Raw genomic sequence first — 256,508 nt, forward strand, 5'->3', positions numbered from 1 at the left:
AGCCTGTTTTCCCAAAGCAGCCAGGTGAGTGGAAACCCAGCACTGCCACAGGAAACCTTGTCCCCAGGGGAACGGGAACGGCCCCCTTCAGGGCAAGGACCTCAGAGAAACATGCCGCCAGCCTTGGGGTCCCGGTCCCCTGATGGTATGTATATAATAACAGCCCTTGTCCACAGGACCGGCACAGTGGCTGGGCTCCAGGCGGTCAGATACTGTGGTTGGCAGCACCCTGAGTGTGGGCTGTCACTGGTGGCTTGCTTCTGATTAAAGTTTACGTATTAAGGTCCGACAAAAAAAGCTAAACACAAAGTTCTCTGTGCTGTCTGCCTTACCCATTAACCAGACCTCCTCAAAGACAGGAGAGCCGCCTGGCCTGCAGAGATCAACCTTGCTTCCTTCTGACCTAGCAGTGCAATTTCTTACAAGATTAGCATTCTTTCCCAGCTCTGTAGGGGGTCGTAATGACTTACTGCTCAGTTTGTAGTTTTCCTGTATCCTTAGTGAACTTTGATGCATGATCCTTTGTCTCAAAACTGTATAGGATTGTGCCTTGGGCTTTTAACAGGCTCTGTCAAAGCTTCTGAGAGTTTGTCTCCTGAGTTATAATCTTCACTTTATTTTTTTTCAAGTTAAAAAAAAATGTTAATTGAAGGATTATTGCTTTACAGAATTGTGTTGTTTTCTGTCAGACCTCAACATGAATTAGCCATAGGTATACATATATCCCCTAGCTTGAATAAAATTCTTTTTAAACTTAATTGAATTTTCACTGACACCTCTAACAGTGTGATGGGCAAAGGTGGTGCCCCTGGATTTACCTTACAGAGGACTGAGCCTTCCCTCCAGCTGGTGGTCCATACCCTCAGCTTGCACATGTTCTTGAAGCCTGCTGCCATGGTGGAAGGCCCAGGTGGCCAGCAGCCCAGACAGGACTAAATCCTGCCAGCATCACAGGAGCTTAGAGGCAGATCCCTGCCCCGTCCAGCTCTCAGGTGAGGCAGATGGTACTCGAAGGCAGGCTTTCAGACCAGGGAGTGAAGGACCTCGTTAAGCTGTGCCCAGAGTCCTGACCACGACAACTATGACATCCTACGTGGTTGAGCCACCATGTAACTGGCAACAGACAAGTGTATTCGTTTGCTGGGGCTGCTATAACAAAGCCCCACAGACTGGGAGGCTCCAACAGCAGGAATTTACCTTCTCACTGTCCTGGAGGAGGCTGAACTCCAAGGTGTGAGCAGGCTAGCTCCTTCAAGGCCTCTCTCCTTGCTGTGTAGATGGCCGTCTTCTCCCTGCGTCCTCACGTGTTCTTCCTTCTATGCGTTGTTGTTTTTATTGTTTAGTCGCTGAGCCCTGTCCGACTCTTTTGAGACTTCACAAACCGTAGCCCAGCAGGCTCCTCTGTCCATGGGATTTTCCAAGCAAGAATACTGGAGTAGGCTGCCATTTCCTTCTCCAGGGGATCTTCCCGACTTAAGCATCAAACCTATGTCTCCTGCATTGGCAGATTCTTTACGGCTGAGTCACCTGGGAAGCCCCCTTTCATGGTGTCTGGATCCTAATCCTCTTTTCTTGTAAAGACAATGGTCATTATTGGATTAGGGCCCACCATCACGACCTCATTTTATCTTGCTGCTGCTGCTGCTGCTGCTAACTCGCTTCAGTCGCGTCCGACTCTGTTCGACCCCATAGACGGCATCCCACCAGGCTCCTCCATCCATGGGAGGACTCTTGCATTTTCCAGGCAAGAGTACTGGAGTGGGGTGCCATCGCCTTCTCTGCATTTTATCTTAATCACACCATTAAAGACCCTTTTTCCAGCTACAGTCACATTCTGAGGTTCTGGGGGTTAGGACACAATGTGTGAATTTCCAGGGGACACAACTCAGCCTCTGCAGAGGCTCCCCTGCTGGTCCAGGGGCCTTCACCTTCCAATGCATGGGGTGTGGGTTTGACCCCTGGTCTGGAAACTAAGATCCCACCTGCCTCATGGCCAAAAACCAGAACATAAACAACAGAACCAATGTTGTATTAACAAATTGAGTAAAGATATTAAAGCTGGTCCACATCCAAAAAAAAAAAAAATCTCACCCGCCAAGAATTTACTATAATCCTGATAAGAAATCTTACTGGAAAGCCTGTTAAAAGGAACTGTCAAGAAGGCAGATTTTTTTTTTTTTAAACCAGGGGAAAGTGTGGCATAGTCCCAGAGTAATCAAAGATGACACAGCTGGGGAGGCAATTTGGCCTGTTGTCGCCAAAGCCTGAGAGCTGGACCATAAAAGTGGCTGAGAGCAAAACAACTGATGCTTTCAAACTGTGCTGCTGGAGAAGACTCTTGAGAGTCCCTCGGACTGCAAGGAGATCAAACCAGTCCATCCTCAAGGAAATCAGTCCTGAATATTCACTGGAAGGACTGATGCTGAAGCTGAAGCTCCAATACTTTGGCTACCTGATGTGAAGAGCTGACTCACTGGAAAAGGCCCTGATGCTGGGAAAGACTGAGGACAGGAGAAGGGGGTGACAGAGGATGAGGTGGTTGGATGGCATCACCAACTCAGGAGACATGAATTTCAGGAAACTCTGGGAGATAGTGAAGGACTGGGAAGCCTGGCGTGCTGCAGAGCATGGGGTCGCAAAAAGTTGGACACGACTTAGCAACTGAAAAGCAATTCCAAAGCCTTAAGATGGACAATGCCTCTGAACAGCAAATATACTCCGAGTAATTTATCCTCAAAAGAGAATCACAGATGTGTCAGGATGGTCACTTATTATAGCAACATTTAGGACAAAAAAAGAAGCAAATGCAGGACAGAAAGAGATTGGCTGACTTAAGCAAAACATATCCATATGACAAAACTGCAGTTGTCCAGATCTTGCTTTAGAAGAGCATTCCTGGCACAGAAAGGTGTGCAGTGTACTAGCAGGTTACGCTCCTGTGCATAGCGTGATCCCCCTCCCCCCCTTTTTAAAGAAAAGCAACACACACGTACATAGACAGAGACCTGATTGGGGACTTCCCTGGTGGTCCAGTGGCTGACACTCGGTGCTCCCAGTGTAGGGAGGCTGGGTTCAATCCGTGGCCAGGAAACTAGAACCACAACGAAAGGTTCCGCGTGCCACAACGAAGAACCAGAGCAGCCAAATAAATAATGTTGTTTTTTTTTTTAAAAAAAGAAAAAAAGAGAGCTGATCACCAAGTCCGTAACAGTGACTCCAAGCATGGCAATTACAGGAGATCTATATCTTAATGTAGCTGCATTTCTGTATTCTTCAAATCTTTAGCAATGAGTGTGTACTACTCAGGGGAAGTGAAGTGAAGTCGCTCAGTCGTGTCCAACTCTTTGTGACCCCATGGACTATAGCCTACCGGGCTCCTCCGTCCATGGGATTTTCCAGGCAAGAGTACTGGAGTCTGGTGTCATTTCCTTCTCCAGGGGATCTTCCCGACCCAGGGATCAAACTCGGGTCTCCCGCATTGTAGGCAGACACTTTACCCTCTGAGCCACCAGGGAAATTCAGGGGAAAAACCATGTAAAAGAGGTGGTTTGGGTGAAGAACTGAAAACGAAAGGGTACCAACACACTTGTGACCGATTCTGCCCAGGAAAAAAAGGAGAAGTAAACAAGCCCAACACTTCCCCACAAATGGGGTACACTTCAGCTGGGGGGCTGGCACCTGCCGGAATTGCAAAACCAGGGAGCAGCTCACTGTGGGTGGGGCCTTGGGCCAGAAAAGGAAACCGTGAAGCAGAGTCAGGACTTCGGGGAGCGAGCGGACTGGCAGCTCCTGATGGCGCCTTAGTGGTCCCCCACCCATCTCCCCCCAGCCCAGGGGCTCCTCTCCCACTTTAGAGAGTATTATTGCCACGTATTTTAATTCTATGTAAATACACACGTTGCAAAAGACACGGACATGGTCACTGCCGTCTGAACAGTCAGCTCGTGTTTACACTGGCTGCCAGATGTGCCACTTTCATCACTCTTCACTCCTGCTGGCATCTCTGGGCTTCTACCACAGGGTCGCTTTCTTCTTGTGCTCAGTGGGCTCACCCGTGTCTGACTCTTTGCAACCCCATGAACTGTAGCCTGCCAGACTCCTCCGTCCATGCGAATCGCCCAGGCAAGGATACTGGAGTGGCTTGTCATTTCCTTCTGCATCAAAACTGCATCTCCTACGTTGCAGGAGGATTTGTAACCACTGAGCCACCAGGGAAGCCCCCTCGAATTTATCTTTTGAAAGTATGCTGTGTCGTGTCCAGTTCTAGTTTCCCACCAGAACTGTTAAGCTTTGCAAGTTTCCCCCTTGAACGTAGTAAGCACACTTGTCTGAGCGTCTTGGACTTCCCGGGTGGCGCAGTGGATAAGAACCTGCCTGCCAGTGCAGGGGACGGGGGTTCCAGCCGAAGCATCTAGAGCCTGTGCTCCCCAGCAAGGAGAAGCCCTCCTCTCGCTGCAACTAGAGAGAAGCTGGAGCAAAGCAACAAAGACCCAGAGCAGCCATAAATAATTTAAAAAAAAATTTTTTTAAGAGTCTGTGTCTCATATATTTCCATTATCTAGAGCCTGCAAGGGAATGTTTTTCTTGTTTGTAATGTCTGCTGAGTTCGTTCTTTTGCCTCACCTCATGTCGTGCTTATCTTTGATTACATCCTGGACGTTGTATCTGAAAACCATTACAGAAGTGATTTGTGGCCTAGGGTGCTCTCTTCCTCCAGGCAAGGTTTCTGTTTGCGATGCTCATCTCCTTGGGGCATCAGAAGCCCTTGGCCGTCTTGGTCCACGCCCCGCTTTTGGAGTCCTCTGGACCACCCATTTCAGCGGGCTGGGTTACTTCCAGGTCACCCTGGCCCTGAGGTGGAGAGTGAACTGGCTGGGACCCCAATCTTGGCATGCCCTGGACCAGGCTTTTGTTCTCCGAGCCCCGGATTAGTTCGGCCTTTCAGGAGTCTCAGGGCTCCCAACGCCCTGAACAGGAGCAGCCCTGGTGTCTGGCTCACCTCCCCAGGTCCCCCTTGCCCTGGCTTTCAGTTGCTCACTCTCCCGACATGTGTTCATCAGGAGGGTAGTGCACCCTTGCTGTACAGGGAAGTTCCTCCTGTAAATGTGAAATAGGATGCTCCTGAGGGTGGTCATCTTTCTGTTATTCTTTTTATCATGAGTGCCTCTGTGGCGTAAACCCTCCTCCAGTAAGATGCTGTCTCTGGGTAATAAATGTATTTTATGATGCTAAAGAAGTATTGACTGATTTATAGTTTACCCTTGAAAAACCATAGGGCTTCCCTGGTAGCTCGCTGGTAAAGAATCCACCTGCAATGCAGGAGACCCCGGGTTGATTCCTGGGTCAGGAAGGTCTCCGGGGAAGGGCTACACTACCCACTCCAGCATTCGTGGGCTTCCCTGGTGGCTCAGCTGGTAAAGAATCCGCCTGCAATGTGGGAGACCTGGGTTTGATCCCTGGGTTGGGAAGATCCCCTGGAGAAGGGAATGGCTACCCACTCCAGTATTCTGGCCTGGAGAATTCCATGGACTGTATGGTCCATGGGGTCACAAAGAGTTGGACACAACTGAGCAACTTTCACTTGAAAAAACATGGTTTTGAAATACATACGTCCACTTATATGTGGATTTTTTGCAATAAATACTACAGCATATCCATGGATATGAAACCACAAACATAGATCAGAGGACTATAAAATTATATGCAAATTTTCAACCCCACCCAGTGTTGCGAAAAGGTCAACTCCATTTTATCAACTATACAAACGTGGGTTGAATTTGGTCAAATGCCTTTATGAAAATTACCTATTTTTCCTTTGGATCTATTAACATGATTTATTATGTTACTGGATGTCCTGATATTGAATCATCCATATCTTATTAAAATAAACCCAGCATTTTGATGTGGTACTTTATAATGTGCTGCCGGATTCTGTTTGATAATATTTTAAGGCTAATAAATATTCTGTTCCATAATATTTTAAGGATAATGTGCTTAGTTGCTCAGTCGTGTCCAACTCTTTGTGACGCCATGGACTGTATGCAGCCTGCCAGGCTCCTCTGTCCATGGGGATTCTCCAGACAAGAATACTGGAGTGGGTTGCCATGCCCTCCTCCAGGAGATCTTCCCAACCCAAGGATCAAACTAAGGTCTCCCACACTTCAGGCGGATTCTTTACCATCCGAGCCACCAGGGAAGCCCTCTAAGGATAAGATTCTGGTAATATTTTAATGACTTTGTATTAATAAAAGACAGTGGTATAGACTTTCCATGTAAGGTCTTTGGTAAGATTTGGGTGTCAATTTATACTTGCTTTATAAAAAGGAGTGGGAAGTTTTCTTCTTCTTCTATGTATTCTCTGGAACATTTAAAAGCCATTGACATTTATCTGCTCCTCAAAGGTTTGCTAACATTCCCTGTTAGATCATCTGAATCTGGTGATTTTCTGAAGGATAGCACTTTGGCAACTTCATTTCTTATCCTGAAATTTGTCTAGATTTTCTATTCTACTTATGGTTAATTTTGGTAAATTATGTTTTCCTAGAAATGCATTTCATCCAGGTTTTATGTTTATTTTCATAAAATTGTACATAGTATTCTGTATCTTTTATTACCTCTCTGATTTACTCCTCTTGTAACTTTGTGTATTTGTATTTTCCCCTTTTGTTTTTCTTGATTAGGTTAGATATTGATTTATTTATTTTATTGATTTTTGAGAAAAAATGTTTTATCATTTAAGCTGTAGTTTTTCTCTTTTATAGCTATTACTTTCTTTCTTATTTTCTGCTTTTCCTGAATGTATTTTTCAATCCTTTTGAGTCAGAGGCCAAATCCATCTATTGGGGCACTTAGCTTTGCTGATATTAAGAGCTGTACATCTCCTCCTGGAGCACTGCACTTTAGGTTTATCCCACATCAGGCACGCGGGTCTTGTTCTCATTTCTCGAGGCTCTGCAGCTTTGCGTTACATCACCTCCTTAGCCCAGAGGACTTCGTAGAGGTTATTAGCCAGGGCCTTTTTGTTTTCCGATTTTGTTATTAATTTGTAGGTTTATTGCATTTGTAATCACATACTCTACTATACTTAAATCTTTTCAAATTTTTTGTTAGGATTTCCTTTCCCCCTTTTTTTAATGAGGATTTTCCAGACCAAGTCCCTGCTATTTGGTTCAACTCTCCGAGGTCTGGACCTTGGATCCCACACAGCAGGTAGCAAGAGCTTCCCAGCGAGCCAGAGAACAGTGAGGGTGACTGACCATGAACCCAGGGCCACCGGCAGGGTCACCGGACCCAGGAGGCTCCCACCTCCTCCCCCAACCAGCTCTCCCCGTTACCTGGCGCTCTGGCCCCGGGAGGCCCTGCCAGGGTGGCACATACCAGGCCACCCCCCTGCCCAGCTCCAGCACCAGTGGCTCTGGGGACCCAGGCCCGGAGACTCACAGACATGCTTCCAGCCTGACAGCCACGCCCTGACCTCAGGGTCCTGAAAACACCCTCTTTCCAAGGGCAGACAGGAGCGCCCTGAGATGCCCCACATACGGTGGGCGGCAGAATCTCAGCAGGAGGCACGGGAGCTAGGAACACGAATGCAAACGGCCAAGACCTGCTAACCCATGCTGACGCCCACCCACCCACACCCAGAGGAGCTCGGGGGGTGCCTCAGGTGGGTGAGGAGCAGCAGGGCCCCTTCCAGGCCTCCCCTCCCCTCTCTGTGGGGACACGCCACAGGGCGTCCACACCCGGGGCCTTCCAGGCATCCCAAGTCCTCAGGTGGCCTTTTGTTCAATCCACCTTTAGAGAAACACCAGTTCAGGCATGAACGTAGAAAGCGGGACAGACTGCTGAGCCGTCGTGAGGTGAGTCCCACATGTTTATTGCAGGTCGCAGATGGGATGGGCCCCGGCGCGTGCTCCCGTGTGGTCTGGCCGCGCAGCACGTGCTCACCGTCTGGAGGACACCAGCTTCTTCTTGCTGGAGCCGGCGTTGAAGCAGCCCTGCAACACAGGCAGAAGGCTGGTCAGGCCCCTTCCCGTGCGAGGGGCTCGCTTGCCTCATGTGTGCGTGTGTGTGCAGGCGTGTCTGACTCTGTGACCCATGGGCTGTAGCCCACCAGGCCCCTCTGTCCATGGGATTCTCAAGGCAAAAATACTGGAGTGGGTTGCCATCTCCTTCTCCGGGGGACCTTGCTGACCCAGGGATGGAACCTGGGCCTCCTGCACTGCAGGAGAGTCTTTACCACTGGGCCACCAGGGAAGACTTAAGTGCACAGAAACTGTGGGAAGTGCGGACTTCCAGGCAAGCAAAACCTTTAACCGTCCCCTCCCACGTGCTTCACGTGGTGAGGATGCTCGATTCAGCAGAGATGGGCGCCGGTGTGTCCCACTCCCCCCACTCACACAGCTCGCCCCATCCTGCGCCCACTGCCCACTGAGCGCCTCTGAGCAGGCGGGGTGGACAGCTTCTTCCTGTACGACTGTGTGGAGGGTCCCCCTCACGGTATGTGAGGCCCCCACAGCATGGACTCAGCAACGACTCCCACTGAGCGACGCGAGACATGCAGAGGAGCTCAGGTTAACTGCTGCCCGGCCCCGCATTCTGAGAGGAGACCTGGCCACATTCTCTGGGTTTATACTGAGACACGGTGGATGAGATGTTCAGTGGATGACTGAGGCAAAATCCCTCTGGAGCAGACAGGGTATACGGCAGGATGACCCACTGGTCCAAGGAGGCCTGAAACCATTCCTGAGTTTAATGCTACCACAGAAAGCCTCTCCAAACACTCTTCCACATTCAAAGGAGAATCAGCTTTCCCTGTGATCGCGGGTGAATGACGCAACAGCTCTGAGAATCAGAACAACACCAGGCAGAAACTGAAAGGACTTTCATTCTTTTACATTGGTTCTTCACAATGCTTCACGAGCCTAGTGCGGAACGCGTTCTCATGGACAGCGGGGTCTCTTTTCAAGTGCTGGAGCCATTTCTTCTTTTGCGATCAGGACAGAGTTCATACCAACGGCAAACACCCCTGGGAGGGCTCTTCTCGCCGGGCTCAAACACACCGCATGGGTAGCTTGCACACTGTATACAGCCCCTCACACAGCAGGCACTGCAGAAAGAGCACTGAACAAAGAAAGGTCTGCCGTGGTGAAAGACACCTTGTAACAGGTCACATTAATAATAACAGAGCGACTGCCACCCTTACCCCTCTGGAAAAGAGTCTGTAGAAGAAGCCTCTCTTCTGCCTGGGAACTTGCTGATCCGTCTTCTCATCTGGCTCTAAAACCACAACTGGCTCGTTTTCACTTTCGTTGATGTCCTTGAAACATTCAGACTCGATCATCTGCACCCACAGAAGAGCAGGACAGAGAAGTGACGGAGGTCCGCGTCCCCCCTGGCCTCCAGCCCAGTGTTCAGCAGCCACTCTGCTCCTGTCCCCGGTTCCCACTACCCCTGCTTCCTGACCTCCTCCTGGGGTAGGTCACGTGTCTGCCAGTGTGACCCCCCGCCAAAGCATGACCCGTGGGAACTCAGAGAGCAGCACTCAGGTTGGCAGGTACCCAGCGGACCCCAGAGCCACCTCTGTCCCCTTCCCGAGGAGCCAGGGGCAGCTCCTCAAGTAATTTTACCTCCAAATATGCGCACATGCGCACACACACACACATAAATGGATGTGTGCGCAGAGCAGCTAAAGAGCTATCTCAAAGCAGAAGCTGTTCACTTCTCGGGGGCAGTAAGTAGCTGCGGTCTGCACCGCGGGAACAGTACCTCGTTCTGCCAGGGGATGGAGACACAGCCTGTGACGAACTCGCTGTAGAAGCAGCTGTCGGTGCTGTCCAGTTGGATGCCCCGCACCGTAGAGAACTGCTCGATGTCCAAGATGTCCTTGCAGTAAACCGCCTGCGGCTGTCGGCAGGAACAGAGGCGTGGCTGAGTTTCCCCCATCATGCTCATGATGCCCGAGGCTCACACAGCTGCGCACCTCTGTTCCGTACTCTCATAACTCTCAGAACCACAGGCCCCTGCTCGCCCACCGCGCCCGGCCACGAGGCCCCGGACGGCCCCCCTCTCTTTCCTGCATGGAAGCTGGGTCACAGCAGAGGCCGGGGATGGAGGAGGCGGACAGGGTGCTCTGGCTGGAGCACCAGCCCCGAGCTGGGACAGGAGCCAGGCCCGCAGCCCCACCCGCACTCATAGCTGGGGGTGCGTGGGAGCCAGGCCCCGCCTCTGGAGTGGGAATCGAGAGCAGGACCCCAGGGCCCCTGGTTAGGACTTGGCCATCCCACCAGGCAAGGAGCTGGGAGTCCCGGGCGGGGCGGCCCTCAGGGGGCTGTAGAGGGGACCAAGGGGAGCACTGAGGTCGTAGGTCAGAACCCTGTCCTGGCCCCACACCAAACCGCCTGACACTTGTCTCGGACGCCACTGTTCACAGCCCCGGCCCCTGGTTACATGCAGGAGCTGCCCCAGGACAAGCCCGGCGCCTCTGCCCCTTGGTCCAGGCACCACCCGGCGTGCCCTCCCTCTGCCTCGGGATGGCTGCCTTCCCGGCCTCCACGGCCCGCAGCCGGCAGTACCCAGTGCCCGGTGGGAAAGGCTCCAGGAGGCCCCACCACTTTCCTCATCCTGCAGCCCATCTGGCTGCCTGGCTCAGCGAGTCCAAGCAAGTTCTCCCGAGATTCTCGGGCCTGGAACCGAGGCTCAGGAACCACATTTTGCGAGGACTCACTCAGAGGACCAAGCTGTGGCCACAGCACATTCCACATAAACACTGAGTCCTGACTTGCAGAGCCAGAACGATTTTAATGGCATGTCTCAGGTTCATAACAGAATATTTCATGCAAAGATGGGCACAATAAAGGACTCAAACCGTATGTACTAACAGAAGCAGAAGAGATTAAGAAGAGGTGGCAACAATACGCAGAACTGTACAAAAAAGGTTTTAATGACCCAGATAACCATGATGGTGTGATCACTCACCTAGAGCCAGACATCCTGGAGCATGAAGTCAAGCCTTAGGAAGCATCACTATGAACAAAACTAGTGGAGATCATGGAATTCCAGCTGAGCTGTTTTAAAGCCTAAAAGATGATGCTGTGAAGTGCTGCACTCACTATGCCAGCAAATCTGGAAAACTCAGCGGTGGTCACAGGACCACTGTCAGTTTTTCATCCCAATCCCAAAGAAGGGCAACGCCAGAGAATGCTCAACACCCGCCATCCCCGCCCCCCGCCCCCCGCCACAACTGCACTCATTTCACATGCTAGCAAGGTAATGCTCAAAATCCTTCAAGTCAGTCTTCAACAGTATGTTAACAGAGAACTTCCAGTTGTACAGGCTACATTTAGAAAAGGCAGAAGAACCAGAGATCAAATTGCCAACATCTGTTGGATCACAGAAAAAGCGAGAGTTAGTTCCAGAGAAACACCTGCTTCTGCCTCATTGACTTCATTTGTTGTGGATCACAACCCACTGCAGAAAACTCTTCAAGAGACGGGAACACCAGACCACCTGACCTGCTTCCCGAGAAACGTGTATGCAGGTCAAGAAGCAACAGTTAGAACTGGACATGGAACAACAGACTGATTCCACATAGGCAAAGTAGAGCATCAAGGCTGTATCTTGTCACCCGGCTTATTTAACTTATATGCAAGGTACATCATGAGAAACGCTGGGCTGGAGGAAGCACAAGCTGGAATCAAGATTACCGGGAGAAATATCAATAACCTCAGATATGCAGGTGACACCACCCTTAAGGCAGAAAGCGAAGAGGAACTAAAGAGCCTCTGGATGAAGGTGAAAGAGGAGTGTGAAAAAGCTGGCCTAAAACTCAACATTCAAAAACCTAAGGTCATGGCATCTGGTTCCATCACGTCATGGCAAATAGCTGAGGAAACAATGGAAACAGTGAGAGATTTTATTTTCTTAGGCTCCAAAATCACTGCGGACAGTGACTGCAGCCATGAAATTAAAAGACGTTTTCTCCCTGGAAGAAAAACTATGACAAACCTAGACAGCATGTTAAAAAGGAGAGACATCACTTTGCTGACAAAGGTCTGGACAGTCAAAGCTATGGTTTTTCTACTAGTCATACATGGATGTAAGAGTTGGACCATAAAGAAGGCTGAGCGCCAAAGAATTGATGCTTTTGAACTATGGTGCTAGAGAAGACTCTTGAGAGTCCTTTGCACAGCAAGGAGATCAAACCAGTCAGTCCTAAAGGAAATTAACCCTGAATATTCACTGGAAGGACCGATGCTGAAGCTGAAGCGCCAATACTTTGGTTACCTGATGCAAAGAGCTGACTCACTGGCAAAGACCCTGACACTGGGAAAGACTGAAGGCAGGAGGAGAGGGGATGACAGAGGATGAGACGTTTGGATGCCATCACCGACTCAGTGGACATGAGTTTGGGTAAACTCCAAGAGTTGGTGATAGACAGGGAAGCCTGCTGCAGTTTTTGGGGTCACAAAGAGTCGGACACGACTGAGCACCTGAACAACGACAGGTTCATCATATCCCACAGAATGAGCGCATCGCCACGCTTCCTACTTCATCTTCGGTAGCCCAAGGCCACCATGGGGACGCTCCTCCCAGCTCCGAGCTTGAGGGCCCCACCAGGCTCTAGGGATGTAACCCTCCACGGCTCCACAGCACACTCACCAGGGCCACTCCACGGCCCGCAGCACCGAGCCGGGACCCGCTGAGACCCAGTGTGGGGAGGCACATTCAGGGCTACAGAAGCAAGGGTGCCAGCTGTGACAAAGGAAGGGCCCTTGCAGGGTAGCTGGGGAGGGTCAGGGTTGCCGAGGTTCCTGGCAGGGCAGTGACCCGGGGGGGTGGCTGCAGCTCAGGCAGAGGGGCCAGGAGGGCCGGGGAGGAGGCCACCCCGTTGCCCTTGACAACACACTTACATCAGGGTGGAAAGGCGGGTCTAACATGTGGGCCTCCAGCCGCCTGAAGTTGATGTCCCTGAACACAGGGTGTCCCTTGACTTCAGCCGCCCCTTCGCCCCTGCAGCCCAGGCGCTGCTTAGGATCCTTAGTGAGTAACTGTGGAGGAGCACAGATGAGTCAGCCAAAGCTCCAAGGATAAAAGAAAACCCCTGAATCTCCACAATCATGGCCAAAGAATTAGGGAGGCAAAGAGCACCTCCGATGGAACAGTCACTCAGATTTCAAAGAATCAGCCAAACCTCATCACTGCAGATTTTACCGATTTCAAATACGTAACGCTTCCAAAAGGAGTTCAAACTAAAGTTCTGCCTCTATCAAAAAAACTACAAGTTGACTAAATAAATCCTTAAGAAAAGTTTAACCCTGTAAAAATTAGGGGATGTTTTCTCAAGAAATAGAAGCTGTCTGGGAACTTCAAAGACACCACTTCCATGCCAAGTGACATGGATAATTAGAAACCATTTTGATTTATTCATTAAACAGATCACTAAGGACTTCAGATGAGGCAAAAATTTAGCAAACCTAGTTCTAAAAATTGTATATTCTTAAAACTAATAGTGTTTCCTTCAAAAGTATTCCTTACTTATACATTTACGCAGGCAGACCTCTGACAATGGCAGGGTCGGATCCAGGCAACAGCAACTGAAGTGAGTACTGCAATAAAGCAGGTCACGCAGGCTTCCTAGTTTCCCCCGTGCTTACACAAGTTCTGTTTACACTGTTGTTGTTGTTCAGTCGCTCAGTCGTGTCCAACTCTTTGTGACCCCATGGACTGCAGGCAGCACGCCAGGCTTCCCTGTCCTTCACCATCTCCAGGAGCTTGCTCAAACTCATGTCCATCGAGTCAGTGATGCCATCCAACCCTCTCATCCTCTGTCGTCCCCTTCTCCTCCTGCCCTCAATCCTTCCCAGCATCAGGGTCTTTTCTAGTGAGTTGGCTCTTCCCATCAGGTGGCCAAAGTACTGGAGTTTCAGCTTGAGCATCAGTCCCTCCAATAAATATTTAGGATTGATTTCCTTTAGGATTGACTGGTTGGATCTCCTTGCTGTCCAAGGGAGTCTCAAGAGTCTTCTCCAACATCACAGTTCAAAAACATGAATTCTTCAGCACTCAGCCTTCTTTATGGTCCAGTTGTCACATCCATACATGACTAATGGAAAAACCATAGCTTTGACTAGACGGAGCTTTGTTGGCAAACTGATGTCTGCTTTTTAATAAGCCGTCTAGGTTGGTCGAAGCTCTTCTTCCAAGGAGCAAGCGTCTTTTAATTTCGTGGCTGCAATCACCATCCTCATTGATTTTGGAGCCCAAGAAAATGAAATCTGACATTGTTTCCACATTTTTTCCAATCTATTTGCCATGAAGTGATGGGACTGGATATAGTCTATTAAGTTTGCAGTAGCATGATATCTAAAAAAAAGTACACATTTAAAAGATAATGCTGCTGGGGAAACAGCAATAGGGGCTTCCCTGGTGGCTCAGTGGTAAAGAATCCACCTGCCAATGTAGGAGATGCAAGAGACGCAAGTTCAGTCCCTGGGTCGGAAGATCCCCTGGAGGAGGGCATGGCAGCCCACTCCAGTATTCTTGCCTGGAGAATCCCGTGGACGGAGGAGCCTGGCGGGCTGCAGTCCGTGGGGTCGCAGAGTCAGACGTGACTGAGCACACACACATGCCTATGCAGACTTTAACACAGGGTTGTCACAAACCTTCAACTTGTAAAACCAAAACACACACACACACTGTTTGTGAAGCACAATAAAAGGGAGGCATGCCCGTCATTGGCAAAAACCAAATGGCTTTCCTCCAGTTTCCAACCAAAGAGATCTGCCTCGGCTCAAAGGCACACGACGACGATCTGGGCCTTGGCAGCCCGGCCAGGGCCCGGGGCTGGGAGGTGCTGCCAAGGGCTGAGCCTGCCCTGTAAGCGGGGTCCTGTGGGGCAACGCCGGCTATGAGCTCAGGCGTCTGGGTGTTGGCAGCGCAGGACAGCGCCACAGACACCCGCATCTGGCGCCCCCCAGGGAGGCCGCCTGCCCCACGGCCTTGGCTCTCAGCCGGAACCCACGCCACTCCCTTCTGCAGACGTGAAGAGCTGGGCCTGCCACAGGCCTGCACACCTCGGAACACCGAGGCTTTGTCCCAGCCCGTCCCCCTTCCTGGACCCCCCCCCCCCACAACCTCTCCCCAGCTCCCAAACCCTGCAGGTGATGCCTCCCCAGCCACCCAGCCTGACCACTCCTCACCCACCCTGCCAGCACCCAGGGCCCAGACCCCCAACTGAATCACCGCAAAGCCCTGGCTGGCCCCCGCTTTGTCCCCGCCCATCGCCCCCTGCCCTCTGCCCGCAGCCCACAGCCAGCCCCTCCTGTTGCTCCCCCAGGCAGAGCCAGGCCTCAGTCACCCACCCCAAGCAGATGAGAGCACCGGGCGTGCGCATGGAAGGGGTTAGTGCTCACTGCTGGGGAGGGGCCCGAGGGGGATTCTCAATAAACCCTCCTGAATGCAAACCAAGTTTAAAGTTTGCTCGGGAAACCCTTCATGTTGGCTTAAGAGAAGCAAGTGACAAGGAGAGTGTCTCTCTCTCCCTTACTGCCGGGACGTTCTTGAGGCTACAGGGGCAGACACGGAGTCAGGCGCTGCAGAGTGTCCAGAAGGGCCTGTTGCCTGTCAGTGCCCTGTGAGGTTGGCCAGGACCCAGCACTGTCCTGCCCTTCAGCAGCGCCTTCGGGGACAGCAAACAATGGCCTCTGCTCTGCTCTGCGGGATCAGGGACCCTGAGAGGAGGCCCCTGCTCAGCCCGAGCGCACTGGCGGACGGCTGCGTTTCCCTGCCCCCTACCCCCGCCCAAGCCGACCCACCATGCTGCAGATGGACCTGGCGTCCTCGGAGAACTTCTCGGAGTACTGCTCTGCCTCTTTGTTCACTCTCCGCTCCACCTCCTCACGCTTAACCTTCTCTTTGTATTTTTTGAACGGAGAATGTCCCTCAATCATCTCGTATATCAGACAGCCGAGCCCCCACCAATCAGGACTGAATGTATAGCTCTCAGAGTTGATAACTTCCGGAGCTGCTCAACAAATACAGGAAATTTAAGTTAAATCTCCTTGTGCTGAATGGCAAACAACACAATTTAAAGTTAATGCTTGTTACTATACGGATGAACTCAGGAAACACGATGCTAACGAGGCAGACACAAAAGGCCGGACAGCGTGTGATTCCACTTAGATGAGGTAGAACAGACAAGTCCACGGAGACAGAAAGCCCATTAGTGGCTGCAAGGCTGGCAGAGAAGGTGAGGAGCTGGGGTGACTGCTGGCGGGTGCGGGGCTTCTTCTCTGCAGGGATGAGAAGGCTCTGAAACCAGGGGCGGTAGCTGCACTGCTCTGCCCGCACTGAGAGTCCCTGGACGGCACACTCCAGACCGGTGGACTGCGTCCAGGGGACACGACTGTGCTCCCACCGCAGGCAGCGCCGGTTTGACTCCTGGTTGAGAACTAAGATCCCACATGCTGCTGTGGAATGCCCAAAATGAACATTCGTGGATTTTATGGTATGTGAATTATATTTCAGCAAAGCTGTTATTAGAAACAGTTCCCACTGTTCAGAGTGCGAAGTGAATCACGGCAGAGTTAACTACCGTGGGAAGCGGTGCTCTGTGGGAGGACCCCCGCCTCTCCACCAGACAGAGCCAGGCCTCCAGGCTCAGGCCCCAGCCGCCACAGCGGATGCGGGGGTCAGCGCAAAACTCAGCAGAGGCTCCCGGCTCACTCATATCAGGCGGCCCCTACTTGGGCAGAGCCAGGCAGGGGTCCCTGCTCAGAGCCGACCCAAGGCCAGGCCTCTGGTTCACGAAACCTTCAGAATGACTTGGTCACCTTCAGGAGGGGTGTGTGGAGCCAGGAGGAGCGAGGAGGCCACTGTCCTGTCCTGGTTCTTCTGCTCTGGGCAATAAGGGCAGGTGGGGGCGGGTACAGACCTCAGATACCACTGCGCTACCCCACAGCAGGCCAGGATGACCCCAGGTCCCTCCACACGGCCAGCTCTCTGCGTCCTGAGGCCAGGAGTGCAGGGAGAACTGGGAGGCCGGTCACGTACCCATGTAGCCCAGCGTTCCGACTCTTCCACTGATCTTCGCCCCTTCTGGGATCTCCAAGGCCAAACCAAGATCTGAAATCCGGATGTGTCCTACATGCGGCCAAACACACGATACAAATCATGGGGGCCGGCTGACACTTTGACAATAAATAATGGAAAAAAATCTAAAACACAGGGATGGAAGTTACAGCAATTCCTACTTGGAAACATTTACATCTAAAATTACATGACGCTTGTTCCTTGGAAGAAAAGCTATGACAAACCTAGACAGCATATTAAAAAGCAGAGACATCACTGTGCTGACAAAGGTCCAGATAATTAAAGCTGTGGTTTTTCTAGTAGTCATGTATGGACGTGAGAGCTGGACCATAAAGAAGGCTAAGCGTTGAAGAATTGATGCTTGTGAACTGTGGTGTTGGAGAAGACTCTTGAGAGTCCCTTAGACTGCAAGGAGATCCAACCAGTCCATCCCAAAGGAAATCATTCCTGAATATTCATTGGAAGAACTGATGCTGAAGCTGAAGCTCCACTGCTTTGGCCGCCTGATGCGAAGAGCTGACTCACTGGAAAAGACTGATGCTGAGAAAGATTGAAGGCAGGATGAGAAGGGGACGACAGAGATGAGATGGTTGGACAGCATCACTGACTCAATGGACATGAGTTTGAGCAAGTTCCAGGGGTTGGTGAAGGACAGGGAAGCCTGGTGTGCTGCCGTCCATGGGGTCGCAAAGAGTCGGACATAACTTAGGGACTCAACAATGACAACAATTATAGAAGATGCAAACATAATGCGGTTTTCTTCATCAACTCAACCACCAGCTTCATTTCATAAAACCAAATCCCCCTTAAAGTTTGCAAAACAAACTGTCCCATATTCAGAATGGGCAAATGGTAAATGTGCCTTGAAATGTAGAAGAACAGGCGGCAGCTTTTTTTTTAAACCTAAATTCAATACAAATATCCAGTCGTACTTGACACATGAAAACAGAAAACCTAACAAGCTGTCTATAACGAAGAAGTACTTGAGGACAATGAAGAAGTACTTGAGGACAATCCTATTACTCTTACGGTCTATGGCTCACTGGTGGAAAATTAGTTCTTAAGAAGTTTAATTCCATAACAGTAAAAATGCTAAAGTCAATTGCATTTTTTAAGTCTGAGAAACTAAAGTATAGGTAGAATTACATTGTTAAAAATTAAAAAACATAAAAACACAAAGAAAAGATTTAAAGTCTCCTGAAATCAAGACAAGAACAACAAAGCCCTGTCACTTCCTTCTATTCTTAATGGGAGCGGGACCTGGCCCCGGCGTATAAAGAACAAGCACAGCAGCGACTGCCGCAGGAGTGATGCTAGCTGCCTGCACGTGGGCAGGACGGGGCACATCTGCACCACTCCTGGCCACAGCTGGGAGCCACAGGACCAGCCAGGATGGACAAAACATCTGAGCGGGAGACCCACGCTGAGGCGCTCTGCTGCGGCAGCAGGAGCACTGGCAAAGCCAGGTCAAGCCAGACACTGCCGACCGGGAGTGGGGAACGCATGGAGGCTCCCCAGCCACTCCCACCAGGACACTTTCCAAGGCTGGGAGCAGCTGAACCCAAGAGGGGAGACGTCTGGACCCCTAGTGGCTGCCGTGTGGACACGGACACCCGGACAGGTTCCGACGCTTGTGCAGAGCCCGATGGAGAGACTGTGCTGGAGGTGCGCTTCCTCCTGGGACTGTCAGGTGCCAGAACCAGCCACCCAGGCAAGGGCAGCATGATCTGCCCAAGCTGGACTCATTTCAGGAATGACAGATTCGTTTAACACTGGAAAACCAACTGGTGGATTAACCATATTAAAAAACAAACAACATATAGTCATTTGGGGAGAAAACGCACTGACAAAATTCAAGTGCTATTTTTTAAAAAGAAAAAATTCTTAAATCTTAATTTCTATAAACGTACTACAGCATGGATTTCCCTGGTGGTCCAGTGGCTAAGACTTCACGCTCCCCTGTATTGTTAATCCCTGGTTTGGGAAAGTGGATCCCACATGATGTGACCAAAGACCCCACGGGATGCAACTATTAATACAAGATCCGTGTGCTGCAATGAAGACCCAGCACAGACATACAAACAAATATTTAAGTACGACAGCAGATTCCATACTTCATGGTGATATACTAAAAAACTATCCCTGAGATCAGAAATAAGCAAAGAATTCCTGCTGTTACAACTTCTGGTAAACACTGGGTTGAACGTCCCACCTGGTGTCCTGAGGCAACAAACAGAAACCAAAGGGTCAGGAACTGGGGAGGCAGAGAGAAAGTGGTCATCTGCCAAAGGTATGCGGGTATATGCACAAAGTCCAGCAAGTCTACAACCTTCCAGAATTCAGTGACTTTAACATGGTCACAGCCATAAAATCAATTGCAATTGTAACTGCAAGTACAAACCATGAAAGAAAAAAATTAGAAGTTGACTTCACTAACTTAAAAACATTTATATTTTATAAAGGACTGGCATAACAAATATACAAAGAACTCTTAAAACTCAACAATAAGGGAAAAAAACAATTAAAAATGGGCAGAAGACTTGAAAAGACACATTACCAAAAAAGATAAACAGATGGCAAGTAAGCCCATGAAAAGTGTGGTCAGGAAAATGCAAATCAAACAAGAGCCCACGCCGCACCTGTGAGAACGACCGAGCAAGGAGGGCATGGACTCAAGCCGCTGAGATTAAAGCAAGGTGAAACAGGAAAGAAAGCAACAGAAGAGAAACGCCGCTCTTACTGCGAGTTAAACTGAAAATCAGAAGCACCTCTGCTCCCTGCCTAGACGAAGGGGGACGACGGTGAGAGCCCCGTTCTGTTTCTAGGAGGGCATCTCCTGCTGCTATCCCCTGGCCTCACTAAGTGGTAGGTCCACCCTGACTTGAGTCCGTCTGAACAAAGTCTACAGTTGGCGGGAAAGGCTCGCTCACCGTAATCATCGAGGAGGATGTTCTCGGGCTTTAAGTCCCTGCAAGGCAAGGAAACAACACCACAAAGTCAGTTATTTGGGGCGCAACACTGGGCTCCATCAGTTCCAGCGGAAAGACCCGCAGACACTTCCCCGCTCTGAGAAACGGCGAGGTCGGCAGGTAACGGCGCCTCCGTCTGTGGGTCTGTGGGAACCCTCGTGTTGCCACAGCCTCCAGTGGCCATGAGGAGGAGCCGGGGCAGGGGGGCTCTACAGACGGCATGCACGGCGAGGGCGCAGAGCTCACCGCTCCGTGTGGGGGCGTGGGCTTCGCAGGAGGCGATCCAGCCGTGAAACGTGCAGCTCAGCGGTGAGGAGTTAGTCCTTGACGAACTCAGCTCCATTTCTCTCACCATTAATAGACTGTCAAAAATTTCAACGACTGGAAATCCCCGGCCAAGAAGAATTCCATCTCAGGGTCAGATCCTGGCTCTGCCCACCGTCCTCACCTGGAGGACCCGCGCGCAGAGCCTGCTTCCAGGCTGGGCAGCATTCAGGGAGGCCAGGCCTTGTGGGGGAGCGTGTGACCCGTGGCACTAACTGTTTATCACAGTTCACGGCCAAGCAGGGCAATGCCAAACTTCAAATACGTGTGTGTCACCAAAGACTAAAATATCTAAATGTGATATCTCAAGCTACTTGTTTTTTTCCTTGGCGAGGAAAAAACCTAGTTTTCAGAGGATTTCTATTTAGCTCTGACTTCACGTGTGGTCCTGTCACAGTGACCCATCTCCCTCAGCACGGCCGCTCCATCTGCAGCCACATCTCCAAGAACCTGCAGAGGAGACCGAGGTCAGCACAACGGAGCAGCCGTTCCGAGGCACTGGTCCCAGAAGAGCCCCGCAGAACCCCGTGCCAGTTCAGGGGGCGGGGGCCGCAGACACTGAGATGCCCTGGGGTAGAAACTGCACGCCCAGAAGAGAGCAGAGCGAGAACGTAGGCGTGGGGCTCTGCGCGGAAACCTTCCTGGGCAGACATCCCGACACTGTTGCTGGTGGCCCTGGGGAGCAGGGGGCGGGAACGGGTGCCCTCTGCTTGCCCTGCCAGCCACAAGCAGTCTTGTTTTCTCTCTGTATTTAACGAGTCCTGGTAAATGCTGTTGACAACAAGGTAACCATCCTTGACACGGGACGTTCACAGGCACGGCCACATGCACAGGACAGCCGCCCGCCCGCCTCACCGCAAACGTCTCACCAGGCGCCCTAAAGCCCCACTGCTCCACGCAAGGCCAGCACTGCTCCAGGGCAGCCAACCCAGGGCCCAGCCAGAGACCCACCGACTCCCGGCCGCCTCCTTGCCTGGTGTGGGAAGCTGCCCTAAACCACTGCCACCGGCTCTGCCGTCAGCTGTCAATCAAGCACCAGTCACCTGCTCTGAAGGGAGACACGCAGCATGTACTGCACAAAATACTAATCGGTAGCAGTAACGATGGGCTTCCCAGTGGCTCAGTGGTAAAGAGCCTGCCTGCCAGTGCAGGAGATGTGGGTTCAGTCCCTGCGTCAGGAGATCCCCTGGAGGAGAGCACGGCAACCCACTCCAATATTCTTGCCAGGACAATCCCATGGACAGAGGAGCCTGGTGGGCTACAGTCCACGGGTCTTGAAGAGTTGGACACGACTGAGTGACTTAGCACAGCGGTAATGACATCAGCCACCCCCTGGCGTGCTCACTGGAGGCCAAGACACGTGCTTAAGCGTGTTACACACAACGCCTCCTGGGACTGTCACAGCGTCTCCGGAGGGTGTTTAGACACTCTTGGGTGTAGGTGCCACTCTTAGGGTGCAGCCATGTCACTGGATCACTTGGATGCCAGGCGACAAGCTGAGACCAATTCCAAAGCGGCCTGCTCACACCCTGCCCCACACCACACACTGGCATCTGCCAGGGCAGAACGCCACAGCTCAGGCTACAAAGTGTTGTCCTTTCTCGAGCCTTCCCTCAAAAACCACTCCCCAGGAAGGAGCCTGTGGTCCCGTGGCTAAGACTGAACTCCCACAGCAGAGGACCTGCGGTTCCATCCCTGGTCAGGGAACTAGGTCGCATACACTACAAACAAGGACCCTGCCTGCACTACTGAGACCTGGCGCAGACAGAACACGCAAATAAATAAATATTTGAAAATGATAAACGCCCATCCTGTGTGTCTCTTCCTTTTTGATTTTGGAGCTGCTGAAATAGGAGAGCATTTTTATTTGTACTACCTCTGTGCAAAGAGGAAGACACTCTCTCTAGGACCTGGTCTGATGAAAGCTGTCAGTGGTGGTCTCTGAGGAAAGGCAAGGGGACACGGGCACCTTCCCCGTGAAGCGTGTGTGCAGTGCCTTGGAGGCGGGACAGGCCGTCAGAGTCTGAAGGCCATGGCTCATGCGTGCAACAGACGCTCAGGGGTGCCTCCTGATGGCAGGTCTCCTGGACGCAGCAGCACAAGACAGACCTGCTCAGTCAGACGGCAGGCGGGAGCCCAGGGTAGAAGGCTGGGGAACGGAACCGTCTGACCAGTGCAGGGAATGCATCTCAACACGAAGCAGGCCAAGGCGGCTCAGCTGGACTTAACTGTAACAAGCTCACTTCCTCCAGCAGCCACGTAGCAATCAGACCTCCTCCAGCTGCCCCCGTAAGTCCCAGAGTAGCAGCCTGTGCCCCCACCTTCTGCACAACTCATGGTAGGTGGGACCGTCACCCATCAGCCCAGCCTGCTGGGAGCTGATCCTCAGGAGATACTCAACTTGGCTCTGGGCCACAAATGACAAAGAAGAAAAATCACATCAGAATTGGGATGGAGAAGAGGAAGGTCTTCTCGGAAGTGAGCCAGCCAGGGGGACCGGCCCCAGGATGGGCAACACGGAGCACTCTGAGGACCAGCCAGGGGAAGGGGCTTCTAGAAAGTGGGTGTCTGTGCACTAATTCTGCGTGACGGCAGGAGGGGGCCAGGAAGAAAGGCCCCTGAGAGGGCAGACGCATGAGCAGGGCAGGCAAGATGACGCCAGACAAACTCCGGGAGAGCAAGCCCATCTGAGGAGGACGTGACCTCGGCCACTGACCACGGGAAACACAGAGGGATCAGACAAATATTCTGGACTGATCTGGGGACCAGATTCAGGGAGGATGTGGGCTAGAGGGGAAGGAGTGGGCAGAGCCCTTGGGAACTGAGAAGGCCAGCTAGACGCACCCACTAGGGGACGAGCGCACACGGCCCGCAGGTGGATGCACTGGGCTGAACGCAGGGAGTGGCCTGGGGCGGCCCCGAAGAGTGTCAGCGCTCAGGACCCCAGCTTCTAAAGGTGGAAGAGGGACTGCTGTCCCTAAAACCCAGATTTATGCATCACACAAAATTCCATCCACGGCACTTAATTTTCTCTACTGAATTCTAAGATGAAAAAAGTATTAAAATAAGTACAATTATTTCAGAACATTTGTTATTTTGTTGGAACATCGTCCCCAATCCTCGGAACAACTATCGAAATATCTAAGGACTTTGGAAATGGGTTCCTCTCGTGCTTGTGAGCAGCACGACCAACTTAAATGAAAAGTACTTACCGGAGAGAGAAGAGAACTAAAAAGAAAACCGAGGTCTGCCCCTGATTGGCCATGCTTCCAATGGTGAGGGCGCGGCCCCAGGGATCAGGGCCAGGGCTCCCCACCGGCCCTCCCGCCCCAGCCCCCACGTGGCCCATGAGAGCCGCTCAGGGTGGACAGGCCTCGAGGCCCCGGGAGCCCTGTGCCCCTACCTGTATACAATGCGCTCCCGCTGCAGATCCTCCAAGCCACAGCACAGCTCGGCCGCGTAGAAGATCGCTCTCTGCTCCTCGAAGCCGGGGTCGCCCAGGTTGTGAATGTGAAACTTCAGGTCCCCTCCGTTCATAATGGTTAGCACCAAGCACAGGGACTTTTTGGTTTGGTATGTGTAACATAAGCTAACCTGAGGACAGCAGTGTTGTAGGAAAGAAAATGCAAAAACCTGCTCGTTCATTGGCGATGCACTCTATTTGTGAGCAACAGTCAAACAGTCCGTGTACGTTCACAGTGAGAGCACCGAAACGCGGCCTGCTTTGGGGGAGAAGTGCACCAGCACCATCGCAAACCTCTACCTGATGAAGCGCTAGCAGCTGCTCAGCGCCGAAAGCAGAGAACTTCCCAAGTGCGTGCACGCTCGGTCACGTCCAGCTCTTTGTGACCCCATGGACTGCAGGCCGCCCGGCTCCTCTGTCCATGGAATGTCCCAGGCAAGAATACTGGAGTGGGTTGCCATTTCCTTCTCCAGGGGATCTTCCCCACCCAGGAATCAAACTCGAGTCTCCCACGTCTCTTGCAGCAGCTGGTGGATTCTTTGCTGCTGAGCCACTGGGGGAGCCATGTCTAAGTGAGTAGGTGTCAACCTTCACAAAGAACTTGGGGTGGAACTCCTCAAAGCTACATTCTAGCCGTCGAGCACTGGCACCCCACGCTTGCGGACTGTCTGCGCTTGGCATGGGAGTCGGACGCCTCCGGCGGAGCAGAGGGGTGCAGAGCTGCTCAGCTCTCCCAGTGCCTGTGCCGCCAGCCATGCCCTGAAGCTTCGGCACTCTCCTGTGGTCTCGCCGCTCGCTCCTCTGCACACGCAGGGGACACCTCTCAGCCATGCCCAATACTGGTTTTGTGAGCCTCTCTCGTGAAGTGCCTGTTCAAGCTCTTCACCCACTGTCCTGCTGGTCTGCAAGTCAGTTTACACCCGTGAGTACACACATACACGCCCTTCTGGGATTCTGGCTGGGCTGCATTTCACTTGTCTTAGGGCCACCATAGTCCTGAGGCTCCCACCCGTGAGCAGGGCACCCCACCGTTTGTTCAGGGCATCTGTAGTTGTGTGTAAATATTGTTTTACAGTTTCCAGTGTAGAAGTCTTGCACATTTCACTGGATTTTTGTCTAGATTCTGATGTTTCTTAATGCTATTGTAAATGGTTTCAATCAAAGTTTTTCAAACTGTTTCATATCTAGTTGGTGCCATATCTAATAACTTGGCCAAATTCTCAACCAGTTATCTAGAGAGTCTTGGACTGCCTTCACACACAGTCATGTTGTGGTGGGGGGTTGGGGAGGGGCTGTGAGGAGGAAGAGGAGATGAACTCCACAGAAGTACCAGTCAGGACCCCCTGAGATTGGCCGTAAGCAGGAAGTAATGAACAGATCAAGGGCAAGGGAAAGTATTTCCAGGATCCTGGCAAGAGGCCAGGAGTACAGAAACCAAAATATTGTATTTCAGTAGAACAAACCATAACTATTATCCATGTCCCTTTTGCAGCGCTAGACTGTAGATTTTGGTGTTTGGAGATAGTTACACAAATATGTTTAAAGCGATGCTAAGATAAGCCCATTTTATCAAAGGTTTTCTTGTAAAGCACGTACAGAAGGCTGACACGTCGCACACACAGCAAACCCTTGCTGTTAAACTAGGTGACAGCTCTGAAGGCCTGTCTGTCTTGGAAGCTTTGTGCCCAGCACGAAGTGCTAACCTCAGAACTGAGAAGTAAATGACACCATGAAGCCTTTTATAAGTTGTCTTTCCCTCTCTTCCTTCAACATGTAATTAGGTGGAGGAAGCAGCTGTGGAGATGAAAACCCGCTACTTAACGCACAGCCTGGACCCAGGACCCCTGGGCTCAGCCCTGACCCATACAGTGAGGGTGGAGTCAGGCCTCACACAACTCGGCTCGCTGGCTGAGGGCGAGTCGTGAACCTGCGCCGTCAGAAAGAGGGTGGAGGTGGACACAGACGAGGCCCGAGTGAGGGGCTGGGCAGAGAAGCGCTTCAAGCCTCTCAACCAGCTGGGGCTTCGGCCAACCGCAGGGTGAGCCCAGCCACTGATGCCACCAGAGAGGGCAGAGGGTCAGCGCCAGACTGGGCAGTGGGGACACGGGCGGATTCATCACAAACCACCTGTTTGAGTCCAGGGAGGGCTGGGCAGGGCAGTGGAGGGCTGCTCCTGCACCTCTCCCCTCAGCGGCGGGACAGTGAACCCCGAGCACACTCGGCTGGGGTGGGCTTGTGTCCAGCAGCACACGTACTGGACAGACGCCACTTGCCCAGCTCGCCATCCCAGGGAGGACAGAGAAGATACTTACTACAAACCTACTGTGCACTTTCTCTAGGATCCTCTTCTCGCTCAGGGCCATGGCCTCCCCTTTCCTCCTCTTTATCCTTTTCTTCTCCAGCTTCTTACAGGCGTACATCTTTCCTGTAGCTCGCACTTGACAGGCACAGACCTAGTTTTTAAAAAAAAAAAGAAAAGACACAACACAACAGTTCATATCCACTTGGCAGTTCTCAGGCTGCCAAGAGAAAAAGAGTGTTCTCCATGACAGTTCCCTCTGGTCAAGAGCAGCGTGGACTCTGTGGGGCCAAGACCACGGCCATCATAGCCGTGGCTGGGTCCCCCTGGGCACTTCCCTCTGACCCTTGGGTCCTTGTTGAAGAAGGGAGCTTATGAACCGAGCACAGTGCCGGCAGAACTCGCTCTGTGAGATCCTGCTGCATCTGCTTAAATATATCTCCCTGTATCTTTCTACTTTCTGTACAAAAACAAAGGTTTCTGACAGTAAATATTCTTGATTACTTTTAAAATTCAAGAATACGTGTATTTCATAGAATCCATAGGCTTTCATACCTTTATTTTACTTAATTAGTTCTTAAAGTAATATTTATATATTACTTCACATTATGAAAACTTCCAAACAAAGGTAAGTGAAGAGAACAGTACAATAAAGCTCCCAGCTTCTAGCCTTCCCTGGTGGCTCAGTGGTAAAGAATCTGCTTGCCAATGCAGGAGCTGTAGGAGACATGAATTCGACCCCGGGTCAGGAATATCCCCTGGAGGAGGAAGTGGCAACCCACTCCAGTATTCTTGCCTGGAAAATCCCACCGACAGAGGAGCCTGGCGGGCTACAGTCCATGCAGTTGCTGAGTCGGACGCAACTGAGCAACTGAACAGCAACCAGCCTTCCAGGTTCCAGGCTATCAACGCAGGCTGTCATGGTTCCTGACTGCCACCTGCCCACACCCCACACCTGCACACACACACGCCACACGTGTGCACAGAGGATTACTTTATTTTTAAAATTTTAATTAAATTAATTTTAAATACTTATTTATTTGGCTCTGCCAGCTCTTAGCTACAGCATGTGGGATCCTTGTTGCATCATGCAGGATCTTGAGGTCAGATCAGATCAGATCAGTCACTCAGTCGTGTCTGACTCTTTGCAACCCCATGAATCGCAGCACGCCAGGCCTCCCTGTCCCTCACCAACTCCCGGAGTTCACTCAGACTCAAGTCCATCGAGTCAGTGATGCCATCCAGCCATCTCATCCTCTGTCATCCCCTTCTCCTCCTGCCCCCAATCCCTCCCAGCATCAGAGTCTTTTCCAATGAGTCAACTCTTCGCATGAGGTGGCCAAAGTACTGGAGTTTCTGGGGTGTGTGCAATCTTGTTCCCTGGCCAGAGGCTGAACCCGGGCCCGCTGCACTGGGAGCATGGAGTCTTAGCCATGGACCACCAGGGAAGTCCCCCAGAGGACTACTTTAAAACTGAATACAAGACATGATACGATTTTATCCATCGCCCAAAATAATTTTGATGGTAAAATATAAACCTCATTGTGAAAAATATTGAAAGTATTAATAAAGACAATGATAAAAAAGCCAGATTCTAAGATAACTATCACTGATACTGTACTGTATAAGCTTCAAAGTGCCCCCTTTGTACATATATCTGCAAGGATATATAGCTTGCTCCCCCTCATCCTCTGGCTTTTAGGGGAAATTGGGCTTATGTTACAGAACAGATAATATTTTATAACTTTTTCATCTTACTGTGTGACTATCTTCTCAACATTAAACGTTCTACAAATACGTGACTATTCCAAAACGCAGTTCATCATTTTCCAACCACGAAGTCTTGGCACATAGTCTTCGCACATCTCTTTTATCATGCATGCACTGAAGACAAATTCCTTCAGGTGGAGTTGCCAAGTCAGAGAGCGAGAAGGGAGAGGGGGTGGGGTGGCTCTGCAGCCCCTCAGCTGCTCCGCACAGAGATGGTGAAGCAGGGCTCATGAGGCCTCTGCAGGAGACCACCGCGGGCTCCCCGATCGCACAGCTGGAAGTGGAGGCACAGGAGCCTGACCTCAGGGTGCGTGGGTCCCAAGGACGTGCTCTCTCCACCGCCCATCAAGCAGGCAACACTGCTCACCCAGCCCCTGCCCATTGCACCAGCCTCAGGACCTGCCAGGGCTGCCTGGAGGGCTCAGGGCTTAAGTGAAAGCACTGCTGTTGACCAAATGAGACCAAAATGTTGGCCTTTCACACCGCCAGAAGAGGTGCCGGCATTTAGCAAAGGTAAACGCACTGCCAGCATTTGGACTGGAAGGGCCCCAGGCATCTGCCTCAGTCACAGGGGTCTAACTGGCATTCCCGAGAGAAATGGACCACCCACTGACCCCTGCCCCGGGCCTGGCGCAGCGCAGCGCTCCCAGAACACGTCTGTGAAAAACCACAACCGTTTCTCTGTCCTCCCAGCCGTTTGTTTGGGAGCACCAGTCGATGCATTTAAAAAGTGCTGTGAGATCATAAGCAAACCGAGTCTCTTCACGACAGTGAAAACTTGCCGACGTGTTTCTGCTGAGTCCATTGTTAAGACCTCTGTGTGGCCAGACCGCGGGCTTCACTGCTTTGTAGACACAAGAGCCCGGTGCTGGAAGCTTCCTTCCTCTGTCCTCACGAAGTCCGAGCTCCGTCCCTGGAGGCAGTGTGGGGCCGGCGGCATGGACCGAGCGCTCCGGAGGCACGTCAGGAGATGGACTCCTCGCAGATGCGTCTCCCGCCGAGGGCCCAGCACGCTGGGGTGGGGCTCACAGAGCACCAGGCAGCCTCCAGGGCCACAGCGGGCACCCCACAGGCTCTCCAGAGGCTGGCACACTGACCAGTCCCTCTCGTGGCCACTGCGAGTGATGACAGGAGGCCCCAGCAGTGTGACTCCTCCCAGGCTGGCGCTGGCCATGGCTCTGAACTAGAATTTGGGAGCACACGCCATGTGAATCTCACGCAGACGGTGGCCCGGCTCTGACCTGGCTCTGGGACTTAGGAAGGCTTGAACTCAAAGTGACTGCTCCACACACTCAACGAGGCCGTTAGTGTCTCCTTCAGCTGCTGCAGAGAGCGTGACGGGACTCTGAACACCGACCACAACCGTCTCCAATCCCATTTAAAGACCATCTCTCGTGAACCTGTGGGTAGTGTCTTTAGGATTTTCCCCAATTTCCATATTTTCTAACACCTTTCGAAGTAGGTGTAAGGTACATACACATCCAGAGTTGAGTTAAATAAGCATATTCAATAATATTTAACAAAATTTAGTAATATACTCTGTACTAATGTGAACTTCCAGGCTAGTCCTCAGTGATAAGAATGGAATAACAGAAACTCCACCAAATGGAAACAGAACAATCTTTTCAGTCAGGATAACCTTACTAAACTTGAACACTGAAAACATGAACTAAGAACTGAAATGTAAAATCACAAAGATAGTGAATCATTCTCCCCACTGCATCTCTGAATTTTTTAAGAGCATGTACCTTTTGCTCAAAGTTCAATCTTAATTCTCGTGGCTGCTAAAAGTATTCTTAAAATACACAGTAAAGAAATAAATGGATTGGTAGAGTCGATACATTACCTGAACATCTCGCTTTTCCGTGACCCCCTTCGGCTTTTCTAGAAGTACTACTCACAGCTGTCAGGTACGACTTACCTCTCCAAACCCGCCTTTCCCCAGGACTCTGTAGTGCCTAAACGTGCTCTTTGTCACCGGTTGCCTAATTAATGACAAGGGAAAAAGAAAGCCTCAGGTCTCACATCACATTGCTATTTGGAAAGAGAAAAACCTACCTAGCCGCTGGCCTGGCCTGAGAAGGGGACCCTGGGGAGGGTGCCCAGGACCAGCTGCCTGTGCTCAGAGAGGGGCTCCTCAGCGGGACAGCTTTCAAGAGACAAGCACGCTAACATTTAAAACTGTGAAAACACTGAAGACAGACGCAGAATGATCCTGCTATCCTTACTGACTGAACTAAACACAAGTCTGCAGCCAGCCCACACTAGGAGAGCCCTCTGTGTTCTCTTTGGCACAGCTCCTGGGCCTCTCAGAAGGCTGGTGAGGGAAATGACATTGACAGGGAGCTGCTCTTTGAAGAAAGAGCCTCAAAGGCGGTGTTGACACCATAGCAAAAGAAACCTGTATGAGCTAGAACTGAAATTTAATAAATCAACAATCATTGTAACAACGCTGGTAGCAGCTAACACAGAGGAGGAGACGGCTGGAAGGCATCACCGACTCAATGGGCGTGAGTCTGGGTGAACTCCGGGAGTTGGTGATGGACAGGGAGGCCTGGCGTGCTGTGATTCACGGGGTAGCAAAGAGTCGGACACGACTGAGCGACTGAGCTGAACTGAACACTTCCTGAGCACGTGTGTTGTGCACCGAGCCCTGTGCTGAGTGTTCCACACTCGTTCCTCCGGTGACTCCAGCGTCCAGGGTGGTGGTGGTGGTTTAGTCACCAAGCCATGTCGGACTCTCTGTGACCCCATGGACTGTAGCCCACCAGGCTCCTCTTGTCCACGGGATTTCCAAGAATACTGGAGTGGGCTGCTATTTCCTTCTCCAGGGGGTAGGTCACCCAAAGCCCATGCAGGCCACGTCACTGAGGACACACAGCTAGTAGGCGTCTGGGTAGCGGCTGAGATGGCAAAGAGCCGAGCGCCACGTCGGGTTCTGTCTCTGTGAACCCAGGACACGGTTTACTGTCTCACGGTGGCACCAGCAGGGCTAACTGTCATTTTAACAAGAGGAAACAGGGCCCACTGGATCAGAAGAAATTGTACAATATTAATAATAAGATTTCCAATAGTATTTTGACAGAAAGGTATACATCAGTCAGAATGCAAATGGAAGTCACGATTTGTTCACTGAATGTCAGAGGAGAACATACCTTTCCAGCCATTTCCACTGTAAAAATCGAGAAAAATATGCACTTTCTTGGTATTCTTCAAATGCTTCTTCACTTAAATGGTCATGGACAATTCTAGAAAGAGATTTTATGCAACTATGTACATCTGGCTGCAGTACAAAATGAAGACAACTCTGTGATTTAATGCATGAGTGAGCGCAGGATATGGGAAAATGAATCATTACCCACAATTCAGTATATTGAATTTTGCAACTACAGAATCTCACACTAGTTTCCAATGCTACCAGTGAAAACATGAACGCAAGAATTCAAAAGAAATAAAACCAATTTACCTTCCTAAAATCAGAGGTACTTTTTAAGTATTAGAATATCAGTGAAGTAATTACTTGATAAAAATAATCTTCCAGTAGAAAAACAATAGTTTAAAATATACTCAAGGTGTGTGTGTGTGTGTGTGCGCGCGCGTGCATATGTGTGCCTGCACACATGGAGGCACATGTATTTCAGGAAGGAATGTAAACAGTTTGCAATTAATATTGGTGTAAATGTATAAGTGATAACAGTCATAGGGTAGAAACTGTTAATATGTGACATCACCTTTTTTTTAAATATTAAAAATAAAGCTCTCGAGGACTTCCCTGGCGGTACAGTGGTTAAGAATCTGCCGGCCAGCGCAGGGGGCATGGGTCTGACCCCTGGTCCCGGAAGGTCCCACACGCCGCAGGGCAACTAAGCCCGTGAGCCACAGCACGGAGCCCACTGCACTGCTGAGCCCGGGTGCCTAGAGCCCGTGCTCCACACAAGAGAGGCCAGCACCGCGAGAAGCCCGGACGCCACAACGAGGAGCAGCCGCCTCCCCGCAGCTAGAGCAAAGCCCCGCGCAGCAAGGCCCAGCGAACCAAAGACAATAACACAATTAGCCAATCAGAGCACTCGATACATCGTTTGATGCTACACGTTTCTTGAAGAAATCTTCTGCAATGAGCCCTGCCTCTTAGGTTTATTTATGACTCTGTGATAGTAGGAATACAATTGGTCCTTGGGGAGTAGGTGAGGAACAGGACGCAGCCTGCCCTTTAAAACGGCGCTGCAGTGGATCAGCATCTATGCAGCTGACGCTGGAGGGACCATCCACAGCCCGTCCTGACGACCCTGACCTCTCAGTCAAGGACACAGGTGAGTCGGTGGCGTCCAGCTTGGGACGGGGGTGGCCAGGGCCCTGCGGCTGCAGCGCACTAATCCTGGGTGGGGAGCAGACGGAGCCCTCCTGAGCCGCAGTGGAGTCACCGACAGAGAGAGAGGAAGCCATCCCCTGGGCGTGGTGGAGTTTAACCGGGAGTGACCACAGCCTATCTGAGAACTGCTAGTAGGTCGTGAGTGAGGAGGCTGTGAGAATAATCCCAGCACCATACTGGTTTCAGACTTCTGAGCAAATCACTTGATTTGCTTCCCTTTATTTTGTACAAAGAGGTTATTCAGATGTTCCTGGATTGACTGATGTTATAGCACAGCACTTCTCAACTTGTGTTCTGAGGCTCCCTACTTCCGAGACCCTGGAGAGGGAATCGGGGCTTTCCTGGTGGTTCAGCTGGTAAAGAATCCGCCTGCAGTGCAGAGGACCTGGGTTTGATCCCTGGGTTGGGAAGATCCCCTGGAGAAGGAAAGGCTACCCACTCTACTATTCTGGCCTGGAGAATTCCATGGATTATGTAGTCCATGGGGTCGCAAAGAGTCAGACATGACTGAGTGACTTTCACTTTAGAGGGAGTTCAGTAATGACGTGTGTTTATAAATGCACTAAGTCATCCGTTAGCGTCTTAAACTCTCATTCTCACGGAAGGGCTTACCAGAGGCCACAGGCCAGGGGACCACGTCACTGCTCTGCAGGACAGCAGAACATCGGTGCCATCACATCCCACATCAACACGAACTCCGTCAGTGACACTGGGTGCTGAGAGGCTGCCACTGCAGTCCTAGAACTAAGCCTGTCCCGGAGGCCGGGCCCTCACACCCCCACGTGTGAGTAGGGGTGGCCCTGCCCTGGGGCTCCTGTCCCTGGCGAGCACGTGGGCAGCTCAGCTCCAAACACCTGTGACCAGTCAGGATTCTAACGCCGTCGGCTCAGTTAATCCCCTTTATAAAGGTCCCTCGGTGTCTCCGTGAAAGAACACAAACACTGCCTGATTCTAACTCGTTTGTGTGTTTCACGGTCTGTATAAATTAGTAAGGTCAACGGCTAAGTCAGCTTCCCAGGATGTCAACTTTACTTCCCAATACTCCTTGCCTCAAAGCAGCAGACTCTGCGCCACTGCCCTAGCCTGGCACATGAACCCACCGCACACAATCTGTGAATTCATGACACTGAAAACCGCGCATCAGCTCATCACTGGTTTCTGATGTGTTCATCTTCACACTCCCACTAACCGTCACGTGCGGACTCTCACCAGAGCTTCGTGTGGGAAGCCGAGAGGACCCACTTAGCTCACTACGCAGGACCAGGATTCTGGGAACCAAACTGAGAAGGGAGGGCTTGGGGGAAATAAAGGCCATGACAAGACAGGGATGAGGCAGAATAATAAGAACCCAAACTCCTAGAGGCCACACGATGTTGTGCTGCCGTCTCCAGTGCCGATGCCACGTGCAGCGGATGGTAAATGACAGTTAATAAACATGTAGGAGTGGAGAGCCACCTGTCAAATGAACTAACCAAACAGATGTCGGAATACCAACACCTGTTTAAAGATTATCAGCTGTTATGTCCATCTCTTGAAGTTTCTGCACAGAGAAGGCAGAATTTCGGACCAGTCTCTTCAGTCATGAGCAACTCCCACGGTTTTCAACATCAGAACAGAGTTTCAACAGCAGAAGCAGGAAGGGCAAAGAAGGAGCCTCTCTGGGGTGTTCAGACACTTGGCCCTGCTAACAGCCTGCCCTCAGCTCCGGGCTCCTGGGTCAGCCTCACCTTATGGCCGCCACAGGGAGCAGACTCCCGTCCCGACAGGGCAGGGCTCAGCAGGCGCGTGTTGAGGGAATGACTGACACCCGTCTGCTTACAAACGACTCCACGCCTGGGGCCAGGTCACTTCAGCTACCACTCTTTCCTCCTGAGCACGCGAGGAAGCTGAACTCAGGTGACTGCTTGGACTCGGGATGTTCCTGTCCTGACTGCAAAGGTCTGCAGAAGAGATATTTTCAGTGCCCGCTCTATGGGGCTAGGCAGAGGGGCCGGGCAGGCAGCAAAGCCACGCTCGCGACCTGGCGCTTCAGGGTGCCCCTGTGCATGTGTGGTCGTCACTCCTCATCCGCCTGACGGTGGAGGGGACCGCCCTAATCCAGCGAGGACACGCCTCCGCGCAGAGGCTGCGGGACCCCGGCCCTGGCAGAGCCCCCGGCCGCGTGCACCCACTCACCTGGTGCACTCCTCGAAGATGTCTTTGGATGGGTCCTCCCACAGTCTCTGCCTGCACTTGAGCACCACGTGTTCAGGTATTTCTGGTAGAGGGGCTGGCGAACCCTTCAGACGGCACAAACCAAACGCGACAGTTAGTGATTTCATGAATGACGAGCTGAAGGCAGAATCTCGTGCTTATTGACAACAGCCACACCGTGAAGGGGATGAAGGGACGGTCCGGGCGCCCCCTCTGCCCCCACCAGCCTCGCTGTCTGGAGTGCCGTGTCAGCTGCCTCTTCCAGCCATCCCCTGCAAGCCCCAAAGACGCCCGTACAGGCATGTGCGCAGCATGGTCCCCGACGCTGGAGGCACAGGAGCCACCCAAGTGCCCAGCAGTGGGGGATGCAAACTCAGACACCGATATTGTTCAGCCTCAAAAAAGAAAGGAATTCTAAGACCTGTTACCACATGGAGGAACCTTAAGGACACTACGCTAAGTGACATAAGCCAGTCTCAAAAAGAAATATACTGTATGATTCTCCTTACATGAGGTCCCTGGACTAGTCAGATTCACAGACAGAAAGCAGATGGTAGGGGGCCAGGGGCTGCGGGCAGGGGCAGTGGGAGTTAGTGTTTAATGGGGACAGAGCCACAGTTGTGCAAGATGAAAACCGTCCAGGAGACGGGTGGTGGTTGACGGTCTGCACGTCAGTATGAACGCACTTAACTCTACTGAACTGTACGCCTCGAAATGGTTACGATGGGAAATTTGGGTTTTTTTTAATCACAATTGAAAATGTAAACACACACACTCAGAAACAGACACATCTTCCCCCCTCACAGAAAAGGGATAAATACATGTGTAGTGCGGTAGGTATATGCTGACACCCACAGAGCTACCCTGCTTCCTCAATGACTGCATGGCTTCTAGAGAATGGGCTTCTGCCCCCTCAACAGTTCGTTGCCAGTTCTCGCCACGGCAAACATCACTGCTGTGAACGTTTTCCACAGCTGTGTTTTATAAGGTAGATTCCTAGAGGGAGAAATACTAGCTCAAAAGATACACACATTTAAAACACTGGTATTTATTGCAAAACTGCTCTGCAAAAAGGCTCTAGGAGTCTATATTCTCAACAACATCCCCACACACCAGCTCTCCCCTCTCCTGACCCTCATGAAGAGGATTCTGGAAAAAGAAAACACACAGCAAAACTGCTGTCCTGATTTATTGGAAAAAAATACACAGATCACATTCAACTGTACATTGAACTTACTGATTTCTGGCTGTGGGGTAGCTGAATAACCACAATACAACTTTTTGTTTTCTACAAATCAAAGTTCATTATCAAAGATGCTGAACTGCTGCTGCTGCTGCTAAGTCATGTCAGTCGTGTCCAACTCTGTGCGACCCCAGAGATGGCAGCCCACCAGGCTCCCCCGTCTCTGGGATTCTCCAGGCAAGAACACTGGAGTGGGTTGCCACTTCCTTCTCCAATGCATGAAAGTGAAAAATGAAAGTGAAGTCGCTCAGTCGTGTCCAACTCGTCATGTCCGACTCGTAGTGACCCCATAGACTGCAGCCAACCAGGCTCCTCCGTCCATGGGAATCTCCAGGCAAGAGTACTGGAGTGGGGTGCCATTTGCCTTCTCTGCTGAACTACTGGTAGACATATATAAGAAGTAAACTCACATTTCCCCCCAAAACCAATAATACTGTTATAACTAATAATGATTAATAGCTGTCATTCAAATTGCCTAAAACAAGTGATGCATTATGTCATTTAGCCTCATAACAACCTGATGGAAGAGGCTTGACAAACTACGGAACGTTCTGGTGCAGCCACAGAAACAGCAGTGGAGCCTCACCTGAGCAGTGTGCCCCCAAGGCTACTTTCTTCCTACACGGAGAGGCTACGATGAGGGTAAACAAGTTTGGTCACTCACTGACTCATCAAATGCGCATTGTTCCAGGCACGGGGCCAAACAGAAAACAAGACAAAATTTCCAGCAGACAAAGCCATTAAATTCCAACACTTGTCTCAAAAATACACGTTTTACAGAAATAGCTCTTAGGGTTTTCCATAGTATTATTTCCCCTCCAAAGGTCTCAATTTCCTAAAGCTAAATTAAACAGCAGGTTAATTCTATGAAGACTATTTAATGACTTACTCCAAATAGAGATCCTTCCTTCAGTGTCTTAGAAAACACACTAACAGAAATCTATTTCCACAGGAAGGAAAAGCAATGCTCAGATCCCCCATGAGCAGAGACATGAGGCAAGCTAAGTGCAGCAAGCTAAGGATGGGACCACTGGCCTGATACCAAGCACAAGGAAAGCGGAATAGAGATTCCTTCTGCGGCTTTAAATTAAGGAACAATACTTATTTTTCAGGAAAGGTAATTGCCAGCGAAAATTTACCAAAGGACCCAGTGCCTTACTTTTTAAAGTTTTGGACAATGAGAACTCTGATGGGAAAGTCCACCAGTGGGGACGGAGAGGGGGTAGATTTTGCAGATATATGCTTATTATCCTCTGTTAAAAACACAAACCTGCATTATTTTTAAACTCGGGCTGTCTTCTACTGTTGGACTCCAAGAGCTGCTTACGCATCTTGGGTGCCCGATCCGAGTCCGACACTGGCCTGCTCGTATGTCCCCCACTCTCTTCCGCCTCTCTTCTTCACGGTGCTCTTTGAAGCACTGTACTTTGATGAAGTCCAGTTTATCTGTTGTTTTCTTTTGTTGCTGTCCTTTCAATGTCACATGAGAACCCACCGTCTAAATTGAGGTCGTGAAGCTTCACACCTGAAGTTCTACAGCTAAGAGTCACGCCTGAGAGGCTTCCTCTAGGAGCAGTACGGTGTTCACAGTCAAGTTACTTTTTGTATACAGTATTAAATAAGGGTCCAACTTCCTTCTTCTGCACGTGGGTACCCGGCTGTCCCGGCACCATTTATGGAAAAGACTCTCCTTTCCCCGAATGAATAGTCCTGGCAGCCTTAAGTCAACTGACAGCTTCCAGACTCTCAGTTCTGTTCTGTTGATCTATATGTCTGTCCTCATGCCAGGACCATACTGTCCTGTAGCTTTGTAGTAAGTTTTGAAATTGAGAGGTGTTAAGTCCTCCAACTTTGCTTTTTAAGATTGTTGTAACTATTCATGACCCTTTCAGTATGTGTATGGATTCTAAGATCTACTTGTTAATTAATTAACTTGTGAACGCAGGATGCCTTTCCATTTTATTACAGTTCTGCTTTACTTTCTTTCAATCATGTTTTGAAGTTTTCAGTGTGTTAAATGTTGCACTTCTTTTGTTATAAACAATTACTGCTAACTCTTCTACTCTTTTTTATGCTATTGTAAATGGAGTTGATTTAGTTTCATTTTTGGACTTTAAATGATAGTGTATAGAAACACAATAGAAGTTTGTTTAGTGACCTAGGATCCTGCAAGCTTGCTGAATTCATTTACTAGCTCTCGCAGCTTTCTTTCTCCCTAATGTGTATAAATACTCAGGAAGTCCTATATACGACTGCTCCAATCTGAATGTGTGCCCCAAATATGTATGTTGAATTCCTAACCCCCAAAGTGATGATACTGGGAGGCAGAGCCTTGGGAGATGCTTAGATCAAGAGGATGGAGCTCCTGCGAGTGGGGCTGGAGCCCTTATAGTGGAGGTTCCAGAAACACCTCACACCTCTTCCACCACTTAAGGACACAGCAAGGAGGTGCTGGCTATCAGCTTCTAGATGTGTGAGCAATAAATTCCTGTTGTTTGTAAGCCATCCTGGAGTGTGAGGTCAAGTGGGCCTTAGGAAGCATTACTATGAACAAAACTAGAAGTGATGGAACTCCAGCTGAGTTATTTCAAATCTTAATAGATGATGCTATGAAAGTGCTGCACTCAATATGCCAGCAAATTTGGAAAACTCAGCAGTAGCCACAGGACTGGAAAAGGTCAGTTTTCATTCCATTCCCGAAAAAAGGGCAATGCCAAAGAATGTTCAAACTACCACACAGTTGCACTCATCTCACACACTAGCAAAGTAATGTTCAAAATTCTCCACAAGAGGCTTCAACAGTATATGAACAGAGAACTTCCAGATGTACAAGCAGGATTTAGAAAAGGCAGACGAATCAGAGATCAAATTGACAACATCCGCTGGATCACAGAAAAAGCAAGAGAATTCCAGAAAAACATCTACTTCCGCTTCATTGACTATACTAAAGCCTTTGACTGTGTGGATCACAACAAAATGTGGAAAATTCTTACACAGATGGGAATACCAGACCACTTCTACCTGCCTCCTAAGAAATCTGTATGCAGGTCAAGAAGCAACAGTTAGAACCAGACATGGAACAACAGACTGGTTCCAAATTGGGAAAAGAGTATGTCAAGGCTGTATACTGTCACCATGCTTGTGTAACTTTATATGCAGAGTAAATCATGCGAAATGCCAGGCTGGATGAAGCACAAGCTGGAATCAAGATTGCCCAGAGAAATATCAATAACCTCAGATATGCAGATGACACCACCCTAATGGCAAAAAGCAAAGAGGAACTAAAGAGCCTCTTGATGAAGGTGAAAGAGGAGAGTAGAAAAGCTGGCTTAAAGCTCAAAGTTCAAAAAAGTAAGATCATGGCAACCGGTCCCTTCACTTCATGGCAAAGAGAAGAGGAAAAAGTGGAAACGGTGACAGACTTTATTTTCTTGGCTCCAAAATCACTGTGGATGGTGACTGTAGCCATGAAATTAAAAGACACTTGCTCCTTGGAAGAAAAGCTATAATAAACATAGACAGCATACTAAAACACAGAGATATCACTTTGTTGACAAAAAGTCTGTATAGCCAAAGGCCATGGTTTTTCCAGTAGTCACATACAGATGTGAGAGTTGGACCATCAGGAAGGCTAAGCATGAAAGAACTGAACTGTGGTGCTGGAGAAGACTCTTGAGAGCCCCTTGGACAGCAAGGACATCAAACCAGTCAATCCTGAAGGAGATCGACCCTAAATATTCATTGGAAGGACTGATGCTGAAGCTTGATCTCCAATACTCTGGACACCTGATGTGAAGAGCTGACATTGGAGAAGACCCTTATGCTGGGAAAGATTGAGGCAGGATAAGGGGCTGACAGAGGATGAGATGGCTGGATGGCACACGAGTGTGGGCAAACTCCCGGAGATAATGAAGGACGGGGAAGCCTGGCAGCTTGCTATTCATGGGTCGCAGAGAGTCAGACCCGACTGAGCGACTGAACGGCAGCAGAAGCAGGCACCGCTGCCCCTCCCACTTCCATACTTGTTGTGTCGACCAGGGCAACTCTTCACACTGCACCTTTCTCCTTGACAACTTCCCTTGCTGTTTTAGTTTTTCTTCAGAGAAGGTAAGGAAGAAAAAAGAAATTAATAAAAAAGATTTAAAAGCTACATAAATGCAACCTCTCTTCTACAGCTCTCAGTGGAACGTCTAGTGGGCACAAAGATATTCCCACAGTGAGAGAGTGGCAGAGATGGTTCAGACCCAAATGGGCTTTGACTCCAAAGTAAAATGGAGTCATTTCATTACTTACTTATTCCAACGAAGTAAACATGGCTATGTGCTCTAATTATTTAAGTCATTTACAAATCTTTATGCTAAAGAAGGGAACGCACCTTTCCCCCGAAGAACTTGTCCAAGACCAGGAGCCCACAGTGTCTTCGGTCCTCATCAGCGGCCACTTCATATTCTGCCTGATTGCAGAGACAACAGAAAAGAAAAACGTTAGTTAAGCTTCTTTGTGGACTTTTTAAGGTTTCAAAAATCCTCTGACTTGTGGAATTGACTTGGTGCCTTGAGAACCAGTGAGCAGCTCTTTTGATCAAGTATCTGCAGCTCTTCTTTGGAAAACTGATGGCCATGAGGGGAAAAACCGGTCTGTTTTTAAAGGATCAATAATGTAGTAGGCTTCCCTTGTAGCTCAGTCGGTAAAGAATATGCCTGCAGTGCAGGAGACCTGGGTTCAATCCCTGGGTCGGGAAGATCCCCTGGAGAAGGAAATGGCAACCCACTCCAGTATCCTTGCCTGGAAAATCTCATGAACAGAAGAGCCTGGTGGGCTGCAGTCCATGGGGTTGCAAAGAGTCAGGCACGACTGGGCAACTAACACAGTGTAGTAAGGAACACGTGCACAGTGCTCCCTGTATCCTACTGCATTTTCAGCCCTTAAGTGTGGCCAAATAGAACGGAGTAAGATGAACAACTTGGGCTGGCCTAGGCAACGGTGTTTCAGGAAAGCCCAAGAGGCACTCAGACACCTGTGTGCAGTGCTCCCAAGGAAGTCAGTCCGCAACACCTGAGCAGGAGCCATTCACACACACGTGTCAGGGATCAACCGGAGGGCAGGCGACAGCACCCAGGCCAGAAAATGAAGTTACAGGCAGCACCTGATCAGTATCTAAACACCCATCGAGGATGAGCAAGGAACAAGGAATGGGAAGACAGAGAGGAGAGAGAGAGAGACAAGAGGGAGATTGCCAAGGCCGAGATAAGAGAATTTCAACAAGTTGTTCCGCAGAGTCCCCAGCCAGGCAGACAGGAGGATGCAGAGGCCTCACGAAGCCCAGGTTCTGCAAGTGGGGCCCTGAAGAGCAGTGAAGCCGAAAGCCAGATGGAGTTGAGAGAGGTGGGGAACGAAGACCCAGGGAAGCTGCTCTACTGAATGCACAGAGAGGACTCCAGGATGGAGGGCTTGTGCCAGCAAACAGCCTCCTCCCTCGCACTCTGCTCAGGCCTGGCACAGGGGCCGTGGCCTCGGCTGGCTGCCCTCCCAGAGCCGACTTCACCCTCTCCATTCAGGGCATCACACTCACCAGCACACTGGCTGGCACACTGTTTATGCAAAGACTGCTCGACTCAAGCTCCAGGAGCTCCAGATACGACACAACGGGCAATCGATGGGAGAGAAAGTGCTGCGACTCTGTTCACGCACGGACTGCTCAACTCAAGTTCCAGGAGTTCTGGATGCAATACAATGGACAACTGATGGGAGAGCAAGTGTTATGACTCCGTGATGGCCTCTGACGTGCCAACCAGACGGGTGGCCAACTCTAGGTACTCAAACACTAACCCAGTGTTGCTGGGAGAGAAAGTGTTGTGACTCCATGATGGCCTCTGACGTGCCAACCAGATGGGTGGCCGTCTGCAGGTGCTCAAACACTAACCCGGTGTTGCTGGGTGTTTGTAGATGTGGCCAAGTCTCTCTCGGTTGACTTCAATCCCAGGTAGTCTGGGAGGGCCTTGTTCAACCAGCGCAAAGGCCTTTCAAGCAGAGCTGAGGCTTCCTCGAGAAGTTCTGCCTGAGGAGAGCAGTTTCACCCCACTGCTGGAGAGTCCTGTCCTGCCCTTCCTGATGGTCTGAGCAACGGATTTCCCACTTCCAGCCAGATCACACCGTCATGTATGCTGATTCCTTGCAATAAATCTCTCAGCCTATCTGTTACCGTTTCCATGTCTTTCCTTAGCCCCTGACTGATATAATTCATTCAACAAACACTGACACCGGAACAGAGCGAAAAACCATGTCAGCGGCCAGGAGAAGGAAATGGATAAGATGCCATCTGTCCACTCAAGGAGCTCAAAGAACCTGGCATCACCCATACAAGGAGAGACGGAGCCACAGTGATGCCTGGTGGCATACGCTGGTGTGGCTTATGCACCACAAGGCTACCATCGAAAGACTAATCCTGCTGCCACAGCCAGCAAGCCAGGCATCTAGAAGCTAAAGGGGTCACGATTCATCGGAAGACTCGGATGCACACCTGAAACTAATGCAGCGTTTGCATCGACTGCAGGCCAGGACAAAAGAGAGAGTTTAAAAAAGGGAGCACGCATGCTCAGCCACTTCAGTTGTGTCCAACTCTGCACAACCATATGGGCCCATGAACTGCTGGGCTCCCCTGCCCATGGGACTGCCCAGGTAAGAACATAGGAGTGAGCTGCCACGCCCATGAACTGCTGGGCTCCCCTGCCCATGGGACTGCCCAGGTAAGAACACTGGAGTGAGCTGCCACGCCTTGCTCCAGGGGATCTTCTCGACCCAGGGATGGAACCCGTGTCCCCTATGTCTCCTGCACTGGCAGGCAGGTTGTTCCTTACCACTAGTGCCATCTGAGAAGCCTTCAAAAGGAAGCTCTGACTGCCTCCCTCACAGCCATCTCTCAGCCCAGTCCAGGCACCAGAGAGGAGAGCCGGGGAGCTCCCAGAGCACGAGCAAACAACAAAACAGGCAAGGGCCCCACACGGTTTTCCGAAAGAATACATATAGGTACGTATTTCTAAAAAGCTAAGTCAAGGGGGAAGAAATGACTAAAAGCCCCATGATATAGGCTAGTCCTCTGCATACAGTATGGAGTCAATACACATTTGCTCATGTGACTGGGACAGGCCAAAGCAGCGAGGGAAGCGTCATAATCTGGGCACAACTCCCAACTGTCCATTAAGCCGCTTCTGAATTTTATAGTGTTGAAGCTTCTAGTCTTGCCGGTGCTATCTATATGGTTTCAGAAACACAACATCTCCTAACCTAGAAGGAAATCAGGGTGAACGTCGAGCTGGAGACACAGAGATGTCAGGCAGACTTAGAAGGATGGTCAACTCCATTCACTGTGACCCTGCTTCCTGCGCTGGCTTCTTCCCTGTGCGTGCTCTGGGTGGAAGCGTCTCCAAGCACTCAGGGCGCCTGGAGGAGGCGGCTCTCAAGCGCTGCCTTCACCAGCTCTTTAGCCTTCTTGCAAGGGAAAGCAGCACGCTTCAAAGCTACATCGTAAACACCTTTGACTCTCCGAAGCTTGGGAAGCAATCTGTATGAACTACAACTTTATCCGCTTTAACCCAACAGGGCGCACCGCCAGGACCGCTAGTCTCTGTGCCCTCACCGCGCTGCAGGGTCTGATCGCCTGAGAGAGCCCTCAAGCGAGTTTTCCATTTTTTTGAAAAGCCCGGGCTCGGGCGGCTCAACGCGGCGATAAATCACTCACCACTGCATCCAGGAACTCAATCCGCCTCTTCAGATCCCCTTTCGTGTCGCAGAACTGCCTGAAGAGGAGTCTTCCGATCGGCTGCTTGTCACAGAGGCTGCTGTAGTCCTTCTCTGGGTGAAGAGAAGACAACACACACAAGCTTTTCTGAACCTCACTACTTTTACCTGACACAGTGCACAGCAGAAACAGCACTCGCAGTGTTATTGTTGAGACCACAGTTTTGTTTACTAGTTCACACTGGGTTATCACGGATATTTAAAATTAAAGTGCCAAAGGCAGTTGGAAGAACAGATGAAGAAAGGTGTGTGGAGACGGACTGGGAATTCCCTGCTCCCCACCAGAGGAAAGGGGGGGTTCCCTGGGGAACCCAGGGGCAGGAAAGGGCGCTGGGTCGGTCCTCCCACGACTCCACCCACTCCGTGTGTTAGGCACAAATTACACGCATGTGAAATTCATCACAGGAACATACTACTTTAGATTTTTGAAAACTTTTTTGTTTTGATACATTTCTATTCTTTCACAAGTTAACAAATATATTTTTAACGATTTTTTAACCGTTTTTTTTTGCTCTCTGGTGGGATAATATATTGTATACCTTACCTTACCCCAAACACTCATATTATCTTGAGAACAAGGCACTAAAATTTGGCAAAAGTGTCACAAGGACTATAAGGCAAAATCCTGTGTTCAAAATAGGTCGATTTAAACTTCAGCAAGAAAATCAGTTGCTCTTTTAGCAGTGGCTCTGAACTTGAGCATAATTATGTTCAGATATTCCTATGGCTCAGATGGTAAAGAATGTGCCTGCAAAGCAGGAGATCTGGGTTCGATCCCTGGGTCGGGAAAATCCCCTGGAGAAGCGTATGGCAACCCACTCCCATATTCTTGCCTAGAGAATCCCATGGACAGAGAGTCAGACAGAACTGAGCAACACCTTCACTTTTTTCACATTCCTAAACCAGCTATAAAGGTGAAGAATTAAGTGAAACTCATGAAAATCAAGCAGGCCCTAACAAACTCCTCAACTGAAGGGTTTATTAATGCCAGGTATAAGTAGGAACGAAATCCTGTTTAGATCACTGAGTCTGCATGTGGGGAATGCAGCCAAGGATATAAAACCATGTTTCCCATTGCACAACTGCTTGTTTCAACAAATGTCAGCAGCAGTTTGGCAAAAATTCTGCCACCCACTTTATCCAACTCAGCTACCACATTTTATTTAGGGATACTCACTCATTTCATTTAAAAAACACAGGATATAAAGTAGTTAAAGGGGTGATGTTTTTAAAAGTTGAGAGGTTTTTTGGTTTGTTTTTTGTTTGTGGCTGCACCTCGCAGCAGGTGGAACTTCTTTGGGGGACTAGGCTTCCAGCCCTCGCCCCCTGCAGTGGAAGTGTGGGGTCCTCACCACTGGGGGACCAGGCATCTAACCCGTGACCCCTGCAGTGGAAGCACGGAGGCTTAACCCGTGGACAGCCAGGGAAGTCCAAAGCTGGGAGCTGTAAAGGCTTTGTCCCCACACTCGGAGGTTCGTAGATCTTCCCGGTTTCCAGCGGGGTGGCAGATGGAGCACGGGTCTGCCGGCCTTCTCACCCAGGCTCCTCCTCCAAGGACCAAAGACAAAACCACAGCGGAGGATGAAGCCTGACGCGGAAGGAAGAATGCAGGTGTCCCGGGAGTCAAGAGACCTGATGCGGAAAGAAGAATGCAGGTGTCCTGGGAGTCAAGAGACCTGACGCGGAAGGAAGGATGCAGGTGTCCCGGGGGTCAAGAGACCTGACGCGGAAGGAAGAATGCAGGTGTCCCGGGAGTCAAGAGACCTGACGCGGAAGGAAGAATGCAGGTGTCCCGGGGGTCAAGAGACCTGACGCGGAAGGAAGAATGCAGGTGTCCCGGGGGTCAAGAGACCTGACGAGGAAGGAAGAATGCAGGTGTCCCGGGGGTCAAGAGACCTGACGCGGAAGGAAGAATGCAGGTGTCCCGGGGGTCAAGAGACCTGATGCGGAAGGAAGAATGCAGGTGTCCCGGGGGTCAAGAGACCTGATGCGGAAAGAAGAATGCAGGTGTCCCGGGAGTCAAGAGACCTGACGCGGAAGGAAGAATGCAGGTGTCCAGGGGGTCAAGAGACCTGAGCACTGCATGGGCTTCCCACGTGGCTCAGCGGTAAAGAAACCGCCTGCAATGCAAGAGACATGGGTTTGATCCCTGGGTCAGGAAGATGCCCTGGAGGAGGAAATGGCAACCCACTCCAGTATTCTCACCTGGGAAATGCCACGGACAGAGAAGCCTGGTGGGCTACAGTCCATGGGGTTGTAAAGAGTCAGACACACACACACAACAGTAGGACCCAACTGAGCAACTGAACAACAGGAAGAGAGAAAGCCAACAGCACAGGACTGATAAAGGAGCCACCAGCGAGTCCTCAGAGACCAGGAAGCCCGCCCAGGCCTGAACACAACTGCAGTCCAGGGGACTTCAGGCTGAAGCCACTTTGCAGAATGTGGGTATCTGACAAGAGAGACACTGAGACCCCAGGGAGGCAGAGCCCGGCTGGAGGAACTACACGCTGAGCTGGTAAAGTGGGGCAGCGCTGTGGCCCCTGGAACACAGGCTCCGTCCAGATGGACCTCGCTGACCCACCCACCTTCCAGAACCCCATGCAACAGAGGGGTGCCCAGGAAAGTCGAACCACGTGACCACAGAGGAAGCCCCTCTCTTAAATTAGACACATATTAAACTTTATAATTAAGCATACATAAGTTTTATAATTAAATATACATTAAATTCTCCCAGGCCCAAGATTAAAGGCTCCAGTAAATGCTAAACACGACAAAAGAAGGTTGATTCAGAGGTAGGGACGTCTCAGAGGCATTCCCAGCAGCTAAGGAGAGACAAAACCTCTAAGAAAGAACAAAAAATTAACCGCAAAATGCAAAGATCCAGAGGGACACAGTAAGCAGTAACAATCACTTGAGGGGCTGTAATAACAGAATAAGAAAGAAATCGAAGAGGACAAAATGGAAACCAAAAAGGATGACTAGTGAGTACAACGTAGACGGAGCAGAAAACAGACAAACTAGAAACCAACAGCTCCATGCTCCTCGGCGGAGTGTGAGTTCAGGTCAGAACAGTTTCTTCTTTCTGGCTCCAGCCACACTGAACAGCTTCTAGATCGCATGGACTACACATCCCCTATAATGCTATGCTACTGTACCAGATTTTAATTTGTTAGGACCATCTATGGACCAAGATACACAGAGGCAAGCGACTAACCCCACAAGCAGTTCAGAGAGGCTGAAAGACGACACGCAGGGAGGCCAATGTGGAGGCAAATGAAGCTTCAAGGGGAAAAACAAAGCTCACAGCTTCAAAAGGCCTAGATGCTATACCAAGGAGTCTCCCTCCTTCCTGGAAGGAGCAGGTAAAAACAAACAACAGGAGAGAATTTCCTCCTCTCACTGTGTGCCAGGGCACCTGTAAGTCCTCTCCGTGGATCTACGCGTTTGACCTTCACAGTTATTCTTACAAGTCGGGCATTTTGAAGACATCTGTGGGACATGCTCATGTCCGAGGGCCATCTGGAAGGACCCGGGCCGTGGACGGGGAGAGGGGCAGCGCACTGGGGCCGGGGCACCAGTCTGTGGAAGAGCACTGGTGACCTGAGGGAGGCGGCAAGCATGGGAAGGAAGGGCCTGCTGCTGCTAAGTCGCTTCAGTCGTGTCCGACTCTGCACGACCCCATAGACGGCAGCCCACCAGGCTTCCCCGTCCCTGGGATTCTCCAGGCAAGAACACTGGAGTGGGTTGCCACTTCCTTCTCCAATGCATGCAAGTGAAAAGTCAAAGTGAAGTCGCTCAGTCGTGTCCGACTCTTAGCGACCCCATGGACTGCAGCCCACCAGGCTCCCCCGTCCATGGGATTTTCCAGGCAAGAGTACCGGAGTGGGGTGCCATTGCCTTCTCCGAGGGAAGGGCCAGTTTCTCACAATAAAAGTGTCTCAGAAGGCAACTGGTTCCAGTTCCAAGTCCCTCAGCGGTGAGGAGGCAACGACAGGGAGGGCCGCTCTCGGGGACGTTGAGGAAATCGAGGGCTCAGAGCAGCTAGCCCCGAGCTGCAACAGATCTGCATCATGTAGGCAGCACAGGGCAGACAGAGGTCCTTCTCAGACACACGTACAATCTCCAAACAAACACCACTGAACTTCACACTTCAAAACGGTTAAAGTGGCCACTTCTGTTATGTTTATTTTACCACAATTAAAAAAGAATTGTACATGAATAACTTTGGCCACCTGATGTGATGAACTGACTCGTTAGAAAAGACCGTGATGCTGGGAAAGACTGAAGGCGGGAGGAGAAGGGGAAGACAGAGGATGAGCTAGCTGGTTGGATGGCGTTACCGACTCAATGGACATGAGTTCGAGTAAACTTCGGGAGTTGGTGATGGACAGGGAGGCCTGGCGTGCTGCAGTCCATGGGGTCGTAAAGAGTCGGACACAACTGAGCAACTGAACTGAACTGTAGCCATATTATTCATAACAGACAAAAAATGGAAAACAACTCAATGTCTATGAAATGATGAATGGATAAGTATAACATGTACAGTGGAAGAGTATTTGACAACAAAAGGAGGTAAGTACTGATCCACGCCACACAGCGCAGGAACTCTGAAGAGATGAGGTTAAGTGAAAAGAAGCCAGTCACACAAGCCCACAGAGTGTACAGTTCCCATCTATATGAAATGTCCAGGATCGGCAGATCCATGGACACAGAGGTGGATGCGTGGCTGCCCGTGGCTGGATGTGGGGGCGGGAACCGGGAGCACTACCAGGGAGCACGGGGTTTCTTTCCGGGTGATGGAAATGTTGTAAAACTGAAAAACTGACTGTGGTAATGGTTGCACAACTCTGTGAATATATTAAAAACCACTGAATTATACACTTTAAACAGGTGAATTATAGGGTATGCTAATTATATCTACAAAAAATTGTTGTTTTTAAAACATAATGAGAAAAAAGATGTAATGAGGTTAAATAATAAGGTTGGATATGTTTTTCTAGGGGAAAAATACTCTGACTTTATGCTATCTGAAGTTAATTTTGATAGTTAAAATATTTAAACTTTCTTTAAAAGGAATTATAATGGTACTAAAGAAAAAACAGATTAAAAAAAAATTATCTTGGAGTAAAGGTGTCTTCCCTAAATACAACAAAAAGTTCAGAGGCTAAGAAGAAAAATACTGATATATTTGTCTACATAAAAAATTAAAACGTCCATATTGAAAAAATACTGCAAGTCAAAAGGCAAGAGCAGAAATAGAAAATGTATTCACATTGAATATAAAAGGATAACTCATTTCACATACAAAGAAATTTTACAAATGAATTAGAAGAAAATAAAATTGAAAAACCCAAGGAAACTGCTCAATTCCATCCATAATTAAAATGAGACCATTTTTCAAATTACAATTTGACATGAATCTGAGCAAACTTCAGGAGACAGTGACGGACAGTGAGCCTGGCATGTCGCAGTCCATGGGGTCACAAAGAGTCGGATACAAATAAGCGACTGAACAACAACAAAAAGATGAAAAACACTGGCAACAATCAGTGTTAGCAAAGTCCCAGGCAAGGGAAAGGTGACAGAGTTTGCAGAGGCAACTTGGGAACATCAACACTTTGAATGTATATCCTTTGAACTGGAAATCACATCTCTAAACAGTGATGGCTGCCCTCACGCACGGCTCTGCACATGAGTTCTTGGCTCACGTCAGGACCCGTGGCTAACACTCTCACAGCTGTAGAGTGGCCCATGACACTGACGCATCTTATTGTTTATCTGACCACTCTTTTCCTGAAGTTCCCATCAAGAATTCCTGTCCACACGCATAGAGAACTGTTTGGAAGAAGAATGGAAAAGGGTTACCAGCGTTCCCCTCTAGAGGGGATGATTGCCACATTTCTCTTCAGTTCTATCCAGAACAACGGGCCTATACACATCTTACAGAATGTTCTTAGTTTATTTATCTATTTGGTCCTGCTGCACAGCTTGTGGGATCTCAGTTCCCCGACCAGGGATCGGAACCTGGGCCCACAGCAGTGAAACAAAGTGTGGAGTCCTACTCACTGGATCACCAGGGAATTTCCAAGACCTTTTTAATGAAAAAGTCAATAGCCATATACTTTATGTTTCTAACGCACATTAGAAAACCTATGCGGTTTCTTCCTGTGAAGAATCCCGATGGTATAAGGAGAATCTATCATAGAGGATCTGAAACAAACAAGGCACTCAAGAGAAAATAACATCCAACAGAGGGAAACACCACGCACTAGACGCGGCCTCCGGAGAGGCAGGCGCGCCTCCGTACTCACCGACAGACTGGCGAAGCTCGCTGCACTGGCTGACCGGGGGAAGTCTCAGCATCTCCCTCCATTTCTTACTGCGGCCACTTTTCTTGTTAATCCCCCCTAAAAAGAAAAAAAAAAGGATTTCTGTAACATTCAGAACTACGCATTTCTAACAGCTACTTACTTCCACTCAGGTGATCCCTGGGTTGGGAAGATCCCCTGGAGGAGGGCATGGCAACCCAGTCCAGTATTCTTGCCTGGAGAACCCCATGGACAGACGAGCCTGGTGGGCTACACTCCATAGGACTGCAAAGAGTCAGACGTGACTGAAGTGACAGAGCACACGCGCACACGCACACGCACACACACACACAGTGATAAATGGTGTGAAACAAAACCAGGCCACGCAAAGGCGGAGGGTGCTCGTTGGGCTGAGATGGGACCAGGAGAGGCCCCTCTGGGCCACACATGAGCAGAGACCTCGGAGGTGAGGATGCAAGCCTCTGAAAGGCCTAGGAGGACTGTCCCTAGCAAGACAAGAATGGTAGGAAGAGCAATTAGATAATAGTTTAGAAAGACGTTTTTATTTATTATTTGGCTGTGCCAGGTCCTAGCTGCAGCCTGCAGGCTTCTCTCCAGTTGCAGTGCCCAGGCTGCAGTGAGCAGGCTCAGTAGCTGAGGGGCAGGGGCTTAGCTGCCCCAGAGCACCTGGGATGGTAGTTCCCCAAGCAGGGATCAAACCCCCATGCCCTGCAATGGAAGGCAGATTCTTAACCACTGGACCACCAGGGAAGTCCCTTTCATCTTTACTGTTGATGACCTTCCTTCCTCTGAAGCTTCAGCTGTGTGGACGGATACAGGCACTCCTGTTGTCTTCTTGGGGCAGGGGCAAAAAACTGTGCTATTTGAGTACAACTGAACACCACCTGCAGCATGAACGGATTTCAAAAACAATCCTGAGTAAAGGAAAGTGAGTGAAAGTTGCTCAGTCGTATCCGACTCTTTGAGACCCCGTGGACTATTATACAGTCCATGGAATTCTCCAGGCCAGAATACTGGAGTGGGTAGCCTTTCCCTTCTCCAGGGGATCTTCCCAACCCAGGAATCGAACCGGGGTCTCCTGCATTGCAGGAGGATTCTTTACCAACTGAGCTATCTGGGAAGTCAAAGGAAGTTGGACACAAAAGAATTCAGACAGTATAATTACACTGATATAAATTTCAAAAACAGCTGAAACTTACATAAATCAGAGTAATAGTTACCTATGGGTAGGGGCCTGGTGTGCTGTAGTCCACAGGGTCACAGTCAGACACGACTGAGCGACTGAAAAACGACGATGACAACAAGGAAGGTAGGCTGATGTTTTTCTTGGAATATAACTGCTTTACAATGTTTTGTCAGTTTCTGCTGTATATCATCAATCAGCCACGTTGCATACACACATCCCCTCCCTTGTGAACCTCCCTTCCACCCCACCACCCCACCCCTCCAGGATGCCACAGAGCACTGAGCTCAGTACCCTGACAGAGGAATGGATAAAGATGGTGTGGTATATACATACAACGGCGTATTACTCAGCCAAGAAAAGGAACGCAATTGAGTCATCGGTAGCCATGTGGATGAGCCTCAAGCCTGTCATACAGAGTGAAGTGAGTCAGAAAGAGCAATACACTGTTATTATTCCGTTACTAAGTCATGTCTGACTCTCTCTGCGACCCCATGGACTACAGCACGCCAGGCTTCCCTGTCCTTCACCATCTCCCAGAGCTTGCTCAAACTCATGTCCATTGAGTCAGTGATGCTATCCAACTCTCTCATCCTCTGCCACCCACTTCTCTTCTTGCCCTGTCTTTCCCAGCTTCAGGGTCTTTACAATGATAGGCTCTTCACATTAACACATATATACGGAATCTAGAAAAATGATGCTGATGAACCCATTTGCAGGTCAGGAACAGAGGCGAAGATTCAGAGAATGAACTTGTGGACACAGTGCAGGAAGGAGAGGAGACAAGCTGAGAGAGCAGCATTGGCTTCTGAGCACTATCACGTATGCAACAGACAGCTAGTGGGCGCCGCTGCGCAGATGAAACGGACAGCTAGGGGGCGCCACTGCTGCGCATGAAACGGACGCTAGGTGGCGCCGCTGCGTAGATGAAACGGACAGCTAGTGGGGCGCCACTGCGCACCGCCGTCTTTCGACAAGTGTTGGCACGGTGCATCTTTCTCCGTCTCTGTCTTTAACCTAAATGCATCTCTGTATTTAAGATGGCTTTCCTGTAGACAACATAGAGTTGGGTCTTGTTATTTCTTACACTCTGACAACCTCTTAGAATCGGCATACTTAGACCACTCACATGAAAAGTGATTACTAACAGTTGGATTACCATATACAATATTAGTCACTCTTTTCTATTTCTTGCCCTTGTTCTTTGTTCTTGTTGTCTTCCATTCTTTTTTTTGCCTTTCAGTTATAATTGATATTATGAAACAATTTTCTCATCTTAGTATATAAATTATACTTCTCTTTAAATTGTTTTTAGTGGTTGTTTCAGAGTTAATAATATATATTTATGACTAATCCAAGTCCACTCTCAAATAACACTATGCCACTTCACAGGCAGTAAAATTACCTTATCAAAAAAACTGCAAAGTAAAGACTTAAGTCAGGAGAAGGGGACGACAGAGGATGAGATGGCTGGATGGCATCATCAACTCGATGGAGTTTGAGCAAGCTCCAGGAGTTGGTGATGGACAGTTAAGTCTGGCGTGCTGCAGTCCATGGGGTCGCAAAGTCAGACATGACTGAGCGACGGAACTGAACTGGAAAGTCTATGTTCTTCATTTTTGAGGGATATTTTCGTAAGAAATTCTGTGTAGTTTCTCGGAAGTCAGATGCAATTCCTATCTTTCATCCTCTGGAAGTAAGGTGTTCTTCTCTCTGGCTTCTGGTTTTTTTCTTTACCTTTGAATTCTGTATATTTGGGGTTGTTTGTTTCTTCGTAGTTACCATTCTTATTTTGTGTGTTTGGTGTGATTTTCATGTCTTTGAATGTGATTTGCCTAGGTGTAGTTTTTGGGGACATTTCTCCTATTTGGTGTTTTCTGAGCTTCCTGGATTTTGACTTGATGTCTGACATTAGTTTGGGGAAATTTTCAGTTATTATTGTTTCAAATCTCTTCCACTTCTTTCTCTGTTTCTTCCCCTTCTGGTCTTCCCTTATATGCATGTTACACTTTTTGTAGCTGTCTCACAGTTCTTGGGTGTTCTGATTTCTTTTGTCTTTTTTTTCTCCTTTTCAGTTTCAGAAATTTCTACTATCACATCCTGAAGCTCAGTCTTTCCTCAGCCCTGTTCAGTCTACAAATGAGCCCACAAAGGCATTCTTCATTTCTTTAAAAAAAAAAAAAAATTATTTATTTTTGGCTGTCCTGGTAATTCCAATGTTTCTACTTTTACTCAGACTGCAAAGCCATGAAGGTAGAGAAGGCTGACACCCAACATGAACTTTAACAGAATCATGCTGGCTGGTGTGTTGAGAACAGACCACTGAGTCAGAAAGGCAGAAGTGAGCCGAAGCAGCAGCAACTGCAGTCTTCCAGATGGAGGTGGCAAGAGGTCAGAGTCGATTACATTTTGAAGAGAGATATGAAAATAATTGTCCAGTGACTGGAGATGCTGTATAACAATCAAGGCAATTCTAGGATTTGGGGCCTGAGCTTCAGCTGAGATGCTGAAAGGAAAAATTGGGGCAGGAGAATTAAGATTCTAGTTCTGACTGTTTTGTGTGCACTGAGGTCTAGGAGCACTGATGCCTAGTGGGCAGGTGGAGAGTCGATTTGCAGATCCGTACCACTGAGGCTGCCGCGACAGGTCACCACAGGTGGCACGACTCGGACAACAAGCACCCATTTCTTAGGGCTCTGAGGCGGGACATCCGAGATCAAGGCGCCAGCAGATCTGGTGCCTGGTTTAGATATGCCTGTCCTTGTTCCGTCCTCACACGGCCGTTCCTCGGTACCTGCTCTCTGTTTATAAGGGTGTTAATCATCAAAAGCCCCCGCTCCCACAACCTCGTCCACACACAGTTACCCGCAAATGCCCTGCCTCCAAATCCCTTCCCAGTGGGCCCCCGAGCATCAGTAGGTGACAGTAGGTGACTTTGGGGTGGGGGCAGGGAGCAGGCATTGCATCCACAGCAGCAGGCTGGAGACACAAGCTGGAGAACCGTGATGGCCACCCAGCCTGAGAGTGCAAGATGACACTGAGACAGAACAGAAAACCAAGGTATTTTCCAACAAGGCAAAACCTGCATTTTTGAAAAAACTTATTTGGCTGCATGAGGTCTTAGTTACGGCATGTGGGGTCTTCAGTTGCAGCAGGTGAACTCTCATTGTGGCATATGGGATCCAGTTCCCTGAAACCCGGGCCCCCTGCATTGGGAGCTTGGAGTCTTGGCCACAGGACACCAGGGAAATCCCGAGGGAAAAATTGCTTTCTCCCACAGTACCGGCTCCAGAGGGCCTCCCAGATGGCTCAGTGATAAAGAATCTGCCTCTGAATGCAGAGACTCGGGTCAGATCCCTGGTTTGGGAAGATCCCCTGGAGAAGAAAATAGCAACCCACCTCAGTATTCTTGCCTGGAGAATTTCATGGGCAGAGGAGCCTGGCGGGGCGCAGTCCACGGTGTCACAAAGGGTCAGACACGACTCAGTGACTGAGTGCACACACACCAGTTTCAGAGGAATCACGCAGATACAGTGAAGTTATCGTCACCTGAGGAAACTTCCCCAAACGTCCTGGACCATTCATCAGCTCAGTGAGGATGAGAGTTGGGAGGAGGCCTTGTCAAACAGGGGAACTGATCTCTCTCATGCTGTGTCTTCATGCTGACCGTTTGCAGCCAGGGCAGCTACCCTGCCTACTGGAAGCACTGTCTGTGGTCCCAGACCATGGAGCCCTGCATCCAGGTCTCACCTTTCAGACAGCAGATCTGCTGCTAGGTCCCAGGGGATGAAAATGACGTGGAGTTAGATGAAGTGCTTTACAAAGATTCCTGAGCATCTTAGGTCCTGATGACCGCAGCCAATAATCAAAGTTTCAGGCTGGAGAAAATGTATTTTCCCTTGTCAGAAATTAGTGGGAATTTCACATTAATGTGAATATGTCCAGCATTGTTTTTAGTATACTTAACATGAAACTATTTTTAAAAGTCAATAGCAATGAGTAATAGAACATTAATTAAAATGGAGGCTATCACCAAGAGTTTCAGCTTAACTCTGTGTTTCAGCTATTCCTCCCCCAGGCTGGTCTTTCTGCTTTGCAGTTTAAAGTAAAGTTAATCAACCTGAAATATTATGTCAGACACTGTAGCTTTTGATGGTTAATGGACTAAAGCCTTCTATATAGGATTGAAATGTTGTAATTCAGCTGATTTGTTCCCATCTCTGTTGTTCGGTATATCCCTCACTTATGAGCTTAAGATCCGATAATCCGTTAAGTTAGAAATTACTTGTCTATTGGTGGCGTCTGCTCTGGAAATGAAATTTGGGCTGAAGGTTGGCAGATGATATCGGTTAGAAACAGGATTTTTTTTTTTTAAGCAACAGGAATTTAAAATTTATTTATTTGGCTATGCCAGGTCTTAGTTGCAGCATGCGGGATCCAGTCCCCTGACCAGAGATCCAACCCGGCCCCCGCATGGAGAGCACGCAGTCTTAGCCACTGGACCACAAGGAAGCCCCACGGAAAACGGCACCCTGTGGGGGAGGCCTGGTTATAATCAGAGACCTGGGAGGCTTCCCAGGCCCTGCTCTCTCTCTCACATCCCACAGCCTGCCTGCCGCCAGGTCCCATTACTTCCGCCCCCAGATCCTCTAGCGTCTGCCCCCTCCTCTCCTCGTCCTGTCGTCCCTTTTGTCCAGACTCAGCATTTCTCAGGTGAACTGGGCAAAAGCCCCACCCTGACTTCCCTTGCCTGCAGTCTGTCTCTCTCAGACTACGCCAAGGTGATCTTACCGAACACAAAACTGGCCATGAAGCCCCCTCCCCAGTTGGTGGTTTCCAGCCTCTGCTCTCCGGGACTCTCCTCTGTACCACCTGTGTGGACGCCACACGGCTCCCTGAGCACGGCCGGCTTCTTCCACCCTTTGCACCCCGTGTCCTGCTCTTCTCTGGCTGCAGGGCTCCTTCCTCTCTGTTCGTCTGGGAAACTCCTGTTTGTCCTTCCAGGCTCAGATCGCCACGATCTCCTCCTCTGTGAAGTCTTCTCCGTGTTTCCAGGCAGAGTGGGTCCCTTCACCTGTTTAAGCAGCTCTGGCCACGTCCTCCTTGTCACATTGCCCTGCATGTCAATTATTGTCAACCTACCCCTTCACCAGCCCGTGAGCTCCAAACAACGGGGACAATCTTTATACTTCTCACACTTTAGTTCAGTTCACTTCAGTCGCTCAGTTGTGTCTGACTCTTTGCGACCCCATGAACCGCAGCACACCAGGTCTCCCTGTCCATCACCAACTCCCGGAGTTTACCCAAACCCGTGTCCACTAAGTCAGTGATGCCATCCAGCCATCTCATCCTCTGTTGTCCCCTCCTCCTCCTGCCCCCAATCCCCCCCAGCATCAGAGTCTTTTCCAGTGAGTCAACTCTTCTCATGAGGTGGCCAAAGTATTGGAGTTTCAACTTCAACATCAGTCCTTCCAATGAACACCCAGGACTGATCTCCTTTAGGATGGACTGGTTGGACCTCCTTGCAGTCCAAGGGACTCTCAAGAGTCTTCTCCAACACCACAGTTCAAAAGCATCAATTCTTCGGTGCTCAGCTTTCTTCACAGTCCAACTCTCACATCCATACATGACCACTGGAAAAACCTTGACTAGATGGACCTTTGTTGACAAAGCAATGTCTCTGATTTTTAATATGCTGTCTAGGTTGGTCGTAACTTTGCTTCCAAGGAGTAAGCGTGTTTTAATTTCATGGCTGCAATCACCAACTGCAGTGATTTTGGAGCCCAATAAAATAAAGTCAGACCCTGTTTCCCCATCTATTTGCCATGAAGTGATGGGACCAAATGCCATGATCTTAGTTTTCTGAACATTGAGCTTTAAGCCAACTTTTTCACTCTCCTCTTTCACTTTCATCAAGAGGCTCTTTAGTTCTTCACTTTCTGCCGTAAGGGTGGTGTCATCTGCATATCTGAGGTTATTGATATTTCTCTCGGCAATCTTGATTCCAGCTTGTGCTTCTTCCAGTCCAGCGTTTCTCATGATGTACTCTGCATATAGGTTAAATAAGCAGAGTGACAATATACAGCCTTGACATACTCCTTTTCCTATTTGGAACCAGTCTGTTGTTCCATGTCCAGTTCTAACTGTTGCTTCCTGACCTGCATACAGGTTTCTCAAGAGGCAGGTCAGGTGGTCTGGTATGCCCATCTCTTTCAGAATTTTCCACAGTTTATTGTGATCCATACAGTCAAAGGCTTTGGCATAGTCAATAAAGCAGAAATATATGTTTTTCTGGAACTCTCTTGCTTTTTCGATGATCCAGCGGATGTTGGCTCACACTTGGTAGACACCAAGACATAAAGTGGGTGTTAGAGAATTATATTTTTAAAATCTAAGGTACTGCAATTTATTAGATTGCTAATGGTAATTTATATTGACAGAAAATAGTTTAGCTTAAAAATTAATATTCATTTGGAGGACTTTACTTCTTTAGCACTTTTTTTTTTTTTTTTTTTACTTTAGAAGAATATTTTCTCATTTGTGAAGGAAACAGTTTATTTTAGGACCTACGTTTCTCCTCATCCAACATGCAGCGACATTATCATTGTTTTCTAGAACTGTGCTGTCCAGCATGAGCACGACGAGTGGCCGCTGGCCGGACACACGGCCAGGCTGAATGGGGAAGTGCTCATTCAGATTCTATTTAGTACAACAGTGAGAATTTTTTTGAATGAGTTAGTTGATTACATTCAGATGTGTTTCATTTGAAACATGGATCCCTCTTTTTTGGGTAACAGAATATGATTGGGATGCTTTATGCACAAGAGTAAAAACACTGAAAAGTGTCAACTGGGCTAAAATTGGACATCCCCACTCATATTGTATATTCAGTAAGAAATGGGAGGGAAACAATATCAACAAGGGGTGAAACGACATTACTGTCCTGGTGAGAAACCATAAGGGTTACTTCAACCTGAGTGTTAAGGTGAATATTAATACAGCTGACATGTCTGCTGGTCCAAAACAGCTAAACAGTAAAATTCCTGAACTTCTACAGGTCCAGGAACTTGAGCACTGGAGAACATTAGAACTCCCATCTCTGTTGTTATTCTGTCAAAGGAGAGCATTTAAAAGGCACTCCCCAGCTCTTCAAGTGTAAACAGAACACAGAATCAACTGGCAGAAGACCCAGGATAAGGTTCTACAGTTCAGGGCAGTCAGGGGGCTGTAGTGTCTCAGGCCTGGAAGAGGGCCTTTCCCTAATGACCAGGAACAGGCAGCGACCACTGTGCAGGGATACTGGAAAGGGGAAAGCCCTCACCATGCCAGTGACGATGACAGAAGGAAGGCCTGGAACCCAGGAAGTGAGCCAACACAACACGAGACAGTGATCGTCTGGTGAGGGCACAGTCCAGGCAGAGAAGAAATAGTTGCCCAATCTGAACAGAACAAGCCTTACTACTGGGGAACTGGAAACACATGACTGCTGCCCGTTCTATACAACTGTGCTTAATTTAACCAGAAAGTAACCTGTCTGAAGCCTTAGCTCATCCAAGAGCAGTGCACTGATCACAAAGTCCTACTGAGTAAGAGACTGATAAATAAGTCTAGGCGTGGGAGACTGGATGCAGACGCTCATTCGTTTCTGGTCCCAGATCTTTTACTTCTTTCAGAGATGACTTTCTGTTAATCAGAGTGCCTTTAGTCTCAAGTTAGGACACTAATGTTCAGCATTTGCCTGTCACCTCCTCAAAGGCAAATTTTCTGCTGAGTTCATGGTTTACTCGCAGTACCAACCACAGTCTCTAGTATAAAATAAAATGGTCAATAAATTCCTGATGAAGGAATGGAAGAAAAAAGAAGAAATGGATTAAGCATTCAACTCAAGAAGCTAGAAGCAAATCAAAATCAAAATAATAATATAAGTGGAAATTAGTAAAATAGAAGGCAAACATACAACAGCATATGAAACCAAAAGCTGATTCACTGAAAAGATTAATAAAATAGAAAACAGAAAAATCTTTTGCAAGTCTAATTAAAAATGACAGGCACACACAAATAATACTCCAAATTAAAAAGATCACAATTGTAATTATAAAATAGTATGAAAATGTTACAAATAAAATTTATGCCAAATAAGTTTGAAAATGTAGACAATTTTTTTTAGAAAATATACATTACCAAACATAAGAAGAAACAGGAATCTTGAATATCAGAATAACTATTAAAGAAACTAAACAGATAATAAAAAGAACCAACGCCAGCCCTTCTTCCAGAGAAGGGACAAGGCACCAAACTCAGGCATGTTCACAAGCAAAGCTAACCAAGCCTTTAGGGAACATGTTTTAGGGAAGATCACGCTGTTGACAGGATTTGTGTCTTTAACCTTCATGGTGACCTCTGACACTTGCTCACCTGGCTGCCCTGGTCTCACAGAGGCAGGGAGGCTCCGTGGCTGTGTGTGGCTCTCCCCTGTGGCTCCCGGGCTTCTCCTGAGTTGCAGTGCACGGGCTGAGCTGCCCTGCGGCAGGCGGGGTCCTCGACCAGGGATCAAACCCATGTCCCCTGCACTGGAAGGTGGATTCTCAACCACTGGACCACTAGGGTAGTATCAGAACATTCTATAATTTTTTTTCCTCTAAAAACAAAACTTGTACCAGATATAATTTGCACAATAATATGCACTAATCTTAAGAATATTGTTTGACGAATTTCTATGAACGTATGTGTGCAATTACCACCCAGATCAATAAACAGGGCGTGCTCACCATCCCCCAAAGCTCCTCTTCTGTGTCAGCCCCTCCCCTTCCTCCAGGCAATCACCACTGTGATGACCATGGATTATTCAATTTCTCTTCAAGCTCAGGAAATCATGGAGGACTGCAGCTTCTCCTGCTCTTCCCCTCAACACACGCCTAGCTGTTGTGCGTGTCAGTAGTTCTCTCTTCTAAGGCAGCACGGAATTACGGAGCTTCATGGCTTGTTCATCCATTCTCTTACTGATACCCTTTGGGTGGAAAGGTTATTTCCAATTTGAGACGATTATGAATAAAGGTACTATAAACATTCCGGTACTAGACTTAACATTTACAAGTATGGGGTCAACTGATGCCCCAAAGTTGAATAAAATCTCAGGTCTCGGTCCCTATTTCCAGACTGCTAGTCTAAAGTGAAGTTGCTCAGTCGTGTCTGACTCTCTGCGACCCCATGGACTGTAGCCTACCAGGCTCCTCTGTCCATGGGATTTTCCAGGCAATAGTACTAGAGTGGACTGCCATTTCCTTCTCCAGGGGATCTTCCCAACCCAGGGATTGAACCTAGGTCTCCCGCATTGTACAGACGCTTTACCGTCTGAGCCACCAGGGAAGTCTAAAAAGACAGCTTATTTTGAAATCTCAATTTCTGGTTCTTACCAGTACTGAGGGACTTTCTGAGACGTGCTCTTCTGTCCTCAGCCAGCATTTGGCATTTGCAAAGAGACTGAGCGCTAGCACAGTGCTGGGTGCTGGTGAGCCAGGAGAGGAGACCCAAAGCTGTCCCAGGCATGCCCAGCGCAGCGAGAGTGTCTCCTGGGCACAGCAGGGGCTGGAGGGAGGCAGTGACCAAGCCTTCTGCACAGCCTCGGACACTTCCCAGAACAGACTTCCTGGAACAGGAAGGAAGAAGAAGACTTTGCCAGGCAGGACAGAAAAGCCCAGGGGCATGAACTGGTGTGACCCACAGCTGCTATGCACAAGGAGAGGAGAGCAGGCCAGTGGTCAGGCAGGACCCTCTGGGCCATGATGAACTAAGGCATTTGGATGTGACCCGGGATGAAGCTCCAGGGCCAAATTTTAAACAGGAGATTATTAAAGAGAACAACTCTGTGTTTTAGAAAGAGTGTTCTAGCAGCCTTGGGGATTATAAAAGAGAAAAAACTCTGAAAGTAGAGACCAGCTAGGAAACCACTGCCCTCAGTCAACTTAAGAGGTGTAGAGAATCATCTAAGGGGGTACTGGGAGAAGACACAAATGAAAAATGAACAAGACAAATAATAAAGCTCAAGAATAAATGAGATTCAAGGACCTCCTGCACGTGGGGACTCAGGAAGAGAACGCCGAAGAATGAGACAAGGAGCCAGGTTCGAGGTCAACTAAATGATCACAGGTGCAATGTGTCAGCTCATCATCAAGGTTCTGGACATAACAAACCTACAACCACAACCACCATGATTATTTACTGAGCACTTTCTAAGTACCAAGCACTCTACCACATTAATCCACGCAGCCCTCCCGCCAACACTGTGAAGGAGGGCTGTTCGAAGTCCCAGCTCTGAAGAACAGGAGAATGAGGTCTAGGCCGAGCTTGGGTAGCGCCCAGAGAGAACTGAGCGCGCTGCCTGGATGCTGCAAACCCCCACTAATGCTACCTGTTCTCAGCTATCAACCATCAGGCTCTGCGATCAAACCTGAACATGCCTTAAGCCCTCCGTATCAAGCCAGTCCTTTAGTTTTCAGCACAAATTTCACCTTCTCTTTTTTGAAATTACCAAATTGCCCCCCTTAATCTCCAACTGTCGACTAAGTGCCAATTATATGGCCAGCACAGAAAGGGATAAACAATAAAAGTAAGAGTTTGTCCTGTTCTTACAACAGATGACAATTTAGCCGAGAACCACTGGCTACCCCGTGCTGTGAGCTCCAAGTTCCAGATTCCCAGCGGGCAGAGAGTGCCTCTGAGCTGGAAGACCAGAGACACGGACAAGGAGGATGAAGGTAAAATGGCCCTGAAAGGAGGAAAGAACCAAACGAGAAAATAAGAAGAGCCTGCTGCACAGAAAGTTTGAACAGTAAGCATACAAGAGCATGTCCAAACCAATTTCTGGAATTGGAAGGTATATAAGCTACTTATAGAAACTCCTTGCAACCAAAAACCCTGATGAGGAAGCTTCAGCAAGAGATAGCATTAATGATAAAAGGTATATCAACTATACGTCAGGTGCTAAACAAACCTGTAGATAAAACTACAACCTGAAACCTCAACAGAATTGCTATCAGTTCAGTTGAGTTCAGTCACTCAGTTGTGTCCAACTCTGCAACCCCATGGGCTGCAGCACTCCAGGCCTACCTGTCCATCACCAACTCCCGTACACATGACCAAAATCCACGTTTAATGTTCATATCATATCCTCCTCCCTGCGCGTTTATAAGGTTAATTTCTGCAAGAAGACAAAATAGAGTTAGTCTCCTAAAAGCATGATGTGAAACAATTTCAGCTTCTCATTCGAAACAATTAAAGGCCATCAGCTGCTTCACAAATGTCCCGCACGGGGAAAAATGCTGAGTTTCCAAAGAATCGGTGACTTCCGTACTTTCCTATATGAATAACATGCTCATTTCATACCTCCTCAGGGTGAGCCTGGCATAGTGACACACACACAGTTCTTTCCAATGAGACATCATCTGCCGACACTCCTGAGAAAGGTGAAAAGATCTCAACAAACCTGAGGCCAAAAAAAGAAAAGAGACTGATTTTACTTGAAATAAATCTAAGAAATGACTGGACTGACAACACTGCAGTTCCCAGGGCCAACATGTGACTGCAGGCTCCGTCCACTCATTTCAGAAGTTAATCTCCTAATACGGAGCCAGAGGAACTAACGGAGGAGTAAGCAACCATGAACAGACAAGTGTCCAAGAAAGTACTTTCTGAGAAATACTCTACAAGCTCCTAAAGCAAATAAACAGTTTCCAACTTGGGTAAACAACCCTAAATCATAACCAACATGCAGCACTTAATATTCGCATCTTTCTGACATTTCCGATTCAACTTCTCTAAGCATTAACCACACTGACGTAGCGACTCCTTTACCACAGGAGGAAACACTCCTGCTGCTGGGGGCAGGCCTCCTCAGAGTTATAAAACCACAAGTTCAGAGTTGCGGGAACAAACTTAATACAAATTCCTTAAGCAATTATCAACATGGTCCTAGGCTTTATGGCAGAAAACAGTGGTTTTATGTTATTTAGCATTTATAGCACACTTACATGTGCCTCCTTACCTAAGCTCTACAGCACTGTAAGGCAGTCTGTTTGGTACAATATTCTCTATTGTACAATATTCTCTATTCATTCATTATACCCAGATATAAAAGCAGAGCAGAAAGAAAACAGGTTTAGCCTCAGTCAGATCTGATTTCCATGGAGCATGGTCCACTTCTACGATCAGTGTTGAGTTCAGAGTGAGGGGCGCCAGATGACAATCAACACCCCATCTTACTCAGGACTCCCCACGGCCTGAACAGCAAAGCAGGACCCGGCTTCTCCCTACCCGTCTTCCGTTCTACGCAGAGGGGTTCAAGTGAGCACACAAAAATATTGAGGTCTTGATTTTCAACTCCTAATACAGCAAACACTTTACATAACAAAGTTCACTACGTCTGAACTCAGAATCCCTCCGTTGTAACCCCTAATTCTCTGCATCACTCACTGTGACTTCAAGAATTTCCTGCACAGTGTTTCTGATGCAGTCTCCAAGGTGTGAAAAACCATGCACATTTTAATCAAGATCTTTCTTCTTGAACGGCTGAGGATACAAATGGGAAGGAGGTGGCTTAAAAAGAGAACTCCCCAAGTCTGATATTCCAGTTTAATTTCTCTTACACAATGTTAAGCACTAATCACAAGATGAACTGATTGATGCTTCTCAGCAGCATCACAGGTCACCAGGACTTAGCCAACATGTGCACCCAGGACTGGAACTCTGAAGCCCTGGGAGACAGAACACAAAATACTTCTTCCAGATTGTATTAAATACACATCCTTAGGAGGGCACTTACTCTGTTGCCAGCACAAAGATGAAGCGGCTGACCCCACACCGAATCCCTAAGAGCAAAGGGGCTGAAGAACTATGGGTGGGCTCTGCCTCCAGCTCTCCCATCTCTCCAGGAGCAGCAGAGGGGTCACCTCCCCAAAGAACTATATTCCTAGGGTCAGCAAGCAGAAGGGCTGGCCCAACTGCTGCTTCTACATGGCGACCAGCATGAATTCTTCCTAATGTGTTCAATCTCTCCCTAAAGATTTAGCCCTAAGCCGGGCTAAAACCCACTCTACACAAGTCTGGACACCATCAAACCTCAAACCCAAGAAGAGATGCTATGGTAACAGTCCCCCGCTCTTGCCTGGGAAATCTCATGGACAGAGGAGCCTGGCAGGCTACAGTCCACCGGGTCGCAGAAGAGTCGGACACGACTGAGAGACTGAACAACAACAATAGACACTTAAGTGAAGGGTCTCCCAGGGTGGTTCACAGGATTCTCTTCGGGGGCCCTTTGAAGACCACAAAGGCACGGTTCTTTGCCGCTGGCTTTACTGGTTGGTCTGGCCTCCTCTCTTGGGGACAGATCACACTGCTAGCCCGACGCTGAAGCCACACTGCGTCCCGAGGTTCCGGAAGGAGGGCAGGACAGGGGATCAAGAGCAGACTGACTGGAGAAGCGCGCGGGCTTCCTTCACGCGGGTCCCGAGGCGGCGCCGAAAGGCGACGGAGCAGCTTAGGCGTTAGGTGCCCGGGCTGACCACTCGCTGACCGCGCACTCCAGAGAGTCAGGCTGCGCGGGCCCGGGGGTCCCGATTCCGCGGAAAATCCGGGGGCCGCGGCAGGGTCGGTGTTCCCGGCAGGGCTGGGGCTGCACGGGCTCAGGACCCGGGCGGGGTCGGGGCGCCGCTGTGCACCCACCTTGGCGCGCTCTCAGCAGCATCGTGTTGGCCAAGAAGTTCTCGAGCTCCATAGACGACCGCCGTCGTCTTCGCCGCCGCCGCCGCCGCCGCCGCCGCCGTCGCCTGGCTCTCTCGGCGGGAGGAGGCGAGGGCGAGGCGGGGGCCAACCGCGGGGCGGCCCCCGAGCATCGCTCGCCCGACTCCGCGTCGGGTCCCGCCCCGGGCCGCCGCTCCTGCACCTGCTGCTTCTGCCACGGCCCCGGCCACGGCCACGGCCACGGCCACCACCCTTGCCGCCGCCTCTGGGTCCGCTTTCGACGCCGACGCCGCTTCGTACGCTGAGGGCGCCCGGCCGCCTTGCCTCCGGGGCCGGGGGCTGCGGCCGCGGAGCTAGAGGGCCGGTTCCCCGCGGTCACCGCCGCCGCGCCGTGGCACAGGCTTCCGGCCCCATCGCCCTGAGAGCTGTTCACTGGCCGGGGCACGGCCCCCGGCGGCGACGGCTACTGCCGCCGCCGCCGCCGCCGCCGCCACCTACCAGCACAGCGGCCGGCTTCCCGCCAACGGCTCTCCAGACGAGGGAGCCAAAGCGCCCTGAGGCGGGGGTGGCGCCTCGCGGGCCACGACCGCTCCCAGAAGGCCCCGCGCGGGGCGGAGGTGCTGGGCGCGAGCGCGGCCTGCTGGGAGTTGTAGTCGCTCGGCCTGTGGGCGAGAAGGCTGCGCGGGGGCGTGGCAGTATTTTACCCAACGTTCCTACTTCTCGCTGCCTCAGTGATCGCGAGATGCGGGCGGCTGTCTCAGGCTGCGAAGCCGCACGTGTCTGCTGAGGGAACCCGAGCCGCGGCCGCCTTCTCTTCCTCGTCCGCACCCTGAGGTGTGGCGTGTGTCGTCATGGGGAAGGCCAGGTCCGCCGCGCGCGGGAAGGCCTCTGCGGCCCCGGCGGGCGCGTTGGGGGGCCGGGCGAGGCCGAACCCCAACCCATTCGAGGTGAAAGTAAACCGGCAGAAGTTCCAGGTTCTGGGCAGGAAGACGCGCCACGACGTGGGCCTGCCCGGGGTGTCGCGCGCGCGGGCCCTTCAGAAGGTCAGCGGGGAGCCGGGCCTTCCGGGGAGGGGGCGTCCTCCGAGGGGTCCCCTGCCCTGCCTGCCGGCCCGGACCAGCCGCGCGGCCCTGCTGTCCCGACCCCCTGCGGCAGCGCGCGGGCGACGGTGCTGGTTCCCCTTGTGTACATAGGATGTGCCAATGGTACCTACCTCCTGGGCGGGCGGCTGGAAGGGTGGGACGCGTCCCCTGAGAGAGCCCTCAGGACAGCCCGGCGCAGTTAGACGCCGTGTGTGCGTCGTGTGTCGGCTGGAGTGTGTGCACCTTCTTGCCTCTGCTTCTGCGTGTGATGGGGCGACATCGCCCTGCAGAACCGCTGTCGCTCCTTGGAGCCCCAGCGCACAGGTCCAGCCTCCTCTGACATAGCTAATCACTTCTGTGCCGCCCTGGTCACCGTGGGGCCCGCTTAACCTAAGCCTTCCTTGAGACTGAGCTCTGCTGGTTTAAGGATAAGGGATTACACAGGCTGCTCAGTAGATGCTTGGTGAAGGAATGCATCAACATAGGACTTCCCTGGTGGGCTCACACGGTAATAATCCACCTGCAGTGCGGGAGACCCGTGTGCGAGCCCTGGGTCGGGAAGATCCTCTGGAGAAGGAAATGGCAACCCACTCCTGTACTCTTGCCTGGAAAATCCCATGGACCGAGGAGCCTGGTGGGCTACAGTCCATGGGGTCGCAAAGAGTCAGCACGACTGAGCAACTTCACTTTTGAAGCACATGACTGTCCTTTGCAAGGTAACTGAAATGCTAACCTTTTTGGAAAACCTCACAGCCATCCCTTTTCTTGTGCTCACTGTCCCAGACTATTCTGTACTTTCAGATTCCATTCTGCTGGCATTCTCTATGTAGCTTCTGAGACATGCTCACTGGGTGGTTTTAACTATTTATTGTCATCCTGAGGAGGAGACATTAGTAGGTTAGTGAAAAAATTAAGGCACGGAAAGGACAAGTAAATTTCCTACAGTCACACATTTGGTAAGGGCTAGGGTGTGCACTGGGTTTAAACACCTGGGAAAGCTTGGCACGCCACTGAGCGCTCTTGTTTAGGCTCTGTTCTGGCAGGTGAAGGGGTAAAGGAGTAACCCCTGACCCTATCTTCATGGGCTCATAAACTGTGCTGAAACTGTGCTGTCCCAGTGTGCGATCCGACTGATCTTTGAATGGAATCAAACATCATCCTGACTTGAAGGAACTGGCAGTAGTGGAAGACAAGACAGTCTTACCGCTGACTCCGCCATGCCCCCACCACACACCTCAGGGCAGGCTGGGGCAGGGTGGGGGCAGCAGGAGCTCCAGAACAGACAGATGTGTCTTCCCTACTTAAGCCTCAGTGTCCTGTTTTCTCCTTAGGAGACTGAGGTAGGAACTGCCATTCTCTCCTTTTCAGATGAGGCTGTAGGCGCCTCCCGGAGCCCGCACTGGGAGGCGGTGCTGCGGTGGGGTCCTAAGTCCTCACTCTTGTCTCCACCTCCTGGGCAACACGTGCGTGTCCACGAATGACCCAGAGAGCACTGTGAGTTTTGGTTTGGGAGCTCAGCGGTAACGAATCTGTTTGCAATGCAGCAGATGCGGGTTTGATCCAGGATCTTCCCTTCTCATGGAGGAGGAAATGGCAACCCACTCCAGTATTCTTGTCTTGAGAATCCCATAGAGGAGCCTGGCGGGCTACACTCCGTGGGGTCTCAGAGAGTCAGATGTGACTGAAGCAACAGCACACACACACAGATTTTAGCAATCAGTTCAGTTCAGTTGCTCAGTCGAGTCCAGCTCTTTGGGACTCCATGAATCACAGCACACCAGGCCTCCCTGTCGACCATATATACAGATACTGGCACGTATATGAATATAACCAGCCAAAGACAGGCAATGCTGCCGCAGTCTCTGTAATTGATGGTGGTGGTGGTGTTGACATAAAGAGCTACTCAGCTCCTGGTTCCCTGGCTTCTCTTTCTCTCAGCTACCAACCTCAACTCATCTGTCTGCTTCACCTGGCAGAGTGACCTCTGAGCACTCGTTTGTTCTGCTCTTTTCTGGTTGCTGTTGTTTTGCTGTAACCTTGGGTGTTAGGCACAAGGTACCAGCACTCCCTAGCGAATCCCCTGGGTTCCTGGTCTCTTGACTCCATTGTCTGGCAGTTTCCCCTCAGTAATTGAGATCAGTTTTTGTAGCCAATAGATTGGCCTTTCTTGGACTGTTAGTTTCAGTGGCCTGAGGCATAAAAAATGGTGTCTTCCAGTTCATTAGACCCGTCAGTGTGTCCCATTGCGGAAGTGGCTCCATTCTGGGGACCCAGATTGCCAAGCATCAGAGCTCAGAGTTGCCAGGACCAGTGAGAGACAGTTCTGTGATCTGCTTTTCAGCGCACCCAGACTCTGCTGAAGGAGTACAAGGAAAGGGATAAGTCCAACGTGTTCCGAGATAAACGCTTTGGGGAGTACAACAGCAGCATCAGCCCGGAGGAGAAGATGATGAAGAGGTTTGCTCTGGAGCAGCAGGTAGGGGAGACGGGGGAGGGTCCCCTGCTGTCTCCTTGCCCAGAAGTCAGGAGGAGGAGGCCAGTCCCCCTCGTTCAGTTACGCTTCTGTGGGTGACAGCGGGGAATCATGAATGGTGTGGCTCGCCTGGCTAGGCCTAAGGGGAAGCAGCCTTCTGCATACACCAGCTGGGCGGAGAGATGCCTCAGCCAGAGTGCACAGCAGTGACGCATCCTGGAGGGGGTCCGAGTGTGGTGGTGAGGTCCTAGTGCCATTTCCCAGCGCCTTAGATGGGCCGGTTGATTTATTTACCTTCTGTTTCTGTCTGAATCATTGCTCAAATGACCCAGAATCATCTTAAAGCAGCATTGACGCATTGCACAAAAATGAAAAAAGTAATTTTTTTAAAACTTTAAATGAATATGGAAATTTTAGGAGATGGACTTTTTTTCTGTCCTGTTAGCGACAACATGAAAAAAAAAGCATCTACAACCTAAATGAAGATGAAGAATTAACTCATTACGGCCAGTCTTTGGCGGATATCGAAAAGCACAACGACATCGTCGATAGTGACAGCGACACTGAGGGCCGGGGAGCGCTGTCAGGTGAGGCCCGGGCACCCGCGTGCTCTGCTCCAGGACGCTCTTCCTGCCATTCCTGCCCAGACTCCGAGAAAATGCAGCTGCAGACCTTTCAAAAGGTGTATGCGTCCATAAGATATACAGACTTCTGTAAGCTGAGAAGGCACTTCTGTATGCTTTCTCTTGTTCGAACTTTACCCCCGCTCATTTTACCCATGAGCTCAGAGAATTGGGGAGATTGTCCATCCGTTGTAGGTAAAACCCACCGTGCTAATCCCTGGACAGCACTTCTGTGCAAACCCACTCTGCTTTGCTACCACTGAGTCATTGGTTCTGACCAAGTGTGTTCCAGGACAGTGTTTATCTAGTTCTCTTAGGCTTTGTTTACTCCAGAACCAATTGTGGCAGTTTTGTGGAGAAAGGAACATTGAGCTGCTTATTTATAGGTAGTAATGAAGGAGATATACATTGAACTGAGTTAACATTGACATGCAGCTGAACTGAGTTCGGAGTCAGCTCGGGTCTGATCATCTTGGGCCCTTCTATAAGGTCGGGGTCGTGTCACTAGGATTTCACCCTTGTAGATTAAAATACCCTCTGTTCAGCATCTTCAGAAAAGCTGCTGCTTCCTGGTGTGTGGAAAGCCAACACATTAAACCCATGACCGCCTTTTGGTTTGTGGGTGACGCGGGGGCAGGAGGCCTGGGAATGAGGGTGGCCCGTGGATCATCCACAGTACCAGGAGGTGGGCACGACTGCTGAGGCTCTGTGGTTGAGAGAGAACGTAGTTCATCTCGAGAGCCTTTCGTTTTGCACTTTCTGTTGTTCAGAGCTCTTCACACTTCACTGTTAACGCACACTCACCTGCACTGTGGGTGAAGGGCCCGTACGTTTGATGGCATGACCTTTATCACATAGTCGGCAGCCCCCCGCCATGTTGCTTCGAGGAGCTGTGGTGTCAGGTGGCTGGGGAAAGTGAGCGTCCAGCTCCAGGTGTTGGTCCTGGGGACTCAGCTGTTCCTTTGAGGCTTCCTGTCCTAAGCTCATCAAAATCTAAGTAACTTGTACGAGAAAAGCCTGTTAACTTCTAAAAATATATTTACTGTACCTTTAACAATGAACCATTAGGAAACATTCTGTTTTGTTCAACTACATAATACATGTTCTCCTTGCTTAGGAGAATTCCATCTTAAAAGTCAACTCAAATTTTCTAATTAAATCCTGTACTAAGTGTGCCAACAGATTTTATTTTTCCTTTGAGAATCCTTTCTGGGATCTTTCATGTCCTAGCACCTTGTTTATAAATTTTTATTTTCAGAAAACATTGTGAACAATCTTGAGTTAGTAGAACACTACGTGACTGTGGTTTCTAATGTGCAGAGCATTCTGGGAAGCAGAGGAACCAGTCAGTCACTGATCCCTTATAATGTGCAGAGCATTCTGGGAAGCAGAGGAACCAGTCACTGACCCATTCTTGTGTCTCTGGGCTTTCTCAGAGGGGCTCGTCTGGTTTAAGTGCCGCTGTACCTATGATCTCAGTGACCACCCAGTGAGAATTTCCTCTTGAATGTGGAATGGGTTCTCAGGACCGAGCTCGGAGAAACACTGGCAGAGCAACTGCAAAACCCGCTTCTGGGGGGGCCTGGGCTTCACGGGGTTCTCTGCTCCATTTGCAGCCGAGCTGACCGCGACGCACTTCGGAGGCGGAAGCGGGCCGGTCCCCGGGAAGGCCGCCCAGCAGCCCAGCGGGGGCGAGGAGCCACCCAAGTCCCGCAGGGAGCTGATTGAGGAGCTCATCGCCAGGTCCAAGCAGGAGAAGGTGAGCAGCTTCCTTCGTGCCAGGGCAGCTCTGCCCTGGGACTCAGCGCTGGGACGCCCCCGCCTTTTCTCGCTGGGCGGTTTTAGGTTGTATTAAAACTTTCTGTGAATGTAATGAAAGTGGTCGCTTGCCTAGGAGCACAGGATGCGTGGTAACGCCATCGGGCAGGTACCCTGATGGTTTCTTGTGTTTGGGAGTTTGATTTGGGGGATGGGTGTTTTGAGTTGGTTTTGGCGCATATCAGGAGTCGAGGAACAGCCTCACAGCAGGGACTTGGTTCTGCCTGGTGGACTCCTGAGAGGCTCCTTTCTCATGGTCTGTTTGAGTCGGCAAGGTGGGTGTTGGCTGAGCGGTTGTCCAGTGGGGCCTGGACACCGACAGTAATGGGGTGTGTTCCATCTGTGTTTTTTCCCCAGAGGGAGAGACAGGCTCAACGGGAAGATGCCCTTGAACTCACAGAGAAGCTAGACCAAGACTGGAAAGAAATCCAGGCTCTCCTGGCCTGCAAGACGCCCAAGTCTGAGAGTGGAGGCGGAAAGGAGAAGCCCAAGGTGGGGCGGACACGTCTCGCTTGGCCTGGCCTCGAGCCATGCACTTATTCCACAGATAAGGGGGAGCCGGGCATCTGCTCTCCTTTCCAGGACCTGAGTGTTTTGTTGAACTTTGATATTGAGGTAGCTGATGTGTGTTCCGTTGGGGTGGAAGTAAAGTGGAAGTTATTTCAATATTTATTCCAGAAAAATGACACTAAAGAAAATGGTGGTTTCTTGGTATCAGGAAGACTTGGGGTGGGGGAAGACCTTCAGGGGGTATCGGAATTTTAGTGTAAGTGTTGAAAAAGCTGCCATCTTCTGAGTCACTGGTTTCTAAGAAATAGTAGTATTTCACCAGCCTCCCCTGTGGCCGTCTGCACATCTGTGCGTCGACCTCCCTGTTCTTTCCTCAGGACCCCGTTTGGGGACTTAATGCCTAAATGGGCAAGGGTTAGTTTTTTTAAAGCAGATGTATTTGGAGAAGAATTTTTGTATGTGGCCCAGAAGTGTCTGCCAGGCCTGACCAGGACCAGTCACACAAGCAGAAAGACTCAGGACACAGTTTGGCCTCTTCCATAGCAGCGCCCAGCCACGGTCTGCACGTGTGCGGAGCTAATCGTGCACGTCTTTTCTATTTAAAAAAAATTCTTCTGTCTGCCCTAGCCTGATGCATATGACATGATGGTTCGTGAGCTCGGCTTTGAAATGAAAGCGCAGCCCTCTAACAGGATGAAAACGGAGGAGGAGCTGGCCAGGGAGGAGCAGGAGCGTCTCAGACGCCTGGAGGTACTGGCGGGGCTGGGGGCACTGCCCTGGGAAGCCTTTTATCAGTGGGCTCTTTATAGCCTACGGATAAGTTTCTGTTTGTTTACTGTGGTGATGAGGGTGATGGTTTAGTCCATAAGTCCGACTGTTGTGACCCCGTGGGCTGACCCCGTGGACTGCAGCCCTCCAAGCTCCTCTGTCCATGGGATTCTCCAGGCAAGAATACTGGAGTGGGTTGCCACACCCTCCTCCAAGGATCTTCTGACCAAGGGATGGAACCGGGTCTCCTGCACTGCAGGCAGATTCTTTACCAACTTAGCTATGAGGGAAGCCCTGAAATACTGTTTTACTATATTTTTGACTATAAGCAAAAAAAAAAAAAAAAGCAGATAATACCCAGTATAACAAAAATGACATTTTTTCCTAATTCATTTACCTCAAAACAGCTGCTGGCGATACAGTGCACTCCTGTCTCACGTTTTTCTCTTAAAAGTTTTTTAAATTTTCCGTATGTTACAAACAAACACAAAATAGAGGCTTGCTCCTGCGCTTCTGGCTGTTCCTGCTCCCGCCGGGGGCCGCCTGCGGTGTTTGCCGCCGGTGCTCAGGTGTAGACGGAGCCGGCCACTTGTGTCAGGCCTCAGCGTGGGGTTGGGCTCCTGTCCTGGGGTCTGGCGGCGAGTGAAGTTCACTCCGGTTGGCGGGTGTCACTTGGTCAGAGAAACCTCAGTCTAACAGGGTTTTTCCTTCCTTGTGCCAGAAGTATTTCTGCTGCGATACTTGTTTTTATTTTTGTTAAATAAGTGTTCCATACGATGCGTGCCGAGGGCTGCCTGTCTGGCTGAAGACAGAAAGCAGAGGGCAGGCCTGATGCAGCTGCGAGGCCGGGGGCGCCGGGCAGCCTGCATCCCTGCCCGGCGCGCGCTCAGCAGCAACCCTCCTCCTGCTCAGGCCGAGAGGCTCCGGAGGATGCTCGGGAGAGACGAGGATGCGCACAGCAAGAGACCAAAGCACCTGTCGGCCGACGACCTGAACGACGGCTTCGTGCTGGACACAGATGACCGGCGCTTGCTTTCTTACAAAGTGAGGTGTTTGCCTTCTTTCCTGGTTTTCATTTAAAGCGGCAGATTTTCTGGTTTCTCACCTAATAGCTTTACCACAGACGGAAACTGTCTTTCTAGAAACAGCTAGCTTCTCTGCCCAGAGTCCTGGTGGCAGGGACCGCAGAGCGCGGGTCCCAGGCCTTGAGCCCACGGACGCGCAGCGGTCTCGAAAGGGTGGGAGAGGCCCGGTGCCCCCAGGCCCCTAGCCCTCGGGCACAGCCACAGCCATACTGGCTGCTGTACCAGAGTACTGATGTGTCTGGTGTCCGCGCTCTGTTCGCAGGATGGGAAGATGAACGTCGAGGAGGAGCCAAGTGGGGACTCCAGTGGTGGGGACAGCGGAGAGGAAGAAGAGGAGAAGGGTGAAGGCTGGAGCGAGGGGGGCCCGGAGGACAGTGACAGCCCGGACGGCCACTCAGACCTGGAGTCTGACGCCGACAGCGAGGACGCCCGCAGCGCCGACGGCCTTGTGGGCCGGGAGTCTGACGGTGTGGAAGTGCGCGCGCAGCTCCAGGGGGATCAGCGTCCAAGCCCTGGAGAGCGGCTGCCAAGGGACGACCGGGCGGCAGCCAGGGCCCAGCTGCCCTACACCTTCGCAGGTTGGCAGACCCCTGGCGTTGAGGTTTCCGAGTAGCGGGGGGACCTGGCGAGGCTGCCCGGCTGGGCTGTGTTAGCAAGGGGGCGGGGCCAACCCGGCCACACCCCCACCCTGCCTGTCTGTGCCAGCCTGGCTCGCAGACAGACTCGGTCATCCTTCTCCACAGCGTCCCCCGGGCCTGACCCCAGGGCTCCGGGCGGCCTCTTGGCCGTTGTGTGACTCCACAGTGCTGAGGGCTGCCAGGGGAATCTGTCCTCCGGGGGGATCTGTTGGAACTCGTGATACTCACATAAGAAGAGGGTTTCTATGATACGGGCGGAACTGTCTCCGTGGGGGAAGCAAACGGAGTTCTGTTGCTTAGTTTGTGTTCAGTATTCATGTTTGTGTTACCGGAAATGTGAGTAGTTCTCATTTTACAAGATAAGTGTGGAGCGTGTTTTGTGCTTTTTGTTTGTTATTTTGATAGTTCCCGAATCCTGTGAGGAACTGAAGTCTTTACTGTCCGGAAAATCAATGGAAGACCAGCTTTTGGTTGTGGAGAGAATTCAGAAATGCAACCACCCAAGCCTCGCAGTGGGGAACAAAGCAAAGCTGGAAGTACGCTGGCTGTCCCCCTGCGGCACCAGGAGCGGGCAGAGGCCTGGCAGCCACGGCACCGACGGCCACCGAGCGCTCGCCGTATTCGCGGCCGGCTACTTTCCATGGGGGCGGGCCAGCAAGCGGGGCCTGGATGGGTGTCGGCTCCGGGTCCGTGGCAGGCCCAGGGGTGTGAGGGGAGCCCCGGGGGTGTGAGGGGAGCCCCGGCACTACCCACCATGAGTCTACCCCGCACGAGGGTTCCGGGGAGTGGATGCTGGGCGTGCGCCTGTCCTCTCCCAGTAAAGCCGCTCCCTGACCACAGCGGGGCTGGTCACGTTCTCCATCCAGGAGTCTGGTGTTGCCTCCCGGCCGAGGGAGCCACACCCGGGCCCTGCACGCTCCACCCTGCAGCCTGCCTCCCATCTTGCACCCATCCCTGCAGCCCTCGACACCGCCGGCCATTCGAGGGTGTGGGGGCGGGTGTCCTGGGTGGGGCTCTCTGGGCTCGCCCTGGGCGCTGACCTACCCTGTTCCTGCAGAAACTGTTCGGCTTCCTTCTGGAATACATTGGAGACCTGGCTGTAAGCGACCCGCCAGACCTCGGCGTCATCGACAAGCTGGTTGTGTGAGTGAAAATTGGGGGTTATCTGGAACCAGGGGCCAAGTTGAACAAATTCTGTGCCATTTAGTGAAGTCGTAAAGTGGCTTCGGCATCGGGGAGGCCGCCTTGGCCCTGCACCCGCAGCGAGCTCCGGCCCTCAGTCCTGTCCGCGTGTTCCCCACCGCCCTGGACGGGGGTGTTTTAAATGCCGAACAAATGGGCCTGTGACAGCTGCGCCCCTTCAGGCTTGTTCGGAGTATTTGCTGGCTCATGTGTTTCGTTCGCTGTCTGCTCCTGCCCCCGTGGGAGCTCTGGGCTGGGTCTACACCCTGTACAAAAGGGCCCCTGCGGGCAGAGCTACTGGCTCCGGGGCCCTGTTGGCTGGAGCAGGATGCAGTGGCCAGGGTGCTGAGTCGGGGGCGGGGGGTGATGACAGCAGACACCCCAGGCCAGCCTGGGCTGCACGCCCTCCCCTGTGCAGCCTCTGCCCCCAGGAGAGCTGGCGAGGCATCCGTGGGTTCAGGACACACGGGACCTGCTCCACGGGCTATGACTTGTGCAGACGGGACTCATTCTGCCACCACTGCCAGAAAGTCACAACCAGGATTCTAGGAAAAGGTGAAAATGAGTCCAGATTATCACAGACACTATTGGAAAAGTTCCTGGGTCACCAGCACGGCCTGTCAGGCATAAGAGTCAGGGCTTCCGGCTCCAACGTGGTAGGCAGCTGACGCCACAGCAGAATGGTGAACGTGAGGTTTCTTATCTTTGTTCCCTGCAGACATCCTCCCTGACCTGTGTTTCTGATTAACAGGCCATTGTATGACCTTTGCCAGATGTTTCCTGAGTCTGCAAGTGACGCTGTGAAATTTGTCCTCCGAGACGCCATGCACGAGATGGAAGGGACCGTTGAGACCACAGGCCGGGCGGCCTTCCCAGGCCTGGACGTGGTGAGCGGGGGCTTGCGGACATCGGCCGTCCTGTGCGGTGTCCTGGCACGGAGGGGTGGGGGCTTCTAGGGGGTGTGTGCCCAGCGCCTCCAGGGCCATCCGGGGATCGCACGGGACCAGGCCCGGGAGGAGTGCTGACCGTTAACAGTGAGCTGCCGTGTGCTTGGAACAGAGTTCCTGGTTTGCTTTCTCTGTGAACAGAGCCGTTCACACTGGGCGCGTGTTTTTCTGAGGATGCTTTGACGGCTCTGAGGTTTCTGAGGTTTCACACACTCCAGGGCTGTTGTCCTGTCCGCTCACTGGAGGGATCCTGCTCAACTATCTCATTCTTTGCTCTCTGGGTTGAAAATGAGCTAACGGTGCTGGCAGGAACCTGCGAGTCCAGGCTTCATGTTGGTGGTTAACAGGCTTCTCAAGCAGGGGCCTGAGCCAGGGTCCGTGGCTTCAGCCCTCCTGGAAGCCGCGGCCCCTTCCCTGTGGAGCCGTGTCCGAGCGGACCCAGCTGGCCTCCCTGCAGCGACTTCCTGCGGGGCAGGCCGGCATTAGCCGGCCACCTGGGCTTCACCCCAGTCCCCATCTGGGCTCGCGGGCCGGGCCTTCCCCACTGCGGGCAGGAGCAGTGGCTGCAGTGCTCCATGACCTGTAGGCTGGCGTGAGGGTTTAGGAGTTGATGTCACCGAACCAAATGGGTCCACGCTTGTCCTATGCTCGCAGAGCCAGTGAGCGGTTGTGGGTCCTGGGGAAGGACAGCACAGCCTTTACTGCAGGCGCCGGACAGGGATGGGCTGCTCATGCTCAAGAGACCCAGACTCCCGATGGGTTTCTGGGGAGGGGTTTAAAGGCAACTTTGAGGTGAGGGTCGCGGCTGTGTGACCAGCTCGTGGCCTTTCTGCTGACTGGTTGGTGGCGAGCCTGAGGTGTCAGCCTCTGCTTCCCGCCTGTCTGGGGCCTAGTGTCCTGGCAGCGTGGGTCACTGTCCCCAGCGAGTGGGGTCTGCTTCTGTGATCAGCACAGAGGCGCACAGCAGGCTGTCCTGTGCGTCCCTCCTCTAATCTGGGTGGTGGCCTGCTTCTCCAGCTCATTTACTTGAAAATTGCTGGGATGTTGTTCCCAACCTCTGACTTCTGGCACCCGGTCATCACGCCTGCGCTGCTGTGCTTGAGCCAGCTGCTCACCAAGGTACGTCAGACAGTCCCCATCAGAGCCTGCTCCCCTTGGAGTGTGCAAGGGCCGTGACTGAACAAAACCCCCCTGCAAGGGCCTGCTAACACAGCAGGCCGGCAGTGCCCCTCCCAGAGCCCCTGGACAGGGTGACAGGGCGTGGCATCAGGCCGGCGGTGCCCCTCCCAGGGCCCCTGGACAGGGTGACAGGGTGCAGCATCCCGTCAGACCCCTGCTGGCTTTAAGAGTCCAAACTGTTCCTTCTCCTCGATGGGCATGTGGTCGGTGCCCGCTTACCGTGGGGGTTATAACTGGTTCCCCACGAGCGGTGGACCTCGTGGTCACAGAGCCCCGTCTCCGGGGCCCCTCGTCCACCTCTGCTCCACCGCGGAGGCCAGAGTCCTGGGGAAGCTGGGTGCCTGCCAGCAGGCGTTCCGGAACATTCCTGACCAGCCCTGCACTCCTCGCCAGTGCCCTGTGCGGTCACTGCAAGACGCTGTCAAGGGGCTCTTCGTGTGCTGCGTGTTCCTGGACTATGTGGCTCTGTCCCAGAGGTTCATTCCTGAGCTCATCAATTTTCTCGCTGGGATTCTTCACATGGCAACTCCAAACAAGCAGAGCCAAGGTGAGTTGGTTCCAGGAAGCTTTTTCAAGTATATTGTGCTTCAGAAATTTAAAGTCTTGGGAAATAATTCACAGTCAAAAAAGTAGAAAGCTCAGAGCGTGGGAAAGTTAGAAGACAAAAGCGCTGTCATCCAGAGCAGCCTTTCCGCTCGTGCGGACGCGCGCACACAGCCTCACTGTGAAGTCAGGATCACACTGGGCGTGCTGTGCACAGTAGCCGCTCTCCACGTGGCACAAGTGAGCCGAGTGCGGGTAAAGGACCCCCAGGTGGCAGACTCTGCGCCAGAAACGCGCGAGCGTGGTGTTCCGGGTCGGTCGTGAGGGGAAGCAGTGTTGGGGGTGGGGATGGAATAATGGTTACGGTTTATCGAGCCTTTCACTTGTTTCATATGGTTAGACGCCATCCTGCCCCCGCCCGGCCGGCTCTCCTGAGGGGCCCCTCACCCTCCTCTGCTTTTCCTTGGTCTGTCGCTTCTTGCTGATGCTCAGTCCAGCGTGCCCACGAGGGCAGGGACTGCCGCGCTTGGACTTGGCCCAGGTGCCCCTGCCAGAGCTGCCCCTCATCTCTGGTGGTAAACACAGTGCATGCTTGTCCAGTGAACTTCTGCAGGCTTCACCCTGCAGAGCCTGCCTGCAGCCCGTGATCTCAGGCCGTCTCTCCCTGTCCCACCCGGAACCCAGGTTACACTCTGGTGCACCCTTTCAGAGCACTTGGGAAGAACTCGGAGTTGCTTTTGGTTTCTGATGAGGAGGACATGGCCACGTGGCAGAGGAGAAGCCTCCCCCTCCAGTGGGCAGGCGGCCTGAAAGCCCAGACTGAGACGGAGGCCAATCACACCAGGTACATGCAGGCCCGGGGCTGTGGGCTGTGGCACCAGCCTGGACTTCAGAGGCCAGGCCAGGAGCCGGACAGCACCCAGCACCGTGAAGATGCCCTGCGTTACCGCTGCTCACTGGGTTTATCTGTGGGAAATCCTCAGGGTTCCGCAGAAAGCTATTAGGTCTAACAAATGAGTTCAGCAAAGTGAGGTTTATTTAAGATGAGGGCTTCAGCCGTCATAGTGAGTGAGTCAGTTTTCCTGGGTCTCTCCCATGTATGTGGGTTGTTCAACTTGATACCAAGGTAGAGCCACTCTTCTCAGTTGTCCCGAAGCCTTCTTCCTGCTCGGGAACACAGGTTGTCATCTTCAGCTCCTGCCGTCCCCCGCGGCCGCTGCTCAGGGCACGTGTCTGACCTGGAGGCCCTTGGCCCGCGTGGGGGAGGCCTCCACCTCCAGGGAGCTGCTGGCTCTGGGTGATGGGGCCACTCTCGTCCTGCAGGCTGTCCTGCCTGGCCCTGTGTCTGGCTCTGGTGAGGCGCTGTGTGCTCGCCTATGGCACCCTGCCCTCCTTCCACGACATTGCGCGGCCCCTCCGAGCCCTCCTGACGGAGCACCTGGCCACCCGCTGCTGCCCGCCCACGCTCCAGGTGAGGCCAAGTCTGGGTGCGGGCAGGTGGGCAGGTGTTTCCGCTCAGAGGCTCCAGGGGGCTGCCCCTCGCCACATGCTCCCAACAGCCAGAGCCCCCGGCCAGCGGGGTTCTGCGCCTGCCGCTGTGCGACAAGCAGCTGGGAGAGGAGCCCTCCTGGCCCGGGAGCGCCCGCGTGTGAGTGGGGTCGGTCCCCATTGTGCGCTCCCCATGGGCCACCCCGCTGTCAGGCTCCTTGGGGGACAGGGTTCAGTTCTGTTGCTCTATGGGTCTCAGTGGGCCTGAGGTCCCACCAGGCCACGCACTGAGGCCGCCATGGCCCACAGCCCCGAGGGGCTCAGGGAAGGGGCGGCGGGAGGGCCGAGCACCGGCCCATGGGTGGGCCGCCTGAGTGAGCTTCTCGGCGTCGCAGGAGCTGAGTCGGAGCGTTCTGACAGAGATGGAAAACCAGCCAAGGCACTATCGGCCACTGGTCTGCGAGAAGAGCAAGCCGGTGCCGCTGAAACTGTTTACCCCCCGGCTCGTCAAAGTGTGAGTGCCGAGGGCCCAGCACCCCAGCCTGGGGAGGCCGGGGGTTTGGGGGGGCCCGGGCGCCAGGACAGCCTCCTGCATCGGTCTCTGCACCCTTAGCCTGGAGTTCGGCAGGAAGCAGGGCAGCACCAGGGAGGAGCAGGAGCGGCGGAGGCTGATACACAAGCACAAGCGGGAGTTCAAAGGCGCCGTCAGGGAGATCCGCAAGGACAACCAGTTCCTGGCCCGCATGCGGCTCTCGGAGATCATGGAGCGGTGAGCGGGGCGGGCGGGGCGGGCACTCTGATGGGGGGAGGCCGGGCCCTCCCGCAACCCCGATGCCAGCGCCCCGTGGCCAGGCCAGGGCGGAGGGCAGCCTGGGGGTATGTCCCACTCACTTGTCCTCCACGTGTCCTGGACTGAGTCACCAACCCCACGTGGATCTCACTTGCTGGTTCAGATGTGAAAAAGGGCAAGATGTTCCCCAAAAAGTAATCAAAAGGTGGGTTTTTTTTTTAAGGGATGCGGAAAGAAAACGAAAAGTGAAGCAACTTTTTAACAGCCTGGCCACACAGGAGGGTGAATGGAAGGCTCTGAAGAGGAAGAAGTTCAAAAAATAAATTATATGTTATAAAAAGACAAGGAGATACTGTATACTGAACACCGAGGGGCTGCTGTGTGAAACGCAGAGTTTTCTCCTGTACTTCGTTCCTGTTAAAAGCCTCTCCTGACGAACTGCACTTGTGGAAGTGGGACCAGGCCTCCACGGGAGCAGCGTGCCGATAGACTGCGTGGTTACACAGTCTGGGCGTGGTTACAGACAGTCCTGAGCTCCATCATGGGGCTCGGGGCGGCGGGGTCCTGGCCAGCATCTCTGCTCAATCAGGCACACGCGCCTCTGTGTGCGATTTGCTGTGGTATTTATAACGTTACCTGATTTTCAGTTATCAGTGAAACAAGTGTGCACACAGTTTGGAAGTCAAAAAAGAAAGAAGTCACCTGTTTCCTGGCACCCAGCAGCTGTGATTGGTGTCACCCTAATCCAGCCTTGGGTGGCTGACCACTGGGGAAGGTGGAAGGGGTTGGGCTGTGTCTGTAAGGACACAGGAGCTGCCTGCCAACCCTTGTGGCCCTGGGGCTGCAGCCTTGCACAGAATGCTGCCTCCCTGCCCGCCCCAGTCCCCCAGGGTCCTGGCTCCCCTCGTGGCCCAGGGCACGTGGCGGAGGCCTTGGAGTTATAGATGGCCCCAGAACTCACATCGGAGTCTGTCCCTGAGGTCACGAGCCACAGAAGTGGCCACGAGAGATCTGAGGATCAATCGGCCAGACTGGGCATGTGCAAGATGAGACAGAGGGTGACCAATTCAGACCTCCCCAGCGGAGGCTGGTGGGAGTCGAGTGATCTGTGGAGCTGTAGGCAGTGTTGGGGCCAGAGCGCCCCCTGGGAGCAGGCGGAGGGGACTGGGGACGGCCTCAGCAGATAAGCCTGCGTCCTCTCCGCTGTCCCCCCAGGATTGTTCCCGTAGGTGTCCGCCAGGTGGGCGACTCCACAGATGTCAGGCCCTGGTGGGTGTCGGGGCCACGAATGGGGCTGGCTTCTCGCTGTGTAGCCGGCCGGCTATACAGCCTCAAGGTTCCACCTCATGTAAACTTGCACTGCTGTCGCTGCTATTTCGCTGGGCGCCGCTGGGTGCCCAGGTACTGCTGCCGAGTTCTGTGGGGAGGGGGAGCGGCCCCAGCTCTGGGTTCCGTGTCACCCTGCATCCCCACCTCGGCCCGTCCCGGGCTTCTGCACCCCGTTGCAGGCCTTGCCCTGGAAAAGGTTAGTACCAGGCAGAATGCCCGCCTCAGCCCTGCCTCCTCGGGCCGAGGGGGAGCCTAAGAAGCTGGTGGTGATAGCAGCTGTGACCGCCTGGCCAGGCGCCAGAGAGGGCTGCTCTGAGAGCCAAACGCTCGGCCGCTTCCCCAGCCACCTCAGCTCCGCCGCCACGCCTGCTCCTCGGGGAAAGCGGACTGGTACTCAAGGGGAACAGCTGTACGCCGGGCAAAGGGACTGCCGTGAGGCTTATTTGAAGTTCGTGTCGTCTACAGGGGAGTGCATTAGTGTTGAGCGGACAGGACGGGGTGGCCTGTCCTGGTCGGCTCGACCACACACGCCTGCATTTCAAGAGTCGGAGGGGAAGCGGGAGGTGCAGGCAGGCCCTCCGGCTGCCAGGGGAGCCCAAGCCAGGTCCGCAGGCGCCATGCGGGCAGCTGCCCCTCCCCGGTGACCCCGGGCAGGCGGGGCGCCGGGCAGTCCCGCCTCCACGCCTCACCGTCCCCGCCGCGGCCCGAGTGCGGGCGAGCCCGCGCCCCCGCGCCGACTGCGCGTATCCGCAGCTGTATTTCGGCCGCAGGCCTCTGGCCGGGGCGGACGGCGCGAGGAGGGTCCGGTCAGGATGGACCCCGCCCTCCGGACGGGTCACCCAAAGCCCTGGGGTCCTCAGCGGGCGGGTCGTCCCTCGGGCGCTGAATCTAGGGGCAAATGGGGCTGCGTCTGTCAGGCGCCCCCGATCTGATCAGTTCCCGCCAGGACGCCAGCCCTGGCTGGAGCCGGTGAGACCAGGCCCAGTAGCCGGAAGAGGGGGCGCGGCGGCCCGCCCACTTCCGGATTATGAAACCACGCCCACTTCCGAGCGGGGAACCACGCCGGCTTCCGGGTGGGCGGGGCGGGGTCTGCGCGCCCGCCCCTCCCGGCGGTCCTCTGCGCGTCTGTCCGTCCGTCCGTCCGTCTGTCCATCCGTCCACCCCTTGGTCTGTGCTGCGCGCGGCAGGGGCGGGGTGGGCGGGGGTCGTTCTCCGGCTCGCCAGGCTGCCCCTTGCTTCCGCCTGGGCCTGGGTTTCCCCGACCGCTCCTCCCGGGGCCGTGGGGCGGGGGCCGGGAGGTGCCGGGGCCACGATGCCCCGCCCGGCCCCCCTCGGTCGGCCTCCCGGGCTGGCCGTTTCTTTGCGTAACTCCCCCACAGCTTGCGTTTCCTGCTGCCCAGGGTCGGGGGCAGGGCGCACAGAACGACAGCCGGTAACGGGGCAGGCAGATCCTTCAGGGGCGCTCTGGCAGTGAGTGGGTTGGGGACACTTCGCGGGCGGAGGGATCCTCTCCTCCCGAGGTGGGTGGGCGTCAGTCCGGGTAACCGGACGTGCCTTCGTGCACCGTGCCCTCGTGCAGACCTGCCACACGCTCAGCCGGGCCTGATCGGAGCCGCTCCCATCATGGGCTGTGGAGCCGGCGGGAGCTGCACGCCGCGCCCGCCCATCCGCCAGCAGCAGGCACCAGAAACCCGCGTGGTCGCTGTGGTCTTCCTCGGCCTCTTGCTGGACCTCCTGGCCTTCACCCTGCTGCTGCCCCTACTTCCCGGGCTGCTGGAGAGCCACGGCCGTGCCCACGTGAGCCCCTCCCCGCCAGCCCCACTGCCCCTGCACCCCGCCATGGCTGCTCCTGGCTCCCAGCCCCTCAGAGACGCCCGAGTTCGCCACGCCTCCTTGTCCCCAGGACCCCCTCTACGGCTCCTGGCAGCGCGGGGTGGACTGGTTTGCAGCAGCCATCGGGATGCCAGCGGAGAAGAGGTACAACAGCGTCCTGTTCGGAGGTAGGGTCCCGAGCTGGGCCGGGGCCTCCCCCACACCTTGGTTCTCACCTTCTCGCTCTGGGGCATGGTCCGCCCCCTCTCCCCGCGGAGCGTCCACTTCCCTTGGGGCCCCCCCGGGCCGAGTGGTGACCGTGAGCTCTGTCTCTTCCAGGTCTGATCGGCTCCGTTTTCTCCCTCCTGCAGTTCCTCTCCGCACCGCTCACTGGGGCCCTGTCTGACTGCCTGGGGAGGCGCCCGGGGATGCTGCTGTCCCTGGTACGCGTGTCCACCTGGCAGCCCTCTGGGAGGCAGCTGTGGGCCCTCCGTGGCCCCTCACTGGCCCTCACTGCTCCCTGGGGGAGGTGTTTGGGGGGAGCGGGGCTTCTGGAGCTAAGCCAGGGTGTGGCAGAGCTGCTCCTGCCAAGGGGTCACTGGGCATACAAGTGGCCTTTGGCTGCTGCAGAACAGGGCAGGGTCCCAGGAGTACTGTTTCAGCCTGCCAGCCCCACTGTGGGCCCCTCCTGGCCTCAAGTGACGGCACCTGCCCTGGGGTAGGCAGGTGTGGCCACCTCGTACGCCGTGTGGGCTGCCTCGAAGAGCTTTGCGGCCTTCCTGGCCTCCAGGGTGATAGGCGGCATCAGCAAGGGGAACGTTAGCCTCTGCACCGCCATTGTTGCCGACCTGGGCTCACCGTCTGCCCGCAGCAAGGGCATGGTGAGTGGCCCTGGGGCTTAGGGGTGGGGGTCTCTGGGGCTCATGTCTCCCTGCTCGCTCAGGCACCCTCTTTTCCCCAGGCAGTCATCGGGGTGGCCTTTTCTCTGGGCTTCACTCTGGGCCCCACACTGGGAGCCTTCCTGCCCTCGGAGACAGTGCCCTGGCTGGCCCTGCTCTTCGCCGTCTCCGACTTGCTGTTCATCTGGTGCTTCTTGCCAGAGACGCTGCCCCCAGAGAAGCGGGTAAGATGGGAGCCAGACAGCGCCCGGGCTGAGAGAGGTGGGGATGCCCATCATGTGTCCCAGCTCCAGGTGCTGCGAGGCCAGGCTGCGCCCTCCTGGTGTCCAGATGCTCTTGAGAGCACAGCGCCTCCTGGGACCCCGTGGTCCCCAGACCCCCCGGCCTTGCTGGGGCCCTGCAAGGTGCAGGGGCCGAGCAGGTTCGTCAGGCCCACCCCCAGACCCCCTAGCAGGCCCTCAGTGCTGTCCCCCGCAGGCGCCCTCCGTCACCCTGGGGTTCCGGGCCGCCGCGGACCTGCTCAGCCCCCTGGCCCTGCTCCGCTTCTCCGCCGTGGCGCGGGGCCCAGACCCGCCCACTGGAGTCAGTAAGGAGCCGGCCCTGGGGGGGTGGGGCTGGGGGGGTCCCTCAGGCCGCCTTGGGGGCTGCATGCGCGTCAGGGCCACTGCCCCTCCTCACCGCCCCCCAGGGCTTGGCAGCCTGCGCGGCCTGGGCCTGGTCTACTTCCTCTACCTCTTCCTGTTCTCCGGCCTGGAGTTCACGCTCAGCTTCCTGGTGCACCAGCGTTTCCGGTTCAGCAGGTGGGATGCCCCGCACCCCGGTGGGTCCCCATCTCGGCACACGCATGCCCCGGGCCCCGCCCAGAGTCCTGAGACGGACTGCGCAGCTCCCAGAGGACGGGGACCGAGGTCACCCCGGCTGCCTGGCCGTGTGAGGGCAGCACCGGCAGGGCAGGGGTGCTGACGGCTCACCCCTTGCAGGGTAGAACAGGGGAAGATGTTTTTCTTCATCGGTCTCACCATGGCCACCATCCAGGGCGCCTACGCCCGGCGGATCCGCCCTGGCAGGGAAATCGCGGCTGTGAAGCAGGTATGGAGTTCCCCGGGGCTGGGGGCAGGCGGTGCCCACGCTCTGCGGAGGCAACAGGGGCTCTCAGACGGGCTGTACCGCCCACAGGCCATCTTGCTGCTCATCCCCGCTTCCCTCTTCGTCGGCTGGGGACACACGCTGCCCATCCTGGGCTTGGGGCTGCTCCTCTACTCCTGGGGTGAGTGGGCCGGCGGGGCGGGGGCGGGGCCTGTGGGGTGGCGAGGGCGGGGCCTGTGGGCGTGAGGGCGGGGGCGGGGCCGGCGGGTGAGGGCGGGGCCTTCGGGCGTGAGGACCGGGCGGGGCGGGGCCTGGCCCCTCCCCCCACATCCTCTGGCCTCTCCCCCGACTGACCAGCGTCTCCCTGGTGTCCTCCCAGCCGCAGCCGTCGTGGTCCCCTGCCTGTCCTCCGTGGTCGCCGGCTATGGTGAGAGGCCCTGCCCTGGCGCGAGGCCAGCCCCTGGGAGGCGGTCTGAGGGCCCCTGACGGCTGTCCCCTGTCGCCCACAGGCTCGCCCGGGCAGAAGGGCACGGTCATGGGCACGCTGCGGAGCTTGGGCGCCCTGGCCAGGGCCGTGGGGCCCGTGGTGGCCGCCTCAGGTGAGGCCGTGGTACGGCACTCGGGGCATGCTGGAGGCCCGGCCAGACCGGGGCTGGGGGTGTTGCTGGGCGAGCTGGAGGGGGCAGGTGGGCCCGGGGCACCGTCACCTCCCCCGTTGTCTCCACAGCGTACTGGCTGGCCGGTGCCCGTGTCTGTTACACCGTGTGCGCGGCGCTCTTCCTGCTCCCCTTCTCCATCCTGCGGACCCTGAGCCCCCCGGCGCGGACACTCAAGGCCGAGTAGCTGGGCCGCCCGCCTGCGATGATGTGAGGATGGGGGGCTGCGCGGTAAGTGGGGGCCTGGGCCAGGACAGCTTCCCACTGCCCGCCTGATCCCCTCCAGCCCCCTCACCCCCGCCCCCGGGGTCCGGGGCTTGCAGCTCTAGGGTGCAAGATACTCCAGCACGGACCTGCCTGTCAGGATCAGATTCTAAAACCTTCCAGACTTTCTTGTCTTCTGTTCTCAGTGACACAGGGCCTCAGCCCGGCCTCAGCATGACAAAGCAGCTGTTACAGACCAAGTGCCTTCCTGCAGCGCACATCCCGTCCCCCCACCTCCCCCAGGCACCAGGGGCAGCAACTGGAGTGACAGCTGTTCCAGCTGCACTGACCACAGGGTGCCAGGCTCTGCCCGGTGGTTTCCCGTCTGCCCTGGGGTGGGGGTGGGGAGGCCGCCTGACGCCCCTCCCCTCTCCCAGGGCCCTGGCCCGAAGCCCCCAACACTGCCCTCTGGGGAAGAAGAGGAAGACACCTGGGGCAGGGTGCTTCTCAGACTGTGTCCCCCATGGTACAAAGTGACAAACTCTGCTGGATCAAGAGATAAGTGCTCACTGTGGAATCTTTGGAACATTAAACTTCTGAAGTCCTATTTTAAAGGAGCGAACAAAAGGAATTTAGATGCAAGACTGCTTCCCAAGGTTAGACAAGGAAACTGCGTAAAGAATTTTATTTGTGAGTAAAACATGTTACAATGAAGAAAGGCCGTAGGACCTGTCCTCCCAAGCCTGTGTCTGTATATGCAACTAAACTTCATGTTGAGATACAAAGAGTTAAAATAAACTACAAAAATGAAATTAAAGTCATTGCATATGTGGGGTGAGAGGAAGAGAGGGCAGGAGGAGCCTGTGGTTAACTGAGTGCAGGGTGAGGGTGGGGAGCTCGACCACCACCAGGACAAGACAACACAGAGAGCAGCTTGCCAGGAAGCTCTAAGCGGAGGTCAGTGCCATGCAGGCGGCCTCAGGTCCCCTCACCCCAGGGGCCTGTCGGGACAGGCTGGCTCTGGAGCTCCTGGGACAGCCCACTGTCGAGGAGACCCCGGCCACCCCAAGTTCCAGCCAAGCAGCCCCCAGCTCTGCTCCACGGATGCGGCGCTGGAGGGCGGGAGGGGCCTTGGGGTGACTGCAGGACGTCAGTGGACCTCTGGGGCCTACCCCCACCCTAAGCTGCCCTCTAACCAAGGGAATGAGCCTCCCAGCCAAGCTGAGCTCAGGTGCAGACCCGCCTCAGTGCCAGGCCCTCCCCAGGACAGAGAGCAGAAGCAGAGTGCTGCCCGTGCATGGCGTCGGGGCTGCGGGAGCTGCAGGTCCGCAGGACCACCCCCCAGAGGCGCCATCCCTATGACGACGGGTTCAGGACGCTTCAGGGGGGAAGCGAGGCCCCTGGTCTGGTTCTGGCTGAGGGGACCGGGGACCAGCACCAGCTGCGCCATGAGCTACTGGGGCGCCGGCTCAGCCCTGACCCTCTCCAAGGCCATCCCAGGGGCCTGGGCTGTTGGGGCGCTTTCACAGGACTGAGGCTGTGTATCTGAACAAGGATCACCGAGCAGGCAACACCAGCAGAAAGCTATGGGTCTGATTCAGTCACCTGAGACCTGGGGGTGAAGGGGAGCCTAGCAGAGATGGGGCGCGGGTTACTTCACGAGAGGAGAGCAGGCGGGGTCAAGGCCAGAGTGGGCAGGTCTGCCCCCGTCCAGCCGGGACCCTGACTCGGCTCCCGGGGGACAGTGTCCTTGAGGAGCTACAAGAGGGGCCGAGGTGCTGACCCCTGCAGGGCAGGGCTGGCTCCGAGGTGGATGTGGAGGCCGCGTCTGGCCCAGAACCCGAGGCTGCGGGCCAGGCCGCTGCACACACGCGAGGTTAGCACCGGTCTACGTGGGGGTTGGTCACACCGAGGGAGGCGCTGGCTACACGGGGGCGGGGCGGGGGCGGGCCTCTGCATTCCATTACACGGGACGGGGGCGCGGCGCGGCGTGTGCAGGAAGGGCCTTCAGGAGTCGCTCCTCTTCTTGCTCTTCTTCAGGAAGGAAGGGGTGCGGAATTTCTTCTTTTTTTTGGATGGGGACTTGCCCGGAGACCCATCACTGCCAGCGTCCTCGGCTGCTGGGGAGGCAGCCTCCTCAGCCACCTGGGCTGGGGCTGGCTCGGGGCTGGCCACCGGGGGGGACCTGGAGGGGGACCCGGAGGGGCTTGGAGGGCCCCCAGCTTCACCCAGCCCCTCCTCCTCCTCCTCCTCCTCCTTCTCCAACGTCGGGAAGCCGAGTGCTTCTGAAGGCTCATCGGGGGACAGGTCGGGCAGAGTCGGCTTGAAGGTGGCAGCGTCACTGTCGTCTGCAGACGGAGGCTCCCGCGGCAGGTCTGGTGGGGGGGCGGGAGAGACACGGTTACAGAGCCACCGCCCGGCTCTCCGGGCCTCCCAAGGGCCCTGCACAGACGCTGCCCTGGAAGTGACTCTAGAGCAGAGTAAGGAGCTCTCACCAAGGTCTACTTTACTCCAAGGCTGGATGCAGCCCACAGTGTGAGACGTGGGCTCGGTCTCACGGTGATTTTAGCTCCTTCTCACGGACAGCGGGCTGACAAAACCAGCCTCAGTCCCGGGGCTCAGTCCCCAGGCGTGGACAGAGTGACGAAAGCCCGTGGAAACAGTCTCAGGACTGCAATGTTCTGCCTTAAACACTTGAACCATTAGAGGACGAGCATTAGTGGTCCTGAGTTTACGCCTAAGCGTGCATCCATGACACGTGGTCCCCCAAGGACAGCACTAAGCCGTGGCAGTCCACGGAGAACCCGAGTGAGCACTAAGCCGTGGCAGTCCACGGAGAACCCGAGTGAGCACTAAGCCGTGGCAGTCCACGGAGAACCCGAGTGAGCACTAAGCCGTGGCAGTCCACGGAGAACCCGAGTGAACACTAAACCATGGCAGTCCACGGAGAACCCCAAGTGAACTCCCAGACTGGCGTCAACATCACCACCAAAGGCCACTGTAGGCTAGAGAATTCAAAAACAGATGAACTCCGAAAAAAAAAAAGAGAAAAGGGGGGAAAAAAAGAGAGATGAACTCTAACGTAAAGGACAGGCAAAAAATTCAAGCCATTTTAAGAAGCTGAACATGGAAAAGTGAAAGTGACGTGTCCGTCACTCGGTCGTGTCCGTCTCTTTGTGACCCCACGGGCTGCAGCCCACCAGGCTCCTCCATCGATGGGATTCTCCAGGCAAGAGCGCTGGAGTGGGTCGCCATTTCCTCCTGCAGGGGTCTTCCTGACCCAAAGATCAAACCTAGGTTTCCTATACCGCAGGCAGATTCTTTACCAAATGAGCCCCCAGGGAAGCCCCTCAACATGGAAACAAACGTAAGCCAAACGGCACTGACTTTAGAGAAACAGTCTGAGGCCTGCTTTCTACACGGGCCCCAGGGGAAACCAGTTTCATGGATTTTTTAAACATAGTCTACAAAGTTACAAGCCACTGGGAGGTTAGGCAACACTGGCAATCTAGCCAAACCTCAGGAGGTGACAGGGAGCAGAGGAGCAGGAGGAGTGCGGGCAAGGGCGGCTCCGGGAGGCTGGCGTGCCCCTCCCCTCCGCCAGCCCCTCACCCCGGGTCTTAGGAGAGCGAACCGCGTGGCTCAGCTGCACACGAGGCACTGGGGATCCGCTCGTGGAAACAGAGGCTCCTGCAGGTGCGCGGGGTGACTTTTACCGCTGGACCAAATGCCACGTTAAACAAGAGCAGTGATGTCTCCCTCCCACCCCCTCAGATTTAAGCTTAAGCACCCAGCTTAAGCAAAGATCAAAATACATGCAACCCCCATGCAAAATCCCAGCCTGTCTGAGTCTACTCTAGACTCAAGTCTGGTCTGACAGAGCAGAGCTCTCCACTGAGCAGCACCAGTCTCGAAGGTGAATAGGACAATGTGGTCCCTTGGGACTTCTGAGGCCCAGAGTGGTCTGAGCAGCCCCACCTGGGATCGCAGGACTCCAGGACAGGCTGCCCACCACACAGCTCAGGTGACCCAGCCCTTTCCAGGAGGGTCACTACCCACAGTGCAAGGACAGGGAATGGGGGGGCGGGGCGTGGGGGGGGGCTCTTTTTATTTTGAATCAACAGAAAACAAAACTTAACAAGCAACAAAGAAGCAGAATGAGGCAAAGCACAGGGAATTCCGATTACCAGCAGAGGGCCAGGCGGCAGGCGGTACTTACTATGGTAACAGGTACTCTTTAGCACATCCACCTCCTGCTTGTCACGCAGCCACAGGAAGAGAAAAGCACAGGTAGAGAGTCTACGCATCAGTCACAGCCACTGGGTTACGGACAGAGGGCGGGGGGGGTGGGGCCAAGGCCCGGACAGGCAGGGGAAGCACCACGCACACGATGGAGGACACACACGGAGGCCATGGGCCCCAGACAGAGGCAGGCGGTCTGGGAGACCACCGGGGCCCGGCACTCTCCATGGGCTCTTCGTACGGCCAGAGAGTGCGATCCAGGGGCCTGGACATGACGGAGGACGCTTCCGGGGCAACCCAAGCACAGGAGGGTGGAGGAAATGTGCAAGCAGTGGGCAACACTGACGTCACGGACGCAGGCAGGCTCTGTCCCCGACCACGCGCACCGCACTTATGGGTCTGCGCCGCCTGCAGTTCTCAGCGCAGAGCTGGCACGGCACAGAGGCGTGGGCGCGCAGAGCCAGCGACGCACTGGCCCCATGCAAACGCATGCTGGCCACTGGTGTCAGCTCAGCTCCTGCCACACTCAGCTGCTCTTCTTCCACAAAGTCAGGACACTTGCCCCCTCCCAGTGAGGGCGCCCTGGGCAACCATGTACCCTCCCCCCGAGGGGTGGCCTCAGGCCCACCCCCAGCCAGCGCTCACCTTCCTCCAGCTTGACAGGGGTGCTGGGGGGCGTGTGCGGCTCCGGAGGGCTCTTCTCTTTCTCTTCTCTTGCCTGGTCCAGATTCTCTGCAGATGCACAAACCACGGGGACAGCGTGTGAAGAGCTGTGAACCCCAGGGCCTCCCCGTCACCCTCCTCCAAGGCAGCCAGGCTGGCCTGCCCTGCCCATGGGGCCGCCTCCAGGAGGGCACAGGCCGGAGCCTGGAAGACAAGAGCTCGCAGCCACTGTCCTCAGCTTTTCCCAGTCGCTGTCTGAAAGAGGATGAAGGAAGCCCACGAGGACTGGAGTGTGGACCTGCATCTCAGGATCACCAGAGCTGCCTCTGTGCTGTGCTGACCAGGGACCCCTGGCCGGTCCCCCGGTGAGGAGCCCCCTCCCCACATCCTCAGCATCCCACTGCTGAGGAAGAGCCCAAGGTCCCAAGCACCCACACCCTACCTGCCACTTCAAGGGACACTCCATGAGCACAATCTTGGTTTTAATCTTTTATTTAGAGCATTTTCTACCAATACTTTAAACCTGGCAGCTGTAGGGACTGCCCTGGTGGTCCAGTGGCTAAGACTCCACACTCTCAATGCAGGGGCCCAGGTTTGATCCCTAGTCAGGGAGCTAGATCCCGCATCCCACACGAAGCCTGGTGAAAAAGTGAAAGTGTTAAGTCGCTCAGTCGCGTCCGACTCTGCGACCCCATGGACTGTAGCTTGCCAGGCTCTGACCATGGAATTCTCCCAGCAAGAACACTGGAGTGGGTTGCCAGGCCCTTTCTCCAGGGGATCTTCCAACCCAGGGATCAAGCCCAGGTCTCCCACACTGCAGGCAGACTCTGAGCCACCAAAGAAGCCCCACTAAGACTGGCACAGTGAAATAAAATAGGTATTAAATAAATAAAATAGATAAGAAATACATAAAACAGACATTAAAGAGGAATAAACTCGGCACTTGTAATGCGTATTTTTTTTCCTAAAGTAAAATGCTCTAAAACCCAGAGAAAAAAATCACAGGAACTAGGATCCAGAAAATTCCAAGTCTACCTCTCATTTAGGAAAAACTGTATACCACTGTTACCCTAGTTCCTAGAATCTCCCGTCTCACTGTCACTTTTCACGTTAATAGCTTAGGGCTAGTAAGTGCCGTATTCCCTACACCTCCTAAACCTACAGCTCCCTTCCTGAAGCCAGGTGTCTACGCACAGAGGCCGGCACATCTCCTGCCGGAGGACACAAATTCCTTCCACCAGGAAAAGAGGCCAGAGGCTTTCTTCCCTGTACCTGAAGTGCTCACCCTTGACACAGATGCCTGAGTCTCACCTGCAGCACGCGCTACCGCCTCCCGCCACGCCAAGGGCTGGCAGCAGTGCTGGGCAGGGGTCTCCTGGCAGGGCCCCTGGCTGCCACTCCCATGCTGACAGGTCTGTGAGCACACAGCATGCTCACAGCTGTCCCCACACACATCCACCCACTCACTCCCTCTAACATCCCTCCTGACAGAGCCTTCACGTGCGGAGAAAGCTCTCATGCCTTGTGGTTAAACTAAAAGAAAAAAAAAATCCGGGTTTCCCAGACACCGGGAGGGGCCAGAGGGCAGACACACGGCTCTGTGCACAGGAGCTGGGATTAGGCTACAGGACCGGGGGCTCAGGCCCACACACGAGCTCTCCTTCTCAGTCCGTATCAGGGCTGTGGCTCTCACAGAGCTTCCTGCAGGCCGCCTGCACTGCCCAGGAGGCAGTCAGAATCAGCGCTGTGACCCGAAGATCAGGCTCCCCCTGCATCTATGTGTACGGAGTCTTAACTTGAACGCACACAGAACAGAAAGCGACAGGCACCGAGGACTTAACAAGCTGAAAGGCAATTCCACAGCAGCCTTTTTCACAACTCAAATGTCAACAGCAGCCACAGATGCATATGCAGCTGACCTAAAACAAGACTAAAAAGAAAAATTAAGTTGGGGGAAATCAGAGAAAGTGTTTGAAGCAGAAATGGCTCCCAGGACGGTCCCTATCGACCCTGGAGGGTCACCGCGGGACGTCCCCTCCAGGAGGGAGCAGTGTGCACACTGAGGCCAGAAAGGGCGGCACGAGCCTCCTGGAGGGGACGTCCTGCCCCAGGGGCTGCATGGCAACCGACCCAGGGCACTCTGGGAGAGCGGTTCAGACTCCTGAGCCTTCGTGTCAGACACAGTGGAAGGCCGGTTTCTCTCCTGGCCATCACGATGCCTGAGTCTGCTTTTAAAAACCTGAAGTGTGAAAAAAGCTGCTCCAGGAGGCTCTGGCTCTCAGAGCTGTTTACTTTCCTCTGTTGCAAAGTAGTCCCAACATGTTTTACAAAACCATGTCCTCCTAGCCTGTGAGCTGCCAACAGGAAGACAGCCCCAGCCTGGGCCCCCTCTGCAGGGTGGGGAAAGAGGCCACGCGAGGCCCTGGGCCTGTGACCATGCCCGGCCAGGGAGCGCTCGGGGCTTAGAGAAAACCCTGGGCCGTGACTGTGGCTGAGATGAAGGTGGGGAGACTGGGTGCCGGGGTGTGGGTCAGCCCTAGGCGGGCCTCTGCCGCACCCGGCCTTGTTCTGGGGAACAGGTGTCTCTGCTCTAACCAGTGAGAAAAGACCCAGCTCTCAGGGTTACTGTGAGCTAACAGTCCTGAAACACAGGAACGCACAGCACTCACAGGGCCTGCCACAACCTAACTGCTCAAAAACGACTGGAGTGTGAATGAGACCAGACGGTTCAGAGAAGGCCCCTCCTCGGGGAACTGTTGACAATGAAGTACTACATACATCAAAGGCGGAATGCATCTTAAAAGTAATACTCAGACTGGTCTGCCCACCAGCTATCCCAGGTTAATTGATGCATTCTTCTTTGGCCGTCCTGAGCCCTCAACACAGACGGCTATCCAGCTAGGAGACGGAGCACTGGCTGGCACGGCCCGGAACCTGGACGGGAGAGGGCCTGCCAGGGCTCCCGAGGCCACAGAGGCCACCGGACTCCTTCCCTCCCTTCTCGCCCACAAGAGGCTTCACAGCAGCACTGACAAGCAGGGCTCTTTTCAGGCCCTGCCTCGTGCTGGTGCGGTGCTCAGACCAGCGGGGGTTCCCCCCGACCGCGTCTGACTGCAGGCAGGACCTCTCTCACGCGAGGACTCCGGGCCCTCCCGACCAGACCAATTAGAGCCGTGATTACCCTTGACGTCCTCCAGGACTAGCCCGGGGGAGGTCAGGACGCGAACCTGAAGTCCCCTCAGGACAAGGCGCCCGCAGGGACAGCGCCTCCTCACCTTCGGGGCCCTTCTGCTTGCGCGCCACCTCCCTGCGGTACTCCTCCAGCTCGCGGTCGGTGAGCGTGGTGAAGGGGTTGGGGCCGGTGGTGCTCACGATGACGTGGGGCTGGTATTCCTTCTCGATGATGGCCTTGGAAGCCGTCACTAGCTCACCCTGCAGACAGAAAGGGACAGACGGTCTGCAGGGACCCCCAGGCTCTCCCTCCTCCCAGGCGGGGCGGTGGCGGCGGACAGACAGACGACAGGGGACACAGCATCCTGAGGGGCGCCTGAGGCTCAGGTGGGGCAGCAGCCTGCAGCGTAGAGGAGAAGCAGGACTTTGATGCTACAGACTGAAGGTGCCGAGAGAGCGGATCCTAAGGAAGCCTCCAGACTCCAGGTGCAAACGCACCAAGGTGCAGCCGGAGCGTGGAGGGCGCCCCGGGGGCCAGGTGCTCAGACAGGGATGCAGAAGGGTTTCTCCAGCCCATCACCCTCCTCCCCGCTGGACACCGTTCCCCACAGCACTCGGGCAGGTGTGCTCAGAAACGAGCGTCTGCTCTAAGAGCACAGACAAGCTCTGCTCCTTCGTACGTCTGCTGAGTAACTAAAGCCTGGAACTTGTTTCCAGACACGAAGAGATGACAACGTAACACACAACACCAGTACTTGTCTGAGGAACCTGGAAAACTGTAAGAACTTACACAAAGGAAGAAGGAAAGCTTAAGCACAGTGAAGCCCACGGCGGCCCCGGCTGGAAGGAGGCCGGGCGGACAGGCCCCACGGGCAGCAGCAGGCAGGCCGCCCCCAGGGACGTGGGCGGCAGGCGGGCCGCCCCACAGCCTGCCTGCTTGGCCCCACATGCTCTGCAGCTCATGTCCGAGAGAGGCAGGCAGAACCCAAACACGTCCGGTGACTTAACAATAACTTTGGAAACAAGTGAAGACAGGAGGAGCTGCACTTGTTCAGACGTCAGGCCCAGCCTGGCAGCACTCTCCTCAGGGGCGACACCGCAGGCAGAGGGCATGCGAGCGCTGGGCACAAGGGACAGAGTCAGGCCAGCCCACGACTTTCAGCTCACCAGCCAACCGCTGCCCTGGGAACCTGGGCTGAGGGTCACTGTCCAGCGACATGGACCCAGAAGGGGAGAAGGACTGGGAGCCCACAGCCTGTGCTCAAAGAGCCTCCAGATTCGAGATCAGCTGCCTAGATGGGGGTGGGGGGCTCCTCCTGAGCAGGCCTGACCCCGGGGTAGTCCTGGCTTTTCACCCAGAAGGAGCCTCACCTCCCAGACAGTGATGGGGTCATCGTCTGCCCTGAGTCAGCTCTGTGCCCTGAGACAAGTCCCTTCTTGTCTACTCTCCCTGAGAGGGGCCTGCAGCCTGACCGAGGCTGAGACAGGCTGAGCCCTGACGTCCTCGAAACTGCAGCAGCTAGGGAGTGGCATCTGCATCCTGGTATCACTGCCAGTGAGATGAGTGAGAGTCAAGCTCTCAGAGGAACACTCACATTCATTTAACCTTATGTTCACAATGAGTAAAGGAATAAAATATCAAGAATCAAGCCTGGTTACGCCCTGCGGTCAAGCAAGGCCCTTTCTCCGGGACACCTGGTCCTCCAGGTGCAGCACGGCTGGGTCCTGCTCCACGGGCAGGAAGCTCCCTCTTCCAAACTCCTCAGCTGACGGCTGAGCTGCCTTCCGGAAGCTCTGACCAGACCCGGGGATAGGGGACCCTGTTACTCCAGAGGGAGGGGACGCAGAGAGCCCCAGGCCTGCTGCTGGGCAACAGGGTTGAGGAACTGGGATGTGGAAGGGCTGCTCCCTGCAGCAGCCCCGAGAGGTTCTCACCCCTCCATCCTGGGAGGCACCACGCGCCCAGCAGTGACGTCTGCACCTGACCGATGGGGTCTGGGTCGGGGGACAGTTCCAGCTCCAGAACTGTGCAAACCTGGCCCAGTGCCCTGACCTGAGCACAGGTTTTCACCAGTGAAACCTGTTCAGATCTGAGTTCACATTCCAGGTGCTGGGCCACACACACGGTCAACACCAAGTTCCCGAGCGAGTGCACCGGGCGGGCTGCAGGCGCCTCACGTCTCCGGCGCGCAGCGGGGCTGCTTGTGCACGTGGGCACAGGGAGCCTTGTGTTGCACAAGCCAGACGGCATTCAGCAGACGCACACCCCCTGGCCTCTAACAACTCAACTCATGACAAAACCCAGAGGGGAGGGCTGGCCCACCCAGCACTGGAGCCAAGTGTGCCTGCAGTCGGGCTCCGCGGTCCCGAGTGTCGGGTGTGGCTGGGACCCGCTGCCCTGCTCACCAGGGTGTCAAAGACATTGGCGCCGTGAAAATGAAGTACACTGGGTGGGAAGAAGACCAGGGTGCAAACGTGAGCACCAGGAGAGGACGGTGGAGGAGAAGCAGAACACACACCTGCCGCCGGGAGCGGCGTCCTCGGCCACCCGCCCTGAGGCCGCACTCACGGGTGAGTGTCTGCCACTGAGGCGGGGACTCCGGAGCAGCCAGGAACCTCCTCTCACAGACTTTCAGCTTCCCAGCCAGGCATCCAACTCTTGACGAAGCAGCCACAGGGCACTGTGACGCACTTCCAAGTCTGGGAGCACCACTGGGCACAGCGAGAGCCAGACTACACCCGGACGAGCGGCTGGCCACGAGCGTCCTCTAACACGGCTCACAGGTGCACCCCCAGACAGCCCTCCCAGGGCACAAACAGAAGCCACCAAGCACAAAACAATGCCAGAGAGACAGCACAGCAATGACTGCCAGCTGGCTTGAGCCCACGAAGCCAGAGATTCGGGTTTTTATGGTTAAGCGTCCTGGGCTCATGGACTCAACACACTTTGATGTATCTGAGAGAAAAAATTATGAACTAGTAAGATCACAACAGCTTATGGCCCAGATGAGCAACATGAAAAACAGCTGAGAGGGATAAAAAGATAACTGTTCTTCCTCGCCGGGAGAAGTTCCTCCAAGTAACTGGTCCTTCATTCTAAGGACAAGGAAAACTGGGACCCGTGGAATCAACGTGCAAACATGCAGAAGGATTTCATCAGCAGACGAAGTAGTGCAAATCTGATTTCTCTGGCAACTGGAACACTAATAAATATCTGCATCTCATTAGAGATGTATTAATTGAAAAAGGCCCTGAAAACTCCCTTTGCACACAGGGTACACACAAGTCAGCGGTGTCTGTCCTTAACACCAGCAGCCTTGAGTGCGCACAGGCAGTTTCCTTCCACCTGGGCAGGTCATACAGGATACATTCCCCACTGACTCTACGTACCACATACACAGAGAAATTACAATTTGGGATTTCAAATTTTGCTAAGTCCTTTTCCCCCTTGCAACATTCAAAACAATTATCTAGGGTTTTTTGGTTTTGCTTTGTTTTAGGTAAAAATACTGATGGCTTAGATGGTAAAGGGCCTGCCTGCAATGTGGCAGACCCAGGTTCGACCCCTGGGTTGGAAGATACCCTGGACAAGGAAATGGCAACCCATGCCAGTATTCTTGCCTGGAGAACTCCATGGACCGAGAAGTCTGGTGGGTTATGGTCTATGGGGTCACAAAGAGTCGGACGCGACTGACACTTTCATTTTCACATTTCATCAACAAGGGTTGGCAAAGACTGTCTTGTTTTATTTACCATTCCTCTGAAATGACATTTTTCAATCATACAGCCTTTGACTGCCATGTTCATTACATTCGGATCACAGCTGAGCAAGCCGAGAGGGGAGGTCTCTCGGGAGAGCCGCCACACTGCTCGTGGTCGACCCATGAGCCTTCTGCAGCTGGCACCTTGTAATGTAGGCAAAGTCCTAAAATATGCACCAACCAAAGTCACATGCAAATCTCGAGAAACATCACTAAGATCAACCACTTCTCAGCACAACATAAAAATGCTGAAAAGTATAAAAATAACCTCATACAAAATGTTAAATTAAAGAACAGAATGGACAGAACAGAACCTCTTGTACAATCTCACAAATAGCTCAGAGACTCCTTTACAGCTCCTTGGTACCTAAGACAACACCAGGCGCAGCGACAGGAGGGGGTGGGGCGGGTGACAAGCAAGGGGTGCCGGCAGGTAGCGGAGGAGGGGCAGTGAGTACCTTTCTAAGAGAGAGAGACTTAGCAGGACTAAAGGTCTGCTCTGTACGCTCGAGCCCTTCGATTCTTTCCGTACAGTCAGAGAGGGGTGCGTCCTGCAACAGTAAACTGAGTGGTCAGAGTCCACCAGGCCCAGCCGAGCACGTCACCCAGAGCGCAGCGCGGAGCAGCAGAGAGCATGCAGCGAGACGGTCGTCAGCAGCCTGGGCAGGGGGTGGCGCTGCGACGTGCAAACACGGGCCACAGAGCCAAGCGCTGGCCCACACCGCAGACAGCAACCAGTCACCTACCCTGGCGAGTCGAGCCTAAAGCATCGGGCGGCAACTTAACTGTCCGAGATAACTACTCACACAGTTATCTTCAGGGTGCCACGAGGGGCGGTCCTTCTACAGAAGTGAGTGTACATGTGCATCACATTTACAGGGGCCCGCTGCACCTTTCCCAAGCAGCACGCTGTCATGGACAGCAACAGACAAGAACCACCGTCCACCACAGCCACCCTCCTCCCACGTGTCCCACAGCTCCTGCTGGAACCAGGTAAACCCGGGCCCCAAGCAGGCAGCCTGCATTGCCCTCACCCAGGCGTGCACAACGCAGAGCAGGCTTGGGGGACACAGCCCTGGGCATGCTGATGCTCGGTCTACAACTCAAGGAAAAGGGGCCGATTACTTCTTACCACGAAGACTCTAAACAAAGGGAACTGGGTGCCTAGGACACTTACCTCACAGTCATCCTCTCCCAACTTAAGAGTAACTTGGAGTAGGCGGTCAGTGCCACCCACTAACGGCAGAACCGTTCTGAGCGCTCACCTGGACAAGGCTCCTGTCCATCACCACACCAGACAACACCTGGGACTGGGGTCCAGCTGTCTTAATGTCCTGCAGGTTCTGCTCTCGAATCTGAGGATGGCAAGGAGAGAGACATCAACAGTACAGAGACCGTTCGCTATGCCTGAAGCTGCTGTGTGCGCTCAGCCCCAGCCACGCACAAGCTGCTCTTCTGGGCTGCCCTGCTCCCCGGCGGGCCCTGCATGACTACCCTGCCCGCCTAACACTGCTGGTCCAGGCCCCAGCCACGCACAAGCTGCTCTTCTGGGCTGCCCTGCTCCCCGGCGGGCCCTGCACGACTACCCTGCCCGCCTAACACTGCTCGTCCAGCCTGATTAGTAACTCAAGACTCAGAGGGTTGGACAGACCCTCCAGACTTGCTGCTTCTTCCGGACAAGTTCAGCAGGCATGGCTCTCACTGCCCTCGCTAACTTGAGGGGAGACACCCTGTGTGCCCATTTCTAGGGACCCTGTGAACACTGGTGGGTCTCACGTTCCAACACACCAAACATTCACAACTCTTCAAATGGACCTGGCAAGGCAGGGGCAAAGGCTCCTCTCGCCAGGGACTCTGCCGTGCTGAGGGAGGGGTGTCGTTCAAGCATCGGGCCCAGAAGCGCCCGCTGCTCACCGCCGTGCACGGCACAGCAGGTGAAGGGTGGACCCGGCAGTCACGGGACAGCCGCCGGCCGCCCAGGGCTGGCGCTCTCCCCGCAGCCACAAGCCACCTCCTCCCCACACGCGTTTCCAGCGAGTGCTGGCAGCGGTCAGTACGCACCTTGTTCCTCATCTCCTGGACCTCTTTTGGGTTAGTGTTCAATGGAACAAACAGGTTAGGGACAGCAGAGGTGGAAGTTCTGTGTCCATCCTCTTTAGTCCACTAAAATATCAAAAACAGTTGAGAAGTCAGAATCGTGACAACAGTAAGTGACACCACAGCACCCAACTTGTCCAACTCATCTCACATCTGGTCATGCACTGACCCTCACAGAGGATGAACCAATGACCACACCACAGTGTCACTGCAGTGGCTGGAAACCAGTCATGCAGGGAGCCAGAGTTGTGACTGACGGGCAAGGCCCGTCAATAAGCCCAGCTGAGACCCAGGCATGACACAGGCTGCTGACAGAGCTACACCCATGACGGCCTCGGACTAGTCGTGGAGGACCCCTCAGAGCACATTGGTTCACTGCTCGGAGAGACCCCAACACCAAAGCCGGAGGGAAGCATGAGATGACAGGGTCATGAGAAGCGGTATGATGCGGCTGGCCCGGTGAGGGAAGACTGTGCGGTGAGGCAAGAGTGGGCATCACCAAAGTTGGCATTAAAATAAACTCCGCATCAGAATGCACTGTTTGCGTAGCTATTTCAACCCAAGAAAATTACTGTTATGAAGACTTATACAGTAGCTACTGGTGGAAGAGTTTGGTGATGTCAAGTACTTTATATAGTTAATGCTTCTCTGGGTGTTACAACAATGTCCCACAAAAAAATAAAGCTCGCGAGCCCTCACTGGAAGGCTGTTTTAGATACCAGTGCACGTCACCAGCACATGCGCCTTCCGTGCATAGTTTTTTTTGGACCTCCAATCAAATATGAGATTTTTAATCAAATTCTAACCCTCAGGCATGAGTTGGCACTGAACACTAAAACAAGCCCGTGGTAGAGAGCAGATGTTATGCCTTTCAGAGTATTTTCAAGAGGCAACAGAATAGCCATAAACCAAGAGATTCTGAAGAAAGCAGCAAAACTGTCCAATGCTGGGCCGCTGTGCAGGCAGCGTGGGATGGGCATGGGCTGCAAGGTACTCACTGCCGTTATCTCCTCAGACAAAAACAACTCCAGCTTCTTATCAAACATAATGCTTAGTCAAACATTAAAACAATCACCTCAGAAGCTTGAACACGTTAAAAAACTTAAGAACGATTATTATAAATTAATATACCAACCTGGGAACACTGCAAGGAATTCGTATTACTCCAGAACAGTAAGAAACAAGTTTAAAAGCTGAACAAAGTCTCCCCTTCAACTTATACAGTGACTAAAATATCTAAAGCAAGTTAATATTTTTTCAAGCAAATAGTAAATAAGGCTCAAAGCTGCTGTGACATATACACTTAGGAAAAATTCCTCACAGCAGTTCAGCACTCTGTATGTATCTGGTCAGCAGAAAGTCATTTTTAGGCCCACTCCCTTTAACAAGTAAACTAAATTAGAAACTAAACAAATAAAATAAAAATAGAAAAAAAGGGACAGAGAGAAAGAGAAGGAAGGTGAGGAGGCAGGAAAGAGGAGACTGGCTCCAACTTGGAGCCCGGCCATGTGCACGCAGAGTCTCTGCCACGTGACACGCTCCTCAGGAGCACAGAGGCTGTCTCACCAGCTGTGCCTCAGGAGACACCAGCCCCACCTGGGGAGACAGAACGTACTTCTTGTAAATAAACTATGAAGCAGGAGCCCTTTCACAAGGGAAGCAGGATGGCCCACTGGGCTTGCGTGGGGTCCCGTCTCGGGACGTCTAGGTTGGTTTCCCCTCTGCTCCTGCGGAACTAACCACACAGAGACGCGTGCATCCCGGCCCGCGTCCTCGTGTGAGGCCCCACCTAGGCCTCACCTACCGGGATGCAGGGCCCAGTGGACCGTCCAGGGCCAGGGCTGCCCAGAGACGTCTGAGCACCAGGACCGCGGAGCAGCCTCCAAGGCAGCACTCCTCCTGACACGAAGCTCACCTCCCAACGACTGGGGCTGGCGCTGGCAGGTGGCCTGCTTGCCCTTGGGCCATGCCGCACCCAGCAGGAGCCAGAGACTCCACTGTGGCTGTCTACTCACATGCAACAGTCCATGCAGAAGGGGGCTGGCTGAGAGCGTTCGGAGGCTCTGGGACCACAGCAAGCGGGGAAGGAGGCGAACGAGAGGGCCAGCTGAGAAGATGCCCGTGAGCCGGGAGGGAAAACTGCTTAAGAAAACACTAGGACTTTAAAGAACATGCCTGAGTTAGCACCTAAATCAAATAGCTGAGCTTATGACATTAAAACAGCAGGCTATGCTCCAACTACATCTGTGTCATGAAGTATTAAAGATTCTTCAAATACGGTTTGAACTGAACGACAGCTCCCACTCTCAGGTTAATCCACGCAAGTGACGTGGTATTTCTGCTGTGCACAGAGTTAGGTAATGCTGGAATTACTGCAGAAGCACAATACATCTTAAGCAGTTTCAAGCAGAGTGTATTACTTGAATTATAGCTGAAGCAAAAGTGGATTTGAATTCAGGCTGAAGAAGGTTAACGAGGAAGGTTTGCCTAAAACCTAGGTCAGAGGGTGAGAGTCCCAGAGCCTCCGAAGCCCCAGCGAGCCGACTTGCTCTACGTCATCTAACTATGAACAGTAAGTAGGCACAGACCAAGCAGTTGGTAATACAGCTTGGCACGCAGACACCGGACGAGAGAGACTGCAGCAAGGGTTTGACGTGATCGTGTGTAATGTTCGTCCACACCTTAGTCTTCGCCTTGGGACTGCTTCCGTTCTGCCCTTCCTCAGAAGCATCGTCGCCCCGGCCAGAGTTCAGCCACCTTGTCTTCTCTCGCTGTTGCTTCTGAAAACTGTGTCTGAGAGGGGAGCAAGTGCCCGAATCACCGTCACTAGCAAGCGAGTAACCTGTGACACTGGCAGGAGCCTCCACATCGCTGTGCTTTTTAGATTTCTCTCTCAGAGCAGGGTATCGGTAAGGGTAGCCAGTTCTATAACCCTAGGGGCCGAAAAGAAAGAGACAGTCACTACTCCAGGTCTCAAAATCAGTGCTTCACTTGAGAAAGCTGGAAACGCCTATACAAGCAGAGTATGCACACCCCATGGACAGGGCTGCCCAGGAGAACTGCAAGTGTGTTCACAGGTACGAAAATGCCAACAGCAGCAGGATTCCCAAGGCCCCAGAGTAAAAACCCACGAGTCCACCAGCAGTGGAAGGGGTGAACTGTGGTCCATTCACACAGCAGAACAGGACACAGCAGGGAGAACACACTGTTACCAGGGGAGACATCTCCACGAATCTTCACCAACTCGACACTGATGAGAGAAACCCAATGTGGAAGAACAGCCCATGCGACTCCATTCACAGAAAGAGGAAAACCAGTCTGCGCTGTTAGAAGGAGGGACCGGGGTCACCCCTGGGACGCAGTAAGAGACTCAAAGTGGGGACAGGAGGTTCTGGGTGCTGGAATTGGATATAGGTGCTGCTTACACAGGATGTTCAATTCTTAAGAATTAATATAGGTACCCTGTTGTTTATATATATATGTATCAAGAAAAAGTTAAAATTCAAAAGGCAACCTGGGTTTACCTGCTGTTGGCTACAGAACAAGTTATATTAATCAACGTACTTAACACTTTTTTTTTAACCGTTTCAGTCGCAGTTTAAATACTGTGATAATCTTTCAGGAAGACCAAACACCTCAGACAGCTGGTACCTGGCAAAATCGCTTCATCCCTAAATGCAGCAGCACTGGAGTGAGCCTTCAACCCCGGGCTCCTGCACTTCACAGCCCGCAGCCTGCTAACTCCCACCTCTGTAACAGCACCAAGCCCGTGTGCCCGCTGTGTGCTGAGCCCACAGACAGCATCTCCAGGCCAGGATGATGCCTCACTCACCAGTCTCCAGAACTGAGTGTCGGGGAGCCTGACCGACACGACTGGCCCCAGGGCCCCCACCGCCATAAACCTCTTCCCCTGTGTGCTATCAGCGGGACCAGGGCCTGCTTCAAGGCAGAAGCATTCGGCCAAGGTGACAGGCTTGCTGCAGGAGAGTGCAGTGCTCACCCTGAGAGGGTCTCCGGGTCCACTGCTGGCACTCAAAGAACAAGCTGCCCTGACGCCTGAGCGGCAAGAACATCAAGTCTGCCCACCATGTGCAGAGCCTGGAAGTGGATCCTCCACCATGAGAACCTTCTGCTGAGAACCCAGCCCAGGCCAACACCCTGACTGCAGCCTTGGGAGGCCCGAAGCCAAGGACCTGACTCAGCCTGGACTGTGCCTGGACTCCCTGTCATACCTGAACCAGGTGAGGACACCTTCACTGTGAATGATGCCTTCACTGTGAATGATGAGGGGGTTAGGTTTGAAAGGATCACACAGGGCTGGTAGCCAGGATGAGTCAGTGGCTACATGCCACCTGCCAAGCTACTTCAGAAACGTTGCTCTCAATGTGGGGATTCTCCTTCCCCTCTGGGAGCTCCTCCTCGTTGGAGGCCACCTTCATTACCAACCATTCCCTTAAAACAGTCAAAGCGCGGTGGTAATGACCCGAGTGCAGTTGGCCGTTGTTTACTTTTGTTTTGTAACTACACTCAGGAAGACAGGTAAGTGTCTTCCCTTTTTAACACGCTTTTTTCCCATTTACGAACATGCTTTGTTGAAGAATAAAAAGTAACACTGTCTTCTGAAACATACAGTTCTTAATTCATTCAGGTTTCCTCTTGCTGAAAGTCAGGGCTCTTGAGTAATCTTCAAGAATTCCAAATAAACCATCCAGGACGTCACTAACTTTTATTCTGAGGGGGTGTGGCGTGTCTTTCTTTATTCTTCCCCTTTAAATGCCAGACCAAAATCAGAGCAAAACTCAGACCTGAGACGTGCTGTATGTTAAAAATCGGCTTTATTCCTTCTTTTGAGAAGCTGGAATTATATCTTGATTTTCTGGGTAACAAGTTAGCATTTCTTCTGTGTATGCCAGAAATGTTTATGACTATCATATGAAATATTTCCTACAGTGTGAGAATCTTCAACTACTCTCTACTGACTGAGTTATTAGCAAACATATACAGTTGATCAGATGATAAACTAAAACACAGACTACAGTCAGTGATTGCTGTCGACGTTTATTTCTCATAAACCACAGAGCCTCTAATATTAAGGATAACCTGTGCACATTAAGGGCACCAAATAAATATCCTTGCTGTAATCTCGCTTATCTTCTTTCATCCTTTATCTCCGCCCCCCTCAAATTAGAGTTACCAACTCTAATTCTCTCTCTCTGCACCTTCCAGAATGTACTGAGTGCAAAAGATGTGGCAGGCTGGTGTTCTCTTGACTTTTACTTCTCCCTCCCATTCCCATTTGGCTTGTAGGTGTAAGAGCAGGGAAAGGTCAAAGTGTCTGCCCGAGGGAGAGAAGAAGGCATGGTGAGACTGGAGCCCCCACGACCCCTGCTTTGCCCAGCTCCTCTGGTGCCGGACCCCGGGTCAGATGCCAGGGTTACGTCCCCACTCTCAGCCTGCTCTGGGTGACTTTCCTGAGACTGCACTACCCTCCCTGCCACTTCCACTGATCACCTCCATGAGCTCAATTCCCTTCCTGTCCCCGGACCCAGTCCTGGCTCAAGCCCCATCTCTGTCCTGGCAACTGCCGTCGTGCTCTGTCAGGCACACGTCGAGGTCTGGGCTACATGTGGGATCTGTCTGTCCATTTCCCGACAAGGCCATGAACTCCCCGAGGGCAAGACTGTGTCCCCGCTCACGGCTAGAGTAGACAGTCCGTCAGCACAGCCCACCCTCCCTGAGCACACGAGCTCAGCAGTCAGGAGAGTCTGCTCTCCAGGCACCACCCTCCTCAGTGATACCCACGCTGTCATCATCACTGCTTAGCCGTTCACTCCCAGCCCTCCCTTTACAGCAACATTCTCCTAAGTCGGAGAGCTTCAGGGAGAAGAACCTTCTGAGGACACTTAGCACACGCTGAACCAGATCCATGAGTTGTTCTCTTCAGAAAAGTGAAACTTCCTGCCTCCTGAAGCCACCCATCCCCACCAAGACCTGGTCCAATGGTGGGAACTCACGTGAAGCCGGCACCAGCCCTTTCAATGGCTTCTCTGCCCCACACGCCCACTACTTTATGTCCATGTGGCCACAGGACGGACCCCTGAACCCTATCTAAGAGATGTGACGCTGCAGCAGCAGAAGGGCCCAGCACCGAGCCATTTACCTTTACTGAGGTTGCTTCGACCCTAACATTTAAACCGACTGGTGAGATCAGAGACGGACCAGAAAGGCACGGTCCTGCCCCTTGGCCAGGCTGTCCATCGTGCCCGCGGCTGGGTCTCCGGCCGTGCCCATGGCCATGTTACAGTTGCCTCGCTTTTCCCAGCATAAGCTGTCACACTTTGACCTCTTCTTTGAGGTCACTCTCAAGGGTCACCCTCTACAAAAATTTCCTCTATGATCCTTGCAAAAGGATGACATCCCTCACTGCAACCAGACAGGCCACATCCTGCCACAGACTACTTTAACATGCCTATTAAGCTGAGAGCCCCATGGTCGCACTCTGTACCACACTGGGCATCCTGTCCCTTCAGGAGGCAGCAAAGGGTCTCCCATGTGACAGATCGGCAGCAAAGTATGTGAAACACAGCAGACAGGCCCCACGTGGCTAGAATTTACTGTTATAACAAACAAGATGCTCGGCTAACTGACTGATGCAGAAAGGCCCCCTGGACAGCTTGCTTTCGGACTGACGGGTCCTGAGCTGACCCTGCTACTCAAGGACTCAGTTACTCAGCAAAGTACACTATCCTCTGAGCTACTATCCCCACATAGTCCAAATGATGCTATCTTTAAAAACAAAAGGAGACAAGAAACCCTCACCTGTGTATTCAATCACAATTTAGCTTAGAACTTAAACTGCCCTGGTACATATTCATGGTTCTGGAGACACAGCATTCTGACACTGCCTGAAAACAGTAATTTCATAACACCATCCACTAACTCTAGAAACCCCAACATTTGTGCTCTTAGGATGAAAGCAGTACCATCGAGCGGTGACCACATTCTTACCAGATTATCCAGCATCCGCATGAGGGCTTCAAACTCCTGCTCGCCAATCTGCCACTTGGGCGGTGATCCGCTGCCTTCCCCTGCCGGGGACCCAGGGGCCCGGGACTTGGCTTTGTACTTCCCAGGATCCAGGAGGACTAAATTGTCTGGCCCTCCCGCACTCGCCAGAGTTCGAACCTTTTCCAAAACAAGCAAACACAACGGTTGGAGTTCCTTACTGATCAAGCAGGTCAGATGACTATGAGAGATCACTTTAATAGAAATGGAGGTGTCAAAAGAAACCAAATCACTGCAAGAATAAAAAATGCAAGATGGAAGTGACAGATAAATCACAAGACTGTTTTCAGAAATTTGTCTTTAGCATGAAAAAATACTGGGCACTCATACTTGAAGAATAAATGGGAAAACAAAGCCCCTTCCAAGGTCATATAAAGGAGACTGGCAGCTGCTACTACACAGACATACGTCAGGGTAAATACACAGATGTAAGCCAGGTAACAATGAATAATGTGCAAATGGGGAGCTTGGCAGGCCTGGCATAAGCAGCACCTAGAGCTGTGAGACTGCGGGCAAAGCTCTACTCCCTGCGCCTACTTCTCAAAAGAAGTGCCTGGGTTCAAACGAAAAGACCCATAACAACATAAATAAGCACCTGATATCAGGGCCAGTATATGCTAGCCCTCCATAAATGGTAGTAACTTACGTATTTGAAAAATTAAGTTAGAAATGACCAGACCACATGGAACAGCCACTGCCTACCTGGATCTCACAGGCAACCACAAGGTTGTGGATGTAATAGAAGGCCTCCTCAACGCTCTCTCCAACAGACACAAGGCCGTGATTCCGGAGAATAAGAACCTAAGGGAAGAATCAGGAAAGTTCTAGGTACCAGGCAAGAAGATAGATATGTTTTCTTCTTCCCTCGATAATTTAAATACCAGATTAGATGCCTACTGACCTTGCTTTTAGGCCCCAAATTTTTCTGAATTAAAATTTTTTCTTCCTCATCAACCAGAATCCCATGATAATCATGATATGCCACTTCTCCAAGGGAAAGTGCCTCAGGGGAGATGGGCAAGAGGCCACACTTCATCGCAGAGACCTAGAGAACAAGAGGCAGCATCAGTGCAGACGAGTCAGGAGTGCACACGGACTGACAACTGGCAAGCGCGTTCCTCAAACTGTTCTTTCAGAAATAAAGGAGCCCATGAAATTAAGATAAGCCTTAAGATTACTTCTGGGTCTTATTACCAATCCATACTTTAAAAAATCAAAGCCACCACTATCAAGGAAGACTTCAAAAAAATTTCACATCTTTCTGGATTTCTCCCACACGGACTGTAAACAAGAAGTGAGCTCAGATTTAATAAGATTAGTCCCAAAGCTGCTGCAGGGAGAGACAGTGGCTCCTCTAAAGGAGGCACAGCGCCGCAGAGAGAGGCTTCTGAAGAGCCGAGAGGTTTTGTGTACTTTTCACCTTAGTTCGCAGGTGCGATAGAACACCTGAAAATCAGATAAAAGGAAATTTATAAAGGTTTAGGACAAGTATACTGTACAATTTCTCTACATTAAGTGAAAAATCTAAGTGTCCATATAGCCCTTTAGTTTCCTTAAATTTTCCAAACTGACCTTAGAATATGCTAATTTTAAATGTCTTCTACCTAGACGAACAACCTCCAGAGATTTAAATTATAACTGTAATAATTTCTTACAGAGAAGTTAATCTAAAAACACAATACCCCCAAAAAAGGCAATATCATTATTTAATTCCTTTCACAGTAACAGTTTTTCTATAAGTATTTCATTACAAACTAAAGTTACTTTGTTAAGTTTTAAAACAAATTACATGCTAGATATTTGTAACAACCATATTCTCAAAGGTACCTCTAACAGTTCCTTTGAAAGCATGGATTTTTCTGGGTTGGAAGACCTGTATCACTTGGAGAATGATATCTAATAAACTGATGCCAACATTAAGACCTGTATCTTCAAAGTAAAGCAAACAAACCAGATTCTCACATTCATCCATACAAGCAAAGATCTATGACATTAAAACATCCAGATAGAGTAAAATCCAGTATTTCTTAATCAATGAGGTCATCTGTCAAAGAAACCAACCCAGAAAGTCATTAAAATACAAAACTGGTGATAAAAAGCCAATTCCAGCTAGCTCTTGAGTGTTTGGCTCTCACAGGGCTGTCAGAAAGCCTATTTTTCACACTAAGGGGTCTGAGGCTTTGTCAGGTGGCTTGTTTGTACCAGAGGGCCCAGACTTGGTCATCAGCATGGGGAAGGCTCCTGGCCAGCTCACGGCTGGAGCTGAGTCTGCTCTAAGGGCCTGGACCAGTTACATCACACAGCTCACAAGATCTCAGCTCCCCAATCAGGGACTGAACCCAGGCGACAGCAGTGACCACGTGGCGTCCTGCCCACTGGACCAGCTAGGACCTCCCTTCCCTTGGCTTCTTACTCCTCCCAAGTCACAATCAACCTAGGTTCCGCTGACTCCAGGCAGGTTACCTGTGGACCGCTGGCTGGGTTTGTCTCTAGGCCTCAACCTCTCCACCTATACGGGGCTCCTTCCCACACTCCATCGAGCAGGCGCAAGTCTCCTATACCCTACTGGCTCTTCCACAGGGAGGAGCCCACAGCTCCTCCCCCCACCACCCCATCTCCCCCACTCCTCCTCTCAAACAAGGAGCCTCCACTCACTGCTGTCACTCTGCACTTCCCACACAGCCTCCCAGGCACTGAAGTCTCACTCCCCTCTTTAACACACCGATTCTCTGTTAAGTCTTACGACATTTTCAGATTTATTACGTTTTTCAAAATTAGATAGCTGGGCCTCCCTGGTGACTCAGTGGTAAAGTAAAGAATCCAACTGCTAATACTGAAGACACGGGTTCTATCAGGGAATTCCGACACCACGTGCCTCAGGGCAACGAAGCCCGTGAGCACAGCTCCTGAGCCTGTGCTAGGGGCCTGGGGGCCACAACTAGGGATGCCTGCGCGCCGCAGCCACAGCCTGTGTGCCTAGAGCCTGCGTGCCACAGCAAGAGAGGAGCCCCCAGTGCGCCTGGAGAGAAGCCCACGCAGCAACGAAGTCCAGCACAGCCAAAAATAAATAAAGATAAAATTACAAAAAATGAAGTTTAAAAAAAATTAGTAAATGGACCCCTTAAATACATATACATATATGTAATATATATATATTCTCTTAATAAAGTCACACACAGTAGTAAAAGAGTCTTCTAATCCAACGAGATGAAGGGCACTGACTTGCTGCGACAAGGGAGGGCAACGCGGAGGAAAGGTGAAGCCCTGCTCCCCGGGCACCCTCCGACCTCAGGCTCTGCCAGAGCAGCACACACTCACCGCAGCCCCGGCTGGCGTGTGGATGTGCACGACACACCTCACGTCCGGGCGTGCAGCATAGATGGCCGAGTGCAGTGTGAAGCCAGCCTGGTTCACACCGAGGTTGGTGCTCCCACGGTCCACTATGTCTCCTTGCAGGTTGACTTTAACCTGCAGTAAGAAAACAGACCAAGTATCGTGAGGATTTCAAGTTGTCCTAACTAGAAATGATTTAAAACAAAGTTTAAAGTGTTAATACCTAAAAGTTTTCCCGTGAGTTAATCACACAAAACAGACTTTGCCCTCTTTCTTGAATTTTATGTCTATGCCCAAGAAGCCAAGGACATTCTTACCAAACTGGATGCAGTCACTTCACTGTAGAGAAGTCCAAAAGGTACAATGAGGAAATGCTCCTGCTCCGAGCTCACTCTGGTCTGTGGGGAGAATTACCAAATTAGCTCAAAAATTCTACTGAAATCATCTGCATCTCTTCCTGTCCATAGACTTACAAGTTTTCTGTGAACATTAGGTGTGCTACACAGGAATGCACTTAATTATAGGGCCTATCACAAAGCTAAGAGGTGATCTGAAAGCTTTCTATTATTACGCTGTAGTAGCTTATTAGGTATATAAAGTGTGCCTTGATCATATTCATGATAATTAACCTTATGAAGAGAAAAACCTATAGGCTACCAAACCAGTACCATGTATAAAAAGCTGATCTCCTCAAGAGTGTAATAATGAAAACAAGAGTTTTTTTTTTTTTTTCAAGAGTTACTTTTTAAAACTCAAAAAAAAATATTTTTTTTTAAGTACTCAAAACCTAGAGGGTAGCGAACAATCATAAAAATCACGAATAAGAGGAAGTTGTTCTCTGCTTGATGAAGAGTTTCTACACATCGCACCCTCACTCCTCAGGTCTATTTCTGCCTTCCACAATATAGTTCTCTTTCAACAATTCGTTCAGTACAGATCTGTCACATATGATGGATTTGTGCGAGATGCTAGTTATGTAGTTAAGAAAGGGAAAAAAAAACGAGACCTGTCCTAAGAGAGGAAAAAAAGAGTCCTGTCCTAATGAAATGTAGTCTAATTTTTAATGATTTGGGAACAGACTCAAAAGACTTCGCAAACCTACTGGGATGGAATACGTTTACTCCTGGGCCAAGAATTCTAACTAGCGTCAGACGGATGGAATTCAGTGGTGGTTGGAAAGGCCTCACGGCATGTGGTCAACTTCCTCACCAGCACAGTGACTTCTGCAGGGGCCCAAACAGAAATACACGTGGGGTCTGTGTGGACAGTGGCAGCGACGTCCTCATATGGCCTGCCTCGCTCCTTCACTCTGCAAATAGTCCCTGGTGGGCTACAGTCCATGGGCTCGCAGACAGTCAGAATGAAGTGACTTAGCACACATGCACACCCTTTTCTTACTGATAGTTCTGTATCTAGTCTGGATACTAATTTTTTGTTAGCTACCCATGAGGCAGAAGCAGAAGATATTAAAAGAGGTGGCAAGAATACACAGAACTATACAAAAAATATCTTAATGACCCAGATAACCACGATGATGTGATCACTCACCTTGAGGCAGACATCCTGGAGTGCCAAGTCAAGTGGGCATTAGGAAACATCACTATGAACAAAGCTAGTGGAGGTGATGGAATTCCATCTGAGCTACTTCAACTCCAAAAAGCTGACGCTGTTAAAGTGCTACATTCAATATGCCAACAAATCTGGAAAACTCAGCAGTGGCCACAGGACTGGAAAAGATCAGTTTTAACCCAATCCCAAAAAAAGGCAATGCCAAAGAATGTTCAAACTACTGCACAATCGCACTCATTTCACACGCTAGCAAAGTGATGCTCAAAATTCTCCAAGCTAGGCTTCAACAGTACATGAACTGAGAACTTCCAGATGCTCAAGCTGTATTTAGAAAAGGCAGAGGAACCAGAGATCACATTGCCAACATCTTATGGATCATAAAAAAAGCAAGAAAGTTCCAGAAAAACATCTACCTCTGCTTCATTGACTATACTAAAGCCTTTGACTGTGTGGAACACAACAAACTGTGGAAAATTCTTCAAGAGATGGGAATACCAGACCACCTTACTTGCCTCCTGAGAAACCTATATGCAGGTCAAGAAGCAACAGTTAGAACTGGACATGAGACAACAGACTGGTTACAAATTGGGAAAGGAGTTCATCAAGGCTGTATACTGTCACCCTTCTTATTCAACTTATATGCAGAGTACATCATGCGAAATGCCAGGCTGGGTGAAGCACAAGCTGCAATCAAGATTGCCAGAAGAAGTATCAGTAACTTCAGATATGCAGATGACACCACCCTTATGGCAGAAAGCAAAGAGGAACCAAAGAGCCTCTTGATGAAGGTGAAAGAGGAGAGTGAAAAAGCTGGCTTAAAACTCAACATTCAAAAAACTAAGATCATAGCAACCTGTCCCATCATTTCGTGGCAAATAATTGGGGAAACAATTAAAACAGTGAAAGATTTTATTTTCTTGGGCTCCAAAAACCCTGCAGACGGGGACTGCAGCCATGAAATTAACAGACGCTTGCTCCTTGGAAGAAAAGCTATGAAAAACCTAGACAGCACCTTAAAAAGCAGAGACATTACTTTGCTAACAAAGGTCCATATAGTCAAATCTATGGTTTTTCCAGTAGTCATGTATGGATGTGAGAGTTGAACCATAAAGAAAGCTGAGCACTAAAGAATTGATGTTTTTGAACTGTGGTGTTGGAGAAGACTCTTGAGAGTCCCTTGGACTGCAAGGAGCTCCAATCAGTCAAGCCTAATGGAAATCAACCCTGAATCTTCATGCATTGGAAGGACTGATGCTGAAGCTGAAGCTCCAATACTTTGGCCAGCTGATGCGAAAACCTGTCTCATTGGAAAAGACCCTGAGGCTGGGAAAGACTGAAGGCAGACGGAGAAGGGAACAGAGGATGAGATGGTTGGATGGCATCACCGACTCCATGGACGTGAGTTGAGGAAGCTCTGGGAGATGGTGAAGGACAGGGAAGCCTGGTGTGCTGCAGTCCATGGGGTCACAAAGAGTCAGACACGACCAAGCAATTGACAACCACCAGCACCCGTGAGGCAAAATATTCTAGACTGTAACCTTTATTTTCATTCTTTTTATGGTATCTTTTAATGACAAGGAATTTGTTTAACATAGTCAAATTTATCCATCTTTTTTTTTTTTCATCTTTTCTTTTATGATAAGTGCTTTTGTGTCGTAAGACAACTTTCCTTCGGTCAGAGGTTAAAAGTCAATTTTTTCATTTATATTGATCCTAACCTGGCATGCTGAAGTCCGTGGGGTCGCAAAAAGTTGGACACAGCTAAGTGACTGAACAACAAAATGATTAAAGTACTATTTTTCACATGTAATCCTTAAATCACTGGAATTGCTTGTTAAGTCTATACTGTGTAAGGGAAAAATCCGATACAGCTTTCCCACTCTGATGTTTCAAGCCCGTTGTGCCAGCACCAATCATAGCCTGGTCTATCACTCCCTTGCCGAACTGCAATGTCAACTCTTGTGTATCTGCTTTCAACAGACACAGATCCAGTTCTGGGTTCTGTCTCACTGATTAATCTGTTTTTTCTCTTGCCTAAAGAACACTATTTTCATTATCATCATAAGTTTGACACTTGATAGGAAAAAGCACATTACCTAGTTTGTCAGGAGTGCTTGTCTATTCTAGGCCTTTTCCCTACACATAAATTTTAGAAGCATGATGTCAGGTCCCACATTAACAAAAATACTACACAGCCAGTTATAATCACTTCTTTTCTCTTTGTGTGTATGTGTGTGTACAGACACATAATTCATATAGGTATAAACAGTATACATTTTATACTTTCATAATATTCATGTTTTCACATGGTCTTTGTAATTGTTTTTCGTAATATGTAATAGTCTCTCAAATTGATGTTTAATAACTGAGCCATTTCCCACCCACTGCAGGATATTAAGACTCAAATATACTTATACTGTTTTCTTCCTTTTTTAAACTTCTGGCTGTGCAGCACAGAGGCTTCTCTTCACTGCAGTGTGCGGGCTCTCAGGGCGCAGTGTCTGGGCTTAGTTGCCCTGTAGCATGTGGGATCTGAGTTCCCCAACCAGGGATTGAACTCACACCCCCTGCATTGCAAGGAGGATTCTTCACCACTGGACCACCAGTGAATTCCCCCTGTTTTCTTCTTTGACTTCTTTCCTAACCATAATTTTCCAAGAGTGAGTTCAACAGATCTACACATTTTAATGGAAAAAGCTTAAAACATACACTTTTCTGAATTGCAAACAAAAAGGAGAAAATGCTAAACACTAAGCCCCAGAATGAAAAAAAAAAAAAAGACATTTCAAAGAAAGTTTTCTAGTCCCCAGTGGACTAGCACTGGTCTCACTTCATGTCTCCCACAGTTAATACCCCTTTTCTGTGCACAAGGAATGAGTGTTAAAGTCTTTCACTCAAAACCAAATACACCTGACTGTTTCCGCCCCCACCCTGAAGCTCCCCACCTCAGAGGGTTAACACATTGCGTGGAATGCAGGATGGAGGTGAACCCAGCACTCCACTGACACCAGGAGGCATTCAGGGACAGAAAGGCCCTGCCATCAGCTAAGTGCCAGCAAGAGAGGAAGCCCAGCTGGGCCATCCTGGTTTTTGACACCCTCCACCACCCTACCAAAAGCTTTTCTAAATCCAAAGCAATCTTAAGATAGCAATGTAATTCAGACAATCATCCCCAATCCTCTAACACCTGTTAGCACTTTTAAATCCCTTTAGCGGGTAATCTCTATTGCCCTCTTTCAGAGAAAGGGCACAATGACCTCTGAGGGCATTTGGTTGTACTGATACTGTTAATATGTCTTTTCTCTTAAATCTCTGTATGAAAATACCTAGACTTTGAAATAAAAAAAGGCATGCCATAAATAGTTAGAAAAACAAAAACCTTCTTTCTTAAAGATCCTATAGCTCACAAGCTATAAGAAGTATTTTTTGGTAACTTCAATTTCTTTTTTTACTCAGTGTTAAGTCCCAAACAGAACACTTATAGAAAAGTTAAACAACTAATGTTTTAATTCTGCCAAGTCCTAAATAATTAAAGGGGGAAAAAGGAGCAATTTAAGCAATTCAAACTTATTTAAATAGCATTCATAACAGGACTAGCAGTAAACAGTTTTTAAAGACCCAGAGGATGTAAGGTGGCATTAAGCCAAGGGTCACAGCTCCTATTAGTGCTGCAACGTTTCCATGGAACTAATTTTTAGGCAACCATTTAGCAGTACATCTCTACACAAAGCATTTTGTCAAACATGATTAGTCACAGAGGCCAGCAATTTCCACACAGGCACAAGTAAGAGAGCCAGCACTTGTGGGAGGCTAACTGGATCCACTGATCAAACACCAAAAGACGCTGTGGAGGGCCTGTTTCATAATTTTACTGAAGCAGAATTTCAGTTCAACTGCAGATTTCACTGCATCATTCCATCCGAGAGTTCACCGCGTTCCTTCCTCAGGTGCCCAGCACAGGAACTGGTCCTAGGGACACAGCCAGAGGCTCCCGTCGTGGAGCTGATATAGACACACAGACATGGACGACAAGCAAGCACAGTGTGGACGACAGTAACTGCCGTCAGGGAGGCGAAGCGGGAGTGCCAGGTGGAGGAAGCACTGCGCAAGCGTGGCAGTGTGCATACAACAGGGCCAGATTCGCGTTGTCAAAGGTTCACTTTGCAGCAATGCAAAGAACAGACACAGGGGAAGTTGCCTCAGTTTCTCTGGCACAGATCCCTATTGCAGCCCAGAGGCACAGTGCCCTGCTCACAGAGGTGGGCCTCAGGCCACCACCATAAAGGCTACTGTTTTCCGGAGTCGAGAGTGGAGCAGAGGGCTTCTCTGACGGTCCAGTGGCTGGGGGTCCACCGTGCAGTGCAGGGGAGATGGATTCAACCCGGGGCCCCAGAAGATTCCACACACCACACGCTGAGCCCCCATGCCACAATTACTGAGCCTGCGCTCCGGAGCCGCAACCTGAAACCACTGAAGTCCGCACGCCCGTGCTCGGCAGCGAGAGAAGCCACTGCAGAGAGAAGCCCGCACACTGTGACTTCAGAGCAGCCCCTATTCTCCACAACGAGAGAAAAGCCTGCATAGCAGCAAGGACACGGTGAAGTCAAAATAAATAAATAAATATTGTTTTTAAAAAAATAAAAAATGCAACTATTAAAAAAAAAGAATAGAGCTGAACTAAATACCAGTGGTTATGAGACCACAAGTAAAACACACCTACACACGTGTGTTAAGTATTATTTCCTGAGTGTGTTAAACATGCAGAAAAGGGTAATCTAAATACATCTAAATACCTGTTAATGCCGGTTATTTCAAGGGGTTAAAAGTACTCAGAAGACTATAACTTCTTTTATATCTGTGTGAGGTACATTTGCCACAATAAATATATATATTTAAAATATTCAATGAAAGAAATTATAAAAAACAGATGAGATCAAGTGGTTCAAACAAAGAGATCACCTCCACAAGAGAGACAAGAAACAAGAGAGAAAAGGGGAGGGAAAGGAGGGGATGGGAGAAAGCCAGAAACCTCACAACACACTGCTGCCTTTCAGTCACTCAGTCCTGTCCACCTCTTTGCGACCCCATGACTACAGCACGCCGGGCTTTGCTGTCCATCACCAACTCTCAGAGCTTGCTCAAACACATGTCCATTGAGTCCGGGGTGCCATCCAACCATCTCATCCTCTGTCATCCCCTTCTCCTCCCGCCTTCTACCTTTCCCAGCATCAGGGTCTTTTCCAAAGAGTCAGGTCTTCGCATCAGGTGGCCAAAGTATCAGAGATTCCGCTTCAGCATCAGTCCTTCCAATGTATATTCAGGACTGACTTCCTTTAGAATGGACTGGTTGGATCTCCTTGCAGTCCAAGGAACTCTCAAAAGTGTTCTCCAGCACCACAGTTCAAAAGCATCAGTTCTTCAGTGCTCAGTTTTCTTTATGGTCCAACTCTCACATCCATACATGACCACTGGAAAAACCATAGCTTTGACCATAGGGACCTTTGTCAGCAAAGTAATGTCTCTGCTTTTTAATATGCTGTCTAGGTTTCTCATAGCTTTTCTTCCAAGGAGCAAATGTCTTTTAATTTCATGGCTGCAGTCCCCATGTGCAGTGATTATGAAGCCCAAGAAAATAAAGTCTTTCACTGTTTCCATTGTTTCCCCATCTATATGCCATGAAGTGGTGGGACCAGATGCCATGATCTTAGTTTTCTGAATGTTGAGTTTTAAACCAGCTTTTTCACTCTTCTCTTTCATAATGCATTAGGAATCTAAAAAAAGTAGGAAGCAATGGAATTCCAAGCCAGGAAACAAAGTCTGACCTGTAGGCAGGAGTCAGGACACTGCAACAGGTGGTCAGGAACAAACATCAGGAAAGAGGTGCCATTTTCTTGGCAAGACGACATGGTCACTTGTGGGGAGCAGGGGTCAGGAGGTTTGAACAAAGGAAAAGACAGTGGAGAAATCTTAGTGAGGTTGTAAGAGAAACGTCCAACAGCTGTCAGATAGCAGTGTGGGTCTAGTTGAGCCTGAGGTTGTAAACCTACGGAGAAAGCCAGCAGGCTCTGTTTTGAGGCTCTCAGCACAACCGGATCTGGCTTCTCAGGTACAGGGAGGAAGAGCACAGTGTCAGCAAAGAGTGTTACTGAGATGATGGACCCTGAGAGCCAGGCTGGACATAACGGAGAGAACATGGCTGATGGGCTGAGAGACAGAAGGAAAACCCCAGAAAGGCAGGACTTGTCTCCTTTACTGATACATCCCCAGAGTCAGAAGCATGCCCAGTACAGAGCAATAAATAGTTACAGTAGGTGCCCAGTAAAAACTCACTGCAAGAATGAACTGAAGAAAACAAGAGGTCCTAATAATGTTGATAAATGGCTAACTGGAATAGTTGCAAGAAATAAGTATGAAAGACAGAAGGCTTTTGTCAAAGTAGGAAAGAAAATATCTTCATTCTTGGCATTTTAGTCATTACAACTTTTTGTTGTTGCCCTAAGGCACTAAGTTGTGTCCGACTCTTTGCAACCCCACGGACTGCAGCATGCCAGGCTTCCCTGTCTCTCACTATCTCCTAGAGTTCGCTCAAACTCATGTCCATTGAGTCGGTGATGCCATCCCACCATTTCATCCTCTGCTGCCCTCTTCTCCTCCCGCCTTCAATCTTTCCCAGCATCAAGGTCTTTTCCAATGAGCTGACTCTTTGCATCAGGTGGCCGAAGTGTCAGAGCTTTAGTTTCAGCCATCAGTCCTTCCTGTGAGTATTCAGGACTGATCTCCTACAGGATGGACTTGTTGGATCTCCCTGCAGTCCAAGGGACTCTCAAGAGTCTTCTCCAACACCACATAGTTCAAGAGCATCAGTTCTTTGGCATTCAGCCTTCTTTATGGTGCAACTTTAAAGAGAACTTTAGGAACTGCCTATAATTTGGTTAACACTCATTTATTAGGTTATCATCAAGAAAAGAGTTTTAAACAACTACTGTCCTCATAACTTTAATTCAAACTGGCTAAATCTCCGATTAGTATACGGTGCCGTCAGGAATCAGAAGGAAGGTATCCCAAGACTTACTCTGGCTCAGCCAGATTCCCTCTTTCTTTTAATGAAAAGAGGTTGTGCAGACACATAATATTCCACTTTTCGTTCAGTTATGACCCATTCAATACTCACTGTGATATGATTGTAGATAAGCTGAGACCATCCAAAGAGATCCGCTAGCCTATAAAACGCTGCCAGTTTACACCGCAGTAACTTCTCCCCTTTGTCATAGGCAATAGAATCAGACCCTCTAAGGTCATTCACAGGAGTCACCATACCAAGACCTGGAATATAAAAGAAAAAAAAAAAAAAAAGATTCAAAGTCTTAACGTTTCTTGTCAAATGTAACTCAAACAGTTGAGATACTAATCCTCCCACAATGGGTCAGGAGGTAAGTCTTGAAAATGTCCAAGACTATTTTATAAAGGCTATGTTCCCCAAAATTAATACAAAAGTTAGGGTAGAAATCAATAACAAAAAAGTATCAAATCTGTGAGACACAGTAAAGCAATACTTAGGAGGAAACTTACACTATTAAATATATAGATTAGAAGGGTTTTTAAAAATGATCTAGGTTTCTACCTAATAAATCTGCAAATTAAGCCCCAAAAGAAAAAAAGAGCAATAAAGATCAAGCAGATAGGAATCAAACAAAAACATAGAGAATAGCTGATTTAATCCTGAGAAGGTTAAAAAAATAACAAAAGGAAAAACAAAAGGAAATAAAATACATTTCCAGCCCAGACTCATCAACAAAACATAGCAAAGACAGAAATTACCAATAAGCAAGAGGGAATATCACTACATATCCTACAGACATTAAAAGGATAATACGAACATCTATGACAGCAAATTTTTAAACTTAGATGAAACAGACAAATTCCTTGAAAGACGAAAGTTTTTAAAGTTCACTCTGAAAGAAATAGACATACTGAACAGCCCTATTCATTAAGCTGAATTTGCAAGAAAAAACATTCCCCTAGGGAAAACTCTGGGCCTAGATGACTGTGGTGTCAATTCTATTGCTCACTTAAGGAAGAAACAATATCAATTCTGTACTAATTCTTCCAGAACACTTCCCAACTCATTCTCTGGCCCAGCATTACCTTGATATCAAAACCACACAAAAACATTATAATACAAGATATTACAAGAAGAAATAGACCAATATCCCTCATAAACACAGACCAAAAATACTTAACAAAATTTTAGCAAATAATCCAGCAACATATAAAAAGGATGTGACTTCTCAAAGTGGTGCAGTAGTAAAGAATCCACGGGACAATGCAGGAAGCACAAGAGATGTGGGTTCAGTCCCTGGGCTAGGAAGATTCCCCTGGAGTAGGAAATGGCAACCCACTCCAGTATTCTTGCCTGGTAAGTCCCATGGACAAAGGAGTCTGTCGAGCTACAGTCCATGGAGCCACAAAGAGCCAGACACAACTGAGCACAAACACACACATACACATATAAAAAGAGTAACACCTCATAACTCAGGGAGTTTATCCCAGAAAGAAAGACTGGCTCAGTATTCACAAACCAATCAATATAATCACCATATAATCAACTAAAATAGAAAAATCATGGAATCACTTTAACAGATGCAGAAAAAGTATTTTGCAAAATTCAACATTCATTCGGGGTAAAAGCTCTCAACAATTTAGGCATAGAAGGGAATAACCTTAATTTGATAAGGGACATATACAAAAAAACTACTAAAAATATCAAACAAAATGATGACAATGTTCACTCCTAAGATCAGAACAATGCAAGGATGTATGTATACTCCTGCATTCTTAATAAATACCATACTAGGGACTCTAACCAGTGAAATAAGGCAAGAAAATAAATAAATAAAAATTAAAAAAAAGAAGAAAATAAAAACACACACTGGAAAGGAAGAAAAAGAAAGTATTTGACTGCATGATCATGCTTGGTCATGACATAATTATCCCTGTTATATACTGTCTGCTAAGTCAATTCAGTCATGTCCAGCTCTTTGCGACCCTACGAACTGCAGCCTGCCAGGCTCCTCTGTCCATGGGATTCTCCAGGCAAGAATACTGGAATGGGTCACCATGCCCTCCCTCCAGGGGATCTTCCCTGTTATATACTGCTGATTTGATTTTAATTAGGAATTATGAACTGTCTCAAGCAAAAGTACAGAGAAAATAATCTGTGGAAACTGGAACCCAAAGTGAATAGCACAGGACTCTCTAAAGGGGCGGGGAGTGTGGGAGTGAGAAGAAAAGAAAACAAAAGAAAAGATCCAGATAAAAAGAGTAAGGAGAATTGAATAAGCTGCCATATTTCAGCACTTCACAAAAACAACAGAAGAGGGAGCCCTAGAGTCACGATTCCTGAACCAGAGTCCTCCAGGAAAATTAATTTAATGTAAAAATAAACAGAAAAATACCATGATCAAATACCACACAAAAATTATTAAAATAAAAAGGAACAAAATCACATTCCTACACATAATGAAAGCACACAAGAAAGAAATGTCCACAAAACAAATGAAAACTATAACCTATTATTTCATAAAAAATAAAGAAAAGCATTAATAATGAAAGTCAAAGCATTAGTTGCTCAGTCATGTCTAACTCTTTGCAACCCTTCAACTATAGCCCACCAGGCTCCTCTGTCAATGGGATTTCCCAGGCAAGAATACTGGAGTTGGGTTGCCATCCCCTTCTCCAGGGGACCTTTCCAACCCAGGGATCAAATCCAGGTCTCCTGCATTGCAAGCAGATTCTTTACCATCTGAGCCACTAGGGAAGGTATGAAAAAATTTTAATATAATTGGAAAAATTCAGAAATGAGGGATGGAATGTAAACGTAATTAGATATAAATGAAAAACACTTTTAAAAATAAATACTAAAAAGGAGCATAAAGGTGAGAAAGAAGAAAAACTTTTTAAATCATAAAGAAATGAAGAAAGTAATATAAAAAAAAAAAGACCTGAAAAAAAGTGACAGTTAAGACAAAAAAAATCCAACAAACAAAATCCAGTGGGTATACCAGGAAACAAAAGCAAGTGAACAGAACAAATATTAAAAACTAACTCAAGAAAACACTCTGAAAATAACAGATTCGGAAGAGAAGGGCACATTATTGAGAAAACTGTCTGGCAAAATTTCTGGACTCTAAAGAAAAAAAAAAGGCAACCATCAAGGAAAGAAATCAAGTAACTTATACAGAAACACTGTCTTCAAATTCCAAGAAAATGAATTATGTATTTAAGATACACAAAATAGGAAAGGAGAAATATCAATAACCTCAGATATGCAGATGACACCATCCTTATGGCAGAAAGTGAAGAGGAACTAAAAAGCCTCTTGATGAAAGTGAAAGTGGAGAGTGAAAAAATTGGCTTAAAGCTCAACATTCAGAAAACGAAGATCATGGCATCCGGTCCCATCACTTCATGGGAAATAGATGGGAAAACAGTGGAAACAGTGTCAGACTTTATTTTTGGGGGCTCCAAAATCACTGCAGATGGTGACTGCAGCCATGAAATTAAAAGACGCTTACTCCTTGGAAGGAAAGTTATGACCAACCTAGATAGCTTGGTAAAAAAGGGTTGGAAAAAAAGGGTTTTTTCCAGCAGTCATGTACGGATGAGAGAGCTGGACCATAAAGAAAATTGAGCACGGAAGAATATATGCTTTTGAGCTGTGGTTTTGGAGAAGATGCTTGCGAGTCCCTTGGACTGTGAGGAGATCAAACCAATCCATCCTACAGGAGATCAGTCCTGAATTTTCATTGGAAGAACTGATGCTGAAGCTGAAGCTCCAATACTTTGGCTACCTGATGAAAAGGATGGACTCAGTGGAAAAGACCCTGATGCTGGGGAAGATTGAAGGCAGGAGGAGAAGGGGACGACAGAGGATGAGATGGTTGGATGGCATCACCGACTCGATGGACATGAGTTTGAACAAGCTCCAGGAGATGATGATGGACAGGGAAGCCTGGCGTGCTGCAGTCCATGGGGTCGCAAAGATTTGGACACAACTGAGCAACTGAACTGAACTCTTCCTATATGAACTGTACCATGGAGTAAGCAAAAGAGCTGAGAGGAAGCTTCATTCTGTGTGCGGACTAAGCGCTGATTCCCAGTAGACTGCAGCGAGGAGGCTGCTCTGCTCCGGAAGAAACCCTGACCAAGAAGCAGGCCATCCATGAGCGGCTGAGCACCAAGCTCCCTGCAGTCATGTGCTGAGTGACAGAACGAAGCAGCGCCCTTTCTGCTCACTCACCATTTCCCAGGGAAGTTTCTCTTTACAGAGGTATTCTAACTAGTAAATACAGAAGAAGGAATGACAGAATTGAAACACCACCATCTTGGAACTTTCGTTAAATTAATGGGTCCAGGCACTGAGCACGCACGGCTGCTGCAACACAAATGGCAACGAGCAGACGTACGCACCTGCTGACGGGACGCAGTGACGCCCACCTGGTGGGCTCAGCAAAGAGCAGACTCCAAACATACCCAGGCTTGCAGACCCAGCTACCAATTCACCATAAATACAAGGACAAAAGGCACGTGTTAGCACCACGGAGATGGAATCAGCAGAATTCAAGCTGCAGTAAACTCTACAGGTCAATGAATCCCATTTTCTTTAAAGTGTGAGGAGAAAAAGAGAGATAGAGGGGCAATTTGCAGCTTTAAAAACACTTACGAGACAATAAGTAAAAAAGACAAACACTAAACCATCGAGCCAGAGAAGGCAATGGCACCCCACTCCAGTACTCTTGCCTGGAAAATCCCATGGACGGAGGAGCCTGGTGGGCTGCAGTCCATGGGGTCGCTGAGAGTCAGACATGACTGAGCGACTTCACTTTCACTTTTCACTTTCACGCATTGGAGAAGGAAGTGGCAACCCACTCCAGTGTTCTTGCCTGGAGAATCCCAGGGACGGGGGAGCCTGGTGGGCTGCCGTCTACGGGGTCGCAAGGAGTCGAACACGACTGAAGCGACTTAGCAGCAGCAGCAAACCATCAAGCTTAAGGATAACCATTTGGGTGATAAAACTATAAAGAAAAGAAAAGCAGTGACACCATTCAAGTCAAGATGGTGATTAATTCCTTTTAAGAGGGCTAACAGGGGCAGGGTGAGCCACCGATAAAACTTTAAATCTTAACCAAGGTATTGGTTATAAAGGAGTTCACCTAAAAACCATTCATTAATTATATATATTTTTGTCCTACGCTATCCACATGTGCTATATTCCACAACAAAGGTTAACATTTGCATAAAAATTTCATATTTAAGAGACAAACTATTAGATACAATTAAAATTAGAATTTTTTCTTCCTTCTTTTTTTGGTGTAGCACTATTAAAATTTCCTTTATTTCTGTCTATTAGTAGACAATATATGCTTTTCTGGTAAGCAGCCTGAGTTAACCTCTAAAAATGGTTCCCTATTCATTTGATCCAAAAAACCTCACAAAATCATTCAAATCAAGAGGCTCAAATCTTCATGTACTTTGAATAGTCATGAAACTGCCCCAGCGATTAAGGGCACGCATATCCGAAAAGCCACAAAGTATCTGAAAAATGTCCCTTTAAAGAAGCAGCATGCCATTCTGACGTCATCACAACGATGGAATTGGTAGGTGCGCACAGGCCAAAGAGTGGGGCTGGATCCAGGGTCGGTGGCCCAGAAAGAGTGCTGAGTTTTTCCCGCTCAAAACTGCAGGGAGTGATGCTGAACTTAAGGTGCTCGATGCAGAGTCTCTGGTTACTGAGCACATCCAGGTGAACAAAGCCCCCAGGACTTCCAGAGCTCATGGTCGGATCAACCCATGCACGAGTTCTCCCTGCCATACTGACATGATCCTTACTGGAAAAAAGAGTACACTGTTCCTAAACCAGAAGAGAAGGCTGCACGGAAGAAAAAGATCCCCCAGAAGAAACTGAACAAGCAAAAACTTAGGGCCTGGGAACAAATGCCACAAAAAATAAATGCAAATAAAAGAAAAAAAATATGTGAGTAAATATATTAATTGTCCTTTATAATCCAATTCATATAAATATCACTAGACTCTCTTAGAAATCCATGTGAAAACATGGAAACCTAATGACTGTCATTCGACTTCGGGATGGAAGTGTGAGTTAGTAACTCATGTGTGATTCTTAACACTCGGTGGGTATCAACGATGCAAACACTTGCGTGAAAGTCAATTAACTTCCAAGAAGAGAGAACGGACAGGAAACCAGCAGGTGGCTCGTGACCCAATGGAAACCAAACCCTTCAGTCAGTCAGAGCTCATTATCCAGCGCATCAAACGGATTCTCGCACAGTGCACGGAGGCTGAGACAGCTGACCTGCAGGGTGCCCAGGCTCCACCTGGCCTTGTGCATGCTCACAAATTCAACAGCCACAACAAAGCGCCATCTCTGCACAACTAACCATTCTGTGCTCACATGTACCCACCCAACATTTTCCTTCTGACTTTCTATTGGAATTTCTCTGTTTCTCGTTCATTTGCAAACAGCAGTGAAGAATGGTAAATAAGAAAGGCTGGCTTGGCTGAAATAAGTTCAGGCAAAATCAACATGCTTCTCCGCAAGCATTATTTCTGATGAGTTTTTTTCTTTTTAATTCACAAAGGGTCTGAGAAGCCACATATTAATAAAAAGCCATCTGCCTAAGAAATAACAGTCTCACTGGCTCCTAACAAAAGGAGCCCTCTGCAGTCTGGCTGATGCTCGGTCAGTAGAGACGCCTGCAGTGCAGAGACCCAGGCTTGGTCCCTGTGTCAGGAAGATCCCTGGAGAAGGAAATGGCAACCTACTGCAGTATTCTTGCCTGGAGAATTCCATGGACAGACAAGTCCGGTGGGCTAAACTTCACGGGGTCGCAGAAGAGTCAGACACGACTGAGCAACTAACACAGAGTTAAGATATTTTCAGGCCTATCTTTTATTATAACTGAAGTTCAATTTAAAAGAAAAACAAAACTCAATTCCATGCGTTACACTATGAGTGCTCACCTATTTGACTTAACAAAGACCTAGGAAATTCGACCTGGAAAACGCAGAGCATGTGCACAGTCAGAAAGTACTCACTCATGTTCAAGGCCGCCATCCCTCCTTGTGGAGCTGCCGGGTAGACATTGGGTACGTTTGTGGTCATGAAATCTGCAATCTGCTGCAAGGCCAACAGGCCTGTGGGATTCTTCCCCTTCTTGAACTGTTCCTGTATCATTGACTCCAATTCTTCACAGAAAGCCTAATAAAAGGCAAATTAAAACAATGAGACACCTTGAGACACACAGCAAGGCTCACTATCACACAGATCAACTTTTTTTTGTTTTGTTTTCATCCACTGCTGCAAAGGCAGATGGGTATTCTCACATATCACTGCTTGGAACAGAAATTAGTACATTCTTTTTGGAAAAGTAATTTAACAAGGTAAAAGCTAAACAATCTGAATAAACACTCTATTCCTAGGAATCATTTCTAAAGAACTAATCAGAGATGTGCTCAAAGGTTTATTCGTAAGGATGTTCATTCCAGTATTACCAATAAAAGGGAAAAGAGGTAACAGTCTACATTTTAAACAGAAGAGAACTGATTAAATACACTCAGTCGCCTTACAATGTAATTCTATGCACACATTCAACATGAAAGGCCAAAAAATTAAAGACAGCAGGCACTGAGAACATACAGATACTGGGGGGAAAAAAACTGCTTTGTCATCAAGGAACTTAAAGCTTAGTAAGGGAGATGCAAACAGAAAAAGTCCCTAGTACAAGGGACCGACCGTCTGTCTCAGCAGCATTCTGGATGAGCCGTATGTGCAATACAGGGCCGAGCTTAGCTGTGAGCAGTGAGCCTGGAAACACCCACCTGGATCCCAGCCTCTGGTCCCAGTAAGCAGTCACTAGCAATGAGCTCGTCTGCTGGCTTGGTCCTAACTCCTGATGGTCCAACAGCCACACTCCCGCCTCTCAGCCCTCTGACAGCCTCTCCCCAGTGACCACGTCACTCAGTTCACTGTGGCCTATTTCCACCCTCATGCCCGAGACCTCCTCATTCCTAGCAACTGCGCCCCTCTTTGACCTCGGAGCCAAGCACGTGCTCTCCACACACCCTCTCCTAGTGTCTAGCTCACCCTCCTTTCAACCCCATCATGGTCCTAAGACCTCATGGCAAGCCAGCATCGTCCCCTCACTCAGCTGAGGCCCTTGGTTTAACACTCTAAGCACACCCTTGCTTACAGCTCTGACTCCCTGCCATTTCATCTGGCAAAATCCCAGCCCCAGGTAAATTCAACTCTTCACCCTTTCTATTCATGAGCACTGGCCTGAGCGCACCCTTTTGAGTGCGTTCCCAGCTTCTCTACCGCCTCCCTCATCTACTCCTCTACACCACTCCCCGTGCCCACTCTGAGCAGATGACTTCCATGGTTACTCCGAGGAGAACAGAGAATCCTGAAGGCAACTTCACAGGTTCCCTCTCACAGCCCCCAACTGCTGGCATCCGCACGCACAGAGAGGGCCTTCCCACCCCTGGCTGCAGCTCCTAAAACGCAAACACCAACACTGGGTCCACACTACCCAGGGACCTCCGGACTTACCAGCCTTTTCTCTAGTGTCCTCCTCTTTCCGGACCCCACAGGGCACGTGGGTCAGCAGCGCTCTAACATTGACTGTGTTCGCAACACCCCCGGTGCCCCGCATGGTGCCTGGCACACACCCGATGTTGAAAGTTTAGTTTCTTCACTCTCTCCTCAGTGATGTTCACTTAGTTACTTATTCTCAAGCCAGGTCTAGATGTTGTCCTGATTCTTTCGTTCCCTCTCTCAGCTCTTCCTCCACGTCCATCAGCAAGTCCTACTTATCCCACCTTCGAAATACACAAAGGAGCCTACCTCTCTCCACCTCCACCACCATCGCCCTGGCCAAGCTACCAGACCTCCTGTTTGAAGACAGCTTCCTCTCTCGTCCTGTACGATGCTCTCTCTCTACCAACCCAGAATGACTCAGACTGAACAGCGCCGTTCCCACCTGCAGCCCTCCAGTGACCCTCTGCTGTGCTCTGAATGCAAACACTTCTGAGCTGAGCTTACAGGCCTCCTAGGACCGTGCCCTCCTCCCCTCCAACCACATCGCACCTCCTCCTCCCTCTCGCTCCCTGTGCCCACACCGCACCAACTGCCCTTTCACTCCCCAAACTCACTCCTATCCTAGGAATTTCATCTCTGCTGCTCCCTCAGCCTGAAATGCTGCTCCCCCTCCCTGCAGGCTGGCTCCTTCCTGTCATTCAGAGTTCAGACTCCAGACTCCCTTACTCAGAGAGGCCTGTTCTAACTGGTCACACACAATCTAATCAGCCAACTGTTCCCTGCACTGCGTTATGGTTGTTGCTTCTTGGTTATCTCCTTCAACTAGAATGTAAAGTCTGAGACTTGCTCTGGGTGCTTACACAGGTGTGACACAAATGCCACACTTCACCAAGGTGTGTACTTAAGACTTGTGTACTTTATTGTAAGCTATATTATTGAGGAATTATATATGAATAATAAAAATCAAACACAAAAGCTTTACATGCCTTGTTTATTGCTAAATGCCCAATTCCTTGCAGATAGAGATGATCAACATATAAAAAAAAACTCAGTGAGTTATCTGCCAAGTGACAGCTCAAATACTGAGGAAATAAAACAGTGGATTAAAATGATAAGACGAGTGACACACACACAAACGCAGCGTCACCGACACGAGCAAACCGTGAAAACGAGACGGAGCAGGCCCGCATGGCCCTCGCCCCCACCGTGTCCTCTGCCTGCCTCAGCCAGTGGGAAACTTTAGCCAAAGAACAAGTTTAATCAGAGACGGGAGAAATGCTGAAACCGAGGAAAACAGTCAAAGGAGACTAACTAATAACAATATAGTCATTAAGCATAGTCAAGGACCTTTAGCTGTTTCTCAAGGGCTATAGATAATACCCTGTGAGCTGTCTTATAGATACTAAAACCCCAGGTGGAGAAGTTAACTACATGATAACCAGACTGTACCCAGGACATGAGCTGCCAATTTCAAAACGTGACCACAGAGAAACGGGAACCAGTGCGCCCCAGAACTGAAGAGGAGCTGCACCTACAGCAACCAAGATGGTGCTAATCTGACCACTGACTACCAGCTGAACATGACTGTTAGAGATCACTGCTGTTTCTGCATATAACCTCCCCTCACTCTATAAAAGCTCTCATCCCCTGCTTGTGGGGGGCGGGGCAGGAGTCAGCCTTTGGACAGATGTCCACCACTCTCCCCACCAGTTGCTGGCATCTGATAAAAAGCAAACGTTCCTTTCCACCAACCTGGCCTGCTTATTGGCTTTGGAATGGCGGGCAGCCAGACCCCCCCCCCCCCCAACGCATATGTTTTGGCAACAAAAACAGCACTACTTTACCTAAAGATGCAAAAAGGAGACACTTAGTTGGGTGTGATTGTAGTTCACATGCCGACCATAATTAAAGGTAAAACCAATCAACAATCAGATACTGACTGCTAAGGTCTACTAAATGCCCAGCACGAAGCCAGGTGTTTTGGAGGAAAGGCTAATTTTTAAATGGTCCCAATATATATACAGCCTTCCTGGAAAAGCAGAGAGAGTATAAAAAGGAGAAATAAACATCTCCTATCTTTTATGATATTGAAACTTTTTCATTTGTTTTGTCTGATGACTTGAACTAAACTTAACTCTTCAACAGCCATACAAATACATACATAAGGCACTAACTCCTGTGTTCAGATAAATGGACTTTTAAAAAACACAACAGAGCAGACGAGCTGAAGAAGTGGAAGCAGACAAGGGGCCCAGGGCCAAAGAAAAGCCTTACGGGACTCTGCAGGATCATGGACACCCGCTTCTTCTGCTCCATCATGTTGAAGTCCTGGCGAAGGTCTGGCGCCATGTTCCTCTCTCGCAAGTATTCTGGATTGTTCTCATCCACTCTGTCGAAATACCGCTCTTTGTGAGGGGCTGTGGTCGGGGGTGGTGAGGTCACCACTGCAGCCTGAGTGTCACCATTCATCGCACAGTCCTTCTAGGTTCCTACAGAATCAAACAAAAGAAAGCACTGTTTTGCATGCGTGCCCAGCAGCATTTCATGACAGTGTGTCAGCCTGATAAACGGTCTCCAGCACGAGGGCACCCCAACTGACCCACCAGGCAGTCATGACAGGCGGTGCTTGCTCATGGCTTCGCACGCCCATGGCTGGCCATCATCCCCCCCCCTCCATCATCCCCCCCTCCATCATCCCCCCCCATCATCCCCCCCCTCCATCATCCCCCCCTCTCCATCATCCCCCCCTCCATCATCCCCCCCCTCCATCATCCCCCCTCCTCCATCATCCCCCCCTCCATCATCCCCCCCTCCATCATCCCCCCCTCCATCATCCCCCCCCCTCCATCATCCCCCCCCCTCCCACCAACCAGGGGCAGTTTTGTCCTTACCACTGTTCTTCAGCAGACAATAGGAGAACAACCTAACAAAGCTACCGTATCCTCTGACAAACTCTTTAGATATTAAAAATTTGACCCCAAGATAAAGTCACCACACTGTCCCAAACAAACAAGATCTTCTAATAGCAGCACAGTTAATTTCCAGAGACATTTGATTCCTGACATTTTCCCCAAAAAGTACTGGTGGCGACTCTGCAAAGGATTCTCCACACAGGTCAGAGGGAAGCTGCTTATCCATCTGTATTCACACAAATGGGAAATGGTCACCACCACCACCTTCTCAGTTCTGAGAACAGTAACACTGGGCTCTGAAAATGTCAATATGTCCTTGAGTTGGTAAGTAACCTGAAAAGATGCCCAAATGGCTCAAATTTAACAGTTTGCTAATATAGCTACTTACTTTACACTCTTTTTATCCCAATCCTTTATTTGAAATGCTGTTTGAATGCATAATTTAATATTCATCTTTTAACTACTAAATCTCTAAACAGCACCTTTACTAATCATACAGACAGTTCAATTTCTCTTCTGCTTCTATAACCCACTGGCTCAGCGGTACAGAATCTGCCTGCCAATGCAGGAGATACTGGTTCAGTCCCTGTTCCAGGAAGACCCCACATGCTGTGGAACTAAGCCCGTGCACCACCACCACCGAGCCCATGGTCTGGAGCCTACAGACTGCAACTACTGAGGCCCATGCGCCCGAGGGCCCACGCTCAGCAACACGAGAGCAGCCCCTGCGAGCCGCCACCAGAGAAGGCCCATGCAGTAGCAAAGCCCTAGCCCAGCCAAAAATAAATAAAAAAGAAGAGGCAGCAGAACCAGCATCCAGCGGTTTTCAGCATATAGCAGGTATATAAATTAAAATTTCTGTATAAATTACAAAGAAGGAAATAATCTCAGAACCCACGGGCAGAGTTTTAATGGAGAGTGAGCGAGCAACAGTTCCTCAAGCCACAGAGGCTAAGCAAACTAGGGATTTAAAAGAGGTGATTAAATCAGCAACTAAAAAAGTGAATAGTGCCCCTTTCTTACACTGTATAGAAAAAATCATTCCAAATGGAACACAGATCTAAATGTAACAGCAATACCATACGATTCTTACAAGAAAGTGAATAAATCTTTGAGACCTTGGCTTAGGCAGTCTTATATGACACCGAAATAGCAACAAAAGAAAGAAAAAAAAAAGATAAACTGGCCTTCCTAAAAATTAAATTATTTGTGCTTCAAAGGATATATAAAGTGAAAAGACAACCCATAAAATGTGGAGAAATTTACAAACCATGTATCTGAGAAAAGATTTACATCCAGAATATACAACTTACTTCAAAAACTTGAAAGTCATCAAGCAACCTCAGTAGATGCCACAATGAACAGAACTGCCCGGTTGAGCCTAAATTCCTGACCCTCAAAATCATGAAATATGAATAATAAAGCAGAGATTTTAAGCTGCAAAGTCCTGGAATGGTTTGTTGTGCTGCAACAGATACCTATAATAACGTTCGTGATACGGGGAAGGAGAATGAAAGCAGCCAGAACTGCAAGGGAAACACTGTTCTTTACTCATATTTGAGCCTCTCGCCTCCCCTGTCTGATTGTCCTCCTTACATTACAGGTCACTCAGCTAGGAGGCCAACAGGGCTAGGGTTGTAACACCGGACTCCTGGCTGCAGAGCCCATGTTTTTAACCTCTAAGCTGTACTGTAATTGATGATGACCACAGGGAGGGAAAACAATGTCCCCAAAGGACGGCACGGGGTGGAACTGAGGGCACAGATGCCTTGAACAGGGGACCCAACCTTGGGAATCTGGGGCTGGCGCCGTTAGCTTTTTAATGTGCATGTGAATTGCCTAGAATCACGTCAGGGCACAAATTCACAGCATGAGACAGAGCCAAGATCCTGCGTGTCTCGTGAGCTCCCTGGTGACACCAATGCCAACGGACCTGGACCGCAGTTTCAATGTGTGTGTTAGTCGCTGGGTCACGCCCGACTTAAGACCACAATTTCAACAGTAAGTCTTCAAAGAATAACCAGTTGAAGAAAACATCTTTTTTTAAAGAGAAAGATCAATTTTGATACTGCTTTTCTGACATCTAAAGATATGACAGCATACTTAAAGTAACACTATTTTGAGGACTTCAAAGTATAAAAACAGTGACTAAAAGACAATAAAACATAAGGGAACCAATGGCCTACAAACTTACTCTTCTCTGAACATATCCTTTAAAATGTTTGTTTCATCTATTTAACCTAGTTTGTTCTATAAGAAGGACCCAAAAAACAAAATATTATTCATGGTTGTCTGACATTTCTTCATTAGATATAAATGGAAGCTGACCATTCTGAGCCAATGATAAAAATGTTCCACTTGAATGTTTCGGGGAAAAATATACAAAAGATTACAAAGTATTAAGAGTTCTCTATTACCAAATGAGTCCCAATTTTAAATCATTTTCATAGGTAAATAAGAGAGGGGAACATTTTAGTGGCAACTACAGCTGCTTCCTGGTTGCAGAGCTGACTTAAAGAAAACAATCTTTGTAAAACCAACACGCTAAAGATAAGGCAGAGATTGCTCTGAATTTATTACAAATTGCCATGTGAATGGGATAAGATAAAAAACTGAAGGCTAAATGTACATGTGCTCCATTCCTTCAATAAGGAAGACTATAAACTTAAGTCAAAATATACATACTCTGAGCCCAAGAAACAAGAATAAACATAATTCCACTTTTAAAGTACAAAACCTGTATTTTTTTTTATCAATTATAGCTTCAAGTTTCATTGATGCAATTTTTAAGCGTGTGTTAAGACAGCAAATTTTTCTAGGAAAATCTCTACGAAGAAGTCATTACTTAACCCAAATTTTTTAAAAAGAAATGGAAAACATACAGATTAAAAAAACTTCCTGCAACATTAGAATAATTTTTAAATAGTTTAAAAAGATCAGTGTCCAACAATACATGAGTGGTTGTAATGTAATCTGTTCAACACAGTACTATGAAACTACGAATATTCTTTAGCATAATGTACCTGAGATTATATAACGTTTGAGTGAAAAACTATAATTTCCTATTCTACTGCATAAAGTTGTCAACATTATCACTGTAGTCACACACAGACAAGATGATAGAATGGCAAGTAAGCTGAATAAACTGATTCAAGAGAAGTGAGGATTAATGCTCCCCTAAGGATAATGCTCCCCTATCGCAATATTATAAAGCTGCTATAATTCAACCTGTGTAAATATTTTAAGATTTCACCAATCTTAAAATGTTGATACCCCAATCAATGAAATCTGAGAACAATACTTTCAAATAAACAAACATACACACCCAACAGAATCCAAAAGTCTGGAAGACCCATGGAGACAAGTGTGGCCTGCCCACAGGACCCTTCATACTCACCCACTTCTCTCCATCTCTACCACATCGCTCTAACCTAGACAATTAGCACTCACCTCCTGGACACACAATAGCCTCCTCATTAACTTCTCTACTGCCCGTTTCTTTGACATTGCCCCCACCAACCCATTTTTCACAGTGAGTACAGAGTTTCAAAATGTAAATCAAAGCATGTTATTCACCCCTCTACTTAAAACCTGACAAGGTCTCAGGAGGAACCTTTGCCAGATCTTGCTTCAAATAAAGTGTAAAATAAAAATCTAAAAATAACATTCAAGACAATTAGAAATTTGAACAATAACAGGAATTGGATAGCTTTAAGTAATTACTGTTAATTTTAGGTCTAATATTATGGTTATATTAGATACATACAGAAATGTTTACAGACAAAATAATGACATATGGAATTTGCCTAAACTGTGCATGGGATAGAGGGAGAGTAAGGGTTACACAAAATAAACAATACTGGCCAGGGGTTAATAACTGCTGAGACCGGACAAAGGATAAACAGAGTTCACTATACTGTTCTACGCCGTGCGAGGCTGAAATGCTCCTAGAATAAAGTGCCTCCAGATCTTACATAAGCTGCTCTCCATCTGCCTTCAGATGAGCACATTTCAGCATGCTCTTTCAGACAGATATGACTGATATTGGGATGAAAGGACATTTTAAGATTAACTTTCCTTTTCTACTAACATCCCATCTAACCACTCTGCCGAGAATGTTATTCAGGAAATAACAGAAAGTGTGCCCTGGAATATTCTTTCCTAGCAAAGGTGTTCCAGCTCCAGTATGATTCACCCGCACTAATGTGTAACTAAACCTCAGATCAGAGACCAAACACATTTCTGCGTCTCTAAAACATCTAACGAGCTAATTCTAAAGCTCTGGGGGTAGATTCAATTACTTCTTGGCATCTCCCTTCTGGCACACACATTTTGAGAACTATTCCAACCATTCACATGATTTACTTTTGAAGTCCTAAAAACAGAATACTCAAAGCAAAGGCTGAAACAAGAAGGTGGCCATGAACAAAACTCTCCAGGTAAATCGAATGCCAGAAGACCCAGAGGGTCTTTTCAGTTTCTCACTGTTCTTAAAACGAGCTCAGAAAGCATGAAGACGAGGCAAATACACCCGGGGGAGCAAACACACTCACGCAGTGTGGCCGCGGCGGCCTCTGCTGGTGCCTGAGGCCCCTCACCCCCAGCTGCAGACAGCCTTGGGAACTGTCAACAGGAAAACAAGGAAAGAGGTATCTGTCTCTGCAGTTTCCTCCTTCACGGCCACTCCCTCCTGATGCTTCATACATCTCATCAGAGCTGCTTTCCACACCACGTGCAAGGCACCAGAGACAAAAAGTTACAAAATGAGCAGATTATAGACAAGTAAATGCAACTAAATATCCTTCATGCCATGAGAAATCTACTCATGTGTCAGCAGGGCAAAAGTGTCAGGGGAGGTAGAAAAGCAGAGCAAGGATGTTACCAGTTGAATCGTATGCCCCTAAATTCATGCTGAAGCCTTAACTCCTACTCCTCAGAATGTAACCTTATCTGGACACAAGTCACTGCAAACAGAATTAGTTAAGACAATGTCATACTGGAACAGGGTGCGTCCTGGATTCAATACTGATCTCAATACCGATCTCGGGTGGCCTCGGCCAGCAGCGGCCTGAAGCCATGTTTTGGTCCCTAGCCAGAGACTGAGGTTAGACCACGGCAGTGATAGCACTGAATCCTAACTTCTAGACCACCAGGGACCAGTGGCCAGTGATGAGGCCCTGGCCCATCAGCTGTGTAGAAATGAATTTCCACATAGAGACAGAGGATAGTGAGACAAGTATAGTGTTTATTAGGAGAAAAAAGAGTGCACGTGGATAGACACACGGGTAGGTTCAAAGAGACAGTCAGGCCCTCACGAGAGCTGAGTCACTTTTACGGGGCACTTCTTCCGGGTTTCCTTTGGCCAATCATCTTGCTTTGCCTGGTTCTGAGTCCATACCTGGTTTATCTTTGGGTCCTCCCATGTGCAAGAGCATCTTTCAGTCAAGGTTGTTGCTACTGCTGCTGCTAAGTCGCTTCAGTCGTGTCCGACTCTGTGCGACCCCATAGATGACAGCCCACCAGGCTCCCCCATCCCTGGGATTCTCCAGGCAAGAATTAACACTGGAGTGGGTTGCCATTTCCTTCTCCAACTCAGTCAAGGTAGATTTTAGCAAAGAGGACTGTGGGTGGGCTGACATCGCTTACTGTAGAGGGGAGGCCCCCTCCCTTTTGACCTCCAAGGAGCCCTTCTGGGCATGTGCAGTCAGGGAGGTTCCCCTGACTTCGAAAAGGAGAGATATGTGGTCTCTCTCTCCTCTGGACAGGCCTCCGCTCTCCTCCTTCTCGCTACTTTGGAATGTCTGTCCACAGGGGAGGAACTCCGGCCCCTCAGCCTGGGGCCCATCCAGCCCCCGCCTCAATCTGACTGGCGTCCTTACGCAGGCGGGACCTCGGGACACAGACATGACTACAGGGGGAAGGCCACGTACAGAGGCCCCCTCACTGTCTCAGAAGGAACCTGCCCTGCTGACACCCTGACTGGGCACGTCTGGTCTCCAGAACTGAGACGATAACCTCCTGGTTCAAGTCACCCAGGCTGCGGGGCTATTCATGGCAGCCCCGGGACACTGAGAGAGAGGGCCGCCAGGAAAGCTTCACAGGAGAGACGCTTTTAGAGCTAAGTGGCACTTCCAGGCTGGCCTGGGGCAGGAGGCAGTCAGTTAGTCAATGAACATCTCTGGGAGGGCTCCGTAACATTTGCACCCAGAATGAAACGACACACTCCGTTAAACAGAAGCTGGTCTCACCAAAGAAAAGGGAGGGGGTGGACAGCTAGATGAGGTGATGTGCATGTTACATAACTGGATTGTGGGAATCATTTCACAATGCATATACACATCAAATCATCACGCTGTATACTTTAAACATATTACAGACAAATGTACCTCAATAAAGCCAGAAAAAAGCATAAAACAAAACAAAAACAAGTGGAGCCTTCACTGGAAAGAGTGACAAGGTTTTAAACAAGTTTGGCGGAGCTAACACTGAAGGCTGAGCCCAGGCAAAGCGCTGAGAACAGTGCGGCACAGAAAGTCCACACCCTGCCCGGCGCCTTGGTGGGGAAATAGAAGGGACAAAGAAGTCCCCATCAAAAATTCATTGCAAATTCTCAGAATCCTTCCACTGTGGAAGGGGTGCTCAGCCAGGCAAGGAAAGGGGAAGTTCTAACATCTCCTGACAAAGGAGCCCGGCACTGGAGCCCCCTCCCAAGAAAGACAGAGCACCACCACAGTGAGCTACACCTCCCAATGCCTACGCTACTACCGGCCCACCCACACAAAGGACAAACACCTGCCTGTGTTTAAGATTCCTCTTCACAGCTTCAGGAAGTTCTGTGCCCTGCCTGGGGCCCCGCGGCTCACCGAAAGCCTTTAAGTACTCTGATCAGATCCCTTCTATTCCTGGGTCTCCAGATGTTCCCATGGAGACGGAACTGCTCAAAAGTTCAAGATAAGCTCTGCTTACTAAGTGGTAAGTACTGATCTAACTCATTTCTTACGTGTATTAACTCATCTTCCCTACAGATAAGGAAACTGAGAGGCACGAAGCAGTGAAGAGCCGACAGCAGGGTTACTGGGATCGTAACTCAGGCTGCCTGGCGCCAGGGCACCTGCTTTTAACACTAGCACACGTCACCTCTCACCCTCACGTGTCCACAAGCTCAAGGTAGAAAAAAATGGAAAGGTAAAATTGAATCAAAGCAGTGCTGCCTAGCCAAGCTACCTACTCTCATGCTCCTTCCAGTGAGGAACTATAGGGGTGGGCCCTCTTGCTTCTCTCCTTTAGGATGAATGATTTAGCAGGTTCCCAGCTTAAATCTTCCACACTTTGTAACATTTCTACAGTTATATGGCTGCTGTTTTCCTTAACTGTAGCATTTCATCAATTTTTTGGTGTATTACAGAGATTCCAATTACTTGCTGAAGGTTACACAGCCATGGTGGGAAAGCATGACTCTTAAATTAAGACTATGGTTTAGAGACCGCACTCTTATTGCTTCTACTGAACAGCCCCTCTGTGCTGAGGGAAGGCTTCTTCCCTCTGTGGACAGTAATGGGCAGAGGACAGACCCCTGGGCTAGGTACCAGTGGTTAGTCCCACTCGTTCCACCGTGTAATTTCAACACTTAGGGAGTCCTCACCCATGAAGTAAAAATACCTTCTTAACCTAATGGTTAAATGAGAAAATGTATCTGAAAGCAATAAAACAGGATAGAGGCTAGTCACCATCTCCATGACTCACAAACTCCATCATATTCCCCAAGCCCAGCTGAGGAAATGCAGCTAGAAAATGCAAGGGATGAGAAGAGTGACTGATGCGTGAAGGGGACAAGGACAGCGCCACGGGCCACTGCGGAGGACGCACTTCCACAGAGACCAGTTCACTCCGACAGCCCTGCAGGAGTTCCTGAGGCCTCAGGTAAGTAGACGGCCACTCAGGACCTAAACCCAAGACCACCGGCTCCAAACGCCACGCTCACCCACAGCTGCCACGCAGGAGTCACAAGGTGGACACTGGCCAAGGGCAGGCAGCACACTGCAGTCTGGCCTCCCCACCGACGGCCACACGATAGGCCTCAACAAAATCTAAGTGGGTGGATGGTGGAGAGGCATATAAAATCACTTTCCATTACTAATTTCACAAAATTCTGCTAAATTCACTAAATTACTAAACTCACAAAATTCATCCAAGCAAACAAAAAAACGCTATTTCAAGTAACACCCATTACTTTCAGATAGCACGTACAGCAAATATTAGCCAGCATACTCTTAAGCACTTTCAAGAAGTAACTTCACAAAGCAAACTACAATTCAGATTTCATGAGAGGAATCCAGGAGAAATAATTTTATGTGTTGCTGTTGTTAAGTCGCTAAGCCATGTGCGACTCTCTGAGACCCCATGGGCTGCAGCATGCCGGGCTTCCCTGTCCTTCACTACCTCCCAGGTATCTCACAAACTAGCAAATACCTACCCCTCCACAGGACGGTCTCCACCAGTTACTATACCGATGCACATATCTGAGATGTTCATGCCCAGAACACATGCAGAAAAAACAGAATTCAATTTTATCCTCTGACCACGTCAACCACTTTCTCTATTTTAGTTCCTTCATGATACTGTTAACCGTCCTTCAATTACCTTACTATTTTCATTTTTTTAGCTATATTTTTCCTGAATCAATGACTTTCAAAATTTACAGCTTAACTGAAACAAAACATTTTCTCAATTTCATTCCATAAGGGCAACTTACTTTTATCTTTCTGGGAAGGAGGAGGAAGGTACCAAAACTTGGCAGGGCTGTAAGCAAGGAAGGTTAAAACACCACAAAAACAAGCAAGCAGCTTTTTCAGAATTTAATGGTAACTAAATGTTCCAATTTGTGAAGTAACTGGTTTTGTGGAAGACAAATGATAAAAGAAAGCTCTGAAGGCATGACTCAGCCAAGACTAATAAACCGAGAACAAAACTGTTGAGAATGCTAACATATGCATACTCTGTCCACACAAACACTGGGACTTCTGAAAACGGTGTCAGCTTTCCCACTTTAGAGCAAGAGAGGAAGTATTTAAAATCACAATAATCAGTCTCAGTAAAAATCTGCCACAGGTTTACTCTCTGAAAAGTATTAACATTTATATCAGCTGATGGAAATTGGAAACCCTTTATGCTATGAAATAATTATGAGCACACAAATTCTTAGTGGTCTCAATTTCACAAAAATAAGGATATACTATTAAGTGAAAAAAAGCAAGGTACAGTGCTCACTTCAGCAGCACATATACTAAAACTGGAAAGATACAGAGAAGATTGGCATGGCCTCTGTGCAAGGATGACACACAAATTCATGAAGCATTCCCTATTTCAAAAAAAGCAAGATACAGAGAACAGCGTACCTAGAGTTCCTCTTGAGGCGGGAGGAAGGATACAAAAAACACTCATATTTGCTTGTATTTGCATAAAGAAATGTAGGAACAAATGTACTAGAAATTTAAGATGGTGGTTTGCACTTTTAAGGAATGGAGGGATCCGGGTAGACGGACGACAGAGAAAGCCAGCAGAGTCCTTGTTGTACAAACATACATTTTTAAAATTAAATTCATAAAAAGTTTAAAAATAAAACACCATAAAGCACATAAATAAAATCCTAAGCATCCCTGAAGGTATAAATCAACAGCATACACAGTATCTTGTCCTTCCAGCAGGGTAATGACATCAAGCATTTGTCTTAAAGTTTTATAGTTTAATATATAGTCTGTTGGGCATCTACCGACCAGGGCAGTTCATCTTTCAGTGTCACCTCTGAATGATCATGACTAGGTCATGGCATCCGGAGAAGTATCAATAAGCTCAGATACACAGATGGCACCACCCTTATGGCAGAAAGCGAAGAGGAACTAATAAGCCTCTTGATGAAATTGAAAGAGCCTGAAAAGGCTGGCTTAAAACTCAACATTCAGAAAACTAAGATCATGGCATCTGGTCCCATTACTTCATGGCAAATAGATGGCTAAACAATGCAAACAGTAGAGACTTTATTTTCTTGGGCTCCAAAATCAGTGCAGATGGTGACTACAGCCATGAAAATAAAAGACGCTTGCTCTTTGGAAGAAAAGGTATGACAAAACTAGACAGTATATTAAAAAGCTGACAAATCACTTTGCCAACAAAGGTGCATCTAGTCAAGGCTATGGTTTTCCCAGTGGTCATGTATGGATGTGAGAGTTGGGGCATAAAGAAAGCTGAGCGCCGAAGAATTGATGCTTTTGAACTGTGGTGTTGGAGAAGACTCTTGAGAGTCCCTTGGACTGCAAGGAGATCCAACCATTCCATTCTAAAGGAGATCAATCCTGGGTGTTCATTGGAAGGACTGATGTTGAAACTCCAATATTTTGGTCACCTGATGTGAAGAACTGACTCATTGGAAAAGACCCTGATGCTGGGGAAGACTGAAGGCAGGAGGAGAAGGGGACAACAGAGGATGAGATGGTTGGATGGCATCACCGACTCAACGGACGTGAGTTTGAGTGAACTCCAGGAGTTGGTGATAGACAAGGAAGCCTGGCATGCTGCAGTCCATGGGGTCGCAAAGAGTCGGACACGACTGAGCGACTGAACTGAACTGAACTGATATATACCGTTAAGAACTTTAGCAGGGTGGCCCTATCCTGACTTTCAGGTGATAAATGTAGGCTCTAAAGAGACTATCTTATCTCAAGGTAGAAATATTAACCAAACTTTCAAGTGAGTTAAGAAAGTATTCAGTTAATGAGCCCCTCATAGTCAGTCTTCCAAAATGATTCTGTTCCCATCAGAAGTATTTATGACTGAATATTTCTTTAAATCAGTACTGGCTCCACTGTGCAGCCACTGCATATTTCCAACTTACCAAAAGCAATGGAGTTCTTGGCCTCTAAGCACAACAGGGCATTTCATCCCATAAGGAATCCAGGGAATATGAAGTACCTCCCTTCCCAAGTTAGGGAATGACAGGCAAGGTTTACTGCTGAAGAACAGGGCACTCAGCACACACCTTGAAGTCCAAAGTTACGAGGGAAATCCAGTCATCTTGTTCATTCCGAAAGCCGACCGGGCTTTCCACGGGTCCACAGTCTGAGCGTCTCACACTGCTGTCCGGTGCTCAGGAGGGGCTGGGAACAGTGTGAAAAGCCCGCAGAGCTGCAGGCAGCACAGCAGGCCTGAGGACCTTGAGAGCCGTTCTGACGCAATGCTATGAAGACCTCCGTGGTAGTTTAAACCTAACCCCTTCATTTCAGAACTATGAAAACTGAGGCTCAGAAACAGCAGAAGATGGCCCTGGGCACACTGGGCATCACGGGCAGAGAACAGCAGCCCGGTGTGTCTGAGGTCAGGCTGAGGGCAAGCCAGAGGTCCAACACGCAGCTTGCCGCTAGATCGTGAACTTCTGAAGTCGCTTAACCTTCTCTCTGAAAATCAGTTTCATCACATATAAATGAATGCTGTCATGGAAACCTCAAGGGATATTATAAGAATCAAAAATGCTACTTAGACAGCATTTAGCAGTGTTTGCCAGTGGACACATATTAAAGGGCGGCTATGATTACTGGACAAGGCTGGGTCCAAAGTGTCCTGGTCAGGTTTTATGGACATTCCACAACACCAAATTCCTTCTTGCTTGCTTTATTTTTACTATTGGTTAGAAATAACTGAAAATTTCAGACATCTATCACAACTGCAACTGGTTTCAAAAACATATTAAAAGATATTTTCTTGTATGTATAATTTCTCATTATTACCACCATAGGAATTTCCTATGTTAATATCCAAAATACTTCTGAAGGCTTTAATAATCCAAATGATATTTGAAAGGGAAAACCATGAAGGTCTTAAAGTGAATAAAATGGCCTAATTTTCATTTTCTCACAATAAGGGGAAATGGCCAAAACCAACTGAAACAAAGGAAAATTATGCCTCAAACTGCATATATTTTATTAGTCTTTATTTAATCAAAATGTGCCATTTCAAACAAACATGACCCTACTGAGGTGGGGGCAGATTTCAAACTCTCAAAGGCTCCGTCCACACTTGGGCCACAGAAGCGACAGATCCCAGAAATAACTTTTCAAATGCAGCTGAAGCAGAAGCTGAAGGATATCCTCCGTGAACGCCTACCGAGCTCCTCCTGTCGTTGTTCAGTCACTAAGCTGTGTCCGACTCTCTGCAACCCCACGGACCGCAGCATGCCAGGCTCCTCCGCCCTTCACCATCTTCTGGAGTTTGCTCAAACTCATATCCATTGACCTGGCAATGCTGTCTAACCATCTCATCCTATCGCCCCCTTCTCCTCCTGCCCTCAATCTTTCCCAGCATCAGGGTCCTTTCCAGTAAGTCAACTCTTCACATCAAGTGGCCGAAGGACTGGAGCTTCCGCTTCAGCATGAGTCGTTCCAGTGAATATTCAGGACTGATTTCCTTTAGGATGGACTGGCTGGTCTCCTCGCAGTCCAAGGGACTCTCAAGAGTCTTCTCCAACCACAGTTCAAAAGCATCAATTCTTTGGCACTCAGCCTTCTTTACTGTCCAACTCTCACATTGATACATGACTACTGGAAAAACAATAGCTTTGACTATACGGACCTTTATTTGCAGAGTGATGGATGCCTCTGCTTTTTACTATGCTGTCTAGGTCTCTCCTATCTTTTTTCCCACAGAGCAAGCGTCTTTTAATTTCATGGCTGCAGTCACTCTTTGCAGTGATTCTGGAACCCAGGAAAATAAAATCTGTCACAGATTCCATTTTTTCCCCAACTATTTGCCATGAAGTGATGGACCACATGGCATGATCTTAGTTTTTTGCTCCTACCATGAAGCTAACGCAGGCTAGGCACTGTGTTAGCTTCAATCTGGATGCTTGGAGACTCAATGCACAAAACAGAGATTTCTGCCTTCAGGAAACATATACACATAGCAGAGGGGGCCAGGCAATAAGTGAGCTACATAAATAACTTACACAGTGCCATGGGCAGGGGACTGGGAGGATGGGGGTGGGGAGGTCAGTGGCAACATTAAGGAAGGGATCCTGAGGTGGCATCAGAGGTGGTGAGAGTGACAGGCACTCCAGCAACATCTGGAGCCAGGCCAGGAGTGAGGAGTGGCTTTGTTTGGGAGTGGAAGAAGGGGATGAAACTAAATCTGCTTATCATCATTTTCTTTAAGGACTGAGATATTTCAGTTACGTCTTGGTAAATAAGCAAAAAAAGATATTAACACTAGGAGGGCCCTTCATACCCATGTCCAAAACAGAACTCTTAATCATCCCCCAGCCTAGCCTCCCTGCTTGGACTTAAACTCCTGTAACACATTCTCCATAAAAATACAATCAAATCAGGTCCTCCTCCTACCTGATTCCTATCAGTGACTTCCCACAGTCCCTGAGTAAATCTGAACTGCTGATACCAGCCAGCAGGGACCTTTCCAGCTAGGGCCCAGCAATCTTTTTGCCTCCTTGTCCCAGATAAACTGGCCTCCTTCTTCTGCAAAAACACCCAGCTCCTTCCTGCCTCAGAACCTTTAGACCCTTCTCTGCCCAAAACAAATTTACTTCAGCTACTTTGAGCACCTTACTCCTTATCAGTCAGGTTTCAGGTCATGTTTCACATCCAAGTTTTGAGAAGTTTCCCTCACTGCGAGATTTAGAGCAGCCCCTCTTCCCAGCTCTCTCACATCACCCAGGGTTTTCTTCCCTTTCGAGGCATTCATTTGTACTTTCAGAGTACAGACTCTGGACTTAAACTGCTTGAGTTCAAACTCCAGCTCAGCCATTTACTGGCTCTGCAGTTGTTCCAGTAGCTAAGTTGTGTCCGACTCTTCGCAACCCATGGACTGCCAACAGCACACCAGGCTTCCCTGTCCTTCACCACCTCCCTGAGTTTGCTCAGACTCATGTCCATTCAGTCAGTCGTTGATGCCATCCAACCATCTCATCCTCTGTTGTCCCTTCTCCTGCCCTCACTTTCCCAGCATCAGAGTCTTTATGTGACTCGGCTCTTCCCATCAGGTTGGCCAAAGGATTGGAGCTTTAGCATCAGTCCTAACAATGAATATTCAGGCTTGATTTGCTTTAGGACTGACTGGTTTGATCTCCTTGCTGTCCAAGGGACTCTCAAAAGTCTTCTCCAAAGAAGAAAATTAAAAAAAAAAAAAAAGGTGGGTGGGGGGAGTCTTCTCTAGCACCACAATTTGAAGCATCAATTCTCGGGGCTCAGCCTTCTTCATAATCCAACTCGCATCCGTACATGTCTACAGGAAAAATCACAGCTTTGACTATACAGACCTTTGTCATTAGAGTGATGACTCTACTTTTTAATACACGGTCTAGACTTGCCATAGCATTTTTCCCAAGAAGCAAGAGTCTTAATTTCATGCTTACACTCAGCATCTGCAGTGACTTTGGAGCCCAAGAAAATAACATCTGTCACTGCTGCCACTGTTTCCCCTTCTATTTGCCATGAAGTGATGGGACCAGATGCCATGATCTTCATTTTCTTTTCAATTTTAAATTTATTTTTTAAACCAAAGGATAATTGCTTTACAGAACTGTGCCGGTTTCTGCCAAACATCACCATGAATCACCCATAAGTATATATATGACCTCTCCCACTTGAACCTCTCTCCCATCTCCCTCCCCATCCCAGACCTTAGGTTTTTCGAATGTTGAGTTTTAAGCCAGCTTTTTCACGCTCCTCTTTTAACCTCATCAAGAGGCTCTTTAGCTCCTTTTCACTTTCTGCCATTATAGCAGTATCATCTGCCTATCTGAGGTTATTGATATTTCTTCCAGCAATCTTGATTCCAGCTTGTGGTTCATTCAGACCATCATTTCACATGATGTATTCTGCAAATAACTTAAATAAGCAGGGTAAACTCCTTTCCCAATTTTTTTTTTTTTTTTCCTTTCCCAATTTTGAATGAGTTCGTTGTTCCATATCTAGTTCTAACTGCTGCTACTTGAACTTCATACAGGTTTCTCAGGAGGCACGTAAGGTGGTCTGGTATTCCCATCTCCTTAAGAATTTCCCACAGTTTCTTGTGATCCACATAGTCAAATGCTTTAGCATAGTCAATGAAGCAGATATTTTTCTGGAATTCATTGCTTTTTCTATGATCAAAATGGATGTTGGCAACCTCATCTCTGGTTCCTCTGCCTTTTCTAAATCCAGCTTGAACATCTGGAAGGTCTCAGTTTACGTACTGTTGAAGCCTAGCTTGAAGGATTTTAAGCATTACTCCCCTAGCGTGTGAGATGAGTACAATTGTGCAGTGGTTTGAAAATCCTTTGGCACCACCTTTCTTTGGGACTGGAATGAAAACTGACCTTTTCCAGTCCTGTGGCCACTGCTGAGTTTTCCAAATTTGCTAGCACATTGAGTGCAGCACTTTCACAGCATCATCTTTTAGGATTTGAAACAGCTCAGCTGGAATTCTATCACCTCCACTAGCTTTGTTCATAGTGACACTTCCTAAGGTCCACTTTTCTTCATATTCCAGGATGTCTGGCTCTAGGTGAGTGATCACACTATCACGGTTATCCAGGTCATTAATACCTTTTCTGTATAGTGCTTGTGTGTATTCTTGCCACCTTTTCTTAATCTCTTCTGCTTCTGTTAGGTTCTTGCCCTTTCTCTCCTTTATTGTGCCCATCCTTGCATGAGATATTCCCCTGGTATCTCCGTTTTCTTGAAGAGATCGCTGGGCTTTCCCATTCTATCCTTTTCCTCTATTTCTTTGCATTGGTCACCTAAGGCGGCCTTCTTCTCTCTCCTTGTTATTCTCTGGAACTCTGCCTTCTGTCGAGTGTGTCTTTCCCTTCCTCCCTTGCCTTTAGCTTCTCTTCTCTGCTCTCTGTAAGGCCTCCTCAGACGGCCACTTTGTCTTCTTGCATTTCCTTTTCTTGGGGATGGTTTTGGCCACCACCTCCTGTACAGTGTTACAAACCTCCATCCACAGTTCTTCAGGCACTCTATCAGATGTAATCCCTTGAATCCATTCATCACCTCCACTGTATAATAAGGGATTTGATCTAGGTCATACTCAGTCTAGTGGTTTTCCCTACTTTCTTCAATTTAAGTCTGAACTTGGCAATAAGGAGCTCACGATCTGAGCCACTGTCAGCTCCCGGTCTTGTTTTTGCTGACTGTATAGAGTTTCTCCATCTTCAGCTGCAAAGAATATAATCAAGGCGATTTCGGTATTTACCATCCGGTGATGTCCATGTGTAGAATGATCTCTTGTGTTGTTGGAGGAAGGTGTTTGCTATGACCAGTGGGTTCTCTTGGCAAAGCTGTTAGCCTTTGCCCTGCTTCATTTTGCACTCCAAGGCCAAACTTGCCTGTTATTCCACGTATCTCTTTTCTTCTACTTTTGCACTCTAGTCCCCTCTGATGAAGAGAACATCATTTTCTGGCATTAGTTCTAGAAGGTCCTGTAGGTCTTCACAGAACCAGCCAACTTCAGCTTCTTCAGCATTAGTGGTTGGAGCATAGACTTGGATTACTGTTGAATGGTTGGAATGGTTTGGATGTTGAATGGTTCGGAATCAGTGAACTACAATGGATGGGAATGGGTGAATTTAATTCAGATAACCAAAACATCTACTACTGTGGGCAAGAATTCCTTAGGAAAAATGGAGTAGCCCTCATAGTCAACAAGAGTCTGAAATGCAGTACTTGGATGCAATCTCAAACACGACAGAATGATCTCAGTTTCCAAGGCAAACGCTCTGTAAGCTTGGGTAAATTTCTTAATTTCCCTGATCTCACCTCCCACATCTGAACTAACGAGGCTAACAAACGTGCCCCTCATAATGAGTGCAAAATGTCTAGCACGGATGTCTAACTAACCACATACTAACACACCAAGTGCCAGTTATCAGTACTACCTTCAGAAATCCACTGTCTCCCCGGTTAGAATGTAACCTCTCCAGAGAGCAGGAGGCTTACCTCCCTCACTCACTACTGTTTGCACATGGCTAACACCTAGTAGGCCCTCGATAAACATATACTGAGGAGCAAATACACACTCAGGTCTCACATTCTGGACTGGCAATGCTAATCTAAGTCTGGATTCCAGAGGCATCTGACTGTAAGAAAAGTCATCACTTTGCCCCATCCAATCAAAACTGACATATGACCAAGAGACTCTGGGGATACAAGCAGTTAACTAAACAAACTCCAAATCTCAGTCCACCACTCACAAGGAAGTTCCAGGCTGCAAACCAACAATCTGTGTGTCAAACTGGGTTTTATATTTCAAGTAACCTGGGTATTATGTTTCTAAGAATTACGTCAATTCCCAAAGTTGGTAGACAAGACTAAAGCTGCATCCGTCTCTAGCTGACTGAATTTGGAGACTCAAGCAGGGATAACTCCCAAGGTCAGGAATTAAGAAAAGGAGAATTCTAGACTCATGGTACCAGAGGCCCAGAAAGACCCAGACAAGCAAGTCAGGAAGCACAGGCTGACCAGACATATGTGAGTATAGAAAATTCTATACAGACTTCATACGGAAGTTACTCTGCAATCCAGTTAAACACATGAGGAAGGACTAACAACACGAGCCTAAGACGAGAATGTTTTTACCTTGAATCGACAGTTAGCCAAGCAATACTATCACTGTTAACCAGAATGTGACCCAGTTTTAAAATGATCAAATAAACCGTTCTTTCCCAAGTATGTTATACTGCGGGTCTAGGAAAACCTAGGCACCTTGGCCTTGCAGCCTGACCTTCTAGGGTTAATAAAGGAGAGAAATGGTCCATTTAGTCAACTGTTCAATCCCAAGCCTCATATGAATAATCATGCTTCCTTCATTTACTTAGGGGAGGCAATTCTCCTCAGGGCCCAAAAATGTGACAATACCTCAAACTGATTTCCACACAACAGTTCAGAACATTCTGAAAACCTACAGCATACTTTCGAGTGAACATCAACATTTTAGGATTCAGTGAACTAAAATGGACCAGAGTAGGTGAATTTAATTCAACTACTACTGTGGGCAAGAATACCTTAAAAGAAATGGAGTAGCCTTCACAGACAACGAGAGAGTCCAAAATGCAGTACTTGGGTGCAAACTCAAATACGATAGAATGATCTGTTCATTTCCAAGGCAAACCATTCACTATCACAGTAATCCAAGCCTATGCCCCAACCAGCTGAAGAAGCTGAAGTTGAACGGCTCTATGATGATCTACAAGACCTTCTAGAACTAACACCAAAAAAAAAATGTCCTTTCCATCACAGGGGACTGGAATGTAAACGTAGGAAGTCAAGAGATACCTGGAGTAACAAGTTTGGTCTTGGGAGTACAAAATGAAGCAGGGCAAAGGCTAACAGAGCTTTGCCAAGAGAACCCACTGGTCATAGCAAACACCTTCCTCCAACAACACAAGAGATGACTCTACACATGGACATCACCAGGAATCAGCTTGATTATACTCTTTGCAGCCAAAGATGGAGAAGCGCTATACAGGCAGCAAAAACAAGACCTGGGAGCTGCCTGTGGCTCAGAACACAGACTCCTCATTGCCAAATTCAGACTTAAATTGAAGAAAGTGGGGAAAACCACTAGACCATTCAGGTATGACCTAAATCAAATCCCTTAATGATTATACAATGGAAATGACAGATTTAAGGGACCGAGTTCCTGAAGAACTAAGGATGGAGGTTCGTGACACTGTGCAGGCGGTGATGCTCAAAACCACCCCCAAAAAAAGCAGCACAAGAAAGCAGAACGGCTGCCTGGGGAGGCCCCGCAGACGGCGGAGCAAAGCGGAGAAGGAAAGACGGCTGCCCGGGGAGGCCCCGCAGACGGCGGAGCAAAGCGGAGAAGGAAAGACGGCTGCCCAGGGAGGCCCCACAGACCGCCAAGCAAAGCGGAAAAGGAAAGATGCACCCATCTGAATGCAGAGTTCCAAAGAATAGCAGGGAGAGATAAGAAAGCCTTCCTCTGTGATCAATGCAAAGAAATAGAGGAAAACAACAGAATGGGAAAAGACTAGAGATCTCTTCAAGAAAATTAGACACTAAGAGAACATTTCATGCAAAGAAGGGCTCAATAAAGGACAGAAATGGTATGGACCTAACAGAGCAAAAGATATAAGAACAGATGGCAAGAATACACAGAACTATACAAAAACGATCTATATGACCCAGGTAACCATGATGGTATAACTCACCTAGAGCCAAAAGTCCTGGAATTTGAAGTAAAGTGGGCCTTAGGAAGCATCACTATGAACAAAGCTAGTGGAGGTGATGCAATTCCAGCTGAGCTACTTTCATCCTAAAAGATGATGCTGCTAAAGTGCTGCGTTCTATACGCAAGCAAATTTGGAAAACTCAGCAGTGGCCACAGGACTGCAAAATGTCAGTTTTCATCCCTATCCCAAAAAAAGGCAATGCCAAAGGATGTTCAAACAACTGCACTCATCTCACACGCTAGCAAAGCAATGCCCAACATTCTCCAAGAGAGGCTTCAACAGTATGTGAACCGAGAACTTTCAGATGTTCAAGCTGGATTTAGAAAGGGCAGAGGAATCAGCAATCAAATTGCCAACATCCAATGGATCATAGAAAAAGCAAGAGAATTCCAGAAAAACCATGTACTTCTGCTTCATTGACTACACTAAAGCCTTTGACTGGGTGGATCACAATAAACTGCAGAAAATTCTTAAAGAGATTAGGAACACCAGACCACCTTACCTGCCTCCTGAGAAGAATCTGTATTCAGGTCAAGAACCAATAGTTAGAACCAGACAAGGAACAATTGACTGCTTCCAAATTGGGAAAAGAATACATCAATGCTGTATACTGTCACCCTGCTTATTTAACCTCTATGCAGAGTACATCATGCAAAATGACAGGCTGGATGAAGCACAAGCCGGAATCAAGATTGCTGGGATAATATCAATAACCTCAGATATGCAGATGACACCACCATTATGGCAGAAAGCAAAGAGGAACTAAAGAGCCTCTTGAAAGTGAAATAGGCGAGTGAAAAACTGGCTTAAAATTCAACATTCAGAAAACTAAGATCATGGCATCTGGTCCCATCACTTTATGGCAAATAGATGGGGAAACAATGGAAACACGAGAGGCTTTATTTTCTTTGACTCCAAAATCGGTGCAGGTGGTGACCACAGTCATGAAATTAAAAGACGATTGCTCCTTGGAAGAAAAGCTAAGACCAACCTGCTGCTGCTGCTGCTAAGTTGCTTCAGTCGTGTCCGACTCTGTGCGACCCCATAGACAGCAGCCCACCAGGCTCTCCCGTCCCTGGGATTCTCCAGACAAGAACACTGGAGTGGGTTGCCACTTCCTTCTCCAATGCACAAAGTGAAAAGTGAAAATGAAAGTGAAGTCGTGCCCGACTCTCAGCAACCCCATGGACTACAGCCCACCAGGCTCCTCCGTCCATGGGATTTTCCAGGCAAGAGTACTGGAGTGGGTTGTCATTGCCTTCTCCATGACCAACCTAGAAAGCATATTAAAAAGCAGAGCTATTACTTTGTGGACAAAGGTCCATGCAGTCAAGGCTATGGTTTTTCCAATAGTCATGTATGGATGTGAGAGCTGGATCATAAAGAAAGTTGAGCGCCGAAGAACTGATGCTTTTGAACTCTGGTGTTGGAGACTCTTGAGAGTCCCTTGGACTGCAAGGAGATCAAACCAGTCTATCCTAAAGGAAATCAGTCCTGAATATTCATTGGAAGGACTGATGCTGAAGTTGAAGTCCCAATACTTTGGCCACCTGATGCGAAGAACTGACTCACTGGAAAAGATCCTAATGCTGGGGAAGATTGAGGGCAGGAGGAGAAGGGGACGACAGAGGATGAGATGGTTGGATGGCATCACGGAATCAATGGACCTGAGTTTGAGCGAGCTCTGGGAGATGGTGGTAGACAAGGAAGGCTGGTGTGCTTCAGTCCATGGCGTGTAAAGAGTTGGACACAACTGAATGATTGAACTGAATAGCATATTTTAACAAGCCAATAAAAATACAAAGCACTCTCAAATAACTGCAACAGCATAAATAAAATAAATAACCCCCAAACGTTCAGTTCAGTTCAGTCTCTCAGTTGTGTCCGACTCTTTGCGACCCCATGAACCGCAGCACGCCAGGCTTCCCTGTCCATCACCAACTCCTAGAGTTCACTTAAACTCACGTCCATCGAGTCAGTGATGCCATCCAGCCATCTCATCCTCTGTCATCCCCTTCTCCTCCTGCCCTCAATCCCTCCCAGCATCAGACTCTTTTACAATGAGTCAACTCTTCTCATGAGGTGGCCAAAGTACTGGAGTTTCAGCTTTAGCATCAGTCCTTCCAAGGAACACCCAGGACCAATCTCCTTTAGAATGGACTGGTTGGATCTCCTTGCAGTCCAAAGGACTCTCAAGAGTCTTCTCCAACACCACAGTTCAAAAGCATCAATTCTTCGGTGCTCAGCTTTCTTCACAGTCCAACTCTCACATCCATACATGACCATTGGAAAAGCCATAGCCTTGACTAGACGGCCCTTTGTTGGCAAAGTAATGTCTCTGTTGTTGAATACGCTATCTGGGTTGGTCATAACTTTCCTTCCAAGGAGTAAGCGTGTTTTAATCTCACAGCTGCAATCACCATCTACAGTGATTCTGGAGCCCCCAAAAATAAAGTCTGACACTGTTTCCACTGTTTCCCCATCTATTTCCCATGAAGTGATGGGACAAGATGCCATGATCTTAGTTTTCTGAATGTTGAGCTTTAAGCCAACTTTTTCACTCTCCTCTTTCACTTTCATCAAGAGGCTTTTTAGTTCCTCTTCACTTTCTGCCATAAAGGTGGTGTCATCTGCATATCTGAGGTTATTGATATTTCTCCCAGCAATCTTGATTCCAGCTTGTGCTTCCTCCAGCCCAGTGTTTCTCATGATGTACTCTGCATAGAAGTTAAATAAGCAGGGTGATAATATACAGCCTTGACGTACTCCTTTTCCTATTTGGAACCAGTCTGTTGTTCCATGTCCAGTTCTAACTGATGCTTCCTGACCTGCATATAGGTTTCTCAAGAGGCAGGTCAGGTGGTCTGGTATTCCCATCTCTTTCAGAATTTTCCACAGTTTATTGTGATCCACACAGTCAAAGACTTTGGCATAGTCAATAAAGCAGAAATAGATGTTTTTCTGAAACTCTCTTGCTTTTTCCATGATCCAGCGGATGTTGGCAATTTGATCTCTGGTTCCTCTGCCTTTTCTAAAAGTAGCTTGAACATCTGGAAGTTCTCGGTTCACGTATTGCTGAAGCCTGGCTTGGAGAATTTTGAGCCTTTTAAAAATCCTAGTGTGGGACCTTGCCTAGAGTGGGAGCTCAAAAAACAGTTGCTAAATGAAACGGTGTAAATTGGAAAAGAAAATTTACAGCATAAGTAACTCTCCACATGGGTTAGGATGAAATAAAAAGTTTCAGTTCCTTTTAAGCTCACATACTCTGAAAAGGAAGCAGAGGTATCAGAAAAATGTCCCTTATTTGATGGATCGGAAGTGACTGCTTTATTTGGTATTTCTCTGATTAGCAGGAAAGGATGAATGCTTTTTATATGTTTATTTACATCTGAAATTTCCATTACTGTCTATTAATTTCTCTGTCCACCTGCCTATCTATTGAAATCTTGATGTATTTATTCCTACAAATTTGAATTAAACTGTATATTTACAATGACCTTTTGTCATATTTGACATTTCCAGAGTATTATCTTCCATAGTTTTATTTTTCAGTGAGCAAACATTTTAACATTTTAATATTCTGGTCTGCAAACCTCTTCCTTCGAATTCTTCTCCTTTTAAATAGAAAGTTATTCCTTCATTGGCACATGTATGAGAAACTGTTCCAAGAAAGTTTTAGGAATTATCTCTAATAAACATTACTTTGCTTTTTCTCTACAGTCCTTATAATTTTAAACATCTTTCCTGAATCCATCTGGAATTTACTGGGATGCTCTTTTCCAGTTATCTCACTGCCTTCTCCCTGGACACTGAGGGGTGTGTTTCTCCGTCCCCACCAGGCCCAGTGGTGAACGTTTCAACTGTGCACCAGCAGCACCCGCTACCGCCTCACATCTTCACTGTCATCTTTTTCACCTCAGTTTCCTCATTTGTAATAAAATATACTCAAATCACGTTTCAAGGCTGTGTGGACAATTAGAAACAGCGAGTGTAAACCATCTAGTGCAGTGTCTGGCACGGTGAGTGCCCGACAAGCAGGGAATATTGTGATGATCTAGTATCTGATGAGAATGTGAAAGCAGCTGCTAAAAACGTTCATTTCAAAAGCTTCAAGAACATTAAGTTTAACCAACTAAAAGTTAAAATACATTAATTAAAAACATTCTATTAAAAGTACTGTGTTCTATCAACACATGGAGCACAAATAAAGAAATGAAGTTTCTCTAACTCAATTTCTAAATCAATACTGTAGTGTAGGTTACTGAAAGAGATTTGGGTGTGGTTTTAAAAACAACTCTGGGTGAGGCAGCCAAAGATAAGCCAACCAACCATCTGTTCAACTGAACAAATTTAAGTGAACTGTAATGCACCCTATTCTGATTATATTTCCAAAATCTGAGAGATAATATTGATACACAAAACATCTGGCTTGGGTCTTCATAAAAATTCCGTTTGCCTCTCATTGCTGATTAATAAATGTGCTCAATTCATATCTAGAGTAGAGACCCTCAAGCCAAGCCTCCTGGGTTCTGATCCCAGTTTACCATTTTCTAGCTGCATAACCTTAGCCACATTTTTAATCTCTCTATAAACTTGTGGCTCAGCGATAAGGAATCCGCCTGCCAATGCAGGAGACACAGGAGAGGTGGGTTCGATCCCTGGGTGGGGAAGATCCCCTGTATAAAGAAATGGCAACCCACTCCAGTATTCTTGCCTGGAAAATCTCATGGACAGTGTGCAGGCTACAGTCCATGGGGTCGCAAAGAGTCCAACACAACTAAGCACACACACGCGCACTCTATGCGTCAGTTTCTTCACCCGTCAGTGGGAATGATATTATTTACTTCCTTAAGATTAAATGAGTTAATTTACATCAAATGTTTCATACAATGCTTGGCACACAGTAAATAGAATAAATGGTGGTTGTTGTTGCTCATCATTATTATTATTACAAGCAGCATTAGCATCTTTAGACTGAGAGCCTCCTTGGTAGCTCAGTGATAGAGTGCACTTGCCAATTCAGGAGACAGCGGTTTGATCCCTGGTCCAGGAGGATCCCACATCTGTGGAGCAGCTAAGCCCACACACCACAACTACTGAGTCTGTGCTCCAGAGTCTGGGAACCACAACGACTGAAGCCTGCGTGCCTTAAGAGACTCCAACAAGAGGAGCCACTGCAATGAGAAGCCTGCCCGCCACAATTAGAGACTAGTTCTTGCTCGCCACAACTAGAGAAAAGCCCTCGCATCAATGAAGACCCAGCACAGCCAAAAATAAATAAATAAAAATTATATACATACATTTTAAAAAGAACACTAGAAGAACATTCTATGATGGGCACTGTGTTCCTCAATACAAGCACAGGGAACGCACAGCAGCACCACTTTTTGAGTTCCCTCTTACAGATATCTCACTGCTCTGTACTGTCAATTTTCAATACAATTCCTAGACTTCAAGCTTACTGAAGCAGGGAGCTATTAAATGCTTCACCTTCCAAAATTCCCAACACAATTCTCTAAACACAGATTTTAAATAATGCTGATTAAATTAACATAACAGACATAAAGAACAGTGAGACAAAACCTTATAAGTACACATTTTTAGCACCAGAAAGAACTTGAGAAACCACGTGATCATTTTATAGATGAAAAAACTGTGCACATGACTTTAGCCAAGTCTCATATGCTGGTCAAGCTGTAGCTCGTTCTTTTCTGTACCAAAAACATTAACTCCACTGACCTTCAAACTATGCATTTTAGAATCACCTCATACTAAGTTTTACTAAGTTTTATACCAATACACAACCACTATTCCCATTACTAACAAATACCATTTGGAGAACTCAAGTAAGAAATAAAATTTTAGAGTCCCCACCACTCAAATAAGATGTTCTATACTGTTATTTTCTAAATATTATTTGCATGTAAGAAATACATAAAACTTCCAAGGGCAAAACAACAACTACAGCAATAACAGCCAAAACCTTGAGACTGAAACCAGAACTCTGAATTGGAATTACTCACAGAAAGTGACATGACCAGAAGTCAGATGACAAAATCTCAGCTGGCAGAGGCAAAAAAAGGAGCAGCTGATGAGCTGAGCTCTATCAGGGGTGGGAATGGTCTCAGGCTGAATAACTCTGGGTCACAGTAGAAGACAATAAAATCATCTCAGGGAAAAACATCCTCAGATTATCCCACAGGTTGTTGCTGCTGCTGCTGCTGCTGCTGCTGCTGCTAAGTCACTACAACCAAATATGGGGTCCAAGTTAAAAATTCAATAAACCCAAAAACAATCTCCATAAGTGACAATCACTGAAGAAATAAATATCTTATAGGTCAGGGCCTCAAAGACTTCAGATACTAGAATTACCAAGCAAGACACAGAATAATTATGTATGAAGTGCTTTAAAAATAAATTAATCATAAATATGACACTCCCCAGGGACTATCTAAAACAAGCAAGAAGAGCTGAAAAAGAAACCAAACAACTTTTAGAAATGAAATAATTTAGAAACAAAGTTTAATCAACAATGAATTAATAGCACCTTTCATTCAAACAGGAATCAGTGAATTAAAAGACAGATTGAAAAGAAATTAACCAGAGAACAAGCACAGAGAGACAAGGAGATGCAAATATGGCAGAAGACAGAATGAGAAATGGAGAGGGAATGGCTGACAAGCCTACGTAACTGAAAGACCTGAGTCCACAAATGTCAAGCAAAGTAAATCTCTGCCTCATAAATATTGTAATCATTTTGCACAATAGCTAAGGCAAAAAAGTTTTTTCTAAAAGCAGACAAAGGAAAAAAAAGACATCACCTACCTAGGAATAACAGTCAGACGATCAGCAAACTTGTAACAGAAACAACAAAAGTAGAGAACCTACTGCAAGGGAAATACCCGTCAATCTAGATTTCCATACCAAGCAAGACTATTTTTGGAGAATGCCTATGAGATAATGTCATTCCAGATAAAAACAGAGTTACTACCTATAAACCTACAGTAAAGGAGTTTCTAATGAAGAAAAGGGATTCCCTGGTGGCTCAGACAGTAAAGAGTCTACCTGCAATGCAAGAGACCTGGGTTCGATCCCTGGGTCAGGAAGATCCCCTGAAGGCAAAGTCAACCCACTCCAGTATTCTTGACTGGTGAATGAAGAAAAAAATAATCCCAGGGTAAAAATGAGAATAGTAGTAAGCATCATGAGTAAAGAAACTGCTAAATGTGAAAGCGAATCTAAACATGTTTTTGAAAAATATAATGATGCTGTTGTCCAATCTAGGAGTTTAAAAAAAAGGCTAGACTAAAATACTGGACAAAGTAACAAGTAACCTGATCAGTGGATTTAATTGGAATTAAAGTATTTTAATGTCTTTGTTTTGTCTGACAGTGGAATATGAAACTAATTTCACTTTGTTAAATACACATGGCAAAATTTCAAGGACAACCATGAAGAGAACATAACAGATTATGTAATCCAAACCAAAAAGGAGAATACATGATGAAAAACAAGCCAAACAACCTGGTTGTTCAAAAAGGCAAGAATGGAGGGGGGAATTACAAATAGAAGACAAATTGTAAGATGACAGAAAAAGTACAAATCTATCAGAATCACAATAAATGGAAATGTTATTACACCAGTTAAAAGACAGATATAATAATACCCACTGTGGTAGGTTTGGTGACGATCCCCAGAGAAATCAGTCCTAATCCCTGTTACCGATCAGATCAGATCAGTCGCTCAGTCGTGTCCAACTCTTTTCGACCCCATGAATCGCAGCACGCCAGGCCTCCCTGTCCATCACCAACTCCCAGAGTTCACTAAGACTCATGTCCATCGAGTCAGTGATGCCATCCGGCCATCTCATTCTCTGTTGTCCCCTTCTCCTCTTGCCCCCAGTCCCTCCCAGCATCAGAGTCTTTTCCAACGAGTCAACTTTTTGCATGAGGTGGCCAAAGTACTGGAGTTTCAGCTTTAGCATCATTCCTTCCAAAGAAATCCCAGGGCTGGAATGTCAGGTCCATGAATCAAGGCAAATTGGAAGTGGTCAAACAAGAGATGGCAAGAGTGAATGTCAACATTCTAGGAATCAGTGAACTGAAATGGACTGGAATGAGTGAATTTAACTCAGATGACCATTATATCTACTACTGCGGGCAGGAATCCCTCAGAAGAAATGGAGTAGCCATCATGATCAACAAAAGAGTCCGAAATACAGTACTTGGACGCAATCTCAAAAACGACAGAATGATCTCTGTTCGTTTCCAAGGCAAACCATTCAATATCACAGTAATCCAAGTCTATGCCCCAACCAGTAACACTGAAGAAGCTGAAGTTGAACAGTTCTATGAAGACCTACAAGACCTTTTAGAACTAACACCCAAAAAAGATGTCCTTTTCATTATAGGGGACTGGAATGCAAAAGTAGGAAGTCAAGAAACACCTGGAGTAACAGGCAAATTTGGCCTTGGAATACAGAGTGAAGCAGGGCAAAGACTAATAGAGTTTTGCCAAGAAAATGCACTGGTCATAACAAACACCCTCTTCCAACAACACAAGAGAAGATTCTACACATGGACATTACCAGATGGTCAACACCGAAATCAGACTGATTATATTCTTTGCAGCCAAAGATGGAGAAGCTCTATACAGTCAGCAAAAACAAGACCAGGAGCTGATTGTGGCTCAGACCATGAACTCCTTATTGCCAAATTCAGACTTAAATTGACGAAAGTAGGGAAAACCACTAGACCATTCAGGTATGACCTAAATCAAATCCCTGTTACCAATAACCTTACTTTATGTTGCAAAGATTCTGGAAATGTAATTAAGGTACTGAGAATGGTGAGATTATCCTGGATTACCCGGATGGACCCTAAATGCAATCACCAGCATCCTTACAAAAAGGAGGCAGACAGAGATGCTGGCTACAAAGACAAGAGAAGAGGGCAATCTGACCAGGCCCCCAGAGAATGGAGTGATGCCGCTACAGCCAAAGAGTGCTGACAGCCATTAGAGTCAAGAACAAACTCTCTCCACTACAACTTGAGGGGAAGTACACTCCCATCAACACAGAGATTTTGGCCTGGTGATACTGGTTTTGGATTTCTGGCCTCCAAAACTGTGAGAGAAAATCTCTCTTGTTTTAAAGCACCAAGTTTGTGGTAATCTGTTAAAGCAGCCACAGAAAAAACAACTAATATAATCATAAAACATAAGAACAAAACATAAGAAGTTTAAAAGTAAATGGATGAAAATATGCATACCAAGCAAACAACAACCAAAAGAAAGCTGGAATATCTATATTAATGTTGAGATAATAAAGACCATGGAAAAGAAAACCATTTCTTTAGAATGGTAGCACCATTCTAAAATGTGATAAAAAAAATTTTCAAGTTAACAATAAAATATTCATATATATATGCCTAATAAAATGGTGTCAACACATATAAAGCAAAAACAGAAACTGAAAATCTACCATCATAATGGTGGGCTTCCCAGGTGGCTCAGTGGGAAAAGAATCTGCCTGTAATGCAGCAGACGTGGGTTCAATCCTTGGGTTGGGAAGATCCCTGGAGGAGGAATGGCAGCCCACTCTAGTATTCTTGCCTGGAGAATCTCAAGGACAAAGAAGTCTGGCAGGCTATAGTCCACAGGGTCACAAAGAGTTGGACATGACTGAACTGACTGCACACGCATGCATGCACCATCATAATGGGTAGTTTAATCCATAATGTAGAGATTAACACCAAATCATTAGCTAATTGTTAACAGGCAAAACAGTAAAAAAAAAATCAGCAAACAGTAAACAGAAAAAAAGATCAATGTCATCAAAAGATCATGAGAAGAAATAGGACCTTGCAGCTCCCTACTTTCCAAAACAATTACATTTCATGGGAGTCCCCTGGTGGTCCAGTGGTTAGGATTCAGCACTTTCACTGCAGTGCCAGAATTGAGTGGGGGACCTGAGATCCACCAGCCTCACAGCAGGGTCAAAATAAATAAGCAAATATTTTGAAAATGACATCCTTAAAAAAATTCTTCTCTAGAAGACTATGAATGTTTATTAAACATTCACCTCACATCTGGATGGAACTAAAAATCTCAACAAATTCCAGTGAATTGGTACATACAAACATCACTCTGCTCACAATGTAATTAAAACAAGTCGATAACAATCTTTTAAAACATATATTTGGAAATTTAAAAGCATACTTTTAAATAATGTCAGGCCAAAGAAGAAATCATAATGAAAATCTGAACACACATAATAAAAATATTATACTTTGAAACTGCTGGGTTTACTAAACACCTACTTCTAGACAAATATATAGCCTTCAACGTTTCTACATAAATGGATAGCCCTCAACACTTCTATTAAAAATATGTGATCAACTTCTTACTAAGAAGCAAACTATATATAATTTCTAATCCTTGAAACTACTCTGAAAGTTAGATTATAGCTCAGATTATATATAGCTACAAATGTTCTGCTTATCTGAATTTAAAAGCACGAACCAAATTCGCTGACCATCCAGTGGTTAGGACTTGACGCTTTCACTGCTGGGGCCCAGGTTCAATCCCTGGTCAGGGAAGTAAGATACTGCAATTCATCAGATGTGGCCAAAAAATAAAAAATAAAAGCACAATCCATACGCTCGTTCAGGGGGAAAAAACATACATCACATACGATGTAACTCATGTATCCTTGCAACTCTCATTCAGTCTTGATTTTTACTGAGACTAAAGATGACATCATGGCTGTTTTCACAGCACAATAAAATCTGGGGTCAAGAGCTGAAATAACATACAAATAATTCATTTTAAAAAGGTACTGGCAACCTTCCATAGCTGTAGTCAGCAAATTGTGCACTATTTTCCTGAGGATTCTACTTCACCCCAGGGCATTATGAAGACACCAAAATGGAAATTATCCACCAAGAAAAAGTAAAACATACTTTAAAACTGCTAGCTTGATTTTTATAAAGTAGAAATAATAAAATAACTGTGAGTGAGTGATATGTAACATTTCAGTGATCTGGAGAGCGCTCCTGTGCCTACAGAGAAGCCCCTAGCAGGAGTCTCCGTGTCCTCATCCTCATGGGCTTCCACGCTCTCTGATCTGATGAGCCACGAGCCCTTGAAGTGGGCCCTCTGTTCCTGTTGTGTTTGATGCCCAATGCCCACCCAGTGCAATGCCTGGCACACTGAAGGCCTTTCTAAAAGTTCCATGAATTAATAAGTCTCCTAAATGTGACTACTATCATTACAAACTAGAGACAAACAAAATTCATACTATTACTGTCTGACAAAAAGCCGGAAATGTTTCCCTGAAGAAATTCCCTATTTTCCAAAATAATCAAACACCCTGGGCAGAAAGCAGAGCACATTCAGTATTCCAGACATTCTAGGTCAGGGACATTCCTGGTGGTGATGCTGTCAAAGTATGGAGTGTTTCAGTTCCCGGGGACAACTCTCAGAATAAACTTAGCATGTGGATGACGGGGTCACCTAGCTCCCCAACAAGGGGCAACTATCTTCACATCTCTCCTATGGAAGCAGACACTCAGTCCTAAAGGGAGTTTATTCCATGAAGACTCAGCACCATTTCTACCCTCCCTTCTTGACTGAAGGTCTGTGCAATAATAACCTATCACCTGTGCAATAATAACAAGGCTGGCCTCTTAACTGAAATATTCTTAAATCTTGGAAAGGACGGTTAACCACACCACAAAGTTCGTGCTAAGCTGCAAAAGCTTACAGCTGAAACAAAGTTATCTCTACACAGAAATTTACTTAAAAAAGAAACAGCTGGGAGTAGCTAGTAAGCGGGGCTCTTTGCTGCCTGTCTCTGCCTCCCCTCCTAACACCTGCTTCTCCCTGGTCTGTGCCCTGGGAGAGGAAGGAGAGGACATGCGCGCTGACAGCAGCCGACACGCCACACGTGCTCAAAAGCCCCACTGTGGCCCCACAGCAACTCCAGGTAGACAAGACTGCTGTGATCACTGTTTCTGTTTCAACAGGAGAAAAAAACGAGTTCAGAGAATTTCATCAACTTGATCAATTTCATCAACTCTAAAGTTTAAGTGGCAAAATACATCCAGATGCCATACCCCTAACACCCAGCACTGTCCTAACAGCTGACAATTTAGTTACTTCAGTGAGAATAAAAATGCCTAATGCAGCATTCACGTTTTTACAGCTTCACTGGTGTGTATTCACATATCACACAATTTACCAACTTAAAGTGTGCAGTGCAGTGGGTTTTAGTATATTCAGACACATACAACCGTCACCACAATCTAATTTTATGACATTTTCATCACTGAAGAAGCCCCACACACACTGGCAGTCCCTCCCCATTCCTGTTCCTCCCCTCCCCCACCACCCCTTCCCTGGCTTCTTTCATTCATTTAGCGCAACATTTCTAAGTTCAGCCATACTTAGCACGCATCAGTATTTCATTGTCTATTACTAGGCTTGTTTCCACATTTCAGCTATTAATAATAATACTTCTATGAACACTCATGTACCTATTTTTGTGTAAATGCTTTTTCATTCAGCATTTGCATTTTCAAAGAGTTTTCACAACATGTGACAGAAAAATCTGAGGCTAGGCGCAGTTACGTGAGTTCATCACGCAGTGCTGGGTAACCCTCAGGGACCCTGCAGTAAACTCACACCTCCTGACTGAAGAGCTGCTCCCTCCTTAGCACCACACTGCTGGTCTCCTCTACAAGGAACGTCAAGCAACAGCATGCAGATGAGAAAACCTGCTTTTCAGGTGAGGCGCTCCCTGAATCATTCCCAATGAGCCAAACCATAAGGCAAATTTAAATTAAGCCTTACCAAATTAAGAGAAGGGGAGAACAAGTGTCAGAGGCAGGATATTCTAAAGGGCCTTCCCAGAGGACAGCCTCCTCCTCCTATGGATACACAGAAAGTTGCCAGCTGCAGAGACACACAGGGAGCCAGCATCTACTGCCCCTGGCCCCTGAGGGCACCCCGGCTATTATCTGCATGTGCCTGTGGGATTGATCCCAACCTCAGTCTGAGGCCCACAGGCCCCCAGAGCTCCCAAGGCCTCGGTGCAGAGCTGAAAAGGGGACAGCATTTGGGGGCACATATTTCTATGGTTAATTGTATAAACCCCTTTTCCAACCTCCTGAAATAATTTCTAGGCTTATAATATTTTTGGTAATAAGGTTCAGAAATATGGTTAATAATTATATTAGTAATATATAACAGCCACTTCCTAGGTAGCATTTAATTCATTTAAACCTCATCAGTTCAGTTTAGTCACTCAGTCATGTCCAGCTCTTTGCGACCCCATGGACTGCAGCACGCCAGGCCTCCCTGTCCCTCACCAGCTCCTGGAGTTTCCTCAAACTCATGTCCATCGACACAGTGATGCTGTCCAACCATCTCATCCTCTTGCGACCCCTTCTCCTCCCGCCTTCAATTTTTCCCAGCCTCAGGGACTTTTCCAGTGAGTCAGTTCTCACTGACTGTGGCCAAAGTATTGAAGTTTCAGCTTCAGCATCAGTCCTTCAGGAGTGATTTCCTTCAGGATCAACTGGCTAGAGCTCCTTGCAGTACAAGGGACTCTCAAGAGTCTTCTCCAGCACCACAGTTCGAAGGCATCAATTCTTCGGCGCTCAGCCTTCTTTATGGTCCAACTCTTACATCCACACATGAATACTGGAAAAACCATCACTTTGACTAGACAGATCTTTGTCGGCAAAGCAATGTCTCTGCTTTTCAATATGCTGTCTAGGCTGGTCCTAGCTTTTCTTCCAAGGAGCAAGCATCTTTTAATTTCATGGCTGCAGTTACCATCGGCAGTAATTTTGGAGTGCAAAAAAAGTCTCTCACTGTTTCCATTGTTTCTCCATCTATTTGTCATAGAGTGATGGGACAGGATGCCATGATCTTAGTTTTCTGAATGTTGAGTTTTAAGCCAGCTTTTTCACTCTCCTCTTTCACTTTCATCAAGAGATTCTTTAGTTTCTCTTCACTTTCTGCCATAAGTTCAGTTCAGTCACTCAGCGTGTCCGACTCTTTGCACCCCGTGAACTGCAGCACGCCAGGACTCCCTGTCCATCACCAACTCCCGGAGTCCACCCAAACCCATGTCCATTGAGTCACTGATGCCATTCAACCATCTCATCCTCTGTTGTCCCCTTCTCCTCCTGCCCTCAACCTTTCCCAGCATCAGGGTCTTTTCAAATGAGTCAGCTCTTCACATCAGGTGGAGTTTCAGCTTCAGCATCAGTCCTTCCAAAGAAATCCCAGGACTGATCTTTAGGATGGACTTCTTGGATCTCCTTGCAGTCCAAGGGACTCTCAAGAGTCTTCTCCAACACCAGAGTTCAAAACCATCAATTCTTCGGCGTTCAGCTTTCTTTATAGTCCAACTCTCACATCCATGCATGACCACTGGAAAAACCATAGCCCTGACTAGACAGACCTTTGTTCGTCTCTGCTTTTCAACATGCTGTCTAGGCTAGTCATGACTTTCCTTCCAAGGAGTAAGTGTCTTCTAATTTCATGGCTGCAATCACCATCTGCAGTGATTTTGGAGTCCAAAAAAATAAAGTCATTCACTGTTTCCACTGTTTCTCCATCTACTTGCCATGAAGTGATGGGATCAGATGCCATGATCTTAGTTTTCTGAATGTTGAGCTCTAAGCCAACTTTTTCAGTCTCCTCTTTCACTTTCGTCAAGAGGCTCTTTAGTTCTTCTTCACTTTCTGCCATAAGGGTGGTGTCACCTGTGTATCTGAGGTTGTTGATATTTCTCCCTGCAATCTTTTTTTTTTTAGCTTTATAATAGTCTGTTTTAATATAAACAATTGTTGGAATCAATCAATGTCCACTTCAGGAAGCTTCTTGCCTGAATCCGAAGGCACAGCTGTGTCTGTACCCTGCTCAGCAGCCTGAGGCCCCGGGTTGTCTCCTTGTCCATCCCCGCAATCTTGATTCCAACTTGTGCTTCACCCAGCCCAGCATTTTGAATGATGTACTCTGCATATAAGTTAAATAAGCAGAGTGACAATATACAGCCTTGACATACTCCTTTCCCAATTTGGAACCAGTCGGTTGTTCCATCTCCTCTTCTAACTGTTGCTTCTTGACCTGCATACAGATTTCTCAGGAGGCAGGTCAGGTGGTCTGGTATTCCCGTCTCTTTAAGAACTTTTCACAGTTTGTTGTGATCTACACAGTCAAAGGCTTTGGTGTAATCAATAAAGCAGATGTTTTTCTGGAATAATCTTGCTTTTTCTACGACCCAGCAGATGTTGGCAATTTGATCTCTGGTTCCTCTGCCTTTTCTAAATCCAGCTTAAACCTCATAATAATTGTAAGACAGGTACCATGATGTTACACATACACACTTTCTTATGTGGGGAATACAAGCAGTTGGTGGGTGTACAAACTGGTACAGCTCCTTAGAAGGGTAATTTGGAGACAGCTATGCAAATTAAAGGGAGTCTTTTGGACAGCAAAGAGATCAAACCAGTGAATCCTAAGGGAAATCAACCCTGAATACTCCTTGGAAGGACTAATGCTGAAGATGAAGCTCCAGTATTTTGGTCATTTGATGAGAACAGCTGACTCACTGCAAAAGTCCCTAATGCTGGGAAAGATTGAGAACAGGAGAAGAGGGCGTCAGAGAATGAGATGGCTGAATGGCATCATCAGTGCAATGCACATGAACTTGGGCAAACTCTGGAGATGGTGAGGGACAGAGGAGTCACATGCTATAGTTCATGGGGTGGCAAAGAGTCAGACACGACTGGGCGACTGAACAACATGCAAACCATCCTTGGGCCGAGCAGTTTCATTTCCGAGTCGATATCTACACATATACTTCACAGTGCCCAAAGACACGGAATACTAACCTTAGAAAGCTCATAACAGTAAAAATCTGGAAATAAATACCTATCAATACAGCAGTGATTACATAAATTATATAAGTAAAAGAAAAAACCTGAGCCTATTAAAAAGAATGATATAGATTTGTGTGCTGCTATTGAGCATTTGCCAAGATGTATTAAAGAGAAACAAAATCAGTATAGTTATGTATAACAATTTTAACAATTTATTTTTTAAAGGAGGTAGGTACAGACCACTACTCCATCTGTGTGCTCTTGGGCAAGTTTCTTAACTTGCCTCATGGCTTCCTCGTCTGCAAAATGGTACAATAATCCTCCCCACAGAGTGCACAATAAAAATTACCTGTGGCTATGGCTATAACTTAATAATTATTTAATAATGATACTACCACTACTAATTTTGTCATGATTAGATGGGCTCCACCAAAAAAAATTTACTTCATATCTGCACTACACAGTGCCAGGCACTAGGCATGTATAAGGGGCACTGGCAACAGCACCTGCCCTGCTCCCTCATCTAGTTCACAGCCCATAAGGGCTCTCTTTTCCCAGATGTCTAGCCTACATTACCTGCCCCCACCAACCGGCAACAAGAAACCGTGGACAGTAAGATGGGTCTCCACTGCCCAAACGCTCTCCCCCAGATGCACACAGATTCCATCTCTAACCAAATGCCACCTCCTCAGAGAAGCCTCCCTCACTCTCCCATCTACAACAGACCCTGCTGCCATCATCCTCCATCCCCTGTTCTGCTTCTGTGCTCTTCACAGCAGTTATTACTACCGACAGTCGACCTTTATTACTTCATCTCTCACTCTAGAACTGAGGCTCCCAAGACAGGGACATGCATCTTACCCCCTTGCTCTGTTCATCGTGCCTACAGGAGTCCCCAGCACAAAACAGGTGCTCAATAACTATGCGTGAAGAAATGGGATCCAAGTTAAAGAACGCTACAGGATGGAAAATATCCTTGCAAAATAACATTTTAAAGATTACTGTTGTCACTTTATCCTGGCAGAGTAGGTTTTCAAGATACTGTTCACTTAAAATTTAAGTGTCCTCCAGACTCCACTCCTACTGCATTTAAAAATGCTATTTTTTTCTTATGTATATTTTAAATTAATATAAAATCATATCAAATTATGCTCAACACTTTTAAGCTAACAGATATCAAAAACAATGTTACACATTAGGCACAACAATTGTTTAAAAAGGTACTTCTGAAATAAAGCTCAAAAGACAAATGAAACTAAACCTGCTTCCCTTCACTCCTTCCAACTCAAGCCTCCTGTACGTAGAAGGTTAGAACAAGCATGAACTATTAAACAGCTCTGTTAAAGTTTAATATTATGCTATGTCAAAGTTCCTAAATATTTTAAATATTTGAAAGAGCCATGTGACAGCTAGTAAGCACTGAACAAACTGAGCAGGTATCAGCATATTTAATCTGCTACTTAACCCAGTCTCAGATTCAGCTTTTAAAACCTCAGACTAAAGGAAATTCAAAAAAGGACAGCCCTCTACTTACCAAAATAACTTGCCAAAGCATAGGGGAAAATAAAAACAAAATGTTCTATCAGATTCACAGGTAAAGCAGGTAAAATTTTGCTGTTACTGTTGCTTCAGTGACTTTCCATTCTCAAGGAGGCTAAGTGAAGTTGCTCAGTTGTGCCAGACCCTCTGCGAGCCCATGGACTGTAGCCTGCCAGGCTACTCCATCCATGGGATTTTCCAGGCAAGAGCACTGGAGTGAGCTGCCATTTCCTTCTCCACAGTAGGCTAGGAGTTTATGTAAAAGAAAATGTTGCCATTCACCATCTACAACATAGTAAAATTTTAAAGTCCTACTGCTAACAAAATAGAGCAAACAAGGCTTAAGAATGTTTATAGGAAGAAATAATGATTCAGAACCCAACAATGCAAAATTTACAACATCTGCAATCCAATAAAAAATTACCCAACAAGCAAAGAAGCAGAAAAACAAGATCCATATTGGGGATATAAATCAATCAAACTAACCAAGAACTGAAAGTCAAGTTAAAATTAGTGGACAAGGTCACTAAAACAGTTAGTACAACTATATTACATACATTCAAAACCTCAAGTAGAAAGATGGAAGATATAAAAATGACACAAATTGGAATTCTAAAATGAAAGCTACACCCTGTAAGATGAACGTTTACACTGAACAAGATTAATGGTAGATTAAACACTGTACAAGAGAGTAGTGAATTTGAAGACAAAGCAATTTAAAAAAAAAAGGCAAAGGAAAAAGACAACCAAATAAATGAACAGAGCATCCCTCAGCTGTTGGTCAACTTTAAATAGTCCAACATGAATGGAACTGGAGTTCTCAAAGACAACATCGAGAAGCAAATATACATGAAAAGATAATGACCAAAATTTTCTCAAGTTTGATGAACAAACCCACAGATCTATAAATCTGGATCTATAAATTTGGTTCTATAAACCCAGAGATCCAAGAAAGCTGGTCAATGAACCCCAAGCACAAGAAACATGAAAAAAAGAAAAACCCACTGAATTCAAAAGCACATCAAGGGACTCTCCTGGTAGTCCAGTGGCTAAGGTTCCTTGCTCCCAAGGCAGGAGGCCCGGGTTCAACTTCTAGTCAGGGAACTAGATCCCACATGCCACAACCAAAGATCCTGCATGCCACAACTAAGAACTGGTATGGTCAAATAAAGAAATTAAAGAAATAATTGAAATTAAAGTGTTTTAATCAAAATCAAATTGCCAACATCCGCTGGATCATGGGAAAAGCAAGAGAGTTTCAGAAAAACATCTATTTCTGCTTTATTGACTATGCCAAAGCCTTTGACTGTGTGGATCACAATAAACTGGAAAATTCTGAAAGAGATGGGAATACCAGACCACCTGACCGGCCTCTTGAGAAACCTACAGCAGGTCAGGAAGCAACAGTTAGAACTGGACATGGAACAACAGACTGGTTCCAGATAGGAAAAGGAGTACATCAAGGCTGTATATTGTCACCCGCTTATTTAACTTATATGCAGAGTACATCATGAGAAACGCTGGGCTGGAAGAAGCACAAGCTGGAATCAAGACTGCCTGGAGAAATATCAATCACCTCAGATATGCAGATGACATCACCCTTATGGCAGAAAGTGAAGAGGAACTAAAAAGCCTCTTGATGAAGGTCAAAGAGGAGAGTGAAAAAGTTGGCTTAAAACTCAACATTCAGAAAACGAAGATCATGGCATCTGGTCCCATCACTTCATGGGAAATAGATGGGTAAACAGTGGAAACAGTGTCAGACTTTATTTTTGGGGGCTCCAAAATCACTGTAGATGGTGACTGTAGCCATGAAATTAAAAGACGCTTACTCCTTGGAAGGAAAGTTATGACCAACCTAGATAGCATATTGCAAAGCAAAGACATTACTTTGCCAACAAAGTTCCATCTAGTCAAGGCTATGGTTTTTCCAGTGGTCGTGTATGGATGTGACAGTTGGACTGTGAAGAAAGCTGAGCGCCGAAGAATTGATGTTTTTGAACTGTGGTGTTGGAGAAGACTCTTGAGAGTCCCCTGGACTGCAAGGAGATCCAACCAGTCCATTCTGAAGGAGATCAGCCCTGGGATTTCTTTGGAAGGAATGATGCTAAAGCTGAAACTCCAGTACTTTGGCCATCTCATGTGAAGAGTTGACTCACTGGAAAAGACTCTGATGCTGGGAGGGATTGGGGGCAGGAGGAGAAGGGGACGACAGAGGATGAGATGGCTGAATGGCATCACTGACTTGATGGACGTGAGTCTGAGTGAACTCCGGGAGTTGGTGATGGACAGGGAGGCCTGGCGTGCTGCGGTTCGTGGGGTCGCAAAGAGTCAGACACAACTGAGCGACTGAACTGAACTGAACTGAACGTCTCATTTGTCCAGATGAGCTACAATATGTATAGCATAGCTTTTTCAGCACAATCTTTCACACCCAAAGGCATGAGATAAGTAATAGATGGGGGTGCATTTAAGAGGAGTTAATGCACCATTAGTAATGATTCCTCTCTCGTTTTTGCCCTCAAGTATATTCTAAATATGTGATAATAACACACTTAAGCAGCACCTATAGCTTACAAAGTACTTTTTAATTTAATCATCATACCAATTCTTTTTTTTTTTTAATATTTATTTTTATTTATTGGCTGCATTGGGTTGTGGTACACAGGCTCTCCACTTGCACCTCCAGAGCATGCAGGCTTAGTTACTATGCGGCATGTGGGATCTTAGTTCCCTGACCAGGAATTGAACTCATGTCCCCTGAACTGCAAGGTGGACTCTTAACCCGTGGACCACCAGGGAAGTCCCAAATCATCATACCAATTCTTTGACGTACTTATGGAGGGCATTACCATACCCACTGTACAAATGAGGAAACTGAAGTTCAAAAAAGGGAAGTGATGTGTCCAAGGATGTGAGGTGGAGAAAGTGATGGAGGTGAGGGTAGAAAAGGAGCTTTGCCATTTCCTGGGTTCTTCCTCTGGGCCAGGTACAATGGTAGCTTAAGATTAACCTAGCAAAACTTGCAGCAACAGGGAGGGACCTAGAAATGATCATACTAAGTAAGGTTAAGACAGAAAGACAAATACCATATATCACTTATATGCAAAATCGAAGAAGATAATAATAATGAACTTATTTACAAAAAAGAAACAGATTCACAGACTTCAAAAACAAACTTACGGTTACCAAAAGGGAACGGGGGGAGATAAGTTTGGAGTTTGGGATTAACATATACACACTACCATATATGAAATTATCAGCAAGGACCTACAGTATGACATAGAGAACTCTACTGAATATTCTGCATTAACCTATATCGGAAAAGAATCTGGAAAAAAAAGGATATATGTACAACAATCATTTTCCTGTACACCTGAAACTAACGCAACATTGTAAATCAACTATACTCCAAAATAAAATAAAAATTAAACGCAATGAAAGACCTATTTAGTGAAGAAAGTTAAACAACTAGGTATAATCAGGTCTTTCTAACTCCAAGTAGTGCTCACTATTAAACCACAGCTGAAATGTATTATCTAAAGGACAAACATTCATTCTGGGTTAGAACTAGAATAATGAAGCTGAAACTTCTACTCAAAGAAAAGTAAAGCAGATTTCCTGAACAATGGGGAGTCTTTATTTCATTTACTATAATGGATAAAGCCCACAACGGTAGCCCTGCAGCCAATATCACGTGGCATCTCAGGACAGTGCTTCTCCTCCGTAGTTCCTTACTGCAGACCAAAGCAGGAAGCAACAAAACAAAGTCCACTGGCAAACAAAACAAATAAGGGCAGAAGGCAGATGTCTAACTTGGTCTAACAAAAAAATTTAAACTCCAGGCAGAAATCAGCAAATGATGCTCCACCTGAAGCCAAGTCCAGCCCACTGCCTATTTTTATAAGGACCACAAGCTTTGATTTTTAAAGGCTAGAAAAAATAATATACGATGGACATGAAAATCAATTCAAATGTCAGCATCCATAAATAAGGTTTTATGGGACAGCAGTATCACATACAAATGACCTATGGCTGCTTTCACGCAACAGCAAAGCTGAATAGTTTAGCTTCAACAGAGACCATATAGCTCTCAAAGCCTAAGGAAAGGCCTGGCGGCTTGGCTGGTAAGGACTCTGCCTGCAGCGCAGGAGACCTGGGTCCCATCCCTGGATCAGGAAGATCCCCTGGAGAAGGGAATGGCAAACACTCCAGTATTCTTCCCTGGAGAATCTCTTGGACAGAGGAGCCTGGTGGGAGCTCAAGTCCATGGGGTTAAAGAGAGTCGCACACGGCTGAGCGACTAACACTCACTCAAAGCCTAAAATATTTATTATCTGGCCCTTTACAAAAAGTCTGTCAACTTCTGCTTTGAGGGAACAGATGAGCCTTTAATAATTTGCCATGAACTTTATTTCCCACAGCTAAGCTTCTAAAAAATTAACTGAAGATCACTAATGCAACAAATATTTCTTAAGGACCTGCTCTATTCCAGGCACTGTGCTGGCCTCAGGAACAGGAATAAACAAGGCAAAGCCTCTGCCCTCACAGGGAAGACGGGAGCCCACAGTCATAACGAGGCGACTGAAGCGACAGGACTGAGGCAGTGCGCACAAGGCAGGCAGCACAGCCTGGTGCTGCAGAGCGTCATCTCCAGAGTCAGACATCCTTGGTTTGAATCCCAGCTCCACCACCTCCTATGTGACCTTGGCAATCACTTAAACTTTCTTGGTTTTCCCATCTGATGAGATGAAAATAGTATCCACTCAATAGGATTGTTTTAAGGATTAAATTAGATAATATTGGGCTAGCAAAAAAAAAAAAAATACAGGTTTTTCCATAACATCTTACAGAAACACCTAAACAAACTTTTTGGCTCCCACACATAAAAAGTACAATGGCTAGCACACAGTATTTAAAAAGATAAAAATTAAAGCTTATAAACTGGATTTAGAAAACCTGTGTTGCCACTTAAAAGCATATCCCTATTTTGAATAGTCATTTAAACAGAGGGAGTGACAGATATTGAAGGAAAGTCCAAAGGCATTTAACCACAATGTATGCACTCAATGTGGACTGTAACCCCACCTTCACAAGCTCAGTAAAAAAATAATAATAAGAGCTAGACAGGTTCTAGAAGGCCACGTAAATGCAGCAAAAATGGGCAAGTGGAAGAACGTAAAAAAGTGAGCTGGGCGATCATCCTAAGAAATCTGGGGGAGCTCTCCGACTCGGTGGTTAGGACTCAGTGCTCTCACTGCCAGGGACCGGGGTTCAACCCTTGGTCAGGATCATTTCCCCAAGCCATAGGGCCACAGACAGAAAAAAAAGAAGAAATTTGGATTTTGTTCTAAGTATAAAGGGAAGTCATTGGATTGATTTGTTTGTAAAATTGCTTAATTTATTCTGAGTACATAATCCAATTACATGAATCAAAACTCAAAAAGTTTATTTATGAGGTAATCCAGTAAAATGTAAGGCTTCTTCCCACTTCTATCCCACAGCCACATTGTTACCTAAAGGCAACTGTTAATACTTTACTGGTCTTTGAGCAGTTTTAGCCAGGCAGACCATGATCTAATTTCCATTGTATGTAAATCACTCTGGCTGCCAGGTGGAGATAAAGTAGAAAGGACGGACCTCGGGGGACCAGCTGCACGCTGCTGTGGTAGTCCAAGAGAGCAATGACAGCCAGTGGGCCCCAGGTGCTAACAGTGGCGATGGGACAGAAGGACTGATGCAGGACGTATTCTGAAGGTAGAACTGAAAAAACTGACGTCACCAGATAGCATTAATGACTACAGCTGTAAGCACTGGTTTTCACACACTGAAGTCTGCGGGTCTAGTATTTTAGACTTTAATGGCTAAATACTCAAGAGTTCAGTGATTATGAAGACAGGTAATACATGAGAGAATAGATAACAGAAAAAGATTACTAAAACATGATATTTACAATATTGGATTAATATTGTGTCAATATGAATTAGATGATTTTATGTTAGAAATGACATTTTTGAAGCCAACTCCAAACTGTATTATTGCAGTTGAGGGACTGAAATAGCAACTATTAAAAAAAAAAAAAGTATAACATCAGTATTGGCTAACTACCACATGAGAGAAGGCTGAAGTCTTCTCAACAGAACAGAATTCAAGAGTATGACATCACACTTATGTGAAGTACTTCTTACCATTCTGATCACTTCAAATGCATCAGAAAAATTTCACCAAGTTACAGTATAAGTGAAAAAAATAGCCATTAATTGACAAGAACATTCATTAAAAAGCAGTCATATCTTCCTGAATAAGTATGGCACACCATATACAGGAGCACAATGCAACTGAAAGGAATGAGAAATACGTCTATACTAGAGTCTGGCGCAGATGCCACAGGTTAAGTGGGGAAAAAAGCCTGATGGCATCAGGGAAGCGCAAATCAAAACTACAAGCGACCACCTCATGCCCATCAGGACGGCCACTGTGGCCACTATCAAGAAAAGGAAACAAATGTTTCCAAGGATGTGACAAAATTGGAGTCCTTTTGCTCTACTGGTGGGAATATATCAATAAAATGGTACGGCCATTGTGGAAAACAGTACAATGGTTACTCAAAATTTTTTAAACAGAATTACCATCTGATTCAGCAATTCCATTCCTGAGTACAGACGCAAAGAACTGAAAGTAGGGTCTCAAGGAGGTATTTGTACATTCATGTTCATAGCAGCAGTATTCACAATTGCTGATTTATGGAAGCAAAACAAATATTTGCAGAGGGATGAATGAATAAACAAGTGTGGTATTTACATACAATGGAATGTTACTCAGCCTTAAAAAAGAAGAAAATTCTGATACTTTCTATAACATGCATGAACCCTGAGAACACTATAAGTGAAATTAGGTCAGACAGAAAGACAAATACCACATGATTCCACTTATACATGGAACCTCAAAAGAAGACAAAAAGCAATTCCTTAGCCAGTATTTTATAATAACTATAAATGGAGTATAACCAATATTCCAACAATTATTAAATAATAATTTAAAAATTATTTATCACTACACTGTATACCTGTAACTTACATGGTATTTCTTCAATTTGAAAAAAAAAAAAGAAAAAGAAAAAGCAATTCCTAAACATTGAATACAAAATAAAAAACAAAAGAACACTACACATCCAGTGGTAGCAAAATCATGCAGTAACTACTACTCTAAGCAATTTTAAAACACAGTAATTTGACCGACTACGTATTCCAAATAAGAATACAAAAAACCCTCTTAAACACCTTTTATTAGTTGGTGGTAGTGTTCATATTATTCTTCTGATACTGAAATACAGTGCATGATAAAACAATGAGTAATTAGAGTCAAGACGTTTGTCTTAGAAGAAAAAAGAGACACATATAAGATTAAAAAGGTTAAACAGAATTCTGTCATCTTGCTTTACAACTAAGTGTCAGTAATCCGCCATGTGTGCACTGAAAAGACCTACAAACAATGATCAACTTAGCAGCAATAAACAACTCCACGGCACAGACTGTAATTACTAAATATTATTTATTCATTAAAAAAAATCAAGGCCGCTTGGAGAAATGATGATTCCAGGGCTGGGACAAAAAATGTACAACATGAGCCTGGTGTGGTTTGTCATACCAGAAAAAATGAGCAATCAAAGACTTGTGTCTAAAGGATTTAGGAGCCAATTTGAAGAGATTTCTATTACACAATGATGCAACAATTTGAGTCTCAATAAGGATCTACGATGAACTGAACCATATAAATACGTTTAAATCCATGAATTCACAACGACACAAATACATATACACAACTCACTGGCTACTTTCGGAGGATGCCAACTCATTATTTTGAAAACTAATATAAAATGTAGCAGGCTTTAGCATTTATCCTGCCTTTCCTAAGAGAGTTACAATTCAAGGTAACCAAATAATGAAGGAAGGGAAATTGCTCTTTATAGAAATACTCCAGCTAATAAATGATGAAGTTATATAATTAAAATAGCAACATTTTTAATACCTAATGAAAGAATGACTCTAAACATTGAGCATTAAGGGATCCAAACATGAAGAAAGACTACTTGCAGCAATACTGATTGACCTAAGATTATCATACTAAGTGCAGCAAGACAAGGAAAGACATTGTATATCACTTCCACGAAATCTAAAAAATTATACAAATGAACTTATTTACAAAACAGACTCACAGACTAAACAAATTTATAGCTGCCAAAGGGGAAAGAGGGGGCAGAATAAATTGGAGATTTGGGATTAACAGATACACATTACTATATAAAAAACAGATTTAAAAGTACCTACCATATAGCACAAGGAACTATATTCAATATCTTCTAATAACTTATAATGGAAAGAAGCTGAAGAGAATATGTATTTGATATACACATGATATATATACCTGAAACACTATAAATCATCTATACTTCAATTTAAAAGACTACTAATCCTTATCTGTTACTAACCTATAAAGTCTTCTTGCCAAAAATAAATCAAACCTGAATCTGATAATGCCTTTAGCTCTAACTAAATTACATTATGTTTACAGCAAATACTATGTAGATAAACTACAGAACAGAATAAAATCCACACTGGGAGTAATTCCACAGGACAAACCAACAATTTCAGCAACAAATAAATCACAAGCGACAACAAAAGATGGAGGAGGAGCCTATAGATTAAAACATGTCACAATGTACGCATTTGGATCCTGATTCAAACTGTTAAAAATCAAGAAAATATTCATACAGAAATATTTAACAGCTAAAATCATATGACATCTTGAGTATGAGGATACAGGTAAAGCAAAATTAGCCATGAGTGAAGTAACTACAGAAGCTAGATGAGGGTAGAGAGGTTTATTATACTAGTCTCTCTACATGTGGTGGGAAGAATTAAACATGTAAAAATAAATAAGTCCAATTTAATCTCTAAGTTTCATATAATAAAATGTCTTTTTGATATTAGCTCTCAAACTGTTAAAAATTATGACAATCAAGAAAATGTTAAACCGGTTGGATATCTGATTTTTTTAAATTTTTTTAAAGTATCTTTTAAAGCACTTCAGTATTTACTGATTCAATACAAGGACAACTTGAAAGAACTAACTAAAGACTAATAATCATCTAAAGAAACACCTTTTATAGCAAAATCAGTAACAACTGAATACCAAACACAACCTTACCAATATCAGACAACATCAAAGAGTTAAAGGAAAAAATGGCTAGCTGTATAAATTATATTTTAGAAAGGAAACTATCCCACCTTTTGAAGACTGGGTAGAATTTAGCTTCACGTCTTTCGGTAAGCCTCTGTAACTGAAACCACACAAGTAATTTGTCCTGCTGTAAACCACATCAAAACTCTGAAAAACAGTTGGGACTGCCAAAACCATTCACTTCCTTAAAAAACAACTTTACCATTCTAGTGTAACCCACAATCAGAATACCAAGATTCTGGATTTAAATAACTAATTTACACGTGGGCTGGCACCTGCCCGCTAACTAAAGACCCCAGCTGTGCAATCCCACCCTCATACAATTCATCTTTGCCTGGGGTGCCCTCCCCTCTATGGCGCTCATCGACTCCAGCTTCACTGGGCGCCTTCACTGATGTGTTTAAGACGACAGAGTAGACCTTTCAACAGCTTATTTCCTATCATTAAGAAGTAACATTTTTCACCCGCAAAAAAAAAAAAAAAAAAATCCTTCTGTAACAATTTACGAGCAGCATTGCATACAACGCTCAGCTATGTTTTTGGCCCGTGCGGATATGACAAATTGCTTTCTGTCATTTAGGCATAAAATCATCTGGTCACACCACTGCTGGCAGTTTCAGGTTAACCAAAAAAATAACTTATTTTAAGGTAAGAATGCATGAAGTGAACGCAAAAGCTTACGAAATCTCCTGACCATGAATTACTCGAGCAAAAATACAACGGTTAACAGGCAAGAGACCCTCTGACACTCCCCGAGACGAAAAAGAAAGAGAGGGCGAGGAGGACCAACAGTCCCTTCCCTAATCAAGTTGCAGGACAGCCCTATTACCGTCCGCAGGCAGATGTGGCTTCTCTCTCACGGCAGAAGCTGTCGTTTTCTTAAAAAAAAAAAAAAAAGAGCAGACAGCTGGCACGATCCGGATGCCCGCGTCTGTGCACGAACCCTGGAGCCGTTGGCACCGCGGGGCCACGGGCCGGGCCACCGTCCAGCCCGCGCCCTCCTTCTCCACAGGGACCCCCGAAGCCCACCACCCAGCCCACCGACAAGCTGTCCAGCCGTCTCCACAGACCAGCCCCTGGGGCCAAGGGTCTGCAGGATAGAGGCACCCCCCACCCCGCCTCCGCCCTTCAAGGCCGACGGCCGAAAGGCGGGGACCCCTCCCAAGGCGGCCCCCGCCCTCCGTGCCGCAGCCGAAGGCCCGCCGCTCTGCCTGCAGCCCCGAGGCCGCCGCCGCGCTGCGCACCAGCCTCACCTCAGAGGCGAATGGCGGGCAGCGCGAAAGCTCCTAGGTCCCAGTGCGACAGCCGCCCGTCCGCTCCGGCGACTCCGGCTCCGGCTCCGCCCCCTGTCCGCCGCGCGAACCCCGGCCCGCAGCCCCGGCCCGCCCGGCCTCCCGCCCCCTCAGCCCTCCTCACAGCCCCAGCCGCCCGAGCTGGGTGCGGCCTGCGGCGCCGCAGCCCATCAACGCGCCACCCCATAGGCCCAGCCCTTACCGCACCTCCCAGCAACCCGTGCTGCTATTGGCTGGGCGCGGGCGGCGCCGCGGGGCGGGGCCGAGGCGGCGAGGGGCGGGGCCTGAGCGGGCGGGGTTGCCGCCTGTTGGCAGAGTCGGACTTAGGCCGCCCAGCCCCAGCCTGGACCGGGCGGGGTCCAGCGCGTGGGGACGGTAGCTCGCAGGCCCACATGCCTCGTCGCTGAAACAGGTCGGGCCGGCGTGCCGGTGGCGCCTGCTCACCCGAAGCCGCTCGGCCACTCATTCATTGTCGATGGTGAGGCTCTTGGAAGCCTCATTCATTTGTCGTTGGTCAGGCTCTTGGACGGAGAAGGCAATGGCACCCCACTCCAGTACTCTTGCCTGGAAAATCCCATGGATGGAAGAGCCTGGTGGGCTGCAGTCCATGGGGTCGCGGAGAGTCGGACACGACTGAGCGACTTCACTTTCACTTTTCACTTTCACACATTGGAGAAGGAAATGGCAACCCACTCCAGTGTTCTTGCCTGGAGAATCCCAGGGACGGGGGAGCCTGTTGGGCTGCCGTCTATGGGGTCGCACAGAGTCGGACACGACTGAAGTTACTTCACTTCACTTAGGCTCTTGGAGGGCAGGTTTGCAGGAAGCGCAGGAGCTCGATCCAAAGGATCCGTTCCAGGCCCTTCTCGGCCTAAGGCCCCAGGCCTCTCCCTGCCCGACTCGCCCACTCTTCCAGTGGACGGACTCTGCCCCTGTGCCCAGTCTGTGCTCCTGTGCCCAGAGTTTGGGGCCGGGCTGGCAGCCAGGGTGGGGCCAAGACAGCGAGACCTGTGGATCCTGATAAGGCTCTGTCGATGCGGCCACTGCCTGATGCCCGGAGCCTGGCGTGCTGATGCTGGATGAGCGAGAGCACCAGGGACCTTCGCAGAACCAGGGCATCGGTGAGACCAGGCCATCTGCCAGTGACCTGGAGGCACCTCCCCAAACTGCCCCTCCTGTTGGTCTCATAGGAGTCCTCAGAAGACACAGGAGCCATATGGGCCAGCTCCCTTTATGCCCATAGAAAGTTGAGGCCCAGAGCTGGGCAGTGAAGGAATAGTGTGGAATCCAGGCCTGCCCTCCCAGCAGGATCCTCCTTGGCCTGACCTGCAGAAGGGTCAGGGACACTCTCCGTGGATAAGAGACAGCGACCTCTGATCTCCTGGATGCGGACTTGTCTCAAGACAAGACTCAGAATTCTGCATCACTCACTTTGTTTTCCTTTCACCCAACAAAAGAGCCTGGCCCACAGGAGATGTCAGTGGGGGCTTGCTGAAGGGAGGGGAGTAGATGACCACTGAGCACGTTAAGTGCTGACACAGAAGATACGAAAAAGACCCAGGTCAAACCAAGGTGAAAAGCGTAAGGTGAGACGCAGCAACATGGCTCGATAAGCACAGGGACCAGACTCCCAGAGGAGAGGGCGAGTTGCGAAGAACAGTCTGGAATGTGTGGTGGGAAAGGGAGTATCCGTGTGGCTTTGAGGCCAACTGCAGCAGTGGGGGCCACACAGTTTATCCCTCTATCCATCGTCCGGAAGTTCTCCCAGGTACGTGGACCAGTGAAAACACTGAAGAGTCCATGTCTCAATGGACTGAACTGAATGTGAGAAACATTAAGTGGATCTGAGCTCTTCAAGGGGTGGACTTAGTCGCCATTGGTGCCCAGCCCACATCCCTGTTCTGGGTGGGTGCTACATGTGGTCCACTCTCCAGGCGCTGTGACTGTGAGCTGCTAATTGCCACGGACCCCCTTTCTCCAGAGTGCTGCCTCGCCCAGGAGGTTATCTCCCTACCTGAACAATACCTGGCTGACCTGGGGTACAAAAGGCTGGTCCCTTCAAAGCAAAACCAACTATGTAGAACAGTCATACTCCAGATTCCCTTGCTGCTGCTGCTGCGGCTAAGTCGCTTCAGTCGTGTCCGACTCTGTGAGACCCCATAGACGGCATCCCCGTCCCTGGGATTCTCCAGGCAAGAACACTGAAGTGGGTCCAGATTCCCTTAGGTCCAGGTTAAAGCTACCCTCCAGCTGAACCACCTCTTCCCCTTGTTTTTCCCTTTGCACTATGCTAATTCCCCCATTCAGCTTATCCTGAGAACATTCCCTCAATAAATCACTTGCACAAGATTCCTTTTCAAAGTTTTGCTTCTGAAGAACCCAATCTTAAGAAAACTGCATATAAGAAACACTATCTACACGTTAACACCAAAAAAGTATACAACCCAATTAAGGAATGGGCAAGAGACTTGAGTAGACATTTCTCCAAAGATAAGCACATGAAAAGATGCGCAACATCATTAAGCATTAAAAAATTGCAAATCAAAACCACCATGAGATACCATTTAACATCCATTAGGATTGCCATTTTATTTTAAAAAAAGAAAGTAAGTATTGACAAGGAGCGGAGAAATTGGAATGCTTGTGCATTGCTGGTGGAAATGTAAAATGGTGCAATCAGTGGGGAAAATGGTGTGGTGGTTCTTCAAAAAGTTAAAGAATTACCATATGCCATAGCAATTGCACTTCGTGGTATATATGAGACTAACATCTGTACATGCATGTTCACAGCAGCATTATTAACCATAAACCAAAGGAGGAAGCAATTTAAGTGTCTTTGATAGACTGATAAACAAAATGTGGTCTGTCCATACAATGGAGTAATATTCAGCCTTAAAAAGGAAAGTCTGCCATCGGCTACAATATGAATCTTAAAAGACATAATGCTAAGTGAAACAAGTCAGTCACAAAAACACAAATTATGATTCCACTTGTATGAGGGCCCTGCCAGTGGCCAGTGAAAGTCAGTCACGTCCAACTCTTCGACCCCATGGAGTATACAGTCCATGGAATTTTCTAGGCCAGAATACTGGAGTGCGGGACTTGAGTAGTCAAATTCATAAGACAGAAAGCAGACAGTGTTGCCAGGGGCAACACTGGAAGGGGAAATGGGAAGGGAGGAGGGGGAAATGGGGAGTTCCTATTTAACACATAGAGAGTTTCAGTCTTACAGGATGAAAAGAGTTCAGTGGATGGATGGTGGTGACGATTCACAACGTGAATGTACTGAATGCCACGGAACTGTATGCTTTAAATGGTTAAAATGGTAAACTTACGTACATTTTATCATCATAAAAAGTTTAAATGCTATTAAAGTACACTTTGCTTTTCCAGAAAAAAAAGAATAAGGGAGGTATTGTGTATCTTGTGAGTGATACTCTTTCGAGTGAAAATCGCTCACTCGTGTCCGACTCTTTGCAAACCCATGGACTATACAGTCCATGAAATTCTCCAGGCCAGAATACTGGCATGGGCAGTCTTTCCCTTCTCCAGGGGATCTTTCCAACCCAGGAATTGAACCCAGGTCTCCCACATTGCAGGCGGATTCTTTACCAACTGAGGTATCAGGGAAGCCTCTATGTAGGAGCTTAAAAAAATAAAAATACAATATTAGACACAAACAACAATGAATATCAATATGAAACAATGAGATCAATGAAATAAGCCACCTGCAGGCAGTTCTCTGGCAGTCCAGTGGTTAGTACTCGAAGCTTCCACCGTAGGCGGCATGAGTTCGATCCCTGGTCAGGGAACTAACATCTTGCATGCCACAGAGTACAACCAAAAAAGTCACCTGTACTCCTTGTGTTGAGCAGGACAGTAAAAGTACTGACTGCTCTAAATTTAGTTAAGAACTGAAATAGACTATATAACTTTCAAACTAGAAGAGGGAAAGTGGCATGCTTGAAAAGAAAAAAAAAAAAGGTTGCTCAATCCAAAAGCAAGAAAAAACAAGAGAAAAAGAAAAACACCCGCACAGACGGAACAATACAACAACAGATTTAATTACATGGAACACAAATGGACAAATCGCTGCAGTTAAGACAAAGTGTGTCCTATATGCCACCGTCACATAACAAAGAATTAAAACCATATACGATAAAGGGAATACGAAACACCTATGAATCAAACCTCCCAAAAGCTAAGCGAGAACACAAAGGACAAATTATAAAAATCCCATCAGTAAACCTTAAAGACAGACCCAAACGAAGAGAGAGACCCACGTTCATGAATCAGATCAATGATTTCAAATGTCCACCAGTTGATTGATAGCTGTAATGAACTCCCAGTCAAAATACCGAGTTGTCATTAATGGAACTGACTAGATGATTTTAAAACTTAAACATGCAAGAAAAAACTTACATGGAAACACTAAGAGCCAGAACAGCCAAGACACATTCAAAGAAAAACATGGACTTACTTTACCAGATATGAGGACTAATTGTTGTTGTTGTTTAGCTGACGGGTTGTGTCTGACTCTTGTGATCCCATAAACTCCAGCCCACTAGTCTCCTCTGTCCATGGGATTTCCCAGGCAAGAATACTGGAGTGAGTCGCCATTTCCTTCTCCAGGGGATATTCTGGACCCAGGGATCAAACCTGCATCTCCCACATTGGCAGACAGCTTCTTTACCACTGAGCCACCAAGGAAGCCCAAGAGAACTAACTAAACAACAGTAATTAAGACAGCCTGGTATTGGCATCAGTTCAGTTCGGTCGCACAGTCATGTCCGACTCTTTGCGACCCCATGAATTGCAGCACGCCAGGCCTCCCTGTCCATCACCAACTCCTGGAGTTCACTCAGACTCACGTCCATCAAGTCAGTGATGCCATCCAGTATTGGCACAGAAACAGACAAACGGAACAGAACAGAGGCCAGTCACAGACCTACACGTGTACAGATAGATGGTGAGGGGTTTGCAGATGCGTGGGGAAGGGACAGACTATACGTAAACAACGCAGGGAAAGGTGGGGAAGCACTCTGTGGGGAGGCAGGAAAGTGAATCCTTACCCCGTGCTCCGTCCAAAAAACAATTATAGAGTTGGAAAGATATACATGACACATGTTACTGACAGTATCGAGGCTATATAAAGAATTATTATAGATGAATAGAAAAAGACAAACAGGAAAATGGGCAGGAGAGTTGAATAGACACTTCACAGGAGACAAAATCAAAATGGCTAATAAATATGTGAAAATGTGCTCAGCCTCATCAGTAATTGTTTAGTCACTAAGTCGTATCAGATTCTTTGCAACCCCGTGAACTGTAGCACGCCAAGCTTCCCCGCCCTTCACTATCTCCCAGAGTTTGCTCAGGGCCTTCCACTGTTTCCCATGAATTCTGCGGTAAAAGATCTGTGGTTCCACATCCTTATTAACACTCGGAATTGTGTTAACTCACTCAAGCTCACGTCCAATGAGTGAGTCAAGTTGCTCAGTCGTGTCTGACTCTTTGCGACCCCATGGACTGTAGCCTACCAGGCTCCTCCGTTCATGGGATTTTCCAGGCAAGAGTACTGGAGTGGGTTGCCATTTCCTTCTCCAGGAGATCTTCCCGACCCAGGGATTGAACCTAGGTCTCCCACATTGTAAGCAGATGTTTTACCATCTTAGCCACCAGGGAAGTCCGGTAGTAACTGGCTAAAAGCAAATTAAAGCCATAATTATACACCCACCAGATTGGCAGAGATGGAGAAAAGTCTGACAATTCCGAGTGTTAACAAGGATGTGGAACCACAGATCTTTTACCGCAGAATTCATGGGAAACAGTGGAAGGCCCTGATGCCCTAGAACTCGAGTCCTGAGTACACACCCCAGAGAAACCTGTGCACGCATGGGTCAGAAACACAGTTAGGACTGTTGCTAGCAGCACTGTCTGTGATTGTCCCAAACTGCAAACTAAACGTCCGTCCACAGTAAAATGGATCCATGAACTACGCTACGATCAACAGAAGAGTTTTCTGCAAGAAACTACACCTATGCACAGCAACCTGGATAAACCTGGAAGACACGACACGCAGAAGCCAGATGCCAAAGCTTGCATGGGTATGACTCCACTCACGTAGGTGCACAAACAGCAAAGCACAGAGACAGATGCAGGCTTCATAGTAAAGCAGGAGCCCCCCACAAGCCGGGGAGACGGGAGGGGTGGCGCTGAGCTGGGGAGGGCACGGGGGGCTGGTCCCCCTCATAGCAATGCTACACTGTACATCTGTATGTGGTTCTCTTTTCTGAATGCGTTTTATTCCACAGGAAATGAAAGGGAAAAGGAGGCGCTTCAGCTCTGAGTAGCTCAGGGTGTGGCCAGGATGCAGCTGGAGGGTGACACAGGGGCAGCCATCAGGCAGCCTCTGAGGTTTCTGAGGGCGGCAGATGGGTCAGGGCTGCTCTATGCCCCGTGACTCTCCCTCCCCAGAGTGCTGGTAGCCTGGCCACCAGCAACTATCTCTAATGTGTGTGCAGGCTGCCCGGCCAGGGGCTCCCTGCTGCCAGGTCACAGCCAGAAGGGGGCTTCGGTCCTCCCCTCACTGCCCCTCCTCTGGGGATGCAGGTTTGTCCATCACCAGCTCCCTCTCCTGATGTTCCCTGGGTGGCCCTGCCATCCCCTCCAGAGGCCAGCCCAGTGCCGCCCAGCTGGACAAGAAGCCCCTTGGCCCCAAGCCGAGACCCCTGGTGCTCAGTGGGGGCTGCTGGAAGCACTCCCTACCCCACTCCCCGCCCAGGCCAGCAGGGGGCGTCCACGCCATGTGACCCAGAGTTGCAGTGGGGGCAGGGAGCAATCCCGGTTTGTTTCGTCAGGTCTCTTCTGGTTCTAAAAGCACGTTTTTGCAATAAAAAATCACTATTAACAGAAGTTACAGGGGCTCTCTGTGCTCTTTCTGATCAACTGCAGGAAGAGTAAAACCAGGCTCAGTGCTTGGCTTGGAGGAGCCCTCAAAGCAGCTGGGGCCTCTTCCCAAGGGCAGGGACTGAACCACCTCTGGACTCAACCAACGGGCTGGGCAGGTCAGCGGAGCCTCTCTGAGCCTCAGCTTCCCTGTCTGTAAGGTGAGGGGCAACATGGCCCCTCGGGTGGGCCTCCTGGCGGGTCTACCCACAGACTGGGGCTGGGAGGGCAGAGAAGCGAGGTGGGTCGGTCTTGTCCTCCGCCACCCCAGCAGCTGTGTCCCCCTCGCTGGGTGAAGGCAGGTCTGGAACCCTGGGGGGTGCAGATTAACCAGACACCCCACAATGCCTATCCAAGGCTGCTGGGCAGATGCCAGGGTCTGGGCTCAGCGGCTAAGGGCAGATCACATGGCTGGGACGCAAACCCAGGCCACTCTGCACCTCGGTTTTCTCACCTGTGAAACGGTCTGCCTGGAGCTGGGAGAGCAGCGGCTTAAGTCGTGTGCAGCTTAGCGCCTCGAGTACAGGAAGTGCTCGGTGCTAACCACCCTCCAGCCGACGTGGGGAATAGAACCTTCTGGCACGTCTGGGATGCCCCCACCTCCACGTCAGAGAACCACATCTGGTGCCCCATCCACTGCCCCCAACCCACACACTCTAGCAACCGAGGCCCTGAGCTTGCGTGGTCCACAGAGCTGGGTAGCTGTCCCAGCAGACCCTGTGCTGGGTCTCCGGCAACAATAGGCCCCATCTGTCCAGGCAGCCAGAAGGACCTGTCACCTGGCTCTGGACGCCAGAACCTCCACACCTTCCAGCTCGGGGTCTTCAAACACGAGCTGGCTCCCAAGCAGCTGCACGCCAGCTAAAAGCAGTAGCCTCCTGCGGCGGTCCCCAGCACAGCAGACCCCGAGCCCTGCTGGAAACTGCGTCTCTGACCCCAGTCCCCACTTGAAGCGACGGCCACGCGGGAACGGTGTGCCTCTGGGGGTTCAGGGCAGAGCGGGTGAAGGAGGGCAAATTGCTCGTTGCCTGCAGATGCTGGGGGAGGAACACCAGGACTCCAGAGCCCCAGACCCCCAGAGTGGGGGTGTCCCTAAGTGACCCCCAGGTCACCCAGAGGCCGTGACCGCCTCCCCACCCCCATCCCCGGGGGCTAAAGTGGGAAACATCTGCAGAGCTGGTGCTGGACACCCGGTTTCTGGAAGCAGACGGCCGCGGTCTTCCCCACCAGAGAGCCAACATCTCTGCCCGGCCCCCTCTCTGCTCCTCTGACCACCACCTCACCCAGGACGTGCCCCAGGGCAGAGGAGGGGATGCGTGAATGACTTTCTCCTGGAACCTTTAATCAGTGCTAGTGGGCACAAGTGCTCTCATGGCCTGGGTTTTACACAGCAAATTCCTCTTTCCTAGCAAAAGAGGGCAGTGCGGGGAATCAAATGGCCCTGGGTTCCCTGGCAGCCCTGACACCAGCTGAGCTTGTTTTTATGGAAAAGAAATTCACCCCAGATGGTCACGCCAGGGAGACCAGCCCTGCTGGAATTCACGACAGGAAGCGCGGAGGTACTCAGGGCTGGGCCTGCGCTGAGTACGGACTGAAGCACCTGGACGTCTGGTCCCATCGTCCCCACCCATCCTTGGCCTACACGGGGCCCACTTTTCCCACAGCACAGTCGCCATCACCTCCTCCAGGAAGCCTTCCTGGAGCCCCCAGCTGGGTTCCAAGCTCCCAGCCCCTGCAGACCCTTCTGCCACGGACAGTGGACACCGGGAGAGCCTCCCACCCGGCTGTCTCCCAACTGCTGGTTAATCCAGCAGATGACTCAACTAGAGACATGCGGGGCCTTCAGCTCTGCAGCCTCACTGCCCTGGACCGGACTCACAGCAGCGGAATGTGGCTCTTCATGTACAGGTTTGGAACACAGACTATCCAACTCTGGGGTCCTGTCCTGTGACCAGCTGTGCACCCAGAGCAAGCCATTTAGCGACCTGTGCCTAGAAGACAAGACCACCGTTTAGGGCAAGCTGACCTGCCGAGGTCACTGCTTGGACCCTGGAGTGGGTACTCAGTTAGCCCTGGCCACGGTGCAACGGTCATCTGTGCTTTATTGCTCAGCACCGGCCCCACATGGAGCCTGTGTTGTAATGTTCCTGGGGGGTCCAGCCCCTGTCCTCCCACCCCAAATACGCCAGCCCTGCCGAGCTCCCAGCCCAGTGCAGGGTGGGTGTGCTGGGGGACCTCCATCCCTGTCCATGAAGTCCAGCCCGGGCTCGGTCCTGGGCCCCTGGGCAGTGGGCAGGAAGAGATGGGAGAGCCCCACCCCATCCTCTGGGGCCCAGGGCCTGGCCTTGAGATTCCTCTGGAGAGGCCCCGGGTCAGAGCTCGCCGCTGGCTCCACTCAGCCTCCTGTGCAGGTCAGCCTCCTCCTGCGCAGCCTGGGGCCGGGGCCGACGGGCTGGCCTCTGCGCAGTGCCGAGCAGCACAGGTGTCACCTGGGCCTGGCGTAGCCGTAGGGGTGCTGCAGCAGCAGGCTCTGGTGGCCGGGCAGCACGTGCGTATGGTAGTGTTCCACCAGGCTGCCCACGCCCACAAACAGGACTTCACCCTCCAGGTAGAACTTCGAGTCCTGGGGTGGAGGGGGCCAGGGTCAGGGGGGCTGGCCCACCTGCCTGCCGTGTGAAATGGGGCACTCGGCAGCAACGCCCGCCCAGGAGGTGCCGGCAAGGTCTGCAGATAAGCCGAGGGTCGGGGGCAGGTCACCCCATCTCCTCTGGGGTCCGTGGGGGACACAGCTGGGCCGGGAGAGGGGGGAGGGGAGGGAGGAGGGGAGTCTGGAGGCACGGGCCTCTGAGTGCCCACGGCTGCGCTCCACCAGGGAGACTCCTGGGACCCCAGCCAGGCCCCAGGGCAGGCTTACCCCCTCTCCAGGGGCCCTCAGCGAGGCCACCTGCTCACCTTCTCAAAGATGCGGTAGTTCCTCACTTTGCTGGAGGTTTCATCCCACACAACCAGAACCTGCAGGGAGAGAAGCACGCAGCACAGGGCTCGCTCATCTTGGGAAGACGATGACCCTCAGACCGAGCGGGCCCCTCAGAGACTGAGCCCGTGGGCAGCAGAGTCAAGGCTGGGTCCGTGGGGGAGGGCAGCCCTGCACACGGAGAGCAGGGTCGCGACGGGCAACCTCGCCCTGGGGCTCCTGCCCTCAGAGTCGGGTGAGACGTGAGTGACAGCAGCGTGTCTGGTCCATGCTAGAGCCGCCCCTGATAGTCACGGGGCAACTGAGGCTCAGCGAGGTCACACAAGTCACCCTTGGAGGGGCCTGGGCAGAGCCAGCAGACGTCCCACCAGGCTCACCGCCCCCAGGAAGTCCCCCTTCAAGGTGCAGGAATAGGAACCCCACCCCTTCCTTCCTGCCTCATGCCCGTGCTTGGGGGTGGGCATCACTCCCGATGGTGACGGGACCCCCAGGCCCAGCTCCCTGGGTGCCTACCTTCCCCGACTTGGTGGAGGAGTTCCGGATGCAGTAGAGACCGTCCTGGGGCACCCCCCGGGGGCTCGTGGCCTTGAAGAGCCTATGGCGACACGGCTGCGTGGAGGGGAGCCGCCCGCCGTGGAGGGGAGCTGCCCGCGGGCAGCTCTCAGAAACCCTCCAGGCCCACCTGCCTCCCCCATTCCGAGAGCACCGGGGGCCACGGCGGCAGATGCACAGAGCCCCGGGAGTGGGGGGACAGAAAGGCGGGGAGACCTGAGGCAGGGGCCCCGGCAGAAAACCTCAGGTCTGCCAAAACAAGGCCGTGGAGAAACGCAGACTGCACACTGACCTCTCCACTTCGCAGGACTCTGTGGTGTTGATGAAGACTGAGCTGGGCAGTGGCACCTGAGTGATCATTGTCAAGGGTCAGGGTCAGGGTCATTGCCCAGGACCGGGGGTGGGGGTCCCCTCCTCCCCGCTGGCTGCCAACCTGTGCTGGGAACCAGGAGTTTGCACCAGGTTTGACCCTCTAGCCCCAGAGCCCCCAGCTTTCCGGCAGCCCCCCACCCCGCCGACGACTGAGATGTGGGCACCCCCCCACCCAGCCTCGCCTTCTCATAGTCATCGTCAGAGCCCTCCCCGCCAGCGTCCGCCTGTGACGTGTCAGTCTGCACGGGTTTCCGGGGTTTTTCAAAGGAGAAGCTCCTGAAACTCTGCCCATCGGGGGGTGATCGCCTGGGAGTGGGACAAGAAGAGGGAGGCTGCGGCTCCATTGGACGTGGGACAATGCCCCACTCCCCTCGGTGACCCGCCTCGCCCTCCAACCTACCACACCAAGCCTCGGAACCCAGGGGGTCTGGCGCCTGAAGCCCCAGCAGCCGTCAAAGGCTCGTGACCGTGGAGCTCCAGGGCGGGGGCAGTGTGTGTAGGGGGGTGTCCGTGCTGACCGCCCTGGGACAGCAGGAATCGCCTGAGGCCCAGAAACCTGAGCTGGGATCGCTGGCCCAGGGCGTCCTGAGCTCTGAACGCTGCGGTTAAAGGCCCCGGTCTGAGGGCGGTCTTCCTGCCACGGGCCAGCCCTGTGGCCTCAGCCAAGCCATGCTCCCCCAACAACCCCTGGGAACAGATGCCAACAGCCCGAGCCAAAGGGACACACCCTCACACGTGGCCACGTGCTCCTAAGCCTCCAGGGCTCCAGGGAGGATTCAGGGAGGCCACCCTGGACGGGCCACCGGGCTGTGCGTGTGGCTGTGCTATGGACGATTGGCTATGCCCCAGGCAGCCCTGTGGCGCTCGGGGCCAGGCCCAGAGCCTGACATAGGGACCCGGCCTGCGACTCTGCAGCCCCTCACAAGACAGAACCACCAGGGACGTCCTGATGGGCACGGCGCTGAGAGCCCTGGGGGGAGCAGGACACGGTCAAGGGCACCTGGGGAGAACCGGGCAGGAGCATCCACTCGGGGCTCGCCCCGTGGACCCAGAGCCTTCACCGCTGAGGGCCCCACAGGCTGGGGCTGCCATGACATACGCATTTCCTGGCATTGCCCGGCAATGAAGCCCACGGGGTCTGGAGCAGGCCTCAGGGGCAGCCGGTCAGTCCAGGCAGGTGGGCGATCAAGGAGCCTTGCTCCCCCGTGCCAGGGCTGCCTGGCACCCACGTGGGCTAAGAGCCAGGGGCAGGGAGAAGGGGTCACCACAGGGTAAACATGCCAGGGAGGGGTATCCCAGGGCAGGGAGGGTCCTGTGCCGCACAGACTCACTGGAGGTGCGGGAGCGCCGGCTTCTCTGGCCGGGGCAGGACGGGAGGCCGGTCTGCGGCCTCGGGCATGGGCAGTTTCAGCGGAGGTGGCCGGGGGGCCACGGGGGGCACACGGGATCCAGGCCTGGCCGCCTCCCCCGGGGGGCTCTCTTCCACCATCTTCAGGAACTTGGGCTTGTTGGCCGGCACAGGTGGGGGCTCGGGGGCAGGCGTCCCCCGTGGGGACAGGTGGAAGGACTTGAGCTTGTCACAGTTCCGGGAGGCAGCCGTGGCTGTGCTGGAGGGGCTGACCCCGTGCGCGGGAATCCGGGGCTCCAGGCTGGGGCTGCTGTTCTCAGGGAAGCAAGGGGCTTTCCGGAGGCCGGGCCCGGGGGGCAGGATGTTGGACGGGGGGTCGCTCATCCTCCGGGAGACGGCTGGCACCCTGGAGCCGGGCTCCACCCACCGCAGGGGTGGCGGCTCCCGCCTGGAGTCCTCGGGGGCCGGGCCGGTGTCCGGGAGGCCGCGCTTAGGGGGCGGGGGTGGCAGCAGGGGGCCTGGACCCTTGGAGGTGAAGGAGTGGGCGCGGGGCACCTCAGAGAAGACTGGCTTCCTGGGCGTGGGCACGGGGGGCGGAGGGTAGGCCGGCGGGTGGATCAGGGGGTCTGCAGAGCAAAGACAGCCACGTGGTAAGCGGGCGTCCCCCGCTGGAGGCTGCAGCTGCACCCCCTCAGTGGGCGGCAGACAGCCAAGGCTCCTGCCCCTCAGCCTGGCTGCCCCACAGCCCCCCACACCTGGCACTCCTGGTGTGGCCTTCCTTCTGGGTCTGGCCCGCCTCACGCCACTGGGCCCACCCCAACTGCCCTCCAAAGCCTGGGAAAAACTTCCCGAAGCCCAGGTGCCACATCAGGTTCCCGGAGGGGGTGCAAGAGAGAGAGAAGACACCAGGAAGCCTCCCAGGATTGGGCTCAGAGGGCTGCTGGGACTCCCACCGACAGGCGAGGAGGAAGGGCAGGAGCTGGCTGGGGGGTGACAGGTTGGGTCTGGTCATGACACGTTCAAGCTGCTACAAGACATTTGGTGGATGCTGAGTGGACTTGATGCTTTTGAACTGTGCTGTTGGGGAAGACTCTCTAGAGTCCCTTAGACTGCAAGGAGATCCAACCAGTCCATCCTAAAGGAAATCAGTCCTGAATATTCATTGGAAGGACTGATGCTGAAGCGGAAGCTCTAATACTTTGGCCACCTGATGTGAAGAGCTGACTCATTGGAAAAGACCCTGATGCTGGGAAAGATTGAAGGCAGGAGGACAAGGGGATGACAGAGGATGAGATGGTTGGATGGCATCACCAACTTGATGGACAGGAGTTTGAGCAAGCTCCAAGAGATGGTGATGGACAGGGAAGCCTGGCGTGCTGCCGTCCGTGGCGTCGCAGAGAGTCAGACACAACTTAAGAGACTGAACAACAACCACAAGAGCTAAGAGGAGGCTGTGAGGGGACTAAGGAAGGCAGAAGCCAAGGTCACTGGAGAAGAGGTCAAGGAATAGGTAGGCGGGGGTGGAAGAACTGGGCCAAGTCCCCGGGGATAATGAAAGTGACAAGGACAAGAGGAGCTAGGGGTAGAGAACGGGGTGGGAGAAGGACTAGCGAGCAACGAGACAGAAGGCAGGGGACGGAGAGATGGGGACAGACGGCAGAGGCAGAAGTGACAGGACAGAGGGTAGGACAGAGGTGTGGCCCTCCCACACCCCTCCTGTGTTCCCAGGGATGCGGGTACAAGCCTGTCACCCTGGCTGTGGGAGGCGGGGCTGGGTGGGGCAGGGAGTGACCACATGGCCACCAGAGGTGCTCACAGAGGGCTAGCCTTCCTGTCCCCAGCTCAGCCAGGGCCTGGCTAAGTGTAGGGCCCCCCCAACTTATCCCTGAACCACCCCTCTCCTACCCCAGAGTAACAGGAGGAGATCAGAGACCAGAGCCAGCCCCTCCTGGTCTGATCCTCCAAACCCTTGAGCCAAAGGAGGAAAACTGAGGCCTAAGGTAGAGAAGGTCAGGCCGGAGGCCACCCAGAGCCGTACCCAGACGACCACTCCCAGCTGGGGCAGCTCTGTCCAGTCCCCAGGCCCTGCTCCCCGCCCCATGCACTGCCCAGGCCGCAGGCCCGCCCCACCTACCCTCGGGCCTCCCAGGCTCGGGGGAGTCGGGCTCCAAGTACGAGTCGTCCTCGTCGTCATGCTCGTAGTCTGCGGGGCGGACGGGAGTCAGGCCCGAGGCTGCTGGGCGTCACCCTCCGATCCCACCCCCTCAGGGAGGCAGGGGCGAGGATGGGGACCCCGGACCCGGACACTCAGGCTGCCTGGGAAAGCCCAAGGGGCAGAGCAGGCAGGCCAGTCAGCTATGCCTCCCTCCTGCGCAGCTGCCAGCTGTGCAGGGGCGCGGGCTGGGCCCCGGGACGCGTCTCACCTTCGCTGTCTGTGGGGTGCGGAGACAGGCTGATGTCCACCGGCCGCTCAATGGCACCATAGAAGCTATCCGTGTCCGAGCTGGAGTCGCTGAGAGTGGGGCAGGCAGTGAGGACGGGGCAGGGGGCCGCCTGCACTCACACACGCGGACACACGACTCTCGGGACACGCAGACAGACGCAAACGCAGGCGTGGGCACGGAGACACAGAAGAGTACACGAACAACATGCGCAGAGACGTGTGGGCACAGGAAAGAGCTGGACACGCAGACACACAGAGAACAGGAGACTGCAGCGGGCGACGACTGCCTTCTCAGCCCCACTATGGTTCTTGCCACTGGCGCACTCCGACTGCCCAGCCTGGTGCCAGGCCTCAGGGCTGGGCCCAGGTCCTCGCCTGCTCCTGCCCTGGGTGCTCAGGCAGGGGCCCCCTGGAATCCTCATCTCTGAAAGGATCGGGCAGATGCTGTTCCCTCGCAGAGAGCCCCTTTGTCTGCTGAGCCAGCCTCCCCATGCAGTCAGCAAGACCCAGACGGGCTGGCCCACTGCCCTGGGGACTCACTCCCCCGTGAAGGGGGGTGGGAACCCAAAGGACTAAGCCGTTATAAAATCAGGCCTCCTGGCTGGACAGGTAAAACCACATGTCACCTCCCACACAGACGCCCCCGACAGGGCGCACGCACACACAGGCTTACACACTCGGGGGCACACCCCACACACGCGGCCCAGGTGGCACCTGGAGAAGCGCCTTCAAGGAGGAGACCCTGGGCCCAGCCCCCAGGGGTTTGTGGGCCAGCTCACAGTCCTGGCCTGGCTGAGGGACACCCCGCCCACCCCCAGGCCCCGCCCACCTGGCGTCCAGAGGCAGCTCCTTCTTCTCCTGGAAGTGGCCAATCTCCTTGCGCAGCAAGGCCATCCAGCTCTGCAGGTGAGCCAGGGCCTCAGCGGGCAGGACCCGCCCTCACCTGCCCTGCCCTCCCCGCTTGGGCTGGTCTGCATTGACCCCCAAGGCTGGCTCTTCTGGTGCTGCGGCCCTCCACGGGCCCACCCAGGGCTCCTCCTGAGACCACCACCCTGAGTGCAAGGGCCCACGTGGGGGTCGCGCCCGTGCCCGCCCCCAGCACCTTGCGCTCGTCCTCAGAGGAGGCGGAGAAGAACCACGTGCGGTGCTTCTTGCTGACGTGGATGATCTTGAAGGGGAAGACGTTGTTGGACGTCGTCTCCTCAGCCGCCCGCATCACCCTGCGGGCAGTACTACCAGTGGTCATCATCTGCTCCCCGCCCACAGGGAGCGCCTGAGCACAGACCGGCCCTGGACAGGCCTTGGCCCCCAGCACCACGTCCCGAGGGACACGGTCATTCTCCCCCCGCCCCCACGCTGTGGCCTGAAGGCCTGGGTGCTTGCAGCAGAGGGAAGCGTGTGGGCAAGGGAGGGCGGTGAGAGACAGTGCCAACCCAGGAGGGCTTCCAGGAAGCAGTGGTGCAGGGCTCCGAGTCAAGGACACTCCACCCTCGCTGGCCTCCCCCCAGCAAGACTTTACTTGGATGCCTGGGGCCCCGCCTAACCCCTGGCCTGCCTGCTGGGGTCCCTCACAGGGCTTGGGTCAGCCTCGGCCCCACCCCTGTTCCCAGGCAGCGTGCCCCAGAGCACTTCAGAAAAGTGACCGTGGCTGTTTCCGCAGCCAAGACGTGGGGTTCAGGGAATGATCACATCTGCTGGGGGCATGCGGTCAGGCTGGGCACCCGGGCAGGTGCCATCAGAGGGCCTGGACCATACCCTGGGGCAAGGTGGCACCCCCACCAGGCTCCAGGCGGTTTGTCTGGGGAAAAGAAATGTCCCTCTAGCTTCTGTCATTATGGCACAGAGACATTTAGAAAGAAGAGCACTTGGAGAATCTGAGTTTCTGGCTATTTCCTGGCTAACCTGCGCGAGCCCCTTAACCTTCTGAAGTCTCGGTTACTCTATCTGTAAAATGGGGACAGCAACGTCATCCCTGATCATCATACAGGACTGCTATGAGGACGAAATAGAATGTGCAAAATATGTATTTAAATACCTGACCTGATTATTGTTCTTCCCGTGCTATGGGTTTGTACTTTATGACACACAGTTGTGTAAAAAAGAAAGATTCATACCATAAAAAATATTTCAGGTGCAGGAAAAAAAAAATGTCCCTCTTCAGAGGACCCCAGAGCCCCACGCCCCCTGTGCTCGCTGGCAGCCACAGGACCCTGGAGCCTCCCTGCCCTCCGCCTGCAGACCTGGCGCTGCGCTGGAAGCCAGGATGCGCACAAAGGCCAGAAGCACTCCCCAAGGGTCCCCGTCCTGCCACTGACACCACAAGACCCGCGGGTTCCCCCAGGCAGGAAGAGCCAGGCCCTCCTCAGGGGACCGGAGTGCTGTGACCCCAAGGCCTACAGCCAGGAATCATACCCTGCAACGCAGGTCTCCGAGGCTGAGGGCAGGCCCGTACACGCCAACATGCCCCATCCCATCCGGGCGCCTGCTCCACGGCCCGGCGGACCATCAGTCACACAGCCCCTGGGGAGCAGGCTCATGGCCGATTAAAGCCCCAGCGCACAGCCTGGGCCAGCAGGCTGGGCTCCTGGCCAGAAGGCGGCGGCAGTGGGGGAGAGGTCGAGGCGTAGGGAGGAAGGAGGGCTTGAGGGAGACTCTGGGAGTTCCAACCCTGGTGGAGGCCCTCGCTTCCCCCCCCAGGCCCTTGGCCAAGCCTGAGGGCTGGTTTTCAGGAGAGGAGGGACTGGCAGAGGTGGGGCTGGTCCAAAGGGCTGGGGTCACAAACAGGAAGGCCTGGACCTACCTTAGTGGGAGCCAGGGGGAGCCACTGGCCGAGGCAGCCAGCAGCACAGTCAGCAGGGCACTTACCGGTTGTAGCCACTCAGCGAGAAGGCGCCCTGCGGCGAGGCGGATGTGCTGCTCTTGAAGTAGTAGATACAGCGTTTGTGGATGACCACAAAGCGCAGGGGCCCTGCGGGCAGGGCAGGGTGGGTGAGCCTCGGCCCCGGGCAGGCCCCACTCTGGGGACCATGCCCAGAGGCCCAGGATGGCTCCACGCCAGAGTCTAAACAGGCAGCAGGCTGATGGGCATGCAGGTCCCCCCCAGGCAGGGGGAGATTCAGGGGGACTGTGTGGTGCCTAGGAACAAGGACTAAAGCTGGCTCAAGGAAGGGCAGAGACAGGGCCAGCAGCCAGGGAAGCCAGAGCCACCTTGCTGGTGCTGCCCAGCTGCTGGGAGGTGGTGGAATGAGGGTGGGGGCAAAAAAGCCCAGAGATGCAGCCAACAAGAGCGCCCCCCTCCCCCGCCCAACATGGGGCCGACCCCAGGTAGTGATGGTGAGAGCCCCATCCCTGAGCACCTCCTCCTCGGCCCAGGAGCAGCTCAGCTGCAGGCCCTCGTTGGAGCCTCCGGGTCAGAGAGGAGGAGGGAGACACCAAACCAGTCAGCCTGGGGCACCTCGACCAGGCAACACAGGGTCAGGGAGTCCCTGGCAGAGGGCACGGCTCGAGCAACCCATGGGACCTCGCAGCTGGTCAGAGGGATGGACAAGGTCCTGACGCTCTTGGGCCTGCAGTGTCTCAAAGCCCAGCACCTCCCAGGCCTGGGGCCTAGGGACCAGAGCCCCAGTCTCATGAAGCTCTCCAGAGACCCAGCACACAGATGGGTGTTGGCTTGGCACATGGGTTCACTACGGACAGAGTGACTGTCTGGCTCACTGAACACCGAACTGGTACGGTGAGGGTACCATCCAGGAGCCAGACCTACCAGACCAACAAGGGCCCACAGCTCCTGGCCACGGGGAGTCAGCACTGTGTGTCCGATGCCCTCCAGCCTCCCCCAGCTGCACCACCCCAGATCCTCCCACAGCCCTGGGGGCTAGAAAGGCCAAGTTCAGGGCCCGAGGGTGCATGAGCAGAGACAGAAGGGAAACTCCAGAGGGCCCATGGCAGGAAGGAAGCAGAGGCTCAGGAAGGCAGGTTACCTGCCATAGAGGCCCAGGGAGGCTCAGCCCTATCCCCGGGGCCTCCTTTCATGCCCCTCACCCCCACCTAGGAGACTCACATTTGAGTAGCTGCAGCTGGGTCCCGCCCTTCTTGTGCAGGTAGCCGGCCTTGGCCACACCCCCAGGCATGGTGAGCAAGTTCTGCGCACCGATGGCCTTCATAGGAACAGGCCAGTGTGTCTCTTCGGCCGCCATGAAGCTACAACACAAAAGGAAGGGGACATGTCTTAGCCGGGGATGGGAACACGCTATTGCCCACCATGGCCACGACAACCATGTGTTGGCTTGGCTGGGAGACACCCCGTCAGCCTGGGGCATCACTCAGGCAGGGACCACGCAGTGCAGTCACCAGGGACAGGCTGCCTGCCTGGGGTTAACACATGACCCTCCACTCCAGGACCCCACTCCACAGCCTCCTCCTCCTGTTCCAGCCGCTCTCCCAGAAACCTGGCAGGCTCTTCCAGTCTCACACTTCCAGCCTGAGCCTGGAATGACTGCTACCCCTCCTCCATGAAGAACTCCTACTCATCCCTCAAATCGCAGATTCAGAGCGCGCTCCTCTGTGAGGCTCCTCAATGCCCAGTTACATTCCGGCCCACCGTCTACTCCTGGTCCCTCTGAACTGCACCCCCGACCCTGTGCTGCCCCCATCCCACCTGCGCCTCATCCCTCCTGGGTCCACAGTGAAGCTGGAGGAGTCAGGGTCAGACCCAGAAGCCCAGTCTTGCTGGAACAGCTGCCCCATCCCCAGACACACACACACACACAGAAAACCACTGCTCTCGGCAAGCCAGACTGCTCCACCAAATGTTCGCTGCCTTCCGTCTGCCCGGACGCCTACTCCTCCCTGGGGCCCCGGCCTCGCCCTCTGCCTAGGTCCCGAGGGCTGCCCCCTCCAGCTTCCCCTGTACACAAAGCCAGCCCTCTGGTCTGCGTCCCCCAACAGCGGAGACTATGACAAAAGCGCGCCACCCCCGTGCCCGCCCGGCAGGCACAGGACAGAGCACCGCGGACATAGGGAGAAGAGGGCCCAGCGCTGGTGCCTGCCCAAGGAGGTGCCGGCAGACAGACGGGCCCCCGCCCCGCCCGGAGCCCCCAGACCCGCGGGGGGCCGGCCCCCGCCCACCAGCCCGCCTTTGTTCTCGCCGGAAGCGCCGGCTCGGTCCCGCTCTGTACTCACGATGTCCACGCGGCGGGCCCGGCTGGGATCGGGGGGGCAGCTCGCACCCGCTTCCCCTGTGCGCACCGACACGGCCCCGGGCCGCGCGCCCCGGCCGCCGCTTCGGCCCCAGAGCCAGCCTCCCGGCGGCTCCAGGCCCGCGGCCACGGCCCGGCGCCCGCCATGCCGCCGCGCCCCCGGCCCGGCGCCCAACCGGGCCGCCCCGCCCGGCCCCGCCCTCGCCCCGCCCGGCCCCGCCCTCGCCCCGCCACAGTCCGGGTCGCTCCGCCCCCTGGCTCCTCCCCGCGCCCCGCCCCCAGCCCGGCCGCCCCGTCCGGCCCCGCCCCTCGCTCCGCCCCAGCCCGGGCCGCCCCGCCCCCGGCTCCTCCCTTCGCACGGCCCGGGGCAGGTGAGGCACCGCCCCGCCCGGCCCTCCGTTTCTCCCCCGGCCGCCCCGAAAGAGGAGGTGCACGGGCGCAAGGAGGACCCCCGAGGGGGCCGCCCGAAGTCAGGAAGCCTCAGAGGCGAACGGGCAGCCGGCTTCACGGCCCCGCGGCTAGAAGGCCCCCGCCCCACCCGGCTCCGCACGGCGGAGTCCTTGGGAAATTGCCTTCTCCCCGGACCTCACCTTGAGGGGTTCTGGTCAGTCGGGGCGAGGGCCGCCCTGCCCCTCGGTTCAGGCGGGGCTGGTGGGCGACAGTGCCCCCTCCGGGGAAGGCTGCGGCGCCGGTCTGACCCGGGATTCCCCGCAGGAGTCAGGGGTCTGGTCCTGGGCAACTCCCACTTCCTCGGAACCCTCCACTCTCCCAGGAGACCCCCAGGCTGGCGGAGGCCTTTGGTGGCCTCCCCACCATCCTGCCTCCTCTACTGCTGATTAACATGGGCCACGGGCAGCAAGGGCAGGTCTAGCTTCAGCCCTGCTCCCACCTGGCTGCCTGCCCCTGGTTTCCGGCTCCCCTCAGGCCAGCGCAGCCAGCCCTGGCCTCTCCCAGCAACCTCCCTTCGCTCCGTGCCCATTCACAGTGCCCTTGCCAACCCCTCCCAACAGCATTCCCAGCCCCCCAGGTTGCCTCCACCCCACCCCCCCTGCCTGTGCCACCACCACCTCTGGGTGCCACCACTTCCTCTCCTCACTTCCCTTTGGGCCTCCAGTCTCTTTCCTCCATCACCCTCCCCTTGGCACATTCTCTAACACACACCCAATGTCCATGGCTGCTCTGCTCACATCCCACCAGCCCTTCCAGATCCGGCCCCTGTGGACCTCTCTCACGGGCTCTCCTCCTGCCCTCCACCCACCATGTGCCTGCACCAGCCAAGCCCAGGGCTGGCGTTACTCAAATCCACCACGCTCCCACCTTCAGGCCTCTGTCCACTGTGTTTCCACTGCTTCCTCTTACAACTGAGCTAACTTAACCCTCAAGAGTTGGTCCAAACGAACACTAGTCCTTCATACACTCTGCCAAAATCCAGAGGAAGGCATTCGTTCTAAAAGGCCAGCATTACCTTGATTCCAAAACCAAGTTTTCTCACAAGAAAACTACAGACCAGTACCCCTTATGAGTGTAGACATAAAGTTCCTCACCAAAACACTAGCAAGCCGAATCCAGCACCACACACAATGAATTCTAGACCACACCTAGTGGGATTTAACCTAGGAATGCAAGCTTGATTTAACAGTCAAAATTCAAAGAATGTAGAAAACTCCTTGGTGGTCCAGTTCTTAAGACAGCACTTTCACTGCCAGGGCCTGGGTTCAACCCCTGGTGGGGGAATTATGTTGAGGCCAAAAAAACCCTCAAAAAGCAAAATTCAAGCATGTAATACATTATATCACCCTGCTTATTGAACTTCTATGCAGAGTACATCATGTAAAATGCCAGGCTGGGTGAAGCACAAGCTGGAATCAAGATTGCTGGGAGAAATATCAATAACCTCAGATATGCAGATCACACCACCCTTAGGGCGGAAAGCAAAGAGCCTCTTGAGGAAGGTGAAACAGGAGAGTGAAAAAGCTGGCTTAAAACTCTACACTCAAAAACGAAGATCATGGCATCCGGTCCCATCACTTCATGGCAAATAGATGGGCAAACAATGGAAACAGTGAGAGATTTTATTTTCTTGGGCTCCAAAATCACTGCAGATGGTGACTGCAGCCATGAAATTAAAAGACACTTGCTCCTTGGAAGAAAACCTACAACAAAACTAGACAGCATATTAAAAAGCAGAGACATTATTTTACCGACAAGGTCCTTCTAGTCAAAGCTATGGTTTTTTCAGTAGTCATATCTAGATGTGAGAGCTGGGCCATTAAGAAGGCTGAGTGCCAAAAAATTGATGCTTTTAAATTGTGGTGTTGGAGGAGACTCTTGAGAGTTCCTTGGACTGCAAGGAGAGCAAACCAATCCATCCTAAAGGAAATCAGTCCTGAATATTCATTGGAAAGACTGATGCTCAAGCTGAAACTCCAATACTTTGGCCACCTGATGGGAAGAACCGACTCATTGGAAAAGACCCTGATGGTGGGAAAGATTGAAGGTGGGAGAAGGGGACGACAGAGTATGAGGTGATTGGATGGTATCACCGACTCGATGGACATGTGTTTGAGCAAGCTCTGGGAGATGGTGAAGGACAGGGAAGCCTGGCATGTCCATGAGGTCACAAAGAGTTGGACACGACTGAGCGACTGAGCAACAACAATACAATATATCAGTCTGCTGCTGCTGCTGCTGCTAAGTCACTTCAGTCGTGTCCGACTCTGTGCAACTCCATAGACGGCAGCCCACCAGGCTCCCCCGTCCCTGGGAGTCTCCAGGCAAGAACACTGGAGTGGGTTGCCATTTCCTTCTCCAATGCATGAAAGTGAAAAGTGAAAGTGAAGTCGCTCAGTTGTGCCCGACTCTTCGCGATCCCATGGACTGCAGCCCACCAGGCTCCTCCATCCATGGGATTTTCCAGGCAAGAGCACTGGAGTGGGGTGCCATCACCTTGTCTGATTTATCAATCTAATAAAGTACAAAAACCACACAACTGTCTCAGCGTGCTGTGCTTAGTCGCTCAGTCATGTCTGACTCTGTGACCCCGTGGACTGTAGCCTGCCAGGCTCTTCTGTCCATGGGGATTCTCCAGGCAAGAATACTGGAGTGGGTTGCCATGCCCTCCTCCAGGAGATCTTCCCAAGGCAGGGATCAAACCCAGTTCTCCTGTACTGCAGGCAGATTCTTTACCATCTGAGCCACCAGGGAGGCCCAAGAATATTGGAGTGGGTAGCCTATCCCTTCTCCAGGGGATCTTCGGACCCAGGAATTGATCGGGGTCTCCTGCATTGCAAGCGCATTCTTTACCAGCTGAGATACTAGGGAAGCCCCAACTGTCTCAATAGATGCAGAAAAAGCATTTAACAAAATCTGGCAATTCTTCATGATAAGAACACTCAATAGGGATTTCCCTGGTGGTCCAGTGGCTGATCCTCCGCACTCCCAGTGCAAGGCGTTGAGCTTCAATCCCTGGTCAGGGAGCTAGATCCCACAGGCTGCAATTGAGAGTTCACAGGCCGCAACAAAGACTAAACACGCCTTGTGCCGCACCTAAAACCCGGTGCAGACAACTTTTTTTTTTTTTTTTAAGAACATTCAACAAACTAGGAGTAGGAGGAAACTTCCTCAACCTGGTGAAGAACATCAATGAAAAACCCTGAGCTAACATCACCATCAGTGGGGAGTGACCGAAAGCTTCCTGTCCAGTGAGGAACAAGGGAAGGACATTTTTATTCACCACTGAGCCAGAGTTTCCAGGACAGTTATACAGGAAGAAGAAATAAGAGCTATGCAGATTGGAAAAGAAAAAGCAAAACCGTTCAGAGATTAGGTGGTCAGGAAAAACCCCAGGGATCCACTAAAGAATGTTTAGAAATAGCAAACCAGCTCAGCAAGGCGGCAGGACTGAGCAGGTGCACACACAAAACTCCGTCGTATTTCTCTCTGCCAGCAACAATCCAAAAATGAAACAGGAGCTAGCTCAGCTTGCCCTTCTTCAGGTGGTCCTCCCCGACCTAAGAGGGGGGAACCCGGGCACAGAAGGGGCACCGGGCTGTCCCACGGGAGGAGCAGAATGCTGCTGCCCTGGGTGGTGGGGACTGCAGGTGGCCTAGAAGCCCCCAGCCCACTCCAGCGCCTCCTCCCAAGTCTGTAAGGAGACCTGGAATCTTTGTGGGGGCGGGGCGCTGGAGGCAGAGCTGAGGACTGACGGGGCCCACCCCTCCTCCTGGCTCCACACCTGGAGGGGAAGAAGCTGGGGCGGCCCCGCAGTCCCACCCTGGTCGGCTCGGCGGCCAGGCAGGCACAGGCCTGTGAAGGGCTCGGTCTCACCTGGCCACGGCCCCCTCTGCGGACTGGAGGCGCACTCCTGGTGTCCACTGGTTGGCCCGGCCGCAGGCCTGCCTGTGCTCCACCGTCACGTCCCCTGGGAGCATCCCTGCTTCAGCGACGGACACCCATGTTCTGCCGCCCCTCTCCAGAGGGTGGACCGTGGCAGGGCCAGCTTGTCCTGACGCCCCTGCATCCTCTGGGCCCCCGGCCCTGCCCCGCCATGCCGGGACCTGCCCAGGAGCCCAGCGCCAGGCAGCTCTCTGGTCTCTGCTCCGCGCTCACCCCCACCTTCTCTGAAAGCTGAGACTGGTCTGTGGGACCGAGGCCCGAGGCTGCAGCGCAGGCAGGTGAAAACCGCTCCTCCTCGCAGAGATAGCCCCAATGGGCTCCAGGAAGTGCAGGCTCTGTGGCTCCCCCTCCCCCTGGGGTGTGAGTCCCCAGGGCATGTGGTCATCCCCTGCAGAGGCCCACACACCCAGCCACCGTCATAGACTGCGCGCCCAGGCAAAACGCGTGCGTGAGCCGCACGGTGCGGGCGAGAAGGTACTGTGCGTGCTCTTTGGCGTGTGTGCACACACGTGTGCACCGTGTGAACCTGTGCACGAGAGCAGAGCTCCCTCGGCTCCCCTTCCCGACACCTGCAGACCTGCGGCCCTGGCTGTGGCGAGGGAGCCGGCGCCTCGTGCGACCACAGCGCTAGGGGTTCCTGTCGGTGGTCACCAGCTGCCCTTCTGCGAGCACTGCAGGAAGGGGAGGCCTGGGCTCCCAGGGTCCCAGAGGGGAAGAGACCAGGTCCCCAGGGCGGTCATTCGCACATTCACAACCACGCACACACTCACTCATCACAAGCTCACGTGCGTGCTTATACATGCATGCCTGAAGATGCACACTCACACACACCTACCTGCACACGCTCATACATGCCACATCCACACATGCCCTCAAATGCACACACGGACTCGCTCAGCTGCTCACACTCACACATAGGCACACACTCATCCACACGTGTGCATGCTCACGTTCATTCTTACATGCGTGTTCACCCTCACACACACCAGTTTGCACTCAAACATACTCACAGACACGCACCGACTCCCACGTGGTGTGCTCACACACACAGCCTCCAGGGGCTGAGAGGACCCTCTGTGGGGGACCCCGTGCCCTGGGCAAGGCAGCCTGGGTGCAGATGAGAGCCATCAGCACCGCCCCACAGCCCTGCACCCGTCCAGCGCCGGGCCTGACCACTCCTTATTAAACTGCACAGCGCTGCTCTACCCCCAGGTCACGGGCTCGCACGGGGCACCCCGGGCACACACTGTGTGCCAGGCTCCGTGCTTCTCAGGGATCGCCCACATCACCACCCCACCCCAGCACCCCGACGTGTGAACCGGCATCATGCCCACTGGTGAAGACAGCGAGGGTCAGAGATGCTGAGTAGCTCCCAAGCAACATGGCCCTGCCACCCCTACCCGGGCACACAGCAGGCGCTAGGTGGCGCCTGAGGGGCAGGACCCAGCCCCTCTGGGTTCAGTCTCCCCTTTCAATTGCTCCTCCCCCTTCCTCTTCCCTGAATCTTTCTCTGTAAAAGAATGGAAACCAAAAAAAAAAACCATCTCCCACGAAGGCCAGTGAGCAGCCGTGCCAGGGGAAGGGAGGGTACACGACCCGGGGTGGGGTCCCTGAGACCCCGAGGCTCTTGAGCACCCTGCCAGGTGCCCCTGCATGGGGCATAGCGCTCCAGGACGTGGGGGGGGCGTGGGGGGGGTAGGGTTGGGGGGGCAAGCAGCCAACGGGGCTCACACGGCTCTGCATTACCCCAGTGCAGGCACACTCACACACACTCACAGCATGTGCACCCAGGACCCAGTGACCACACCCCCTGGGCAGGGCAGGATGTCCAGTGGAAGGCCCACGCCAACCCAGGGCCTTCTGCAGGCTGCCAGCCGAGCGGCGCAGGCCCTGGGCTCCCACCGGCTGCCCCGTCCACCCCTGGCCTTGCCTGTCCTCCTGGGGCTCGCGGCCAGGGTCCTGTGAGTCCTGCCGCCGCCGCCCCAAGGAGGGTGGGTGCAGGCTCGCACGCGGGCCCCCCAGAGCAGCTCTACAGGTGCTGGGCTGGCTCGAGCTCCCAAGTCCCCTGGCCCGGGGCCGCCTCACTGACCTGGTGGCGCTGACCCAGCACATGGCTCTCTTCCTGCCTGCCGACGGCCTGGGGGCAGGTGTCCTGGGGTCCAGGAAGGCCATGCGGCTCAGGGGCCATGGGGCGGGTTTTCGGCCAGCATCCCCAGGCAGGTGAAGTGCCTGCTTGCTCCTGCTGACAGCCGCCCGCCGCCTGTGTCTGGGACCTGTAGCCGCCGGGGCTCCTCCCCGCCTAGGACTTCCTGTTGCCGGGTCCCTGGGCAGCCCCGGGTAGCCAGCACTTCCTGTGAGGCCCAGTGCTGACTGGCCTGCTGACTTTCAGCCGTGCCCACTGTGGCCAGAGACTACACTCGCCAGGCCCCAGGATGAGGCCGGCTGTGACCACCCCCCTGCCTCAGGGAGGAAGCCCCTTGCCAGGGTCCCGCCCCCGCCCGACAGCCACCTCTGCAGATTGGGCTTCTTCCCAGCTAATCACGGGAGCCCCAGATTCCAGGGCGTCAAGCCCAGCTTCCCTGGCCCCAAAGACAGCCGAACACGAGGTTACGACCTCCCCGGGGCGCCCCACGGGCCAGAATACAGAATCTGCCATGCGGCTCTGCTTCTGGAGGCCACTGTGACACAGGGGCCCGCGCCTCTCGTACCAGGAGACCTTCACGTGTCGAGGTGGCTGCCTCTCTGTCCTTTGACCCCAAGGGACGAAGGACGGATGGGATGCCAGCCTTCCCTCCTGTCCCCCAGGCCTCTCTGCCCCTCCCGCGCCCACACCAGGCACAGCCTCTGTGACACAGCTGGGCTCACACACCCCCACGGGGCGCACTCGCGGCTCCCCAGCAAACACCTGGCTTGCTAGAAAGCACTTCCACCCCGAGTGGCCAAGCGCGCTCCATCACTGCCTGGTCCCCGCCCAGGTCCCACTCACAATGCAGCCCACCCACCCCTCCCAGGCCTGCTCTGCCCGTCCAAGCTGGGCTCCCTCCTCCACCCAGCAAGCTGGGAGCGGGGAGTCCAGCCCAAGTTGCTGGGCACTGAGCCCTGTGCCCACTGCCTCCCCTCCCCTGAGCTCCAGTCTCAAGGTCCGCCCCCCGCCCCAACTCCTAGCACCAGCTGGGGGACGAAGCACTTTGGGGCCATGCGGCTGCAGGGTCTGAGGGTGCCAGCAGTTCCTCAGACGCTGCACAGGCTTGTTCTGTCCTGCCCAGCAGCTGTCCCAGGGCGAGCACCCACAGCCGACCTGCCGGCACCTGGTCACGCACACATCTGGGTGTCCGGCTCGGGCCTCAGACACACACCCCGCCCCGCCCCGCCGTCTCCTGGATGGGGAACTTGGTTTTGTGCATCCTCACTCTCCTCAGGGGGCACCCTGGCCTCCCCCACCAGCGTCAGCCTCCGTGCCCGCCGGGGGCCGTGGGTAGACGGCACCTACGGCAGACAGCTGACTACAGCCCACAGGCAGGGGGTGGCAGGGAGGTTAAGGGGGGCCTCCTCCTGTCCACCCTCGCAGCATGCCCAGAGTGGGGAGGGGGCCCCAGCCAGCCTCTGTCCTGTGCAGGCAGAGGTGGGAGCAGACAGAGGACCACCCCTGCGGGAGCCGCGGAGTCTCCATGGAGGTCAGACCACGCTGGTCCCTTTCCCACCCAATTCCCTCGCGGAGGCTGAGGCCAGGATTCCCGAGGCCCCCACTCCAGGCCTCCCAGTTTCTACCAGTTTCTCCCAGTGACGTCCCATCTCCCCAGGCAGCAATTCATCCTTGCAGCAAATAACGCTGCTTTCATTTGGTGGCTCAGCTGGTGAAGAATCCGCGTGCAATGTGGGAGACCTGAGTTCGACCCCTGGGTTGGGAAGATCCCCTGGAGAAGGGAACGGCTACCAACTCCAGTATCCTGGCCTGGAGAATTCCGTGGACTGTATGGTCCACGGGGTCGCAAAGAGTCAGACACAACTAAGTGACTTTCCCTTCATTTCACTTCATGTTCCTGAAACAGGGCGTTCATGGCCCCTCCTCCTATAGTGGGAACCGCCCCCTCTGCCCCACTAGACTGGGAATAACCATCGTCCAAGCAGTAAGATGGGTGGGGCTGGGGTCCCAACTCTGGGAAGCTCTGGTTTCCACCCCACCTTCCCCAAGTTGCAGCTCTTCCCCTAGCCTCCCAGGGCGGCTGCCTCTAAATTCCAGGCTTGGGGACCACCCACTGAGCCAGACACTTACCAGGGTGGGTGGGACTAGCCAGCTGCTGGGCAGGGGCCCGGCGTCAGCCTGCGAGAGAGCCTTCTGGGCTCCAGGGTCCTCGGCCTGCTCTGGAGCAAGGCACAGGCCGGCACAGCACCGCCCCTGCCGCAGGCCTTGAAGCCTGTCCCGCCCTGGTGGTCAAAGCCCACTCACCCGTGCTGACCACGGGGATGCGGGGCTTCACAGAGCAGGGCGCTGGCTGAGCCGACGGCCAGGGAACAGAGGTGTGGGGACTGGAACCACAGCCCTGGCAACCCCAGTCTCCCAGGGCCCCTGTGCCCAGCCCGGTGCCCACCTGCCGCCTGTGTGCCAAGGAGAGCCTGCAGGCTCAGGGAGGGCCCTGTGCCCAGGGTAGGGTGACTGGCACCTCCACTGGTGAAAACCTCAAGCTCTCAAAATAAGACACTTTGCATCAGTCCCTGCGAAGGGCTCGGGGCCACCCACAGCCAGCCTAGGGCCCACCTACTTGGTCCCCACCCTCCAGGACCACGGCCCCCGAGTCCTTCCCCTCCTCTCTGAGCCCATTCTTCTCTCCGCCTGGCACTGTAACCTGCCTTCTGGTGCGGGGATGCAAGGAGTCCCGGAAACTCGGGCCAGGGTGCCATCCAGCTGGGCAGAGGGAGTGGGTGGCGTAGGGGCAGGGTCCTGCCCAGGGTCACCCCATGTCATGGGCTGAATGGGGGCCTCCAGAGATATATGTCCAAGTCCTAGTCCCTGGGAACTGTGATTGACCTTAATTGGGGAAGGATCTTCGCATACGTGACTGAGAATCTCACCCTGGTTTAGCCAGATGGGCCGTAAATGAAACAGCAAGCATCCTTGTAACAGACAAAAGAGGAAGAACTCGAGGAAGAAGTCAGGTTTGTGTCATCAGAGGCAAAGAGTGAAAAGAGAGGGAATTGGAGGAAGGCGGCCAAAAGGTACAAACTTCCGGTCATAAGATTAATAAATCCTAGGGAAGCGATGGACGACATGGTGACCCGCAGGCACTGCTGTGTGATACACAGGAAAGCTGGAAAGAGAATACATCCTGCGAGTTCTCATCACAAGAACACAATTTTTTCTTCTTTTGCTTTTCATTGTATCGGTATAAGAAGACAGATGCTGGCTGGATCTATTGTGGCAATCCTCTCACAATATACGCAAGTCAACCATCATGCTGTGCCTCCGATCCAAAAATAAAGGGAGAGAGAGAGAAGACAGAGGAGAAGGGGCAGGCAGAGGCAGAGTGTCCATAAACCAAGGAAGCCCAGGCCCGTAGGCAGCCCCCAGGGAAGCTGGAGGACAGAGAAGGAAGGGAGGATTCGCCCCTCGAGGGAGCAGGGTGCGGCTGACACCGCACCCTGACTTTGGAGTCTGGCCTCCAGGACCCTGAGAACACATTTCTGTGTTTCTCAGGCCCCAGCCTGCAGCGCTTGTTAGGGCGGCCATGAGAAATTATTTCACACGGGGACAAGCCCGTATCCTTCCCTGGATGAAGTAAGTAACAGTCAGTTAGAAGCCCGGGGCATGCCCTGCAGGGTGAGGCTGGCTCTGTGAGGGCCCCCTGGGCATGAGGCCGGACAGGGTACATCTGAGCGGCCTCCCTGGACGTCCACGGCCTCCTGTGGGCCTGGCTCACCACCTCCCACGCCCGCCGTGCACCGGCTCAGAGGCCAGGCCTGGCCCACACTCCCCAGACCTGTGGGGCCCACCTCCCGGCCCGCCCCTCCTTGGCTCTGTCCAGCCATCTCCCCCGCGGAGCAGAGGTCAGGCTGGCCCCTGGCTGAGTGTGCGGGGTCTGGCCCCTGCTCGCTGCCCTGGGCCCTCAGCTGTGGGCCTGTCACGAGGACCATCACGCTCCGTTCTCAGACTGCGATCTGCTCTGCTGAAAACTATTTCCTCTCCCAAAGGCCCCCGCACCTTTGTGAGAAGGACGTTCTAGAACGTCAGCCCCTTCTCTGCAGTCTCCAAGTCAGTGGCCCAGCCTTGCGTATCAGGGTGTCACATATGTAGCCCCAGCGTTCCCCACAGGCCTGGGTCCCCCTCCATGCCCCACCAAAGGGACCGAGAGACCGAAGGACGCGTGGTCAGGTGGGCTCACTGTTGCGTCTACGCATGCGGCCACACCCCCACGTGGTTATACCAGTGCACTCCTGGGCTGTCCCCCAGAGCCAGAGTGAGGGACTAAGCTGACCCCCAGTGAGAACTGAGGCCCAGTGGCTGCCGCAAAGCCCCATGGCCCCAGGACCTCTGCCTGGTGAGTGAGCCGTTGGCCAGCACTGGGTGAGCCCTGGGGTCTGCTCACTGCAAAACAGAGACCAGGCCAGCACCCCCCAGAAGGCCATACGTGCCTGGGTCTAGGAGGCCCCCCGGGGCTTGTTAGGGCTGCCCAGGGTGGGGTCGCAAGGCAGTCCAGCTGCTGCTGTGGGCGGGGACAGAGGGAATTGGGGAAGTGCAGAAAGGCTGGCACGCACAGCTGCCCACACGGAGCCGGGGCTTCCGAGGGCGGTGGCCAAACGGGGGCAGGAGTGTGGTTTCGGGACCCTCGCCTCGAGCTCTGTCCCCACAGACAACTCAAGGGAGCCCACGTGCCCCTGTGTGCCCCCCACCCCACAGCCAGCCGGGGCTGCCTCTCCAGGCCTGGCCTCTGCCTCTAGCAAATATTCCCAGAACAGACAGCGTCTCCCAAGGGCCAGGGTCAAGGGTTGGGTGAGCCTATGGGGGCAGAGCTGGGGGCCCCCAAAGAGAGCCGGGACCCCTCAGAAAAGAGCAAGGGCCGCCCACAGGCCCTGCATCGGGTGCAGGGCACCCTCATCGGAGCCCTGGAGAGGGCAGGGCTCCCCAGGAAGAAGCACGTGGACGGGTGGGGGACGGCTGGGCAGGGGTGCCAGGCCCAGGGCCCCCGACTTCTGGACCAAGTCCGCACAATAGGCTGTCGTGGGGGGCCGGGGGCTGGGGGAAGCGCGGCTTGGCATCGTCACTCTCTCGTCTCAAACCACACGCCAGCAGAGGCGTTCCAGGATTCACACTTCAGTTCATCATGACACTGACAAGTTTCCACTTTTTAATTGCTTGATAAAAAAAACTCTCCAAAGTGCTGACGTGTGGCCGGGTCCACCCCCACGTTCCTGGCCCATCGCCCACAGATGTTCACTGCTGTGCACACAGCCGGCGCGGGCACCCCAGCCCCCACCCCCACCCCCGCCAGGGCAGGGCCACTCCACCACGGGACCCTGGGAGGCAGGACAGCGCTGGTGACGCACACGCTTCCCTGGGGACAGGCCAGGCTCCACCCTAACCTCGAGGCCCGCCCTCGGCCTGCTTCCTTGTGAGAACAGCAGGCTGTCGGCGCCTGCGAGAGGCTGTCCCGAGGATCACCGGGCATGGCTGGGGGACGGGGGGCTCCAGGGGTTCTGCCGGCCACCCCGTTGTCACGGGCACCTCGGGAAAGGAAACCGTCCTCCCGAACCGCCCTGCTCAGAGCCAGACCACGCCCTCCCAGGCTGCCCCTGAGGGTCTGCACCCCCCAGCACTCCCTGCCCACTGCCGCTGGCCCCATTCTGAGCCACGGCCCCGGTGTGGAAACAACACCTTTGTCCAGCGCAGGGCTCGCCCTAGAGCAACGTCTCCCGTCTCCCCAGGCTCCACGCCTTCCTCCGCAGCCCCGAGTCCAGACCCACTGCCCACACACACAGCCCCTACCCACCTACACACGCTCTGCCCACGAGCAGGGCTCCTAGGAGAGGCTCCGTGCCCCCACCAGCTGCGCTGACCGCAGCGTTGCCAGTCTGTCTGTTGACTGTCTGCCTCGCCCTCGACAAAGCTCGGGGTTGAGGGCGGGGAATGTAGACGGCAGTCATTCCGTGCGTCCGTCCCCTGCAGCGTCCCCAGCACAAAAGGGACACCAGGCACTTCTCGCAGCATGAAGAGATCTCACCCACTGGCCAGACACTCCCAACTCCACGTGGGGTCCAACCACGGAGCTCATTTACTGAATTAAACCATTCGCCTCGCCCCAAACATCCCCATTTCTTCATCCCTGGGTGGGGGGCGGGGGTGGATTGTCTGGCTGCAAGGATGGACGCCTAGTGCAGGGGGTCTGCTGCCCACTGAGCAAGGCCCGGACACCCCCAGAGTGACCTCGGCCATGCTCTTGACCGCTCCCAGCCTCACTGGTCCACAAAGCAAGGCCAGCAGTCCTCACGGGCAGAGCAGGTGTGGGGCCTAGACAAGGTACCGTCCCCTCCCCCCACCTGGCCGCAAGTACCCGGTGGGCCGAGCCCCAGGCAGACCAGGCTGCCCAACACTGCTGCTGACTCTCCAGGTTTGGGGCTGGAACCTTCCGAGCCCCTCTGTCGGGTCACCCAGAAGGGGACAGACCTTCTGCTCTGAGATCAGAGTGAGGCCGACCCCTATTGAATGAGGAACCCATGGACTTCCCCAAGCCCAGTCTACCCCAACGTCTTCCCAGAAACCACGTGCACGCTCCTTGGGTCACTCCTTGGCGCACCAGACAGAGCTCGGTCCTGCCCTCGGCGGAGGGCCTGGTCCCGGTCACCAGCCCCCGGCCTCGAGAGCACAGGCGACCACCAGCCAGACCCTCCTGGGGACACATGCGTAGGTCACAGGCTCCTCCTTTAGGGACACATCCCGACTCGCTGGAGCCAAGGCTGGGGGGCAGGTCTCAAAGGCTGGGGGCGCTTTCTTGCCTACAGTCAACCTCTTGTGACAGAGGGCCAAGCCAGTGGGTCACGGCAGGGAGCGGCCTCCGGGAACGTCCCCCCAGCGCCAAGGTGTCAGCCCCCAGGGCCCACTCATTCCCCGCCGCCTGTCTCCGGCTCCCGATGAGGAAGCTGAGGCTGAGTGGGCTGCAGCAGCGGCTGCTGCGCCAGCACCGCCCTCGCGGGCCACCTCACCCACCCCACACTTCCTGCCAAGCCTGGCTCCAAGGGATGTGAGGAGGGCAAGGGGCCCTGGACCTGCTCTCCAGACAGACAGACGGACAGAGCTCCCACAGCCCGGAGCGCAGCTGGAGGAGGCCCTCAGGCTCCGGGCCGAAGGCTGGGGCACACAGCGCGGGGGTGCAGGTGCGTGCCAGCCTGCCCTCCTGATTTCAGGGTCTGCTTCTGTTTTGCGCGCCCCTCCAGAGCCCAGGGGAGCCGGTCAGGAGACTGTCTCAGAGCACAAGCCCCACCCTGAGGCCCGCTTGCCACTGCCACTGCTAATGAGGCAGGAGGAGACAGTCAGGGCATTGCCACCTGCGAGCAAACACCACACCCTTCACCCGGGGTCCACGCTGGCCTTGCCCTCCGTCTGGGATGCCCAACTGCTGGGGAGGTAGCCATCGCTGACTCACATCCCTGTGACAACACTTCCACCCAGACACAGTGACACATCAGCCAGCATCCACATGCTGCAGTCAAGCAAGGTCACTCGGCAAGTGTCCCAGATAGGAGAGAGCTTGTGCAAAGGGCCTGGGGCTGGGGCGAGAGGAGGCCAGTCCGGTCCAGAACATGCATGAGGGCCACGTGCCCAGCTGAGCGTGGAGAGGGTCTCAGACCTGCCCCAGAGTGAGCACCCAGGCCAGGGCACCACCTCCAGCTTTGCTTCTCTGTGCCGACAACCTGGTGCAAGTCACTTCACTCCTCCCCAAACGGGCTTCCTGATAAGAGCACCTTGACGACCAAAGGTACCGAAGAACGCTCAGATACCGCACACTGCGCTCCTCCCACACGCCAGCAGAGTCACGCTCAACATTCCCCCACACGCCAGCAAAGTCACGCTCAACATTCTCCCACACGCCAGCAAAGTCACGCTCAACATTCTCCCACACGCGAGCAAAGTCACGCTCAACATTCCCCCACACGCCAGCAAAGTCACGCTCAACATTCTCCCACACGCCAGCAAAGTCACGCTCAACATTCTCCAGGCCAGCCTTCAGCAATACACGAACCATGAGCTTCCAGATGTTCAAGCTGCTTTTAGAAAAGGCAGAGGAACCAGAGATCAAATTGCCAACATCCGCTGGATCATCAAAAAAGCAAGAGAGTTCCAGAAAAACATCTATTTCTGCTTTATTGACCGTGCCAAAGCCTCTGACTGTGTGGATCACAATAAACTGTGGAGAATTCTCGAAGAGATGGGAATACCAGACCACCTGACCTGCCTCTTGAGAAACCTGTATGCAGGTCAGGAAGCAACAGTTAGAACTGGACATGGAACAACAGACTGGTTCCAAATAGGAAAAGGAGTACGTCAAGGCTATATATTGTCACCCTGCTTATTTAACTTCTATGCAGAGTACATCATGAGAAATGCTGGGCTGGAGGAAGCACAAGCTGGAATCAATATTGCTGTGAGAAATATCAATAACCTCAGATATGCAGATAACACCACCCTTATGGCAGAAAGTGAAGAGGAACTAAAGAGCCTCTTGATGAAAGAGGAGAGTGAAAAAGTTAGCTTAAAGCTCAACATTCAGAAAACTAAAGATCATGGCATCCTGTCCCATCACTTCATGGCAAACAGATGGAGAAACAGTAGAAACAGTGGCAGACTTTATTTTGGAAGTGTAAGTAGAGTCACTCAGTCGTGTCCAACTCTTTGCGACCCCATAGACTGTAGCCCACCAGGCTCCTCCAACCATGGGATTCTCCAGGCAAGAATACTGGAGTGGGTTGCCATTTCCTTCTCCAGGGGATCTTCCCGACCCAGGGATTGAACCCACGTCTCCCACATTGCAGGCAGATGTTTTAACCTCTGAGCCACCAGGGAAGCCCAGACTTTATTTTGGGGAGCTCCAAAATCACTGCAGATGGTGATTGCAGCCATGAAATTAAAAGAGACTTACTCCTTGGAAGAAAAGTTATGACCAACCTAATCAGCAAGTTAAAAAGCAGAGACATTACTTTGCCAACAAAGGTCCGTCTAGTCAAGGCTATGATTTTTCCAGTAGTCATGTATGATGTCAGAGTTGGACTGTAAAGAAGGCTGAACGCCAAAGAATTGATGCTTTTGAACTGTGGTGTTGGAGAAGACTCTTGAGAGTCCCTTGGACTGCAAGGAGATCCAACCAGTCCATCCTAAAGGAGATCAGTCCTGAATGTCCATTGGAAGGACTGATGTTGAAGTTGAAGCTCCAATACTTTGGCCACCTGATGTGAAGAGCTGACTCATTGGAAAAGACTCTGATGCTGGGAAAGATTGAAGGCAGGAGGAGAAGGGGATGACAGAGGATGAGATGGCTGGATGTCATCACCGACTCAATGGACATGAGTTTGAATAAACTCCGGGAGCTGGTGATGGACAGGGAGGCCTGGCGTGCTGCAGTCCATGGGGTCGCAAAGAGTCGGACCCGACTGAGCGACTGAGCTGAACTGAGGACCAAGAGAGGCAGGTCTCCCAGGCTCCTCCAGGGCCACCTGGCCCAGAGCTGGGCCCAGAGCCTCGAGGTGGCAGGCGCCCCACTCAGCCCAGACCCCAACCCCAGGGCGAGATGATAACAGAGGACTCAGTGAGGATACAGCCACCAGGAAGTGCATGCTTGGCGGGGGCCAAGGAGAGAGATGGGCCCCACTGCTCCTTGCAGGAGCCAGGGCCGGAGGCTTCAGATCGGCCATAAAACAGGCTCGTCGCAGGGACACTTGCTGTCGGCCAGGCCAGGGCAGTGCACGAGCCCTCCATGCTGGGAACCACCTGCTGGGGCATCCCACAGTAGACCCAGGGGGACACTGGCCTTTTCCCCGGTAGCATCCGTTGCTTCTCTCATCTCTTTAGGCTCTTTTGCACCTCGGTAGGCTCCCTCGGGCCACAGGACCCACACGGCTCCTGGGTACCTCGCAGCATTGCCACAGGTCAGGGAGTCAGGGTCCAGGGGCGTGCGGTGTGGCCCTCATCTCGGCTCCTCCTCGAGCTCCTCTTGGGGGGTATTCTCTGGACCAGTCACCCACCCAGGAACCTGGCTCACCATCCGTCCAGCAAGGTTTTGGCTTTCCACCCACCCTGCCACAGGCCGGAACCATCAAGGCCAAGTCCATACCACAGGGCCCTTCCCGTCTCCTTCTCACTTCAGCACAGCTTTAACCCATTTCTTTGTATCCTGTTATCCCTAATGCTAATATTTTTCATACTTTTTTTTTTTTCCGTTCTTTGATGTTGTCGGTTAACCCTCACTCTCTTGAGAGTGTCTTATTTTGTTGCCTCGCTTCCTTCTTGGGGTCCACCTTGTATTCCTCCGCCAATTTTTAGGTTGGGCCTTCTCCCTGGCTTCTTCCCAGGGTCCCTCACAGGCGGGGAGAGGGGAGCAGCCCACGATGGGGCAGGCGACAGCCACTGCCAGGCTGGGGCAGAGACCAAGGCAGAGAGACAGCCAACATGTCCCGAAGGGAGGGAGCCAGAGAGGGAAGGGGGAGGCTCAAAAGAGAAGGAGGAGCCGACCAGGACCCCAGGGTGGAGGCTGGGGAACCGAGGGCTGGGCAAGGGGCTGATGACTCACCGCTGGCCTCCCTCCTCACCCCTCGGCCTGGGCCGGCAGGGGGCCTGGGGGCCGGCTGGTTCCCAGGAGCGCTGACACTGCCCCATTGTTCAGAGGCCCAGCGCGGGGAGGGTCTGGCCAGGGGCCCGGGTTGGCGGGAAAAGTGCCCAGTCCCGGCCCCTCCCTCTCCAGCAGCCTTGACAGACAGGACAGGAGGGGGCAGGGGCGAGGGGGGGGCTCTCCCTCCTGCACATTGTCCCTCCCCAAGCCAGGGGTCCTGCGGGATCCTGGATGCCAGCCCCTCACCGTGAGCGCGGTCCCAGCCACAGCCGGCAGGCAAGTCTCGGCTTCAAGGCCCTCGCCCCGGGGGTGCTCCAGCAGGACAGCCTGCCCTGACCGCCGCCCGCTGTCCCCACCCTGCCGTCAGGTCACCCCAGGACACCCTGACGGCCCAGTCAGGCCAGGGAGCAGCGCCCTCAGGGGACCTCAGGGCTGGAGGAGCGGGCCTCTGCTCCCTGGGGACTCCAGACCCCGCCCTGCCTCTCGGGGTGGGCAGCTCCAGGCAAGGCCCCCAGCCACCACAGCCTCGGGCCTGAGCTCTCTGTCCAGCCCCACCCCCCAACCCCCACCGCAGGTGCAGCAGCCCTGGAGAGCCTCCTCAGACCCCCACAGGCCAAGTGCCCATCCAGCCCTGTCGTCTGCCTGCAGGGCCACCACGCACGAGGCAAACGCTCTCCTCCAGCCTCCGCCCAACTGAGGCTCCCAGAGGCGAGGTGGTTCCTGAAGGTCAGCAGAGCTCCCGAGGGCCGGCCTCGAACCTCCTCCTGGCTGGGGACCTGCCACCGCCTGGGGCAGCCCGTCCTGGGTGCGGGAGGGGCATGGCTCCGTGGTGCCACAGGGACACCCTCTCCCTCCCTGGGGAGACGGCCAAGGGGCTCACTCCTCTGTGGCCAGAAAAGCCAGAAGAGAGGACTGGGCGGCGGGGGCGGGGCGCTCCCTGGGTGGGGGCATGCTGCCCCAGGCCCAGGCCCACCACGTCCGCCTCCCCTGGCCCCACGGTGCGGGTCACCGACTCACCCGGGTCCACTGGACGTCCACCCCCACCGCACACCGAGCTCTCCTGTATGTCCTGCTTGCGCCCAGGCCTCCTTACGGCTGCTGCCGCAGTCGGGGTACTTGTGCGTGCGTGGGAGGGCGGTCTCAAGACCCAGAGTGAGCTCTGCAAACACAGAGCGGCCCTGGGCCTGGCTCCTCCTGCCTGTGTCTTCCTGCTCCCACCCACAAAGGCCCTACCTCAGGTGCCCCAGTGGCACCTCCTATGTGGTTCTCAGGGACTGCCCACTGCGAGGACAGTGCCTGCGCTCTCCCCACACGCAGCCCCGAGCCCAGCCCCGGGGAGGGGCCCCGGGGGTCCTTCAGGCAGCGGATAAATCAGTGTGGAGACCGCCAGTGTGCGGTGTCCCACCTGCTTCCCAAGGCCTTGGCCTGGAACAGCTGCCTGTGGGTGCCTGGCTGCTTGGGGAACCTCGGGCCTGCGGCAGGGCCTGCTAGGGTGGCAGGGTGAGCGGGTATCTCTTTCTCAATCCTCTTCCTTCCCCAGAGCAGGCCCAGCCACTGCTGACCACACTGCTTCACCCTCCTGCTCACATTCTCAAGACGACAGACTGCTGGTCTCGGAGAGCTCACGTCCCTGCTGGCAAAACTCCCCAGGCCCATGCCAGGAACCCCAGGACGGCCGGGGAGCTCGGAGTGGGGAGCGGGGGACTCCGTCCCTTGCTCCAATTTTAAACAAGTGGACACCAGCCTCAGTGGAATTGAGGCCCCAGGAGGGCCAGAACCAAGCCTGCAGCCAGCCTGGGGCTCTCCCTCACCCTGCCCTCAGCTCGGGGATGCCTCCTCTGCAGCTGCAGCTCAGGGTCTGGAGCCAGATGAGATGGGGTCCTGGGTCTCCCGCCCCCGTCCCCGAGCAGCTCTCCTGTGAGGCCAGGAGCCAGCCGCCCACTAGGGGTGCCCCAGTCCTGGTGCACGCCAGGCAGCAAAGTGTCGGGCCGGGGTCCCCCAGAGTAGGGGGAGATTCTAGAGAGGTCAGGAGGTAGGGGGTTGGGGTAAGGGCCCATGGGGTGCAGTGCATCACCCACAAGCCCCCGAGACAGGGCGGGATACATGGTGGTGACCCCCCACTGCAGGCTGAGGCTCTCCCCGCAGGCACCCTGGGCTCCGAGAACAGCTGGGTGGGCCAGCAGGGAGGCCATGGAGGCTGGCCACGGTCCGCGGGGGCCCTGGGCCCCTCTACTGCATCCAGCTCACAGCATGGATCCCGCCCAGCCTCCAACGGCCACCCTACACTCCCAGCAGCTTCGAGCCTCTCATCCTGTGCGGAGGAGCTGGGGCACGGCCACTCCATCTCTTCCAGTTGGGGTCAAACCCGCCAGGGAATCCCAGACCTGCCGGCCGGGGCCCCTCCCCGAGCCCGGCGGCTGCCTCGCCATCAGGGGGCCTAGCGGCTCAGTGCCAGCTGCTTGCACCCCTGGGAAAAAAAGTCTTCCTTTTCTGACCTCAAACAGGAGGAGAGGAAGCAGCTGGAGTGAGGGAGGAGGGGGCAGGGTGTCTCCTGGTTCGCCTCCCTCCCCTGCACCTGTCCACGCAGGGCTCCCGGTCCGGTGATCTGGATCCTTCTCCACCACTCTCCTACAGGGCCCCATCTGGCGGGGCTGGCTCTTTGGGACACAAAGACCAGGTCCCCCTGTGGCTGGTGGCTCAGGGGAGCTCGGCCTGACTCCAACCCTGGCCCCAGTGTACGTCTCCAGGGAGGAACAGCCACAGAAGAAAGAACGCCTTCCACTTAGGGCAGGGGCCCCCGATCCCTCACCTCAATCTCCCGGTGTGAACCCCTGAGGGGGCCCCTACATCCAGGCGGCTGGAGTGGTGACAGCGGAGGGCACAGGAGCTGGAGCCCAGAGCCGGGGGCTGTGGTGGAAACACAGAGGGGCCCCAGCAAGACCCCCGCAACGCTGCCCTCTGTGATCCGATCGGGAGCTTCACCGCCCGGCAGCACAGGCCTCTCGGGGTGACAGGGCACCTGTGTCTCTGATGCCCAGTAGGAGCTAAACATGCCCGGGCTGCAGGCCTGCTCTACTGGGGACTTCCCTCCTCTGCGGCAGGCCCACGGGGACATTGCTGGGCACGGGCACTCAGGTGGGGCCCCGTTCTTCACCAGGAACGGACTGAGCAGGAAAAGCAGACAGGGAAACACGGAGAGCAGTGTATGGGCTGCGGGCCTGCACCTAGCTCTGGGAGGTGGGGTGGGGGCCAGGGAGGGTCCCTGAGCACCAGGCAGGACAGACACTTAGGCCTTTTATTAAGCCACTCCTAAGGGAGGCAGCAGTGGGGGAGTCCCAGGCGGGCTGAGCTGCTCCCGGTCCACACCTGGCCCAGGGCTGGGTACACAGGGCGCCCAGGATGAATGGGAGGCCCGGGGGGCAGCAACTTTCCGAGGGGGGCCCACCCCTGCCCCAGGGGCAGGACTCGGAGTGGGGTGGCATAGCTTCCCAGCCAGGGCCCTCGGTGGACTGTGGGTGCCGCCCTGGCTCCTAAGGCTTCAGGGTCAAGCCAGGGTCTACCCTGGCATCCCAGGCCCTGAGGTTACCCCCTGACCTCCCGTCACCTTGCTGGGGAGCGGGCAGCCAGCAGTGAGGGAAGGGGGTTAGGCTGGCTCCTCCCGGGCCAGGGGCAGTGGGTAGGGGCCGCGGAGGTCTCTAAAGCCACAGAGGAGCGAGGCTGGATCACAACACGGAGTGGGGGAGACTGGGAGGGGGTGGGAAGGGCCCCCAGATGGAGCTGCAGCGTCTGCACAGGGTCGGGGGTAGGGGGGAGAGGCCCCACCCTGGGTCTGGGCTTCGTCTCCCAGTGCAGGCTCCTCTGCAGCGTCTCACTTAAGTTCCCCGAGGACTCCCGGAGTTAGAACTGCTTTCCCTCCCTTTCCCGAGGAAGGAGCTCAAGTCCAGAGAGGCGCTCAGACATGACGAGCACATGCTGCTGCTCCACGCTGGGAACACCGCCCTCCCTCCTCGTCTGCCTCCTGGGAGGAGCCGTGCTGGCTCAGAGAAGCCACCCCAGGGAGGTCTTCCCCGGGACTGGCTCAGCCCCCCGCCGTGGGGGGAGCCCACCCTGGTCCCAGCACTCAGGGCGGTCACCCGTCAGCCTGGAGACTCGGGGCAGGGCCCGCCCTCCCTCTGCAGGCTCCAGCAGGCAAGACACACACACCCCACCCGGCGGCCTGGGACGGGCGTGCTTAGCAGTGGGCCGCCCCGACCCTGGGCTCAGCCAGCACACGATGAACATCTGATTCACACGGAAGCAGAGGGCACTTCTCGGAATCGGAACATGGCCGTGGCGGAAGAGGTATGGACACCACGAGGGTGCCCTGCCAACCCCTCTCAGGCCATCACCTCGGTGACGGGGCCCACACCTTTCTAGGGCAAGGGGCACTGGGTCCCACTGTGGCTAGCCCACAGGGGCCAAGGATCAGTGAGGCCTGGGGCCAGGGGTGAGAGAAGCCCCAGGTCTCAGCGTGGTTCCTGACCTGGGGGGATGGGCAGGGGTCAACCTACAGGTGGCCCCAGAGCCGGAAGCTCAGAATCTCTGCTGTCAGGGAGAAGAGGGCGGTGGGGAGACTCAAGTCCCGTGGGGCCCCCTCCCCACTCTGAGCACTTCATTCCCACGGAGCCTGGAGTTGGCGGGCAGCTCAGGAGCCTGGCCCCCGAGCCCTAGTCCATCCGTGTGGCCCAGAGCTGGGGCCTTCTAGCACAGGAGTCGGGAAGTGTTATTCACGAAGGAGGCACAGGTCTTCTGGCCGTGCCGGGAGGCAGCCCCATTTCTCCAGGCATCATCCTGCCTGCCCTCTGGCGCCCAGGCCCAGCATGGGGAGCAAGGTGGCCAGGCAGAGCAGCACTCCTGGGCCTGCCTGTCTGAAGCTAGAGTCCAGAACGCTCCCCACCCTTCAGCCACTGCCTCTGGAGCTTAGGCAGCCCACGTGTGGGGATGACTGGTCAGGACCACTGGAGAGAGTCAGAGGCCTTCTGACGACAGGCCACCTGCCTGTGGGTAGGATTTCAGCGTCCTGACCGCCCCTCTACCTGCCCCCCAGGCCCCTCTGCATGGTCATGCACCCCCTCATCCATACTCTCACTACATCCGACGCACACCAGCCACTCTGGTCAAACTGGTCTGCCACCCCCTGCACTACCAGCCTCTAGCTCGGTCTGTTCCTACCTTCATGGCTGCCCTCGTGGCTCAGACAGTCCTCCTCCTGACGGCAAATACTTCCTTCACCGGCCACCTGCCACTCACCTCCCTTGGCCAGGCTCCCTGGTACTGCCTAGAGAACTACGTATGTGCATGCCCAGGCCTTACTGAGGTCACCTAACGAGCCAGCCAATGAGAGGAGAGCGGGGCCTGCCAGTCGTTGACCCTCGGAGTCTCCAATAGAGCATCAAGGACGGAAACCAGGAGGACCCACGTGGCTCCCTGATCCTGGCCACTCCTGAGAGACTTGGGCCTTTGCCACGAGACCCAAGCAGCAGGGACCTGGAGCCTGCCCTTTGCCCTCGGCCTCTCCAGGCCCCGCCCCTCTCAAGCAGCCGCTGCCCAGCTATCCCTGCTCTCTAGCCCCAAGGGCTGCGGACAGTATCCGCACTGGCCCACAGTTGCTGGACACCAACCATGTACCACCACCAGCCCCTGGACCTTCACAGCCACCTGTGCGGTGAAAGCGGTTCACTGCCCCACTTTTACAGAAGCCTCCTGGCCAAGACCGCACAGCTGGTAAAGAGTGGCAGCCAGATTGGAAGCCAGGACCCAGCCCCTCTGTGTCTCTCTGTGCACCCCAGGCCTCCCACATGCAGGCCTGCAAGCTTGCAGGTTTCCATGTTGGGGGAGAGACACTGGGGGCTGACTCAGCACCTCACTTTCTTCTGTCCACATGAACAGAAAAGGCCAAGGGAGGTTTGGAGTCACCTACTCTCCTCTCTCCCAAGCTGGCCTCCTTGGTGGGCTCCTCCTTGACTCTGCAGGCCTGAGGGGCTCCCCAAAAAGGGCAGACCCTCTGTCAGTGCCCCTTTTTCCAGATGGCTAACAGGGATCAGTACGGGCCATCTACTCCTCTGTCCTGCCTACTCCTCTGGCCAGGGTGCACCCCAACACGGGGCACAGAGCCAACTAATAGAGTGGAAGGGAGGGGAATTTGACAGAGCTCTCATCCTGGAGCCCCCATGTTGGCCCCCGGCCCAACTGACTGCTGGATACGGTGGGATGAGGGCCAGGAGGTATCGGATCCCAGCCCCCTCCTCGAGTCTCAGGAGCCTTGGCCAGAGAGAGCAGGAGGCCAATCCAGGGTCACACTCATTCACTGCGGGGCTAAACGTAATCCTAGAAACCTACCCTGACTCCAGGATTTGCCCTGCCCCCTTGGCTGTCAGACTGTCCTGAAAAAATTCTACACATGTTATCATCTTCATCACAGCAGATAACATTTCCTGAGCCCCCTCATTAGCAAGATCACATGCCCCTCGTCCATACAGAGCTCTTGTCTGAGGCCAGGGCCATTTAGGAGTGTCTCTTTACTCAGCATGGCCACCTGGCCAGCCGGCACGGACGTCACGGGTGTTGACAGATGGCAAACTGAGGCAGAGAGAGAGGATGTGAGGCACTGGGGCTCCAACAGGATGGCAGAGGGGGTGGGCCCTGGGCCTGCACGCTGCTGCCGGGCTCAGGCCCAGCAACACGCCCAGTGGGAGCCACTGTCAACACTTCACCAGGGGCAGGCGAGGCCCAGAGCAGCAGGAAAGAGCTGGGGAGCAGGGCTGCTGGGAGGGGCCCTCATGTGGAAGGAAGGCTGTCTTGAACCCCCAGCTCTCTGACACTCGCTGTTCCCCAGAATACGATTCGCAGACACCACCAGAGCCACGGGGCTATCAGTCACTCACACTTCAGTGTGAGTCAGCTCCAGCGGGCAGCTTTTCTCCACCCTTCGCTGCGCGGGCCAAGGGATCGAAAAGTTCGCCAACTCGCCGCCCGGGGCCTTCGGAGGTAGGACCCACCGCGAACCCCTGGAGTCTGGGGAAGCGGGGGCCAGAGGAACGAGGGGGACTCGGAGCAGACGCGACGCCCCGGCCCCGGCTCCTAGGCCTCCAGAGTGCACCCTGCGCACCCCGAACTCGCCCGCTTCCTCGGGCAGCGTGGCGCCGGCCGCCGGGCCTGGCGCGCGCTGGAGCTGACCGGCCCCCACCCGCCCTCTAGCTAGAACCCCGGTCCCGGAGTCTCCAGCCAGCCCGGGAGACGCGATCGCGCCCCGCCCGCCTGGGCCCCGCCGCCGTGCCTTACCTGCCGAGGCTCTGCTCCCAGCCCGTGCGCCCTGCGTGCCTGCGGCGGCTCCCGGCTCGGCGGCGAGGCGCTCCCGCCCGCCGGGCGGCTAGCCACGAGCCGGGTCCGGCCAGGAGCTCCCGCCCGCCCCTTCTGTCTGGCCCCGCCCCCGGATGGTGCCCGCCCCTTTGGTCTGGCCCCGCCCCGGCGTCCTGCCCCCGCCCCCTCAGGCTCCTCGCCCGGTCCCTGTCCTCCCGGCCCCGCCCCTTCTGTCTGGCCCCGCCCCAGCTTGTGCCCGCCCCTTTGACCTGGTCCCGCCCCGTCCCCGCGCGCGCACCTGGCCCCGCCCCTCCGGCTATCTGGCCCCGACCCTTCTGCCTGGCCCCGCTCACAACTCGTGCCCCTTTGATCTGGTCCCGCCCCGTCCCTGTCCTCCCGGCCCCGCCCCTCTACCTGGCCCTACCCTCACCCAGCGTCACCTCCCCAGACTCCAGGCCGGTCGACGGCTCGTCTTCACTCCCCTCCCCGCGATCTCGGCCTCGCCTCCGCTGGCTCTCCGGGCCCACCCCACCGACTCCGTTTGCCGTCTGGAGGTCTCCGAGCGCACTAGCGGGTCTCGGGGTTCGAGGTTGGGTGCAGGGGGGTGGTCAGGACCTCAGAGCCCAGGAAACCCCCATCTTTCCCCACTCCTGGTCTCGAGGCGAGAAGGCTGCGGGGTTGGCTGCGGGTGTGGACGCCATCCCCGCACCTCACACGCAACAGATGCGCAGTAAATGCACGTGTGTGTCCTGCCCAGGGGCCCCTCATGGCTCCACTGTGGACGGCGCTGCCCCCTCCCCCGAACCCACTGATCCTGATCCTGCAGGAAAAGGGGCGGTCGACTCAGGTCAGGAGGCCAGGGCCCTCGTCATGATTCTCTACCCACCACCCCCCTCACTCACCGGGCAGAAGAGGGCTTGCTGGGAACCGAACCTCTGGAATCTTGCCCTTGTTCCAGAAGAGTCTCAAAGGTCACTTTTCAGCCACTTCCAAGCCGAGACACAGACCTTGTAGCAGGTCTGGACTCCCGGGATCCACGGGTCTTGTTCCAGGATTGGGAGGCCCAGAAAACAGTAAATGTATTTCAGGTTTTACCTCCTGGGAGGCTCCCAACCAAGGCCTTTCCCCACAACCCTGGGGGTACAGGAGACACAAACCCGGTTTTAGACCAAGATTACCCTGTTTAAGGGGAGAGGGCCTAGGCGAAAGGGGGCTTGTCAGATCTTGTAGAGAAAGGGGTTTTCTGGGAGGAGATGATTTCCTGAGAGGAGCCCCAAGGGGCGGTATAGGGGGTAGAGAGACAGTGAATGTGTTCTTGGGAGAGGGAGCAAGGCCAGCAGGCTTATGGGGACTAGAGCCTTCCCAGGCAGGGCAGGGGTTCGTGGCTCAGACACGATGAGGTGGAGGGGGTGGGGTCCCTGGTCCCAGAGCTTAGGAGACTGTGAGCAGGGGAAAGACGGGGTCTGGCTAGGGGCTAAAGGGACTGGAGGGGAGAACAGAAGGCCAGCCCGCAGAGGCTGAACCCTGTCCACGGGAGAGGCCCGGGCCTGCCCCTCTGTGCTGTGCTGGGCACCAAGGGCCAGCGTCCAGCAGGGCAGCCATGGCAGGGGCTGGGCCAGATACTCCGAACCAGGCAGGGCGGGGGACAGCCAGGCACTGGATGTGGTCATGCTGAGGCCGAGGTCCCTCGGAGCCCAGAGGAGGCATACCCAGGCTGTGGGGGTGCGCAGAGCTGGCAGCTGGACAGAACGTGGGCCCTGTCAGTGTCCACTTGTCCCAGAGCAGCGAACGGGTCCTAGGCCCCAGGAAGACCAACCTTGGCTGCAGAGCATGCTCGGAGTCAGAGGAGATAACTGAGTGGGGGGGAAGTGGGAAAGGCCGGAACCAAGGGGCTGTGCCCACTGGGGAAAGACCAGGACCGAGGGGGAGCACTAGAGAAGGACGCACCCCCAAGAGGAGCAGCTGGAGGCAGGGGGGTATCCAGTCAGCAGGGCCTCAGTTTCTTCTGTGAGACCAGGAGGGGCCCGTCTGCTGGAGAGGCTGCCAGGGAGTTCTGGTGGAAGATGGGAGCGAGCAGAGCTTCCCACACCCCAGCCTTTCAGGCCCCAGGGTTGACAGACACTCGCTCAGCCTGGCCCAGCCTCAGGGCTGGACTTGGGCCCCAAAGACCCTGCTTGCCTGTCCCTCCCAGCTCACAGAGGCTATCGTGGAAGTGGCCGGGTTCACCTGGAACAGTCCCTCCTGGAACAGGGCTTTCGGTGGAAGAGGCTGGGGAGTCCCTGACAGAGTGCTCACTCCCTCGAGGCTGGACTCATGTGCTCCCTGGTGCCTGGTCCAGCAGACCTTGCGCAGGGGACCCTGGGTACCTGAGATGCCGCTGGGAATTCCGCAGCCTGTGGCCCATAGGAGGGAAGAGAGACACACGAGCAGACTCCGCCGTGCCGCCGTGTCCCAGGGTGGGTGGCCAGGGAGGGGTAGTGGAGTGAAGCCGGACGTCAGTGCCTCCAGCCGGAGCCTGGTCACAGCGCAGGGCAGGCAGGGGCTGGCTTCAGATGCCAAGCTCCAGGCAGACAGGGCAGACCAGGACGAAGAGGCCTCGCTGTCAGCGTCACTGCAGACAGTGCGGCGGGCCAGGTGCCCCAGAGGGTTAGCACCCAGCGATGCAAGTCCATCTCCAAATGGGAATGCGAGTCTGGCCGCCTCCTGGAGAGAACCCGACAAGTCACATCGCGTGGCTCTTGCACACAGGTGGCACTTGAACCAGATTCTCGGGACAACAGCCCAAGAGCTGGACCTGCCGCCTGCCACACCCACCACTAGGGCCGTGCCAGAGCCCAGCACATTCAGAGGCAGCTGGGGATGGGGAGACAGGACCCTACTAAGACCCTGACGGGAAGGGCACGGACTGTTGCCAGTCTAGGGCTCACTGCCTCCCCAAAAGCCCCAGGTTGTATATAGCACGTGGTGAGCCCTGACCAGGCCCAGCGTCACCTCTGGCCTCTCTGCCGACTGTACACTCAGGCTCACGGCGCACCCACCGGCTCTCCCTGGTGCCTCTAAACGTCACAGGCTTAACAGATCCATAAGCACCTCATTTCCCCAGCTTCTCCTTCTCAGTGACCACTGAGCCATCCTGGCCAGCCGTCTGTCTGGCAGTCCTGGTGGCTCTATCTGCAAAGTGTGCCCCGAATGCTGCCCCTTGCCCTCCCCTCACCTCCCCAGCCCCTGCCTGGCAGTATCTGCGGTCACACCAGCAGCGGGTAACCCCATGTCCGCTCATGTCACCTCTCCGTGCTGGGCCCGAGCCCTCCCCAGGGGCACACGCCCACACAGTTCTGCCCTTCCCTCGCTGTTGCCCACGCGAGGCATGGCCCGCCTCGGGGCCTCCGGGCTTCCTGCCCCAGACTCCTGTGTTTCTCTGTCATGCCGTTCGACACCCCTCGCTTCTGTAAGGGTGACCACCGGCCTCCAGCCCCTCCTCCCCGCCCCACTTTGTACCCACGCATCTTTGTACTTGTTGTGGCTGCGTCCCCAGGGCACTGGTGCCTTCTGGGCATGGCATAGATGCTCGCTAACAGGCTGGTGAATGAACAGACCAAGGTCTCAAGGGGCAGCCCCAAGGAAACGGCAGGTTTAGGCAGAGCTGCTCAGCTGGCCCCCGTGTCCAGAGGCCCCTGGAAGCTTCAGCCTTCTGGCTCATCCTGGCCCCAGGGCCCACACTCAGGGTGCTCCCAGCCGCTCCTCTCCAGGCTGGCTGTGGGGGGCGGGGGCTCTGAACCCCTCAGCGGGCTGCTCCGGGCCAGGGCCGGGGCCGGGGCCAGTCTATGCCGCTGGGCCTCTGTTGGCTCCCTCTGAACCCCAGGCCCAGCCCCGGCGCTCTGTGCCCTGTGCGGGAGGTGGGTCTGAACCCCAGGCCCAGCCCCGGCGCTCTGTGCCCTGTGCGGGAGGTGGGTCTGAACCCCAGGCCCAGCCCCGGCGCTCTGTGCCCTGTGCGGGAGGTGGGTCTGAACCCCAGGCCCAGCCCCGGCGCTCTGTGCCCTGTGCGGGAGGTGGGTCTGAACCCCAGGCCCAGCCCCGGCGCTCTGTGCCCTGTGCGGGAGGTGGGTCTGAACCCCAGGCCCAGCCCCGGCGCTCTGTGCCCTGTGCGGGAGGTGGGTCTGAACCCCAGGCCCAGCCCCGGCGCTCTGTGCCCTGTGCGGGAGGTGGGGTCCTGTGCCTTTGCTGGAACCAAGAGGGGAGCGGCAGAGTGGGCGCCAGGACCAGAGAGGGGGCAGTGATGGGTGGCTCCCAGGACACCGGCCAGGCTAGAGGTGAGGCGACTCCTCCGGACTCCGAGCAAGAGCTCCTGAGCTGGTCTTGCCTCTGTGCCTCTGCCCCACCCAGCATCACTCCTGAGATGAGCTCAGGCTCCCCACCCCAGGAGGCCTGCCTGCCCGGGCGCCTACTCACCACACTGCACAGAACTCCTGTACTTTCTCACAGCGGCCCTGCATCCCCCTATACTGGGCTCTCTCGGTCAGTGCTGGGCCCCAGCACAGGGTTCTGCTCAGGAGCTGCCCTCGGTGGGTAGGGGCCAGGCTGTGGGCTTCCAGCCGGGTGGCCCACTGTGAGTCCTGAAAGGGCAGGGCCTGCACCGCCTTCCCCACCACCCTGCCCTCCTGCCCAGTGCAGGCCTGGCCTGAGAGTATGGGTCAGCGTCGGCTGCCCATTGGTCAGGGGGATCCTGAGCTGGGCCTGATGACCTGGGAGGGGTCTTCCGGGCAGGGGCACAGCCTGCACACAGCCTGGGGCAGGAGGAAAATGAGTCATGGGCTATGACGCCAGCTCGAGGGCCGGCCAGTGCCCTCTGCCCCGCGGCCTGCTGGGCTGAACCTTGACGGCGGCCCCCATCAGTACCCCCTGCCCGGATCAGCGGCAGCCTCAGCTCTCCGAGAAGTCTGTTTGGGTAAATTTTCTCCCAAACGGGGTCAGGCAGTCCCATTAGCAAGATCTATTTCAAAACACCAGCACTGGGCTCCCGCCTCCGTGGGTGGAGGAGGCCAGCCCACGCAGACACGGGTGTTTCTATTTTTACATCCAAACACGCCTGCCCACAGCCCCCGGTGCCTGATTTGGAACTTGAAAGCGACCTGTTCTATTCTGGGTCTGCTTCCGCCCTCGAGGTGGGGAGGAGGCGGGTGTTTGTACACAGAAGCCTTCTCGCCCCCCTCCTTCCCAAAGCCTTGGGTCCTGGCAGCCCTTGCCCGCCACCCCCCCCCGCCCCCACCCCCCGCAGGGCCACGTGACCTCCAGGAAGGCGCTGGGGTCGGGAAGGGGAAGCCCGCGTGAGGTTTGGGAAGGGGAAGCTGCGGCCCTCAGGATGCAAAGGCCTCACATCACCCCCACCCCACCCCCAGGGCCCCCAGTGACCAGCCCAGGGAGAGGGCTAGCTGGTCCTTCCCCGGCCAGCAGTGGACGCTGGGCTGAGGGGCTAAGATGAGAGGCAGTGAGGTGGCTGCTGTGGATGTGAAGCCCCCTGGACCAGAGGTGGGAAGAGGGAGGGGAAGCTTGGGCGGATCCCCGGAGGGGGCAGGCCTGCCCTGCAGACAAGACGCCTGGGCAGAAGCCAGGGAGGGATTTGCGCACCAGGTTGCCAGAACCTGCACCTGGCTGGGCCTCTCCCCGGGTTCCCGGGGGATGTCCCCAGACCTGCAGCCCCCTGCCCAGCCCAGCACCCCGGGGGACCACTCTCTCTCCACTTCCACTTGTCCTTCCTCGGGAGTGGACTTTAGCCTCTACCGCCACTCCTGCGGGTCCCCCAAGCTACATTAGGCCACCTGAAGTCCCCTGGGTCACTTCCCTATTAAATGTGCCTCTGTCTGGCCCATCAGCCCGTTGTGTGAAATGCACGCTGACACCACGATGCCCTCCTGTGCTCCCGTCCCCCCCTCCCCTGAGCGGGAGCCCCGGGGGAGGAACCCAGACCAGCACCACCGCAGTAGCTGAGGATGGCTCCGTCCAGCCTGCTTCTGAGCCCTGCCTGCAGCACCCCGCCTCCGACCGCTGACCTTGGGATGAACAGGGTCCACCCACAGTGAGCTTGTGAGCAGTGCCCAGCCAGGCTGGCCTGGGGTCCGGGGAGGAGGTGCAGCCCAAGGGGGTCCGGGAGGTTTCTGCCCCACCGGGAAGCTGGGATCGGCCTGTGAGGAAAGCGCTGAGGGGAGTGAGGTGGGGCTGCGCCGGCCCAGTTTGGGGGCGCATTCTTGGCCTTTCCAGGGACTCTGTTGTGTGTATGTGGGGGCTCTTGCCAAGCAATCTAGCTGCAGAGCCCGTGTGCCACTCCCATGGAATCACTCAGAAACACATGGCTTGCCTTTTTTTTTTCTGTTTCCTGTTTCAGAAAATTAAGGGCAAAGTTGTACCTGCTTATCTCAGCTCATTTGTCATTCAGTGCTGGAATGCCTGGCCAATCATTGGAGGGAGAGAGACCCTACTGCACGCCTTATGCCAGCATAAGTTTCAGTGAGACTACAGGCTTGACACGCAAAGGAAAAAAAAACCCAAAACATATTAAAATGAAAATGTAGATGGTTATATACTATGGACATGGTACAGGATTTCTAGGTACAGTACCAAAGGTAAAATAATCAGCTTTTGAGTATATAAAGGCAAGAACCAGTCGATATGGTGACACACCCCAGAAGGTGACTGTCAAAAACATAATAGTGAAAGGAAAACTACACACTGGGAAGGAAGAGGTGGAAAATGCATGCATTAACAAGGGTTATTTACAAGGTTCTACCATTAGTTGAAAACGGACAGAAGTAGCAATTCATAAAAAAAGAACTATATGTGACCAATAAGAACGTATTTAAACATGTTCTGCTTCACTAGAGGTGTTGGAGAAGACTCTTGAGAGTCCCTTGGACTGCAAGGAGATTCAACCAGTCAATCCTAAAGGAAATCAATCCTGAATATTCATTGGAAGGATTGATGCTGAAGCTGAAGTTCCAATACTTTGGCCTCCTGATGGGAAACACTGACTCCTTAGAGAAGACCCTGATGCTGGGAAAGATTGAAGGTGGGAGAAAGGGACGACAGAGGATGAGATGGCTGGATGGCATCACTGACTCAATGGACATGAGTTTGAGCAAGCTCCGGGAGATGGTGACGGATAGGGAAGCCTGGTGTGCTGCAGTCCATGGGGTCGAAAAGAGTCGGACATGACTTGACTGAACAACAACTTCACTAGTAATTAAATAAATACAAATGGGAAAAGAACCACTTTTTGTTTTTTGAAGATAAAACTCTTTCATACACCTCAATGTCCAACAGCAAGTAAAAGCAGCATTTTTTCCCTACACATTCATGTATTTGATTCTCTGGTGGCTCAGTGGTAAAAAAAATCTGCCTGCCAATGCAGGAGACACAGGTTCGATCCCTGGGTCGGGAAAATCCCCTGGAGAAGGAAATGGCAACCCACTCCAGTATTCTTGCCTGGGAAATTCCAAGGACAGAGGAGCCTGGTGGGCTACAGACCATGGGATCGCAAAAGAGTTGGACACGACTTAGCGTCTAAACAACAACAACGAAAAAGCATTTGTATTCACTCTTTCCAGGGCTGCACAAAAGTGAGTCCCCGCTGAGCACAAGTTCACATCCTGCTGATTTACTGTAAGATAAAATCAGCATGTAACTCATTTGTGTGGGGTCATTGTTCTTGCTGTTTGAGGCCACCTGGCTTATAGGGTTTCATTCCCCAGCAGGAGGTGGAACCTGGAAGCATGGGACACTAACCTCTGGATCACCAGGGAATTCCCTAGGGTGTGTGTTTTAAGTTTTGGTTCTATTCATTATCAGATTTGTACTGACATGCATATAATTTAAAGAGCTAGCTTGACAAACCTTCCTACAAAACACAGCGGTCCATCTCCCTCTGTTTTCCGTCACAGCTTCTAATTCACTTTTTGGGTTTCACCTCTGTATCCCCAACCCAGCACTTACGTTAGGACTTCCTGACCTCCAGTGTCATTTTGTTCAGATTGACGGCGCTGGTTGACATCATGATGATGCTGCAGAAACAGTGCTCTTGCCTGAGCCACACAGTGTATCAACATAACTTTTCCTTTCTTGCTCAACTTCTCTTTTCCCCTGGAGTTAATGTCATCTTTTTTTTTTTGTTTTTGCTAAATTCTCAATACTAATTCAACCCCCAATTCAACCAAATGTCCACGTCTCCCGCAAGACATCTGTGTATCAGGTAGATAAAGTGACAGAATATTTATCACCTTGAAATAGACTCTGCTTCCTCGGCTGGGGCTCAGCCGACCCCAGGACGGCCTCACCAGCGCCCCGAGGTCCCCTCTGCTGCTCTCAGCTGCAGGATCCCCTGTTTCCTGCTTCCCACGCCTCCCCTTTCTTTCTTTCCTCCCTCTGGTGGGGCTCATCAAGTCACTTCCTCAGAAAGGGTTATTTAGTCGCTAAGTCGTGTCTGACTCTTCTGTGATGCCATGGACTCGCCACCAGGCTCCTCTGTCCATGGATTTCCCAGACAAGAATGCTGGAGTGGGTTGTCATTTCCTTCTCCAGGGGATCTTCCTGACTTGAGGATCGAACCCGTGTCTCCTGGTTGGCAGGCAGATTGTTTACTGCTGAGCCACCTGAGAAGCCTGCAGAAAGGGTGCAGGAATGTGAATTGTTGGAGGCCTTGTCATTCTCAAAGTCTCTCTCTTCTCCCTTCACTCTTTTTTTCCCCCTGAAACCTTAAATCCCACAACATTTTGTATTATAAAGGTGAACCCTGATCCTCATGATGTCTTGTCAGTGGGATTTCTGGTAGCGAGCATAAGCACCAGGAGCCCCAGACTTTTGGGATTAGAAGCAACGGGGATCAGCTACCAGCAGGGTCAGGTCATACTGGATGAGGGTTTGTTGATCTCCTCGGAAGCCTCACGCACACGTTTCTGATAATAGGCTACCGAAGCTTTGGAGATGGACTGGTGGACTGCCTAAATCGGGCTAAGTGGCTACCACCCTTCACTGAGACTCGGATGTCCACACCAGCAGACGCCCAGAAGCGGAAGAGGCTCCAGTAGCTCGTATTGCAGCCTGCATGGTTCCGTCACCTCCAGGCCCAGTCACCTTGCCGAGGCTGTGGCCTCGTTTGTGGCCATGGCTGCCTTCTCATGTCCAAAGAAGACTGGCTCTGACTGCAGAGGGCCCCTGGGTGGCATGACTGCAGGTGTGGGCAAGGGCTCCTCACCATGCGGCACCACAACTGGAAAAGCTCCCCTCACTCTGGATGGATATAGAATTCTAGCTGTACAGAATCCGCCAGTCCATCTCCAAAGCCCTCTATTGTCAGGGCTTCCCTGGTGGCTCAGCTGGTAATGAACCGCCTGCAATGCAGCAGGCCCTGTTCAATTCCTGGGTCAGGAAGATCCACTGGAGAAGGGATAGGCTACCCACTGCAGTATTCTTGGGCTTCCCTTGTGGCTCAGCTGGTAAAAAAAAATCCACTTGCAATGTGGAAGACCTGAGTTTGATCCCTGGGTTGGGAAGATCCCCTGGAGGAGGGCATGGCAACCCACTCCAGTGTTCTTGCTGGGAGGAGAATAGGGTTGCAAAGAGTCTGAGCACAGCACACTGAGAGGCTTTACCCCATCTTCCAGCTGTGGGGAGTCTGGCGTCGTTCTGCCCCTGGCCCCTGGTACGTCACCTCTCGTTTCTCTCTGGACCCTCGTCTGATGGTTCTTTGTTCTTTTTAATGTTTATTTATTTGACCGTGCTAGGTCTTAGTGGCAGCATACAAGATCTTTTACCTTCATTGTGGCTTGAGGGATCTTGAGTTGTAGTGCGTGGGATCTAGTTCCCCGACCGGGGATGGAAACCCAGCCCTCTGAATTGGGAGCATGGAGTCTTAGCCACTGGACTGCCAGGGAGGTCTTTCCTCTTTGTGTCCAGGGCTCTGAAATTCTGCTCAGCTGTGCCTTTACTATGCATCTATTTTCGTGTTTGGATCTGGGCATTCAGTAGCTCCTTTCAATCTGGAGACTCGGGTTTAATTTCTGTGAAAAAGCTTTTTCTTTCTTTCTTTCTTTTGACCTCACAACTTGTGGGAAATGGCAACCCACTCCAGTATTCTTGCCCAGGGATCCAGAGAATCCCAGGGGCGGGGAAGCCTGGTGGGCTGCCATCTCTGGGGTCGCACAGAGTCGGACACGACTGAAGCAACTCAGCAGCAGCAGCAGCAGTTTCCCAGCCAGGGATTGAATCCAGGCCCTCCGTAATGAAAACATGGAATCTTAAACCCTGGACTGCCAGGGAATTCCCAAATTTCTGTGAACTCTTTTCCACTATTTCTTTGATTATTTTTTTCCTTCCAGTTCTCTTTCTAGAATTTCTTTTAAGCAAATGTCAGGTTTCCTAGCTGTGCTGTGCTTAGCCGCTCAGTCATGTCTGACTCTTTGTGATCCCATGGGCTGTAGCCCACCAGGCTCCTCCGTCCATGGGATTCTCCAGGCAACAATACTAGAGTGGGTTGCCATACCCTCCTCCAGGGGATCTTCCCAACCCAAGGACTGAACCCAGGTCTCCAGCATTGCAGGAGCTGAGCTACCAGGGAAGCCTCGGGTCTGCTAGACAAGTTCTCTAATATGGTACTTTCTTCTCTTGTTTTTTTTTTTTTTTTCTTATTTTAACTTTTCCCCCCTAACTCTTTGCTCTACTTTCTCCAAGATTTCCTCAACCTTATCTTCCAACTCTTCTACTGAATTTTCAATTTCTATGATGGTCTTTTTAATTCCCAAGAGCTCTTTATATTCTGTAACATTCCTTCTTCAAAGCACCTGGTTTTTGCTTCATGAATACATAATTTTCTCTTTCCTTCCTGAGGATATTAATGAAGGTTTTTTAACAGGAGGGAAAGGGGCAGGGACACCTTCTGAAAGAATGACACAGCCTGAGGACGCAACATGAACCAATTAGAATCAAATGGGTCCAAGACGGCAGACAAGTCAACTTTGATTAGACCTTGAACCTCAATCAGCAAGCTCAGTGACACACAGAGATGCATCATGACAGTTCCAAGGCGAGGTCAGAGGACCACGGAGTGGGCGGTGGCCCGATTTCTGGCAATCTCCACTCCTTCCCCAAAATAACGGAAATAATCCCCCCACTCATTAGCATATGAAATTACCCAGTCTATACAAACTAAAAACTACGCCAAAGCTTTTGACTGTGTGGATCACAAAAACTGGAGAATTCTTAAAGAGATGGGGATACCAGACCACCTGACTTGCCTCCTGAGATATCTGTATGCAGGTCAATAAGCAACAGTTAGAACTGGACTTGGAACAGTAGACTGGTTCCAAACTGGGAAAGGAGGATGTCAAGGTTGTATATCGCCACCCAGCTTATTTAACTTATATGCAGAGTACATCATTTGAAATGCCCAGATGGATGAAGTGCAAGCTGGAATCAAGATTGCTGGGACACCACCGTTATGACAGAAAGCAAAGAGGAACTAAAGAGCCTCTTGATGAAGGTGAAAGAGGAGAGTGAAAAAGTTGGCTTAAAGCTCAACATTCAAAAAACTAAGGTCATGGCATCTGGTCCCATCATTTCATGGCAAATAGATGGGGAAACAATGGAAATAGTGACAGACTTTACTTTCTTGGCTTAAAAATCACTGCAGATGGTGACTGCTGCCAGGAAATTAAAAGATGCTTGCTCCTTGGAAGAAGAGCTATGACCAACCTAGATAACATATTAAAAAGCAGACATATTACTTTGCTGACAAAGGTCAGTACGGTCAAAGCTATGGTTTTTCCAGTAGTCATGTATGTGAGAGTCATGTATGTGAGAGGATATGAGAGTTGGACCATAAAGAAAGCTGAGCACCGAAGAATTGATGCTTTTGAACTGTGGTGCTGGAGACTCTTGAGAGTCCCTTGGACAGCAAGGAGATCAAACCAGTCCATCCTAAAGGAAATAAGTCCTGAATATTCATTGGAAGGACTGATGCTGAAGCTGAAACTCCAATACTTTGGCCACCTGATGCGAAGAACTGACTCACTGGAAAAGACCCTGATGCTGCAAAAGATTGAAGGCAGGAGGAGAAGGGGACAACAGAGGATGAGATGGTTGGATGGCATCACCGACTCAATGGACATGAGTTTGAGTAAGCTCCAGGAGATGGTGATGGACAGGGAGGCCTGGTGTCCTGCAGTCATGGGGTTGCAGAGTCGGACACGACTGAGCGGCTGAACTAAACTGATAAAAACTAACCAGGCCACATTTCACGGTCTCACTTGCCCTCAGCAGTGGCCCACACTCTGTCTGTGGAGTGTGCTTCTCTCTGAATCTGAATAAATCTGCTTCTTACCCATCATCTTGTCTCTCACTGAATTCTTTCTGTGATGAGACATCAAGAGCCTGAGCTTCATTAGGTCCTAAAAGCAGGTTCTGTGGGTGTCATCCGGGTTCAAGTCCCACTCTGAGGTGAACAGTTTCAGTTTTTCTAAGCTGTCTTCTGCCAGTGGTCTCTGCTTCCTCCCAGTTCCCCTTTTCCTATTTGTTTGTCCTGATCTTCACGTTCCAAGGGCCCCTGAGACTTCTGGGTCTGGGTAAAGTGGCCGAGTGCTCGGGCAGGAGGGTGGGGATCCCGCACTGCGAGCTTTAGCACTCGGTGACCTGGCAGGATCTCTAAATGATCAGATTCCTTCAAGAAACCCCCCTGACATCCTGCCTGGAATGGAGACCCGGTTTCCAGTGTTCTGGGCTCTGAGGGTGGGTGGTTGGGACACAGCTGGGGTCTCAGGGTCCTGTAAATGGACACTGGGCCCCCCTGCTCCTGAGGGTCCCCCAGTCCAGAGACCCTCTGTGAGCCCACCCCAGGGAGGGAGCCTGAGGTGTGGGGAAACCTCCTTAGGGCCACGGCAGACTCTGGATTGGACCTCACTTTAGAATGATGGGACGGAAGTGGAATTCTACCCCAGCACACGTGTGCCAAGGAGGGGGAAGCAGGGTGACGTCACTGCCTCTGAGATGACCCTGGAGATGAACAAGGCAGCGAGCGATGTAAGGAGGGGTTGGGGCCAGCAGGGGTGGATTCGTGTGCCCAGGAGCAGCCAGGAGTGGGGAGCGGGCTCGGACGCGGGGAGGGCTGTTCCCACGCCCTCTGGGTTCTGCCGCAGGCTGCGGTCGGCCGCCTGGGGCCCCGGAAGCGCTAGCCCACACCGCCCCCTTGCGGACACTCACGGGAGGGCGCCTGGCCCGCCACCGCCGCCCCAGCCGCCCTGGGCCGGGAGAGCGTCTCCGGAAGCAGGCCCGGTGCCCAGGGTCTCCTCCGCTGTGCTCGGACCCCTGCGTTGCTGTCAGATGCCCCTGAGCTCTGCCCTGGGGCGCCCGTGCTCACCTGGAACTGAATAGGAATCCCACAGAATTTGCATTTTTGATCACTCAAGAAACGAAGTGTGGGCCCCTTGTCAGAGACTGTTCCTCCAGGTGGGCCATTGGTCGGCCGGGCGTGGCGGCGGTGCGTCCAGAGGTCGGGCGGCCAGAGGGCCCTCCCAGGGCCTGCACCCACCGCGAGGGGCTGGTGCTCCCGGGTCCGGCTCTCCCTGCTGACTGGGAGAGGGTCTCCAGCTACCACCGCCCCTCACCCGGCGCGGCGCCGGGGACCTGGGCCCTTCCGCAGCCGGCATCTCCTCTCCTGCCTGCCTCGCAGGGGGCGTCCAGCTGCTCAGACACAGCCCTGGAGCGATCTCCGCGTCCTCCCTTCCCCTGCTTACCTGGGAACCACCCGCTGGACAAGGCCAAAGTGGCCTTGTTAGACCCCCTGCTCTGGAGCTGACGGCGGGAGAGTGGAAGCCAGGAGCGAAACGTTTACCTCAGACTGGGACGCGAACCCAGCCACAACCCACGGAACCTGGTGTCAGGGCCCAGTGAAGCTCAGGTCTTGATGCCTCATTGCAGAAAGAATTCGGTGAGAGACAGTGACAGGTAGGAAGTGGATTTACTCAGACTCAGGGAGAAGCACACTCCACAGACAGATGGTGGGCCATCGCAGAGGGCCAGTGAGGTCGTGAAATGAGGCAAGGTTAGTTTTTACAGGCTGGGTAATTTCACATGCTAATGAGTGGGTAACAGAGTTTTGCCAAGAGAACGCACTGGTCATAGCAAACACCCTCTTCCAACAACACAAGAGAAGACTCTACACATGGACATCACCAGATGGTCAACACCGAAATCAGATTGATTATATTCTTTGCAGCCAAAGATGGAGAAGCTCTATACAGTCAGCAAAATCAAGACCAGGAGCTGACTGTGGCTCAGACCATGAACTCCTTATTGCCAAATTCAGATTTAAATTGAAGAAAGTAGGGAAAACCGCTAGACCATTCGGGTATGACCTAAATCAAATCCTTTACGATTATACAGTGGAAGCGATAAATAGATTCAAGGAATTAGACCTAATAGACAGAGTGCCTGAAGAACCACGGACAGAGGTTTGTGACATTGTACAGGAGGCAGTGACCAAGACCGTCCCCAAAAAAAAGAAATGCAAAAAAGCAAAATGGTTGTCTGAGGAGGCCTTACAAATAGCTGTGAATAGAAGTAAAAGGGAAAAAAGGAAAGATATATCCATCTGAATGCAGAATTTCAAATAATAGCAAGGAGAGATAAGAAAGCCTTCCTCAGTGATCAATGCACAGAAATAGAGGAAAACAATAGAACAGGAAAGACTAGAGATCTCTTTAAGAAAATTAGAGATACCAAGGGAACATTTCATGCAAAGATGAGCACAATAAAGGACAGAAATAGTATGGACCTAACAGAAACCAAAGATATTAAGAAGAGGCGGCAAGAATACACAGAAGAATTAACTATACAAAAAAGATCTTCCTAAAAAAAAAAAAAAAGATCTTCATGACCCAGATAACCACGATGGTGTGATCACTCACCTAGAGCCAGACATCCTGGAGTCTGAAGTCAAGTGGGCCTTAGGAAGCATCACTTCGAACAAAGCTAGTGGACGTGATGGAATTCCATCTGAGCTACTTCAAATCCGAAAAGATGATTCTGTGAAAGTGCTGCGCTCAAATTTCAAGTATGCCAGCAAATTTGGAATACTCAGTAGTGGCCATAGGACTGGAAAGATGTTTTCATTCAATCCCAAAGAAATACAATGCCAAAGAATGTTCAAACTACTGCACAATTGCACTCATCTCACACACTAGTAAAGTAATGCTCAAGATTCTCCAAGCCAGGCTTCAACGGTACATGAACCGAGAATGTCCAGATGTTCAAGCAGGATTTAGAAAAGGCAGAGGAACCAGAGATCAGATTGCCAACATCCGCTGGATCATCGAAAAAGCAAGAGTTGCAGAAAAACATCTACTTCTGCTTTATTGACTATGCCAAAGCCTTTGACTGTGTAGATCACAACAAACTGGAAAATTCTTATAGACAGGAATACCAGACCACCTTAGCTGCCTCCTGAGAAATCTGTATGCAGGTCAAGAAGCAACAGCTAGAACCAGACATGGAACAATGGACTGGCTCCAAATTGGGAAAGGAGTACATTAAGGCTGTATATTGTCACCCTGATTATTTAACTTATATGCAGAGTACATCATGTGAAATGCTGGGCTGGAAGAAGCACAAGCTGGAATCAAGACTGCCAGGAGAAATATCAATAACCTCAGATATGCAGATGACACCACCCTTATGGCAGAAAGGAAAGAGGAACTAAAGAGCCTCTTGATGAAAGTGAAAGAGGAGAGTGAAAAAGCTGGCTTAAAACTCAACATTCAAAAAATGAAGATCATAGCATCCAGTCCCATCACTTCATGGAAAACAGATGGGGAAACAATGGAAACAGTGACAGACTTCAGTTTCTTGGGTTCTAAAATCACCATAGATGGTGACTGCAGCCATGAAATTAAAAGACGCTTGCTCCTTGGAAGAAAAGCTATGACAAACCTAGACAGCATATTAAAAAGCAGAGATATTACTTTGCAGACAAAGGTCCGTCTAATCAAAGCGATGGTTTTTTCATTGATCATGTATGGATGTGAGAATTGGCCCATAAAGAAAGCTGAGCGCTGAAGAATTGATGCTTTTGAACTGTGGTGTTGGAGAAGACTCTTGAGAGTCCCTTGGACAGCAAGGAGATCAAAGCAGCCCATCCTAAGGGAAATCAGTCCTGGGTGTTCATTGGAAGGACTGATGGTGAAGAAACTCCAATACTTTGGCCACCTGATATGAAGAACTGACTCATTTGAAAAGCCCTGATGCTGGGAAAAATTGAAGGCAGGAGAAGGGTTGTCAGAGGTTGGATGGCATCACAGACTCAATGGACATGAGTTTGAGCAAGCTCCGGGAGTTGGTGATGGACAGGGAGGCCTGGTGAGCTGCAGTCCATGGGGACACAAACAGTTGGACACGACTGAACTGAACTGAACTGAACTAACATCTTAAAGATCCTGAGTCCTCTAAACCATGACCATGGCCTCTGTGGGTGCTGCAGTCGGAACGTGTGTGTCCTGTGCTGGCAGTGGGGGCGGGGATGAGGAGGGGGCTGGGTTCGGCGGTCTGCAGAAATCTCCTGGGTTCCTGCTCCTGCCTCAGGCCAGTCTGTCTTTGGGCCACAGCACGCGGTCCTTGCCCTTTGTGAGACCAGCCAGTGTCTCAGTGCGCCCGGGGAGGAGGGCCTTACTGCCTCCAGCACCGGTGCACACTCAGAGCCCCTTGTAAACATTCCGCCCAGAGGCTCGCTTTCCTGGACGGTCACTCACTCCATCTGCTGCCAGAACACAAGTGCCCACAATCCCCACGGATGGAGGAGCCCGGCGGGCTACAGTCCACAGGGTGGCAAGGAGTCAGACATGCCTGCAGAGGCCGAGCACGCACGAGGAACGCTGATGGACACGAGTGCTCACAGAGCCCCGTGATCCACAGCTGCTGTTAACTCGCTTCTCATTCCGAAGAGTTCTTGTTCTCTTGTTTTCCATTTGAACAGAAGGACATGCCTTCCAGATGCTTGTGTATTTTTTAAAGACCAAACTCTATTTTAATTGGCAAACACATGAATCTACTGCTTTTATAGATCAGAAATTGCAAAATATCGACAATTTCTTTGGGAGTTCAACCTAAAATCACTTTTACTTTTATTTTTTATTTTTTCACTTTTACTTTAAAAAAAACATTTAAGAGCAGCGTTAGGTTCAAAGCAAAATTGAGAGGAAGATACAGAGATTCCCATGCACCCCGTCGCCCCCCAACCCCCACCATGAATACCCCCCACATACCATCATCAACATGCCCCGCCCCCACGGCCACATCAGCATTGCCCTCCCCCCACCCCCTGGGATCCGTCCACTGGGAGCTGTGATGTCGGAGCCCTGCCTCATCCAACACGTTTAGGAAGGATTTGGCTTGAACGATTTTTCCGTTTTTATTTAGTATTTATTTGGCTGCATCAGTTCTTGGTTGCAGCGTGTGAGCTCAGGGATCAAACCCAGGTTCCCTCTATTGGGAGCCTGAAGTCTTAGCCGTAGAACCACCTGGAAAAGTCCTTTAAAAAATGGTTTTCTAAAGTACGATAAAACTAAAGTTATTATCATCTGCAGTTGGATGCCCCTTTTGCTTCCTAGGGGTAATTATTCATTCTAGGTTTTCCACATTTCACACTGTAACTCCTTGTTTTTGTTTTTAGGCTGTGCTGGGTCTTCATTAGTGTTTAAGGGCAATTGCCAGCTACTCGTCACCGAGGTGCTTGGCCTTCTCACGGTAGTGGGTTCTCTTATTGCAGAGCACAGGCTCCGGGCGTGTGGGCTCAGAACTTGCGGCCTGAAGGCCCTACAGCGCGCAGGCTCGGAAGTTGTAATACACGGGCTTAGCTGCTCTGCAGCATGTACGATCCTGCGGGACGAGGGATCCAACTCGTGTCTCCTGCGTCGACAGGCAGATTGTTAACCAGTGAGCCACCAGGGAGGCCCTAACTCCTTGCTTTCTGGTATTTTCATGCTAAATCACCACTGCACGCTGACAGGTCTGTTTATTTTACTCACTTAAGCTCACATGCAGGATTTTACATTCCTTTATAGAAGATATGAGACAAAGAAGGAAAGAGCTGAGCTGACAAAGTCAGTCTCCCAGGTCCCCTCTCCCGTCTACGTGTAAGCCCCCCTACACGTGCACAGATGCTCAGTATCTTTAAGATGTTAGTTCAGTTCGGTCCAGTCGCTCAGTCATCTCCGACTCTCTGCGACCCATGGACTGCAGCCCACCAGGCTCCTCTGCCCATGGGATTCTCCAGGCAAGAACTCAGGAGTGGGTTGCCAATGCCTTCCCCCAGGGGGTCTTCTCAAGCCAGGGATCAAACCCAAGTCTCCCGCATTGCAGGTACATTCTTTACCATCTGAGCCACCGGAGAAGCCCAGGAGTACTGGAGTGGGTAGCCTATCCCTTCTCCAGGGGATTTCCCCGACCAAGGAAACAAGCCAGGGTCTCCTGCATTTCAGGCAGATTCTTTACCAGCTGAGCCCCAAGCCCTGCCGTACTGATGGTTAATTCAGTTTATACAGCCCTTTCCTACTGGGAAAGTGACCCTGCGCCCAGCGTGGTTTGCACTCTCGCTGCTGAATGGAGGCACCCCAGACAGCATGGTCCTTGATGTTCATCTCAGGCCACGCCTGCCCTGCCCCCCAGACCCCACTGCAGATGCTCACAGCCTCGGAACCCCATCACCCACCCTGGGACACTGTCTTCCAACACTACTATTCAGAACTCATACACATGGTGAAGGTCAGGCCAGCTCCACCCCAGCTTCCAGGCCCCCTTCCCGGGGTTGGGGGGCACTCGGATGACCGGCCTTCGTACTGTGAACCTGTCAGGCTTCCAGGAAGCCCCGGAAGTTGAGGAAGAAGCCCTCCAGCTCTCGAACCCGCGCCTCCTGCCGCCCCAGGTGCTCGGCGTTTTCTTGTGGCGCCTCCACCTCCCCCCTCCAGGTGGGACAACCTGTCCCCAAGCAGCCCCAGCTCGGGGCTCTGTGCGTGGGGCCTGGGGCTCTCCGGGACATGGCCACGGGTGCCCTGCTCAGCGTCAGCCACGTCCAGGGACACCTGTCCTTCCCGGAACAGCTGAAACAGATGTTTCCACCTTTGGTTGTTTTCTTCAGACATTCTGAGCAATTCCTTCAGTTCAGACACTTCCCTGGACAGATTTTTAATAATGTCCCCCTTTCTGTGAAAAGCTGTCTTCGCAGATTTAAGTTTCCTGTCAAACTCATACAAAGTTTTATCCATGAGTTTCAGTCCAGTCGGCAGCTCTTCCAGCTTCTCCTGTTCTAAGGCAGAGAATCCCTCTCACCCGCTGGAGAGAACTCTCCAGAAAACCAAGACACGCTAAACCTGGTCCTAGGCCAGAGGTCTCCAGGTCCGCGGCCCATCAGCGCCTCGGCAGAGACCCACCAGGGGACTACACCCTGCACGGCTCTGAGTGCCGGCCACGAGGTGCTGGCTTTCCCGAGCCTGTCTCCCAGGGACGCAGCCACCACCAACGTCTGCACAGACAGCCGCCTACCCAGCCCCCACGGTGGAAGGCCGAGGCCTGCCTAGGCCAGTGGTCTCGGATTGCTCCCGACTGGGTGAGGACCTGGATCCCGGGCCTAGGGGCCGAAGTTGGCATTTTTCTCCCTGGGAGCCCTAATGCGACGTGGCCCAGCAACTGCTTGTAAGTGCATCCTGTTTCTGTTGTCTTCCTTCTGCCAGAGCTAGCTTTGCTCCCCACTTCGGCATTTCGGATTGCCAGGGAGGTGGCCGCTGCCCTTGAGGGGGTGAAGGGTCAGTGTTGGAAGGCCTGGAGGGAGGGTCTGCAGGGCTGTGGAGATGCAGGTGGGCCTCTTTGCGGGAGGGAGGTTTCCCTTGGCTGAGTGGGGAGCCCATCTTGGGAACAAAGGGGCTGGAGAATGCAGGTGGGCGAGCGCACGTGGCGTTCCGAGGGCAGGCCGGGGGCAGCCCCCCGCCAAAGGCATTGCCAGGTGCAGAGAGGTTGGAAGGAGGCCGTGCAGGCAGATGGAGTTCGGGGGGCCCTTAATGTGAGGGGACTGCTGCTCTCTGCTGACCAGGGAGTGCTCGGCGCAGACCCCAGCTTCATGGTCCATGAGAAGATGAGGGTCTGTGGGCTTCTGTCTGCTCCTGCTGGATGGCCCTTGGCTGAGAGGGGCCTCAACTGCAGGCAGCTTGGTGGGCAGCGGGCAGGGGTCCGCAGGGCGCTCTCAGCTGCATGTGAAGGTGGCCCCTTGTCCTGGGGGGAGACTGAGCCAGAAACCTTGGTTCCCCAAGTTGCGGGGCACCCAAAGGCCTCTTGGTGCTGGTGAGTGGCAGTCTCCTACTCAGCAGGGCATCCAAGGTGGGGACCCTGGATGGAGAACATGCAACTGCGCACATGATGCGGAATGGTGGACTGTGGGATGGGGCTTTTCCGGCCACGGGAGGACACTCAAGCGCAGTAAGATGAGGTGTAGGGCCGCCAGGCTCAGCGGGGGCCAGGGGCATCCCAGTGTGCATTAGTGACTGACCTTTGCCGGGCCTGGAGCCCAAGGGGACCTTGGTTTTAAGGTCCCTAGGTGGGTCACCACAGAAAAGCCTGTGGCCACTGGTCTGTGGCTGCCCTCAGCTCTGCGGGGAGCCCACTGAGAGGTTTGCTGGCTGTGGGCAGGAGTCCCGGGAACTCTCCCTAGGAGGCAGTGGCGGTTCTTAGTGGAGCAGGACGTCCCAGGTAGGCACCCTGTGAAGGAGGAAACATAAGGGGCTCTACCTTGAAAGCAGGACGTCATCTTGGGTCGGACTGTGGACTTTGAGCTATATGCCCAGTATCCATGGAAATGGCATACCAATGGAAATCCAGACCCCTGGATGAAGGAGCCTCGGGACTTGTACCTAGACTGTTCCTGTCTAAACGAATATGCTAATTATTTCTAACAGAACAAAGTCGTAAACCCCATTATGCTTAGCGGGGTATGACCACAGGTCTATGGATAAATGTCCACTGTTCAACTATCTAGGCTTATGACACATGAATCATGGCTTAATTTCGATGGTATCTCTCTTTTGCCTTGTCCAGACTAGTTTCAAGGAATTTGGGCAGGTGGGTTTGGGCACGTACACTTAGGGTATCTAAGGTTTTCACAAACACTGGTCGGGGTCCTTGGCTAAGAGGAGACTCTGCTTTGGGCCTGCCGGTGTAATAATCTGCACTCCACCATCTGCACTGTCCTTCTGAGTTGTTTCCCGGAACGCGTGGCTACAACACCTGGACCTGTTGTACGGCGCTGCTCCAAGGTCGACGAGCGTCCGAGTCGGGGTTGGAGGCCGCCCTCTGCTCAGTGTTGAGCTGGAGGCCAGGCGCGTTTCGGGGGCGCTCCGCCGGACTGTGCGGAGTCGGCGTGCGGCCCCGGAGGCCTGAGGGTCCTCTGCGCTCCGGTTCTCGGCGCCCGATCTCCCGCTGCTTGGAGGGGGATCACCAAAGCGAGGAGTCGGGCCAGCTCCGTCCGCGGGAGCGGGTGCGCTGACTCGCAGGCCCACAGAGCCGAGCCAAAGTGGCCGCGAACATGAACGTGGACTGCACGGTATGGCCAGAGGACGGAGCAGGAAGAATGGGCGCTGGTCGCCAGAAGGGCGGCCGAAGAGGCGGCGAGGAGAAGCAGAAGCGGCAGCATCCACGGCAAAACCGCTTTCTCACCTCTCCGCTCTCCTCTCCCTGGGAGAGGACAGCGGCGCCCGACCTTTATACACGCCCCGTGCGTCACCCCGCCTCTCTGTGACGTCACGTACACCTCCGGCCAGTCGCCAGGCGGCTTTCACCGCTGCGCGCCGCGGGCCAATTGCGGGGCGGTTTTCGCCTTCTCCCTCCAATCTGGCCCCGCCCCGCTCCCCGCGGAGTCCCTGAGGCCCTGGGGGACAGGGCGGGGCATCTGAGAGCCGGTCGGGGGAGGGCGCTCCAGGGGTTGCCATGGTGACGTTAAACCTGCCTAGATCCTAAGGCTCCAAAGGCTCCCTTTGGTGTCTCAGCTTCGGATTGCCTCTGATAGCGGATGGAGGACAGGCGGTCAGCGAAGGAGAGGTGGCGTGCAGGGGGTTGGGCCGCAGGAGATATGGAGAAGGATAGAGGAGGTGAGATGCTGGGAAGGGGGCGGGGGCTCCCACCAGAGGGTCCGGCAGCAGAGGAAACGGGCGGTCCATCTGGTCAGGCGGGTGTGTGCTCCCTAGACGGATCCCAGCACTCCTGTGCAGGTGAGTCTGTGTGCCACTGGCACAGCGAGGCCAAACGATACTGAATCCTCGGAATCTGGAGCAGAGAAAGGTTTATTGCTGCACGATGCGAGGAGACGCGTGGCTCCCACCTTAAAAACCCCAAACTCCCCAAAGGTTTCAGCAAAGCCCCTTCCTGGGAAAAGTGAGGTGAGTCGTTGCAAACTTCCTGGTGTCAGATTCTTTGTTCTTGAGGTCAGGTCATGGTCAGGTAACAGTGTTCCTGTAAATGTCTCTAAATGAATGCCATTCTCTGTTCTGACAAGAAAAGACAAGGTCTCAAGGCTCAGCTTTCACCCTCCAAGGTCCATGTCCTGGCTAAGGCGGGGGTGGGGGGGGGCAGGGGGGGGGTTGGCGCTCCCTGCTAGGGCCAGTCAGCCTGCCCAGGAGTCTTCGTCCAGCACCCAGTCTGGGTCCTCCCACTAGCACCCAGGCCGGGCTGAGGAGGCAGATCTCAGCTGGTGGTGCCCTTGGAGCCAGGTCCCCAGACCCTGTCCAGCTGTCATCTCTGAGGCAGCTAGGCGCCCAGGACCCAACTGGTCCTCAGTCTCCTCAGGCCCTCCAAACAGCAGGGGGTCAGGTCCCTCACACGGCAGCCAGGCAAACCGCTGCTGCCCTTAGGTCCCAGTGTGGGGACTGGGGAGACCTTCACTGCGGCCTCTCGGCCTGGCCCGGCCAGCGGGCAGCATTGGCAAGGGCGTGGAGCCCAGCAGGACAGAGCCCCTAGCCCGTCCCCCCACCCCATCCACTGGCCTGAGGCCGGGTGAGCAGGAGGGCTCCGGGGTGAAGGCTGGGGTCCGCCTCTTACCTCCCTCTCTGCCTGACTACCACCACTCCCCTGACCGCTGGCCTAACAGGCCTTTAATCACCACCCTGGCAGTCTCTCAGTAGCGGCCGCCTGGTGACTGCTGCCTGGTAACGGTAGCTGTACTGGCCGCTGCACCCAGGCCTGTCCCCACCACACACTTGTCCTTTCTCTGTCACGCACTCATCCTTGGAGACGTCAGCCCCACTTGCTGGCACCGCGACCCTCCTGTCTGTATCTTCCACTGGACAGTCTGTTTTGTCCTTCGGCTTCTGGTGCTTGAACTTCTTGCCTCCCGTTGTAAACACTGCTGCTCTTTTCCCCAGCAGCTGTTTCTTCTATGCCGAATACAATAAATACGAATACATAAAATGTCAGCTGTCCTGGTCTCCAGGTGAAATGGGCTCACAGAAAGTAGGCCCATCCCCAGGGGATGAATCTTGACTGGAGGAAAGCAGGCATGGCCCTCTCTTTCCTCTGCTGGAATGGTGGGGGTGGAGAGAACACATGACCCAGTTCTGCCCAATAGAGCTGAGAGGAGCCCTGTTTCGGAGGCAGGTGGTGTTTGGGAAAGTTTCATCTCTTTAAAGGAAGGCAGGTGGTGGAAATCAATCATCACTGTTTTCCTTCGACCTGGTAGGGGGAATGTGATGGGAGGAGATGTAGCAGTCAAAGTGAGGCCGTGAGGAAAGAGCTAAGGAGAATCCCAGAGGAGGTGGTTCAAAGACCTGCCCTTGCTGACCAAATAAACTAATCAACCCCATAGCCTCCGGACTCTGGACTCTTATTGGCAAGATCATCACCACCTGCACTGAAGCCATGTTGGGCCAGAAGTTCTGTTATGGGATCCATTTCATTCATTAATTCAGAATAATTAAGTACCTTATTAAATATTTCTTGTGCTGATTCCACTTTCTAATCAGCAAAATCTGACGTGCACAGAGATGATGAGGGGCAGTGGAGAGGATGAAGGCGCAAGGAAGAGGTCCCGGAGTGGACAGACTGTAGACAGAGCCTGAGGACACGCGGACCTGGGGCACCACAACCGCCCTGCAGTCCACCCCAGTGGGCTTGTCCACAGCTTGCTAGCGGGTGGGAGAGACGCTGGGGATTGCTAGGCGGCCTGGAGGTGGTGCTGGGGTGATGCACCCTGGGAGAGAGACTGGGGAGGGTCACCAGGTGGCCCTGGAGACCGGCCCAAAGGCAGAAGAGGGGCAGCCTCAGGGCCGACCCTTCAGGGCGCAGGTGAGGTTCTCCTTGGTAATAAGCCCTTTCCAAGTCCACCCTGTAAACACTCCTGTTGGTATTTCAAACCAATGCAGGCAGCGCTCCTCCCTGCCCTCCCAACACTATGCCCTCCAGGCATATCAGCCTGGTCCTCTGTAGACCCCACATAGGGTCTAGCGGGGGTCAGATGACCACATTCTGCCCACCACTGCTGATCTCTGGCTAGGAAGAGGCAAGGGTTCATAGCCTCCATTTTCCATCGCCATTTCACCCCCTCCTGTTCCCCTCCCCCTGGCTCCATTCAAAAAACTAAGATCATGGCATCCAGTCCCATCACTTCGTGGAAAATAGATGGGAAAAAAATGGAAACAGTGGCAGATTTTATTTTCTTGGGCTCCAAAATCACTATGGACAGTGACTGCAGCCATGAAATTAAAAGATGCTCGTTCCTTGGAAGAAAAGCTATGACAAACCTAGACAGCATATTAAAAAGCAGAGACATCACTTTGTCGACAAAAGTCCATATAGTCAAAACTATGGTTTTTCCAGTAGTCATGTACGAATGTGAGAGTTGGACCATAAAGAAGGCTGAGTGCCGAAGAGCTGATCCTTTTGAACTTCGGTGTTGAAGAAGACTGTTGAGAGTCCCTTGGACTGCAAGCAGATCGAGCCAGTCAATCCTAAAGGAAATCAGTCCCGAATATTCATTGGAAGGATTGATGCTGAAGCTCCAATACTTTGGCCAGAAGAGCCAGCTCATTGGAAAAGACCCTGATGCTGGGAAAGATTGAAGGCAGGAGGAGAAGGGGCTGACAGAGGATGAGATGGTTGGATGGCATCACCGATTCAATGGACAGGAGTTTGAGCAAGCTCTGGGAGTTGGTGATGGACAGGGAGGCCATGTCAAGTGCTACAGTCCATGGGGTCGCAGAGAGTCGGAGATGACTGAGCGACTGAACTGAACTGAACTAACATCTTAAAGATCCTGAGTCCTCCAAACCATGACCATGGCCTCTGTGGGTGCTGCAGTCTGAACGTGTGTCCTGGGCTGGCAGTGGGGGCGGGGATGAGGAGGGGGCTGGGTTCGGCGGTCTGCAGAAATCTCCTGGGTTCCTGCTCCTGCCTCAGGCCAGTCTGTCTTTGGGCCACAGCACGCGGTCCTTGCCCTTTGTGAGACCGGCCAGTGTCTCAGTGCGCCCGGGGAGGAGGGCCTTACTGCCTCCAGCACCGGTGCACACTCAGTTCAGTTGCTCAGTCAATCCTGTCTGATTCTTTGCTACCATCTCATGTCCATCAAGTCGGTGATGCCATCCACCAAGGAGCTCTGGAGTGCAAACCACTGGACCTGCACACAGATCCCAAGGGAAGAGATTCATCCTGAGGAAGTGGCAATACTTCACCACCAGCAGGAGGAAGAGGGCAGGGAGAGGCTGCAAAACCCAGCTGTGCATGTGCGTGCTTATTTGCTCAGTCATGTCCAACTCTTTTCGACTCCATAGACTGTAGCGTGCCTGGCTCCTCTGTCCATGGAATTCTCCAGGCAAGATACTGGAGTGGGTTGCCATTTCCTTCTCCAGGGGATCGTCCTGACCCAGGGGTCGAACCTGGGTCTCCCGCATTGCAGGCGGATCCTCCACTGTCTGTGGAGAAGGAAATGGAACTCACTCCAGTACTCTTGTCTGGAAAATCTCATGGAAGGAGGAGCTTGGTAGGCTACTGTCCATGGGGCCCCAAAGAGTCGGACACGGCTGCGTGACTTCACTTTCACTTTCATCTTTCTCACTGTCTGAGCCAGCAGGGAAGCCCCAGAGCTGTGGTACATGGGCTTAGTTGCTCCGAGGGATGTAGGATCTTCCTGGACCAGGGATTGAACTGGTGTCTCCTGGATTGGCAGGGGCATTCGTTACCACTCAGCCACCAGGGAAGCCCTTGAGGAAGATTTTAACATTGCTTATTCAAACCTATCAACCTGGTTTCTCATATCTGCATCAGATAGTCTACGTGCTTTTTGGTGAGGCCCAAACAACAGGTGAAAGTAGCCCAAAGGAAACACCCTAGAGGGGATTTAAAAGAGCAAACCCCTAACTTCTGGCAAGAGGCTGGAACCTTTGCTGGGAGATTCCACCAGCAATCACAGTAGCTATTCAGAACAAAACTAACACGCACGCCATCGCATCGCACAGGAGCTCCTCCGCCCCACGGAAGAGAGTCGCGGAGGCACGAGCCTTAGTGCTATTTAAAAAGTAGTGAAATTCTTCAATCAGCAGTAAGTTCCAGAGAAGAGTTTTGAAGACCGAGGGAGGCGGGTTGTGGGGTGTGTCATCAGCTGGTGGACATGGTTCTGATTGGTTGGTGGTGAGGCCATCGAGGGTCAGCATCATGCCCTTTCTGGCTCCTGCCGCTCTGGGCTCTGTTTGTGGGCAGCACACAGGTTACTTCTTCCACCGGCTGGGGTTTCAGTATCTGCAAAACCGCCCAGAGGACACGGCTCAGGACGGTATCTACAGTGTTTGAGAAGGAACTAAAGGTCTTTGACTTTAGTGGCTAAACTATTTTGTTTTGCTTGACTGTTTTCCTTTCTCTACATTTTCCCACTTCTACGATTAAATCTCTTCTTTGGGATGGGGGTGGGGGAAGGCCTAGGAGACTAACGTTCTTTCTTCTACAAACAGGAGGCGGGTGGAGAAGGCGAGGGCGAGTGTGTCCCTGGAAGGCGGGTATGATGTGCTCCATTACACATCAATGCTGTTATGAAGAACTTTCCAGCTCCCCAAACTTAACTCTCTTAAAACCATGTCAGATTGCCATGGTTCGGAAAGAGTCTACACAGAATTGGATGCCTAACTTGACTGGTATTTTGAGGTTTCCAACCATTCTCAAGAATTTAAAATGGACTTTCTATAAAATGCCACAATTAAATTACCTGTGAATCAAAGAAAGACAAGATGGCTTTTCACATTCCTCTGCCTCAGACTCCACTCCGGCGTGTCTTCCTCCTCTGAACCTGTCAGGATCTGCCTTAAACACCGGATTACATCCGTCCTCTGGCCTAAGGCTGAATTGCAAGTCATAGTTAAGAACTTCTGAAAGTAACTGAGAAAGACTGAATGCAAAAGTATAGGGCGTCAGAGGATGAGACGGTCAGACACCATCACTGACTCACTCAGTGGACGTGAATCTGAGCAAACTCCGGGAGATACTGAAGGACAGGGTAGCCTGATGTGCTGCAGTCCATGGAATCGCAAAGAAGAATTGGACACGACTGAGCGACTGAACAACAACAGAGTAACTGAGGACCCCTGGGTTTGCTGAAGATATTTTTTTTGGCCACTTTACAGAATGTTGTTTTCTGTCAAACATCAACAAGACTCAGCCATAGGTCTGCCCGTGTCCCCTCCCTCCTGACCTCCCTCCCATCGCCCTCCCCACCCCACCCTTCTAGATTGTCACAGAGCCCCTGTTTGAGTTCCCTGAGTCATACAGCAAATTCCCATCGGCTATCTATTTTACATATGGTATTGTAAATTCCCATGTTACTCTCTCCATACATCTCATCCCACTCCCTCATTCCGTGCTAAAGATTTTTTAAAAATATTTATTTTAGGCTGTGCTGGTCTTCCTTGCTGCCCTCAGAGCTACTTTTCTAGGTGTGGCCCATGGGTTTCTCACTGTGATGGCTTCTCTTGTTGGGGGGCACTGGCTCCAGGTGAGCAGGCTTCAGTAGTGGCAGCTCCCAGGCTCCAGAGCACAGGCTTAATAGTTGTGGACAGTCTTAGTTGCTCTGTCCTGTCCGACTCTTTGTGACCCCGTGGACTGCAGCCCACCAGGATCCTCTGTCCATGGAATTCTCCAGGCAAGAATACTGGAGCGGGTTGCCATTTCCTTCTCCAGGGGATCTTCCCGACCCAGGGATCGAACCTGGGTCTCCTGGGCTGCATGCAGATTCTTTCCTGTCTGAGTCACCAGAGAAGCCCCAGAGTTGTGGTGCACGGGCTCAGTGGCTCCCAGACATGTGAGATCTTCCTGGACCACAGATCAAACCCATGTCTCCTGCATTGGCCAGGGGATTCTTTAGCACTCAGCCACCAGGGAAGCCTTGAGGAAGATTTTAACATGCTTATTCAAACCTATCAACCTGGTTTCTCAGATTTGTATCAGGTGGTCTACATGCTTTTTGGTGAAGCTCAAACAACAGATGAAATTAGCCGTAAAGAAACACCATAGAGGGGATGTAAAGGAGCAAACCCCTAACTTCTGACAAGAGGCTGGAACCTTTGCTGGGAGATTCCACCAGCAATCACAGTAACTATTCCTAAGTCAGGACAAAACTCAGGCTTGAACACAAAAAACGCTGATGAACCTATCCATGACTATTATAATCAACTTCAGATTACTTTTAAAGAAAATTCTGTCCTCCTTCGGATGTCAGGTCCACTGAGGTCACCTTTAACTAACTCCATGAACTGGGATCTTGTAGTAAAAAAGATCAGGATAGGGAATTCCCTGGTGGTCCAGTGGTTGGGACTCTGCCCTTCCACTGCTGGGGCATGGGTTCGATCCCTGGTCGGAAATTAAGATCCCATAAGCTGCAGGTACAGTAAGGAAGAAAAGGATGGAATGTGAAACTAAACCCATTCCATATTTAGTTAATTTGGCAAATCAGCTCTCTCAAACCCTAGTGTGTGTGTGTTGAGTCGCTTCAGTCGTATCTGACTATTTGCGACCCCAAGGACTATAATCCACCAGGCTCCTCTGTCTATGGGATTCTCCAGGCAAGAATCCTGGAATGGGTTGCCATTTCCTCCAGGGGATCTTCCCAACCCACAGATGGAACCCGCGTCTTTCACTTCTCCTGTATCGGCAGGCGGGTTCTTTACCACTAGAGCCACCCGGGAAGCCCTTCGAACCCTAGATGAGTCACCAAAAGGAAAGAGTGCTGTAATTCAATACCAGCAAATGAAGGCTGCTAAACAAAACCAAAATTTAAGTTTCTGCTATAATTGCAAAGAACCAGGACACTGAAAAAAGACTATCATAAATTTAAGCATTTCAGGCAACTTCAGCTCTTTCACCAGTCTTTCCAACGTCCTCCTAGGGATGGGGGCTCTGAGGAGCTCCAGGGGCCCATCTCATCCTCCCTGGTAACCAGCTCAGGAAAGCCACTCTCCCGATCTGGGAGCAATGCCTCTATGAGCTGAGTGACACCAAAGCTACTCTCCAGGTGCCCAGGCCCCTGCTATAAAACAGCCCCTGCCTGGAAGTACTAAAGGGCCCAATGTGGGGTCTCCTCCAGGCATCAGTAGGTTCCTGCGTCTGCCCTCTTCCCTTTCTCTCAGGCCCTCTGAGAGGGATACACCCCTCTCCTCAGCTCCTCTGCCCCTATTAATTTATTTGGCCGAGGTTTTTTTTTTGGCTGCACTGGGTCTAGCTGTGACACATGGGATCTTACTTCCCTGACCAGGGATCGAACCTGCACCCTTTGTGTTGGAAGGCAGAGTCTCAACCACTGGACCTCCAAGAAAGTCCCTTGGCTAAGACTTGGGAAAGTATCATGCTGAATTTCTTTCCCCCGAAAGGGAAAAACAATTCTAGAAATTGACAATAGCCATCCAAACAGCCAACCAGGTGAATTAAATGACCCTTTGACATCTTTTATCTGGAGCTAATTCTGGAAACATTGATCACTGATCCCTATTGAATCAGCTACCAACCTCCTTATGGGCAAAATCTCCAACTGATATTGGCAAAATCCACATTAAGATTTGAATAGACTACCCCTCCCCCACCGCCAAACCAGCATTAATCATTACCCTGTAAGAAAAGAAGTCCTTCAAGGTTTAAAGCCCATAATAGAAGACTCCAAGGCTCAAGGTCTCATGACCCATGTACTAGTCCCTGCAATATTTCTATTTTAAGAGAACATACAAGGGCGAGGATGAAGGTTTGTCCAAGAACTCCAATCAGTAACAACATTGTTTGCCCTCCATACCCTGTGGTTCCCATCTCCCCCAGACTGCTGACGTCTATTCCCACTAGAAGCAAGTTTTTCACTCCAATTGATCTATGCAGTGATTTTTCAGCATTTCAGTTGATAAGGTTAGCCAGTGTCTTTTTGCTTTCAGGTGGAAAGGATGACAATACACACGGACAGTAACGCCCCAGGGTTTCACAGAAAGCCCTTCCTACTTTTCATAAGTCTTGAAAAGTTGCTTTGAATGATAATAAAGTTTTCTGCAGGTTCTACTTTGTTACAATATACAATTTGCTTCTATGTTCACCTTCTCAAACCTCCTTGTAGGAAGATGGCTTCCACCTGCTAACACTTTTGGCTTTAAAGGGATGTTGGAGAAGACTCTTGAGAGTGCCTTGGACTGCAAGGAGGTCCAACCAGTCCATCCTAAAGGAGATCAGTCCTGGGTGTTCATTGGAAGGGCTGATGCTGAAGCTGAAACTCCAATACTTTGGCCACCTCATGCGAAGATTTGACACATTGGAAAAGACAGGATTGGGGGCAGAAGGAGAAGGGGATGACAGAGGATGAGATGGCTGGATGGCGTCACTGACTCGATGGACATGAGTTTGGGTAAACTCCAGGAGTTGGTGATGGATAGGGAGGCCTGGCGTGCTGCGATTCATGGGGTCACAAAGAGTCGGACACGACTGAGTGACTGAGCTGAACTGAAAGTAAAAGTGGGGCTTCCCTGGTGGCTCAGACAGTAAAGCGTCTGCCTGCAATGCAGGAGACCCGGGTTCGATCCCTGGGTCGGGAAGATCCCCTGGAGAAGGAAATGGCAATCCACTCCAGCACTCTTGCCTGGAAAATCCCATGGACAGAGGAGCCCAATAGGCTACAGCCCATGGGGTCACAAAGAGTCGGACACGACTGAACAACTTCACTTTCACTTTCAAAGTAAAAGCTATGACCAACCTAGACAGCATATTAAAAAGCAGAGACATTACTTTGCTGACAAAGGTCTGTCTAGTCAAAGCTATGGTTGTTCCAGTGGTCATGTATGGATGTGAGAGTTGGACCATAAAGAAAGCTGAGCATGAAGCAATGATGCTTTCGAACTGTGGTGTTGGAGATGACTCTTGAGGTTCCCCTGGACAGCAAGGAGGTCAAACCAGTCAATCCTAAAGGAAATCAGTCCTGAATATTCATTGGTACGACTGATGATGAAGCTGAAGCTCCAATACCTTGGCCACCTGATACGAAGAACTGACCCATTGGAAAAGACCCTGATGGTGGGAAAAACTGAGAGCAGGAGGAGAAGGGATGACAGAGGATTAGATGGTTGGATGGCATCCCTGACTCGATGGACATAAGTTTGAGCAAACTCTGGGTGTTGGTGATGAACAGGGAAGCCTGGTGTGCTGCAGTCCATGGGGTTGCAAAGAGCGACTGAACTGAAAGTCTCCAAAAAGAATTGCGGTTTGCTTGAACCCAGGATGGATTTTTAGGGGACCTGATCTCAGAAAAAGGATGACATTTAGATCTGGAGAGGCTTCCTGGCATCCTTAACTCCCCCAAACCTAAAACTAAGTGCCAGTTACAAGGTTTTCTTGAGCAAGCTGGCTCCAACTGAAATTGGGTTCCAGATTTCTCTCGGATGGCTTTGCCCTTGTATGCTTTGTTAAGACAAAGCAAGCCTAATTAAGGGATCAAGATACACAGCTTTTGATACCTTAAAGGAAAGCGCATTGAGACCACCTTCTTCTGAGCATCCTAATTACCAGCTTTGTTTGTCCTTTTTGGATGTGGGAGAGAAGGGAATGTCTGTGGGATCCTCACCCCAAAACATGGGGACTGTCATCAGGTATTACAGCTGACAGCTGGACCTTGCAGCGCGGGGACACCCCCTTGCCTCAGAGTCATTCTTGCCACTGCCTTTCTGATCTAAGCCACCCTATACATAATCATGGGATCCTTTTGAACCTTCTACATCCCCATGCCATAGAAGCCCTCCAGAATCCTCATCACACTGCCAAAATGCACGCCTACCTCCTCTGTCTCCCCTCCCAAAACGCAACCCAGGGAAACCTGCTCTGGCTGCTCCCCTCTTGATCTGCCTAATGGCTTACTGGAGACTTGGCAGATGGGATGCTCTTCAATATTGTAAACATCCAATTGCTTCTACTAAAAATTACCAGGCTCTAGTAGAGCAATTTTTGCAGTCTCAGGAGATAAGGCCTTAAACATAACACGTTGCAACCTGGAGGCTTCTTCTATTGGAAAAGACACCTCCGAAAAGGAGGGACACTTTTCGGGTACGCTGGAAAAGCCCTCATCAGGTGCTGCTAACCCACCCTTGTGCCACCAAGCTCCAGGGAATAGACTCTGGGATAAAAGAAAGCATCAGTTCTGACTGGACCTGCACACTATCGGTGACCTGAAGGTAGATTTCCTGGAGCTGCAGCTGATGATATCCCATGACACATCTTTCACAAGATGTCTAGATCAGGCCTCTTGGAAGGTTCAGGATTCACAGAAGTCTGTTTCATCCAGATTATAAACTGACTCAGGATTTTCATCCAAATTCATAGACTTTGATTTTGTGACCCACAGGCTGTATCATTTGATAAAACAAGTAGCTCCAGTCTTTCGAGGTAAAGATACTATTTAATTACTCCCTGTTTCTTCCCCTGCAGTCTTCCCAAAGTGCTGGTTTGGTTCCTGCAGCTTTGCGTGTGCCCTTGCTGAACTCACCACTCTAATAAACAGATTTTAGATGAGAACTACCTGAGATATCTCCTTCCCACCTATACCTTGTCACTAAAATGTAACCACAGTAGGGTTCTCATCTGTGCGCTTTCCCTCCGACATGGGACACAACACCCAGGAAAGGTCCTTCCTGGTATCAGGGGTCAAAAGGCCACTGAGTATTGGTAAAAGACAGACAACGCCTCTGACGCTTGCTCAGCTGCTGTCAGAGAGAGATGCTGATGAGAGGGGGAAGTGGCGAGAATTAATAAAATGAAACCTTCTAAAATGGAGTCAGGAAGATAGAAGGGGAAGCCCACAAACAACGCCTAACATCAGTGCAAGCAGACCTTGGAGACAGCCTGGGTCTGGCCATAAACCAGAAAGAAAGCATCACGACAAACAAAGCTAGTGGAGGTGATGGAATTCAAGCTGAGCTATTTCAAATCCTGAAAGATGATGCTGTGAAAGTGCTGCACTCAGTATTCCAGCAAATTTGGAAAACTCTGCAGTGGCCACAGGACTCGAAAAGATCGGTTTTCATTCCAATCCCAAAGAAAGGCAAAGCCAAAGAATGCTCAAACTACCGCACAATTGCACTCATCTCACACACTAGTAAAGTAATACTCAAAATTCTCCAAGCCAGGCTTCAGCAATATGTGAACCGTGAACTTCCAGATGTTCAAGCTGGATTTAGAAAAGGCAGAGGAACCAGAGATCAAATTGCCAACATCCACTGGATCATTGAAAAAGCAAGAGAGTTCCAGAAAAACACCTATTTCTGCTTTATTGACCATGCCAAAGCCTTTGACTGTGTGGATCACAATAAACTGTGGAAAATTCTGAAAGAGATGGGAATACCAGACCACCTGACCTGCCTCTTGAGAAACCTATATGCAGCTCAGGAAGCAACAGTTAGAATTGGACGTGGAACAACAGACTGGTTCCAAACAGGAAAAGGAGTACATCAAGGCTGTATATTGTCACCCTGTTTATTTAACTTATATGCAGAGTACATCATGAGAAACGCTGGGCTGGAAGAAGCACAAGCTGGAATCAAGATTGCCAGGAGAAATGTTAATAACCTCAGATATGCAGATGACAACCACCCTTATGGCAGAAAGTGAAGAGGAACTAAAAAGCCTCTTGGTGAAAGTCAAAGAGGAGAGTGAAAAAGTTGGCTTAAAGCTCAACATTCAGAAACCAAAGATCATGGCATCTGGTCCCATCACTACATGGGAAATAGATGGGGAAACAGTGTTAGACTTTATTTTGGGGGGCTCCAAAATCACTGCAGATGGTGACTGTAGCCATGAAATTAAAAGACGCTTACTCCTTGGAAGGAAAGTTATGACCAACCTAGATAGCATATTCAAAAGCAGAGACATTACTTTGCCAACAAAGGTCTGTCTAGTCAAGGCTTTGGTTTTTCCAGTGGTCATGTATGGATGTGAGAATTGGACTGTGAAGAAAGCTGAGCGCTGAAGAATTGATGTTTTTGAACTGTGGTGTTAGAGAAGACTCTTGAGAGTCCCTTGGACTGCAAGGAGATCCAACCAGTCCATCCTAAAGGAGATCAGTCCTGGGTGTTCAT

The 256,508-nt window shown here is 51.4% G+C and overlaps 5 protein-coding genes, 1 long non-coding RNA gene and 1 other non-coding gene across 56 annotated transcripts; 3 read left to right on the forward strand and 4 right to left on the reverse strand.

The window, feature by feature from the left end:
- Nucleotides 1–7,030: 7,030 nt before the first annotated feature.
- On the reverse strand, nucleotides 7,031–65,289 carry GRK4 (G protein-coupled receptor kinase 4). Of its 16 annotated transcripts, XM_059887868.1 has the most exons (19): nucleotides 64,747–64,764; nucleotides 62,137–62,512; nucleotides 59,446–60,037; nucleotides 49,830–49,925; nucleotides 43,457–43,569; nucleotides 40,094–40,171; nucleotides 34,458–34,561; nucleotides 31,069–31,161; nucleotides 29,835–29,898; nucleotides 26,157–26,297; nucleotides 23,785–24,014; nucleotides 20,019–20,056; nucleotides 17,050–17,139; nucleotides 15,813–16,021; nucleotides 12,909–13,046; nucleotides 9,766–9,903; nucleotides 9,203–9,340; nucleotides 8,608–9,120; nucleotides 7,853–7,994 (listed from the first exon to the last, which is right to left on the reverse strand). In XM_059887868.1, exons 3-18 carry the CDS (start codon nucleotides 59,588–59,590, stop codon nucleotides 8,962–8,964), a joined length of 1,974 nt encoding a protein of 657 aa, XP_059743851.1. In that variant the 5' UTR covers nucleotides 59,591–60,037; nucleotides 62,137–62,512; nucleotides 64,747–64,764; the 3' UTR covers nucleotides 7,853–7,994; nucleotides 8,608–8,961. The 16 variants fall into 16 exon arrangements, with proteins under 16 accessions (XP_024849508.2, XP_059743851.1, XP_059743850.1 ...); XM_059887867.1 differs by lacking the exons at nucleotides 62,137–62,512; nucleotides 64,747–64,764 and having other exon boundaries at nucleotides 59,446–59,630; nucleotides 59,799–60,676; XM_010806342.4 differs by lacking the exons at nucleotides 59,446–60,037; nucleotides 62,137–62,512 and having other exon boundaries at nucleotides 64,747–65,289.
- Nucleotides 65,290–65,494: 205 nt separating this feature from the next.
- On the forward strand, nucleotides 65,495–80,605 carry NOP14 (NOP14 nucleolar protein). 4 transcript variants are annotated; one of them, XM_059887507.1, is made up of 19 exons: nucleotides 65,733–65,807; nucleotides 66,373–66,562; nucleotides 68,188–68,322; nucleotides 68,765–68,906; nucleotides 70,559–70,701; nucleotides 71,118–71,252; nucleotides 71,898–72,020; nucleotides 72,951–73,082; nucleotides 73,386–73,701; nucleotides 74,167–74,447; nucleotides 74,819–74,904; nucleotides 75,695–75,830; nucleotides 76,908–77,009; nucleotides 77,463–77,616; nucleotides 78,297–78,456; nucleotides 78,936–79,083; nucleotides 79,496–79,614; nucleotides 79,714–79,869; nucleotides 80,114–80,605. In XM_059887507.1, the coding sequence occupies exons 2-19, from the start codon at nucleotides 66,545–66,547 to the stop codon at nucleotides 80,211–80,213; spliced, it is 2,586 nt and encodes an 861-aa protein (XP_059743490.1). In that variant the 5' UTR covers nucleotides 65,733–65,807; nucleotides 66,373–66,544; the 3' UTR covers nucleotides 80,214–80,605. The 4 variants fall into 4 exon arrangements, with proteins under 4 accessions (XP_005208306.1, XP_059743491.1, NP_001092466.1 ...); XM_005208249.5 differs by lacking the exon at nucleotides 66,373–66,562 and having other exon boundaries at nucleotides 65,495–65,807; NM_001098996.1 differs by lacking the exon at nucleotides 66,373–66,562 and having other exon boundaries at nucleotides 65,539–65,807; nucleotides 74,167–74,297; nucleotides 80,114–80,584.
- Nucleotides 78,631–78,936, reverse strand: LOC132345567 (uncharacterized). Its single transcript, XR_009495018.1, has 2 exons — nucleotides 78,851–78,936; nucleotides 78,631–78,776 (listed from the first exon to the last, which is right to left on the reverse strand). It is a non-coding gene; the product is annotated as an uncharacterized lncRNA (long non-coding RNA).
- A 1,364-nt stretch (nucleotides 80,606–81,969) lies between the features above and the next one.
- On the forward strand, nucleotides 81,970–86,693 carry MFSD10 (major facilitator superfamily domain containing 10). 7 transcript variants are annotated; one of them, XM_059887422.1, is made up of 14 exons: nucleotides 81,970–82,413; nucleotides 82,799–83,016; nucleotides 83,123–83,219; nucleotides 83,403–83,474; nucleotides 83,822–83,912; nucleotides 83,993–84,154; nucleotides 84,408–84,516; nucleotides 84,619–84,730; nucleotides 84,911–85,019; nucleotides 85,107–85,197; nucleotides 85,374–85,443; nucleotides 85,526–85,615; nucleotides 85,744–85,903; nucleotides 86,060–86,693. In XM_059887422.1, exons 1-14 carry the CDS (start codon nucleotides 82,247–82,249, stop codon nucleotides 86,411–86,413), a joined length of 1,902 nt encoding a protein of 633 aa, XP_059743405.1. In that variant the 5' UTR covers nucleotides 81,970–82,246; the 3' UTR covers nucleotides 86,414–86,693. The 7 variants fall into 7 exon arrangements, with proteins under 7 accessions (XP_059743405.1, XP_024848879.1, XP_024848876.1 ...); XM_024993111.2 differs by having other exon boundaries at nucleotides 82,304–82,413; nucleotides 83,371–83,474; nucleotides 83,754–83,912; XM_024993108.2 differs by having other exon boundaries at nucleotides 82,304–82,386; nucleotides 83,371–83,474; nucleotides 83,754–83,912.
- Nucleotides 86,534–177,674, reverse strand: ADD1 (adducin 1). 19 transcript variants are annotated; one of them, XM_059887418.1, is made up of 18 exons: nucleotides 177,468–177,649; nucleotides 176,262–176,314; nucleotides 155,563–155,783; nucleotides 129,668–129,882; nucleotides 125,893–126,055; nucleotides 118,949–119,100; nucleotides 110,526–110,606; nucleotides 110,194–110,343; nucleotides 107,777–107,920; nucleotides 107,578–107,676; nucleotides 106,819–106,995; nucleotides 102,399–102,743; nucleotides 99,775–99,876; nucleotides 98,979–99,068; nucleotides 98,172–98,264; nucleotides 94,057–94,213; nucleotides 90,764–90,850; nucleotides 86,534–88,251 (listed from the first exon to the last, which is right to left on the reverse strand). In XM_059887418.1, the coding sequence occupies exons 4-18, from the start codon at nucleotides 129,860–129,862 to the stop codon at nucleotides 87,884–87,886; spliced, it is 2,403 nt and encodes an 800-aa protein (XP_059743401.1). In that variant the 5' UTR covers nucleotides 129,863–129,882; nucleotides 155,563–155,783; nucleotides 176,262–176,314; nucleotides 177,468–177,649; the 3' UTR covers nucleotides 86,534–87,883. The 19 variants fall into 19 exon arrangements, with proteins under 19 accessions (XP_059743401.1, XP_024848872.1, XP_005208290.1 ...); XM_024993104.2 differs by lacking the exons at nucleotides 155,563–155,783; nucleotides 176,262–176,314 and adding an exon at nucleotides 90,096–90,129 and having other exon boundaries at nucleotides 102,492–102,743; XM_005208233.5 differs by lacking the exons at nucleotides 155,563–155,783; nucleotides 176,262–176,314 and adding an exon at nucleotides 90,096–90,129.
- Nucleotides 139,565–139,671, forward strand: LOC112447215 (U6 spliceosomal RNA). The gene has a single exon (XR_003035317.1). It is a non-coding gene; the product is annotated as a U6 spliceosomal RNA (small nuclear RNA).
- Nucleotides 177,675–181,544: 3,870 nt separating the features above from the next.
- On the reverse strand, nucleotides 181,545–222,891 carry SH3BP2 (SH3 domain binding protein 2). 8 transcript variants are annotated; one of them, XM_024993432.2, is made up of 13 exons: nucleotides 222,786–222,891; nucleotides 196,204–196,343; nucleotides 195,009–195,111; nucleotides 193,246–193,363; nucleotides 192,973–193,043; nucleotides 192,124–192,212; nucleotides 191,835–191,903; nucleotides 189,684–190,326; nucleotides 188,535–188,658; nucleotides 188,273–188,328; nucleotides 187,942–188,023; nucleotides 187,407–187,466; nucleotides 181,545–187,077 (listed from the first exon to the last, which is right to left on the reverse strand). In XM_024993432.2, exons 2-13 carry the CDS (start codon nucleotides 196,337–196,339, stop codon nucleotides 186,940–186,942), a joined length of 1,689 nt encoding a protein of 562 aa, XP_024849200.1. In that variant the 5' UTR covers nucleotides 196,340–196,343; nucleotides 222,786–222,891; the 3' UTR covers nucleotides 181,545–186,939. The 8 variants fall into 8 exon arrangements, with proteins under 8 accessions (XP_024849200.1, XP_024849199.1, XP_024849203.1 ...); XM_024993431.2 differs by lacking the exon at nucleotides 222,786–222,891 and adding an exon at nucleotides 221,866–221,961; XM_024993435.2 differs by lacking the exon at nucleotides 222,786–222,891 and adding an exon at nucleotides 219,757–221,961.
- Nucleotides 222,892–256,508: the final 33,617 nt, after the last annotated feature.

The sequence above is a fragment of the Bos taurus genome, chromosome 6 (assembly GCF_002263795.3).
Source record: "Bos taurus isolate L1 Dominette 01449 registration number 42190680 breed Hereford chromosome 6, ARS-UCD2.0, whole genome shotgun sequence".
Taxonomy (NCBI): Eukaryota; Metazoa; Chordata; class Mammalia; order Artiodactyla; family Bovidae; genus Bos; species Bos taurus.

Bases quoted from the DNA above. Each gene is read 5' to 3' on its own strand.
- GRK4 (XM_059887868.1), bottom strand. From the start codon at position 59,590: ATGGGTTTGATCCCTGGTCGAGGACCCCGCCTGCCGCAGGGCAGCTCA. The intron at 17,140-20,018 runs GTGAGCGAGCCT...GGCCGCATGTAG, and splicing joins CATCCTCCTCGATGATTACG to GACACATCCGGATTTCAGAT. The intron at 16,022-17,049 runs GTACGTGACCGG...TTTGTTGAGCAG, and splicing joins CGGAACGCTGGGCTACATGG to CTCCGGAAGTTATCAACTCT.
- NOP14 (XM_005208249.5), top strand. From the start codon at position 65,616: ATGGGGAAGGCCAGGTCCGCCGCGCGCGGGAAGGCCTCTGCGGCCCCG. The intron at 74,905-75,694 runs GTGAGTGAAAAT...TCTGATTAACAG, and splicing joins GTCATCGACAAGCTGGTTGT to GCCATTGTATGACCTTTGCC. The intron at 78,457-78,935 runs GTACATGCAGGC...CTCGTCCTGCAG, and splicing joins ACGGAGGCCAATCACACCAG to GCTGTCCTGCCTGGCCCTGT.
- MFSD10 (XM_059887422.1), top strand. From the start codon at position 82,247: ATGAAACCACGCCCACTTCCGAGCGGGGAACCACGCCGGCTTCCGGGT. The intron at 84,517-84,618 runs GTAAGGAGCCGG...ACCGCCCCCCAG, and splicing joins AGACCCGCCCACTGGAGTCA to GGCTTGGCAGCCTGCGCGGC. The intron at 85,616-85,743 runs GTGAGGCCGTGG...TTGTCTCCACAG, and splicing joins GCCCGTGGTGGCCGCCTCAG to CGTACTGGCTGGCCGGTGCC.
- ADD1 (XM_005208228.5), bottom strand. From the start codon at position 129,862: ATGAATGGTGACACTCAGGCTGCAGTGGTGACCTCACCACCCCCGACC. The intron at 106,996-107,577 runs GTAGGCAGTGGC...GTTTTGGAAAAG, and splicing joins TGGTTGCCTGTGAGATCCAG to GTTCGAACTCTGGCGAGTGC. The intron at 102,744-106,818 runs GTAAGAATGTGG...TTCGGCCCCTAG, and splicing joins TGCGGATGCTGGATAATCTG to GGTTATAGAACTGGCTACCC.
- SH3BP2 (XM_024993428.2), bottom strand. From the start codon at position 209,936: ATGCTGCGAGAAGTGCCTGGTGTCCCTTTTGTGCTGGGGACGCTGCAG. The intron at 193,044-193,245 runs GTGCTGGGGGCG...GCTCACCTGCAG, and splicing joins CCTCTGAGGACGAGCGCAAG to AGCTGGATGGCCTTGCTGCG. The intron at 190,327-191,834 runs GTAGGTGGGGCG...TTTGCTCTGCAG, and splicing joins CGAGCCTGGGAGGCCCGAGG to ACCCCCTGATCCACCCGCCG.